We start from the raw sequence: 288358 nt of genomic DNA, 5'->3' as shown, positions 1-288358 counted from the left end.
CTACCTGTCATGTATGGAAATATCTCAGAACATGGGCCTAACCCAGACCTCAGCAAAAGTATTTGGTCTCAGAGATTGAGGGAACATTAAAATAACCTTAAAAAGTCACCTCTTCAATCATGAATGCCTATGCTACAAGGAGCTGTAGTCATTATCTCACAAAACCTTCTCATTGGAAATATGTAGAAACTTGGGCCCAGGAAGAGAAAAAAGATCACCCAGCAAGTTATTCCAGTTGCAGAACTAGTATGCAAACTTAAGCCACCAGTCCACTATATATTCTAATAACTCTCACCACCACTGTCATCAACAAGGCTATATTCTGTCTTTTCCTTTATTGGGGTGTAATTTACACATAACAAAATATTAACATATATTTTACATAGAGCTCAAATTTCACCTTTTAAGTATGAAGTTCTGCCAAACAATTTTGTAATCAAACCATACTCATGACATAATACATCCATGATCCCCCCAAATTCCCTTGAGCTCATTTATAATAAGTCCCTCCCTTCCTACTCAGCTCCTAGCAACCACTCTTCTGTTTCCTGTCCTTATAGTTTTGCCTTTTTCGTAATATCATAAAAATGAAGTTAGAGTTATACATTTTGCAGCATTTTGTGTCTGGCTCCTATCACTTAGAATATTGCAGTGAAATTCATCCATGTTGTTGCATGGATCAGTGGTTCATTTCTAATGGTGATGAACAGTATTCCATTATGTAGATGTACCCACCTTGTTTATTTATTCACCAGTCGAAGGGACATTTGGATTATTATATTTGGGCTATTACCAGCAAAGCCACTATAAACATTCATGTATGATTTTTGTGTAAACATAACTAGTGATTTCACTTGAGTATATTTCTAAGGGTAAGATTGCTGGATCATATGTATGTATGTATTTAACTTTATAAGAAACTTTATAAGAAACTGCCAAGCTGTCTTCCTATATTAATTCCCACGAACACTGTATGAGAGTTTCAGTTTCTCTATATACTTTGTAGCACTTGATTTTGTTTGGTTTTGATTTTCTAATTTTAGCCATTCTGATAGGTGGGTAGTGATATGTTATCATAGTTTTAATTTTCATGTCTCCAGTAACAAATGGTGCAGAATATCTTTTCATATACTTATTTGTTATCCACATATCTACTTTGATAGACTATTTGTTCAAATCTTTTGCCCCTTTTGTTTAAATTGGGTTGTTTTTCTATTACTTAGCTTTGAAAATAATTTATATATCCTATCTACAATACAAATCCTTTAACAGATATGTGAATCTTTTTCCAAGTTTGTGGTTTGTCTTTGTTTTAACACTATCTTTTTTGTGTGTGTGGATCATGTTTTTGGTGTTGTATCTAAGAAATCTTTGTCTAACCCAAGGATACAAAGATTTTTTTTCCTCTATAATTCCTCTTTCATCATTAAGCATGATGTTAGCTATGGATGCTTTACAGATGTCCTTCATCAAGTTGAGGAATTTCCCTTGTATTCCTGGTTTGCTAAGAGGTATATAGATATACACATACATGCTATTATATATTTATGTATATAAAATATATATAATGAATATTAAATTTTGTCAAATGATCTTTTTGTATCTCTTGAGATGATTATATGCTTTTTTCTTCTTTAATCTGGCCATATGGTAATTAGCATTTATTGCTATTTAAATGTTGAATGGTCTTTGTGTTTCAGATATAAATGTTACTTAGTTGATTTGCTAGTAGTTTCTTTGGGATGTTTATGTTTCTGAGGGATATTGATATATAATTTTCTTGTCTTCTCGTTTATTTTTCTGATTTTGGCATCAGGATAATGTTGGCCTCACAAAATGTGGGACAAATGAACACAATGAAATATGCTCATTATCATTAACCATTAGGGAAATGTAAACCAAAATCAAAACTATTTACCACCTTACACCTAGCCTACTATGCTGGCTATAATTAAAAAGATGTAATAACAAGGGTAGATTGTAATGCATAGAAACTAGAACTCTCTTATATTGCTAGTGGGAATGTAAAATGGTGCAGCAGAGTCTGGAAGTTTCTCACAAGGTCAAAATGAGTTACCATGTGACCCATATGAAAACATGTGTCCATCCAAACGATTATTCAGGAATATTCATAGCAGCATTGTCCATGATAGCCAAATAGTGGAAACAACCCAAATGTCTATCAACTGGGGAATGAATAAGTAAAATGTGGTGAATCCATACATTAGAATATTGTTCAGCAATAACAAGGAATAAAGTACTCAGACATACTACAACACAGAAGAACCTTGAAAACACTATGTTATTAAAAGAAGATGGTTACAGAAAGCCACATATTGTATGATTCCTTTTATATGAAATACCTGTAATAGGCAAATCTGTAGAGACAGAAAGTAGATTAATTGTTGCCTAGGGCTGGGGGGAAGGCGATGAGGGAGAGGTGAGCAGTGACTGGTAATTGATATGGGTTCCTTTTGCAGTGAATGAAAAGTTCCTAAAATATACTAAAAAAAACAATGAACTGTACACTTTAAATGGATGAATTTTATGCTATGTCAATTATATCTCAATAAAGATCTTAAAACAATTAGTTGGAAACTGTTTCCTCCTCTTCTTTATTCCGAATGAGTTTTTTTTATAGCTCTGCTATTACTTATTCCCTGAATCTTCATAGAATTCATTACTGAAAGTATCTTTTGCAGTTTCCTCTGTTGGAAAGTTTTTAAATATGGATTTAATTCTTTAATAGATATAGAACTATTTAGATTATTTCTTCTTGAGTGATTGTCATGAGTTTGTGTTTCAAGTAATTTGTCTATCTCATCTAAGTTTTCACATCTATGGATATAGACTTGTTCATATTATTCCTAATTATCTTAATATCTATTGGGTCTACAGTGATGTATCCTCTTCAGTCCTGGCATTGGTAATTTCTTTAAACTTTCTCTTTCTTTCACTCTCTCCCCCCACCCATCTTTCTCTCTTTCTCTACCTGACAAGTCTGTTTAGACATTTTGTCAATTTTATTCTTTTCTTCAGAGTCAAATTATGGTTTCATTGATTCTTCTCTATTTTTTTCTGTTTTCAATTGATTTATGCTCTTATCTTTATTATGTTATTTCTTTTATTTATTTTGAGTTTAATTTGCTTTTTTCCTAGTTTCTTAAGACAGAAATCAAGGTCATTTTTTTTCATTTTTAATACAAGTGTTCAATGCTATAAATTTACCTCTATACAATGTTTTAGCTGCCTCCCACAAGTTTTTATATGGTATATTTATTTGTTTTTTTAAGTAACACAATAGTTGTACATATATATGTATACTTTTTTTTAATTCAAAATATATTTGTTTTAGTGTCTCTTGGGACATCTTCTACTTGACCCAGGGGTTATTTAAGACTTTTTAATTTAATTTCCAAATATTTTGAGATGTTTGACACATATGATTATTTGATTTCAAATTTGATTCCATAATAGTACAAAAGCATTCTTTGTATTATTTCAATTCTATTAAATTTCTTGAGGTTTGTGTAATGACCAAATAAACTCTATCTTGATTCATGCTCCCTCTATACATGAAAAAAAAAAACAAAAAACCTTATTTGGGTTGGAGTATTTTATTAATGTTAATTAGGTCAATTTTGTTAACTGTGATATCAAGGTTTTCTGTATCCTTACTGATTTTCTATCTGCTTTTCTATCATTGAGATACTAGTTTTGAAGGCTCCAATTAGAATTGACATTTTGTATACTTCTCTTTTTTTGTCTGTCATTAATTACTTCAGAGCTTTTGAGAATCTATTGTGACTTGTATACACACATAGGATTGTTATGTTTTCTTAATCAATTCCCTTATGATTATGCAATGTCTCTTTTTATCTCTGTTAATATTCCTTGCTCTGAACACTATTTGTTCTAACATTAATATAACCATTCCAAGTTTCTTTTGATTAGCGTTTGATGATATATCCTTTTGCATTCATTTACTCTTATGTATGTCTTTACATTTAAAGTGGATTTCTTACAAACAACATAATCTAATAATGTTTTATAATTAATGCGTTTAGATTGTTTACATTTAATATAATGAATATAATGTAAATAATTATTAATATGATTGTGTTAAAATCTACAATGTTACTAGATGTTTCCTTTCATTTTCCATCCTTTTGGGCTGCTTTTGGGTTTATTGACTATTTTTTATATATTTATGTTACCTCCATTATTGACTCAGTAGGTAAACCTTCTTTTATCAATCACAGTTTTCCTTCATTGTATACTTTTCAATTTATAGTTTGACAATTTATAGCTTTAAAATCAGTTCTGCATCTATTATTTCATTTGGTCCCACAAAAACCTTGCAATGTAGGTATTATTCTACCCTTATTTTGCATAGATAAACTATACATGACTGGCACAGAAATATTTAAACTATTAATTTAGTGCTATGGTCTTCATAATTTAGGGGAAAATCACTATTTCCATCTGATTAACTTATGCTTTAAAAAAATTGGCCTTTTAATTCCATCCCATGTGCCAAAATGAGGCATGACAAAGTAGTTTTTCTGGAATGTTGCCTCCACCCTCAGCCATAGCTCCAGCTGCTAGGAAAACAAAAGCCACTGGACTCTTAACTGCCTTCCTTGTTTATGCTCAATCCCTTGGCTGGAGCCTTGGCTCTCATTTCAGTGAGGTTCTGGAACCACCTCTACTACTGACCCCAATTGTCTATTCATACACTTCATGATCATTCATTGTACACTCACTGCATTCATTCAACACTCTCTATTTGTCAGTCATAGTTGTAGGCAAAGAGGATTTTAGGATAAACAAGGCATGACCCATGCTTGTGGAGCCCACGGCTTAATGACCGTGGCAGACACACAAACAATAACTTATGATTCAATATAATACTTGCTGTAATAAAGGTGTGTGCAATGTTAGCCCACAGGAGAAGTGATTAATTCTGCCATGGGTTAGGTCCGGGTCACAATGTCTCTCTGAAGGATGTAATATTTGAAGGACGAGTTGGTGGGGTTTGGATATTTCAAGAAGAAAAAATGTGTTGGTAAAAGTAAAGTTCTGGAGGCATGTCTGATAAGGTCAGATTGGAAGTCACATTGTTAGAGAGTGGTGGGAGGTGAAAATAAATGCAAGTAGTCAAAATTTATTAGATGCACATGGAGCTAAGCTCTTTATAGCATGATCTCATTTATACTCATAAAAACTTTATGAGGCTGATACTCTTTATCTTCGTATTGAAGCCAGAGAGCTGAAGTTTAAAGAGTATAAGCAACCTGTCAAATTGCCTTGTTAGTAACTGATATTAAATTATTTTAAAACTAGGGTACAAACACCAGCCCAGCCTAGTAGGCTGGATATAAACAACCAGAGCAAGCATCCCCGTATATGGCAGGTAAATACTAGCCCTGTGGAAGTCAGAAATTGAATGCAAGCCACATGACTCTAGAAGCTGTGCTCTAAGAATTATTCTACACTACTGCTGAGATGAGGCTGGAGATATTGATTTGAATGAAATATTAAAGGCCTTATTTATATGCAGTAAGAAGCCATGGACATTATTAGAGAAGGGAAATGACAGATGATGTAAACATAATGATGTTTTATTTTGCTACAATCTGGATGGAACTAGAGACCATTATCCTAAGTGAAGTATCTAAAGAATGGAAAAACAAACCACCACATGTACTCACTATGAAATTTGGAACAAATTGATGAGCACACATATGCATAGAGGGAAGTAAAACTCAACAAAAAGCAAGGAGCGGGTAAGGGAGAGGACAGGAAGGGGGAGGACAGGATGTACCTACCTAATAGGTACAATGAACCCTGTCTAGGTGATGGACACACTTTTAACCCTGGTGCAAGCATTTTAAAAGTGATCGACCCATGTAACCAAAAGAATTGTCCCCCTGTAATACTTTGAAATGAAAAAAAAAAAAAATAATGATGTTTTAGAAAGATAAAAATGGCAGCAACATGGAGAAAAGCCTAGAATGGGAGAGGCATACATCAGGAAGACCTTATTGTTGCAAAGTCCCAAACTATGACACTTATTCAGGAAGTAATAGAATTTGATACATTTTAAGGCTACTTGGGAGAACTGATAGGACTTGGTAAGAAAGTCTGTTCTGTGGTAATAAAGAATTAAAGAAAATACACATATCTAACTGGTAATTTGATGGGTGGCAAAGTCCTTATCTGAAACTCTAATTAGGAAATTAAAAACAGAGGAAAAATTCTTAGCTATGAGCTTTAATACTTAATGATTTTTTTACTCTCCACCCCCATTCTCTGTTCCTCTCTCCTATCTCTTTCTCTCCGCCCCCATTATCTCTTGCTAGCATGTTCGTTAATTAAAACAAATTTCAGGATTCAGTTAGCTCACTTTCATTTTCTTCTAATATCAAAATTAAAGAGATTGAGGATTCTTTCCTAGAAATATGCTATGCTCTTCCATGCCTCTGTGCCTTCGCAGATGTCATTCCTCCTACCTGAAGTGTCTTCTCCACACCTCGCTTGCATAGCGAACACCTACACAACTTTTCAAAGCCCAAACAAATGATACCTCTGTGATCCCCTCCTCCCAGACAATGTTAACCACTCCCTGTTAAGTCTTCTATAGGAATCTTTTCATAACTCCATTAGCATTTCTCATATTTAAATTGCAATTATTTGGTTACATGTTTGTATCCTCAACAAAGGTGAAGTCAGGGACTCATGTTTTGTATTTTCCTCTCCCCAGTACTTGGCAGAGTACCTGGCAAACAGTACTAGCTCAATAAATGTTCATTGAAAAAAAGTAATTAATAAGTGGATCTCTAGCATGAAGATTGGCTAAATTATAAGCTACATTTAGAAAGGTGATTAGGGTGACAACGAATATGGTCTCTCCTCAGCACGTGGACACTCTGGGAATGGGAGTCCTGCCCAAAGCCACATGCACCCCTTCTAAGGCTGGTCTGCAACTTCAGCCAGAATGAACCAAGAACAGAAGAGGGGCATATGATTTCCTTATGAAACTTTCAGTTTCCATATATGGTTTCAACTTTTCATATACTATCTAATCATTTATGTGACATCCCCCCTCCAAGTCCTATACTTCATTCTTCATCTGAATTGTATGCAAGAAAACAGTTATGAGGGATTCTCCATGTAAGATTGCCAGAGTCAGCAAATAAAAGTACAAGATACTCTGTTAAATTTAAATTTCAGCCAAGAAAAAGTTCATTTAATTAATTTCAGCTAAACAACAAATATGTTTTTAGTATAAGTATGTTCTGTGAAATATTTGGGATATACTTATACTAAAAAATTAATTACTCATTGTTTATCCAGAATTTACATTGAATTGGACATCGTATATCTTATCATGCAGGCCTATCTCCAATTCACTTTTTGGCAAGGATTAAGAAGGCACTGTGTAATCTGCATGTTTGCTGTACCAAACAGAGCTAAAACATAGGTGAATAAAGTGGGCCATAACATTCTTCAGAGGCCAATGAGAAAACAGAGTAAGCACAGATGAATCTGTAAACAAACAGGCTGGTAGCTGCAGTGTTCCTTGCCTGGCACAGGCTTTTGGCCAAGAGCAGCCACTGAGCACATACCAGTGCAACATAATGACATAGTTAAAAGCAGGAACTTTGGAGTCACATGTTCTTGGGTTCAGTTCCCTGCTCTGGCTCTTACATGATTTGCAAACCCAGGCAAATTCCTTAACTTATCCAAGCTTAAATTTCCTTATATAAAATGAGGATAATAATGGTAGCCTCCCAATAGCTTGTTGATATATTGCATCTAGTTTGGTACCTGATCAGAGTAGGAAGTCTATTATTATTAGTCCTAATACTGCTTGCATGGCTAGGTGTCACTCCCTTCCCTGAGACAACCCAACGTGGAATGGAATGGGATGGAATAGAATAGAATAAGTCTATTATTTATTTTTTCACTTAATATGTGCGAGGCATTGGGCTGCTTTCACAAAGTTTCTAACCCAATCCTCATAATCCCATAAGGTATCATTATTCTTATCCTATATCCAAGGCAAAGAGAAATTAGGAAATATTTTAAGGTCACGGGGTGACACAGCTTATAAGTGGTAAATCTGAAACTCAAACTCAAACTTCTGTCTGATTCCAAAACACATGCTTTTAACTTTAAACCACTAATACATAAATTGATATCTCTCCATGAGGTTGCCAACCCAATTGCAATTCTTCCTTACCCTAAGAAAAAAACTCTGATGATTTTCAATTAAGTATTAGAAATGTCCACACAAATTAAAACAGACCTTATTTCCTTCATTCCCATACTTTCTTACCAAGTTAGAATGGTGTTACGAAAGAAAGTTCTCATCTTACATTTTTTAGTTAGGGAAAAACCATCTTTCATAATCTCTGTTTCTCCTCTACCTAAAGTCAAACTCATTTGCTTATGCCAAATGAAAAATAAGTCACAGCTTCTTAACTGCTATGAATATGACACACATTAAAGTGTGTCTTTACAGTTTATCTGATATTTTATCTTTGTTATCTCCTATGTGTTTAAAACAGTGCAGACAAATAGGCAGGAAGTTATATTACATCCCAATTTTACAGAAACTGAGATTCAGAATGGTATCGGTCATTTACCAGAGTCACACAGACGGTAACTGACAGACCATTAGAGAAGTCCGGGCTTTTCTTCACAAAATGACGCATTAATTTGCTTATTTGTTGGGTATCTTCTGAGTACAAGATACTATCCTAGAAACTAGAGTTATCTCAGTGAAGAAAGTAGACCAGAATCCTTCACTTCTGGATTTTAACTTCTTTTAGGAAAAGAAACATTAAATCATCAAACAAAAATAGTTAAGTGCTAAGAAGAAAGAACACAGAGTGTATAAAAATAATATAATAGAGGAATCTGATTTGGATTAGAGTGTCACAGAAGTTTTCACCAAAATAAAAGAGACATTTTAACTAAGACCTGCAGCTAAGAGGAACATACTGAGAGAAGAGAGGGACAAGAACACAGCGAGTAGAGAAAATGGAGGACCGGCCTAGAGGTTATTTAACCAGGGCCACACAGTGGGCTAGTTAGTGCTGATGACAGGAATAGGGGCCAGCCATCCTGATGCTCAGGACTGTGCTATTTGCTTGACACCAGACCATGGATAGCAGCTGGTTCAGGACTCACCTGCATGCCCCATCCAGGTGCTATCCCTGGGAAGTCGCCAGACTATCTTAACAACATCTATATCCTTCACTTGCCTCTACAGTGCCCTTGGGGTGAATTAGAAAAATAATTGCAAGGCAAACACAGCCATATGTCAGGATCCATGGCATGGCTAACAGAGGGCACTTCAATGTCATTCCCTCTCTAGCCCTGAGACAAGCACACTGCTCAATCATAAGAGTGGCCTTGATGGGGTAAATCTACCTTGCTGATAGCTCCCTAATGGGGGTGACTATCTCTATATCACAACCCTTTGTATAGGACAGAGGGTCAGAGTCTACTTGAGAAGATAGGTTGGAGAGCCTGGGGAGGACCCTGCACACAAGGTGCAAGCCTCTAGAGCTACCTGACGGCTTTTGGTGCCTTGTCAAGAGTACTTGCTGGGGAGGAAGAGGCATTGGCCCAGCCTTGGCTCTGAGACACTGGACAAGCCTCCTTTTTCCATTCCCCAGTTAATTTGCCCATTTATAAAATGGTCCTCTGACACACGTAGGTATCCCCAAGTCCTCATGCCAATTAACTGGATTTACATTATAGCATTCCTCAGGATAACCAGTATCACATCTAGACCTGAGACAAGTTTTATCCACTTAAGTGCATCCAAAAGGAAAGGTATCTTATGCCTGAGATATATAGCAACATCTCAAATACAGTATTTTGTTTCATCAAGTGCAAGTAAATTTAATACAGGTAACAATTTTTTCTTTTCTTTTTTAAGATAGTAAGGTAGACTTTATTTATCAGGGACCATGGTGATAGGTATAGGGACTACCACAGTGGAATCTGGTAGTAGGGGTAGAGATTGGACACAATCAACTTCCAAATTATTTTTCTTTTCTTTTCTTTCTTTCTTTTTTTTTTTTTTTTTTGATGTTTGCTATATTCCTTTGGTAATATGTGTTCAACTCTAAAAAGATAGTTTTGCCCTCGAGAAACTGATAGCCTATTGGTGAAGACATTTAAATAGGGACCTATCAGATATATCAGAGGATCACCTACCTCTGCCTGGCACAACCAAAATAAACCTCCAGAGAAAGTGAAGTAAAAGCTGAGATCAATGCCAATCCTTGAGGATTCAGGAGTAATGAAACACTCTGCCCATAAGAGACCCACTGGCTAGGAATCAACCTATGTGTCCATCAACAGATGAATGAATAAGGAAAACGTGCTACATATGCACAATGGAATACCATTCGACCTTAAGAAAAGAAGGAAATGCTGTCATTTGCCACAGCCTGGATGAACCTGGAGGACATTATGCTATGTGAAATAAGCCAGGCACAGAAAGACAAATGCATCACAAGAGCTCATTTATATGTGGAATCTTAAAAAGTTGAACTCATAGAAGCAGAGAGTAGAACGATGGTTACCGTGGGCTAGAGGTTGGGTGGGGGGAGTGATTGGGGAGATGTTGGTCAAAAGATACAAACTTTCCGTTAGAAGAAATATGTTCAAGAGATCTATCCTACAACATGGTGACTATAGTTAATAACAAGTTATTGTATACTTGAAAATTGCTAAGACAGTAGATGTTGTGTTGTCACCACAAATAAATGATAAGTATGTGAGGCCATATACATGTTAATTAGCTTGGTTTAGCCATTCCACAATATGTGTGTGTGTGTGTGTGTGTGTGTGTGTATTTCAAAACATCACCTTGTGTATCATAAATATGTACAGTTTTTATTTGTCAATACATAAATAAGTAGATTCACAGGCTGAAGAAGAGAGCTGTTAAAATACCTAGTTCTCAAACACTGGGGTCAAGGGCTCTATAGGACAGATGATGAAGTAACAAACTCTCTCTGGAGTAGGGAGGAATGGTCATCAGGAAGGTTTCACAGAGAAGGGGGCATCTGAACTGAGCCTGAGGAGCAAGGAGGGACACTCCAAGGGGAGACGGAGGGGACTCCCAGGAAGAAGAAAGAAGAGAGCTGAGGCATGGGGGTGGGAAAGGACATGCCCACGTAACCTGGTGGGTTAGCTCAGAGAGGGAAAAAGCAGAGTGTACAGGGAGGGGAGTAGGCACGCCTCGCACCAGTCTGATTTTGTGTTGGCTCCTTGACACTCATAAATAAATTTGCCTGGTATCCATCTCATTATCAATGCCAGCCTTGGAGCTACCCCCAGAAGATTCCCTTTGGTACCATTTACAGATACAAATCAGAAAAACCAAGAGAGTTTTTCTTTCCCTATAAGAAAAACGTTTGGTTTGAAAGATAGGTCAGGGCTCATGAGTAGGGATGGAAGAGCAATCTGTGCAGACATCTTATGCAACAAACTAATTAAATTCCATAGCAGATGATGTCACCTATATATGCTCTATAAATGGAGCAGTATTTCAGGTGCACCTCAGCGATTTATCTGCACCAGTATCCAGTGGTACAAGAATGGCTATCTCAGTACTCCGGCTGACAATTGTCCTGGGACTGCTTTTCTTAATCCTGACCTGCCATGCAGGTAAGTGCTTCTGCTCACAGCCTGTGGACTGTGCAGTGGTTAGCAGTGATTGGAGGAGGTTAGTGGCACTGATCTAGAACCTAAAAGGAAGGGGGGGGCGCTGTGGGCACTACAGAAAGAGCACTGGACTGAAGACTAGAGCTGTACCTTCTCACACAAAGAAAGGATTTTTATTAAAATCTGCTTCAGTTATAACCTCTATTCGCAGTGACTGTATGAAATTTGAAATGACTTTTCCTTATACATTCATATGATGTAGTGGCAATACCATATTAGAAATTCTTTGGGAGCTAGGGGGTATTCAATTTTTAATGATTATACCTAATAATGTTCAATGATGAAGAATATGTTGTCTGTAATAAGACTCCTAATCCTGGTTCTACCACTAATCAGAAATGGGACTTTAGACATGCTATTCAACCTCTCTAGACCTCAGACATAAAAGGGAACACTTAACATTCTCCTAAGTTATCATGAAAATTAAATACAAGAGACAAAACACATTGGAACAGTACCTGGTCAATAATAAGCATGCAGTAAAAATGAACTGTTATTGTTATCCTATATAATCTCATTTGAGCTTCATGTAATCCTATAAGGTAAACATGCACAGTTTTATCATTTCACTTTCTATAGGTTAGTAAACTCAGCTTGCAGAGGGAAATTTTCTTGAACAAATACAGGTGGAAGTGGCACCTGGGAGTGAAGCCTACCTACGTTCCTAGACTGTTTCCATTATAACTGAGCATCTACTTCTTTCCTATCTGTCTACACACACAGAGGACCAGAAGGCAGCATGCAGCATTCTCATTCATTTATTTTTTGTCTGCAAAAGACTGAGCTCCTGAGTTATCTCTATGCAGAATAATAGGTCAAAAAACATAGGCAGTGCAAACATTTAGTAACAATCCTTTCAATGTAACTTGGCAGAACAATACAACAGAATCACTCTAGGGATGGCCACAGAGATTACTGTGTCCACTCTACTCCTAAAGCAGTCACCACAGTGAAGTGAAAGGTGAAATTTGGGCTGGGCATCATGGCTCATGCCTGTATTCCTTGCACTTTAGGAGGCTGAGGTGGGAGAATCTCTTGAAGTCGGGAATTCCAGACCAGGCTGAGCAAGAGCAAGACCCCGGCTCTACTAAAATAGAAAATATTAGCCAGGCATCATGGTGCATGCCTGCAGTCCCAGCTACTTGGGAGGCTGAGGCAGGAGGATCACTTGAGCCCAGGAGTTTGAAGTTGCAATGAGTTACGATCATGCCACTACACTCTAACCTGGGTGACAGAGCAAGACTCTGTCTCAAAATAAATAAATAAAAGAAACGTGAGACTTGACATTGAAGACCAGTCCTAGATCTGTCTCTCATGAACTCTGAAACCGTAGTTAAGTCAGTTTACTGCTTTGAACCTCAATTTTTCATCTGTAAAATGGGATAATAATCAACTGTACCAGATCAAATGAACAGACTTTTATAATCACCTTGCAAGCCATAAGAACTGTGCAAATGCCACCAATACAAATTCGGAACAAACACAGTGTGCCTGTATCTGTTTATATTGTCAATATTCTTTACATTCACTCTGTCTGAGAAATTCAACCAGGTAGTTACTATAAATAAAGGCTATCCAAACCAGGCAAAGTACCTCACACATGTAATCATAGTACCTTGGGAAGCTGAGGCAGGAGGATTGCTTCAGGCCAAGAGTTCAAGACCAGCCTGGGCAACATAACAAGACCCCATCTCTACAAAAAAATTTAAAAAATAGCTGGGCGTGGTGGCACATGCCTGTAGTCCCAGCTACTCAGGAGGCTGAGGCAGAAGGATCACTTGAGCCTAGGATTTTGAGGTTGCAGTGAGCTATGATGGTGCCATTGCACTTAACCCCAGGTGACAGAGCAAGACATTGTCTCAAAAAATTTAAAAAAAAATCCTATCCCATATTACACTTGAAAAGAGAAAATGTTTAACTATGGGCTTTGGTGATTTATTTCTAGAATATCAAATTTCTTTAAAATTTAAAAGCATTTTTTAAGATTTTTTTTAATATCCCAAGGCAATAGAGGACAAAGTGAATTATAAATCATTTTGTTGCTATTATTAATAATAGTAATAATAATACAGTAAACATTTATTGTGAGCTTACCTTGGACTGGTACTCTGATAAGTGATAAATGACACATATACACATATACGTATACACATACACATATATACAATATATAAAATATCTTTCAATCCTGACAATAGCGCAATGAGGAAACTGAGAGACAAAGTGGTTTAGCATTGTGTGCAAGGTACATAGCTAATTTTATTTGAAGATAGGAATCAGGTTTGCATGTGATCCACCACACTCTCAATATCTTTCAATATACAGGTGGCCCACAGGCTGAGGCCAAGAATCTGATCTTCACACACTCCAATCCCAGGCTCCCTGCATATTGAAAAGCTAGCACTTAATGTCATATTAAAATAAAAAGTCAATACAATTAAATGGTTATGCAAGTAGATAGTTAAAAACACGGAAAAAATTAACTCACCTTTCATGCAAGAAATTATTGTCTTGCACTTGGCAAATGTCTTCAGAGAACAATAGCTTGGAGTTTGTTATATAATGTGAATAACACATTCTGGGGAGTTAAAAACATTCAGCCACCTGGCTCAGCCACTTTCTAGATGAGTGGTTTTAGGTGAATCACTTAATTTCCCTGAGTATCTGTGTTCTTTTCTATAAAACTGTGATATTATTACTGAGCTAAATGAGCATTAAGATGTGTGATGAAAGCACTACCCCAGTACCAGCAGAACAGGCATCCCATAAATGAGTTCTGTTTACTTTTTTCCATGATGAAAACAAGCCAATTCTTCTGGGAACTTTGGCTTCCCAGTACTTTATGTGAGGGTCATATCTGTATTTGTCCCTTTTTACCTTAACTCTTAGCATAGCTATGCCTGTAATGGTAGGCTCAGAAAACACTTTTTGAATGAAAGGACCAACAGGTGAATGAATGAATACTTGATGATTAGTATTCTGATTTTGTTTATAAGTCTCAGGATGATGCTCCTGTCAAATCTTTGGTTGTGGCACAGTAAACAATAAATGTTTGCAAAATTGCATGACAATCTTTTTATAAATAGTTTCTATTTTGGGATATAATATAGATGTAAGGCTTCTGACATAATTTGACAGCCTCCATACAAAGGGTAGTTACATTTCCTTCATCCAAAGTCACGGGGGTACATTGTCTAGAAGTTGGGACTTCATGGGTCGAAACTTTTGGTGGGCTTGCCAGATAAAATACCAGACACCCAGTTATATTTAAATTTTAGATAATCAATGAATAATCTTTTAGCATAAGTGAGTCCTAAATATTGCATGTATTATTCTTATACTACTAAAAACGTATTTGTTGTTTATGTTTAGATTTAACAGAGCATTCTGTATTTTTATAAACCAAATCTGGTAACACTACTTGTTAGGCTACAATAAAATTAAAAAATAAAGTTCCTACTTCATCCTGTCATCAGGGTCCAGAGGGGAGGTCACATGTAGTTACTGTCATTCTTCCATCTCTTCTCTTCTCCTGAAAATAAAGACCAATAAGCAATGTCAACACGCTCCGAGGGACCTTGCATCTAACCAAGCTCACTCTCTGCATCTTTGGCCCTCGATCCAAAGGGCACTTGATTAAGAATCAAGTGTGGACTCCTGCAGTTACAGTTCCATCTTCTCCTCTTACTGTTTGTGAGGCCTTCTGCAAGTCACTTAATCTTTGCAGCTTCTCAGGCCAGTAGGCTAAACATGCATACCACATAAGATTAGTCAAGGGCAAAATTATATCACATTTGTGAAATCATTATTTACAAAACTTTTAGGTGATATGCAAGTGATAGAATTTCTCTTTGCCATCCTTATTACACTATTTTGAATCTTATTTAAAAAGTACAAATTATATCACTTTTTGGTCAAAGCCTATGCAGTTCATCACAGAATGCCTTGAAATCCAGATTTTAATATAGATATGGGTTTGAATCATATTTCTTCCACTTACTAACCCTGTGACTTTGCACTAGCTTCTACTCTCTCAAATTCCATTTCTTTACCATTAAATTGGAATAATTTTGCCTGGCTCATCATAGAGTTTTTGTGAAGATTAAATGAGCCAGTGCTTGTAGATTGTCTGTCACAGGCACATGTTCAACAAATGCTACCCACTACTCAGCCACAAAAAACAAAACAAAACAAACAAAAAAAAACACAATGGTGATCTAGCACCTCTTGTATTACCCTGGATGGAACTGGATCCTAATGTACTAAATGAAGTATCACAAGAATGGAAAAACAAGCACCACATGTATTCACCATCAAATTGATATTAATCGATCACCACTTACTCTGCACATATAGTAATAACATTCATCAGCTATTGGGCAGGTGGGAGTGGGGAGGAAAAGACAGGTATATTCACACCTAATGGATGTGGTGCTATTTGGGGGACAGACACACTTGTAGCTCTTACTTGGGTGGTGCAAAGGCAATATATGTCACCTAAAATTTGTACCCCTGTACTATTCTGAAATTTTTTAAAAAATGCTACCCACAGACATTTTGTCATTATTATTATTGCCACAGGTAAGCTATATTTCAATCCTGGCACCAGCACTTACTGCTGAACTCTGGGAAAACTACTTAACCTCCGTGAGCACCAGTTTTCTCACTCACAAAAGGGAGCCCATGTCTACCTAAGTATCAACGTCTGTCGTTTTGTTTCTCTGTTTTTAGCAATAAATGAGATAGTGCATGTGCAGAGTTTAACCAGGCAGGCATTAGATGTTCAATGAAAATAACTGTATAAGCCTTCATAATTAGTGAGACGGGTACAAAGGGACCCAAGGTTTCCCTGCATGAAAAGAGACTTCTTGTTGCTAAGAATCACCTCTGAGATTCTGTTCTGTTTTTCAGATGATATACCAGAAAACAAGCCAGAAGACTCAGGCAAAAGCCCAGAGAAAGATTTCCCCAAATTCCTAAACATCCTAGGCACAGAGATAATTGAGAATGCAGTCGAGTTCATCCTCCGCTCCATGACAAGGAGCACGTAAGCACCGAGACAAACCTTGCTTTTTGTCCGCTTTGCTGTTGGTAATGACCACGTCACATTAAAATGAATGAGAAACAAAATTTGTGGCGCATGCAAATGTATGCTTTTTTTTTTTTTTGAAAAATGTTGGCCTACTTTAAGATATGTTTTGCATCTGAATGAATTGCCCTGAACTCTTCTGGGGTGAGCACATTCCCATCAAATGGTTCCGTATAAAGTTGTTCATCTCGGGACCAAACAGGGAGGAGGAAGAGCCCTGCTCCAGGGGGCAGAAAGCCAAGCCCTGGCCCTGACTCAGGTGCTCCCTCACTGCACGGTCCTGGGCAAAGCCCTCCCTCTCGGAGTGCCTCTGTCTGCTCATCTATAAAGTTAGAGAGCCTCCGCCCACCCCATTCAAGCACTGTGGTTATGTGGCGAAGGCAGGGGGTAATGGTAGGTTCATTAGCGATAGGAGTGATGAGCCCTGTCTTTATTTTCTAACTTGAGTAGTTTAAGAGGCTTAGCAAAGACAGTAGATCATCTCTCATTGGAGACAATCTGGAGATCCTCTCAAAATGAGTGTTAGTTTCCATCATAAGAGATTGCCTTAGGGGCAGATCACAGATCACCCAACCCAGAGAATTCCCAGCCCCTGTGCCCAATTCCTAACACATCTTATTCCAGCCTACATAGCTCTGATTTTATATTATACTACTAGTTTACCCTATTCTTAACTCTCCCAACACTAACCTCCCAATTCAGTACTCCAGGATCAAATTCACTCTTCAGAACTTCCAGGTGCTTTTAATCTCCATCACTTTAAGCCCTCTGCTCTCTCAGTTTTATTTTCATAGCCCCCTAAGCAGAATTTGACTAAGTGTGGTTTATTACCCACCTGTTTTAGAATCCCCCAAAGAACTTACAAAAAAAATGCAGATTTCTCCTTCCTATCTTGCATCCCCCCTAGGGGGCAAGCAAGGCTAAGGGCATGCTTTTTAACAAGATTTCCAGGTGATTCTGATGTACAGAAATTTTTAAAAGCCATGCCCTTAATCAAATACTCTAGACTACATGGATGGTCCTTAAAGTTCCATATAGCATTTAAATTTTTATTCATATTTTGTACATATGAGAATTTTTGCATCTTGGTGGAGAATGTATTTCTGACCTCTGTTAAATTCTCAATGGGGTCTATAACCAACAAAATATTAAGAACCACTTCTACATATTAGTAGAAGTAATGGGGGTCTTGTTGTAGTCACTGATCTGCCTAAATCAATTTATTATGATCTGGCTGGAGAGGTTATGCCTGCAATCCTTCTCCACAAATCGTTAAGCTCACAGATGTTTCTTTTTTATTGTTACATGTCCCATTTGTGGTTTCTTTCGCAACTGTTGCTTTCCCATGATTGTTAATGTAAACAAGAAGGAAAGTAATATGCAAACAATGAGTACAACCCATTATGTACAAAGTACAGATTATACTCCAGTTATGCTAGAATTATTATATTAACAACATAGCAAAGCAAAGAGTTGGAAGAATAATACTTCTTTTTTTATTCCTTCCCTAGAGAATTTTCCAAATATAAAAAAGCACATTTTTCCCTGTGTTAACCCTAAAAGTTGACTACCTGATATGCTAAAAAAGTTACTGTCAGCTCTAGGCTCAGAAATGGAGCCTCATCTACCATTTCCCCTTTCATTTGTTATATACCAAAGTGCATTCTTTTCTACCTTGCAGTTTCCACATTGGGAATATTGACTATAATTTAATGACTTCCAAATTCATATTCCTATCGCATTCTTTTTCCTGAGCCCCAAACTGAAATAACTGATTGCTTGCTATAAAACTCCATCTAGGTTTTCCACCAGTATCTCAAATGCAACTGGTCTAAACCCAAGTCAATTATCTCACTCAAAAACTCACCTCCTTCGGTTATTAATTCCTATCACCATCTACCCAGAATCCAGAAGCATAAGGATCTCATTTGATCCTTCCAGCTCATCATCACCTTTGTGCAGTGGCTAAATATTCTACCCTAAATTTTTTTTCTATGTCATTCCTTTTCCTCAACTCCACTGACTATTTGGTCAAGTTGAGTACCCCATCATTTCTTTCCCAAGTTCCTTTTATCAGATTTCTAATAATTTTCACTGCACTGTTTTCTGTGTTTCCTCATACCAACCCATCCTCTACCTACTACCAGAACAACATTTCAAAAATGTAAATTTGGTCCTATCACTGCCATGCTTGAAACCCTTTCATGAATTTCCATTGCCTACACAAGTGGAGCAAATGCCTTAGGCTGCTGTTAAAGACCTTTCCCTGATGCCAATGAATCTTTCAGTTGTATCTCTCAGCCCCTAAACCAAACTCCTGATGCTCCAATGACAAATTAATTTTGTCTTCAGAGCAAGTCATATGTGTATAAACCTGCAATATCTATGCACATGTTTTTTTTTCCTGCCAGCAATGCCTAGCCCCCAAGCTCCAACCCCATTCTGTTCACCTGTCAATCTAATCATATTCTGAAGTCCATTTCAAAAACAAAGTCTGTGAAGAAGTCGCAGATGCCCACAATTAGAAAATTCAGTTTTTCATATTCAGGGATTTCATAATGCTTTGTAGGGATCTTCATAACAGGTTTCCCCTCACATTGTCTTAAATTACTCATATCTGAGTGTGTCTCTTTTCTCCAAGAGACTATAATCTCTTTGAAAAACCATATTTTAGTCATCTTTCACCTCTCAGCAGCTACCACAGTGCCCAAGCCTGGAGCAATCGGGTATAGAGTTTCTGGCATTTAGCAATGACTCTGGAGAGCCAAGTTTTAAACTTGGCTTTGCCATTTACCAGCCATGTGGTTTGCACAGGTTGTTTAATCTCTTTGAACTTCAGAGCTTTCTTCACACATCAAAAAAGATTTAAAAATTTATTCAACATCTATTTATTAATTTATACTACATGCCAGGCGCTGTTCTAGGTACTGGGAACATATTACTGCAAAAATATACCAAAATATATGCCTTTGTGGAGTTTATGTATGAATAGACATCAAACTATTAATAATAGGTTTGTTATCAGGTTGAAAGATATACATAAATGGTTTGTCCATTATGAACTATTATGCAAATCTATTATGGAAATCTATTTGGATTTCTACATGCAAATCTATGAAAAATTATTATGGAAATCTTATTTCTTTCTGACATAGGACTATCTGGAGAAGAAAAATGTGGCTCAAACATTGTAAGACACCTTTGTGATCATTCTGACACTGCTGTTCAGTCTAAATCATAATTCATTATTTTCTCTTAATTTTTTTGTGTTTTCAAGAGGATTTGTGGAATTTGGTGATAAACAAGGAGAACATTCATCAAAGTGACCTCCGCAGGTGATCTTTAACTTACAATTTACGATTTAAAAACAGCATATTAGACAAAGGAAAAGGGGCCTGTCTGTCTTTTATTCAATGGTTTTGAGTACTCGTGCCTATCTACAAGCAGAAAAGATGTATTTTTTTGTTCTTGCTGTAGTTTGTTTTTAAAATCAATTTTAAATCCTTCTGCTAAGGGAAGAGGCATAATTGTGGGGATAAATGAGAAAGCACTGGGAGTTAGGACACACGTGTTGGGAACTTGCTTTGAATCAGTCCAGCCTATGAAATGATGGAATAGTACGCACTAAAATCTAAGAACCCATGTAATCATGCAGTTAGTTACTCATGAGAAGAGTAAAGTCTGTTGAACCTCATTAGAGGAGAAAGAGGTAGCAATCTGCCTGTCCCACACAGTTAGATTTGTGTGCATTGTGGCTTGAGTGCTCAGAAATACCCGCTTTTTCCTTACTCAGCTCTCGGATATTGGATAGTGACTATTGAAAGATAAAAACAGAAATGTTTTAGCTGGAAAAGTAACAATATTGGTAGCGTGAATGAACGAAGGTTTTACTCTGTTTTAGGCATCAAGCTAAGTGCTGGATAGGTAGTATTTGATTTAACTCATAATCCTTAGGAAAATAGGTATTGCTATTTTTAAAATGTTATCAATTAAGAAATGAAGGCTCAGGAGATTTGTGATGTCACTATATTAATAAAGAAGGAGGGAAGGATTTGAACTCAAGCAGCCTGGTCCTAGAGTCCGTGCTCTATCTCTAGTCCATAGTGCTGCTGGAGAGCAGAGCAGAATAGTATAGGAGAAGGCAGTAGATAATAATGGTTAGTTATGTCTCCACATGTACATAGAAACGAAACACTCTTGATTAGTAGGGTTACCCTCTAATGCATCTCCAAAAAGCATGGCCTTTCCCAATTTTTATTTGTGACCCAGTCTGGAAACACTCCTTTCTCCTACTGGCTCCATTTGATAACTTGGGTATCATTAATGTAAGTTCAAAAAGCTACTATCCTATCACCCAGAACTTAGCCCACCCTTTCCCATAGGTTTCTAAGGATGAAAATAAGCCCTGGGCATTTGAATCAAGTCAAGACATGTTCAACCCAGACACTCCTGGATCTCACCCCAAAGCCAGTTAGACTTCTGAAGTACATTCGTTTATGTTTGCATGTCTTCCTTCCCATTTTCTCAGGGAACAGACAACCTCTTATTGCAGGTGGCCTAACACCTTGCCTTCATTCAGCCTGGTGATACACACCTATAATCTTAGTAGTCACACCCCAAACCCCTGGAGTGTCATCCTGGAAATTCAGTGCATGAGGCAGTCCAATAGGCAGGGCACCATGGAGGAGCAGAAAGAGCAGAAGACATACAGAAGATGTAAGTTCTTCTAAATTGGGCACTTACTGGTTCTGTAGCCATGTTCAGGTCACTTCATCTCCCTGAGCCTCACTTTCCTCCTTATGAGTTTTATAAATGTAGGGAATTAATTGATCCAGATCTTAATGCCAGAACATTTTTTTGACTGGACCTAAAAAACTTGGATTAGATTCCTGAACCAACTTTAGCTGCCCAAATGAGCAGGGAGAAATGGCTCAATCTAGGGACATAAAAAAATTAGTTGCACAAAATGGTAGTTACGAAAAAAAAAATTGGACTAAAGAGAAGGAAGCCTGTAAGGGAGAGGTTAAATTTTGGGTGGTTTGATCAGGAGTATCTCTTTAAACCCCAGTGACTACGCATTTAATAAGTAGCTTTTAGAAGTTGCTTTTGTATGATAATTGCCTCATCTAATCAAAAGCAAGTCATCGCTTTAGAATTAAGTGATTCATAGCAATACCTGTTTCTCCACTTTAGAAAACTTGTTGAAAGTTCTAGCTGTTTCTTAAATGAAGATGGATAAATAGATAGATAGGTATCATGTGTTTCTCCTAGCAACTAAGATCTCTTATTTCAACAAATTCCTTTAATGCTTTTTTAATCCATGTCTACTATTAGATTTGGCCAATGCTACTAAAATGAATAACACTAGCTAGGCATTGAGAAGTCTGAACTATCACATAGCACAGCATATTCCATAACTGTGGAAAGAAATAATAAAGTTATGTATGAAAGGCTTTTGGGAATGCCTTGGAAAAAGGAGATAAGAGAGAACACCTGGAGGAAGGTGTGAGCATTATGAAGGCTTTACAAAGAGAACGTGAACTCCGTGTGATTCTGCATGCAATCTCAGATGATGAATGGAGTGGTACAGTACCAGAAAAAAGTATATCACCTAATAATTGGATACCCGATTGATCTGAGACTCTCTCAACCTCTGCTCTACCATATTAGCATGATTTCCAATATGCTAAAAATTTTCAATAGACTTAAAATATCAACTCCTATTGTTCTGCATTACTTCAAACCACATGGATTCAAGTCATGCCCCTTTGTGCTTAAGTCATTTGACATCTTTAAGTATAAATGTCTTTTTCTGCATAAAAAAATCTGATGAACCTCACTAGATTATTAAAATTAATAAGAAGTAGTAGATGGGAAAGCACCTTATGAATTCTGAATTTCTATATGCATTTATTGTATTTAGGAAAAATCTTCTATGGACACACAAGATCTCATGCTTAGACTTGTTGAGTCAGAACTTCCTAGGGAAGGAGCTAGGAACAAGTAAATTGAACAGGGAAGTCTGATGCAGCTGATGAGCAAAACTGCAATCGGGAACAACATCACTTAATATACCCTCCATAAAGTCTTATGGAAATTTTTTCTTCTAGAATTTAGAAGAATAAAAAAATTGCTTCCCCTAAAGTCTGCTTCCTCTTTTCTGATCACAAGATTTATGTGACTTGGTGTATTTCTTTTTTTCTCCCATCTATCCAGAAACTCACCATGAAACTAGGGTCTTAATTTACCCTTATGTTTATTCTATGTAAATCCGTTCTTCCTCTGTTTCTCATTCTTTCTTTGTATATGTTGAATTTTTCTTTTTTGTTGTTGTTGTTGATCATTTCCCCAAGTATGTATGGATAGTTGAGTTCATTATAAATCTTCTTATATTTTAAAATGCAGAAGCATAAAACTTTTAAAGAAAAAGTTAAAAGGTTTTGGGGGGTTTGGGGAGGGTTCCCTCTCTGCTTGGTAATTGTTTCCCCTTCTCTGGCTTGTGTTTCAAAGGACACACCTGTCTGGCTCCTGGACAATCCAAGGGCAGCCAAACCCTGCTTTTCCGGTTCATCTCCTTCATGAGAGTTCCAGGACCAAGGCCTCAAAGCAGCTCTCAGGAGTTCTCAGGATCAGGTCCTGAATTCAACCAAACACAACTCATTTTGAACACCTGGCTTTGCAATTTTGCTCCTGGAAAGTCAGCATAACTGTTTACTCTTTGATGTCACGTACCTTAGTTCATGGAGAAGAAATTTGTTGGTGGTAATCATTTTTCCTGGGCATGTTCAAAGTTTTAACCACATACAAAAAAATATGAAATATATATGTGTATACATGTGTGTATATATATATATATATATATGTTTGTGTTATGAACCAGGATAACCAAAGAATGGTTCAAAATAAGAAAACTAAAGCTCAGCTAAAGTAACAAAGTCAAAGGCACAGAGCCAGTAAGTGGCAGAAAGAAAGTGACTCCAAAAAACAAGCTCCTAGCTCCTAAAAATGTATGAAGTTTTGGAGTTTAAAGTTTCCTACATATTTTTGGAAAATATTTACAAAAAAAGATTTGAACCCACTCACCTGTGCTAGTAAACTAAAATCTGACTTTTTTTTTTTTTTTTTTTTTTTTTTTTTTTTTTTTTGAGACAGAGTCTCACTCTGTTGCCCAGGCTAGAGTGCCGTGGCATCAGCCTAGCTCACAGCAACCTCCAACTCCTGGGCTCAAGCAATCCCCCTGCCTCAGCCTCCCAAGTAGCTGGGACTGCAGACATGTGCCACCATGCCTGGCTAATTTTTTCTATATATTTTTAGTTGGCCAATTAATATCTTTCTATTTTTTTAGTAGAGACAGAGTCTCACTCTTGCTCAGACCGGTTTTGGACTCCTGACCTTGAGCCATTTGCCCGCCTTTGCCTTCCAGAGTGCTAGGATTACAGGTGTGAGCCACCGCACCTGGCCAAAATCTGACTTTTTAAAAACTGAAAAGTTATTGCTATTCCACAGTGTCATTATTTTTCTCATAGAATAGCAGTGTCAGGGATGGAGGAAGAGTCCTTGAAAGTTTAGTGCAGCCCTTTCAAGCTACTACCTCCTACCTCGTTACTCAGAGCTGGGTCCTCTGCAGCCATTGCTGGGGGACTTGCCCACTTACCAGGCATAAAATCTGACCCAGCTGAGCTGGAAATACAGTATTCTTCTGCAATTATTTAATGTAGGCAGTAAGACAAGGCTGAAATCATAGAGCAAGATGACAAAGCTGTGCTCTAGTCTAGAATAAAAGTTCTTCTATATGCTTCTACTATGTTCTCAAGAGCTGTCCTGAGTCCTGTCCTTCCCAAAAATATAGACTCTGAAAGGAACTCTTGTGGATTTTCAATAAATCTTTTGTTTGTTTGTCTGTCTTCCTGTTTTTACTTAGCCAGAATAAGTTTACATGCAACACAAAGAACCTTTAATAATACAGGTATATAAACTAAGAGTGAATACCTGCTAAATATTGAAAAATGCATGTTACTTTCTATGATAAATTCAGACAACCCCTGCTCTGCATTTTCTAGGGATTATGGCAATTTCATATGTCATATCCCACTTAACCAAATTACCTTATATTCAGTATCACACAGCCTGCTTCTTCCCACCAAATGTGGCTGCAAAATATCTTTTCAGATTTTGAGTCACTAATTTGTGCCTGGAAAATGCATATACTAATGTACTACTTATGTGTGAGACACAAGCCCTACAAGAGCTTTTCTGCTTTATCTTCACCTGTCTGTCACACACTTTGAATTTACTCTTTCATACTAAAGCAGATGAAAAAACAGGTACCAAATCAGTACTGAATTTGGTGCACTGCCAAGAGGGAGCCATCCAAGATTTCTGATGACCTGTAGAGATTTTGAAGCTATCCCAATTGCTTTACAGTAAATGTTTGCTCTTCCTACCCTTTGTTGCCTCCTTTCCCTACCCTACAATAGGGTACAGGTACAGCAGGTACACTTGATTTTAAAGATCAAGAATCTCTTTCATCTGTGTAGTGTTTTTCTTTTGCAGCCATTTCACACTATCATCTCACTGTAACCTCATAATCGTGATGTGATTGAAGCGAGCTACTGAGGCATGATTTTCCTCATATGACAGGTGAAGAAACTCAAGCTCAGGGAGGCTAATTGATGTGATGCCTAAGATACCCAAACTGTTAATGACGGCTGTTTGGGAGCTCCAACTATGTTTGTCTAACCCCCAACACAGCATTCCTCCATGACAACCTGAGGACACCATCCATACCATCACTATTTTGTCCCCATCCCAAAGTTCCTACCATGACTCAAGTACTCAAGGGAATTTACATCTTACTCTTTACAAAAATGCTGAGCAGAGAGAGTACTTCTTCTATTTAAATAAAAATAAAACTCAATGGAAATCAAGCATGGAGGAGTGGGAAGGATGGGGTGGGTGGAAACCTACCTAAGGGGTACAATGAACACTATCTGGGTGATGGTACACTCATAACCATGACTCAAGCATTATAAAAGTGATCCATGGAACCAAAAATATCTGTACCCCCATAATACTTTGAAATAAAAAAAACATTGAATTATACACCTTAAATTGATGAATTGTCTGATATGTGAATTAAATCTCAATAAAGCTAAAATAAATCAATAAAAACAAACAAATAGGATCCATGTCTTCTGCCATTTACCATCTTATTGAAAGCAAAAGCTACATTTTTTAATTTATAGTTGAGTGAATCACATTTGCAAAAGCCCTGTGCCAGGTATCCCATGCTCCAGCCACCTGAGAAGGCCACGGTGGCTGGGAAGCCAATGAGAGCCAAGGAGGGAAGCAAGTCTTACAGGACTGTGCAGGTCATGGTCAGGATTTTACCCTTAAATCTGGGAACACTGGGAAGCCACCAAGGTATTTTAAGCATTAGTATGAACATGATCATTGTTGCATTTTAGAAATGTCACTTGGCTATTGTACAGACTAGACTGAGGGGTCCAGAGCAAAGCAGGAAGCCAGCTAGAAAGCTCCTGAGGGAGGGAGTGTCAGCACAGGTGGAGTGATGTGGGAGGACTCAAGAGAGTATTAAGAGGTCAGGTTGACAGGATGTGGTGATGAGCTGAATGTGATGTGTCAGGGAGAGGAGTATCAAGAGGGACTCCCAGGCGTCTGGCTAATACAACTGGCTACGTGATGGTGCCATTCAGGGATAGGAAGAACACTGGACACAAAATGGCCCAAGCCTTTCCTGGGCTCTTAGGATAAAAGTGCCCATGACAATAGCACCCAGTGTGTGGTTTTACCTCTGTCTACCTGTCTAGCTGTCCAGGCTCAGTTCATATTCCTCTGCTCTTGCTCACACAACTTCAGCCACACAGATGATGTTTCAGTTCTTTGAAGAAGCCAAGTTCTCCACATCCTCAGGATAGTCACACATTCAGCACTTTTTGCCCAGAATATCATTTGGCTGAGATGGCGTCTTCACATCTTCAAGTCCAAAGTTAAATGACGCTTCCATAGAAATGACTCAAAATAAAGCAGGGAACTTCTCGTCATTGTTGCCATTCTTAGATTCCAATTATTTTTCTTTATTGTTCTTGCTATAACTCATAATTATCTCTCTACCCACGTTTATTTTCATAGCTTCTGTGTCTCCCCTTACACTGAAATCTGTGGGGACGTGATTCATGACCATTTTTTTTATCACTGCATGCTCCATGTCTAGCAAAGATGCCGTGATCAATATTCAATCATCATTTGTTGAATCAAAAAAATATATATAGGAAAAAATAAATGACCAATAACAATCATTATTATATTGCCAAATCAGGAAGGTTTTTATTTGATAAAGATACACAGCAAGCTAGTGACAGAGCAAAGGATGCACCTTTTAAGAATGCCTGAAATGAAGGCAGAGGTAGTTACTAGAAAGGAGGAGCATCAGGTAATCGCTGGTTAGTTGTGATTCTCCAGTTAAAAATTTAACCCAATAGAAGGTGTTGCTTCTTATATATCTCTTAAACATATACCTAAGTAAAATGTCTTCCTTGATTTTGCTAATAACCTATGAGCGCCCCCTGCTGTCTTTCATCTGTCCCGACATCCTAAGAGCTCTTTACCTCTCTTTACCTCTCTTTGCTCTCTAAAATAAAAAAGAATGCAGCAAATAAATTGTACTTATTCGTCTGTTTGTATTGCCTAGCTTATACATGGGATCCAGAAATAATCTGATTAGTAACTTTCATCTCCTGACCCTCCAGAATATAATAAAAATGGATTTATAGGTAGGTTAGGCAGAACAGTGATACACTAGGCATTACCTTTAGTCCCTAACTGCATCTTTGGAAATGGAACTTCTCTGACCTTAGTCATTTCAGATACCAACTGCTCTTTCCAAATGAAATTTGTGAATAGCTTTCAAAATTTTGGACATCCCATAATTCTTGATCTTGCACCTCCGTTGCCAAAATTTTTCTGAAGAGATAAAGACAAAAATATGTGCAAATATGTGAATGTTCACTGTAGCACTTTTTGTAATAACAAAAAAATTATTAGAAACAATTTGAATACTCACATAGACAACAACTTAAATAAGGTATGGCTCATTCATATATGCATGTTTGTAAATGTGTAGAAAATATCTTGAGAAACATTACATCAAACTGAACGGTGGTTTCCTCTAATTTGTGGGATTTATTGAGGAAGGGAATGAAGGTTACATATATGTACATTGTAAGTACAGTAATAGGTCATTATGGTTATAATATAACTTATAATTATATTTTATATAATTATGTGTATATCCTACATATTTACATATTATATTATCTTTATAACAATTTTTGAACTTTTTATTTTGAGATAATTGTGATTTCCATGCAGTTGTAAGAAATATACAGAGAGATCTGGCATATTCTCTACTGATTTTCCCCAATGGCAGCACCTTGAAAACTATGCCACAATATCAAAACCATATAGTGACATTGATACAGACAAGATATAAAACATCTTCATCCCCACAACGATCTCTCAAGTAGCTCTTATTTAACACACTCACTCCCCTCCTGCCCCCACCTCCATAACCTTTGGAAATCATAAATCTGTTCATTACTTCTGTATGTTTGTCATTTTGAGAATGTTATGTAAATAAAATTAATAGTACTTACCTTTTGTGATTGACTTTTTTCCACTTAGCATAATTCTCTTTTTTTCTTTATTGTTTAATAGTATTCCATCATACAGATGTATGACAGTTTGTTTAACCATTCGTCCATTGAAGGACAACTGAGTTGTTTCCATTTTTGGCGACTACAAATGAAATTTCTATGAACATTTCTGTACAAGTTTTTGCATAAACGTAAGTTTTCACTTTTCTGGGGTAAATGTCCCAAGAGTACAATTGCTGGGTTGTATGGTAATTACACATTTATTTTTTAAAGAAGCTATCGAACTATTTTTCCAGAGTGGCTGTACCATTTTATTTTTACACCAGCAATGTATGATTTATCCAGTTTCTCTATATCCTCACCAGGACTTGGTGTTATCACCTGTATAATAATGTTTATCATCAGTTTCTTTTTGTGCCCTGTAGCTTCCCAGATATAGTCTGTCCTTGGATTCCTTCTTAACTCAATCAAGGAAATCTCTTTGATATACCCATGGGAAAAACCTCCAGTCCCAACAGATTGCAGATTCCTGCTATCACTCAGCTCAGTGACACAGAACTCTATCCCCAGCCTTCTGCATGTAGTACCTTCGTGAAGACATAGAGAGATATACTACTCAAATATGCAAAACACTCCAAGCTGGCAGAGATAGCAATGAATGGCTTAATAACATTACTGATGGGAGAAAACAAAGGGGCCAAGCCAACAAGGCAAAACTTAACAGAAGCAAATCTATCTACTCAGTAAACACAGAGCTAACATTCTCTTCAGATTCTGTACAATGTGCTGAGGACACAGACATCATAAGTTCGAGTCACTATCTATTTGACTGTACTGTCTAAAAAAGAAACTTTGAAATAAGTATGAAAATAAGTATATCTAAATCTGTGTTATGAATATGTCTGTTGATTTAAAATAGTGTCTGACTTTTTTTTTTTTTTTTTTTTTTTTTGCAATTGGCATTGAAAGTCTGTTGAAGATTTTGAAGTTGGAGAATGATTCTTGTATTTTAGGAAACCATCTTTTGTGCCGTGTGGCTGATGGACTGGACGTATTACCTTTGGGTAATACAGAGGACATTTGAGAGATTAACACAGTAGTTTAGTAAGTAATGACAAAGTTTTAAGAAAAGCAGTAGCAGTGAGGATCATGAAAAATGCACGCAATAGATGTGAAAAGGGTTTATCATGAACAGGGGTTGTCTACCAAGCAGAAGGAAAGGTTCATGAGAGGAAGTACTTAGGATGATTCCCAAGTTTCTGTTTTAGGCAACCATGAAAATAGTTGTGCTATAAATGAGATAGGAAATTAGAACAGAGGGCTGCATTTTGAAAGAGAGATAATAAGTTTACGTGGAAATCTGTGGAGCTGTTCATTAAAAAAGAGCATCTCTTGAAGGCATCTTTTAGGTGACAAAATCTCTTCTTATAAAGGAGACATAAATTATAGCTACAGATTTTGGAGTTTCTAACACGAGATTATATTGGCACCCATGGCAATGCATGAGGTCCCCAACAAAGATTACACACAAAGTGAAAAGAGAAGAATGATCAAGTTTAGACTCTTTGGAGGCATCAACATTCAAGAGGAGTCAGAATAATAAGGCTCATTTAAAGAAACCAAAAAATAATGGTCAAATAGGAGAAAATTCGGGATAGGAGGGACAGACAGCACATAATTCATGAGAACAGAAAATTTCATGTAGAATGGAGGCATCCCAGGTGACGATTACTTTGAAGTGGTCAAGTCATGTGGTAAATTACATTATAGTAATCCATATTTTGTGCCTTCGATTCCTACAGGAGAATTACACATCCCCTTCCGACAGAAGTCAGGAATGGTCACGTGACTTGCTTTGGCCAATGAAACATGACTGGCAGTGATAGTATATCACTTTGAAGAAGTGTTAAGAGTCAGCCCATGGTTCACCAAGTTCCCTTTCCCTGTGGCCATGATGATCTGAAATGCTCAAGACAAAGACTATTCCTTCGGTTCCAGTTACAGAATTCAGACAACTCGGGGCAGAGCTATAGCCAGGCAGAGACGGCCGTATAACGTGAGGAAAAAGTCAAACGTTGTGCACATAAACCACTGAGATGTGGGATCATCTATTGCTGCAGCTGGCAACCTAATCTGTTGTTACAGACACAAGTAAAACGAGGAAATAAAACAGGAAGTTTCACAAAGTGCAAATATTTTAGTTGCCAAAAAAATGGGGGTCAAGCAATGGCAGGAAAATCAAGATAATATTCATAGAGATGACATTTAACATTGTCCTAGCTAGGAACCAACCGAGAAACAGAAACTACTGTAAGTACTTAGAACAGAAGGAATGTGGTGCAAAGAACTGACTGAATAGATGTTAGAAGAGTTAAAACATCAACTGGGTGGTGGCAAGGCAACCCAGAACCTGACAACAGTAGGAAGTCACCACCAACCTCAGCTACAGAGAGAAAGAGAAGAGGTGGTGTGACCAGAGCCCAGAGGCTGGAGTCCCCCAGAAAAAGCTGGAACTGACACAGACTTTTCCAACGGGACCTGGAGCCCCAGACACGGAGCAGCCACTTCCAGAGACTTCTCCCAAATACAGAGGCAGAGGAGGCCACGCAATGATTTTTCCCTTTTCCCACCCCCTACCTACTGCCTAGGCCTCCCAAGGCAGAATCCAGCCCAAATATCAGCTGACCTGCGAACCTGAGAAATGCAACCTGCAGCAATCAGTGTCATGTCCCCTCTCCCCTCCCCACAACACAGAGCAGAACATGGAAAGGTAGGGTCTGGATCCAAGGGCAAATAGTTCCAAGACTGGCACAGGCCATGTCTGAAGGCAGAAGGTAGCAGGCATTGTAGGTAGTAAGTAACTTGGTTTTTCATTAAGGTGCAAAAGCATTAGCAGGAAAGGACTTTATTTATCTGTTCAGGGTAGCTGGGGGAGACCACAGGCGACAAAAGGAATATAGCTGAGAGCAGACACATAAACAAAGGCCAGATATTGAAGGGCCTTGCATGCCGCACTCAGGAGCTTGAAATCCATTCTATGGGGGGTCATGACAGGACCAGAATTATGCCTTAAAAAGATAATTCTGTCATCATTGTGGATGGAGTTGGGGGAAGAAAAGATAGTTCATAACGTATTTGCCTAAAGATGACGTATGGTAGAGGGGTCTGTGAAAGCTACTGAGTAGCCCTAGAGTCACTACAGATTTAATAAAAACTAGCCCTCCGATGATGTAGACTCCAAACCAATGGAGTTAGTAAGATACTAGTCTTGTCAGACAATACTTTGAAAATTCTTTTTCACTTTTTAAATTTAAAAATTTCTGGAAATACTGCCAGATAAAGAACAGCTGAAAAAAAAATGGAGATATTTGACTCAGAAATAAAGAGAAGGGAAGAAATGATCCTGTCCCACCTAAAATGCCTGGTTATCCTTATAAAAACAGGCACTCTAGAATTTATGATCCAAGGGAAAAATTACCTAGTTAGACCCTTCTGAATGGAAACCCCAGAAATAAAAATAGGACAAACTAAAAATCTATTCATTGCTTTAATCATTTTTTTCCAGAGGTCACTACATTTTAAGGCATTTAGTCTATAATTGGGTAGTTTCAGCTGGGACCAGGGGAGCATCTTCTTCCTTCCACTTCCACCTTTGTTTTCTCTTTATCTTGCCATTACACCAAATATGACAGGGCCTCCTGAAAGGCAGAGGGACAATAAAAAATCAGAGCAGCTTACATGTAATTAGCATGTTCAAAAAAATATTTACTTTCACTTTCGCATTTAGCCACCATTTTATCCATGGGGAAACAAAGACTCAGGGTGGTTAAGTCCCATCGAAAATCGCCACGGTGGTCAGTGCTAAAGTCACAACTGGAAACACGCCTCTCTGTCATTTAAAAATTCTTTCTGGAAATGTAGCAAGTGTACTTTCCCTGAGATTCCAGGACATGCAAATTTTAGATGAGAATAATCAGTAAAGGGGAAATACACCTTTACCAGTGGGAATAGGATGGGGTGAGTGTTCAGGGTGACTCAGCCCCTTTCCCTTGGCAAATTCACCACTCCAAGCAACAGTTACCAGCAGTTTCTTCACAGATTCAGAAGCCTCCGGTCCCAGCTCGTCCACACACTTCTTCAGCCCTTCCACAAGGTGCTCGACCGAAATGCCGAGAGTTCTCAGAAGACGTTTTAATGGATCCAAGAGGGAAAGAATGCTGTCCAGAGGTGCAGGTAACACGTTGCCGAGTGGGATGGGAAGGGGCAAGCTGTTGATGAAGAAGGCAGTAGCTGCAGAACAAGAAAGAACCCAAGTGAAACAGGCACATGCATCTCCTATTTGTGACCTCATCAGTTTCCACTCTGTCAGTCAGTAGCTCCATCCCAGGCCCACTCGTCCTGATTTGCCATGACAGCTTCTGCGTCTTTTCTCAGCTAACTCTGTGTCTACCTTTTGCACATTATCTGGTCCTTCTTCGAATGTTACCTCCTCAGAGAAGCCTGCAATGACCACCATATCTGAAACAGCACCACCTGTCACTCTCTGTCCTCTGTTTTTTCTTACCCTCACCTAAAGTAGTAACTCTTTATTTGTTATTTTTATTGCCTCATTTTCACATTCGAATGTAGGCTCCAAAAAAAAAAAAAAAAAAAAAAAAAAAAAAAAAAAAAAGGAATTTATCTTTTATTCACCCCATGCCTGGATCTGAGTCTGGCAGGCAATAAGCACTCCATGGAACCTTTTGGCTGACTGAATAGAAAGGTACTTGGTATGTGGCTGTCTCTACAGCCATAGCCTGGAGGCCAAAGGAGATGCTGTAATGAATCTCCATACAAGGATGAGAATGGATCCAACCACACCAAGGGGATTGATTGTTCCCAACCAATTCAGCTCAACACTACAAACACAGCTGAACCCACAGCTCTGTGCCAGTGGGTGTGGGTACACAGACACTACACACAGGGGACAAGAAAGCCCAGTGGACAAGAAAGATCTATGTGCTTTGCTAACACTATAGACAAAGTTCTATGGAAACACAAAGGAAGAGATAACTAGTTCTATCGTGGGAGAGTGCTGCAGGAATCTTCCAAAGGAAGTGATTTAGAGCTGTGTCCGAGCTAAACATCAGGGTCTCAAGATACAGAAGAGAGGAGGCATTTTAAAAACAAAATCGAGACAGCACTAAGATGTTAGGATGAAAGTCTGTACACAGAATGGTGACCCTTCCTGCTCAGAGAGGCTAGAATGCGGGTACCCAGCGGGCTCTCTCCAGGGGACAGAAGATAAAGGGGGTGAGGCTGCAAAAATCGAGTGAAGTCAGATTTTTCAAAGCCTTGGATGCCATGCCAATGAGTTTGTAATTTTTTTCCTGAGGGCCATGTGGGGGGGAAGAGTAGAGATTGGAAAATATACATGATACATATTTTTACGAAAACATGTGCAGCCATATAAATTCATACGTGTGTGAGCACACACAGAACACACATCCTCCAGCTGGTTGAGACCTGCCATTGTTCATTTTCCTTTGGAAACCTTTTAATTGCTTCACTCAAGTTATAAAAATGGAGCCTGTGCACCTATTTTTTCCTCCATCTTCTACCACCTCTTTTCCCTCCAAAATTCTCCCCCAGAGGGAAGATATTTATTTCCTTCCATCCTCCTTTCTGCTTCCACCTTTGCCCATAGGTACTTGTCCCTCAACTCTACAGAACAACAAAATATTTGAAACTAGTGACATTACAGATTCCTCCAAAAATTCCATAAAAATCACAAGCCAAAGTTGCCAGTGTGGGTATGGGCAGCAACCGGTTTCCCATGATTAATCTCCATACTTCTTATTTCAGACATTTTGGCGAATGTCTTCTCTGTATGTATTTATGTCTTCATGAGGGAAGATCCTTAAACCTTTCTATTCTGCCAATGAGCAGTGGCCATCAGGAAGTGGTTTCTCCAATGCACCCGAAAGTATCTTTCTCATAGTTGCCATGATTCCTTCCAAAAAGAATGAAGCAGTTCCCATACCGCTCCAAGAATACAGCTTCTTCTATACCCTTACCAGTAAATTAAACCCTTCACCCCTCAGTACACCCACAGAGCTCTAGCTGTATGTCTCATTGTGCATTTACAATAGTCTTATATCATATTTAATAATAACTTCTGTAGAAGTCCCATTTCCCCTACCAGACCATAAGCAACTTGAGAACACTATTTATGATGGGTTAATGCCCGAACCTTCCAATGCTTATCCAGTATCCAACAAGTTGTAGCCATTCAATAACTACCTGTAGTGTGGGTGAACAGATGAATGTAGCTGTCTTAGGAGAACCAACCTAGTAACCTGGCTAATAGCAAGAGTGACTCCACATAGTTTCAAAGCACAGAAGATATAAGTTATGAAGTCAAATATTTCACTCAAGACTAAGGAAAATAAGGAAAACTAATGGTGACCAACATCCAACAGTGAAGTGTCCCTTGTTCACCCTCAGTGGGAGTTAGCTGACTTCCTACATAGGAGGCATTAGGGCTAGTACATGTATTGGACTAGAGCTTGGGTGGGGGACATCTGAAATACTTTCCAACATTACTATTTTCTGTGACTCCCAAACTCCTTCCAATTCTATAAATGTGTACAATGATTATGTGTCAGTTAAAAATAAAACTTAAAAAACAAAATAAAACTCCTTTTATCATACTCCACTGTCAGTGAGCTTAGGCCTACTAGTTGTGTTCTCATTAACAGAAAAGTAGAGAAACATCCGTGTTTGAGGCTACTTACCAGAGTAGCTACAAATGCTGATGGTCACCAGCAGGAAGACCGTGAACAGCTTCATGACAGATATCTGTTATTTTCCTGAAGTTTAGAATTCAACCAGAAAACTCAGTGAATCCACCAAGCCAGCGGTTGGTTTCCCTTGATACAAAATGCGACAGGGGCTTTTTGCACACGCATATTTATACACTCACTACAGATTTAAATTCCACTCGCTACCACTCACCCCACCAAAGAAGGACATAAAGGTCATGTTTTCTTACTAAACAAATTGGAAGGTTTTCTGCTTTCCCTCCTGTTCCCACGAGAAACAAAGCCTTAAAGGAAAGCTTTCTCAAGTACTTCTTGCACAAGCCCTTGCACAGAAAAGAAGGTGGAAGGCAAAGAGCCCTCAGAATCCTTCTGGATTCTAGAAGAATTCTGAAAAGAAATGAAGATTAAGATTCAAAGGAGTGTTTTCCTCCAGTTTTCTGTGTTTTCCTCCAGTGTTCCTCCATTCATCTAAAGTTTGGAGAATCACATGATCTGATGAGCTATCTACTTGTGAAAGCAATCTGGGGACCACCTCAGCCCTGCCACGATACAGAGTCACCTTAAAGACATTGAGTGCCACATTTCTCTGGAATTCACCTGCCCCATCCCCTGCACTTACCTACCATGGCTAGATTTTCAGATCTCCGTTACCTTTACTCGTGTCCTTCAGTTATGTTGAGAATCTTCAAGGCATGTCTTCTCTGTGCCCTCATATAGAATAACAGGCTCAGGATCTAAAATCAAATACCTTTTTCAAAACTCATGTGATTCAAGTTTTACTATTAATATTTGTGTAATCTTGGATTAGACTTTTTAAAATTATTATGGGTACATAATAGTTATATATATTTATAGGGTACATGTGATGTTTTGATATAGGCATACAATGTGAATTAATCAAATCAAGGTAATTGAAGTATCTACCACCTCAGGCATTTAACATTTCTTTGTGTTAGGAACAATCCAATTCCACTTTCATAGTTATTTTAAAATATGTCAAACACTTATTGTTGATTATAGTCACCTTGTTGTGTTATCAAATATTGTTCATTCTATCTATCTATCTGACTATATTATTGTACCCGTTAACCATCCCCACTTTATCACCCCTGCCCCACTACCCTTCCCATCCTCTGGTAACCATCATGCTACTCTGTCTCCACAAGATCAATTGTTTTTAAAATTTAGCTCCCACATATGAGTGAGAACATGCAAGATTTGTCTTTCTGTGCTTGGCTTACTTCACTTAACATAATGTTCTCTAGTTCCATCCATGTTGTTTCAAATGGCAAGATTTCATTTTTGTGGCTATATAATATTCCATTGCTTATATGTACCACAATTTCTTTATCCAATCACCCATTGATGGGACACTTAGGTTGATTCCATATCTTGTGAATAGTGCTCCAATAATCATGACAGTGCAGATATCTTTTCAATATACTGAATTCCCTTGCTTTGGAATATGTACCCAGCAGTGGGATTGCTGGATCATACAGTATAGTTCTACTTTTAGTTTTTTGAGGAAACCCCACACTGTTTTCCATAGTGGTTGCACTAATTTACATTCCTATCAACAGTGTGCAATACTTGCTTTCTCCACATGCTTGCCAGCATTCTTTATTGCCTTTTTGACAAAAGCCATTTTAACTGGGGTAGGATGATATCTCATTGTAGTTTTGATTTGCATATTTCTGATGACTAATGATGTTGAGCATTTTTTCATATACCTGTTGGCCATTTGTATGTCTTCTTTTGATAAATGTCTATTTGGATCCTTTTCTCACTTTTAATCAGATTATTTGATGTTTTCCTGTCTAGTTGTTGGAGCTCTTTATATATTCTAGTTATTAATGCCTTGTAAGATGGGTAGTTTGCAAATGTTTTCCCCTGTTCTATGGGTTGTTTCTTCACTTTGTTGATTGTTTCTTTTGCTGTGCAGAAGCTTTTTAGCTTGATGTGATCCCATTTGTCCAATCTTTTTTTGGTTGCCTGAGCTTTGGGGATATTACCCAAGAAGTCTGTGCCCAGGCCAATGTCCTGAAGCATTTCTCCGATGTTTTCTTTTACTAGCTTCATAGTTTCAGGTCTTAGATTTAGGTCTTTAATCCACTTTGATTTGATTTTGGTATATGGTGACAGATAAGGGTCTAGTTTCATTCTTCTGCATATGAACGTCCAGTTTTCTCAGCACCATTTATTGAAGAGAACGTCCTTTCCCCACTGTATGTTCTTGGCACCTTTGTCAAAGATAAGTTCACTATAAATGTATGGATTTATTTCTGAGTTCTCTTTTCTCTTCTGTTGGTCTATGTTTCTGTTTTTCTGCCAGTATCATGCTATTTTGATTTGCATATTTCTGATGACTAATCGTGTTGAGCATTTTTTCATATACGTGTTGGCCATTTGTATGTCTTCTTTCCATGACAGCTATTTCTAGCTGTCTATTTAATGTAATTTAATAGCTATTTAATGTAATTTGAAGCTACTACAGCTATTTAATGTAATTTGAAGTCAGGTAGTGTGATTCTTCCAGTTTTGTTCTTTTTGCTTAGGATGGCTTTAACTATTCTGGGTCTTCTGTGGATCTGTATCAATTTTAGGATTATTTTTTCTATTTCTGTGAAGAATATCATTGGTATTTTGATGGGGATGGAATTGAATCTTTAGATTATTTTGGCCAGTATGGACATTTTAACAATATTGATTCTTCCAATGAATGAGCATGGAGTATCTTTCCATTTTTTTTGGTATCCTCTTCAATTTCTTTCATCAATGTTTTATTGTTTTCATTGTAGTGATCATTTATTTCTCTAGTTAAGTTTATTTTTATTTTTTATTTTATTTGTATTTTATTTTATTTGTAGCTATTGTAAATGAGATTATTTTCTTGCTTTCTTTTTCAGATTGTTTACTACTGGCATATAGAAATGCTACTGATTTTTTGTATGTTGATTTTGTGTCCTGCAACTTTACTGAATTTGTTTATCGGTTCTAAGAGGTTTTTTTTTGTGGAATCTTTGGGTTTCTCTGGATATAAGATCATATTGTCTGCAAACAAGAATAATTTGACTTCTTTTCCAATTTGGATGTCCTTTATTTCTTTCTCTTGTCTGCTTTCTCTAACTAGAACTTCCAGTACTATGGTGAATAACAGTGGTGAAAGTAGACCTCCTGTCTTATTCCAGATCTTAGAGGAAAGGCTTTTAGTTTTGTTTTGGTTTTCCTTTTTTTTTTTTTTTTTTTTTTTGAGTCAAAGTCTCACTCTGTCGCCCGGGCTAGAGTGCTGTGGCATCAGCCTCGCTCACAGCAACCTCCAACTCCTGGGCTCAAGCGATCCTCCTGCCTCAGCCTCCCGAATAGTTGGGACTACAGGCACGCACCACCATGCCCGGCTAATTTTTTTCTATATATTTTTTAGTTAGACAATTAATTTCTTTCTATTTTTAGTAGACACGGGGTCTCGCTCTTACTCAGGCTGGTCTCAAAGACTTTTAGTTTTTCACCATTCAGTTTGATACTAGCTGTGGGTCTGTCATGTACGGTTTTTATCATGTTAAGGTAAGTCCCTTTTGAATCTTGTTTTTGAGAGTTTTTATCATGAAAGATGTTGCATTTTGTCAAATGCTTTCTCAGCATCAATTGAAATGATCATATGGTCTTTGTCCTTCACTCTGTTGATATAATACATCACATTGATCAATTTGCACATGTTGAATAATCCTTGCACCCCTGGGGATGAATCCCACTTGATCACGATGAATAAACTTTTTAATGTGTTGTCGAGCTTGGTTAGTTAGTATTTTGTTGAGCAAGTCACACTGGAGACATCAAAGTAGAGTCTCTCTTCTCTCTTTTATTTGCTGCAAAATGTCATGGTCCAAAGGGACCTACATCTAAGCCTGTGTAAGATGGGAGAAATAGTCTTAAACCTTATCTTTATAAACACAAGTATATAAAATATAGTCAAAAGTCACAGCTCATTCTATCAACAAAACTTGGAGAAGAGCCAAAGTGTCTGTCTCTAGCTGTCTTCCACATTGATTGGATCCTGGTTAGTGAAAATCAGTATCATGCCATTTGGAGTTAACTTTAGCCACTTTCTAGGCAATGCGGGGGAAATCATATGTTATGTAACCCTGGGAGGATGAAACACAAAGAATGGCAGGTAAATCAAAGGAGAATCAAAGCAAAATCTGCTATTAGGCAGCATCAGAAGAAGAGATAAACTATCAGTGCAGGCTGGATGTTTCAATGAAGGCCTCATGAATTCAAGTGGTTCTTGAATTCAAAGAAATAGCACTAGAAATCTACAGAGGCTTAGTTTAGAAAACAAACAGAGGCAATTAGGTGGGCTGAAAAGAGAGATGCATGGGATAGTGTCTCTCATCTTCCTGTGTCTGCCACTGTTCATACGTACCATCTGCCCATTGCAGATTTCACACAAATGTTTATTTACAGTCACACTAACTGAGAGTGCATCAGATGAGTTAGAGGGAAGGATGTGGCTCCAAAACCCTAAACTCTGATTGACCAAATGAAACTTGCACTTGATCTGGCAAGACTTGACCAATGGGGAGAAATATGGATTCTTGAGCAGAGTGAGATCTGGTCATGCAAGTTATAAAGCAGATTAATATAGAACAAGGCAGAAAGAACTTTTAGTGCCCAGAAAGACTCTGGGCCCACACACTGCCAATCCAAAACTTCTCAGCTGCAGGCTTCATTGGGTCCTCAGCAACAGGTGTCCCACTACTTGTCATGCAGTTATCTGGCCCCTTTGGGTGTGGTCCTTTCTGATGTGTGGAACCAGAATGACAGGGAGCTGGCACCTTTGGCTTATTCTTTTTCTATCTATCTGAGTAATAAACTGGCTAAATCTCAAAGTGGTCTTTCATACCTTTACCAACTAAATCAGTCAGGCTTTGGCCTTGGCCTTGTCTTGTCACATATGTGTGAGCTCCACTCCCTTCCAGTAGACTGCCAACTGCACATGCATCACGTGGGTGTGACTCAGAGAAGAACATCAAAAGTTCACGTTGTACTTTGCCAAGTTAGAGGCCCTTGATTAGTGTGCCTCTGCTATAAATCATCTCCCCGTTTCTAAATGTTTACACTCACTATGATTCTTTTGACCAGCAGTACAGGGTGGGAGAGGCCTTTTGACTAAGGCATGTGGTCTCCTGGCAAGCTTGATGTTTGCTCAACACTGTCTCCAGCTTCTCCAAATCTTGCTGGAGTGGAGGTTGCTCTTTTGTTCCCTGAGTGCCCTTGTTCTTAGTTTAGTGGTTAAGAGCACATGTCCTGAAGCCAGCCTGTCTAGATTTATGGTCCAGCTCTTCCACTGGGGATGTTATTTTACCTCTCTGGGCCTCGGTTTTATTAACTATGTTATAGTTGGGCTAAGAAAATGTATGTATAGGAATATCATGAAGGGTAATAAATTAGCACATGCAAAATGTTTACAAAAATTTGTACCTCTCAGAATGAGCACTCAACATATGTTAGATATTATTATCATCCCCCTCTCAATCTCTCTCTTTAGTTTCCTATCCTCCCAACCATAACATTAATCACAGCAGCTACCATCACCAAGTTCATGAACACTACTTCTTAATTATTTCATTTTGAGTGATACTTGGGGAGTTTCATTTATAATTTCTCTTTAAAGAATTTCACATTTCTTTGGCTTCTACACAGAATAGAAGGAGGAGATTGGATAATGGCTGTATGTAGTAAACAAAAGGATAAAATTATATTAGCCTGCAAATATTCATCAGACAAGCCTAGTACTGACTGAACAGCCTGGTAGCATTTATTTGAGTCCAAGTTTAATTTCACTTTACCTCTTTGAATAACTACAAAACCTGACTGCCATCTATTGACATGACTTTCTTTTATAAAGCTCTGCCCTTCAAGTTTCTCATTTCTTCCATGGTCCTCTGCTACAGAGTGAAAGAGAGGTCAATAGGAATCTAAATATTTACCGAAGTATTTTGTTTTTTAAGGTTTCTGGATGAGAGTTGCAATCAAAGATATATTCTGACCCCTTGGGTGTGTAATCATAACCATCTGTCGTGATGATGTGATGGAAGAGCCTTTGTCTAGTAGACCCCTTTATCAGACCCCCAGTTGATGCCTGAAATCTGAGATAGTACCGAACCCTGTATATACTGTTTTTTCCTACACATACATACCTATAGTAAGCTTTAATTTATAAATTAGGCACAGTGAGAAATGAATAAAAATAAGTAATAATAAAATAAAACAATTATAATGATATACTGTAATAAAAGTTATCACGCACTATAGCCATAACCTTTGTAACTTGACCTGTGAAAGAAAAACTAACACATTTTTTTCCCTCCTTCATAATTTCATGGATAAAAGAGGTTCTTATCGTAGATCTTAGCAACCTCAGCATAGGATTATTTTTGTTTCCTTTTTAAGTCAAGCATTTTCACTTTTTACTTACGAGAAGCACTTTATTACTTCCTTTTGGCATCACTACTCTTGCACTTTGGGATCACCATGAAGTAAAATAAGGGTTTACTTGAATATAAGTACCGCAATGCAGTGAAAGTTTATCTGATAACAGAGACGGCTACTGAGTAACAGAATGGTAGCATCTACAGCGCAGATACACTGAACAAAAAGACGATTCCCGTCCCGAGGTGAAAGAGTTCATCATGCTACTCAGAACTGTGTACAATAAAAAATTTTACGTACCTGATAGGTAATTTTTGAATTTTCTATTTCTGGAATTTTCATTTAATATTTTCAGACAGTGGAAAGTGAAACTGCGGATAAAGGAAGGACTACTATACACTATTGTTCTGAGCTCTTGTTAACAGGAGTGTACCAGATTTATATTTATGATTTACAGCAATATATCTATATTTAATATTTAAATTCAGATATATATTCATATATTTGTATTCAACATTTACCTCCAGCATTACCCTTTCCCCTCTGGGTCCTCCCACGAAGTTGTCCTTCTCATCTGTGAGAAGGTCCCCGTTTCTGACTTTCTGTACGTGGGGGAAATCCCTCACTGTTCCTACAATTCAGTGGATGATTCTGGTCTGTGTCATTGACCAGTGAGAAGCTCTATGAGCCTCAGTTTTCTCATCTGCCTCCATATTCCACAAGGATGGCCTTTGCAAATACTAACATTTCATCCTTAAAATGTCAAACTATTTTAAACCAAATTATAATTCACACATTTGTATTGTGCTTTCTGGTTGTAAAATTATCTTCATCAACTGGTTTATTTGCGCTTCACAAGAATCTATACTATCTATGGCCATATCACCCTGAAGACACCTAATCTTGTCTGATTTCAGAAGCTAAGCAGGGTCGAGCCAGGTTAGTACTTGGATGGGAGAAGCTATACTGATTTTATAACTAAGGCTCAATTAGATTAAGCTTATTTTTGTAGTCTGGTTTCACAGGTTTTCCAGATTCAAAACTAGTCCTACGAAGTCCAGTGATGTTATTGCCATCTATGATTAAGCAACCACCCCTCCCACCCCACAGGATATTCTCTGATGTGGTTGTTAGAATCCTATCATGATACCCTTCTGATGCCAAAGTACAGGACAGCGAAAGGGTTAACTTGGCTCTATAATGAGCACCCCATAAATATTAGCCATTACTGTTACAATTAATATTAAGCTTTACTCTGCTCATGTACTTTTAAATTACTTTTACATTTTTAAAAATATATATTATACATAAATTTCATGAAAGATAAAGTCCTATTTCTTAAAGTCTCATTTATCTGGGCCAGAAGCCACCAAACTTTAAGTCCTTGATGAGTAAAAACTGTTCTTATCCTGAGCTCTCACCCTGAAAGAATTCAAGGCTTTTAGAGAAACCTCAGCACATGTCTCCAAGTTCCTCTTCTCATTTGTACTATTTAGGTCTTCAGCACAGAGCCTCCTCCTATCTGGCAGCTGACCCGGACACCTTCAGAATCCTTTGGACCCATAGATCCTGAAACCTCCAGGAAGGATCTGGCCACTACAAAACCCACTGGGGAAGCAGAGCCCTGAGCTGGCCAAGGTGAGTGGCGGGCGCTCCATTGCCAAGAAAGGCACAGAAGGGGCCAGTGGTTGTCTGGAGATGGCCATTTGGGGAGACAAAGGGTGAAAAGTCAGGTAGGGATTGGGCAAGAAGAAAGAAGCTTCACTTAAATAAATGAGCAAATAAGACAAAGGGAAGGAATTGGTGACTTCTGCAAGAGGGGTTCCTCTTTGTGTAGCTCTTTAGATTCTATAATTTATATGTACACATATCATCTCATTGAATCCTTGTCCTTTATCAGTACTATCATTAATAAACAAACGTTTATGGAATAGCTAGCATAAATCAAGTGTGGGAGATAAAATAATTTGGATAATAATAACATCAACAAAAATAATATCAATATGATGGGTGTTTTTGACGTATCAGATATATTTCTAAATATTTCACAGAATTGTTGCCTTAGACCTTTACAACAACCCTATGAAGTATGTGTTAATATTATATGTTCCTTTTAAACATGAAGAGTCTAAAGCTCAGAGAGGGTCAATCTCTTGCCTAAGGTCTTAGGTGGTGGAAGTAGAATAAGACAGATATCAAGATAACCACTTCTGACACACAGGCGCTACTGCTGGACATAACATAGATCAAGTGCTCTGAGCAACCAGAGGAAGAAGCAGCCACATCTACTAGAATGTGTGCATGCAGGATCCCACTGGTAGGAAAGCGTGGAGAAGAAGGCATGCTGGGCAGCAAGAATAGCACATACACGATCCTAAAGGCATTAAATAGAATTGAAGACTAAGACACCTTGAGAGGCTTAAAAATCAAAATAGGAAAACAAAAGAGAAACAAACAGCAATACCACTAATGTGCAGCAGAAGTTGCTAGGTTTTTCACAAGGAAGTGAGAAAACAATAATTCATATGGATTAGACATCGGTGTAACTCATGGCTGGCCCCTAACTGCAGCCCACGTGACCACGTTTCTTTAAGAGAGCTTGGAGGGTCAGTCCCTGGGAGTGAGTCAAGATCACCACCCTCTGGCTGCCCTTTCCCCATAACAGGGAACATTGTAATAAGGTGAAGAAAAGAGAGGGTTTGGACACAGGAGGTCTTGGTTGAAGACCTGGATCTGCTAGTTCCTAGTGCAGTGAGCCACATGAAAACAGCTTCTTCGAGTCTTTGCTTTCACATGTGTAAGATGAGCTCAATTATAAATCACATCTTGCCTAGCTAACATGGCATTGCAGGACTTGCTAAACAGTGTGAAGCACAGGAAAGCCCTTTCATAAACTAAATTTAGGATATAAATATGAGCCCCCTTCAGGCCAAGGAGGGAGAAATATACGGTGAAAACCAAAGAGCAGGCCAAGTGTATGCATTTTTAATTAACCAGAACTAAGCTCAAAACTCATTTCTAATTTTTTACTATTGGATATTTGACTTTCAGTAATTTATTAGCCTCTCTCTGAACCTTAGTTTCCTCATCTGTAATAATTCCTTTCTACATCATACATGTGTTATGAGGAATAAGTTAAGTGCAATATACAAGCAGAGTACTGGACACATAGTAGGTACTTAATTCATGATATGCAATGTATGGAAAGCAGGTAGCATGGTGGCTGGCGTAGAATAAGTGCTCAAAAATGTAGTTAAGAATATGATATGGAAACAAGAGAAGGAAGAAGAGCAGGAGAAATGGGGAAGGAGGAATGTCACAATGGGGAACAGTGCATCCTACAGCAGGGACAGGAGAGCTGTCTGCCGTTTCCACAAGAAGGGAAGAGGTAAGAATTCAAGCAGTGTATGTAGTTGTGGACGTCTGAGTCTAACTAAACCTTGTCTGTTTTCACAGTAGCATGGAGACTATGTCCCTGCTGTCACTGCTGACCACGGAGAATCCCACATCTGCGCCAGACTATTATGACTCTTTGGAGAGGATCAAGTCTGCTCTTAATATCTTTCCTATGATAGTCTATTCAGTGACTTTCTTCCTAGGCTTGGCTGGCAGTGGCCTTGTCACTTGAGTAGCTGGCTTCCACATGGCCCGCACAGTCAACACGGTGTGGTACCTCAATCTGGCTGTGGCTAACTTCATCTTCATCCTCTCGCTGCCTCTCCAGCTGGTCGTGGAGGCCCTGCACTACCACCGGCCCTTTAGCCGCCTGCTCTGTAAGCTCAACAGCTCTGTGTCTCTCCTTAACTTCCTGGCCAGTGTCTTCCTTCTGACCCTCATCTCCATGGACCACTGTGTTGCGATCCTCTGGCCGATCTGGTCCCGGAACCACCGCACGCCAGCTAAGGCAGCTGTGGCTGCCTCCCGGGCCTGGCTTTTGGCAATCTCTTTCTCTATTCCCTACTCGTCCTTCAAGGAAACAGTCGTGCTGGAAGGTGTCACCTATTGCTACAACAAGCACGGCCTGTGGAATGAAACTCAAGGAAGTCATCGGCTGTGGAAAGAGATCATCATTCCACGATACCAAACACTGGTCACCAGCCACTTTGTCCTTGGCTTCATTCTCCCCATGACTGTCATCACCAGCTGCTACCTCCTTGTAGCCTTGAGGTTAAGAGAAAGGCGTCTGGCCAGCTCGAGCCGACACTTCCGGGTCCTTGTGACCGTGGGGATTACCTTCTTCCTCTGCTGGTTGCCCTTGCAAGTTTCCCTGAGGCTGGACTTTGTACCCTCCCCAGAAGACAGAGAGGACCTGGACAAGGTGGTCAAGCTCATAGGCCCCCTGGCCTCCTCTGTGGCCTTTATCAACAGCTGCCTCAACCCAGTTCTCTATGTCTTCATCGGGCACGATTTCTGGGAGCACCTGCTTCGCTCCCTGCCAGCTGCCTTACAACGAGCCCTCAGCAAAGAGCCAGACAGAAGCCTGAACCCCAGCTCCCAGACAAATGAGTCCTTTATGATGTGACCCAATCTCCTACTCCATTTCATCGCAACTCACTCCGTCTTCCTCAACGAGTCTACAGGAATCCAGGAACCAACAGAATTTAAGAGAATTAAGTAATAATTTTTAAATGGGCTCCAGGTCCCAGGCCATGTTTCAGGAACAGAACCTGAAGTACCTGGAGGCAGAGGCAAGAAACAATAAGGGTATCATTCTAAAAAAGGAAGACATACTGAACCATTCACCAAGATTCAAACACAGAGAAGATAGGAATCTAGGGACAGATCGGGACCTGCAGCAATGTTAGAGTCCAGAGCACTGGCAGGAGACTGCTCATGTTTTGCCCATAGAAGGTCAAGTTTGGACATATGCAAAGGTAAAATCTGGTGGAGATAAGCTAGCTTGGTTTTAAAACTTCAATGGAGAGCTTAATGTCATCAGGGTCCTTTTGATGACTAGATGGCCATATGGAGTCTTTGAACCAAAGACATTGAGACGATGGGGCCTAACACTCTGCTTGTGTGTGTGTTATATACTTCGTGCTGGGTGAATGTTGAATAAATAAATGAAGAGAGGGAAAAAAATTGTCAAGAGACTTCAGTCATTCCCCACATTTAAAAGAACCTCTATCAATGTGTATAAAATTACAGTTAGATAGGAGAAATAAGTTCTATTGCAAAGCGGGGTGTCTATCATCAACAATATTGTACTGAATACTTAAAATAGCTAGAAGAGAGGACTTTGAATATTCTCACCGCAAAGAAACGGCAAGTGTTTGCGGTGATGGATATGCTAATTACCCTCATTTGGTTATTACACAATCTATATATGCAGCAAAACATATACTGTGCCCCATAAGTATGTACAATTATTATGTGTCAATTAGAAACAAAATAAAACTCATTAAAGAACGTCTAGTTGTAGTAGTCCTTGGGCAAGTTTCAAAACCTCAACTCATGTGCTTAAGTGCACACGCACACACGTTTTCAACAATTTTTATAAATATTATAGTAAATCTACCCTTCCTTTTGCCCAAGTAGAAGTAAGTCTTTGCATCCTGGAAAGGGTCCTGGTACTAAGCCCAGAGAAACCGAGGAGATATTCAGTAAAAGATAAGCAGCAAGGATGCATTTTCCATCTAAACTCAAGGTTCCTTGACAGTTTTAACTCCCCACGTCCCAGGCTCACTTGAGACACTGATGGATATGGTGAAGGTGCCTGCCACCTGGATGCCTGAAGTTCACCCCGCAGCTGGAGTCACCACTGCTTCCATCTCACAGCAAGTGGAAAACGAATCATCTCCCATTCTTGTACTAACCCCCAAAATAAATAGATAGTAATAGTCTTCCATTAGAAACCAAAAAGCTGGTCAGAATAGAAACACTGTGGGTCACTAGTACAAGGATTTATAGATCCATATAGGATCAGGGTACCAGGCTCTGATCATTTGTTTGCTGTTCACCAGAATGCTGATATGTTAAATATTAATAACAGTTAGGGTAAGGTACCAGAGCGGGGTTTAATGAACACCTGATCTGCCAAGGCCCAAGCAAATGGGAGCCCTTCCATCCTTAAAACCCGTGATATACATGATGTCACAAATTCCCTTGGGGTTATAAGTTATCAATCTCCTGTTTTGAGAAATGGTGGTTCAGTTTATCATTTCTGCTTCTGTGAAATCCATATAGAGGAAAGAACTAGAAGGGAGGAAATAGATTAAATACTACAGTGAGGATCTAATTCCCTAGTAGACAGGCAGGCGGTAAGATAGAAGACGTTTCCATGTCAAAGCGAGCCTGCCTTGTCAGGAATGATATACGCAGATAAACAATAATCTCAAGGTTAGAGCCTATGCCAGCATCGATAAAATCTAAAAGGATAGTGATTTGAAATACATGATTTCAGAGACTGAGAAGAAGAGTCCCTTGGCCAAATTTAATGAACTAACCAGTCATAATAATTGCTCTCAGTTTATATCACAATTCAGAGTCGACTTATTGCTAAGAAAATATTTTGAAAATCTATAATTCAAAGTTGCAGAGATAGAACTGGATGCTGAAGAAATAGAAATGGGAGGTGGAGCACCACCGAAACAATCGTGAGTGCTGGGATGAGAATTGGGGTAAGTGGCCCGAGGGTGGGAGGACAGGGAATGAGGGCAAAACCTGAAGTCTTCAGGGAAGTGGGAATTTCAGCCAGGCCTGGAGGGATGGGCAGCAGCTAGGAAGGTACAAGTAAAGAGACGAGGAAGGCAAAAGGAATTGCAGCTTCACTGTCCCAGGAATCTCCCATGGAAATATCATCAAAAGCCCAAATGCCAGTGGAATCTTACATTCAGCCAAATTTGTACCAGGGACACCCAAACAACTATTTAATAAAATAATAGTATTTGGTAATCAGAACAACGGCAAGACATCTGCCTCAGGTGCAAAATTTAAAGGGGCACCAAAAAACTCTCAAGAAAAATGATACTTCAATACAATCAGAATTAATGCAACAAAATCCATGATGAACAATGTACAACATTTTAAACAAAGACAGGATTCAAATCTGCACTTGAGCAACTTGATCTCGCTCACCTTACCTTCATCCCGGCCCTGAACAACAATAACCCAGTGTTTCATCCTCAAAGAAAGAGACAAGGAAGCTCATTATATTCTACATGGTAAATAGGAACAAAGATTAGTTCATTTTATATACATTTTTTTCCAACAAAGGTCGAAGACAAAAGTTATTATATAAAATAATCAGGCCACACGTCTTTCAATGAATTTGAGGAAATAGAGTTTATGGTGACAAATAAATGCCTAATAATAAATATCTTCTGCAAAAAGAGTCATCAGTTAAAGCCAGTGCAGTGAACAAAGGAAATAAATTGATGCTTTGCTTAACTGTGCTTGGGGCAAGCACCGTGCCAGGGGCTGAGTGGAATGCGCTTATTCCACGTGCCTCCAGAAGCCTGAATAACTTTTAAATACACTTTTACTTGGTCCAGTCATTCACTTTTTGAGCACCTCCTATGTGTTTGGCAATCTGCTAGGTACCGGAAAGAAGAAGCTGCAGACCCTGCATTCCAGGGACCTCAGGTCCACGGAAAGGCCCGTGGTGACTCACCGTCCAGCCCGTGGATGTGCAACTTCTGGAATGCAGAGGGGGGAGAGGGGACTTGAAGCAAAGGGCTAAGAACCCGAGCCAGGACAAACAGTCAGAAGTTAAATAAGGAAGGCTTATTTAAACAATTAAATGTAATCAAAGATGACATTTATCTTGCAATACAGTGATCCCTCTGGCAATGATGATGTTCAATTTATTGGAGGTAAACTCTATAAACCTCTAATGTTTCTTCCTAGGGTAAGAGTTGGTATTCTGGCATAGAATAGTAAAAGCAGTGTCCTAAAAGAGTCAACAATCATGCTTTCCTTTGTGTTCCTGGCACCCTTGACCACACTTCCTTCATAGCTCAGCCCATCATATTGTAGAAACGTGTGTGGTTGCCTGCCTGCCTTTCCGTGGACCTGAGATCCCTGGAATGCAAGGGACTGCAGCTTCTCTTTTCTAGTACCCAGCAGATTGCCAAGCACATAGTAGGTGCTCAAAAAGTGAATGACTGGACCAAGTAAAAGTGTATGTAAAAATTATTCAGGTTTCCAGAGACACGTGGAATAAGCCCATTCTCTTTTCTTTATGTAGCTCATCGTGTGCCTGAAGGCAGTGACCCATTTTCCCATGTCCTTTCTGGGGCTTCTCATCTTCTGGCTAAACAGGATAACAATGAAAATGTGTTGAATTGAGGTTTCTGGCTTTAAAAAAAACAGGGACCTACTCAAGGGAAAATGTCATTCAATAGGAGGGCTTCCAGTTGGTGCTGGAAAGAGATTTCTTTTGGGATCAGCTGTCTCTTGTGAAACACAAGCTCACCATCTTTTAAAACAACTCTGATTTCTCCCAGCTCTACTCTTTTTCGCAAAGTGCCCGAGAGTTTCCAAAGAGCAGAACTGAGGATTCTAGAACAAATGCAGCTTACTGGGTGGACACTCTGGTCGGGAATGCAAAAGTCTTTCTCACTATTCCTAAAAAAGATAAATATTACAAATCCTACACATTGCAGGAGTTTTTCCTAGAGCAGAATATGCCCACTCTTAACAATGGTGAACATAATCCTTGCTTCCTCATTGATTCAGAAAACTATTCGCTTAATAAAAACAAGCATTTATTATTTTGTGATGAGTACTGTGCTAGCTTCTATGGCAGCCATAAAGAAACACAACACAAAATTGCAGTCCTCAAGTGAGTTTAAATTTATTAGAGGATATAAATTTGTGTGCAAATATGCAACTCCAGAAAATATCTTTGTATGGTATAGCCTATGGAGTATCTTTGCTATTGCATAAGGAAATACCATACTGATATATCCTAAAATCTTTCCCCTACGCACTTTGATGGAACTTTGAAAAACATTCAGATATTCAATGGAACAACTTTAAGGGTCTATGTGAAAATATATGAGGGGAAAAAAAAGTGAATGAGGATATCTGGCTCCTTATCAAAAAGTGAATGAGGATATCTGGCTCCTTATCAAACAGGAAGGGGGACAACTAGATGCCAAATAGCCTGTAAATCATTGATCATTGGTCAGCACCAGAGATTCTGATCCCAGACTGCTCTATTTTCTCATTCCCATTGAAATGCCCTGCAATGCCCCATTCCATGCTAGTTGATGCAGGAATTCTGTCTGATGTTTAAGACAAACAATTCTAAAGCCTGACAGTTCTCTTAGTATTAACGAACTTATGATTCCAGGGAGGCCTGAGGCTAAGTATCACTGAGTATTTATTATTTTTCAGGAGGTAGTGAGGTCCCTTCCATGAAAAGTTCATGGAAAGTCTGTTCCTTTAAAAAGGAATTCAAGCAACATAGTGTGGTGGTTGACAGCACTGGCGTTCACGCTATAGAGGACAGAATTTGAGCACTTGTTTTGCCTCTTACTAGCTAGATAACCCTAGGCAAGTTACTTTACCTTTCTGAGCCTCAGTTCTATCTTATTTTAAATGGATACAGTGATAGTAACAATATAATAGGGATGCCATATCCCTATTGAGGGATAGGGATGCCTATGGCATCCACAGCCTCAGATTCAACCAACCCACCAATGGAAAATATGCAAAAAAATAATATAAAAAAATTTTAAAAATATACAGTATAATAGCTGTTTACATAGCATTTACATTGTATTAGGTATTATAAGTAAACTAGAGATGATACGGGGTGTATGGGAGGATGTGCATAGGTTATATGTAAATATTATTCCATTCTATATAAGGGATTTGAGCATTCCCAGATTTCTGTATCCACCAGGGGCCCTGGATCCAATCTCCTGAAGATATCAAAGGATGACTATATTTTAAATAATGTGTGTAAAGTGCTTTGTATAGGGCAGAGGCAATATCTGAAATCGAATAAGTGTTCAGTAAATGTTTTCTGCAATTATTATTGTGTGTGTTATTAGACAAGACATGGTAAAAGAAAAAAAGTCTAGTTGGCTTTAAGATCACTTTCAATTCAAAAATGCTGTGATTTTTTGATTGATGTACAGAATTAGTGAAACTACCCTTCAATAACAGGGTGCAAGGCAAGAACTGAGGTAAGGGCCTAGCTAAAAATAATGCACAGGCCTAGCTAAAAATAATAATAATAATTAGTAACTGTCCCCCTGTAACTGCCACTCAGGAGCCATTTCAATTCAAAAATGCTGTGATTTTTTGATTGATGTACAGAATTAGTGAAACTACCCTTCAATAACAGGGTGCAAGGCAAGAACTGAGGTAAGGGCCTAGCTAAAAATAATGCACAGGCCTAGCTAAAAATAATAATAATAATTAGTAACTGTCCCCCTGTAACTGCCACTCAGGAGCCATACAGCTGGTGTCCATAAAGATTCTTAACTTTCTCCATAGATAACATCACCTTTTTGAAACTTAAATGTAGTTTTTAAGATACCTTCTAGGCCCTGCATTCCAGTGGATTGAATGACCCACGCAAACCAGCGGCTCATACCAAGAAACCAACTCAAATGGAATTGTGACACCCAAGGACTGAAATAACACAAGAAAATAATTCCTATACTCCTATAATTTTGCCCTAATTAACAAACCTAATTGCCTAATTCCTTACCTACCAGACTATCCTTAAAAACCCTATCTCCAAGTTCTTGGGGAGGCAGGTTTGAGAAATTTCTCCCATCTCCCTGCTTAGCGCTATGCATAATAAAGACTGTTTTTCTGCCATGGGCTCAGAGTATTGGCTTCTTCTTGGGCATCAGGCAAATGAACCCGGTTGGGCGGCAACATTAGCAGGGAGAAGGAGCCCCAGGTAATGGATAATTAGGCCCAAGCTGACTGGCTTCTTTTTGGTATTTGAGTCTGAGTTTAACTGTTACCTCCACATTTGAGTCCTTCCCTGACCTTTAATTTAAAATGCACCCTCCCACCTACCCAGGTCTCTCTGTTATCTCCCTCTGTTTTCTTGTCATCATACCACCCACCATTAACTGATGTTTGCTTGCAGAATTATTTGTTTATTTGATTAGCCTGCCCACATTCATTATATTGCCAGATATGTGAGAACAAGGACCTTGTCTGTTTCACACCTATCTGTACATCAGGGACTGAAAGCAGGCTGGGACATACCGTGCACTATATTTTTTAATGAATGAATGAATAAACACCACCTGGGGGAAACAGGTATGTCTCTACTCCTTAGGTCTTTACCTGAATGCCTTCTTCACCATGAGTGTCTCCCAACCCCCTATTTAAAACTGCAAACTGCCCTTCTCCCCACACACAAATACAACTTCCTTTTTTTAATTTTTAATATAGAAAAAGAACAACCTGCTCACATATTTAAGGCATAAACTATTTTTCCAGAGACACACACAGATATTTCATCTACACCAAAGTCTTGAACTGAGCCTGAGTAGTAGGATGATGCTCTCTACAGTAGATAAGAACATGCCTGTGGACTCACTCAGACCTGCTTTTAAACACTAGTTCTGACAGGTAGATTCTTAACTTATGTAACCTTGGTTTTCTCATCTGTTAAATGGGGATAATAACAGTCTCTAATGGGTTTGTGTAGTATCAAATGAGTTTGATGGTATTTTAGACAGTTCTTGGCACATAATAAGTATTTTCTTTGTTTATTGTTTTTACTATTTATCACAGTTCTTGTTGCCACTGGTGCCGTCATTATTCATTATTCTTGGTTTTACCATGATCATTGATTGAAGACAAGTTACATCTTGCCTTCCAAGGCTAAAGAATTACCAGTAATGCAGGCCACCTTTCCAATCCTTCTACCAAATATCTTCATGCCGTGGAGGTAGGCATTTTCTTAAACTAAGCACACTGGGTGATCTGCCTTTGATAATATCTGAATCAAGCATTTACCAGATTTAAAGACCACCAGTGCCTGAAGACCGTTCTCCCCTCAATTTTCAGATAAAGCCCAGACGTGAGGGAGAAGTCAAATGAGAATAAAAGTTTGAATGCACACTTAATCAAAAGGAAACCTCAAAACCTCTCAGATATTCCCTTTCTCTCTCGGTTCCTATAAACTCAGGGTAGGTTGGGGTTGGGCAAGGATCCTGTTGGAGAGCTTCTGAAGGCCTTGATTCAAAGTCCCCTCTGTACCCTGTAAGATTTCCTTCTTGTGGCCACCCAGCCCTCCCAAATACCTCTGGGCAGACCATTCCATATTTGCACGTTCTGACTGTTGACAAGTACTTTTTTAATGTTTCTCTAATATCTTTCTTCTTATGACATTCACCCCTGCTTCCACTCCCTGAAGACACAAAAGAAAATGTTCTCCCTTGTTATGCAACATCTCTTAAGATCTATCCCTTCATGTCATTCTTGTATGTTTTAAATTATTTATGTATGTATTCTATTCATTCAAGAATAAATATTTACTTATTACACACTCTATACCAGAAGCTGTGCTTGGCACTGGGGGTGGGGGTAGAGCAGGAAAGAGGATGTCACAATCCCTAACCTCTTTACTCTTACACTACACTAAGCCTATTTTACAGCTCAAATTGGCTCAGGTTTTTTTGTCAACTATTATTCACTTAGCACAATGTCATTCTTCTTCCTCCTATGTGCATTCTTCTGAACATGCTCTAATGTAGAGCTTTTTCCCTTGAGGTTTGGCATGCAGACTGTCCTAGTTAGGGTCTGATCAATGTAAAAATGAGAACGCTGGAATGGGTCCATCTTCCCCTAAGCCAGTTTCTCCTCTGACAACTCATTTCTCTGAGGAGGTCAATCACCAAAGTATGAGCCTTTGAGATTCTACCCTATGTCTGGTATCCACATTCAGTCGGTAACCATGTCTTTCTAGGGTATCCTTTTGACATGCTTCTTCTATCCCTCCTTTGCTGTCTATTTCTATGACATTTCTCCAGTTCAGACTTCCAATAGGTATTGTCAAATTATTTCTTGTCTGTCTATGGGGCTTCCCAATTGTAATCCATTCAAACCACGACCATAACAATATTCCGAAAATACAACTCTGATCAGGTAACTCTCCTACTTAAATACCTTCACTATGCCTCCTTTACCTTTAAAGTAAAGCATAAAATTTTAGCGTGGCATTCTAGCAAGACCCTTGAACCCTAAAATCCTTCTAGGATTTGGTTTTCCTCCGTACTCTCTGACTGCATGCATTGCATTTGGGCAAAAACACCCAAGGAAAGGCCATGTCTCATTCTCTCCCACAGTCTCTCAATACTCAGTAGATAGTCAGATGATGTGGTCATATGAAAGGCTTTTACATAAGTTTGAGGGCTTCAATGTTACTGTCTACTCCTATCACACTCTGAATGCTAAGTCTACTTTTCACAACAGTTGAAGAGGCTGGAAAGCAAGTTTCCTGTGTAACAGGAGCACAAATTGCCCACAGCGTAATCAAGCCAGTAATGCTCCCCTTTTTCTGCATTTTTTTGTTTTATGCTTCCAATTCCCTACTCCTGCTTCCTGCCAAGTAAACTGCTTGTCTTAGGCTCTGCATTGGAGGAAGGGTTGATTCAAACTAATGAAACTGGTCACCTCTGTTTTCTAGCATAATTTATATTTGTGAATGGATAAAAGTTCACATAGCATTCTCAAAAGTTTATTCCATTGCATCCAAACTATTAATCTGTAAGAAGCCACCACATTCATTTTACAAATGAGGACACTGTGGTCAGTTGTCATTGCGAAGATCACAGTAATATTCATTCAACACAGTTTATTCAGAGCCTATTACCATGTGGTCAGAACACTATGGAAACACATAGAAGATTCCTAAACTCATGTTTGTGAGTAGGGAGGCAGTTGGTAAAAGAAGGCTTCCCAAAAGAAGTGAAATCTAAACTGAGATACAGATGAATGGATTCATAAACAAGGGACAAATCACAAAGGCTCTATTATGCCATGTTAATGAATTGTATTTTATTATAATTGCAAAAAGAAATCAATGAAAAATTTTAATTCAGTAAGTTACATGGTCATTTTGAGAACAGAGAATCAGAAGGTATGAAGTTGCAGGTATGCAGGATGAGTAAGTCTAGAAATCTAATGCACAGCATAAGGACTATAATTAATAATACTGTATTATGTACTAGAAATTTGCTAAGAGAGTAGATTTTAAGACCTCTTACCATAAAAAGAAAGGTAACTATGTGAGATGATGGATGCGCTAATTGGCTTGACTATAGTCACCATATATATATCTCAAAACATCATGCTTTCTACCTAACATATATACATATAATGAAAATTTTAAAATGTCTTCTAAAATATACATATGCATATGTATACAACATATATACAATCTGAGTATCTTGAAGTGCCCAAAAGTAAGGAAATTCTCAAAAAACAAAAGAATAAAAGCACATCAAAGGGCTACAGGAGCCATTCTGAAAGTTCTACCAATGGAATGACCAAAGCTGGAAAAATTTGACACCAAGGTAGATAGTGTAGTACTTGAATTATAACCAAAATATAAATAAATGTCATTGAGACTTTGCATTTATTTATCTCAGCATTTATACTGATATAAATCAACTGTTGAATACATGAATAAATCAATAAGGGAAAAGAGAAAAACCTTTCTTATAGAGGAATTTGAAATAATTTATGGAGATACTCTGTCCTCAATGAGATGGAGCTTAACTCTCCTGTTTCTCCATGTGGGACACACTTACTGACTTGCTTGCAAATATTAGACTATGAAAAGAAGGTCAAAGATAACTTTATAGTTGAGAAACACCATCTGGACCAGATGATAAAGTTTGACATCACCAGTGACAAGTCATGTTAACGGCATGTGCCTACGATATGTGATGATCAAGGTATCTGATATATGTGATGCCCTTCTCTAAAATCCATAACTCCAGTCTAAGCACAAGAAAAACATTAAAAAAATAAAATTGAGGGACATTCAAAAAAATACCTGAATACTCCTCAAAACTTGTCCAGATCATGAAAAATAAAGAATAACTGAGAAACTGTCACAGACCAGAGGAAACTAAGGAAACATGACAACTAAATATAATGTAGTATCCTAGATGAGATTCTGTGACAGAAAAAGAACATTAGTGGAGAAACTAGTCAAATTCCTATGAAGCATGGAGTTTGATGATAATATGCCAGTGTTGGTTTCTTAGTTTTGAAAAATGTACCCATGTAAAATAAAATGTTAACAATAAGGAAAACTGGGTTAGGGATATACATGAACTCTCTGTACTATCTTCTCAATTTTTCTGTCAATCTAAAATTATCCTAAAATAAACATTTATTTTTTTTAAATAGCATATAGTGAGAACGGTTAGATATAGATATAGTGAGAACAGTTAGACAACTGTTTCAATAGTTGACAATGGTTTGAATTAAGGAAGTATCAGCAAATGGTAGAGAACAGAGTTAAGATTTTTGGAAGCAGGTTTAACACGATTTGGTGACTATACCAGGGGACAAAGGACACTGGTGAGGAAAACAGGGGAGCAGATATCACAGTTTGGGTGAGTGGCAGACCAAGCCATTAACCCAGGTTCTCTGCCTTTTTAGGACAATTAGATGCACAGCCTATAGCATACAGGGAAGACCATGGGAAAGAACATGGAGGAATACTCCAGGCAGAGAGCTGAGTGATGGAAGAGGAATAGAAAAAAGGATGTAGATAAAAGAGAAATTAGAAAATTTGAAAGTAATTAAGTCAAGGGCCATTGACAAGCAAGGACCAAAGACGACGCTAAACCAAAGATTTGAAATAGTGGTGATGCTGTCAAGAGACCTGGAGACGTTTGGGAAAGAAGGATTGGCAGGAAAGGTACTCAGATTTGTTTTATAAAGTGTATTTGAAATTATATCAGGGCATCCAGCGGAAATGCTCCACGGTAGAATAAAACCAAGTAGAGTGTGGAGCCATATACCATGGATCTAGAAATGAGGGAAAGACTAAGAAAGGATTATATGACTTGGCAAGAATGAATTCATTAATAAAATATAAGAAGAAGAAGCTTGGTTAAGAGTGGTAGGACCAGAAGCCAGAATCTACTCTAGTTATTTTCATTTTCTTCAAATACTCTCCCTCTTACTATGGTCATTCCACCCCTATCCTGTATTTCCTTATTTGAAATGTGGTTCCTCATTAATTGATCCCCCCGCCCCAGACATATGCTACTACCTTTAGCTGTAGAATTCTTCTTTGGTTTCCCTACATTACAAAACACATTTTCTTTTCTTCCAGTAAACACTTACGTTTCTCAGCTGGAATGCTTCCTTCTCTCCTGTTTGAACAGTCAGTTAATCATTGCCTGGAGAGATCAGCACCAGGCTGGGAGAAGAGCAAAGCTGCAGGAAAGTGGGACTCAGAGGTCTCCCAATGGGGAAAGCTGGATGGGAGGTGTTCACAGCTGTTCTGGGTCCAACACAGGTGCTCTCTGACACCAATGGCTTGTCCCTTAAAAAAGTTAATATAAGAGCAGTTTCAGAAGGTTCCTATAAACTAAATATACAATAAAGAAAGCTTATACCAATATAAGGAGAGAGAAAGGGCAAGCAGTTGGTCCCAACTTTAATGTGAACCAACATATGGCAGCAATAGTATTTAAAAGAAGTGACCATTTATTAAGCCTTTAGTGTCATGGTCTTACCTATGATCTTTATTCCTCAGGACAACTCCATGAAGAAGGTCCACAGTCCCTAATTCATAATTTCAAACCCCACAGAGATCTGAAAACCAGAAGTTTTTGTTTTGTTTTATTTTATAACTCATTGATAACAAGATCTGTCAAGAGATGATTTAAGGATATCTATTTTCTGTGTGTGATATGTTTTGCTGAAGAATCACTGGTGTATTTGATTAGCAGATGCTGCCCAAGACACCACTGGGCTTTGTGTATGGCATCATATACACTTTCTAGATTTTTTTTAAAAAATCTGAACTCCAAAGCTCATCTGGCTCCAGGTGTTTTGGAGGAAAGACTGGGAAAACTGAGGGTCATAAATTTGAAGTTCAGTTCAAAGTCACAGAGGAAGAGATTTGAACTAAGGTCTGTGGTTCTCCAAAGACTGGGATTTCAATCATTATGTAACATGCTGGAAACGTTATTACCTTAACAGATGGCACCAGAATTTATCTTAGTGAAGTAACTATCTTTGTTGGGAAAATATCCTTGGAAAGAACTTGTTGGATGTGGTATCTCCATCTGGTTCTGCTCTAGACAAGGAAAGGAAGTGCTTGTTTTGTTGCTGAGAGAAAAAACAAAGGAATAACAAAACATTTGTGAGTTTGGTTACCGCTTGGCAGAAAATAACCAAGAAAGGCTTCCAGGTAAGGGTAGTTATAAAGGCTGATATGTTTTAAAAATATTTTGTCGTCTGGAGTGTGATGGAATTCCCTCCACCATTTCTTTGCTACCTTATTGACGTCTACTATACCCACAAATGTTTAGAGTTAGTGGATTTTCCCCATTTTATCAGGTGCCACTAGACCAAACAATGTATTTGACTCTGGAGATAAAAAGAAAAAGGTCATGACATCCAGAAGTTTGGTCTAGTAAAGGAGAAAAGTAAGAAAAATGAAAAAATAGAATTCCCAGTTTAATGTTGTATAATAGAGACACGCATCATTTCAGAGTTTGCATAAATGAGGGAGGAACCCTTTCTGCCTAGCAGAGTATCATTATTTTAAATATATGCCCATGGGGGCGGCCAAAGCAGGCAAGACCGTATTCATATGATACTGAAAAGTGCTTCTTTAAAAACCATCATTTGTAAATATACTAGTAGGATTTCCAGTAATGGAGGAAATTCCCCTCTTGAGTTCTATAGTTCCTTTTGATCTTTCTAAGCTGTTATGATTGTTTCAAGCTCTTTTCTTCCTTTATTAACCCATCAGTAAATACTTACCTCTTGGCTTTTATATGTTGAATACTGCAAGGCCCTATAGAGAGTTTATAGCATTATTTTCTTTTCCATTCTGTAACTGATCACAGGAACTAAGAGTTTTAAACCTATAGAAAGACATATTTAGAATGAGCTTTATAGCTGTCTTCAAAAATCTACATTTGAAGTATGTTATTTCCCATATTAAAACCCTTTTCAATCCCAAATCCACTTCTAGTGGCACTCCCATTTCCCACTTTACACCAAAACTTATTGACATGGAGGTTGTTCTCTTTGTCTCCACTCACATTTTTTCATTTTCTAACTCATTTTAAATGAAATTTATATATTCCTTCCACCAACCTCTAATGCATAGCAAGTCTAGATGAGTATTTGTTGGATAAAAAAGTACATCAGTTATAAAAATTCCCGGTGCTAAAGAATTGGTGAGGTGGAGGTGCTTCCCCATGTGGTTCACCCGAGATGAACTGATACCCTGAGGGTTAGCAAAAGGACAGAACTGAGAAAAGAAACTTAGCATCTCATGAGAAGAAGAAAAACAAAACATGTAGGTGATGTTCATATGGTAAGGGAAGTAAAAGTATAACAGAGTTGGAAGGTAATTAATGCAATTTTAGACACCATCATTAAGGTTTTAGTGCCTAGAGTAAGAGAGGGAGGGTGAGGGTCCTACAGGCCACTGCGCTGGTCACCTTGTCCTTGAACATCATTCTAGGCTGTCCCCTTTAACAACCACAAAGATAAAATGGAACCATTCTGAGGAGAAGAATCTGGAGACAACATCAAATGAGAATTAGTTGATGGACTGAAAAACAGTATTCATATCCTCTAAGGCTAACTGTGGGACTTTTATGAAGATGCTGCTGCTGCTGCTGCTAAAACAGCCTATTGATTAGAGCGATGAGGAGCATCTAAGCTCAGTCTCTCACTGACTCCTACCCAGTGATGTGCTCATCTCTACCACCTTCAACATTCTTTGACCATCAGAAAGCAAGCCTAACGAAGGGAAGAACATTTCAACTCTGGTTAGAGTCTCAGTAATACCGAAGACTCTGTTTCAATGACACCAAAGTGGTCTGACAGACAGATCAGGGTGGATTTTTTGCATCCTCTATGGGCCTCTTCAAAGCCAAGAAACATTAGGCAATAGCAAAGAAAAGACATCATGGAAGAGCAGGCTGCCATCTAATGTGCAAACAAAGGTGGTGCATTTGTGTGGGGAGAATGGGTGATGGGAGGAGCAAGCAGGTGTTTTATAGAGAGAAAAGCATATTGGATAAAAAGCCCAGTGGTATCTGAGCAAGGATGGACAACAAGAAATAGAGTTCAGAAACTTACCCACAATTATGCAGACAGATGATTTCTGACAAGAGTGACACTGCATTGCAATGGGAGTAAATGATATCTTTACTCACTGAAAATGGGTTGACTATCCACAAATCCACACTGAAAAAAATTGAACTTGGACACCCATTAATAAATACATCAGCCACAAATATTAATTACATTGGGTTGTAGGTCTTCTAGAATTATATAGAATACTTTTATGATCCTAGGGCAGGCAAAATTTTCTTTTAACAGGGTACATAAAAACACTGAGGATAAAGGAAAAGATTCTTAGATTGAACTCAATTAAAATTAAAAACCTTTGTTCTTTAAAAGATATCAGTAAGAAGGTGAAAATGTAAGCCAGTCAATAGAAGAAGATAATTGCAATATTTATATCTGAGGAAACTGAAGCCAGCAGTATGAATAGACTTTGCAAAACATCAGACAAGTTGTCAGTGACAGTATTAAATTAGCAATCCTGACCTCCTGAAGTTAAAGCCAATGTTCCAGCAGTGTCATTAAGTTCAATTATATGTAAGATCTCTGTGATCAGAAACAAGAACAATTAAATCTGTGAGTTTCTTTACTCATAAAATAGAAATGATAATCCTATGGTAATTAAAATAATGAAGATAAAATACCACAGTGACTGACAAATAGACAATTTTGAAAAATTTTAGAAGTAGTTATAGCAATAATGATGAGGATGATGTAATTAATATAATTATTATTAAATGATAGCTTTACAAACTGCCATGAGAGACAAAAAAGTGGAAAAATCGTTACTAGTTTAATCAAGCACCACAGATATTTAGCCAAGCTGCAGAGGATGTGTTACAATCAAAACCATGGCAGCTATTTGGAGCGTAAGCCATGGAATAAAAAGAAAAGGCTATTTAAGAAAGTCCATGAAGTTCTTTGTAGAATGAAAAATAAGATCTAAGACTTAAGATGCACCTCTGTCCAAAAGGGTTTCAAATGTCAGGCTGAATACAATAGGCTCTCTATCTCTAGTTTCTGTCATTTTTCTTGCAAGTGAAACTCTGGGCATGGGATGTGAAAATCAACAGGTGCCCAACAAACATCCCCATTCCAGCAAGTATGATCAACACCCATTAGAGCAATTCTTTTAAGTTTTGTCATCATTCTTTATTCATGTGAATAATTAGTCCTTGAACCAGAGGGATGTAGGTCAGAATATGTTTGCTTTAGTTCCCAAAGATATACGTGCATAAATATGTACCCAGAGAGGTAAAGAAGAGAGAGATTTACACAAGGCTAGGCAGTGTAAACATATTCAATATGACTAATAGTCTAGCACAGTAGCAGGGCTGCTCTAGTCAATGCATTTCCCTTCCCCCAGGGCAATCAATATTTATTCTGTCAAGACACTGATCATATATAGCCTTAACATACATATACATAGCATCTCTTATTCCAATCTATAGATGGAGGATGATATTATTACTAGCTAGCAATTATAATTCTGGGGGGAAATGGGGGATAATATTTTTGCACAATATTTATTTCCAATTTCTAGGTTTATTCTCACACCAAATGCATGCATTGTGATATGCAATTTTGCAGTTGAGAAAACGGATTCACCCACAGTCATGTAACAGGTGAAATGGCCGATGTGTAATTAGAGCCAGGATGTCTCTCCACAAGTTTTGTTTACCCCCTTCAACTTGCTATTTCCAAAGGACCGTTTCCCATCACAATTTTAGGGCCAGTTTCTACCTAGAACTATATCTAAGTATTGTAGTGATTTGGAAAAAAAAAAAAAAAAACTGTTTGAGGTCCACAGAATATTACTGTGGTAAAATGTCTGTCAAACTGCAGATCAGGATTGGTGAACTATGAGATAGACTGGAACAAAAAGCAAAAAATATCGAGAGTAATCTCCTATAATAAGACTACATTTTGGTTTTTTTTAACAATTGTGTTTGCTCATATGTATACATATACTAGTCCATAACACACAAAGTTTATTTTTTTATGTTAGGTTCACAGTCAAAATGTTTAAAAATCACCGTTTGGTGGAAAGACCCAAAGCTTTGGCATCAGGCAGGCCTTATTCTGAATGTTGTTATTGCTGCTACTTTTATCTAAAGAGTTCCTCAATAAAGTCCCAGCCAATTCCCTTCTCCCCACACTCCTTGTCAAATCCAAAGAAAAAAATCCTTTTCTCAAATATTAACTGCCCCCTCCCCTTAACAGTGGCTATTGGAACTTTCTTACTGGCAACAAAACTACTATTTAAATAATGATTTGAGACAAAAAGTCTACTCATTCAATCAATATCTATCAATGCTAAGATTAAACTCTGAGGGCAGAAATGATAGCCACTCCCTAGCACTTAGCTGAGAGCTTTTAAGTAGTAGGGACCCCACGAATATTGAGATTATACCGATAGTTAAATGAGTAAAATGCTGAATGAACCAATGAATGACAACTCACTGGAGACACAGAAATGAACAAGGCAGAAACCTTGGCCTTCAAGGAAATCAGTATATACATTTATTACTTACTTCATGTTTTCAGCAAATATTTATTGAGTACCTACTATTTTCCAGACATTTTGCTAGGTACTACAATAAACAAAACAACCATATTTACCCCCTAAAAATGAAGCGATATTACATAATAACCATGCAAATACCTATAGAATTAAGCTTATTTTTAAATGCAATGAAGAGTAATCATGAACTCATACAGTAGGAGGACTTAATCTCTTTGTGAAAGTAAGTGAAAGAAGGCTCAGAAAAAAAAAAAAAACAGCTTCATGAGGAAATGCCATTTAACTGGAGTCTTGAAAGTTACAACCTTTATTTTATTTTATTTTATTTTGTCCTGATAAGAGGGAACAGAGAAATGACCAGTGTAGCTTGGCAGATTGAACAAAGAGGAAACCAACGAGGAATAATAAAGCAAAAGAGGTAGAAAGGAGTCAAGTCTTGCAGGGCCTACCCTTCCTGAGGATTTTGAGCAGTGAGAAAGTGGAGAGAGACATGATCACTCCTGCATTCTATAAAGACCCGCTGATTGCTCTATGGGCAGCAGTGTTGAGGAAAAAACAACAATACACGTTGGGAAAGCTCTTGAAGGAAATTGCAGAATCCCAGGGGGAAATGGTGGTGACATCTTAGATATGAAAGTGGAAGGTGGTCAGAAGTATCTAGAATGGAGGTTAGTTAGGACACAGACCCAAGAGGAGTACTTGGTAACAAATTAAGTGTGGAAGATGCTGTGTGAAAAGGGGAAGGAGAAGGGTCGGGGAGGACACTGGGGTGTCAGCTTGAGCAATTCGCTGGAAAGAAAAGGAGCAGTGGGGAGAATAAAGAGAAAAATATTTGTGGCGAAGGATCAAAATAGCAGAACGTGATGTATTCAATTTGAGGCGCCTATAGGATATCCAAATGAAGATGTGAAGAAAGCACTTAACACCTGCAAAGCTTTTCTCTTTGCTAAAAAGCAAAGTCCCTACTGTGGCCTGCATGGCACCTCACACTCTCAGCCCTCCCTGCTTTATCTCATCTCTCCTTTTTCTCTCTATCCTCTGCTCCAGCCACCATGTCCTCCTGGATGTTTCCCAAACACATCAAGCCAGCTTCTGCCCCAAGGCCTTGGCCCCTGCTCCTCTCTCCATCTGGAAAGCATGTTCCAGGATATCCACGTGGTTCCTTTCTTCGCTTTTTCCATGTCTCCCTTTGAATGTCACCTGATCAGCAAGACCTTCTCCGACCACTCTATAACAAACGTCCCCCGAATCCTCCAGCACCCCTTATCCTCTCTATTCTTTACTCCACGATCTTCATCAGAATCTGATATATTTTATATCCTTTCTTATTTTTTATTGTCTGACTGCCTCAACTAAAATGCAATGGAGGCTCCATGAGGACAGAGACTTAGGAAATTTTATTCACTGATCTGTCCCCAAGAGATTATTACAGTTCTTGTTAAGACCTGGGAAGAGTCTGAGATTTTACCATGCAAGTCAGCCTGCCACGATGCTGGCAGAAGATGCTGACTCTTGGGTCTGAGACAAGGGATTTAATTATTCCATAGCAATAGCCAGAGTGTCAGCATTTACTCTGTTTCCCCAGCCCCAGTTTGCACAGGGCTATGTGAAGAGCGCCAAGCGATACCTGCACAGAAAGTACAGCGTGTCACGGGAAAAGGATGCCAAACTTTTAAAAATCCCAAATCTTTTTAAAAGATCAGTAAACTCACCTGAGCTTACACTGGAAGAAGATATTATCTTTATTATACTAGACAAACCTGCATTTTGCTCCAGAGGGAGACATTATTTTATTTTTCAAGGGCATTTTTTACACAAACACCCTTGAAAAGAGAGTCTGAAACAAAGGTAATCAGCGCCTCTAACTCACAAGACATGCAAAAACATAGGCGAGAATAGAGAATTATCTCCTGACAACATGCAGTAGACACTCAATACACATTTTTCAAGAGAAAGGTAAACCGTTTCAGTGAGGCACTATTATTATTTCAATTTTCGGGTAAATAAATCAAGGCACAGCACAAGTGAACCAACTTTCCAAGGACACACAGCTACTAAGTCACTCCAGCAAGCACCCTCTATCTCCACAGCACACACATTAAGTGTCTGAGTCCTCCTTCACCTCCTCTCTAACCTGCCCCTCCATCAGTTATTTTAGGCTTTGTGAATGACGGAAAAACAGAGAAAATAGAAAGAATAAGAAGGAAAGAGCAGAATAAAGAAAGAATGGAGAGTGTCTTTTAGCTATCCATACCTGCCCAGCTATGCAGAACTACAGGGTAGAAGCTATCTTTGAGTTGACCTTGCAGATAAGAGAACTGGGACTCAAGGAGGGAAGGGCCTTCCTATAACCACCGAGGGAGTTAGGGGTCAAACTAACCAAACACCAGAGAACTATTTTTCGGACAGAATCTTGGCCTTGCCTATTTCAGACCTACCTGGCTCAACTCACCTTTCTCATACCACGTCCCCTAACCTGGAGGCCAAGCTATGACACAGTTAATCAATAACCAAGGAGACCTGTGACGGAGAGCAGTAGGTGGGACCTTGTGGCCATCTGTTTATATAGCCCTTCTAGCCTCAGGGTTCTGAAGAGAGGTGGTAAGTTCAGTGCAGTTTTCAGCTGACCTCTGGACACAGAACTTCAGCCATGAAGATAACAAGCATCTTTCTTCTCACTATCTTGGCCCTGATGAGCTATTCCGGTAGGTAACTTTGAATATATTTTTCAGATGTTAAGTAAAAACCTTTTCAACCTGTTGCTTTGCTAGCACATTACCTTCCGAACTTTGGACGCAGTCTAGTCACAGACAGATCTTTTGGTCCCATGAGATGAAATAAAATCAATGGATGAGAACTATAGAAAGAGGAGCTTTTAACGTAAAATAAGAAAAGCAATTCTACTAGTGATAACTGTTCAGAGATTTAAAAAAAAAATGGTTTTCCTCTAGTGATAGGAAACCTTTATCAGGGAGATAGTAGAGAAAAAAAATGGTGGAAATACTTCAACCTTAAATACCCTTCTCATTCTGTAAATGTCTAAGGCCAATTTACAAATTTTAGATTCTCATGGAATTGAATAAAATAGATAACAATTGCTCCTGGTTACTCAGTATGAAAGGCATAGTTTGACTGTTTAAAAAATTTATTTTTGACCTGCAGAATGCTTTGAAGGGAAACATTTTGCTTGAATAGATGGTGTACATATATCCCCAAACTACATCTTGACAATGTTGACAAGACAATTCTGACCCCACAGAATTAAGATCAGTTTCCTTTCTATCATTGAAATGATTAACACTTTCATCTTCATCTCTGATCTGGCAAAGAATCCTCCTGGGAGCTGAATCAGCACTTTGTTAAGAAGAGGAAGAATATTGTTGGTTGTACTTACTAAATATTGATGCAAACAGTGGTCTCTTTTCACTACATACTGAGCTAAGAACTACCTCCCTAGTTAGATCACCTCAGTGACTGTTGATATTAAAATTAAATCTCACCAACTATCAGATTAGTTCCCTTTCCGTTCAGTGAACTCGTTCACAGTTACCATCCCCTACATGATGTCAGCAAGACCTGCTATTCTCTGGAGGATGCAGAATGGCTATTTTGACTATCTGTAAATTCATAAAATATAAGTTGGACCTACAGTCAGCATAATGCAACTGTGGGAACCAGATCCTTGGGAGCTGATGGTGAGTTGGCAAAAAGAGCTCGATTTCTTAACATTACTTACAAAAGGGGGCTTAAATGTAATTGCGAAAGTTAATTTTACATCAGAAGACCTGGTTACTGCTAGTGAAACAATAACTGTTTCATAGCTAGTTATATCAATTCTCCATATCTTCATCTGTAAACGGATAGAAAGATACTTACACCTCACTAATTGTGAAATCAGAGGTGAATGACTAATTGTCGTGAGAATGTAAGTGAACATTTAAAAGATACTTGCTCAGTGCCTGATACATTTCATGCAGTAAGAACATAATTTCTATTTTCAAGGAAATGGATCAACTTTTCTGAAATACAAAACTGAGATACTTTTGTCATAATCAAATTTTTACTTAATTTTTTTCAAGGTTTCAGCAGGCAAGGAGGAGATGGAATCCAGACCTACTACATCCTTGAAAGAGGATAGATATCAGAAGGGGTGGGGAGTGGAAGAGGCCAGCAGAGGAGTCACAGTCTTCAATAAAAGCAGAGAATTCTGAATCAGAATAGATCTGGCTTCTCTTATTTAGGACTCACTTAACATGTCCGATTTATGTCTTCTAGGCGACTGTAGAATCAACAAACAAGGAAGACAGGTAAAGAAAATTTTGTAATTTCTTATTTCTCAGGCTGGAACTGTTGGATCCAACTAAAGTACATTCTATCTGTCACCTTTCAGCTGAGCCTGAAGTCAAGATGAGGAGTGTGAATGCTGGAGAGGCTTAGCCTATGGAATACAAATAGTAATAGCAGTTTTCCCCCATGGGCTTATACTAAAGGATACATTCACTGATGCATAGGCAAGTTCTATGCAGTTGTATAATGCTTGCTGTGAGAGGTTTTTTTTCAAATATACTAGTACTAGCTAGAGGACAAGTATTTTAGGTGGAAGCCTTCTCAAGTCCACTCCAAGTAGCCCTTCCTCCTTAGAGCCAATTTGATCCTGTTGGCCCGCAGTTCGCCCAGTCACCAAGGTACCGCTCTAATTTTTAATGAACAGCAGAAGATAATAAGTTAGTTTCTCCCTCTAGAAAAACATTCTAAATCTAACTTTTTCATGTTTTCCTTTGCTTAAAAGGTAATTTCAGTAAACTTGGAGACCAAAGAAAGAAGTGTTCCTTTTCTCATCACATTTATATCTAGTGGGAGGCAGCTGATAAAGCCAAAGTTCATGAGTGAATAAATTATTACATTTGTGATAAGTGTTATGAAGAAATTCTAGAGGCCAGGCACAGTGGCTCACACCTATAATCCTAGCCCTTGGGGAAGCCAAGGAGAGAGGATCACTCGAGCCCAGGACTTTGAGTTTGCAGTGAGCTATGATGAGGCCACTGAACTCCAGCCTGGGCAAGAGTGAGACCTTGTGAGAAGAAGGAAGAGGAAGAGGAGGAGGAAGAAGAGGAGGAGGAGGAAGAAGAAGAACAACTAACAAGTTGTTCTGGTGCCCTTAGAAACTTATGCTACAGATCAGGGAGGGTACCCCTAAGTAAGGGAGAGTTATTTTGAGCCATAAAGGATAAATGTGTTAGCAAAACATAACTGGTGGTGGGACATATAGAATGAAGGAGTTAAGAGCAAAAGCTCAGGAACAGGAATGACTGAATTTGAATTTTGGATCCAGGAATTATTTAGCCGTGTGGCCTTGGGTAACTTCATCACTTGGGGCCTTATTATCTTCACCTGAAGAAGAGTATAATAATAAGTTCACAGCATAGTTGTGAGGTTTAAATGGAATAATATATAACGAGCACTTAGGACAGTGCCTGGCCTAGAACAGTATTTGATTATTATTAACTCTTACTAGAATAGAGTGTGAAGGATCCAGGAATGGAAGACACCCAGTACCTTCAAATGCCTAAGAGAAGACCAGTGTGTGTGCCTTACAGTGGGCAAGGAGGAAACATGTCCCAAGGTGTGGCCAACCTGAGAGGAGCCAGCACCTGCAGTAATTGTAAACTTGAACACTATCCCACTCATCTTAGGAAAACCTCATAACGGCACTATGAGATTGGTGGGAAAATAATATTACTCCCATTTTGCAGATGAAGTGACTGAGTTTCAGGGAGGCCAGAGGGCTTGCCGATATCGTATGGCTTGGAAATAGCAGAGGCATTATTTAAAACCAGGTTTTCTGACCCCAGATCGTGGATTCTTTCTCTTGGAACATGCAATATCATTCTCCCAATCACAGTCACGCCCCAGAGAAATTAAAACTATTTGGGAGATTTTGTTATAAACTGAAAGAATGGGGAATGATGGGAAATTATTGTTTCATTCCATTTTTAGCCTGTTTGTGAAGACATTGGGGGATGCATCAAGATCTATGACCCTGTCTGTGGAACTGATGGACGTACTTATCCCAATGAATGCACTCTGTGTCAAGAAAATAAGTGAGTACAAACTTGAATTTTTAAAATATATTTTAAGTTAGTTGTCTTTAAACCTATACATATCTATCCCTCTAGGGCCCCAATCAATATACTGATAACATGAATCTTACCACAAGAAAAACAAAATATCTACTTTTCCTGAAAATAGTTCTCTTTTTTCATCCTTTTTACTGATGTTTAGAAATCACCCGTATGATAAAACACCACATTTCTTATAGCAAAACCCTAGATAGTCTGGATTTTTTAAAAAGCTCATACACACAGAACACCTTTAACTTTAAAAAAATAAATCTCGGTGATAGCCATAATTTTGTTTTCTAAAGCCTTCAAATATACAAATATAAACTGTATAGCCTAGGTGAGCAGAAATATATTTTTGTAACGTTTTTATTTGTGGATATAAGAGCCAGGCTCAGTAAAGCTTCATTTTCTGAAGTGTCCATAAGTAGGTGTCCATAAGCAGGTTTAGGTCCTACAGAGAAATAGATTTGCCACACATTTTCCATCACGCTCAGCAACTGAACAATACGCCAAGCATTACGGTCGTCTCCGCTGCTTTCACTGTGCTTATGACTAAGAGAAAATAGGTCTTGAGCCCATACATGATGGCTTCACATAACTTAGGGCAAATGCCAGAAAATGAGGTGTAAAGTGCCACAGAGCAAAGCAGAAATACAGATTTCTTCTCATCGAAAAAGGGTCTAGAGGCCGGGCGCGGTGGCTCACGCCTGTAATCCTAGCACTCTGGGAGGCCGAGGCGGGCGGATTGCTCCAGGTCAGGAGTTCGAAACCAGCCTGAGCAAGAGCGAGACCCCGTCTCTACTATAAATACAAAGAAATTAATTGGCCAACTAATATATATAGAAAAAAATTAGCCGGGTATGGTGGCGTATGCCTGTAGTCCCAGCTACTCGGGAGGCTGAGGCAGGAGGATTGCTTGAGCCCAGGAGTTTGAGGTTGGTGTGAGCTCGGCTGATGCCATGATACTCACTCTAGCCTGGGCAACAAAGCGAGACTCTGTCTCAAAAAAAGGGTCAAGAAAGGATTCATGAAAAGAATGCCGTGACAATTTGGCTCTGAATGCTGACAGCGTTGAAGGGGCGTTGAGGTTAATGAAGGTGTGGAATGAGGAAAACGAATCAAAATTGACCTCGGTTCTTCTGTGGTTGACTTGATATTAAAGACTTTGACTCAGGCATGCATTCCATTATTCCACTGAATAAATTCCCTTACCTATAACACAAACCCTTTTTTTTTTTTTTTTTGGCTGTTTTAAACAATTTCAGAAAATTCTCAGCATTTAGCAAGTATTGTGGAAATAGGGCTCCAGGGCAAGAGCTCTAATATCCTAAAGTTTTATATGTGAAATATTTGGTGTCCTGCTTTGTGGTGAATCTGTTTCCACGACTGAGACTTGCAAAGAAATTTGTAACCGATTGTTACACTTGTTCATTTTCTCATGAACTATGTTGTTGACATTAAGATCAAACATCATATTTCTACCCCAGGGAAGGAGAAAGCAAGAGAATAGCCTTGAAACTTGAGAAATTTCCCAGTGCCAAGACCAAAAGGCCCAATATATAATTTATAGTGAAATATTAGGGAAATATGAGCAGAAATCTGGGACACCCTATTCCCTTAGCCTTTAAAATCTACCAGTCCCTGCTTGTTCTTTCTATTAATAGTCTGTCAAAACTGTGTGGGTCTGAGAGGAACAGTTGCATGCCAGAAAACATAACCTCTCTTTTTTTCTATCTCAGATAAGAAAACGTAGGTCTAGAGACAAAATGTGGCTTTCTCGATTATAACATATCTCTTAATGTACTATATTGCCTTTCTATTGCCCGCTGAAGGTCCCAAACAGATCCACCACATAGTAACAAGAGCCAGGCCTGGACTCTGGATGTTGGGTTTTGAGACAAGTAGATAACACTAAGCAAGGGCTTGCATATGGTAGTCTCTTTGGTCATTAGGTGCTTGGAAGATATATTCAGTGAAGACTTTTTCTATTTCTTCTATTACTTCTTAGGGAATCTATACTGGAGAATTTTTGTCTATAGACCAGCACTGTCCAATAGAACTCTCTGTAGTGACAGCAGTGTTCTATGTCTATGCTGCCCAATGCAAAACCATTAGCCACTAGCACTTAATTGTGGCTAGTACAATTAAGAAATTGAATATTTAGTATTCCTTAACTTTAGCTAATTTAAATATAAGTAGCTATATGTGGATAGTGAACATATTAATCCATAGTGAATAGCACAGCTATAGAAAATCAACTATTGTTTGCTCTGTTGAGATGTCTGGCTTATATATGTTAACTGATTTGGAAATCAGTATTATGAGCATAATTAATGACTATGGGACAAGAAAGCATCAAAAACTCTTAAAATGAAACATCAACAAAATCCAGATAAATGCATGCATAAAATATATGAACGTCAGACATCTATCTGTGATAGAGAAACAGAATTTTTGTAAGCCAATATATTCAAGGAAAGGATGGCTAGAAAAACGAGAGATCTGGAAACAACCTTCTAAGGAATAATTATAGGATTCGGAGCTATTTAGCTTAGAGAAGAGCAAACTGTTCTGTTTGGTAAAGGTGATGTGGGGGCAAGTAGAAAGGTTTTAATCTGGAGGGAAGGATGCTTAGAACTGGCAGGTGCCATATGGGGTAAAGATATGATTTACTTTTACAAGACCTCACAGGTATGAATCCTCAAAGTTCTAAGAACAAAGTTCAATCAATCAGAAGGTCCTGCAATAGCCCAGGCACCAGCTGGAAACCTGGTGGCAAGGGCAGTGGTATCAGAAACAAAAGAAGCAATAATGGATTAAAAATTAATTTCAGAGATTCACTGTAACACCTGACTAGATCTGTAAATTCTGTAAGGATAGACATCTTTCCTTTCTGTTGTATTTTTAATGATGTGACAGTAATCAATAAACGTATGGTGAATTAATGAATAAGTAAATCAATGAAAGAAAGAAAGAGAAATGGAAATAAATCTCAAACCTTTCTATTTTAAATGAAGCTGTTTTTCTCCTATAGTCACTTTTTTGTCAGTAAAGTTTAAGTCGACTTTTTTTCCCATCTCTTCCACAGGAACCGCCAGTTTCCTGTCCTCATTCGGAAAAAGGGGACTTGCTAAGAACCAAGGTTCTGAAATCCCATAAGGTCACCACGATGCCTGGCTGGCCTAATTGTTGAATAAATGCATCTGAATACTTCTTGTTCTTATATGCTTTTCTTCAAAGGTAATGTTTGATTAGATCAGGCACAGGGGACCTGGGCAAGACTCAGACTGGACCAAATTTTACAAAATATAAAAATCCTGTCATTTCAGACAGTTTCCCTCACAATACTTTTTCCTTTCCCCCTTTCTCACATTCTGAGGCCTCTGCCTTACAGAAGTTAAGTGACAGGACCCAGTTGATCATGAACACATGTAATCGTGAAGAGAACTGGACTACCATTTTAAGGAATAATTAGAAAATTCTCAGCCCAGAAATATGTCACCCATCACATTTAGCTGATAGAAATTAGGCTTCTTTGGGATTTAGTTGAGTATCTATTATGCTTGGCACAGGTCTAGGCACATGGGCATAGAGCTGCCTGTCTGGTGGAAAAGAGTTTAGATCTTGTGATTCTCCACATGTTTCAGAAGGTAGACTTTAGGTGAGTCATGATCTTCTCAAAGACAATGCCTGTCCTGTGAGTAAATTTACAAAAATGAGATCGCCTGACTAATATCACCAGCGAACAAAGTGGTAGAGTTAGGCTTTTAACTCAGGACTTTAATTCAGGACCTCAAGTCCAGTGCTTCTTCCTATAAACCACAATCACCTCACACAGATTACTCTTCACCTATTGCTTCTATAGGAACTTAAGAGAACATCCTCCTATTGAAAGGGCCTATGCGTTTATATCCAGGTACAGAAATGAAGAAGTGCCCCCAAATAAAAAAAAGTGCTCACAACTACTTAAAAAGAGAAGGAAAAGCAGCTTGAATTCCTGGGCTCATGAAGAACTAACTTAGAATGGAGAGGCAGGTATTAGGCTAACGGAGCCTGAGAAACATCAGGTTTTCTGATTTATAGCAGGGAATAGATCACCCGTTGAACTTGAAATGACCAATTAGGACTATTCAACACTTGCAAAAAAACACAGTTGCCTGACACTCTAGGTCTATTTCTTGGGATAATCAAAATGTACATATCTTGAGGTTTCGGTCTGACCACTAGAGGATGCTGTAGGCTGCCAAGTGACTCTGCTGAGCCGGAGCCGAACAGCTCTCAGCAAACACCATGCTAACAGGAGTTACGGATGCAAGATGGCTTCCAGCACCTGTGTCTGATGCTAGAGGACACTTGAAGGGCACCTCTCATATTAAGGAACTTTCCATGGTAAATGGAATTTAAGTCATTGAATGCTGCAAATTGTCATGTCTAATTGGACCATTCTACAAGTCTAGAAAGAAGACGCTTGGCGATTATAAGCAGAGGCAAGACATAAACCCTGATTGTCTGCCTTTGATAGTTCTGCTTTCCTCTCTGACCCATCAGAAAGCATGTGCATTGCTGTGGTCATGGATGGTGGTTATGTTTTAAAAGAGGTAATTTACAAAACAGAGGAAAAAGACAAAGAACGTGGAAACCGGAGTCTCTCAGCTAGGACCCGGAACAGGTTAGAGCCTATCAGGGGCAGGATGAAGTAAGAATCACTGTGGGTGCGGATGCATGACCAGTGTGTAAACAACTGAGTCATAAAAGGGGACTAGCACACAAAGGAGGGTCCCTGCCCGAAGAAGAGGCCACTGCGCTGGCACTCAGGCTCAGGGGGCTCGGACCCTAGCTCGAGCTAGACAATAGAACTCCTTTGATAATTACAGCCTCGGTAACTCTGTCTCTCTGTCCTGCGGCCCTGCGAATCTCGAATATAACACAATATAAGCCCTACACCGAAAATAAGACCGAGTGGCTATGCGGCGTATCTGCACAACTCATGCATTTCATCACAGAGCGATAAAGAAGGAGAGCAGCCCTTCTCATCTGCCCCATCATGACAGCTACTATCCCAGAGATGACCAGAAATGTGCGGGCAGCCCCACCAACAAAGTCAGCTTCCCCTGTCAGGTCCCAGCTAATGGTTCTAAAGGAAATAGAGTCGCAAGAAATTCAGGATGGAATTTGGGGTTTGGAGAGTTATGATGATGTTCCAGAAGAAGATGACCATATTTGAATAAATATAGATTGTTGTACCGTACTCAAAAAAACACATCCCCCGAAAATAAGCCCTAGGGTGTCTTCTTGAGAAAAAATGAATATAAGACCCTGTCTTATTTTCGAGGAAACACACGATACACATTTCTATGATAGGAACTCTACTTCTTCATGGAACACTTCATTGCCTTATTGAATTGTCAGGGATTTTGTGGAAGGCATTCCTCATCTGGGTACAAGATTGTACTAAAGTTCCTGTGCTTTTAACCGTAAAAAATTCCACAATTATAAACCATACCTCCAAAGTAGAAGAAATTCAAGAGCAGTGACCAAGAACAAATTCTGTGGACTTGAGAAGGGTTTTGTAGTCCTAGGAAGGAACAGGGCAATAAACTTGTTAGAGCCAGAGCTGAGAGAGAGACACGAAGCCTCATGTGTCGCAAAGTGCTGTTTATTTTGAGCATCTGGGTACAGACGGGTGGAGACAAAAAAGCATCCACTCCGAGGAAGGGAAAAGCCTTGGGTTTTATAGAGGGTTTTTCAGGGGGAATGAGTAACACCCGCAGAGACAGGAGAAGGGGGAGCTTCATCCTTATCAGGGGGGACAGGGATGCCAGCGTGGCTGCAGCTGTCTATGGTTGAAGTTAGATTTATAACCTTGGACTCTTCAGACTCCTGCGGCTTTTGTTTCACAGGCTTTAGGATAATTCTTGGGTTCCCACCTGGAACAAACCTAACAAAACCCACCTCACATTATTAGGTACCCATCCCTGGATAAAGAAAAGACTATAATTGTCATTCAACGCAAGACCACGGAACCACAGGCAAATTCCGAGAGGGCACAGTCATAGGGTCAATACATTCTTTTTAGTTTCCTTTATTGCTTTCAGAATATTTGAAATATGAAGCTATCTGAAGAGAACAGTGTAGCCAAAAAATGTTTGCCCCATTGGAGAAGTAAATTTGTATGAAATTAAACATTTTTTAAAAAAAATAAATTACACTAAGCCTCCTCAGAAATAAGAACATGAAAAATATCGACCCTTTATTTCCATTTCTCTGACCAAATCTATTCCTTAAAAACCTTAGGTTATTCCAAGTATGTGGAAATAAAATTTATTTGCATAATAAAGGAGACAATTTCCTTAAAATGTACAAAGCTCTTATTTTTCCAAGCTCTAACACTGCCAACAACTTCCTTTGTTTTCTTTCATTGTTTAAATGATAGCTAAGTTTTAGCTAAAAATATGGAATACGTGGATAGTAAAATGATGTTTGCAAAAAAGGAACAATATAGACTTTTGTTTTTAAACAAATCAAAAGTTACTAAAATGCCCACAAATAACAAAAACAAACAATATAGGCTGGTTGGAGATCAGGTCAAAAGCCTCTTACTTGGGTGAGATGCTGTGTGTGGTTATATGGTTTTTAGTTGTGTTAAAAATAAGTAAATAAATAAAATGGAGGCCATGGTTTAGATACCCCAAGGCCAATTGCCCAAAGCCATGTAACTAAAATTTAAATCATTCTGGTTTTCTACAGACAAATCAGTGTACACAGCTTTCTTGCCTTAAAACCAAACATGCCAGGCAATCACAAAAAAGGTCAAAATACTTCTTCGTTTATGCTCTATAAATTGTGCTGGAACTGCGGCAAAATTGAGATTTCATGCCATTTCTTCGGTTTAAGTTCCCCGGTTCACAAACTGTCCTTTTGTATTCACTGTAAACTCTTAAAATTCTAACTCGATCTGATTGTACCTTTGACAGATGATAGAGAACTCATCTTACCCATTGCATGTGTAGTCGTGAATAATAAGTGTAAAATTAAATAACTTTTTTCTTTTATATTATTCTCTGTTGGAGGAAGAAAAAGAGTAAAAAAATTGAGGATCGGGATCAGAGGAAAAGTTGCATTAGAAATAGAAAACAAGAAAGATGTGTAACTGTGGAAGTTAGAAAAAGGCGGAAAATGCCATGCGTATTATTAAACAAAATAAAACAAAGGCCTCGCGGGGAGTGTGTCAGCCTGAGTGCGCCCAAGGCTCAGGTGAGGGGCGTGGGGCCGTGCGCAGAGGGCTCACGTGGGGGGCGTGGGGCCGTGCGCAGAGGGCTCACGTGGGGCCTGTGGGGCCGTGTGCAGAGGGCTCACGTGAGGGGCGTGGGGCCGTGCGCAGAGGGCTCACGTGGGGGCTGTGGGGCCGTGCGCAGAGGGCTCACGTGGGGGGCGTGGGGCCGTGCGCAGAGGGCTCACGTGGGGGTGTGGGGCCGTGGGCAGAGGGCTCACGTGGGGGTGTGGGGCCGTGTGCAGAGGGCTCATGTGACAGGTGTGGGGCCATGGGCAGAGGGCTCACGTGGGGGTGTGGGGCCGTGCGCAGAGGGCTCACGTGACAGGTGTGGGGCCGTGCACAGAGGGTTCACTTGGGGCGTGTGGGGCCGTGTGCAGAGGGCTCATGTGGGGGCTGTGGGGCCGTGCGCAGAGGGCTCACGTGGGGGTGTAGGGGCCGTGTGCAGAGGACTCACGTGGGGGGTGTGGGGCCGTGCGCAGAAGGCTCACATGGGGGTGTGATGCCGTGCGCAGAGGACTCACGTGGGGGTGTGGGGCCATGTGCAGAGGGCTCACGTGGGGGCTGTGGGGCCGTGCGCAGAGGACTCACGTGGGGGTGTAGGGGCCGTGTGCAGAGGACTCACGTGGGGGTGTAGGGGCCGTGTGCAGAGGACTCACGTGGGGGGGTGTGGGGCCGTGCGCAGAAGGCTCACATGGGGTTGTGATGCCGTGCGCAGAGGACTCACGTGGGGGTGTGGGGCCGTGTGCAGAGGGCTCACGTGGGGGTGTGGGGCCGTGTGCAGAGGGCTCACGTGGGGGTGTGGGGCCGTGCGCAGAGGGCTCATGTGACAGGTGTGGGGTGGTGTGCAGAGGGCTTACGTGGGGGTATGATGCCATGCGCAGAGGGCTCACGTGGGGTGTGGGGCCGTCTGCAGAGGGCTCACGTAGGGGTGTGATGCCGTGGGCAGAGGGCTCACGTGGTGGGTGTGGGGCCGTGGGCAGAGGGCTCACCTGGGGGTGAGGGGCCGTGGGCAGAGGGCTCACCTGGGGGTGTGGGGCAGTGGGCAGAGGGCTCATGTGGCGGGTGTGATGCCGTGTGCAGAGGGCTCACGTGGGGGTGTGGGGCCGTGCACAGAGGGCTCACCTGGAGGGTGTCGTGGGCTTGCAGAGAATGAGAAGCAGAGACAGTGAACATTTAGTAAGGTGTATAGTGAATATGGTTCTGGAAAGCCACATTCACAGTACCGTTATATTTAATAGTTTGAACTGCTCATTCTAAATTTCAGTTTTTTAAAGCCCTTTTAATGAATTGAACTGCATGTGTTTTTCTTTAAAATTTACAACTACATTTTTAAAATAATGTTTTTTGGCATTCTAGAGACCTTTAGAAATCTTTAAAAGAATGACAATAGAAATCAACTTGCAAACCTTACAGATGTAAATTAGCATCATGGTGAAAGTTAATGAAGAATAATAAAAGATATTAGGAACTAACCTTTAGGTTAGCTAGAGGAAATTCTATGTACCAGACCTGATATTAAATGTGCCCCGTGCACCCTCTCAAGGGCCCCTGAGATCTTCATTTCAGGAATGAGAAAACTGAGATTTTAACTCATTCAAGGTTAGAACTAGTCCAACTGCAGAGCCGTCTGTCAATCGCTCACTTACTGCTCCTATGACCTCTACCTCCTGGAGCAGTCCTGACGACCTCCCTTTCTTTGAAAAAATAATTACTCCAAGTTCCCTGAACACACACACCATGCTTTCTGGCCTCTGCCCTACTTCTCTGACTGAATTGTCCTTTTCGTTTTTCTTCAGCACAATTCACACACATTCGCACGCATCTACACGCTCCATCCATCCTTTTATTGGTTTATCAGAATGCCGGTGTCATCTCTTCTGGAGACCCCTTATTGATCCTCTATAACTCAAATAAGTACCCTCCACTTATTGCTCCTTACATGTGCCTGCCAACTTCTGAGATGTCATTCTAAGATTTCTGCCACTACTAAGTTTTAAGACTTTTCCCATCTTCTTAGTTTTCTAAGTATCCTAAGGGTAGCATTGGAATGGGGGCAATAAATCTGTTTCATAGACACTCTGTCCCTTTGCCTACTCCATGCTTACCACAAAATTATTGGTATCTAGCAGGGATAAAAGTCAAGGACCAACAACCTTTTCCATGGAATATGAAATCCATTCCTAAAAACTCATTACCTCTCAAGTCCAATCTCTCTTCTCCATTTCCTCAGCCATGGCCCTCAGTAAGCCCAGCATTAGTTCTGGCATGGTTTAAGGTAACTGACCAGGGGCTCTACTTATCACTCAGCTTGTCTTCCCTCCAACACCCCCCCAACCCTGCCCACTGGACAATGCCAATTCATCCTGAACCAGAAGATGCTTCTAAACCACAAAATAATTACACCATTACTCTGATGAAGAAGCTGTGATGGCTATACATTGTCTACCAAAGTTTTAATCTGGCCTGGTGGTTATAGGCCTAAATTATAAAAAAAACCTCACGTGTTCCTGTCTTTAGGCATTTTCCCCACTAAATTGTCTTTCTGCACTCCTTTTTCACCTGTCAAAAATTGTACCTACTTAATGAACATCACATGCACACACACCAATGCAATCACTTAAGGTAGTGGTTCTCAAACTTTATTAATAGAATGCATAAGAATCACCTGCAGAGATTCTGTACAATTTAGATGGCTCGGCCTCCCCCTCCTGACATTCTGAGTCAGCTAATTTGGGGTGGGGCTCACTGATTTGTCACCTAACTCAATTGTTGTATCCCCCATACATTTTTCCTGTTTTCTCAAACTAATCTCTTCCAAATTCCCATAATAATGTGTTGGTTCCTGTCTAATAACAATTTTAGTCAACTTGAAATATAAGAAAGTATGTGCATATTTGTTTTTTTGTTTAATTTCTTAAATAATTATCTTTATATCCTGCATAACACAATCACAGCATATTATCAGTGTACTACCTCAATACGTAAATAAATGAAAGTTAATTTTATATCAAGAACACTGAAGTACTCAACTTTTTTTTTAAGAATCGAGTCTTACCCTTTCATTTTACTGTTTGAAACTTGATCTGATCAAATGTTTAAAGAATTTAATCAAATGTTTTGATTTAATGAGGTTGAAATGAAATTTTGAACAGTAAAAAGCTAAAAAGGAATAGGAATATTTTTGTAGGGGAAAAAGAAGCCTTTAGTAAATAAGTAGTTCATTTTCCATTTTATACTTGACTGAGTATCTGTATTTCTGTAATCTTCAAAAAACAAATGAGGTTTTTTAAAGTTACATAAATAGTATCCAACATAGAATCTGCTTTTGCAACTACAGTCTTACTGTGCTACAATAATTAATGAACTCTTGTTTTGTCCCCATTAAATAATACTCTGTGTAGTGTATCAAATATCAGACGTTAGATATCTTTCTTCTTTATCTACTAGCAAAAACAAAAAGAAAAAAAAAACCTGCTATATTCCTTTTGGAAGGCTTTTTAAGTGCTAATTAAGAAGTTTGGGGTTTTTTTTTTACCCTTTTCAAAACAGTTTTTTTTTAATAAATTTCAGCATATTATGGTGGTACAAATGTTTAGGTTACATATACTACTGCCTTTGCCCCACCCAAGTCAGAGCTTCAAGAATGTCCATCCCCCAGATGGTGTGCAGTGCACCCATTAGGTGTTCATTCAAGATAATGAGCACTTAGAGTTAATTCTTTTAGAGCTCAGTACAAATAAAGCAAAAGTCTATTAACCACACTCTCCATATGCCACCTGTCAAAATCCACATCTGAGAACTCTGAAACTCTAAAGGTGGGGAGAGGGATATTATTTAGCTTTATGGAAGATATGTAACACTCCTTAAAAATAGGGTACATAATCTGCCACGAAAACAGCTCTAATTTTGTTGGTGATCTGAATAATATTTCATAAAAATTTTCATAATTGATGAAAATACAGTCACTTTTCAGCTGGCAAATATATCACCATAATACATTCATAGGAAATTGTCCTTATTTGAAATGTTGTACGCTTATATAGTTCAGTGAGTTTTTACACAGATATATGCTTGTGAAAACACACTATGATAAAAAAATGAAATATTTCTATCACGCTCAAAAGTTCCCTGTGTTCCTTTGTAGCCAACATTGTCCCTTCCCACTTCATACAATCAATCCCTGATCTGCTTTCTGTCACTAAACATTAAGTTTGCCTTTTCTAGGATTTTACATGGATGGAATCAACATTTTATATTCTTTTTCACCTGCCTTTTCTTGCGTATCGTAATGTTTTTGAAATTCATCAGTGTTATTGCATATATCAATAGTTCCTTCTTTTTTTTATTATTCCTCATTGTTCCAAGATACCACAATTTGTTTATCCATTCACAGGTTGTTGGATATTTGGGTTGTTTCCAACTTTGCTTAAAACGTTTTTCAACCATTATGATAAAAGTTGCCATGATCATTTCACATATAAATATTTGTGGGCATATATATTTTCATTTCTCTTGGGGAAATACAAAAAAGTATAATCGCTAGGTCATACTGAAAGTGTACTTTTAACTTTATAAGAAACTCAACTGTTTTCCAAAGTTGTTGTATCATTTTACATTCTCACAGTAATGGATAAGAGTTCTAATTGCTCCACATTCTCATCAACACTTGGAATTGTCAATCTTTTTAATTTTAGCTATTTTAGCAAGTTGTTAGTACATATGGTGATCTCTCATTGTAGTTTTAATTTTTATTTCTTTGCTGACTAATAATGTTGAGTATCTTTTGTGGATTTATTGTCCATTAAAATCTTTTGCCCACTTTTAATTGGTTTTTCTTATTATAATTCTTAAATTGTGAGTGGAATTTATTTTCTCCCAATATGTGATTTTTTTTTTTTTAGATTTTGCTAATGGTGTTTTCCAGAGAGCAAAATATTTTTATTATAAGGAAGTTCATTTTATTGGAATTTTTTTCTTTTATGTTTTATACTTTTTATGTCTTATCGAAGAAATACGGTCACACAGACTTTATTCTGTGTTTTCTTTAGAAGTTTTATAGTTTTATCTCTACGTCCGTGATCATTTTGAGCTCATTTCTGTGTGTGGTACACCGTGCTACATTATTTTTGAAATTCAGTTTTTCTCATACCACATTCTGTTTTTCAAGCACTATTTGCTGATATCCTCTTTTTAAGGTGAAAGAATAGAAAGAAAAAGTAGTATACTTTTAATGCTCTACTACTTAGATAAAGAGGATATGGTATCAATTCTCTAAGGAAGAAAGAAAAGGAAACAAAAGAAAAGAAAAAGAAGAAACAGAGAGGGTTGTAGAGAGACAGGGATGGAAAGAGAAAGGGAAGAAAAAAATAAGAAAATAAAGAAAAAGAAGAAAAAAATCTAAGTACCCTTCTGAATGAATAGCCACATTTTTATGCTTTCTATGGTAACAACTTTTAAAGTCAAGCTCTGTTGCCATGACTACAAATACAAATGAGTTATTACCTCTTTGTTCAAGAAAAACCTCCACATAGATATTGTCTCAAACCAAAAGAGATCAAAATAAACGTGGTACAGTGGCTCCTGCTTTTGAGAGGCTGAGGCAAAAGGATCACTAGAGGCCAGGAGTTTGAGACCAGCCTGGGCAATAGAGCAAAACCCTGTCTCTAAAAAAACAAAACAAAAAAACAAAAAAAAAAAAGGAAAAAAAAAAAAGAGATCATAAACAAAATCATAAACTTTTACTTGAAGGAGGCTCTCAATATTTTCTGCTGAATTTTACAGGGGCCACAGGATTAAATGTAGACTCAAGTTTTAAATAGTTTCTTTGAAAGCAGATGTCTGCATTGCTAGGATATGTGCCTTGTAGGGGAGGCAAAGATTATTTCTTTACCCATTGTGAGGTTCTAGGTTCTTGGCTGTGACACTTATAACAAAAGACAGATTAGCAAGAGAAAAGCATGCAAGTTTATTTAATGTAAGTTTTGTGTGACATGGGAACTTTCATAAGGAAATGAAGACCCAAGGAAACATATCCACTTGTGTATTTTTATTCTTAGGCTTGATGAAGGAGTAGCTGGAAAGCGTGATTAGACAAAGGGGGTATGATGTAATGATGACAAGCTGAGGGAAACTAAGCAAGGCCTGTTTGTTCAGGTTGTTTTCTGTGTCCTGTGTCTTTGGAATAAGTATGTTTTTTTCCTCTGGATAAAGGGAGGGATTTCTCGAATGATGATCTAATGACCTCCACAGGAGAAGGGAGAGAGGAAGATGAAGAGATCTTCAAGCTTCTGTAGTTTTCTCAAATGCCAACATGCCATATTTCCAGGTAGCCTGTCCTGAACACCAACAGCCTCTGTTCTATACTACATGGAGTTATTCGTTAGGTATTTACAGAAGGGATGATCAACTGGAAACTTTTTCTGGAGTGTTCCATGTGAAACTAAAGGATACTAATTACTATGATGTGGCAATTAGGGAATGAGGTAATATTCTCCCCGATTGCCTTAATTAAATTGAAGATGGCTCAAGAAATCTATTGCTCTTTCCATCACCTCTCACTTTCATCAGCCTGTGGTGAACAGTCCATGTGTCTTTACCTCTGCTTTTGGCAGGCAAAGAGAGGAAAACGACAAGAAGACGGTAAATAGCAAAAGAGATTACAGCGCTTTGTTGAAGGACTTGACTTAACCTCCACAACAGTTGGCAGATATTGATTAGAAAAATAGAACTTCAAATTGAGCCCATTTATTTGCCTCTTATTATGACATAAGACCTATAATACCAATAAAGCTATAGGTATTTTAATATATTATTAAGATGTTCCAATTTGTCTGTTTCTTATTGAATAAGTATTTGATGTAGACATTAATATGTTGGGCACTATTTTTACATTCTTTGTCTTCCTTCATCCTTTCTTTTCTAGAACTTACAAAACAGTCCACTCTCTTCTCCTATCTCTGCTCTCATTCTGTCAAAACTTGTAAGTAGGTTTGTGTCAGGAATGAGTGTGCTCTCACTGTTCTCACTCTACCAACTAACTTTCTTCTGTCTCCCCAGTGGGCATTCACCACCCACACCATTCCTTCTGCTTTCTCTTTCTGTCTGTCTCTCTGTCTCTTTCCTTCTCTGTCTTTGTCTCTCTCTCTCTCTGCCTATTAGTGACTCAGCCATCCGCCTCTGCCTACTGTTGACTCCATCCATCACCCAAACTATAACCTGGGATTCACACTTAGCTCCTTCCTCCTAATCACCCTCTTCCCCTACATCACAAGATCATTTATATTTATTCCTTTAAAAATCCACTTAGGTAAGTCTTTTTATTCCCATATGCAGATGAGAACATTTAAGCTCCATAGGTTCAGTAATTGCCTGCTATCAAAGACTTAGTAATTGGAAGGACAAGATGGGAATGCCTCTTTGACTCCCACTGTGCCATGCTGCTTCCTCTGTGCCTTAGAATATAGTGTCTCTTGATGTGAATTATAATACAAGAGATCAGTTAGCCTCTACATGCACTACATATTGTTTGTAGACAAAGGAAACAGCTCCCATAAGTAGGTAACAAATTGTTTGAACATATTTATCTGCATTCTTGAGTCTTAAAGAAAATAATTTAAAGGCAATATTAATTTTTATTTGAAAATCGATTTAAATTTCTGTGTGTATTTTCCCAATTAATGAAAATTAAACATTCCACTTTTTGGCATTAAGGAGGTTCCTCACATGCAAAGAAGTTGGCAACCAGTGGCTTTGAGGGTGGAATGTGAGCTCTTTTGTAGGACATACCTGTTGGGATTCAGCTTTTGCCTCGGTGCTAATTTAAACTCCAGTTATGCCTGCCCTTTCCCTCTCACATGTCAGACCTACTTCTAGTTGCTCAGAATATACTTTGCTTTGCTTGTTCACTACATCTCTTCCTTCTCCATGACCATTTTCTTGCACAGATGGAGGGAGTGGGTCACTCTTTCCCTTGGGCTTGGTGGCCCTGTGAGCACACCACTGCTATAGCACGCCTCGTGTTTTAATCACCCATTTGTGTGATCTGTATCCTTCATGGCATTAAAATTCCTTAAGAGCAGAGGACATGTCTTATCCATGCCTTTGTCTTCAGGAGGCTCAATAAGTGGTTATCAACCTAAATGTCCCTAAATAACTCAGTTTACCATTATACAGTTCCCCCAAAACTATAAATCTATAAATTAAAATGAAATCTTATTTTTCATACTGAAACCAAATTCCAGTTGGTTTCAAAGGATAGATAGATTCTGTTATTCCAGACATATTGTAGTAATAAAATATAAAGAAAAATATTTTATTCATTGGAAATCGAGTTGATAAATTTTCTTAGTTCTGTCTTAAAATCATGTGGGATTATTCCTAGTTAACCTTTTTTCACCTTTAAACAGGGCCTTCTACAGAAGGCAGGCTACAATGGGGCTTAGTATGATAAGTTAATTCTCAATTATTGGAAGAGATAGTAAGAGAATGTATTATGGTAAGGGCTGTCTGTGATTGATTATTCAGAATTGGAACAAGAAAAAAAAAAGCAGCATTTCAGTTTTGCTCTAAAGTCTCCTCAGGACAAACACTGGCTGCTGAAACCTCTTTATTATTCAGGTTACTTGTCTCCTTTTATCTTCAGTCAACTTATTAGTTCAGTTCCCAGAGAGTATTCAAGGGAAATAATTCCAAATCACTGCAAGGACTGGTCCACGAGACTTTTCCTGTTGAACCGGGTGTTCTGAACTTAATTATTCACCCATTAATTAATTCATCCACTAAGTCATCCAATACAATACTATAGGCCAAGCACTGTTCACTGTTCTAATCTCTGGGGCTTTAAGAATAACCAAGTCAGAAAAGATGCTTCCTGCCTTGGACCTCACACTCCAATGGAAGGAGGAGGAGTCATTATCTTTAGATAATGCAAAGAACTATAAAGGAAATAAAGAACATGATGTGATAAGGAGTGATGGGAGGGCACAGGAGAGGGGACACGGCAGGTTAAAAACAGCCATGACTTATTTGCAGCTATTCTAATCAAGAGGTAGGATCTATTTCCCACCCCTTAATCTTGGCTAGCCCTGTGACATACTTTGGCCAGTAGAATGTGGCTGAGATGACACTGTGCAACTTGAAATTTCCAAGCAGCACCTCAAGAGGCCTTTGAGTTTCTGCTTTCTAAATCTTATCTTTACCTGTTTACTCTGTCATTTTCTCAATGTTTTTGGATGGATATATCTGTTGCCCCAGGCAGGCCAAGTCTAAGACATGTACATCTGTCTTCCTACATCAATTTAACTTAAATGGGTAAGTCCTCCTTGCTGAACACAGGAGGGTTTTTTAATTGATGTTTCAGGAAAACTGGATTGGAGTCACTTTTCCTAAAACGGAGCTCTGCATTTATTTGCTCAGTGCCACTGGGAAAGAATGATTGATGAACCCCAGGTTTTCTTTCCACCATATGGAAGCAAAAGAGTTTGTGTTCCTTGTCTCAGTCTATAGAACTCAGTCAATGGGAAATACCTTTGATTAGAACAAGAGAGAGCTATTTAAGTGGCCTCTCTTATGTTACTATTGCTATTAGATCACAAATCAGTCTGGTCTTTGATATAAAAGCTAGTATTTCTAAAGTCATTAAGTAAATAAAAAAGTACTAACATTCAGTACTTAAATTGGGGATAATCCATGTGCACTGAAGCATAAGAGAATTTTCTTTTTATCAGAAATCCTGATTGTTGGACCTTCGAGACTACTATAAATATGAACGGGAGATTCTAACTAAAAAGCCTCGTTTTACAAATTTGTATAACACTGTCCATGTGTTATTGCATTAATATGACTAGATCCTGCAGAAAATCTGCCCTTACCTTTAACTTGCCCCTGCACGTCTGCTTGCCTTGACTTTCTGACAAGGGTGCTCTCACTGCCTTTGTCCCCAGGGGACCCCTGCCCATGTGCTTGTTTGCAGGGAATGCTTTCCCATTCCAGGCAACAGATTCCTGATGCTTTTTACTGCACCACACTGGAGGTCTTTTCCTTCTGGCATGGACTGGCAGAAACATCACATCAGTGCCAGTGCAGTGAGATTTGCGAGAAGGAGGAAAAAGACAAGAGTTTGGCCGTTTTAAACTCCCTTATATCAGTTGGTTCTATGGGACATTTGAACTGTACTTTCTTGGAGGGATAACTACATCATAAAATCGATCGACAATAAAAATTGTTATGGGACCAGGCATGGTGCTAAGATGTTACCCTAGCCGTTCAAGTCCTCAGCTGAGCACCGCTGTCATGTGAGAACCATGGAGCAGGACCTGAGGAGTCAAAGGCAGAAAACGTTTATCTCATGTCCTACCTCTTCCAGCTCCTGCTCTACTCATTTGCTTTAAACTAAGTGTGCGTTTTATTTATTCAGTCATTTATTGACTGGCTTCATCACCTTGGGAGAGTTAACAACTAGAGGAGAGCGACTCTTATTTTATCTGATTAGAGTCAGATTGTGCATTTTAATAGAAATTCCACAGAAGTGATGCTATGTCCTTTTTCAGTGCATCATGTTAAGGAGACATGTGATGTCTATTTGTTCTACTCTTGTTGATGTTAACTTTGATTACCTGATTAAAGTGATATAGTATCCCCCCCCCTTTCCATGGGGAATACACTTCAACACCCCAGTGGATTCCTGATGCTGAGGACAGTACTAATCCCTATATACAGGCATGCCATGGGGATATTATGAGTTTGATTCCAGACTACCATATTAAAGCAAGCCACATCATTTTTTTTTCATGAATTTAAAATACAATCTGGCAAGACCAAGGAAAGTTAGGAAAAGGGGTATGAAATTTCATTTCACTGTTCAGGATCAGATCATTGTGCCCTTGATAATCCTTCCTGTGTGTGAGGTCACTCCTAGGAGCAGGAAAAGAGATTAATATTTATTCCATCTGTTGATTCAGGTGGCATAAGGGCTGGCTATTATGACCTCAAAAAGTCAACCACTGGCTTAGTTCATTCAAGGCATAAACATGGAGCTTGTGCATAAAATTTTATCACAAGCTTGAAGCTCAAGTGAGATTGCATAAGTTAAGCCAGTCTCGTCCCCTCATTTGTATATTTTCTGTAAATATCTGGCTTCTCAAATGCTCCTTGGGCCAGTTTCAACATCTAATTAATTAATTAAAACGATTGGCATGTGCTCATTTTGCATTTGTCTCAGGGTCTCATTTTGCATTTGTCTCAATTTTACCATTTTGACAATTATACTTCAACAAGGATTAAGAGTTTAATAGATTTATTTGACAGATAGATTGGAATTTCATTAAGTATTGAGCAATGTATTAAAAGGAGAAATGGATGCTTAGAATAAAGAAGGAATTTGTACTTAGGGTAAAAGAAAAGAGGTTTAGAAGTGTTGAAATGAGGAGAGCTGATTCCCTGAAGTCTAAATCCCCATCTCTGGGCTTGGTCCTGCCTTTCTTCCATGGTTTTCACTTGGAATTAAAGGCACTTGGTCCAAAACAGTAGTTTCCAATGACTCAGGAAAAGCCATCAGCTTGTAGCAGTAACTAGAGCCAGGGACACGTTAAGTAAGTGTCCCAGGAGGCAGTGGGGCAGTGGGCAGATGCAGAGATCTCAACGATTTCTTCACAAGGTTTTGTGTCCTTGGTAGGAAAAAGAAAAAAAAAAATGCCCACAAACGTCAAACTCCTTCATTGTGCATTTTCTAACATGGATTTGTTGGCAAGCTTCAGGCTCCCAATTTCACACTTCGGATCAATTGTGAGAAAGAAATCGAATAATAATCAAATGTAAATACAGGATGTAAATATTTAAAGGAAGCTGGCTCATACATATGTGAGACAGACCATGAAATCTGTGAGCTCCACTTTCCGACAACTCTTTTGTCCGTCAGTCCCTGTGCACCTGGCGTGCCTTTCAGAGGGAAATAAGTACTTAGCTGTTTGCGGGACCTAAGGGATAATTTGGGGGTCTTGAGGTAGGAGGTGTTAGGGAAATTTTTCAAAAACTTGAGGACCTAAAGGAAAAGTGGGGCTTTCAAAGGTTTCCTAAGAACGGTTTGTATCTGGGGAAGGGGGTTATGTAATAGAACAGCTGGAATTCAGAGAGATCCTTCTACATGCCAGGCATGTGCTCAGGTCTTTACAAACATAATTCATTTAAGTCTCCATTTAGTGGACAAAGGCGGCTATTATCCTGGCCTCATAGAAGAGGACAATGGGCTGAGAGAAGACAGGGTTACAAGGTCACTCGGTTAGGTGGTGGCAGGATCGGGACTGTCACCAAGGAAGAGGCCAAGCTGGTTGTGGGAGGGGACACAGTTTGGAGCTCTGGGAAACTCAGAGTCCAGGAAGGCCATTTTTTTGTTGGCCACCCACTTCTCAAGGTCCTTGGGAGTTTTCTGAATGAAAATCACGATGTTGCCCCAGGGCCTCACCTGCCCTTTGCAACCAAGAGGCTTCCTTTGCAGCAGCATAATCTCAGTGATGATTTACCCAACTGACTGATTTGTTGTTAATGCCTAATCCTCAAGAGCACCAAGCCTAGGGAGGCAGGGAGAAGGGACTCCACACGAGTTGGGTGCTTAGAGCGTCCTCAAGTTTCCCCACGTTTCCCCAAAGCCAGGGCGCTGAGACCTTTCCTCTTTATTGCAGGTGGAAACGAAACCTTGACAGTGCATCCTTCCGAACAGAAGAAGTTAGCTGTCTACTTAGAAGTAATTCCCCCTCTCCCTCAACCCCAACACCCAATCCGTCAGCAAGACCTCGCAATTCTACCTCCAAAATGTGTGTGAAACAGTCCAGTTTTCTTTATTCTTTCTTTTTTATTTTTTTTGAGACAGAGTTTCACTCCGTTGCCTGGGCTAGAATGCAGTGGTGTCAGCCTAGCTCACAGCAACCTCAAACTCCTGGGCTCGAGCGATCCTCCTGCCTCAGCCTCCCGAGTAGCTGGGACTACAGGCATGCGCCACCATGCCCAGCTAATTTTTTCTATATATTTTTAGTTAGCCAATTAATTTCTTTCTATTTTTTAGTAGAGACGGGGTCTCACTCTTACTCAGGCTGGTTTAGAACTCCTGACCTTGAGCGTTCGGCTCGCCTCGGCTTCCCAGAGTGCTAGCCAGGATTACAGGTGCGAGCCACTGCGCCTGGCCAGTCCAGTTTTCTTTATATTCGCTGCCACCACCCCAATCTAAACATTCTCATCTCTGGCTCAGATGACCATAGCATGCCTACTGCTGTGTCCTCTTTCACCCACCACCAGCTCATTCCCACAATGCTTTACACCGAATTTAGACTCTTCAACAGCCCTTCGTACCATTTAAGGAAAAACTCCAGTTACCCTACGGTAGGCTGAAAGGTCCTGCATGATTTAGTCCTGGCCCAGCTTCACAACTTCCCTTCATTCCCATTTCACCCACCAAATCCCAGCTTTCCCGGCCTTCAGAAACCATTTCTCGTTCCTGGCTTTCTCTCCTCAGAGCTCGTCCTTCCACATGAAACTCTCTTTTTTCAGCTCTCACATGACTGTCATAACCCAAATGTCATTTCTCAGTTTAAACGTCACACCTCCGTGAGTCACTCCCACTCACCTTACCCTCAGTCCTGCTTCATGCTCTCCGTCTTTCATTGCTTCATAGTACTCGGGACAATCACTACTATTTTAGTGGCTGATTTTTTGTTCTTTCGCTGCCCCGCCCCTAGACTCTAAGCTCCTCAGGGCAGGAACTATGTCTGTTTTGTACACTGCATGTGCTGATTGTACTCCCTGGCCCATGTTCTTTACTCTTAGTGCTGTTGTAAGACATTTTAAATCCCTAAACACTGTAAAAATTATAAAAAGTATGATGCTTACCATAGATAACTAAAAATAAAAACCATACTAAAGTTAAAATAAAACTTGCACATACACTGAAATTAAGCTTGCTTCTTCGTAGATTTTCTGATTGCAAATTTTGGAAAAGGTCATTGAAACAGAACTTTTCTCTTTTCTTTGGTGTCTCTGATTTTTTTGTCAATCTAAGCCCATGTGTTATCTGCCATTTGGGCAATATACCAACTGCCCAGGACCTGAAAGGGAAAAATTGTTTCTTGTTTCAGCCTCAGAGCGAAGGTTTATAACATCATGTAAATCTTACTTAATAAATCTGTAATGGGCCGGGCGCTGTGGCTCACGCCTGTAATCCTAGCTCTTGGGAGGCCGAGGCGGGCGGATTGTTCAAGGTCAGGAGTTCAAAACCAGCCTGAGCAAGAGCGAGACCCCGTCTCTACTATAAATAGAAAGAAATTAATTGGCCAACTGATATATATATAAAAAATTAGCCGGGCATGGTGGCGCATGCCTGTAGTCCCAGCTACTCGGGAGGCTGAGGCAGAAGGATCACTCAAGCCCAGGAGTTTGAGGTTGCTGTGAGCTAGGCTGACGCCACGGCACTCACTCTAGCCTGGACAACAAAGTGAGACTCTGTCGCAAAAAAAAAAAAAATAAATAAATAAATAAATAAATAAATAAATCTGTAATGGAGCAGTGGTCACTGTTGGTGCATACCTCTGTTTCTACTGTAGGAGGAATTACTCTTTTGGTCTCTCTTCATTGTTTCTGATCCCACACAGCTTGTCAGCTCCTTAGCTATTGACAAACCCTAGTCCCCTAAATAAATAAACAAAAGAAAAACAGAGGGAAGAAGTTGTGTATTTATGAGTGTTGGGAAAATGAGAAGGCAGATTCTTTCAACAAACATGCAAGCAACACATAATAGGTATTAGGGTCAAACAAAAATTGAGTAGCATGCCATCTTCTTCCACATATCAGGACTTGTGTATTTGAAACCATCTGCTCCCACTCCACCTCCCATTCCCTCCAGTGATATTTCCCCTGGGCTCCCAAACTAAGTTATAGCTTTCCTTTGTCTGCTTTCAGAGCTCCCTGTATTTTCCTTTTGTAGTGCTCAGCATAATTTATTCTATGTTGGCATGGATGCGGAGAGAAAGGAACACTCCTACACTGCTGGTGGGACTGCAAACTAGTTCAACCTCTGTAGAAAGCAATATGGAGATACCTTAAAGAGATACAAGTAGATCTACCATTTGATCCAGCAATCCCATTGCTGGGCATCTACCCAAAAGAACAAATGACACTCTACAAAAAAGACACCTGCACTTGAATGTTTATAGCAGCACAATTCACTATTGCAAAGTTGTGGGAACAACTCAAGTGCCCATCAATACATGAGTGGATTCATAAAATGTGGTATATGTATACCATGGAGTACTATTAAGCTATAAGAAACAATGGTGATATAGCACATCTTGTATTTTCCTGGATAGAGCTGGAACCTACTCTACTAAGTGAAGTATCCCAAGAATGGAAAAACAAGCACCACATGTACTCACCAGCAAATTGGTATTAACTGATCAACACCTAAGTGGACATATAGGAATAACATTTATTGGGTGTCGGGCAGGTGGGAGGGGGAAGGAGGGGATGAGTATATACATACACAATGAGTGAGATGTGTACAGTCTGGGGGATGGTCATGCTTGAAGCTCTGACTCGAGGGGGCAGGGGAACAAGGGCAATATATGTAACCTTAACATTTGTACCACCATAATATGTCAAAATAAGAAAAGGGGGACCTGAAATAATATATAATTTATTCTAAGTAATTATGCAATTTCTCTTTCCTTTTAGACTATAAGCTCCATGAGGGGAGTGCTCATGTAATCTGATTCACAGTTACATACTTGGTACCTAGTAGCAGCACACAGTAGCAGCTAGCTGTAAGCATTTGTTAGAATAATGGCTCAATAAATGAATAAGTGGACAGTATCCCTAATCTCAAAGGGCTTACACTAAAATAAGAGAGAAAGACAAAGAAACAAATATCTAGCATTCACCATCATGAGTGTAGTGATTAAGATGTGCCAGGGGACCATGAGTACCTCAGTTTTAATGCTAATCCTGGTACCAGTGAAGATGCCCTGAAGGAATTGATAGATAAATCTTAGAGGCTGAGGAATTAGGGAAAGGAAGACAGTTTGAGAGGAAGCAGGGTAAGAGAAGATAGAAGAGCCCACCTGCTGTGCAGAGAGTCATTCATAAGATGGCTGACCACAGGAGTGTAGAGTTGGTGGAAGAGTTCTCCTAATATATTTGCTTACTGATACTCCTGATAAAGAGTCCACATTGAGGTCAGAATGATAACCTTGCTCTTAGCAAACTCAAGAAGATCCTTACAGTGAAGTTAACCCAGGAACAGAAGAATATAGGCTGCATGTTCTCACTTACTAGCAGGAGCTAAGCTATGGCTCTACAAGGACACACAGAGTGGTATAATGGACATTGGAGACTCAAAAAGGGAGAGATGGGAGGGAGTGAGGGATGAGAAATTACCTATTGGGTACGATGCACATGATCTGGGTGATGGGTACACTGAAAGTCCAGATTTCACCACTGTACAATATATACATGTAACAGGATTCAACTTGCATGCTCTAAATCTACTGAAACAAAAAAGAAGATCCTTACTGCTTACATTTAATGTTCCCTGTAAATATACAATGTGGTAATAATCTCTTATAGAGAGAAGACAGGTGACAAACAGGAATCATTTCTGAACTCCTTCTTTTTTGCTGTTTTTTGGGGGAAATCAGGACATTCGACTATCTCCGAGATAAACATCTCTAAAATTCCTTATAATCTGCTGACTGCTGGTCTGCAGTCATAACAGCAAGTTTTTAAAATAATTCTGAGTGATCTGAGTATTTTGGAAACATCCAGAAAAAATGTGCTATGCATAAAAATAGTTATTTTTAAAACTTACATCCATAACAATATCAATTGATATTATTTATCATTTACTACATGCCAAGTACCCCTTAACACTTTGCACATCTAAACTTTAATCTTCAAAACAATCCAATGGGACCAAGGACTTCCAACAACTGTGGGAGTGGGCTTGGAAGCAGATCTTCGACCTCAGTCCATCCTTCATATGAGACTGTAACTCTGGCCAACTGCTTGACTGCAACCTCATGAGAGACCTTGAGCCAGAAGCTTTGAGCTAAGCCACTCCTGAATTTCTGACCCACAAAAAACTGTGAGATCATACATGTTGTTTTAGGTGCAAAAGTAAAAAAAATCCCCACAAAATAACATCTCAATAGGGTTGGTACTGCAATGATGTCCTACATATAAAGAAACTGAGGCAGAGCGAAATCAAGCAACTTGCCCAAGGTCACTGAGAAAACAAATGAAGCCTGGACTCAATCCAGGCAGTCTGTCTCCAGAGTCCACACTTTGCAACTTCCTCCCATTATGCTGTGGTATCTCCTGAAATTTTAATGTGGCTTTTGGAGCCAAGACCCAAGCCCTACTTTTTCTGACATCTCACAGAATTCAGAAGTCAAAGTTGGAAAGGTCCCAGGAGAGGCAGACAGTTTGGTCACCATTAGTACTATTGGACCAGAAGCTCTTAGAAGGAAATCAGTGTTTCCCAAAAAACATCATGCATGCCACTGAGGATATGCTAGATGACTCTGAACATACATGGACAAACTTTTTTACTTTAATAGCTTTGTATTTGCAAAATCTGTGTCAGATAAGTATTATGCTAATATGCATGCATGCTAAATAAGTTAATTAGTATAATTATCTTAGCATTTAATTATGAGAAATATCAACAATATGCAGGCAGTTCCTGGGTATGGACAACACAACTTACGATGTTCTATACTTATGAATGGGCTCTCAAGGCTCCCCATAAGAATAATTTATAATTAAATAATAAAATTAATAATTCGAGAACTAGTTTCTTCTGCAGATGTAAACGAACCCACACGGTGTAAGCGGTTCATTGGTGCATCATCTTACACTAGTGGCTAGTCTCATAGATACAGAGTCAAGAAAGTTTACGACAAAAGAATTAGCTGAAGACTTTTGTCTCATTGAAGTGGGATTTGCTAAGCTTGAGGAGCAAGATCCTAACAATAAGGCATTTACAAAGCTTTACTGTGCAATTAGTGAGACCATCAGCTGCTCCAAGGTTATTTATGATGAAAAAAAGAAAAATGCTGTGCAAACATCCCTAGATAGCTTTTTTAAGAAACTGACTACAGTGGTCAGCTCCCCCCTGCAGCAACAGGATCACATCCTGATTCTCCAGTCCCCACTCCATCCTCTCCAGCACCATCTCCGTCATCACCTTCCAATTCATGTCAGCCTAGCTTCTCGCCTCAAAAATGTCCCTTCCATTAAGCAAGATATTGATGCAACATTAGGTGAATGTTAACCTTTAATATTCTTTTTTTGAAATTTCTCCTATCTCCTATCTAAACTTTTTGTATGAGTTCGTTTTTATGTTCTGTTTATTTGAATTAAAAACAAGAGCATAATAGATTTGTAACTTATTATTACAGTACAGGGGCATTATTATTATTACAGTATTACAATGTATTATTATTACCATATATGAGCCATTAGAGTATTATTGTTTTTATTATTATTACTACCATGTATGTGCTGTTCATCAGGGATCTGAGTTACATACAAATCAGACCCAAAGATGTTCTCAGGAATGTATCTTATCTATAACCTGGGGACTGCCTGAATATGTGAACAGATAATATTACAATAATTTATAGAGCCATGATTCAATGAAAAGAGTTGTTATTTATTAGCTGGCTTCTTCATCAACAAATATTTACTGAGGACCTGATATGGCCCAGACACTGGTCACATACAAACAAATAAACAAAAATCCCTGCCCTTTCATAGCTTTCATTCTAAGGGGGGGAGACAAATAACAAAATATTTAAAAGCCCAAATAAATAATATAGTATGTTATTGATATTATAATATAGTATACTGTATCAAATTATATTATGCTATATATATTATAACATACTACATTATATAGTGTATTATTAATATTAATTATTATAGTATATAGAAAAATAGGGCATGGAAAGAGAGGGAATGGTAATAGGTATGAAATTTTAAATTTTCTTTTTTAACTGAAAATTATTATAAATGAAGTTGAAGTCTCTGTTTTACTAAAACAATTAAGAAATTGTTTTCAGTTCCTTTCTTTGGGGCCACTCCCTTGACTATGTCAATTTTTATTTATGTTTTGCTGAAGCCAGAGACAAATTTCATTTTAAAACAAATACATGACAAATCAAGTAAATCATAAATCATTAAAATGAATACTTAAAGAAAACCATTATTAAATAATGATAACAGTGCTACACAGATGTGGCCAAAAACAGGAAAGTAGTATCTGAATGGTTACCTTGGGGAACTGTTCAAGTAGGAAACATCAGATTTGTCTCTCCCCTAGCTGACCCCTGAGCAGTGACTCCTGTGTTTGTGTTGGTAGCAGGAGAGGGAAATCTATTAATAGCATCACCTCAACCAAGTCAGCTCTTCTTGTTCACGACGAAATGCTGTCACGAGGCCAGCTGGGAAGGTCCTGTCACTTCGGGGTCTGGGCTTCTACAGCCTGCAGCTTCCTTCTCTGTCTACTTCCAAGGCCATCCCTGTGGACAAAGCAGAATACAAAAGGAAGCTAGATGATCACCACCCATCCCTTCCTGTCACACAACTGCACTGTATCATGCGGACGTGGAAGTGTGTGCAGGCTGCATGGGTGCATGGGCTACTGCTGAGGCTCTGGTGGGAGGCAGGGGCCGTTAGCTCCACAAAGCAAGGTGTGAGCTTTCCCTTGGAGAACTCTTTCCTAGACCACATAGTTATCTTCAAGTATAGTTGCGTTAGAATAAGTTCCCGGCATCAAGAGTGATTCCATGCAGGGAAACATCTTCTCACGTTTTAACATTAATTACTCACAAGTGAGTAACAAATAATTATAACTAACATGGGTTGAACAGTTATTATGGGCTAGACATTGTGCTAATGCTTTACATACATCATCCCATTTAATTCTTATGGCCCATGAGGTTCTATGATTATTTCCATTTTACAGATGAGGAGACATAGGTTCAGGGAAGTCAATTAATGTGTCTCAAATTATACCTACATTAAATATTGGCACCAGAAATGGAACCTAGACAGTCTGACTCTGAAACCTGTATTAATCCCATTTGAATTTATAAATAAGTCTGAGTTAAGAACAAAGATTGTCTCCATTCCATGGAGGAGTGGCAGAAAAGTATAGAGGTTAGAAGAGCAAATGTTAGGGTGAGAAGAGTCAGTTTTAATTCTGGCACTGCTGTTTGTTAGTCATGTGAATTTAGGAAGTTTATCTAACTCCTCTAAGATTTACACTCTCCTCAACTGTCAGGTTTTGGAGGACATTTAATGCCTTAGGGCCTCCAAGTCTTTGCCATCACCACCACCACCACCACTACCATCATCATCATCACTGCTATCGATTATTTAGTGTTTTCTCACCTTAATATTTTCTACCTTGAAACTGAAATTGCCATGTTGTTTACTTAACCTCTTAGTTTAAGAGGTGGCTACAATGTACTGCTATAGTACTAATAATAGTAATAATAGTAAATATTTATTGTACACTTACCAAACGTCAAGTGCTTTTAGTGCATTATATCATTCGATCTTTACAACCACTACATGAGATAAATACTAGTGTCATCTATAATTTATAGTTAGAACTTTCCTAGAACTCCACACTGCAGATTTCACTTCCCTTTTTCCTACCTACCACCCTGACAGCCAGCTGACTTTGGGACTCCATGAAAATGGCATGGAATTGCCTGCAGGAAATTGAACACTCCAGGCGTTTGACACTAAGAAGATCTGGAACTGTCCCCCAACTGGTGCTACTAAGAACCATAGATGTTCAAAGGAATTTACATTTCCTCTACACTAACTTCCTTTTCCTTAGGGAAGTGTCAAATGCCTCCAGATCCTCTTCGGGGAGGGAGCTGGAAAACCAGTGAAACCATGTAGCTCACCTGAGAACCGGAAATAGTGCAAAGGAATCAGACTCTCATTTTATTGCAAAGTGCAGCCACTCACTTTGCTTTTTAACAACCTCGACTGGCACTGAGCAAAAGAGGCTATAATAGAGGGACAAACACACTTGGAGTAATAATGACCTACTACAATTTCCTCCACATTTGATATTATCCTTTTCTGATCGCTAATTTAATGCATTTTATTGGAAAACCATAGAACATGCGAAAATAGCTAAGCCATTTCATATGTTTCGATCTACATTTCAATCAGATTTTAACTATTCTTTTCCTGGGCCTATGGACCCTCGCCCCATTTTCAAAGACCCGGAGTCCAGCGCAGGAGAGACCAAAAGCATCCCGGAGGACAGCAGCACAAACGCGCTCCCCTCCAGCCCCTGCGGCTGGCTTCGCCCATCTCCCCTCCCCCTTAGCCTGGTCGCTTACCATTGGCCATTGCCATGACAACCAGCAGCTGCCGGGCCGGCAGGCTCTACCGCAGCAGGGGTGGGGCCGAGGGGGAGGAAGAGGGAGAGGAGGAGCCAGAGGAGGCGTCTGCTGCAAGTTCCTGGCTGCTTCCGAGCTCACCCCATCCTCCGAAAGGGAGGAGGCCCAAGTGGTGATGCTGCTGCTGTGGCCGCCGCCGCCGCCTCGACTGCTGATACTCTAGTGGCGCTGGAAGGGTGGTTCCTATTCGCACCGTCGCCAACCAGAGAAGGAGGGGGAAAAAATCCCAGCAGCCGCTGCTGATGTTGGCTTCGGAGGCTGCATCCGACTTGGTCACAAGGAAAATGGATTCAGTTTGCATCTCTCTCTCCTTTAAACAGCTTCTCCGGGTCTCAGCATGGTGAGTAGGGGCCAGGGGGGCTGCCTTCGCGGTTTTGGCACGTTATTAGATGACCTGTGTATACATTTGTGGCCTGCACTTGAACAATGACTCCGGTCCCTCAGACTGGGGTGGAGGGGTGATGGAGACAGAAATGGGGATGGAGGGAGAGGAAGGTTGCCAGGAAGACAGAAGTGAGAATGTAGCCAATTGTGTTTTGTTTGTTTGGTTTTTTTTTTTTCTTCTTCTTCTTCTTCTTTAAATGGTGTTCTGATTTTATCTCGAACTGGCTCAGAATGCAGACTGGGCCACTTGGTGCCTTTCCTCCCAAGCTCAGCAACAGAATCAGGGGGTGGGAAAGGAGCTAACAACAAGAAGGGGGTGTTATTGAAAGGAGTCTTTTCATTTGCAGCTCTCACGTATAGGGTTGGGCCTTCTTAAAAACACATTTGGTGTCTCATAAGCTTCTCGGACTCATTAGAAGGTGGTTTTGCTTATTTTCTTCATTGCAAAGAAAAAGTGGCCACAGAATTGAGCATTCTATTTTATATTCTAATGTACTCTTGTTGATAAACCATTTGATGGATCCAGAGTTTCATTTTTAGGATGAAGACTTTATTGTGCACATACATATATATAACTTATGGATATACATATCATGTATGCACATGTTACTTAGCATTTATGTTGCATTTATGAAGCATGTTAATATGTAGAGTGCGCCAAGCAATCATTTTCATGGGTTATAAATGTCCTTGCATGCTTGGAAGTAATGCATATGTTTGAAACTATGCTTCTGGTTTGCATTATTATTCATTGGCTTCATTTGGATTAATCTGAGATTTATTCTTGTTATCGTCTCTTAGTTTCATTGTGATCGATTAGGACATATGCCTGATCTGTATCATAGAACTAGATGCGAATTCAGAGCCTGCCTCTTTTCTTTATTTTTAATAGGGTTTGTGGCAAGTGATATTGAGGGCCCTGAATTTACAATGATGAGAAAGGGAGGTGGCTTGTGGTATTATTTTATGTCCAACATCTTGCCAAATGAATGTTGAAACAAACCAGTTTTCTTGAAATTCCACCCCAACCTTTTCATGTTTGTGCCTTGTGTCTCAGGAAGCACAGCTGAGCTGGAAGGTGAAATGAATTCATTTTATTTAATAGTGCTGCTATCTGCTGTTCATTCCTTCAGTATCCAGGCACCATTTTACGGTTCTCTCAAATGTTGTATTATGGGTCTGCTTCTGTTAAGTGATTAAGTAGGAAAGGAGAATTGTTTTGAAAATTTAGGTGTTCCCAAGTACCATAGCCTAGCCATTTCCAAATTAGTCTGCTTATACATTGAAATGAAATAAGAGAGTGAGCAAAGCTTAGCAGGAGGACATGTGGCTTATAGCTGAAATGGGGGGCTATTGTAGTTTACAAATGCTTACTGTGATCTGCTTGACCTTTTATTATGTCAAGGCTTTAAGGCAGATCAGGAGACTAAAGACGCCTGAGATGAGTAGGGTGCGTGGCTCCATTACCACCCAGGATAATGGATTTTATTGAATAAAAGCCAGAAAAATCCTTGCAGGTAAAAGTGTATTAGAAATATTGCATTCATCATTTTATCCATCAATCTTTTCTCTAACAATATCATTGTCAGTACAGATATTTTTTACAATGTAAAATAATGGGGGTTTTTTTGCTTTAATCTTGCATTTTCTTTTATTTAATACATACTCCCATTCATTTACAATTTTTACATTTATTACAATCCGGTTTATAGTTAATTTCTCTGAGAATAATTGTTTACTTGGTTTATACATTAGAAGGCTTCTTAGTGACTTAATTTAATGTGCTCATAGCATGTCATATATGATATAGATTCAGAACTCTGTAAACTAATGTGCTTAATTATAACAACTACATAAGTAGGGCAAGGACAGACATACCGAGTTTGCATATCATGTAAAAATATCATAACACGCTGTGTCCTGAATCTTTTAATAATAACTTTTGACTTCCAAATATTAAACTTTGAAGTATATCTACAGTAAACTTTAAAAAATTAAGATATGTAGTATTTATCCTGTTTCATGCAATGTTTTTATCTTTCCCATTGTTGAATTGTCATTTGGATGTGGTTTTATAGGTAAAGTTGGTACAGTTTAAACAGAGACAAGCCCCTGTAGGCCATGGGCTTAGATCTCCCTGTAGACAATCTGTTTCCACTGTATGGCCAAACCTTGATGGAGATACAGGTCTAGTTTTTGACCCTAAAACTTAAGGTGATTATATGGCTTTTGCTAATGGGCCACAAAAAAGTGAAATATATTTAAAGGAGAACTATAGGTTGAACTCTGTGAGGAAAGATAAAGAAAACTCTGATTACTTCATTTGGAGAAGAGAAAACTGAGAAATGACAGTCATTTGTTTCAGATAAGCTGAGAGTTTTACATATGGCATTTCTTATTGGTATTTTTTGAAACCTAAAACATAGTCAATGGGCTTCAACTTCATTAGGAAGAATGAAGATTAGAAATATAAAAATGTGGAAGTTCCTTAGAGCAAGTGCGAGTAGTTAACTGGGTAATCAGATAAGGCAGTGCACTCTTCTCTCATCAAAACCTCCAAAAATATGACCTAAATATGCTTTTGTCTGAGATAGTTCTCAAGAACTTCTCTGGCTTTTTCTAGCATAAATCATTCATTTAAGAGTGTATATTAGTTGTTTAAGGTCAGGCACTTCTAGACCTATGACAGTAAGTCTCCATTTTGTAATGGGCTTCTAACTTATAGTATCTGAATATTTTAAAAGAAATCCTTTGATCATCTTCCTGGAGAAATTTATATGTAATCCTGCCAGAATGCCAAGAACTAAACATTGGCTCGTTCATAAGAGCTCATCTTTCTCAGAAACTTTATGGAGTGTAATGTCAAATCCTTACATTAAAATTATTCCTCGTTCTATGGTTAATTTTGAAAAATGTAATATGTTATTTAATGGTGTTTAGATACAAAAATAACTCAAGAGCCATCCAGATGATGTCAGAGAAAACCAAATTATATCAAAGGTATATACAAGTTAGTGTTTAAGTGTGCCATTTAACACACTAATTTATTAATTACCCTTTACTCAAATACTATCTTGGAAATGCCATTCTTGTTGGAATATAAAAGTTAAATATTCTGACTGGTATGCAAGCCTTTAGTAAAACTTGTTTTCATTAAAACACACATTGCTTAATTTCTTGCTTTGTGATACAATGTTTCTTTTTTCAAGTGACCTCAGAACATGTTTCGATTTTATGTACCTGCTGCAAGTCTCCTTCAAGATGACTTAGGCAGTATGTGGAGAGTAAAACTGTTTTCTGCTTTCCTCATCAGTTCATATAACCTTTGTTTCTCATGATTGGAGTCTAAAATAAAAGCAAATTTATCGTGTTAGTTTCAACATAAATAACTCAACAATCGGCTTTGACTGAAATAAATATTAATAAATTTGGTTTATACTTGGTTGTTACTCTGAGAGGTCAGTTACAATTCCCTCTGTTTACATATCCCACTATTATTCTATCAAGTGAAAATATGCTTTCAAATAGTATGAATTAATCAATTGGCTAATAATTATTTATAGATCTCTTATAGACTACAATAATTTGCATAGGCTAGCAACAAAAAATTTCCTTGGAGGATATAAGATATACACATGTGAAATAGTTAATGTTGAAAACAATATAGTTGTAATTAGGACCATCATTACACCTTACATTAATATGATCTTTTATAGTTCTCAAAGTCATTTTCCATTCTTTATTTTTCATTTTATCATATCTGTAAAGCTGGTATTATCATTATTTTAAATAAATGTAAACAGATTCAGGGAGGTTAGACTTTTCCAAATTTGTGTTTGGTAAATGGGCTACCATGGGCTGGATATCAAGTCTCATGAGCCCAAGTGTATTAGGAAAGGTAACAAATGACCTTGCTGATTTGAATTTTAGGATATCAAAAATATTAATAGTAAATCTGCATTGTGTGGCTCACTCATTTTTATTCGGATTTTTATTTGAATGTTTCAGGTACCATGATTTGGGTTTTGGCCATATTGAATTGCCAAATAAATTAACTATCTGCTTAGGTTACCAGCCCCCAAAAATGGCTCACATATAAAAATAGTTTGGAGAAAATATGGGCTTCTTGATATTTCAGAAAAGCAAAGAAGTGGGCCAGGCATGGTTGCTCACATCTATAATCCTAGCACTCTGGCAGGCCAAAGTGGGAGGATCGCTTGAGGCCAGAAATTGAGACTAGCTTGAGCAGGAGCAAGTCTGTCTCTATCAAAAATAGAAAAAATTAGCCAGATGTGGTGGTGTGCACCTGTAGTCCCAGCTACTTTGGAGGCTGAGGCAGGAGGATTGCTTGAGCTAGGAGGATTGCTTGAGCCCAGGAGTTTGAGGTTGCTGTGAGCTAGGCTGAGGCCACTGCACTCTACCAGGGGTGATAGAGTGAGAATATGTCTCAAAAAAAAAAAGAAAAGAAAAGGAAAAACATAGAAGCAAGCATTTGTCTGGGTGGAAATCAGAACTTTGTTGGACTGATAGGCACTTACTTTATGGCTAAGTATTGTTTTATTTTTAATGACATAGAAGTTTTCTGTGCTTAGGACTAAATTATGATTCTTCTTAGTCCTGTATCTTGAAAAAAGTTATATCACCTCTTACCTATATGTCCTAAGCATCTTGCCACCTATACTTTCTTAAAAATAAAAATGATACTAAGTCACAAAATAAGTGTACATCAGTCTAACAACTTTCTGATATTTTCTCTGGACAAATGCTTCCACACTTCTCTGAAATATCAAAAATCAAACAGTTGTTTTCCAAATATTCTAATTTTTTGGTATCTTCCTTTCTTTGTTAATAACTTAGGCACACACTTTCTCTGACTATTTGTAATTTAGCCCTGACCAAACAGCAAATCATGCCATCTTGAGCTATCATTCCGCATTTAGAAAAAAAAATCCTTTATAATTAATTAGTTTGCAGTAAAAATGCACACTAAAGACATTCTGTTTTGAATTATTATTCACTACTAAAATTAAATTTTGTCTTTTAAAGATTTTTTTCACATGTAAAAAATAATACATCCTCATTGTGGGGAAAAAAAGATAAAACAGAGATATGTAAAAGGAAGATGAAAACCACCCCTAAGTCTACCATCAAGAAACCATTACTGTTAGCATTTTGGAATATTTCCTTTTAGATTTTTTCTAAATGCACATAGAAACACATGCAGACACACAATTTCATAAATGGACTATACTCTATGCATTACTTTGTATTTTTTTTAACTTTATGTATAGTGGCCATCTTTCTTGAGTTAATACCTATGTCTTCACTAAATTTTCAATTTCTGTGTACATGTTTCTTGATGTGTCAAGCTATTTTTCTCTTACTCAGGGGTCATTATACTTTGCTGTTAAATACTTCTTGTGATACAGGTGGTAGATTCTGCTTGATTTACAGTAGCTGTGAGTCAGGCATTACTTTTCAGGAAACAGGAACTCTTTTACCCTAAGATGCCACTATATCTTACAACGGGTATTAAATTAACCTTGGTCATCTCCTGTCTGCTGATAATGAATGAGCTCTGAACCCAAATCAGTGAAATCCCTATTTAAATCACTGGGAATCTCACCAGGTACATGCATCAGTAGCAAAAAACCAAAAACAAAGACAAGAGATGTATTTCATGTTATTTTTGCCCCAGTATGTAGTGGTGAATCCTGTAGTTTGAACTTCTGTGACCAACTCAAATTCTTCATGGGGAAATGTTTAAACAACATACATTAGCTGTCACCTGACTTCTCAGAATAAACCAAGAAACATTTTTATCATTTTTTTCACTAAATTCATTTTTTCACTATATTCATTAAGTGTGGTACGTAATAATTTTCCAATGAAAGCCTAATTATCAGACTCTTCCCCCTTTTAAAATATGAAGGGTTGGATTCTTCTTGTAATTTAAGTCTGAACTTTGTAATCCCTTGGAGAGGATCCTAGGTATATCTCCCCTGTTATTCTCTGTGCCCTGTGTAGAAAGTACTTCATAGCACTCAATCAAAAGTTGTAATTATAGAGCTATTTATGTGCTTTCTTGACTTTTTTACCCTGCCCTTCATTAGTTTGTAAGCTCCGTGAGGACAGAAAATGAAACTGTCTTGTGCACAAGACAAGTGCCTTGGCACAACATATGTGCTCAATAAAGACAGGTTTACCAACTGAATGAATGAATGAGGGTCCCCTGAGGGACCTCTGTTCTAAGACTGTAGAAGAGATTTCCACCAATGTAGGTCTTTAGACTATAATTCTCATCCTTTTAATTTGGCTGGAAAAACAAAATGGATTGCATTCATATGTATGATATTCTCAGGATGTTGTTAAGATTTTGATAGAGCAAAATCAAATTGTTAAAGGTAAGAAATCACAGCAGTTAACAATCCATCATTAAAGACTCTCCACTACATGCTATGACATAAGTATATGACCACTTCCATGGTTCCATTCATTCCTTCCAAAACTGAGTTGCAAGTCAGAAATAGTAACATTATTACAATTAAAGGAATACATCTGAATTCACTGTAATGTATTAAAATAAGTTAGTAATTTAATTATGTTTTGTATCCAACATAATACACACAGCTATTTTGCTATTCTAGAAACCCACTCTACCAAATTCACTAATCATAAACAAAATCATTTTTTCATATCAATATCCAAAAGTTAAGTTGAAACAGAAATGTACCTTACTCCAAAGGTAAATTAAGGCAGCATCCTGCTTTCATGAAAGTTTTGAAATCAAATGCAAAAGGAGTGACTTGAGAGAGAGAGGAGTATACATAGCAGACACAGAGACATACCTTCAAATATCTTTACAGAGATGGGGATAGCGTCTCTACGGGTGTTTAAGCTGCTGGCGCACTGAAACCTAAGTATGAGGAAGTCTTTGTTGCCTTTCTTTGTTCAGCTTCTAAATCAAGATCATGGCCTTTACTGCAATTCTTGACATTCGGGAATGTAATTGCAGTTAAAATATACATGGAAAACCAAATTTGACAAAGTTTAGCCAACAATATCTTGTCAGAAAACAACTCATTGGTATTATTTTCGAGGAGGAGAGTTTGCTGAGATTATTATGACTCAAAAAAAGCCTGTGAGCATGTGCTTAAGAAAAGAGGGTGATATTTTCATCATGCCTTCTGTTCCAAACTGGAAATATTCCCCTGGAAAATGCTTCCCAGTATAACCACAATAAAAATGTAAACCAAGCAAAGGTTTCTCATGCACATTTCCTATCTGGCTCTTTTTTTGTGCAGCATTTCATGGAGAGAGGTACCACTCTCTCTGTGGGTCAAGAATGGGGACAGTCTAGCTAAGAAGAGGGCAAGATAGGTAAAACAGTCCTTCTATGTAGAAATGATGGAGGAAGGGGTTCCTTGTTACTTCAGTTTTAAAAAGCTGAGACTTATTTTTAATTATTGCTGATGTTTTAGGCAACCGGCTCAAACTAAGGCAACCGGCTCTAAAACTAAGCCGGCCTCTTATTCTATACGTTCCACTGATCTGTATCTAAGGCCCTTAACCTATGAATAGGCCAGCCATACTTAAACTGAACATAATTTCCAATACAAAATAGTTGGGTTTTGAAAATGCTGGAAAACTAGTGAAGACAACTAGGCAGAATAACTCTTATTCCGTAAAATCTAGGCTATTGTGTCCTTCTACCAATAAACTATTAAACAAAGAACAGAATAATCGAAAATAAATTTTTATATGATGATAGCCAATTTGGAGAATTGATATTAAAAAAAAAAAAAATCCATGCTAGGAATTCACATGGGAATCCACAAGCTGCTGATTCTGCTATTTGACACTGGTAACATAGAGAGAAGGACTTAGTTGTTTTGAAGATATTATAGACCCTAAATTTGCTTTCTTATGAGTTTCTTAGGTAGTTCAGATTATGAAAATCAATATTCTGGAATTACAGGGGTTTCTTCATAATCTGTTGAGCGCTAGTTGGTAGACCCAAAGGAAGGAATTATTCTGACTCCACTGGGTAGGTCTTTGTCTCCTGTGTCTCTTAAGAAGTAAGTTAAGTGGTAGTTAATTAACCATAAAGTGGATTATGTGTTTTTAGAGAATATATGATTTGTAACTGTATTATGGAAAACTTTTGAATTTCGACTTCCTTTTGTTTTTAAAACACTTCCTTTAAATTTGGATGCCAAATCCTTTAAATTTAGAATTTATAATATTTTGAGCCGGTTGCCTAAAACATTAGCAATAATTAAAAATAAGTCTCAGCTTTTTAAAAATGAAGTAACAAGGAACCCCTTCCTCCATCATTTCTACATAGAAGGACTGTTCTACCTATCTTGCTCTCTTTGTAGCTAGCTTGTCCACATTCTTGACCCACAGAGTGCAATGCTACACTGTGAAACAAGAGAAAAGAAAATGTCAGCCTGTAAGGGAAATCAATTCTTGCATCACTGTGCGACCTTCAGGTTTTTATCCTCTGTAAGTTGAAAACAGCAAATGCATGCTGGGTTTCTATTCATATACTCTTATCTGGGCAGGTCTGACTATCCAATCTCTTTTAATTGTGGTGTACAATTTTGTATTTTTCTTTAACTCTATTTATGGGTTTTGAAACCTAAATGGTTTAGCCAAGGCCCCTGGAAGATAGTAAAGAGACAAGATTAATATTTCTAGTTAGTCACTGGTCATTTGCTTACTGAACTTTCACAAACATTTCTATGGTTTGAAAACATTAACTGTCTAAATTTATTTTGTGTAATCCTCTTGCTATGAAGCATTGATCTTTGGTTGTGTAGTCAACTGTAATCTAAGCAGAATTGATCAGTTCCTCAGTTCACTTGGTGCCATCACCAGCCACGTTCTTGATGTGCTTAAATGCCATTTGCCTAATGAAAGGATCTTTGTGACAGAGAGTAGCTGATGAAATCATAGAGAAGCATTTGGTTCAGGACTCAGACGTTTGGCAAAGAGGCACTCTCTTCTGGGTCAAACTGAAAATTTTTTCTGACTTGATGCTGACTCATCTTTACTCTCTAGAAGAAGTGGGGAGATCTATAGTTAAGAATTTTCTTAATTCAAGTAAAATAAGTTATTCCAATTAATGGGATAGCTCTGACCCTCTTAATAACAGGGATGTCTGATATGCTTCGAATGTGACAAGTATGAAAAGAATAAAGCAGAACCACTTGCTTTTTCTAAGTTATCCAGAAAAAGATAAAAGAAAAAAAGCTAAATTCCTTGAGCACCTATTATATATCTATTATGCTGAATGTTTTTGGCCATGTATTGTAAAGATTTTTGCAATCCTTACAATAGTCTGGTGAAGTAGGCATTTTTCTTCTCGTTTCACAAGAGAAAAATGAAGCTCCAATGAGGTTAAATTTCTTACCCAAAGCCATTCAGTTAGTGAGTTTTACAGTTCAGATCGAAGTAAGATCCAGTTCAAGGATGTGTTTGTAAATATGAGTAAAATGTTAGTAAGAAGTAATATATGCTTCCAGCACAATATTTTTTTAAAACACTTTTATCCAAAATTTTGCATTAATAAATTTGATAGTTTAAGAGATACCAGAATATCTGCCTCCTCTTAGAAAATAAGAAAATTTGGCCGGGCGTGGTGGCTCACGCCTGTAATCCTAGCTCTCTGGGAGGCTGAGGCGGGTGGATTGCTCGAGGTCAGGAGTTCAAAACCAGCCTGAGCAAGAGCAAGACCCTGTCTCTACTATAAATAGAAAGAAATTAATTGGCCAACTAATATATATAGAAAAAATTAGCTGGGCATGGTGGCATATGCCTGTAGTCCCAGCTACTCGGGAGGCTGAGGCAGGAGGATCGCTTGAGCCCAGGAGTTTGAGGTTGCTGTGAGCTAGGCTGACGCCATGGCACACACTCTAGCCTGTGCAACAAAGCGAGACTCTGTCAAAAAAAAAAGAAAAGAAAGAAAGAAAGAAAGAAAGAAAGAAAGAAAGAGAGAGAGAGAGAGAGAGAGAGAGAGAGAGAGAGGGAGGGAGGGAGGGAGGGAGGGAGGGAGGGAGGGAGGAAGGAAGGAAGGAAGGAAGGAAGGAAGGAAGGAAGGAAGGAAGGAAGGAAGGAAGGAAGGAAGGAAGGAAGGAAAAAGAAAATAAGAAAATCTGGCAATACAAGAAAGAAAGAAAGAAAGAAAGAAAGAAAGAAAGAAAGAAAGAAAGAAAGAAAGAAAGAAAGAAAGAAAGAAAGAAAGAAAGAAAAGAAAAAGAAAATAAGAAAATCTGGCAACACCAGGTCCACCTTTCCTCATGGCAGACACATCTGGAGTTGAACTGTGGGCATTCTGGATGGGTATTGTGCTCTACTGAGTGTGCTACATTCAACCCCCATCTCATTCTCATTGATGGTTATTGTTCTTTGGGTAAACATTCAGGTTTCATTAGGATAGAAGCTGAAAATGAACATAAAGAGTAAGCCTACAGACAAACATTTAATAAAAGTGAATTATCTGTTTGAAATTTTTTTTTTTTTTTTGAGACAGAGTCTCGCTTTGTTGCCCAGGCTAGAGTGAGTGCCGTGGCGTCAGCCTCGCTCACAGCAACCTCAAACTCCTGGGCTCGAGTGATCCTTCTGCCTCAGCCTCCCGAGTAGCTGGGACTACAGGCATGCGCCACCATGCCCGGCTAATTTTTTTTATATATATATCAGTTGGCCAATTAATTTATTTCTATTTTTATAGTAGAGACGGGGTCTCGCTCTTGCTCAGGCTGGTTTTGAACTCCTGACCTTGAGCAATCCGCCCGCCTCGGCCTCCCAAGAGCTAGGATTACAGGCGTGAGCCACAGCGCCCGGCCTATCTGTTTGAAATTTAACACCGTAGATCTAGTTCGTAGGCAATCACAATGACTTTTCAACAGGATAATTTGCAACTTCAAATGTTTTCTCTTACATCTCATCATTTATTTATGTTATATCTTTCATAATTAGTAGGCTAAGGCATTTTTTTTGCAAAATTAATATGTGTTTAAGACCTTATTTTACAAGTTATAAAAAACTTTTAATACTTTACTTAAATTCTCACAAGAATATATGTGGGATAGATATGATATGTTAATATATATAACTTAGGTCTTTTGTTTCTTCTCATCAGATCCTTCTTTTCACGTAGAATCAGTGCCAGCCAATCTATGGGTGCCTGTATGTGGAAACAACTAAATTAAATCTTTTTTTGATGGGGCAGGGAGAGGAATATGAATGGATACTTTTTGCAAGTGTACCATTATTATCGTCACCAACATCACAAAAGCTTCACTGAAAATCCTCAAAATAGAAAGCATTCATAGACTTCTGATTATCAACCCTGATCCCTGTCCAAAGGGAACTTATGTTTTTGAAGGATAAAAGTGCCAAATATAAATAGAATATTAACACATATAACAATTATAGAGGATACATAAATAACATGACAGTTCCCTACAGAAGTTGTTTTTGCAAACTGACTACTGTATCTTCTAGTTAATGAGCCTAAACTAGTAATGCACACATTGATGAGAAGGACTGTGAATCAGTATCCAATCCAGTTCCTTTCCAATTCCAATCTTCTCTTAAGATATATCTTTCATTTGATGAGTCGAATATCAGAATGTTTACATCAGTAAATAGAAATTATTGAGATGTGTCAATTTACTTTTTGGACTAAATCCAGGTTAAAAAATGTCTAACGGTTTCTTTCAAAACATATTTGACATTAATGTTAGTTTTCTTTGCATTGGTTTTTATTTGTTTTACCACCCTTACTAGATACCAAGCATTGCATTAAAGTTGTTGCATACTTTGTACCAACACACCTTGAAGAAAGTAATACTATCCCTGTTTTGTACATAACTAAACCAAGTTTTATTGAGGTAACACAACTCAATATTTACCCAAGATCATCCAACGAATTGATGGAACCAGATTCTGACCTTAATTCGAAATCCAAAGTTGTTCTTAACAAATAAATGAAACTACTTTCTCCTGTTTTAATGAAAACTTGATTGTGCTCCAGAAAATTAAAGTAAATGAAGGGAAAGACAAATATATTTTTAAATATTATTACTGTTAAATATCAATCAAGACCCAATTCTTGCTACAAAGGGTAGCAACACTCTTAAAATTTACATTCAAGAACAAAGTCCACATAACCACAGTTATCTCAGTGAGGAAAGAAAATAAGGGGCTGAATGCATCTCAGTCCTGAAATAAATCATTTAGATATTTTTGTGTTTAAATAACTATTAAGAGACTATGTGTGAGTCATGTGTATTTGTGTAATATAATCCATAATTCTCTTTTTAAAACAAAATTTCAAATAGGCATCAAATACATTTTTAAAAAGAAAATTACCTACCTAGTTTTCCTTTCTACTTTTTTCAAGCAATAAAGATGCAAGACAACATTTTGTGTTGTATCTTTGACAGTTCTGTAAACTGTGAACGTTTTCTTTTCCTCTATAATCAGAGAGCAGTTTCAGAGCATTTCATCTCTGGAAAAATTCCCAACTGCAAAATAGACTGAGAAGCACATATTTTAGAATTTAATTCAGTGAGCAATATAGTTCCTTTGATCTGATAGTTCTCATGCTGTATATTCGTATAACTCAAGACTTTTTTGTTTCGATTTTTTCCTTATAGTAAATGGCGGGAGTTATAATAAGAATAAGTTTGAATGAGAAGATTGAAAGCTTGATTTGTTTGTTGATTTCTGTATACAGATAGGTGTGTATGATAAATTAATTGTGACCTATCCCAACCATGTAATACAATGAAGCCATTTAAACAGAATGTTGTGGAAAAATGTTTAGTGATATAGGAGAATATATCAGCTATGTCTTTTAAGTTAAAAAAAAAAGGGTCAAAAATCAAAAGATAGACTTTAATCCCAATTTTCTGAAAAGAGAAAAGAATTACACAAACATATATACATTTTCTATGAGGACCCAAATAGTGTAAATTAGAAGATTAACAGTAATTAATTCTGGGTGAATCCCAATTTTCTGAAAAGAGAAAAGAATTACACAAACATATATACATTTTCTATGAGGACCCAAATAGTGTAAATTAGAAGATTAACAGTAATTAATTCTGGGTGGTAAATTTATAAAAAAAATTTTTTAAGTTTTCTATGATTTCTAAATTTACTAAAATGCATTTTATTTATCTAGTTAGCAAAATGTGCTACATATTTTTAAAGGAGAGATTTTATCATCAAAATTTTAAAATCATCCACAAGCCCAAATATTTGACTGTCCAAAGTGACTCTGCTGGGCTTCTGAAAAATGGAAGTTTTGCTCTACCTGAGTCAGAGGTTCCAAAGTGGTTTCCGTAGTCATCCACAGTGTCCTGTGAGCTGGGAGAGAAGGGACCGGGCGAGAAGACACAGGCTCTCTAGACAAAATACCCCCTGGGTGTCCTCCTAAAGTTTTGAAAAAAGATCCTCTCTCAGAATAATTTGAAAACCAATGGTATAATTAATGCGACTGATCTTCTGTGTGCCAGAGTACCTGATTTCGTTTTTCACTTGGACATTCAGCATCCTGTTTTCAATAGTCTCCAGTTGTTTTAATTCATAGTAGTTATTAGAGTCCATGGTGATATGACAGAACTCTAAGTTGAAACCCCATGTGGCTCAGTCACAGTCCATTTTTATTGAAAATGACAAAGAAGGGTTATTATAGGAGGGACAAAAATCCACACAAATTCTTCAAACACTCTGAGCTTTTTCCCTTTAGGAGGTAAGGCATAGTTATCCCCATCAAGAAGGACCTGCTTATACTTTTGCTACCCTCTCTGTAATTTAGATGGACTCTTTCTATTCTTGGTCCTAATAATAATAATGATGATGATGATGATGATGATGGTGATGATGACAGCAACTCACACCTTGAGAATGAGGTCCAGAGTGGCACAACCTGGGAGGAGTCTGTGAATGGCATCTCCTTGAGTTCTGTGGTGGAGTACTGACTTAGCACCTGCTGTGTGCCAGCTGAAGTTCTGGGCACTGGACAAACATAACATCTTTGGGGTAAGGACTATTGTACCCCTCTTTTTACCTCCTTTGTTGAGGAAAGTAAGAGAAATGTTGAAGATGCCCAACTTCAACCAGCCAATAAATGGTTTACTGAAAGGCTCCTTAGTGCTTGACTTTACACTAGGTGTATGGAATAAAGATCAGGACCCTATTCTCAAAATGCTTATAGAGTAGTAGGGAGACAGGTCTATAAATAAAACTAATTAACAATAAAACATTACAAACATTGTAATAGTATGGCTTTCCCATTCAGCCACCAAAGGATATGGCTCCAAAGAAAATTTTAGTACCTTAACATTTGCCATCAAGATATAGAGTCTTATTTCAGATAAAACATATTTGTCCTTTACTGAAGAAGTAAAAGCAGAATGTAAATTATTTAATAATGCCTATTTTTTGTTGCTCTTTATTACACATTCTAATGATGTACATTAGACTGTATATCTTAATACTGTCTGACCAAACCCATGTAAATGGTGAATGGTAAGATACCTAGCATGCCTTATTTCGTAGGTGAATTACATACCAAAGATTATCTTTTTTTTTTTAATGATGTTACCTGGTAAACCTGTTCAGTTAGGAATGAGAGATATATTTGAACATTTTGAATTAAAACAGAACTTTAACATATTCTCCAAGCAGAATGGAAGTGGGTGTTGTTTAGATTTGTGGTCTCAATTTTAATACAAAGAGGAATTAAGTTTAAAAATAACTCAAACACCTACGATGGGTTCTTCTAAGTTAGGTGTATGTGTGGGGGAGTAAATAGTGAGTGGAGAATCTACAAAGACGAATAAGACTCAATCTTACAAGCAAAGTAAGCAGTAAGCATCCAGGCACTAAAATTGTGCCAAGAGACGCAGAAGCCTTTATCAGAACATAAGAACATTTGCAAATTCAGTATCTCACATATGAAAATCTACTCAAGAAAATTTGCTTAGGGATGTCAATCAAGACATATGAATAAGGAAAAATAAAACAGTAAATTCATGAAAATTGAATTTATAGACCTGAAAGTGTGTGCATGCGTGTGTGTGTTGGGGGGCGGGGGGTGTTGTAAGATACCTTGCCTTAAAGTTAAAAAAATTATATTACAGTTACCTGGAATCAAGCCACAAATGGCCATTATTTAGGGAATAATGCAGAATATGGATTTTTAAAATAAAGCAAAACAAAACCACACAAACAAATCCCTTGGCAGCATGAATGGTTTCCTGTGCTCTGAATTTCAGCATCCTTGAAGCTTTATCACTTGGGATATATTAGAAAACAGAGTATAAAACTGAAGTTAGAAATGACCATTAAATCCTGAAAGGAAAATTATGAATGGTTTTCTAAATTTTCTTCCCCATTCACACCCTTTCTTGCATGTGAATCTAATGAGGACATATGCATGTATTGAAAGTATTTGAAAACATGTTAGATACACTGATTCTAGTCTCAGTCAGGATGCTCTTTAATTATCATTTTTTTCTGTACTTAGTACATAAAAAGTAACCCAGAAAGTGAGAAAAAATATGAACCTGGAGGGAAAAAGGTCACTGAGTAATTAACCAGAGTATTGATCCAGATTCACTTGCCTTCACTTTGGTGTTTTTCCTCCTTTGAGCTATGACTATCAGCACTTCAAACTCAGTATTAAATAATCTGTGGGCTCTCTCTGTGTGTAGTCAAATGCTCCTGAGGCAGAAACCTGTGAAACCATTGCAAAAGCCTTAAACTCTTCATTTCCCCTTAAGTAAAAAGGGCTGTATCATCTACCAGAAAGACTCTTGCAGCTGTAAGCCTATATGTTTATGACTCTGTGACTGTCCATCACATCTTCTGTCAGTCCTTTGTCATCATAATAAATGCTTCCCTAAGGCAATAAAGTCATTTTTCCCTTTCATGGTATACATGTGAGCGCATGTGCACTGTTGCCTTTCAGTTTACCAACAGGTCATTAAATCCAAGCTGTGCATCAAAAAGTGCATATAATGGGGTCTAGCTGCCAGGCTAATTAGTCAGTCCAACATGTAAAAAAAAAAAAAAAAACTCATTTTACTTTTTCTGCTTCTGCATCCTTAAGTGCTGATGTTCAAGCACAAGGTGGATGATTGATTGACAGAGATATTATGGAGAGGTTTTTCTGGCTTAGTTAAAGGGTTACATTAGATTATATTTAAGGTCTCCTTCCACCCAACATTATGAATCTAGGATAAGTAGACTCCCAAGGTAGGAACATTCTCTGTCCTGAGAAACGCTTGCTCTTGCACCTTCAGAACGTCGCTGTCTAGCTTTCCCTTTTTACAAGGCCGTGTTGGAACCCAGCTTAGCCATATGTGTGACATTTTAGTCAAAGTGTGAATGTGGCTCACCTTGAAAGAAAGAAAAAAAAAAAGTTGGAGAAATAAGAGATCATCTTTTTCCTTCTCTCTCATTTCTTGAGACTTGTATTGCTGGTATATATGGAGTCAGAAGAATATCTCTTATAATCAGAGAATCTTTTGACCGGACCAGTTTTCTTTTCCCACAGTCATTATCTTGGTGCCAAGTTCACTTACTCTGGCTGTGATATTTTTAGGGTGAATCGTCGTGACAGTGCAAAGACACAAATCTGGGACTCAGAAATCCTGACTTTAATTTTGTTCTCCTACCAGCTAACTGTGTGACATCAGCAGGCATCATGTCCATTCTCAATTTTTTTGGTTTTTCAATTATTTTCCTTTCAAAAGGAAAAAAAAAAGTTGAAAGTGTCTACATCGGGGTCTCTGTTAATTGCTTTCAGATATGTAGGCATATTTGTAAGCGGGTTGAAGAAATCTTCTGAAATTCAACATCTTTTTATATGCCCTTTCATTTGCCAGTGGTAGTGATGACAATTACTTATGAATATTTATGACTTATTGTCCTATTGTCCTACTGTCTCCTTGAGAGAAGTGAGGTGGGGAGGGAGAAGGAGAAAAGAAGGGGAGAAACGCAACCCTAAAGAGTCGATCAGAACCCAAAAAGGGGCGAGGGAACTGCAAAGGGTTCAAAAATGCTTATTAATTTAACGTTCTAAGTTTGTAATATCCAGCTACAACGTGTAAAACTGCATAAAATTGTACTGATAGGTTAAAATATAGTGAAGATATAGTGAGAGAGCCTCACAGGAAGCATGTGTTATAAATGTGTTAATGGAAAATAACCCAAACTCTGTAAAATAATTTAAAGAGGTTTATTCTGAGCCAAGTTTGAGGACCATGGCCCAGAGCCACACTCAAGAAGCCCTGAGCAAGGGGACTCGCTGTGGTTGGGTTACAATTTGGTTTTATACTTTTCAGGCAGACAAGAATTACACATAAAGTCATATATCAATACATGGAAGGTGTACCTGGCTTTTACTCGAAAAGGTAGAGTAACTCAAAATGGAGGGGGCACTTACAGATTATAGGTGGGTTTAAAGATTTCTTTGAATTGTAATTAGTTAAAGAAATGAAGCTTTGTCTAAAGGTTTGGAATGTTTTAAGTTAAGATAACGAAAAGTCTTCTAATCAAAGACAAGCCACTTGACATAGATGCAGACTCAAGTGATCTGTTAAATAAATTGAGGACCTGCAGCTATGGTTCAAGCGCTGTCTTGCACAGCCTGTTAATGAATTAATTACAAAGGATATCTCTAAGAAGGGAGGGGGCCATGATGACAAGCCTGACCTCCATTCTCATGGCCAGCAACTCAGCTTTAGGGTACTTCTGGGGTCCCCTTGGCCAAGAGGGGGTCCATTCAATCAGCTGGGGTGGGGGCTTAATAAGTTATTTAGTTCACAAATGTTTTAAAAGTTATTACAGATGAAAAGAAAATTCCAGTGATTACAAAGATGTTTAGAATACATCCAGTGAAAATGTAGATTTGAAAACACTGTATCTATTAAAAATGTGTTTGTATGTTTGTAGGAAATAACGGCCCGAAGGAAATACAAAGATATAAGAAGTGTTTAGGTGGTAGAATTACGGATGAACTTTATTTTTTATTCATCTGACGTGTATTGCCTAAGTTTTTTCCAATGAACATATATTACTTGATAAATGAGAAAAGAAGCAAACCAAAAAGAACTTTTAAAGTTGCCTTTACCCAAACATTTTAGAAGGTTCCTGATGGATATCAGGTAGGATAAGGTAGGTGGCCTCATCTTTTTCCACCATTAAAGTGAATGATTTCTTTGTTCCCTTGGTCTTTTTAATTTTATTTATTTATTTATTTATTTATTTATTTTTTTTTTTTTTTTTGAGACAGAGTCTCACTTTGTTGCCCAGGCTAGAGTGAGTGCCGTGGCATCAGCCTGGCTCACAGCAACCTCAAACTCCTGGGCTCAGCGATCCTCCTGCCTCAGCCTCCTGAGTAGCTGGGACTACAGGCATGCACCACCATGCCCGGCTAATGTTTTTGTATATATATTTTTAGTTGGTCAGTTAATTTATTTCTATTTTTGGTAGAGACAGGGTCTCTCTCAGGCTGGTTTCGAACTCCTGACCTTGAGCAATCCGCCCGCCTCGGCCTCCCAAAGTGCTAGGATTACAGGCGTGAGCCACCGCGCCCGGCCCTTTTTAATTTTAATGTGAACTAAAATAATTATCAGCCATAACTCCACACAGGAAGTGTAAACCCTAGGATTTAGGCAAGCCAAACAAAGACCAGCAGCACTGTCCTGCCAGTATTACAGCTGTACAGATACTGAGGGAAAAACCACAAGATCAGGTCAAGTAAGCCAAAGTAATTACGTCATCACCGTCAGAAGAAAAAAACCACAGCCTCTTCACGTCTTAGCTACTAATAGTTATGCAAATTGATATTGGCTCATTTCTTCTTTGGAAAACGTGACTATTGGTTTATATTCAAAATCTTTTTTTTTTAAATTTTCAAAATGAATTATGATAAACCATTATTGTTATCTATTAGTATTTATTCAGTACATACTCATACTGTGATCCTTCTTAGTCATTCTCGTTATTTTTTTAATGTATCCATTGTGAGCATGAAGTGCTCTTTCCATAAATTATAGATCAGTTGAAGAATTTCATTTATCCCTTTTGCTTAATTCCATCTCCCCACCATTTTTTTTGTGTGTCTTTGCTCTAGCATCCCTCCTCCACCCTGCACGCTTTCAATATCCTCTTTTCCACAGTTTGCTTCTCTTCTATTGCTATGTTGCCAGTATCTGTGATCCAACAATGGGACAAATCTTGTACAGGCAGTGTAGCCCAGCACACTCAGACCTCCCCTTGTCTGAATTCCTGTCATACTTGTGATTGCTACTGAACTGTTCAGTGCATAATTGTTCTCCTTTGTTTCAAACATTTTCTCATTTGAACATCTGGATTCCACATCTAGATCGAAAGGCCACTGAAGCATTTACAGTCCTCCTCCTGCTCCCGGAAGTGCGAGGAAACCCGTTTTTTGAGGAGCAAATTCTGTGTGCTGTTTACATACTATTGCTGCTAGGTGTTCTGTGTAGTATCTCATTTTAGCCTGACAAGTACTCTGTTAAGTTGGTATTAATATCCTCACTGGTCACAAGAGGAGACTGAGACTCAGAGAGATCATGGACGTTCCTGAGCCCAAACAGCTGGTTAGTGTCAGAGCTATCAGTGTCTTGATCTTTACATGTTTTCCATTCCAACATGGTGTCTGGCTAGTAGATACTTGGTGACTTTAATGTGGTAATCCATTTGCAATTTTATTTAATTTTCTACCTTGCCTTTACTCTTGCTTCATTTGATACAATTGAGGTAAAATTTAATGGTAGAAAACATTAAATATAACCAGATCTTGATTATTTGCTTTTAAATGGCCTTCCCTGTTGATGCCAAGTTTTTATTCCTCTCTTGGTATCTTTCCCGTGATATTTTTCCACTCCCCAAAACTACATTAACCCTCAGAGTGCCCAGTTCACTAAACTACTTCGCTATCCCAGGAACCATTGGTAAGTCCTCTCCATTCCCTGTATGAAATAAGGGAATTTCACAGATGAATTTTATTTTTTATTCATCTGAGGCGTATTGCCTAAGTTTTTTTTCCCAATAAACATATGTTACTTGATAAATGAGAAAAGAAGCAAACCAAAAAGAACTTTCTTTATATTTCAATTTGAGATTTCTCTCCACCTCAAAATTAAAATATTCACCCAATTGTGGAGGCGCCAGGCTCCAGAGACAAACTGCAATGAAGAGGAAGCAGTGATTCCATATTTAATTCCCTGCAGTGCCTTTAGGGTATCCAGAAGCCTGTGGTAACCTGACCCCAGCAGGAGACAGCAGAACAGAATATTTACAGAGAAAATGCTGAGTAGGATAATGTTCTCCTTCAACTGCGTTAGCTTAGCCAGGAGAAAGAGAAGACAGACTGATAGCTATGCCGAAATTGACCAGCACATCCCCCCTCTTTTGTCCGCCATGTGTTTCTGTTTGTCAATGAGATTCCCTGGGTTTTATCTTTCCATTAATGACTCGTGAAGAACTGAAAGAGAATAATTGAGAATACAGGCAACAAAGATACTGAAGGAAACCATCTGAACTCATCTATCCAGGCTATTCTAACTCTTTGCCTACCCTGCAGAGTTCTCCTTTGTTCCCCCCCCCCCCAAATTTGTATGGAACTCAAGAGTGAGCAGATTGGCTGCCAGTGGTCTGGTGTTTGGTGCTGGGCTAAGCTCAGGCCACTCGGCCTTTGTTGTGGGCAGTCAAGAGGTGATGGCCTGAACTAAGATTTAATTCAGGGTTAAAAAATCTTACACATGCATGTTGTTTGTTAAAATGGTTATGTCTCCATTCTCATACTCTATTGGCAGAAGTTTGAGAGGGAAAAAGCTTTCCAAAAGGCTTTTGTCAGTTCATATCAAAACCCCTTGAGTGATTATGCTATTAGGATTATGTCTTTGGGAAATAATGAGGTGAGAATCACTTTATAATTTATCGTCAATATGCTTTGTACTACCAAAAATTTGAAACAACCTGTTATGGACTGAACTATGTCCCCTCCCCTAAATTTGTGTGTTGAAGCCCAATGTGACTGTATTTGGAGATAGGGCCGTTAGGGAGGTGATTAAGGTTACATGCTATCATAAGGATGGGATCCTAATCCAATATGACAGGTGTACTTACAAGAAGAAAAAGGGACACTAGGAATGTACACATACAGAAAAGGCCATATGGGGACACAACAAGAAGGTAGCTGTCTGAAAGCTAAGGAGAAAAACCTCAGGAGAAACCAAACCTGCCAACACCTTGGCCTTGGACTTTGAGCCCCACAAACTGTAACAAAATGAATTTCTGTTGCATAAGCAAACTCATCTATGGTATTTTGTTGTGGTTGCCCTAGCAAACTAATATACAACCCAATTATCCAAAAATAGGAGAAAATTACATGAGAGTACAATTTAACATTAGACTATAATACAATTATTAAAAATAGAATTTATATTGTAGTTATTGATATAAAAATGATCCCAATATACTTTTAGTTAGAAAAGGTGGTAACTGAAAAACATATACAGTATGACCCATTTATATAAAAATGTATTTATCTCTGTGTGTGTGTGTGTGTGTGTGTGTGTGTGTGTGTGTGATGTTAAGAACTACATGCAACAAATCCTCAAATCCTTTTTAGACAGTTTTCTTTTCTTCCTACCCTCTCTTCTTTTCTTCTTTCACTTTTTCACTCATCTGTAAAGCCTATTTTTTCCTGATGAACATGAATTATTTTTGGAACTATTCATAAGATATATGTATTTTTTTCTTCCTTTTTTAATTTCAAAATATTACAGGGGTATAAATGTTTTGGTTACATTTATCAATTTTGTTATGTTTAAGTCAGGGTTATGAATGTGCCCATCCTCAGATACTGTTTATTGTATCGTAAATACAGGGTAGCTGTACATCTATCCCCTCCTCCAACTTTCTCTATTCTTGATTTCCACTGAGTTTTACTTCCCTCTGTGCACATGCGTGCTCTTTGGTTAGTTCCAACTTAATAATGAGTACGTGTGGTATTTATTTTTCTATTCTTGAGATACTTCACTTAGGATAATGGTCTCCAGTTCCATCTAAATTGTTGCAAAAGGCCTTAATTCATCCTTCTTCATGGCTGAGTAGCATTCCATAGTATACAAATAACACATTTTTTTAATCCACTCATGAATTGATGGGCACTTAGGTTGATTCCACATCTATGCAATTGTGCTGCAATAAACATTCTACTGCAGGTGTGTTTTTGATAAAATGACCTCTTTTCCATTGGGTAAATACCAAATAGTAGGATTGCTGGATCAAATTGTAGGTCTATTTTTAGTTCTTTAAGGAATTGCCATACTGCTTTCCATAAAGTTTGTACTAATTGGCAGTCCCATTAACAGTGTATAAGTGTTCGTTTCTCTCTGCATCCACACCAGCATCTATTGTTTTGAACTTTTTAATAAATGCCATTCTACCTGGGATAAGTTTATATCTCATTCTGGTTTTAATTTGCATTTCCTTGATAATTACTGACTTTGAGCATTTTTTCATGTGTATTGGCTGTTTGTCTATCGTCTTTTGACAAGCTTTGGTTCATGTCTTTTGCCCAATTTTTAACGAGGTTGTTTGTTTTTTCCTTGCTGATTTGCTTGAGTTTTTTGTAGATTCTGGTTATTAGCCATCTTTTGGATATATAGCTTATGAATATTTTCTCCCATTCTGTAGGTTGTCTATTTGCTCTGTTGATTATTTCCTTAGCTTTGCAGAAGTTTTTAAATTTAAACAAGTCCTATTTATGTTTGCTGTTGCTGGGATTGCCATTAAAGTCTTCTTCATAAATTCTTTGTCTAGGCCGATATTTTTTCCAACATTTTCTTCTAGAATTCTTACGGTTTCATACCTTACATTTAAGTCTTTTATCCACCTTGAATTAATTTTTGTGAACGATTACAGATATGGATCCTGTTTCATTCTTCTGCATGTGGCTATCCAATTTCCAAGCACTATTTATTGAATAGGAGTTCTTTTCCCCAGTGTATATTGTTGTTTGCTTTGTCAAAGATCAGTTAGCTATATGTGGATGGTTTTATATCTTGGTTCTCTGTTCTGTTCCATTGGTCTGCATCTCTATTTTTCCACCAATGCCATTTTGGTTACTATATCTCTGTATAGTTTGAAGTTTGATAATGTGCTGCCTCCAGATTTGTTCTTTTTGCTTAGGATTTCTTTGGCTATTTGGGCTCTTTCCTGTTTCCAAATAAAGTGTGTAATTGTTTTTTCTAGATCTGTGAAATATGATGTTGGTATTTTGATATGGAGTGCATTGATTCTGTAAATCATGTTGGGCAATATGGACATTTTAACAGTGTCGATTCTACTGATCCATGAGCAAAGTATGTTTTTCCATTTGTTTGTGTACTCTGCCATTTCTTTCCTCAGTGTCTCATAGTCCTTTTTGTAGACATCTTTTACCTCCTTGGTTAAATATATCCCTAGGTATTTTATTTTCTTTGTAGCTATTATGAAAGGTATTGAGTCTTTGATTTGACTCTCAGCTTGACTGTTATTGGTATATAAGAATGCTACTGATTTGTGTATACTGATTTTTGCAGCCTGAGACTTTGCAGAATTTATTTATCAATTCCAGGAGGCTCTTGGTAGAGTCTTTGGGGTTTTCTAAATATAAGATCATATTGTCAGCAAAAAGCAATAGTTTGACCTCCTCTTTCCCAGCTGGGATACCCTTTATTTCTTTCTCCTGACTGACTAGCACTCCTGCTCTGACTAGCACTTCGAGCACTATGTTGAATAGAAGTGGTGACTCTGGGAACCCTTTTCTTGTTGCAGTTCTTTGGGGGAAGACTTTAAACTTTTCCCCATTCAGTAACCTCTCTGTGCCCCAGACTCCTCATTTGTAAAATGAGAATAGTGACGCTACCTGCATAATATTATTCTGAGTATTAAATATGCTAATATTTATAAAAGTAACAGTACCAGCACATAGTAAGACTATGTAGATATTTATGAACTATTTGAAGAATTAATACAGGGACTGGCATATAGTACTTACCATCAGAAGAACCTCATTGTCAAAATATAGTAACTCAGGTGTTTTGTACATTTGGGAAGCAACTGTATATTTGTCGGCTCTTTTCTTGCTGTACAACTGGTGGGAACACTGATTTAGGAGCTTTTTCCAAAATCTAGTACTTTAAAAAATTCTATTTATTATACTATAAAAGCAGATATTAAAGTTTACTAAAAGAGGGAAGATTCACCCTGTGTCCTTATTTACATGTTTTTTAGTTACTCGTATTTCCTTCCAGCCTGCCTAATACCTACATGAAGTAAAGTTATAATTAATCTGTATATGCCCTGGTATATGGGCCTCATGCCTTTCACAGAGGAAGAGTGTTCCTGTACCTGTTCAGGCCATGGGAAGCCTGTGGGTTCTGGATGCCATCCCCTCTCACCTTCTCAAGGACTTTTCTCCTTTAATTATTTTCTCATTCTCCTGAATCATCCATATTTTCCTCTCAACTGGATCACTCACATCGGTATATAAATAAGCTACTGTACCTAAAAATCTTAAAAAGAAATTCCTCTCTGACCTCAAGATTCCTTTCAATCACCATCCCATTTCTATTCTACCCTTTACAGCAATGTCTGTTGAAAAACGTCATCTCTCAACGCTGTCTACACCTCCTCACCCCACGCTTTCTCTTCCACTGCCTGGATGGGCTTCCATTCCCCTGCCTTTCCCTTCCCGCCTTCAGGCACACACCTAAATTCATACGTTTCTTTCGTGATCAGCAGCATTCATTCATGGGGACTCTTCTTTTTCTCTACAAAACTCAGTTTCCTTTAATCTAATAGCATAAACTGTGTGAGAAGAGAAGAAAATAAGCATTATCGGGCACCTACTGTAAGATGTGACAGCATCTAGCGCAGTTTCCCGAACATAGGAAGTGCTTTGTAATTGTTCGTTTTTCTTGTCTCCCTTTTACCTCCCTCCTCTGCACTTCTGGTGTTTTGCTCTCTGTTGTTCACCTGTGTTAACAGATGGTGGATCTGGGAACAGCAGCTACCGTGTGGGAAGGGTAGAGTGCAGGCTGTTATATTGACAAGTCCTGTCAGAGGACAAATGTGTGCAGCCCTGCACTTTTTTTGATGACTTTAGATAACAGCAGGCATCCGTCCGCCCTGCTTGTCTTCTCTCAGCCGCTGTTCTCCCTCTACCTGTCCCAGTCTCCACCGAGTGCAAAAGAGTTTCCCCCCTACAACTGTCCGAAGGAGATTTATTAGATCTTGTTTGTAAAGCTTTTTCAATTCCTTGAACACAAAGAAATACAAATGCCACACATCATGCCGAGCAAGTTCTTTTCTGTTTAATGTTTTATAACCATGAGAACTTTTCATGAACAAAAGCTTTTCTGAACAGCTCAGAAGGTAAAGTGTGCAATAATTCTAGGGATCAGTGATTAGAATGCTCCAATCTGTGTGTGTACCAGAGGAAGCGGGGAGGGCAGGAGCCCTCCCTGTCGTTTTTTCACTGACCTTTACTGACTTGAATGCTTTCTCCTATAAAGACAACACAAACACTGATTGTCTTTGATGGAATTCTTCTCTCTGATGCTTTGGTTACTACATGAAAAAATATATGGTGCTTTGAAAAGAAAAATAATTCTTTCAAACTATTATTATACTTCCATTTAATTCACTATAGTTGGACTATTAGTAATCACAGTGAATATCCTTTTTTAAAAAAAGGATTGAGATATTCATATTGATCCGTTCCCTTGGCACTGATACTCTCGCCTGCTTATCGTACTTCCCATATGGAGGCTCTTAAGTAACCTGTGTTTCTTTTTGTTAGAGCTGTGCAGGAGAGGCACACAGATGCAGGTTAATTTAAATGGTCTCAATTCTCATTGTGGGTCCCTAAAGGGAATGTGTTTACTTTACTTTTACCCTAATATAAGTAAATGCCCAGAGGACCCTAACCATTAAATTCTTGTAGAAGGACTAGTTACTAAAGAAAAAGAGCCAGGCATGGTGGCACACATGTATAGTCCTAGCTACTCAGGAGGCTGCGGTAGAGAATTGCTTGAAGCCAGGAATTCAAGGCTGTGTGATCATCCCTGTGAATAGCCACTGCACTCCAGCCTGGGCAACATGGCAAGACCCTGTCAAGAAAGGAAGGAAGGAAGGAAGGAAGGAAGGGAGGGAGGGAGGGAGGGAGGGAGGGAGGGAAGGAAGGAAGGAAGGAAGGAAGGTAGGAAGAAAGGAAGGAAGGAAGGAAGGAAGGAAGGAAGGAAGGAAGGAAGGAAGGAAGGAAGGAAGGAAGGAAGGAAGGAAGGAAAGGAAGGAAAGGAAGGAAGGAAGGAAGGAAGGAAGGAAGGAAGGAAGGAAGGAAGGAAGGAAGGAAGGAAGGAAGGAAGGAAGGAGGGAGGGAGGGAGGGAGGGAGGGAGGGAGGGAGGGAGGGAGGGAGGGAGGGAGGGAAGGAAGGAAACAAACAAACATAAAAACAAAAAGGTACTCTGCCTTGGTTAGTTTCTACCAATTAACAAACTATCGGGATACTGAGAAGAATTGCAACCGGTCCCATGAACAAATTCCAGTATGTTTTCAATGACCTCTATATGTTTTTCATAATCTCCCTTAACTAACTACTTGACTTTTTGAGTCATCTCAGAAATGGTGGATTTCGTGCAAGACAAATGAGCTGAAGGACCCTGGGCAGACTTTCTGATTGCAAGACTCACCATCCCCCACAAGCCTCCCCCAATGCACATAACCCCTTATTAGTTACACCACAACTTGCCCCACGGCGGGTGGCTTCTCCTTTAAAAGCTCATGATCTCTGTTAGCCATTAGTTGGAGAGAGACAGATTTGAGGCAGCTTCTCCCGTTCTCCTAAGAAGACTTCGTATTAAAAATTCCTTTCTTCCTTGGCAATCCTCATCAGCTCAATAATTTGATCTTTGTGCTATAAGCAACTGGACCTAGGCCAAAACCCCCTTGTGGTTTTGGCAACAGAATGGTGGTTGATACCGGGTCAAATGTTACTGTTAACATCCACGTACTGAGTATAACTAGTATTGGTATTGTTATTGTGTCTTAAGTCTTTATTTATTCTCATTCCACATACTTTTCCTGGGAGCGGATGATTTCCCCTCTCTTTTGGCTCCTAAATCTATGTTTTTGGGACAAATCTCTGTATTACCAATTATTTCTTAGATTTATCCACTTGAGCATTCATAGGCCTTCCTCTTGTGATCCAGATTTCACATCAGCACCTACCCAGCTATTCAAGCCGGAATCCCCGGTGTCATCCATGATACCTCTGCCCCATCCCTCCAATTAATCCGTTCTGAAAGTGAGTTGATTCCCCCTCCACAGCATCTTCGCACATCCTCATCCTCTTTGTCCTCGCTGCCAGTACCCTTGCTTACACTGTCATCATCTTTCGTCCGGATTATTTCAGTGACGACCTAGTATTCATAGATAAGCTAACATTTAGTTTCTTCAAAGCTTGTTCAGAGCTCTTGGATTTATCCAAGGTGCTCATCCTTGATCTTGTTACTCCGATTCTACAAGCATCCAGAAAGTCCTTGCTGCCTTTGGAGTAAAGCTGCATCTCTATAGTCATAAAATCTGGACTCAGTTTACTTCACAAGGCTTATATTGAAATATTCACAGCTGATCTCCACCTGTGCACCTACCTGACACACCTCGGTACAAGCTGTCTTCTGTTCATAGTGGACCAATCTCTAGTCTCAAATCAAAATATTTTGTGTCTACATGCTCTACCCTACCTGGTGATAGAGTTTCGTGTTTAAAAACCTGGGCTTTCAAGTCTTACAGACCCAGAATAGAATGCAAGTTTTGCCAGTTGCTGGCAGTGAGAACCTGGCTAAGTTACTTCACCTTTCCGGGCCTCAGTTTCTTAATCTGAAAAGTGGAGATTTAAAACAAGCTTAATTTATTGGGTTGTTGGGAGGAATGAGTTATAAGTACAAGGACAATAACCTCACTGTGGTAGCCTTTAGTAGCTTTTAGCTTGTATCACCCAGAATGTACCTGTCATCATACCTGAATTCTGAAATTCTAGCCATCCTTGGAGTTAGAGCTGAGCCGTAAACTTTCAAGTCTAGCTTTCCTTGACCTAGACTTCTCCCAGCTCTACCCCCATGAAGTCACTATTAATCATCCTTTTATCTAAGTTCCCAGAGCACTTTGTAACCCTTCCATGATAGCATATGTCTCAATGTATTATTTTTATGGGTCTGTCTCCTCCACTGGGAAGCGAGTGGGGGCAATGGCTCATTTATTTTGTATCCTGGGGCCTAGCACAGATCCTGGCATATAATGGGCATTCAGTAATCGTTCACCAAATGGGACTTGATACAAATTTTAAACATCCTATTTCCCTCCTTGTTGTGCTATTTAGAGGTCGTTATGCTGAAAAATTGAAGAGATAATCCAATGACAGCATTTTTAAATCTCCCATTTTTATGAAATTAAAGCTGGAACCATCAATGGGATATCCAGTCTCCAAAAGCCAAACTTAGTAACAAATTGAGTCTTAAGAAAGGCGGGGAGAGGGGAGCAGGGGGAGGAAGCGTTTAATATCTTTGGTTCTAAAATCACATGGTTTGTTGGCACAGTGAAGTCAGCGTAGCTGCATCATCGCATTAGGAGGACGACAGGAATTCATTAGCCACTCAGACAATATGGTTTGAGGGTGCACTCTAGTCATCAGGCAGATGCTCAGACATCTGAGAATGGCTATCATGTTCCAGACACAAAAAGTAAGTGCCCAGTGCAAACCTTAGCTACTATAAGAAACATCTTCAATAGAAAATACATTTGGCTGGGCACACAGGCACAGCGTGTTACACCAGACTCACCAATAATATTTACTAAGGAGTCGATTAGCTTCTCTCCCACTAGGAAGATGTTTAGTACACAGAGGAAAGCGGGAGAGGTGGCTGCTAGGATTGAATTCTTTAATGTTTGCTCCAGGGCAATGTCTTCTTCTTCTTCTTCTTCTTTTTTAAATTGGGAAACTTCATATTTACAAAATAAACTGGATTTCTAGCTTTTCTTGGAAAAAAAAAAAAAAAACCAAGCCTGGCAAAATTGTGTGGTTGCATTTGCACAGAGCCATGCTCAGTGGCAGCAGAGGGGCAAACTGCCCACGTAAGGGACGCTGTTGTCCCCCCGCCCCCTCACCCCCAGTTCCCGTCAGTCAGTGCGTGGTCCTTTCACCCATTTATATCTCCTCACTCGACCCTGGAGGGAAAGTGTTTTTGATTATGATCCCTTCCTCTCAGCCTTAGTCTCCAAATCTGTAGAATGAGTATAGCAGCAACTAGCTTGAGGGAGTGCTGTATGGATTAAGTCATGCAATTTATGTGAAGTGCCTCACCCAGTTCCTCAGGCCACTGTAAGCTCTCAGGAAATGGTTGCTGATTATCTTCTCACTTCCAAACCAGTACTATGCGCCAGCTACTGGGGTAGGCGTGGAGATATACTGTTGAGCAAGGCAGGCACATTTCCTGCCCTCAGAGACTTTATGGTCTCTGAAGCATCCAAGGAAATGCCAGTTGTAATGTCACTGAGAAAAAAAACAGTGGAGATGCCCTGTAGAAAAGGTATTTCAGACTTAACCTTCTCCAACAGTTCTTCATTCTCACTATTCCCACAAAGCTGCCGCTCCCCTAGAACTCCCTGTCTCGGCAGATGGCCTTGATACCTACTCGGTCGTTCTAGCCGAAAAGCTAGAAATGTTTTGAGTCCTTTATATCTTCTCCTCTATCCCCCATGACGATCAGTTCCCCAGTAAATTCTGTCATCTCTTCTTGCAAGGCGCGTCCTAGATCGGTTCACCTCCCCACATCAGTACTGCTACCAACCGCCGCGGTGCAAGCCCCATCACCTCCGCAGTGGGTGACTGCACACCCTGCTTTTCCGCCAGCACATTTTTTCTGTAAACAGCTAGGTAGTAAACATTTTAGGTTTTGCAGGCCATAAGGTGCTTGTCACAACCACTCAATTATCCCCTTGTAGCACAAAAGCAGCGATAGAGAATACAGTGTCCCAGTCAAACTTTGTTTACAAAAACAGGCTGCAGGCTGGGTCTGATCTTCCGCCATTGCAGTTGGATCAGTCTTGTCACTCGCTTAGCCAGACCCCAACAATGGTTTCTCAAAGCACTTAGAACACGGCCCGGCTTTCCTGATCATGGCCCGCGTAGCCCTCCTGATCCGGCAGGGCCCCTTTCCACCGGGCCACTCCAGCCTTCATCCCTGTTTCCAAACAAAGCAAGGTGATTCCCTGCACAGGGCCTTTGCACTAATTGCTATGAATCCTCCTCCCCCATCTGAGCGTGGCTGATCCCTCGTTGTACTTCAGATGCCATCCCCGAGAGAAGCCACCCTAACCCCGGTTCGGACTCACTCCGAATGACAACTTAAAGTCATCTGTTACTCTATTTTATATCCTTTTCCACACATCCCACCATCAGAAAAGTCTCCCTACTTGTTAATCTGGCTAATTTTGTGTGGCGCTCTGCATTTACATACTAGCTTTTGAGCTGGGGGCCAAGGTGTGGGCCATCGTGTGGCTGGTCTGTCCCCAGATCCATGCTCTCAGTATCAGGCACAGAGCAGGCCTTGAAAGGACTTTTTGGGAGGAAGAAAAAATAAATAAATGAACACGCGAAATCAGCACAAACGGCAGCGCAGCACTCTAAGGCTGCAGTCCCTAGATAGAGGTCTGCGCAGACCACTGCTCTATCCTGCCCTCCGTGACCGAAAGGTCCCACGTGTGGCTGGCCCAAGAAGGTGGAATTGTAAAATCCTTTCTGCCAGAAAGAATTCCAGGTGGAAAAAGAGTACCATCCATCCAACAGAGAGCCTGTGTCACTGCCATGCGTGCGCTGCTGTGGGTGTGGCGGCTGGCCTTTGTCTCCCGGTGGCCCGTGCTCGATGTCTAGAGGGAGGTACTTGAGGCAGAGGTGTCCCAGGGAAGATTTGCTTCACAAAACAAGGGTTGTGCATGTGTGTGTGTGTGTGTGTGTGTGTGTGTGTGTGTGTGGTGTAATTAATTTTCCTTTTTGTCTGAAGTATGAAAGCCACCATGATCCAAACTACCTCTTCCAAGCAGACTCCTCGACTTGAAAGGGACACAAAAATTCTTTTTCTTAAAAGCCACCCTGACTCTTCATTGGGAAAATATGGCCGTCCCCTTTATAGGAGGATGGGCAATGATTTAATGCCAGTGTCAGTGCACTGGTCTGCTTAGGCTGCTGTAACGGAAGACCACAAACTGGGCGGCTTAAATCGCAGAAATTTGTCTTCCCACAGTTCTGGAGGCTGGGAGTCCAATATCGAGGTGCCAACAGGGTTGGTTCCTGGTGGGGGCTCTCTTCCTGGCTGGCCAGTGGCTGCCTTCGTGCCGAGTCCCTCACGTGGCCTCTTAGCTGTGCCCCAGGAGAGAGATTTCTGGCATTTCTTCCTCCCCTCATAAGGACACCAAACCCATCAGATTAGGGTCCCACCCTCATGACCTCATTTTAACCTTAATTACCTTAGTAAAGGACCTATATCCAAATACAGTCACACTGGGGGTTAGGGCTTCAACATATACATTTTTCGGGGAACACATTTCAGCCCATAGCAGTCAGGACCCTTCAAAGGCTGCCATCTCATGCAGTGTAGGCTTCTTTAGCAATGGTGTGGGGAGAGATAGTGTGTGTGCGTGCGTGTGTGTGCGTGTGTGTGTGTGTGTGTGTGTGTGTGTGTGTGTGTATTGTCTGGCGACATGTGTGATGTCTTCCTTGGGAAATCTTTGTGCTCACTCTTTCTTTTTGTTGGCTCTCATATTTTCCACCAATTGTAATTGTGCAGCTCCTAACAAATTGGAGATGAGTGACAGCACTGACATGTGAAATTCACTTTCTCAGTCCGACTGGGAGTAAAGGAAAACTCTCACCATGGGGGCCTTTATCACACATCTTAGCAACACAAAGGCGCCCACTGGGAATTATGTCCCTTGGGGTAAGAATGAAGCTGTTTACCTCAAAATGACACCCCTCCTTCCTTCCATTTCTCATGGGGCCCCTTTGGGGAATCTTTCCCAAGTGAGTTATTTACTTTGTGTTCCTTCATCTTTGCTCAAGTTTATTTCACAATATTTGTGATCCTCTCTGAAGAAGATTTTAGATCTAGACAAGAGCATTTGCTCAGATGATGAGCTATTCTTTAATTATTTGACTTTGTAAAAAGAATAAATTTTTATGCATCAAGCAACCTTTGCTTACCATGTGTGAGTCAAAATGCTAAGTGGTTTTCATGAATATTCTCACTTAATCCCATCCATAATCCTAAGAGGGAGGTATTATTCTTGTCTTCTATTTATAGATAGGGAAACTGTAGTTTAGAATAAGTAAGTAAAACAAACAAACAAAAAGTTAGTAAGCCTGGGGCAAGATACCAGCTCAATCCAATTTCACAGTTGAGCCTCTTAACTAATGCAAAAGTTGTTTCTCATTCATTAGTCATCCATAGAGCAGTTGGACTCAAACTCCTTGTCATTACAAACTGCTTTATTTTTTTATGCACCATTTGATTTTTCATAATCTAACTTCCAACATGAAGATCAATTCAGTCCAACATTTATCAGGCATCTACTACTTAGAAGACATGCTTAGGCTGGCAGTGGTGAATGGGGGGAGGGTCCCTCTCTTCAGGTGAGTGGCAGGTTGGCAGGAGCATCTGCTATATGCACAACAAAGTACCAAGTAATATAGAAATAGCTACCACTAAGAGAATAGGAAAATGGAAGAGTAAAGGAATAGCTTCAGTTAGGCAGGATATCGTTTCAGGTAAGAGTCCTGGGTCTGTCACATGTCAGTGGTGTGACTAACCAAGTTTCTCTAAAGCTGAGTTTCCTCCTCCATAAAATGAGGATAAAAAGGATTTCTACTTGCTAAGTCTGCTGTGAGAATTAATGCATGAATAGTTGAGGACTATGTCTGGCACATAGTAAATATTCAATAAATGTTAGCAGGTATGTTTGTTGTTGTAATTGTCCAACTCTCAGGAAAATCACTCGGTTGAAAACACAGACCACCATTCTGCCTATATTGCACAAAATGAGATCATAAGTTTTGAGTTGATGGATTTATATGTGTGTTCTAGATGTCATGTATCCTCTGTGTAGCTTTGGACATGTTTCAACCTTTCTAAGCCTCAGTTTCCTCATCTCTCAAATGGGAATAATGATGACATCTACTTTGTAGCACATTATGAAGTATCATAGTAACAACATCAGATATTTATATTGTAATTACAATTTTCCAGGAACTGTTCTGTGGGATTTATGTGCATTATTTCACATAATCCTGATAATAACTCTATTAGGTATTAGCTGCATTATGATTATCCACATTTCATACACAAGGACACTGAAGCACAAAGAATGCAATAAATTCCCGAGTTCATAGCCAATAAGCCGTAGAGCCAGGATTTGAACCCTGGCATTCTGTACTCTTTAATACTATGTTATACTTTTCTTACTTGTTAAGTCTATGAGACCTTAGCAGAGTGCTCTGTACAGTGTCATGTTCAGTAAATGTTCCCAATTATTATTATACATAAGAAGGTATGGGAAAACGGCCCTGCAAAAGAGGCAGCATATGAGATGCACCTTGAAGAATATATGTCAGCAAGTAAATAGTTAAGCAAACCCAGGCCTTGAGATAATGTTACCTTTCCACATTCTAAACAGAGGAATTAGCTTATTCAGAATACAAAGGCAGATATAGGACCTATATGGAGAATAGTGAGAGTTCCATCTGGACAGAACAACATGAGGGAGGTAGTCTGGGACAGTAAGTCTTAGTGCCTGCTGTCATCATGAAATAAAACGTGATGGTCCAGAAAAGACTCACTTTCCTCTGGCACGCATAGATGGGAAAAAATTTCATTCATTATCCTAGATATTAGTATCTCGTGTTATCCTTTGGAAGCAGGTCAAATTTGATGTGTGGGTCCATTTATTTGGCTTTTTCTCTTTGAGAAATAAATGAGGTAACTTGCTTTTTAAAGAAAGAAAGGGCAGAGGAGAGAGAGAAAAGAAAGAAGAAGAGAGAATGAAAGAAACAGAAAAAGGGAGAGGAAGAAAAAGAAAATGGAAGGAAGGAAGGTAGGTAGGTGGGCAGGTGGGAAGAGGGCAAGCTGAGTGTTGCAGAGAAGGGAAGCCTTCTGATTAGCCTTGGGAAAATGCCAGCCTCCATAGAGGAGCATAATTTTCAATTCAGTTTTTCAAGGCTGAGCCTATTGGAGAACACTATGCAGAAGTTGAAGGCTCCAGGGCCTTCTGATAGCTCTGGAGAATTCACGAGGAAGCCAGAGCCGCCTCAAATGAAATACCCTAGGACCAAAAACAAGAGAAGGGAGACAAACCCCCTTGGCAGATGTCCTGTGCTCATTAGGATATTAGGAGCTGTGGAGCATTCCCAGGTAAAAACCCAAAGTAGCATTGGACTGTCCAATCAGGCAGCCTATCCATGAATCATTCTCTGGGATAATGGAGAGACAGTAAGGATAAATTACTAATCCAGGTTCCTGTCTCGCCTGACCTCAACTTCATCCCACTAATGAACAGGAGAGATCTAAAAAATATAAAGGGCTATAGGTTTCCTTTGAGATCAAAGTCCAGTGCCTGCATTTTATTGCAAGGGATGCACAGATTCTCATCAAAATAAAAGATTTCTCCTCCTCCACGCACACCCACCCACTCACGTACTATTGGTTCAAGTGGTTGGTTCAAGTACCATCAGCGATTTCTGTATCGTTAGCAAGTAAAGCAGCCTTCTACATGAACGTTACTTCAAATTAGATGAAGACCACAAGCTTGATGTAGGCAATCTACTTGAGTGGGATAAAGAACCTTAGCTTGTCTCAGGCCAGAAAGCCTTGGCTGGAAGCCTGTCACCCCCTCCTGCGAGCGGTAGGATGCAGAGCAGCTTGTGTAACCTCTCTGGGCATGTGTCCTTACCAAAACAAAACAAAACAAAACAAAAAATCAGCAAGCACTCCCCTCAGTGTCAGTGTGAGGATTCATGAGATGATGACCTCAAGAAGTAACACAGCAGCTAATTTGTTTGTCACAGTAAGTGCTCGGTAAGGTCGATTATGATTATGATTTGAAAGGTTTCTCACAGGCAGAAAGCCAGGCACTGCAGATTGGGGAAAAGTGTATGGAATTCTCTAGAGGGTCAATCAAAATTCAGACCTATTTCAGGTTTTTAATGCCGTAAGTCAACAAGTCTTGTAAAATACCTACTGTGTGCCAAGCATTGTGCTATACATTTTTCTAAGCCATTATTAGTACTCACATTTCAATAATTAATTTGCTCCTAACCCCAAAACAGTGTGGGGATGATTAACAACCTAATAAGTTAAAAAAAAAAAGCCTGAGGTAAGGGGGTAACAGAGCTAAGTACAGGTCATCATTTCTTGAGGGACCAACTAAAAAATGTAGGATTATGGACAGCTGCTCTCATTTGTGTACACAACAAGCAGCTTTTAAGCACCAACAATCTGCTTTCTTGATCACGCTGCATAAATCAACCCCCATCTACTCTATTCCGTTACCCTGTTGGACATTTCTTCTTAGCACTTCTCACCCGCTGTGCTACACACTTATTTTTTTGTTTTTGGCTGTCTTCTCTAACAATATTGCAAACTTCACGGGAGCCAGACTTCATCAGTTGCTTCCCATAGACCCGGCACACTGGCACACGGTAAATTTCTTGAGTAATAATGAAGGAAGAAAAGCATGAAAACAAACTCTCCCCTTGCTACAGAAGAACTCAAAGAATGAGTTGACTTAGGAAGAGGGCAAAATGCTAGCCAGCATGATCCCGGGAGGCCAGGGTTGAGAGGGGGACATCCTGCACCCTAACTACCTTGAATACATAAGCATCAGGGTGCTTATGGCACCTAAGGATGTCTCTGGTTGTCTTAAGGAACATGTTGTAACCCTGCCAAAGACCCACAAAAAAAATTCGCTGAAAGATATTAATATAATAGTATAAGAATATATATAAACCACAGGGCTTGTGGGGAACAAAGAGAGAAGGTCCCAGATGAAGGACTATCAAAGTAGTAATATGCTGTTGAGCAGTACGGTTTTATGGTGGCAAAGCTGTTGTCTTTTGACACAGTGCGCTTTTCGGCATGGGTGTGTGTGTGTGTGTGTGTGTGTGTGTGTGTGTGTGTGTTTGTGTGTGCATGTGTGTGTGTTTAAATAAAACCTTGAGCTGGACTATTTTATAATTTGGCCAGCATTAATACTACTGCCCCCCTTGACTGTTAAGGTTAGGTGACAGGGAGCAGCAGGTGGAGGTCATCTTGAGTTCTGTTTCTTTTCAGCAGTTTTGCTGATGCCTGTACCCACACGTTATTCAGGCTCAGGTATCGATTGTACTGACTGTTGATTCTAAACTAGTAGCATTAATTCAATACTTAATTATAGCCTGTGGGCTGTCCCTGGAGCTAGAAAGAAAACACTTTTTGTGCTTTGCTGAACCACAACTATTTTCCTCTAGTTAAAAATATAGTATGAATCCCAAGAATGGAAAAACAAGCACCACATATACTCACCAGTAAACTGGTATTAACTGAGCAGCACCTAAGTGGACACATAGGTACTACAGTAATAGGGTATTGGGCAGGGGGGAGGGTGGCGGGTATATACATACATAATGAGTGAGATGTGCACCATCTGGGGGATGGTCATGCTGGAAACTCAGACTTGTGGGGGCTGGGGGGGGAAATGGCATTTATTGAAACCTTAAAATCTGTACCCCCATAATATGCCAAAATAATATATATATATATATATATATATATATATATATATATATAGTATGAATATGGCCCATTTCTACCAGCTTTCTGTGTAATTATTTTCTTTCACCAAGTAATAAATATGTTATCAACCTTTACGGATAATACACAGTAAAGCAAAGATTTCTTAATCTGGTGAATTAATCAAACAAGTAAGCAAAATTCCTTGCTTCTAGGAAAAAGTAGGTACTTACAACCTTTGCTTTCTTATATATTAAACAAGTTATATGTGTTCATTTTAGAAAATTTAGTTAAAAAACAGTAATGCAACTCAAATGAATAGACAAATAAATACCACAAGTAATTGTACTCTAAGAAATAGCATTTGGATATATCACATTCTGATTTCATTTTTTTTAAAAAAAGTATGTATCTGTTTTTTGCAATGCAGTTATCATTGGAATTATGTTAAATATACTCCTTACAAACATCTTTTAATTTATATTTGGAGAAGTACTGAAATTATTTTAATATTTGGTTAAAGTAAAATGTTTTTTCATCAAGTGATATTCTAATACCTAATTTACCTTAGCAAGTTTGTATTTTAGTTAACTGGGCCTTTTGTAGCAGGATATGTCTGCAGTACATTTTCAGGCCTGAAGGGACAGGGCTCTCTGCACTGATAAAGTTTGTCCTAAGTCAGGCCTGTGTGAGGATGAGGAGTTACCTGTCTGGGATACTGTGAGGGGCTGCAACTCATGACCTCACTGGGCCTTCCTGCTCTAGCGATTTATGATTACACTAAAATACCTCCCTACAGAAAAGAAACCCACAGATGATGTTCCTCTTCACCAATCCTATACATGAAGTCCGCTCTTCAAGCTGGGTTGTGCTGATGATAGTAAGACCCCGTTCCCCGCGCTGTCATTTATCAAGCACACACTAAGTGCCAGTCACTATGCTAAGCTCCCGTCATGGAGACAAAACCCGACATCAGAGCTTTAGCCTTGTCCTTCACTATGCCAGGGGATTCCAGGAAGACGAGAGAAGAACATGCAAGACTATGATTTCAGGCTTATTGTGACCACCCCATACGACTACTTTTAAGTTGTCCAGCGGTTAATGGAAATGCAGTTTATGCTGAGCATCAGTGGGACAGCCCTGGAGTAGCAGGGCATGCTCATTGGGACAACCACAAGGTTCCAGTCCAGGAAAGGCTTACTCAGGCAACTGGCAAAAGGAAGAAATTTCACAAAAGTGGCTTGTCCTTTCTGAACAAGGCTGTAACTAGACCTGTCTGCCACGGCTCCCTAACTTCCAGCGATGTGCAGCCTGGCTTCACAGTGAACTAATAACCAGTAAAGTTTTGTTATGTGTGTACTGGCAGCCAGTCCCCGATTCCTTCTTTATGTCTGTGATGAGTATGTGTCTTGCATTCTGAGTCTATAATTAGACATTACATCTTAGTGCTACCTACAGTCCCACTTGACGTATTATTTGACCTTGCATAGCGTTGTGCTGGAGTGTGTGTAACAAGCACTCCTTACCCGTGGTGGCATCTGGCTAAAGCCAGGATGGCAGGTTAAAAATGTAATTCAAGAAGAAGCACCATATGGTTGTGTGCATGAGGGTCTGATGTCCAGCAAATAAGAGTTTCCAGTTGATTAAAAAAAGAAAAAGAGCTGTTTATACCTGTAATCAGTTGTACTTTGAACAAATACAGCTCATGGAACATAAATCAAAATACTTTATTTTTATTTACCATTGCTCTCTTTAAAATGTACCTACTACATATAGTCTTTCTATGACCCTGGGCGGAATACGGGCAGGGGCTATATGATTTCTCTGGTCAGTCTAGAAAGTCCTGCGTTTTCTTTAAGTCACAGATAATCTCATTTCAAGAATTAGGCTGTCTAGTCCCAGAGAATGATCACAGCTCTGAACTTGATTTGGGGCGGGAGGATCTTCTTGTCTTTTTTCTCACCCTCCAACTGGCTAACCGAAGTTGGAGCATTGGAAGGGGGAAGGGCACGGGGACAGGGAAGGTGTTACATGAGCTGAGGCTCTCATGCTGCTTCAAGAGGGTTTCATGCTCTCTTCAGTGGAGCTTTTGCTGGCTGCAAGAGAAATGCATTTTAAGCTGGCTCTTTTACCTTGTGGACATTTTTTGTGGGTTCTTCAGAGGTTCTTCTGTGGGCCCCTGGAGCTGTTACTGTCATGACCCAGGCAGTGCAGCTCTTGAGCTGGCCACCCCCTAGCTATGCTGCTGGTTGTTGGGAGTACACTATGCATAGAACCTCATGGTGAGAGTCCCACCGCCCCTTCCAGGTGGTACTCTTAGGCATATGTGAAAACACCCAGGCTGGCTTTTATCGTCCTGTGGCATAAATACATATTCTTTCACCTGCTGGAGAGGTTAGAGAGAATGTAGTTACCCTGTAGATACAACTAGCTTCCACTGTCCCAGGAAAGCGGCTCCTCCACTTCTCTGCTGCCTTCCATGTTTTCTTGGCCAGAGTCAGACTCAAGTCCATTGCCTCTGTGATTCTGAGAAACCTGTGTTAAGCTCTCCCAGTGGGCTTGTTCAAGCCTGTCACCAGGCTGCCATGAGCAGAGCCCTTTCTGTTTGGTGAGGGTTAAGAAGCAGGTGTGACATATAATCCTCCAATCCTCTTTCACCAAATCATCTCAGCAAACCCTTCTGCTTTTCACCCTCAAACATTTTATATCCTACATCTTGTTTAAAGATCCTTGGGCGAAAAACCCAAGCGTCGTGAAGCTGGTTCTCGGAATTTAGATTTTGATCTGGTATCTCTCTTTGATTTGCAGCATCTGTTACATCTTGAGCCTCAGTTAAGAGTTTAACATTAACACCCTTTTACTTTTATTCATCTCATGATCTCATGAAATCCTACTAACAGTGGTGTGAGGTAGTGGCCGCGCTTATCACTCTTTTCCTGATGTGAAAATTAAAACTTTTCAGAAATGTAACTGGTCCAAGCTCATGCATCTGGTAAATGGCAGAGCCAGCATCTGTTCCTAAGCTTTTTTCATTCCAAAGTCCAGGTTCTAAGCCACCAACTTCGTATTTACTAACAAACTTACCATCAAAAATCTAATGTCCTTTAAAGGAAGTTATAAGGTAGTGTTCAGAACTAAATTGTCTGCCTGACTTATGCATTGACTTTTCTTATAAAACACACATTTTAAATTTCTCTTGTCTTCAAGGCATTGATACCTGAACCTATTATAACATTTTACGAAAAAGAAAGTATAGCTTATATATATATCACTTAATAAGACACTTGCATTAACTCAGACACTTAAGTCACCCAGCTTAATCAATCAAAAAGAATTCTGACTACCTTTTATGGGAAAATTATTCTCCAGTAGAAAAAAGAACATGTTTTATGAACAGAATCTGAAAATCAATCAACAGCTGCTGGAGCCAGTCCTTGTATGTCATTGTAAATAGCTAAACTAGAGGCCTGTCTCAGTTTAATTGCATTCTTGGTGAGAATGTATACCTTAAAGATTACAAAAGTAGGAGAGTTGTGGTAAGACCCTACTCAGTGTAACATTTCCAACCTTTGAGGACTTCAATTCTAAATTTATATCATCACCATGTCAGCTGAGGGAAATAAAAATCTGAGGGCTCTTTACTAATGAATGCTTTCTTCATTTCTTCCTGCCTGCAGGAAAAAGGCCTTGAATATCTTGGCCTAAAGCAAAAAATGAAAAGTTACATCCTTCTTTATTTATAATTATGATTTATAACACTGCAAAAACAGAGTTAGAAGGCTAGAAAAAGCAAAAGCAGAGTTAGAAGGTTAGAGGACACAAGAAAAAAATTTTGTGATAACCCTGTGCTTCAGCTCTATAATTAATTAGGAGATGTTTTAACATTAAAGTGGGAAGTATTTTAATTTTTCGACATCAGGCAATACTCAAGTTTCAGAAATTTAAATTACATACAACATTCAAAATTTCTATTATTACAGTAAATATTTTTGGAAATATTCTGGCTTTTTCCTCTAAATTTGTGTTCTTGAGTGGAGATTACTAGGCCTGAAATCAGGTAGTCAGCAAATATCTTACCTAACAGGACACATGCTCATCCTTATAGTAAGAGAGGTAAATGAATACTTATGTGGTCTTATCAATCATATATCCCATGCATAAATAGTAACTAGATCTGACCCTATTAGATGCAGTGTCTTTTTTAGGAAACTTCTCTCTTCCTCCCTAATTTGGAAGCTCAGCTGTAAAATAGTTATACTCATCAGATATGTGTAAAGATTGATCCTAAATTCACTAAATTGCTACCAGTTACCTGAATACCTTCAGTATTGAAACAATACAGGGTTCACCTAAAATTTATGTAAAAGATACATATAAATATCCAACATCAGAAATCTGTAAAATCCAGCATTTTGATTAAATGAACTCTAAGATACCCCCTTAGTAGCTAATATTCTTTAAATCAAATGGATTAATCTTCCTAGAATGTTTTTGGCAATGATTGAAACAGAATTATAATTTTAATGAATCAAGAAATTAAATAAACTAGAAAATATTTATTGAATTTATTGAATAAATTCTTCAGAATTATAGGTGAGAAACAGTTTACTTTATTTCTTCTTAAAGCAGGGTTAAGGAGTGAGGGGTGGGAAAGAGCATTAATATATAGGCATTGCCTCATTTAATCTGCCCTTAGGCTCAGCGAGGAGAATGACTTGCCCAGAGTGGTAACTCGTTGCCCTCCAAACTGAGAACGAACTCTGAAACTCCTGACTTCAGGCCAGCGCTCATTCTAGTCCACTGGGCTGATTTTAGTATTTCCTACAAATGGAATCCACACTGAGTTACCAATAGCAATGTTTGCTAGAAAGTACAACAGCTATAAAACGTTAAGTACTATGCCTAATAAACAGAATTCTGAGATGGCCAATTGTTAAAGAAAGCTAATCATCAACAAACCATTAATCATTCTATTGGTGGAAAAGTTTGAAAGACAATGCTGCTAATAACAATAAGCAACATTTGAAGTGTGCTTTACCATTTGAAAATCACTTTATTATTCTGTGAGTTGTCTGATTCGAGCTCACACCACCCCGCGTGTTTCAATAACGTGGCCAAGGTCACACTGTTGGCAGAGCTAGCACACAAACTGAGGTCTGGCAGGAGAGAAACGTTGAAATAGACACCTGTGTAGCAAGGGTCTCGAGTGAGCCCTTCTTCAGGGTCCTGACCCAGCATATGCAGATCCACAGGAGTACCATTTTCAGGGTATTCCCTGAAATCTTGCAATTTGTAATCTTGCAAAACTCCTGAAAGAAGGATGTTCATTCTACTTCTTGCAGCAGAGCATTTCCTTCTTATACGGATGTCTGCAAGGGCCCTCAGGGTGCCCCCTCCACCTCTCCCTTTCACACAGAGGATAAATCAGACTCTGTGTTCACAACCCATTAGAAACAGAAGGCAGCTTATTAGCGGTTTGTTAAGATCTGCATGTAGTTTGTAAATCTTACCCCTAAATCAATTTCCGTTGTTGTTCTTGGAAAGCAATCGGTTTTGTCAATAACCTGACATACAAAGATGCTGAAACAGCAATGGGAAATGGTAGGACAAAAAGTTTATCAAGAATAAATAGGAAAACAAAAGAGCATAGGTAGCAAAATGGAAAGTGGCAGCACAAAAGGATAATAATTGGGAAAGGCAAGAATGAGGCAGTGCAGTAATAGCATAAACATGATAAAGACAGACATTCTTTGTTCATCCTCTCCCTTCTTGAGCACAGCACAGCATGGACAGAAGTTGTCCGTTTCAGCTTTTCCATCTCTGAGCTACTCTCACATCTAAACAGATGATGTTATCATGAATAATGGATTTTGTTTAAATTTCAATCCACATTTATGCAATAAGCATTACCTGGCGACACCTACATTTCCACTATTGTGCTCATCGATGGGGATGCGATGATTGATACCATCTCTCTCCTTAAGAACCTCACAGTTGAATGGATTAAAAAAAATCCTCACCTAAAGCATGCTTTAATTACAAGTAGTTTTACACAGCCAATGTCTACTAATTTAAAATTCTATAAGCACCATCAAGATCTTAATTTTAGATATTTTGTTGAAGGTGCCAGGATGACAGAAGAATTCTAATATAAGATCAAATGGCAGGGTGGGCTCAGATGTGTCTGAACATCATACTGTGAGAGAGAGGCAGCACAGCATGAGGTTAAGAGCAAATTCAAAGGTCAGGCAAACCTGAGTTTAAATCCTGATTTCATGAAAAGGTACCAGCTGTGTGACATAAGGAAAGCTCCTTAACCTCTCTAAGCCATAGTTTCTTAAAAACATGAGCAACAAAAAGAAAAAAGAAAAAGAAAAAAACATATGAGTGACACTGTTTACCTCATCGGGTTTTCGTGAGGAATAATGACAAGATGCAGGCAGGGCTCTCAGCGCCTCGTAAAAGTGCAATGCAAAATTGTCGTTATTGATTAGCGTTAGTATCATTTGTCAGTATTATTATTGTCTGAAAGAACACAGTAAGCCCTATGTTTTCTCCTGTATCCACCATTGAGGCAGATAGAGAGAGACAGCTATATTTAAATTCTAGCACACTCAACTTACAAGAGATGGAGCCATCTCCTTTTCTGGGATGATAATTAGCAGCTGTGAATAGAAATCTGGCAGCTCCACAAAGAGAAGAATATTAAGAATTTCTCTAGTAAGTTGGAAGAAAGGAACAAAAACAGGGATGATTGCAAATGCATCCACTAATCTTTTTTATACTTATTTTGGGCATTATGGGAAATACATGGGGTCACGTGACCTGCTATCTTAGATGCTATTTTTTATTTTATTTTATTTTTTTTGAGACAGAGTCTCACTCTGTTGCTCTGGGTAGAGTGCAGTGGTGACATCATAGCTCACTGCTACCTCAAACTCTTGGGCTCAAGTGATCCTCCTGCCTCAGCCTCCCAAGTAGCTGGGAGTACAGGTTCACGTCACCATGCCTGGCTTAATTTTCATAGATGTGGGGTCTCACCCTTGTTCAGGCTGGTGTTGAACTCCTGGCCTCAAGCAGTCGTCCTGCCTCAGCCTCCTAGAGTGCTAGGACTGCAGATGTGAGCCACCGTGCCTGACCTCTTAGACGCTATTTAATCAAAGCTTTATACAGAGTCAATTAAATGTGCTGAGAATAAGTCACTAAACATGGACTAGAAACCTAAGGTAGTAGAAATCTAGAGGTGCAAATTGGGAGTCTGTATCAATCACATTTCTTAGAAGTAAATTTAGGGATGAGAAAGAGAACACCTGGTGCAGGTTAGAATTTAACTTGCAACTACTCATTGATATTTAGTTTTTAAAAACCCACATAATAATACAACATGTTCCAAGATTTTCTGTAGTCGTGTTTTGTATGCACAACACACTGATTCTAATTGAAATGCTGAGCAGTTTGTTTCTCCAAGGCTCAGATTCTCGATACATCGTCTGAATATCAAATACCCAGAACAATGCTCCAACGCTGGGAGATGTGCAAATAAATGTGCTGTGTCGCGTTTCTGCCGTGATACCAAGAACAGCTAATTTCAAACTCATCCTCAGCCCCAGATGGCTGGAGACAAAATAGTTCTGAAATCTAGGTGACCTATTTTTCAAAACTATTGTTGCGATTATCTTGGAGGAAAATAATCTGGATGAAAAGAAGAAGAGGGCATTGCTGTGCTTTCTGGACTTTGAATCTGAAGCTCTTCTTCCTGGGTAAACATGACCATGAATCTAAGCGATCGTGAATGTACAACTCCTGTAAAAGCCTCATCCAGAGTCCCTCCAAAGAGGCCCCCTTTATTCCCAAAGCTTCAGCAGTAAGGGGATTGTGTATAATTCGTTGTCCAGACCTGGATACTTTTAGACCACTGTTAACAGTTACACCAGGACCCCAGGTGAGAAGCTAGTCTGTCCAGGGCGAACTGAAATAGTACCGTTTGTTTTTCCCCGAAGTCTAAATTACCTCACATCCCTTAAAAGATTTCTTTCATCTTTAATGATTTCTTTTTCTAAAAGTGCCTTTTATGTGCACGCTAGATCTTCCTGGTCTCACTGAACTCTCTCCCCTAGTCCATCCTACATGGAACCAGGCGTGGTTCTTGTTTCTTCATCACGTCACCTCTGCACATCTGGTGCAAGGCACTCACCCTCATTTCCCGCCCATTTGTTTTGTTCCAGTCTAACAGCTTTGTCTCAATTCTTCTGTTAAAGAGAAAAATTATTCCATGGCACTTGTTAAAGCATGGTAAGGAAGACTTTAGTCAGGATCGTCACGATAGGTATAGGGACCACTGCAAAGCAGTCTTGCAGTGGGGGAGAGAGATTCAGCTCAACTCTGAATACAGCACGAGCAAGTGGGAACGTGTAGCCTCGCAGCAGGGTGGGGGGCAGTGAGTAGAAGATTGCTAAGAAGAAACATCAGTGGTAAAGGGGGATTCTGGCTAAACTGACCTAACAGGATGCTAGCCAGAGACAGGCCAGGGTGATCAGACATCACCTGGGGGATATCGAGGGTGATCACATATCGCGGGTAGGGGGTTCTTGTCAGAATGATTTTAGCAGGGCTCTTTGCTGAGACTGGATTTTACAAATATGTGCGCAGATGGGTCTGGGAGAAAGTTCAGGACCCTAACTAAAGCTTGTCCAGGCAAAGAATCTTTGTTGCTTCCTAACACCTCTAATCTGCTAGTAATCTTTAGCAACCTTCTAAACTGACCTGAGATCACTCCGGCTTGGCCCACGACTAAAAAAAATAAATGAAAACATGTGGTAGGAAGTCACCTAGCATCGCGGACTCTGCAGAGACCATTTATGGAGCATTTTCTATGTGCCAGGCACAATGCCAAGCACTTTGCCTACATTATTTTTATTTAATTTTCACAACTATCTTATCAGATTGCTGTTATCATTCCTATTTTATAAATAAGAAAGGGAGGCTTAGAAAAGTTAAAGGACATCTGTGGTCTTGTAGATAATGAAATGGCCGAGCTCATTTCAAACCGGGCAGAGCTGACCTCACCGTCTGCTCCCCTGCGACAAGATGCTGCTTCCCTTTAACTCCGTGTTTCCTCTGCCTTGCTGGGAAAGTTTCTTCATGGAATAAATATTTCACAGAATGAGGCTTTTCACGTGACAACATCTGACCTACCTTAACCCTTTAAAATGATGAACACTGTAGGGACATAAAGCTTAGTGATATCTCTGACCTCCCATCCGCCACCCAGGTTTTTCGTGATGGCACCCAAGCATCTTTTGGGTTCCAAAGGGTTGTCTCAAGCATCCTCTCGTTTTATCCTCAAGAAGTAAGGTGACCAAGACTGGAATCATAACTTTATAAATGAGAAAACAGACATGGAAAGGTTAGAGGTCTTGGCCAAGATCACGCTTCTGTGACTACACCTGATGGCAGCCAATTCTCAATTCAGGGACATCCTTACTTAACTATGAGACAGAGACATTTCTCACTCTCTCCCTCCCTCTCTCCTTCCTTCCCGCCTGCCTTCCTTCCTTCCTTCCTTCCTTCCTTCCTTCCCTCCTTCCTTCCTTCCTTCCTTCCTTCCCTCCTTCCTTCTTCCTTCCTTCCTTCCTTCCTTCCTTCCTTCCTTCCTTCCTTCCTTCTCTCCTTCCTTCCTTCCTTCCTTCCTTCCTTCCTTCCTTCCTTCCTTCTCTCCCTCCTTCCTTCCTTCCTTCCTTCCTTCCTTCCTTCCTTCCTTCCTTCCTTCCTTCCTTCCTTCCTTCTCTCCCTCCTTCCTTCCTTCCTTCCTTCCTTCCTTCCTTCCTTCCTTCCTTCCTTCCTTCCTTCCTTCTCTCCTTCCTTCCTTCCTTCCCTCCCTCCTATCAATCTATAAGGACATTTGTTAAAAAGGAAAAGAAACTTATCCATCTGTTGATCCAACTCTTTAAAAATCAATTCAAACTTCCTTAGCTCAGGAAGACGTCATGAACAGAGATGGAGTGGGTACAGGAAAATCTCCCTTCTTGTCTCACCATTCTAGGTAACAGACCTGGGAATAAGTTGGAGCTGAGCCTCCTAGTAGCCTGATTAATTCAAGGGACTTAGTAAGCCGCTCTAAACCTGAATTTCTTTTTATTATATTAAAATGATAATAGTTCTTACCTGATAGATTTTTTTTAGCTGGATTTTAAGGGACAGCTTTTAAGGCCACTTAGTCCAATGCCAGGTACAACAAGTGCACAGCACATTGGATGTTTTTCTTTTTTTTTTTTTTTTTTTTTTTTTTGAGACAGAGTCTCGCTTTCTTGCCTAGGCTAGAGTGAGTGCCATGGCATCAGCCTAGCTCGCAGCAACCTCAAACTCCTGGGCTCAAGCGATCCTCCTGCCTAAGCCTCCCGAGTAGCTGGGACTACAGGCATGCGCCACCTTGCCCGGCTGATTTTTATATTATATATATTAGTTGGCCAATTAATTTCTTTCTATTTTTATGGTAGAGACGGGGTCTCGCTCAGGCTAGTTTTGAACTCCTGACCTTGAACAATCCGCCCGCCTCGGCCTCCCAGAGTGCTAGGATTACAGGCGTGAGCCACGGCGCCCGGCCGATGTTTTTCTTTTTATTGTTGTTGCTACTACTGAAGAAAAGCCAGAAAAACATAAAAAAGGCAACTGCTATATTAAACCCTGTCTCATCATATCAAGCTGCAGGTGTGACAAACAAATGAGAAAAAGATGACAAAAATAATGGTGCTAGAAAATGTGTGTTTGGCACGTTTACATGAGGCCATCATCTGTAAGCATATGGCACATTAGATGGTGAAAGAAAACTACCTTGCATTGTAAGTACTTGAGAATGAAAAACTGAATTGGAAGTCAGGTCATTAGGACCTAACTCAGTGCTTGACAAACAATGAGTATGCAAAAACTGTGGATTTTTGAATAAAAGAACAATTTATTAAATTAGCTTCTTGTTTATCTTTGTAGCCCTATTACCTTGCAGCATGCCTAGCACAAAATAAGTCCTCAGTTAACTAAGTGTCTGGTTAACTGAATTATTCTTTACAATGAATAATATTTTGTGGATACTGAATTGAATTTGATTGAAACTTCTTTGGAGATGTGAAAATCATTTCCCACATGCAGTGACAAACTATTAGGTCATTTTATCACAGTATCTTCAGGTATGTTCTACATCTCCCTTTTTAGGTTTATGACCATTCATTATATTTTTTTAAAGAGTTAATGTGTTTGGGGTTGCTCTCCCTGGGCTACTGTAAAGAGACAACTGAAAAGCGATGGCTGGTGGGTAAGACAGAAAGAGTACTTTTTAAGCCATATGGTATTCTTTCCTATAATGTCTAATGATGGTTGATACAGGCTGCATAATGAATGAGACACAGGCAGAGCTGTAATTGCTAAAAATAACTATGTCACAAAGCATAGAGGAGTGAGAATCATCCTGTGAATATTAAGGAGGAGTATCCACTTTTTACTATATTTGACCAACAATTACCTGTTCTAAAAAATTGTCTATATTCGGTACCCAGTTTTGAGAGAAGAGAAGCTCTTTCTTTGAAAATGATGACCAACCTTTACCCCATAGTAGTGCTCAAAATTAATGTTAATAGCCCAAAAGGAAAATTGTAATGGAACATACCACCTAGAATACGCAGGCATTATGTTAAACTCTTCCCCTATTTTGTTTGAATAATTTTTAAAATCATACAAATGTTTCCTATTTTTGGAAGAGTTGTTTCACATGATCTCCACATTAATTTGAAATAGATTCCATTTAACATATGTGGGATTTGTTGCATGGAATTTTATTTTATTCTCTAAAGATGAAATCTTTTTTCACAGATTAAGTGCTAGATATAGAACTATTTTTTCTTAAAGATTTATGTAAGCTAGAAAAGTGGGGGTTCAAATCACAGTACTATATGGTAGTTTATAAAATGATAGAATACCAAACGTCTTGTAAATCAACATACTTACAAAAGTGCACATGTATCTGGATTTTGTGTATCTCATTATGTAGATATGTGATATTCTCTCTAGTGTGATATTAAAATAAGATTAACAGGACATAAAGCCCAAGTAGCTTAGAAAGCCCACCACTGCTAGTGAAATGCAAAATTTGTAAGTTATACAGTATCCTAAAATTACTGCTATTTCCTTTAGTTGTAATAGTGCTAATTATGCATGATTAAATTTTTCAAAATTCAAAATGTAATTAATCACATAACATTCTTACTTTTCCTCTCCCAGAAATGCTTTGCTGAAGCTGTGTTAAGTATACTCATTTTTTAAAAGTAGTACAATCTCCTGCAATAACTACATGAAATGGAGTTTCAGCAGGGGGAAATAAAAAGAAAATACAGGTGGAAATAAACTGTTCATTTAATTATTATTAAATAGTGTTATTTTAACTATTTTCTACCTTTAATTTATTAGATAATTATTTAAGACAATTAGTTACTTTGACATCAAGAGAAGAGTTAATTACAGTCTTGTTTCATCAGACGAAACAGCAAACTTGTCAGATAATTTAGTTTCTTCTTCACTTTACTTCTAATGAGACCAAAATATTGTCACCTTCCTCCTATGACTGACATTGTCCCATATGATCCTTTCATTAGCTACACTTTGCTGGGGCTGGTCATATATTTAAAAATCTCAGGTCAAATACTCTTCACTCTATGAGACAAAAAAGAAGTAAGAAATGTCAGCCTATGATATTCTGGAGCTTGCTTGTGTAAATCCCCAAGGATTTAGACATTTGGGAAATCATGGAGAGGAATTTTCAGGAAAAGCTGTTACACAAGGAACCTCCCATGTGCAAAGCACATAATCCAAAACAAAGAAAAAAAGAGAGAGGAGAGGGGAGAGGAGGGGAGGGGAGGAACTAAAAAGAGCAAGGAGATAAACCTGAAATCTGTGATGGCAAGTCATAACAGCATCCTTAAAAGGTTGCACAGATATTTATAAAACCATCAAGGTGAGAACTGCAACCAGTGCAAAATGCTAAGATTAGTCATTTGCAGCAAAGTAGGGTAAAGAGTATAAAACAGCAATCAGTTGATTTTTCAGATGTTATGGAGGACCCTTTAGAAACCATTCAGTTCACTGGCTTTAAAATGTTGGACTATGAAACACTTTTGTATTGCAAATTATTTATCAAAACTCGGGATAAATAGGAATGATACGTGTTGAAAGGAATTATGGTGTTCCGTAATTATTTTGAAATATTTACCATCTTGAGGGTGACTGCGTTCAAAGAGGTCTCAGACCTGGGAAAAAGTCAGGAAGGTGATACCCATTTCTTCCCACACTTATTACGGGAAGAAATATAATTTAAAAATTATATCATTAGATATCTTGAAGGGGCTCTCTTTTATCATAGAGGAATGTTTAAAAGAAAACTCTTACTGTGAGTTTGGATTTGTCCATTTCTCTCTATAATTTGGTCAACTTTTGCTCTATGTTTTTTGAGACCATATTAATAGATAACATGCAAATTTAGAATTGATATACCTTCCTAGGGTACATTGAATTTTATCATTATTAAGTTATTCTATTTGTTTCTAGTAAAAGCTATTTTTATGGTATGAATGCAGCCACCACAGGTTTCTTTAAATTTTGTTCTTATATTTTGTATAATATGATAACAAATATACATATATGTATATATTTTTAAATTGTTCTATATCTTCGTACAATAGATAGGACTCTTCAGAGAGCATATCATTTTGACATTTTTGTTTGTTTTATCCCAGTGTGCCAATTTTTATCTTTTAATTGATGTATTCAATTTATCCAAATTTAATGTAATCTCTGATATTTGAATTTACATCTACTACCACAATATATATTTTGCTTGCCCCAACAGTTCTGTATTAGTTTTTCTCCTCCTCTCCTTTCTTGACTTCTTTTGGATTGATAGGAAATCTTTTAATCATTCAGTTTCTTTCATCTATTAATTTAGAAGTCATAGACTCTTTATTCTTTTAGTGTTAATTCTAGTAATTATAACATATTCTTGCCTTATCAAAGAATAATACATACATTTATCTTCCTCCTACCCCTTAAAACCATATTTACCCTTCCTGAATTATAGAATTAGATACTCTTATTTTGTGAATTATAATTATATAGCACAAAAATATTCATATTTTAAAACAATCAGTGTTCATTTACATTTGCCCAGATGTTTATGGCTTTTTCCCACTCCTTATTCCTTCTTGTGTCATTTTCCTTCTGCCTGAAGTACCTCCTTTAGATTTTTCTTTAGTGTGCATCTAAGATGTCTTTGACTCGCCTTCATTCTTGAAGGATATTTTCAGGGGGCACAGGATTCTAATTCATATTAACAATATCCTTCCACTGTCATCATCTTCTCATGTTTCTGTTTAGAAATCAGCTGTCAGTTTAATTGCTATTCTTTTATAGGTCAGCCATCTATGTTTCTCTGACAACATTTAAGATTTCTTCTTTATCTTTGGCTCTTCCTGGTATGTCTCTTTAATCATTTTCCATCTTTTGGCCCCCTCATGCTTTTGGCTTGTCTTTCATTGCCTGATTCTTCAGTTGCACCTAAACTTCCCATGAACTCATCTATTGATTTCTTAATTTTGGTTGTTTTCTTTTTCATTTTTATTATTTCTGTGTTTTTCTTTCCCAAATTTCCTGCATCATTTCTTTTTTAATTTTCAGGTTGCCTTTCAAATTTTTTAAGCTTAACTTTTATCTCCTTGAATCGAGTAAGCATAGTTGTTTTACAGGACCTTTGTAATACAATATGTGAAGTCTTTGTGTTTTTCTCTTGTCTTTTGGTTCTTCTGGTCCTTACCCAGGCTGTCCTGTCTCCTCATGTGTTGGTTACATTTGATTGTGTGCTGAGCATGGTGTTTCAATAATCATCAGTATTTTGAGCTCCCCAAGTCAATTTTCTTTTACTTTTTCCAAGCTCCTGTGTAATAGCAATCTGGGATTACCTTAATTTAAATTCAGGGTTTGAGGTTTTTCTGGGTCACCCAGATGACTATAGTCAGGCTTCAGTCTTTATGAGTACTCATTTACATTTATTTTGCCTTTGCCTTTAGGATGTGGCCCTCTGAAGTCCCAGCCCAAAGCAAGGAAGGTTTATCTGAATTCAGAATTTCCCCCTATTCAGAATTACCACCCATTAGTCTATTAACAACTCAGTTCAGCCTCCTAGCCACCTCTCCTGGATCAGCAAATACCACCAGAGCAAAAGCCCTTGAGTGCTCTGTATTCTTGGCTGTGGGCTCTTATTTTCACCCAGGTCTCATCCTGATAATTTTTTTATAATCTCATTTGCTTTTAATGCTTTTTAAAATGTGCAGGGTTTTCTCTAGCCTTTTAAATTATCTTTATTGGTTGGGGATTATTGAGAATTACCCAGTCTGCTATTAATTAAGTAAAATCCCCTATGTACTTATAATTTTATCATTTTTCCTATTGTTCATTTCCTCATAAGTAAAAAAAGGATTACCTGTTCCTTGGACTGTTTTAAGAAAATCGATGCATGTAAATCCTCAAAAAGAGTACCTGATATATAGTGAATGTTCAATAAAGTTTAGCTTACATTGTATTTTTCTAATATTGTTACTGTTTATTATTAATAAAAGTGTGTCATGTAAGAAAAGCAAACCTTTATGTTAATGAAGACTCACATGTGCATAAAGCCTTCCTAGTTTGTAAACTGTCAAAAGAAATTAAACAAATGTTAAGCAATTTTGTATTAGTATAATAAAGATATACTAATTCTGCTACAATTCTGGAAGTTAAAAAAAAATCCGAGCCGGCTGCATTATATCACCCCTGGCTGAAAATATCTTAAATATAAAATGTACCAAATTAATTTTATACAATATATTATTAATATTCATGATGTGGTTTATTTTTGGAGGTTGCCAATTTTGATAGGTCCTTTCACTCTCTGTTTCCTCCCCTTCCCATACACAGATTTCAAAATCGTTAGCCATGTTCCTTAAGGGAAACCTGCCTAACTACAATGACTTGAATTTACGGACTCAGCTTAACAAAGAGAATGTATGTCAATTCTTAGCATCCTCAAAAGGATTATTGCTTAGGCTTTTACTTGAGAAGGAGAATAAGTGTCTGTGTTTGAAGCAAAATGTATGCCCTTCCATTTTTGCTTTAAACATTCATAGACATGGCTATTATTTCCATTAGAGTGAAAGGAGTGGGTGCTAGCTAGGTGCTGTGTGGTTATGGTGTCAAAATTAAGATGGATGAGGGAGCAACCGAGTGAAACATCCAATTCCTAGTTTTAAAATATCCCCTCCTCCTCCCTCCATTAAGCGATATTGGCAAAGCAATTTCATAATGTGAGAAAGCCACACAAAGAGATGAGAATGCAGCCCTATGTAAGTATTATTAGCGGAAGGAAGGACTCTAAAATTTGTTCCCTGGCCTATTTGTTCCTACTGTTTCAACAGATTTCACATGATTTTAGAAGGGTTTGTATGAAAAATATCATCATTGTCATACCCAAGTAAATTTTTTTTTTTAAAAAAGAGAGAAACAGGAATTTATAAAATGATGGATAAAAAGGCACTATCTAATCAAATACTGTCATTTAACAGAGGTGGAAACTGAGACCTAGAGAGGGTGAATTGCTTCATCAAGAATAAAATTGGCTAAATCCTTTGTAGATTCTGGATATCAGCCCTTTATCAGATGTATAATTTGCAAACGTTTTTTTTCTCCCATTCTGTAGCTTGTCTGTTAACTCTGCTGATTTTTTCCTTTATTGGGCAGAAGATTTTTAATTTAATAATTCCCATTTATTTTTGTTATTGCTGTATTTGCCTCTGGGGTCTTAGTCATAAATTCTTTGCCTAGGCCAATGTCTAGAAGAGTTTGTCCAATGTTTTCTTCTAGAATTTTTATGGTTTCATGCCTTACATTTAAGTCTTTTTATCTATCTTGAATTAATTTTTATATATGGTGAGAGATAGAGGTCCTGTTTCATTCTTCTGTATATGGCTGTCCAGTTTTCCCAGCACCATTTATTGAATAGGACTTCCTTTCCCCAGTGTATGTTATATCTGCTTTGCTGAATATAAATTGGTTGTAGGTAGATGGTTTTATTTCTCGGTTCTCTATTATGTTCCACTGGTCTATGTCTCTACTTTTATACCAGTACCATGCTGTTTGGGTTACTATGGCCTTGGAGTATTATTTGAAGTCAGGTAATGTGATGCCTCCAGATTTGTTCTTTTTGCTTAAGATTACTTTGGCCATTTGGACTCTTTTGTGCTTCAAATGAAGTGTAGAATTTTTTTTTCTATGTCTGTGAAATATGACATTGGTATTTTGATAGGGATTTCATCGAATCTGTAAATCACTTTGGGCATTGTAGACATTTTAACAATGTTGATTCCACCAATTCATGAGCTACAAATAACTCAAACAAATCAGCAAGGAAAAAAAATATTAAAAAGTGGGGAAAAGACATGAACAGAGGCTTTTCAAAAGAAGAGAGACCAATGGCCAGCAAACATAAAGAAAGATGCTTATCCTCACTAATCATCAGGGACATGCTAATTAAAGCTACAATGAGATGCCACCTTACCCCTGCCAGAATGGCCATTATTAAAAAGCTAAAAAAATATATAATAGATACTAACATGGATGCAGAAAGGAACACTCATACCCAGTCGGTGGGACTGCAAATTCGTACAGCCTCTGTGGAAAACAGTATGGAGATTCCTCAAAGAAATAAATGTAGACTTACCATCCAATCCAGCATTCCCACTACTGGATATCTACCCAAAGGAAAAAAAGTCATTTTATCAAAAAGACACCTGCACTTGAATGTTTATTGCAGCACAATTCATAATCGTAAAGATGTGGAATCTACCTAAGTGTCCATCAATTCATGAATGAATACACACACACACACACACCATAGACTACTACTCAGCCATAAAAAGTAATGAAATAATGTCTTCTGCATCAACTTGGATGGAACTGGAGACCAGTATCCCAAGTGAAGTATCTCAGGAATGCAAAACAAACACCACATGTACTCTTTAATAATTGGGAGCTAAACGATGGGCACACACAGATGCAAAGAGATGTAAAGGACATTGGAAACCAAGAAGAGGGGGAGAGAGAGAAAGTAGAGGTGAGGGGTTAAAACTTACCTATTGGGTACAATGAACACTATTCTGGTGATGGGCAAACCAAAATCCCTGACTTAAGCGTTAAACAAGGTATCCATGTAACAAAAACATTTGTACCCCCTTAATGTTTTGAAATTAAAGCAAAATTGCCTGAATCCCTTCACTAGGTTGAGGCAAACCCAGTGGGAACCTTGATTTACTAGGCCCAAGAAGTTATTTCCTGGAGTAGCTCTAGACACGACTGCTGCAAGTGAGTGTGGACTGTGGCCAACAAGGGCAGGCCAGAGCAGGAGCAGCAGTGTGAGATGTGGGTCAGATGTCAAGGGGGGGGGGGGAGTTGGCGACAGGAGACAAAGCCAAAGGTGAGAATATGGGCGAGGTAGATCAGAAAATAGAGTTCAGAATACAACATGGCATAAAATTTCAGGTTCTATATTATGAATAAAGAAGTTTCCTTGTAGCACAGTTCATGTTCTAGCACAGCATGAAATCTGTTTAACTAGTTTAATGTTGTATAGCTGATAAAGACGTCTTTATCAGCACCATAAATCTACATTTAATAAGAATTTACTATGGATCACACTCTACGATTTACACCTGTCACTTCATTTAATATTCTCAAAGACCCATAAGCTCAGTGATAACACTATTCTGTTTTTATCATTGAGGAAACTGAGGCTTAATAAAATTAGGTTGCCCCGAAATTCCATAAGTATTAAGCTATCTGCACTTGGTACGATATGCCCCCCGCCTCTGTGTAATTTTAACAGTTTTTTCTCCGCCTGATGGAAAAATATGGGAAGCAAAGAAATCTATCCTTATTATTCACTCCTGAGTCCCCACTTCCAAACAGAGTACTCAGTGCAAAATTAAATACTTGTTGAACAGACTAAGAAATAAGTAAATGAATAGAATGTACCATTTCATCATCACTCCTGGAGACGGGCAACCTACTTCATTGTGACTCTAGGAAACCCACGCTCTAGGCTTGATGGATGTTTCTCCATGAACCGGGCACAAGCATCTATTTCTTGGCAGTAATGGTCATATTTGCTTTTTCCATTAAGCCCATATTCTCAAAGTTCCCATGAAAATAAAAATTTAAAAAGTTGTTTTTTTAGGGTAGATCCATTTATGTCTCTACTATTACAAAATCTTGGCATTTAACATGTTGTCTTTTCAACATGAGTGAATAATGTTCAGAAAGATTTAAGAGCCTAAGACTTTTGGCTTAAATAAGAAATAGTATAAAGGTTTTTATTCCTCTCTCTGTTCAGAAACGTTCATTTGTTACCTAGACACTTTACTGCTTGGAATGCATCTATATGACTGATTCAGAAATCTGTATCAAGATGTAAAATAATATTACCTTGCATTTGCATAATGTAATTAAGTTTTCAGAGCTGTTTCCCATCACATCTATCATTTTATGTTTCTCTTTAGCAGAGCCTTGGTGAATTTTGAATCCATTATGCCATAATAATATATAGTTGAATACCATTAGAACATTGGTATTGAGGGATAAAACTACAACCTTCATTTGTACAGCACTATATAACTGCTTTCATATATATCGTCTTCATGGACCTCACAACAACCCTGAGAAGGAGATAGAGCAAGTATTGTCATCTTTATTTTACAGACAAGAAGTTAATTGGCTTATTTTTGAAGGTCACCCTGCTAGAAAGTGGCAAAGTCTAGAAGTTAATTGATTATTTTTGAAGGTCACCCAGCTAGTAAGTGGCAAAGCCCAGACTAGATTCTAGGACTAATTCTAGGATTTTTAAGCCTGTGTTTTTAAAAGTTTTTCTTCTCTCTGACACTTTCCTATATATAAAATTCATACCATTTGATTTTAGGTATTTTACCTGACTTTTCTTTTATCCACAGCTAATATATTTGATAAAAGAAGTGATGAAATTATATGTAGCAGCAGAATCTATATATCTCCATAATGTTATGAAGTACTCATATTTAAAAATATTTTAAAATATATGAAATAAAGTCTCCACAATCCCTTGAAAAGTAAATAAACACAATTACAGGATAAGTAAACTGCATTCCAAGAAAATTAAATGATTTGCCCAAGTTCAAGAAGGTAATTAGTAAAAGAGCTGAAAATGGAGCTTGTGTTTCCCAACTCATTTATTCATGCAGCACTCTTTCAGACTTCATTAAGCCTCTAGTATGTGCAGGTCACTCTATTAGGCACTGAAGAATGCAAAGACAAGTAGAATGTCATTGCCTTCAAATAATTGGTAGCCTAATAGAGACATGAGGCATGCACATTGATAAACAAAATGAAATACAGAGGATAAAGGGACTTAAAAGGAAACTACAAATAGGAGAAAAATGGAAGAAAGATTAGAATAGTATTTTCACCTCTTGTTTTCTTCACACTGACCTCAGAGTAAGTCATTGATACATGAAATGCCTAATTATATTTTTAAATATCTTGAAACATATGTTACATACATCAGTATATACACCTATACATGTTTATATAGATGCTTTTATAGATTCATGTGATTATATATAGAATTATGTATATATGTGTAATTGTAGGCATGTGTATAAGTGCAGATGTGTACATAAATACTTTTTAGGGTGTGTGTATATTTACATATACAAATATATGCAAATATATATAAGTCTCATAATATAGACCCTTAACATTCTCAGCCGATACTCAGTCTCAACTCCCCTAATGTAATTTAATTTTTCATAATGCAATGATAAAATATCACTTACACATTGGACAGCTCCATAAATCTAAATTATTTATGTCATTCATTGAATAGATCTTATTTGCTGCCACCATTCAACTCCTTGATTTATTCAAAATACCTCCTTTTAGATTAAAAGATTACTCTTGGACTTTTCCATTCCCATCACCAACACAAACCATTGAATATATTTGGGCGGTGATTTCAACAAGGAAACAAAATGTGCAGTTGAGGTGGTGTTTGTTGTTTCACTACTTCCACAGAGTCACTGCATTTCTAAAGAGCAGGGCCAGCTTGCCATGTGGGGTAGTTGCCTAGCCTTGCTCCTCAGCGGTAACCTCAGCTGCACACTGGCTTCCAAGTACTCACAGTTTAAACCTAAGAACACACAATGTGGCAACTGGCCTCATGTCATGGATCTTTGAGGTCTATCACAAATGTTGTATTTCTTTGATTAGTACACATTGATTTACTAATATCTTTTCGGGAAAACACATCAATTTTAAGAAGCATCTAAGGCTGGGCGCGGTGGCTCACTCCTGTAATCCTAGTGCTCTGGGAGGCCGAGGTGGGAGGATCATGTGAGCTCAGGAGTTCGAGACCAGCCTGAGCAAGAGTGAGACCCTGTCTCTACTAAAAATAGAAAGAAATTAGCTAAATGACTAAAAATATATAGAAAAAATTAGCCGGGCATAGTGGCATATGCCTGTAGTCCCAGCTACTTGGGAGGCTGAGGCAGGAGGATCTCTTGAGCCCAAGAGTTTGAGGTTGCTGTGAGCTAGGCTGAAACTACAGCACTCTAGCCTGGCTAATAGAGCGAGACTCTGTTTAAAAAAAAAAAGAAGAAGAAGAAGAAGAAGCATCTCAATATCTCAATTTCAGAAACATTGAAATGTAAAGGAGAAAATTCACATTAGAAATGAAGGAACAGAAGTTAAAGCTGTGAATGAAAAATAAGTTTAGAGAACTATTCTGTAGATCGATTGTTAAACTAATCATAATGAAAATGTTAAGTGTTGGTAATCATAATTCCAACCTGTTTCTCTTCCTGTACGACTAGCTATTAAATTAGTGTTTTGAAATGTGGTGCACATCAGAATTCACCAGGAGGCTTGTTAAAAATGAAGATTCCCAGTCCTCACCTCAGAGGGCCTCACTGGGAGTTTGTATGGGTAGAGCCTGACTTTTGTATTTTTAACAAACTCCTCAAGTGATACTGATTTTCTTCAAGGTTTGAGATTTAATGTCTAAAACCCAGTGCCGAGGGAAACATGAATCTTTCCTTGGTCCACATTCAATTTTAAATTTTATTTTATTTTTCATTTTTTTGTTTGCTTTATTGTTTTCAAGTCCACATTGTCTTTCCATTGTCACCTGAATCCTACTTTTTTGAAATTTCATCATATGTATCTAAACCTATAAAATATTTACATATTCTTTGACTCAATAATTACATGTTTCCAAGAATGTGTCTGTCCTAAAGAAATCTTTTAGAAAATAGGCACATATTTGTTGATAAATATATAATCCAAATTTAAATGACCCCACTCTCTAACTCATAATCTTTGAAAAAATGTCAGGATATGATCCCCAACTTAAGCTCTTTTCTAACTGACTTTCCTCAGACCAATTGATGTAGCTCACATCAAAACAGCCCGAATTCTGTCCTGTAGAAGCATTTGGTTCAGACCATGGCTCTTTTCTGTCCTCCTATTTCGACTTATTTTGCTAGGAAGAGTCTTTACTTAACTATTTCTAAGCTGATTTACTTATCAGTCATTGACTCATCACAACTCCAGTATCACAACCCACTGTTAGGCTTTACATCTGTAGCCAGGCAGACATTTGGGAAGGGTAGTGCATGGTGGAGAATGAATATTTTCATCAATTGTGGAGCAGAATATTTTCACCAGGGAGGATGTACCATTGCTAGGGCAACTCTGGTGGCTACACATTTAGTTTCTGAGCGCAACAGCATGAGGTGCCATGTCACCCTGAGAAAGTCTGGTGTGAGTCCAGTATTTCCCAGAGTATGATGTCAGATGGAGCATGAATGGATTTTTTCTTATGTTTATTGTCACGCGTATTAGAAAATATTACTAACACACCACAGCATTGGTTTTATAGATTAGTCTGCTTAAGTTGAAGCTAAAATAGATAGACTTTAAGGAAAAGTGTGGATTTAAAGAAAATGTAATTGAATGATATTAAGTTGATGTGGATATCGTGGAAACTGTGGGGTTGATACAAAGACGCAGTTTCAGAAACCCTGCATTTATTAATACTGGTTGCACATCTGACTTGGGCCCCAGGCATCACCAGGAACACATGTTCATTTCTGTCCCTTCTTGGGCTCAGCATCTTGGCTGTATTTGGTGAGGATTTAACACAGTGCTTAGTACATAGAATTAATTAATCAAAGTTTCATATTTTGGAACATTTCAGACTTGAGATTTTTCAGATTACAGATATCCAACCTGTAGTATTTATTTAGGTAGATCATAATTTTAAAAATAAATAATATAATCTACATAAATTTCTAACAATACTAAATGGCACACGGTAAATACTCAACACTATATTATTATTATTGTTAGCTTTTTTAAAGAGATGTCCATTAAACCAGACGACCATAAAAATGTATTAAGGAAAAGAGTTTGTGAGTATTTATGATAAAAGATGTTAACACACAGGCATCACTGGGAAGGGAACAATTGTAGGAAGAGGGCTAAGATAGAAGAATAACCCATTAATGGAACATCTCAGCCAGAGCCCCTTCCTTGCCAGTGTTGTCCTAAAAGGTTGCTAGTCAACTCTTTGTTAGAATGTACCAACACTCATTCCCAATGTTCAAGCCTCAGGGAAGGTGGAAAAAGCCAGTATCCCTTCCGAGCCCCTCTTGAATCAGTCAGCTGAGGTAATCCACTTCTGCAAGGGCCTTTCCTTATTAACAAATTTAAGATTTTTCTGCCAGATCTAAATTCTATTTTTTAATAGCTGCATGGTATTCCATTGTAGAGATACTCCATTATAGATTCTGATATTTAGATTGCTTCCATGGTTTTGCTACTAGAAACAATACTATGTTTGAATAATGTGCCTTATACAAAAATCGTTTCACACATGTTCAAATATTCCTATAGCATAAATTTCTAGGAGCGGAATTTCTAAATCAAAGGGTATATTCATTTTCAATTGTTAAATATGTTGCCAGATTGCTCTGTAGAAAGCACGTGCTAGTTTACACTCCTGCTAAAACCCAAGAGCGTTTTCTCATATCCACATTAACACAGTTCAGTTAAAACATATTTTTAATCTGATATGCGAAATAAATAGACTGATAGTTGTAAATTACAGGTCCCTAATTATGCATAAGGTTGAGCCTCTGCTCTCATCCAGTGCTTTTTGTCAAACTGAATGACCAACCTCCCGGCCACACCTTTATCCCGAGGATAAGTCAGAGCACTTCTGCCCTAGAATTGACCTTAGATTTCACTAAGTTCAACTCCCTCACTGTGCAAATCTGAAAGGTGAATTCCAAAGCAGAACATAAGTGACTTTATTAGAATTTGGGGGGGGTTCAGGCTCAGCTTGATCAATATGAGGTTTTTCACACATTCATCATGAGCTCATCTGATGCAAAAGGCATTCCAGGGAACCAAGAAATCAGAGGACAATTATCCTTAAGAGCAAAGAATATTCTTTCTTGCAGTACCAACGAGCATATTCCAAAAGGATTTCACTCATGCATTCTGGATATGGCATATGATAAGATAAAATTATCCAGGCTGATCTGTGTGCAGATGTTTGCCTGTACCTTCTTATTCACACTCTGCTATGTTGTTAATGCTATTTTTTTCTCCCTGGTTCGCCCAATAAATGCTGTGTCCTTCAGAAAAGTGAATGGTGAATAAAGGCAGCTCTGGGGAGACTTGGGCTGCCTTCACATGCAAATGAAGTGCTCCCTTGGAGAAGCTTCCTAACTCCACCCCAGACAGAGCCTTTCTGCAGAGTTGGAATCATCAGCAGTATCAAATACAAATGATTATTGACAGCCTGTGATATTTAGAAGTTCAGGAAGTGAAACCTCCACCAGACTTTAGTATAGAATAATGACTGTACAGAGTGATTATCAAAGGGAATTCAGTTGATTTTCCATGAAGAAACAGGTTGATTATTAATGGATAATTTAGTCCTCTGGGAGAATGAATCCTTCCTCCTTGGTTGTCTTTCCTTTTACCTTGTTCTGTCTCCATTGCTGGAGACTCCTCTCTGTCCTCCCTAACCACAAAATCCCCAGCGGGCAGAGGCAGGGAGAGAAATTGAAAAGAACAGCCATGCACCCCATAAGGACGTTTCAGTCAACAGAGCACACATACAACGGTGGTTCCGTAGGTTGTGATGGAGCTGAAACATTCCTATCACCTGGTGACATCACAGTCATCATAATGTCATAGCATAATGCATTACTCATGTGTTTGTGGTGATGCTGATGTAAACAAACCCACAACACTGCCAGTCGCATAAAAGTATAGCACATGCAGTTACATACAGTACAAAATGCTTGATAATAAATGACTATGTTAATGGTTTATTTATTTACTATGCTATATTTTTTATAGTAGAAGGAGTATTTATTTATACTCCTTCTACTTATTAAAAAAAAAAAAAAAAAACGTTTACTGTAAAACAGCCTCAGTTCCTTCAGGAGGTACTCCAGAAGAAGGCATTGTTGTCACAGGAGATGGCAGCTCTGTGCCTGTAATTGTCCCTGAAGACCTTCCAGTGGGACAGATGTGGGGGTGGAAGACAGTGATATTGATGGTCTTGACCCTGTGTAGGCCTATGCTAAATGTGTGTGCCCGTGTCTTAGTTTTTAACAAAAAAAGTTTAAAAAGTAAAAAAGAAATTAAAAAGAGCTTACAGAATAAGGACATAAAGAAAGAATATTTTTGTATAGCTGTACAGGGTGTTAGTGTTTTAAACTGTTATTATAAGAGTCAAAAAGTTTTAAAAAAAATTAAAAAGTTTATAAAGTAAAAACTCTTTCATCAAAAGTAAGCCCTAATCTTGAAGCACTGGGATTTGTTTCCTATCCCCAGTGCCCAGTAATCCATCACATTTTGGCTGACGCCCTTAGAATAAAGCCATCTGGGGTGTTTATTTATATTTCTGGAATCCTATTTTTGTTTTGTGACTGGCCTTTGCAATTGTTGTTAATCCAGAAATTTTAGGTGATTTTTTTTTTAGAGGGTAAAATATTCAAGAAAACTAATTCACTGTATGACTGGAAAAGAAATTCTTCTTGATTCTTCCTTATTCCCCAAGCCATTCAGCCCTAGTCCCACTTTACCTACCTACCCTTTTTCTCATTGTCATGTCTTTATGTAAAGACTCCCTCTCTAATTGTCTTTTCACTAATGTGAATGCCTTCCCAATATCCGTCCCTCTGTTGTTTTCTCTTACCCTGAAAAATCTCTCCACATCTGTTCTTCTCTATTTCTACCTTAGGCTAGACCTGATTTTGTCTTGTTTAACAACTGCAGAAGTTTTCTCACTGTATCCTATCTTGATTTACTCACACACACGACTCTGCTCATCTCCACACTTACTTAAACCGTCAGCATTCCCTGTGACCTGCTAACTAAGAACTGTAGCTGGCCCAAACTACCCTTCCAGCTTTATTTTTTAAATTTTTACCCTACACCTCAAACATGATGTGCCTTAGTGTTTTCCCTACCATATGTAATAGTTAGGTGTATATTTTTACCTGTCTTATTAGATTAGGGTCACAGCATGAGCAAAGGCCTGGAGGGGTAGAAGCATATAGACCAATTACAGAAAAACGTGGGCGGTGAATAGATTACAGCCAAATCCTAGAAAACGTGGATTGTGATAAATGAGGTTCAAGCTCGATTGTGAAGAGCTTTCAATGCTGAGGAGGTGCACCATTCTATAGGCCACAGGGCACCAATAAATCATATTATATTTATTTTTGTACTACCACTTCGTGCAACTCAGGCATCTACATGAATGACTTCCCCGGAAGCTATGTAGCATGTCAGTCTCAATCAACCTGATACCATATAGAACAACATCTTAAACATGGTTAATGCTCATTATACGCTTACTAAGTTTTGCCCGATTGCAATACGGGATATATCTTAATATTCTGTTTGTAATTTCCTAACCTTTGTTGAAATAAGGAAGGTTAAGGCTGCTAGCAACCTGTATATTGGGAAGATCTCCATAGAATATTGTTGTGGGTTTTTTTGTCTTGCCTTTAAAATGGAAGCAAATATCATAATATTACATTCAGCTTTTAGATACTGGATCTGTTTAGGCTTTAAAATGTGTAATATAGCTCACGCCTGTAATCCTAGCTCTTGGGAGGCCGAGGCGGGCGGATTGCTCAAGGTCAGGAGTTCGAAACCAGCCTGAGCAAGAGCGAGACCCCGTCTCTACTATAAATAGAAAGAAACTAATTGGCCAACTGATATATATATAAAAATTAGCCGGGCATGGTGGCGCATGCCTGTAGTACCAGCTACCCGGGAGGCTGAGGCAGAAGGATCACTCGAGCCCAGGAGTTTGAGGTTGCTGTGAGCTAGGCTGACGCCACGGCACTCACTCTAGCCTGGGCAACAAAGCGAGACTCTGTCTCAAAAAAAAAAAAATGTGTAATATAATAGATAGAACTATGTATGATTCTGCATAACCTTGCCAGAAAAAAATTTTTTGGTTATACATAACTTATGCCTCAGTCTAAGGTTAAGCAGGTGTGCCAATAGTTAGACCTCAGCGTCTACAAATCATCATGTAAGAAATGAGAACAAGTGATGGGGGAAGTCCCTGAATTTGTGCATTCTCTCTCCTGTCTCTGTCTCTGTCTCTGTCTCTGTCTCTGTCGCTTTCTCTGTCTCTCTGTCTCTCTCTCTCTCTCTCTCTCTCTCTCTCTCTCTGTCTCTCTCTCTGTCTCTCTCTCTCTCTCACACACACACACACATACACCCTTCACTTCCATAAGAATAGAGGAAGAAGAGTGAAAAGTAAGCCTAACTTTGCTGGTTAGAAACTAAAGGGAAGTATAAATATGTGGGCCCAGGGCACAGGCTAGGCCTGTTGGAGTTGGAGCAGTGCCATTCCCACTCAGTAATGCCCCAAGAAGGAATCCTATTCACCTGGCTATCTCTAGACGGGCAGTGTGGGAACTGGCATAGCCAAGCTGAGGACTAAAGGAAGCCGTTAACCTGGTATCCATCGTAAACTTCACCTGTCTCAAGCCTATGGAAAGAAAGCCTGGATCCTTGAGAGTTTTCTGCGTTGGGGGCAAGGGTGGAGGGAAGCCAGGCAGTTGGTGCCATTTTGCTTTTCTTTCTTATCCTCTCAACCACTAAATAGGTTTTTCTTGTTTAAGCTTGTGTTCAAAACACTTAATTTAATTGGAGCATTGGCAGCTATCTCTGAATTGCCAAATTTAGTACAAAAATCATTCTGTAAGAGTCCTGGCTGTTAATAATTATCACATCTTTAGCTTGATTTGATTCTAGCTTGATTGTGAATACTCACCCCTATCTGAAATTTGAGAATGAAAAGAGAAAACCTTTCTGGTCCTGCATCTAAAAATGGTCACATATAAAACAAATTGGCTTACTTGCATGTGTTTTTTATTATCCTGTGCTTTCAAGTTACTCAGCCTCCAACGTAGAACCTTAAACAAGCAAAATTCGTCACCATTTGGTAAGCTCTAAGCCCATATGTGCATACTTTGGTCAAAAGGACAAGAGACAAAACATTTCATTCCTACGCCTGACAAAACCGTTTAATTCTCTGTTTTTATTCTCTCCATTTGACAGTTGTTTCCGTTTCTACTATACAGTTTTCAAAGATGAACTCTGACTCTTCAACAGCAAAGAAGAGTGAATCTGAACAATACTAAGAGATAAGAAAAGTTTGAGAAAGATGCAGTCTCAAAAGAAGTAACAGGAAGGCACATTCAGGGAGGCAGGAGAGGCCAAATTACACATCAAACCATAAAAGCTGCAGATGGAAATTGCCAGCCACAAGGAGGGAGGCAGGAAGAGAGAATGACAAACAGCAGCTTTAACAAGCATAGCCTATCAATTTTGCTAGACGAGTGCAGCATCTGTAGGAATCTTGTCGGCACACTCATTTTCCCACACGCATGGCCTCGCCCTCTCTCAGGAAGTCCTGCCTTGGGGTAATGACTGCTTGTGGTGTAGACAACCCATCAAGGAGTCTTGTTTCTATTTTAGTTGCCCGTGATAACGACCGTGGCCCCACTACTAACCACAGAAACAAAATGGGAGACGCACAGAAAGAGAACAAGCTGCTAACATCTACCTGGAAAACGACCTTTCTCTCCTCTGGCCAAAATAGATCATCAAAGGAATTTTTTAAACCTTGATATTTTCTTAGTGTAGGCACGAGTGGTTTCCAACAGACAACTCAACATTAAATCTGAGGCTGCATGACAGTGATCCTACCTGACACAAGGAAAAGAGCTAAAGTCCGGCTATATCCTGGTGTCAATTTAAACATATTAATTGTCTATAAAATTCTTTAACAAGCAAGTTCTCGCAAATGTTGTTAGAAGAAAGGATTTCTGTGAGAAAGGGCAAACACCACAGGATATCCTTAATGGTTTAGATTTTCTGAAATCTGATTTGTCCGATCAGAAGTTTAACCCCCAAATTAATTGCAATTCTGAGTATTTAGATCACTCAGTTAACCCGAGTTTCTAAAAATTCTTTGAAGTTTTGTCTTGACAGGACTGGAACTGAAGTGCAAACACCTGAATTTTTTAAAAATTACCATAAAAATAAATGAATGCCTTTAAACGAATGAAAGCAGGGAGTTTTAATTCCTTTTCTTTTTTATTTTGACACTTTATTGTATGCCCCTTACTCCCTTGCCAAAAATAAAAAGATTAATTAAGCTTTCAGCATTTTTATTACAAAGAAAGGTGTTTGCAACATCTCTTTCCCATCCCTAACTCCACACATCACTCACCTGTCTACTTTGTTCATGGCTTTCTAATTCTTAAAGATGAAAAAGGAAAATTATTTGTAGTTATGACTTAGAATAGGTGAGATTAGCTGAATGACTACTCACTATGAGTTCATCAAATGTCAGATGTCTGAAGTAATAATAATAGTGAAAACGTACTGAGTTTTACTACGTGCCAGTTACTCTTGTATGTTTTTACCTGGACAGTATCAGCTTATTAGATGCAGGCAACTGCTGTATGAGGCAGACATCAAAGGCTGGGCAGAGAGGAGTTATGTAAGAGTCCAAGGTCATGCAGTAAATGGCTAGAGCTGGTCCTTAAACCTGGATCTGATTCCAGAGCTCTTGTCCTTAAGCCTGAAACATCATCATTTTTCCAGTAATTTTTAAGATAAATGAATATGTGCTTATATAAGTAGCTAACTCTAAAGACAGAAAAAAAATGTATAACTTCTGTTTCCATCAAATGAAAATTATTTCCAATTTTCAATTGTATACAAAATTGATGGCACAAATGATTATTATTGTACTGATAGTAAGATAAAATGATAAAGAACATTTAATTTCCCTAACTTACAGAAAGAAAAGGATCTGATTTCATTTTTCACAGCTTTATAGTAATTAATCATCAGTGTTAGTGTTATCAGTTTTTCCTGATATTATGAACTGTTTTGTCAACCTTATCATTATTTGTAGACTTTTAAAAAGATAAATGTTCTGAATCTGACTCAGAGACAGACAGAGAGAGACAGAGATCTTTGTTTTGTTTTTAGACAGATGAGTTAGATGCTTTCTCTGTGTCCCCACGCCAAAATTGCAAATACTATACTGATTTTGACATTCACCAATCTATCCATTCATTAACTTTTTCTTTCACTTAAAAAATATTTACTGACTATTATACTGATTTTATACTAGTCACTAGGATGAGCAAGCTCAACACTATCTCTGCTTCACAGGACTTCCATTTTAGTGGAAGAGATAAATATTGATCAAAATAATCAAATATATAACCACAAGCTGCGATACATGCTATTTAGACACAATAGCTGATGCTGTGAAAATGTGTGCTAGAAGAACCTGGCTAATCTGAAAAACTCGGGAAGACTTCTGTGTTAGTTTCCCAGGGCTACCATAACAAATGACCAAACTGGTGGCTTAAAAAAAAAAGAGAGAGAGAGAGAGATTTATTCTCTTACAGTTCTGGAGGCCAGAGTCTAAAATCAGGTTTCAGCAAGGTTCATTCTTTCCAAAGGCTCTGAGAACAATGCACGCCATGCCTCTCTCCTAGCTGCTGGTGGTTGCTGGCAATTCTTGGTGTTCTTTGGCTTCTAGACGCATCACCCCAACCTCTTTCCTTAGTCTTATACGGCATTCTCACCTCTATGTTTCTGCATGTTTGTGTCTAAGTTTCCCTCTTCTTAAAAGGACAGCAGTCCTCTTACTTTTATGACATCTGTAAAGACCCTATTTGCAAATAAGGTGATGCTCCTGGATACTGGGAGTTAGAACTTGAGCGAGCGTATGTTTTGAGTGGCACAGCTCAACCCACAGCAGCTTCCTTGAGTCTGAGATCTCAGCTTCCTTGAGCTGAGATCATTAGAATCTAGGGAAGAGAGTTCCCTATAGAGGTCCTCAGGCAGGAAGGAGCATCCTATTTGAAGACTCAAAAGGACACAGAGACAATCATGTACGCAGGAAAGCACTGGGACAAAGAGACCGAAGGACATGCACTACACATCAGCTCCCATGCACAGACCTGTCCCCGCCAACCCCACCAAGCATGAATATCGCAAACCTAGTCCTCTTCATTCCGGGTCTACATCCACTGACCAACCAACACCCTCATGGGCCCTTGAGTCGAAAGAGGGGGAAACACTCCCCCTTTTTTGGGCTAGACCTTAGGAGAGAAAGTCTATGTGGTAAAGCCTCCCTCAGGGCCAAGGCTTGGGCTATGGCATGACATGAACTCAGGGTTTGGAAGAAGAGTTGGGGTAAATCCCAGCTTTGTGACAACTTGGGTAAATTCATGATTCTGACCCTCAATTTTCTCATCTAAATAGTGAGAAGAGTAGTATTTGCATCAGGCTGTTACTGTGCATATTAAATGAGACAAAGCATAGTCAAATACTTTGTGAAATTCTAAAATAAAGGGAAAGAATGTTACCCAGGATAGGGAAGTTAAAAAATCCTTGGGCTTTTAAGCCTAGCACAGTTCATCCAAATGCCTTCGCAGTGACAGAAGGAGCTGGGGTGGGGGAGGGGGAAATTATTAATAGCATTTCTCAGTCTGTATTCGGTGGAGGAGGTGAGAAGGTTAATAATAACAATAACATTTCATCTGTGCACAGTGGAGAGAGTGGGAGAGTTAATATTAATCATTTTAATAACTGAATACATGTACGGTGGTTTATCAGTAGCACTGTTTTCTCATATCCAATCTTATGCAATGTTTTTGTCTCCTAAACCCCTTTTTAAAATAAAACTCATATATCGGGGGAGGAGAGGTTTTTTGGGGGGTTTTTTGTTTGTTTGTTTTTAGTATAGACATATGACAATGAGATTTTAATGATTGTTTTAAGATTTCCTGCTTAAGTAGAATATGATCAGAAGTAAAAGTAACAACATTACAGATGCATGGAACAAAGATGTCCAGGATGGACAGTGGTGAACGAGAGTTTTGAAACACAAATCTTCCTATCCACTAGCACGTTGGCAGGAGTGGCTTATCACATGAACTGATCTGAGAAGGTTGAAGGGAGTGGTGAGGAGATGGCAATTAATGAGGGAAAGGAGAAAGGAGGCTGGAACAGAGCTTCAGGCACCCCCACCCCCTAGGAGGGCCCTGGAGATGGGAGAGGCTGGAGAAATCTCATTTTCACCCAGCACCGATCCTGCCCACCCTAAGGGTCTCAGTACTGCCATAAATTGATCACAGCATATAATCTGTCAGAGTCGTGGTCAAGGTGTGGTTTCTCATGCAGGGGGTGACACGGTGTGCCTCATGCAGTGGCCACCAAGCTGTGGAGGGGTTACCTGCAGACTCACCTGGAGGGGGACAAGGGGGAGGCCAGAAGTGCATTCCCAGGGGCTTTGACGTGAATGATGTAAAGCATCTAGGAAAACTTTCTGACCCCTGAGTGAGCTGGGTCCTTTATGCCATATATCTTTCCAAAATATTTTTATGCACATGTATACATGTATGTACACAAAAAGTGTGTGTGTGTATGAATATATATATATATATATATTATTTTTTTAGTTTTTTACATGAATGACATTATGCTTTGTGCTTCATTCATCATCTTGCTCTTGGACTGAATAATGTTTGGAAGTGCAGCTAGCCTCATTGGTTCATATAGATCCACCTATGTACTTTTAGACAATCGTGTAGTAATTTGTATATGGGACATACCACTTTATTAAGCTGTTCTCTTTTACATAGACAATACTTTGTTTCTGAGTTTTCATTATTACAGTGTTGCACAGGTGTGGGTTAGATCTTCATTGTTACCTTTTAATATGTTATATAATTTATGTATTTATCTTGCTGATTTTGTTTCACCCTACTAGAGGATAAACTCCATGAGGACAAGGATTTTTGTCTATTCCATGCATAGCTCTATCTCCAGCCCTTAGAACTATGCACACAGTAAATATTCTTTGGACAAAAGTGCTATGGCCATATTCTGCCTCCATGTGTAGTTTTAGAATAACTATTGTCCCCTTATTAGGAAGACAGCTCTCTGAAGGCAGGGACAGTCACCCTCTTCCCATTTAGCTGTGGTGCCTGGCAGTGGTCAAGGAGCTTAACAAATTTCAGAGACAAAATTAATACTTCATCAGCCTGTTTTGGCCCTGCGTCTCAGCTCAGTAACTTCCTGGTCCTGTGCTTCTGACCAGACATCAACCCACAGAGTATACCACCGGCTTGCATGGTCCCTCTCCCCACTGCCCCTGCTCCCACTCTAGTCTAAGCTGCTACCCGCTCTGGATTCTTGCAGGGACCTCCAAACCAGTCTCCTGGCTTCCACCCTTGTGCTAATTCTCCTCTTACCAGAGCAGTCCCAGTGAAATGTTAAAACCTAAGTCAGATCTGGGCACTGCTCCTCTCACCCCCTCCTGTGGCTTCCCACCCACTCTGGGTGAAAGCCCAAGTCGATGTGAAATGGCCTGAAAAGCACAGCATGGTCTGCACTCACCCCGCCCCCCGCCCCCACAATGTCTGCCCTCTGTTTGGCCGCTGGCCTAGCCTTCATTCCTCCAGCTTTCCTGGCCCCCTGGAGCTCCTGGAATTCGGACACCTCTGCTCACTACTTCTCTGGAACACCTTGCCCCCAGACACCAGCCTTTAGTCAGATAGCAGCTACTTAGCCCTTCTGTCTTTAAGTGTCCAACCCTACTTGGACACTTCCTGTCACCCTCTGTCCTATGTCTTTTTTTTTTTTTTTGGCACGGCATTTTATCATAATCCGGTGGAGTTTATTTATTTATTTATTCATCATAATTATCATGTGCCGCTCCCCACTAACATGTTAGCTCCATGAGTCTGTTTTACTTATTTTATTTATTCGCTGCTGTATCTTCCATGCCAAGAACAGTGCTTGGCAGCTATGAAGTGTTCAGTACGTATTTGTTGAATAAACTGATTTTAAAACAGAGCATTTATTTAACATATAACATGCCACACCTGCATTATTCCATGTGCCTTTCACAGGATCCTCTGAGGAGGGTGCTACAGTGATAGAGGGAAGAGAATGGGCTCCACAGGCAGAGAGCTTGGATTAAATCCTAGCTCCATTGGTTACCGGCTTCCAGCAAGTCAGTTATTTATCCTCTCTAAGCTTCTGTTATGTAATTTGAATGAATAAAAGGGAAATATTGGCTGGGTGTGGTGGCTCACGCCTGTAATCCTAGCACTCTGGGAGGCTGAGGATCCTCTGGGAAGATCGCTTGAGGTCAGGGGTTCGAGACCAGCCTGAGCAAGAGTGAGACCCAGTCTCTACTCAAAATAGAAAAATTAGCTGGGCATAGTGGCATACGCCTGTAGTCCCAGCTACTCCAGAGGCTGAGGCAATAGGATTGCCTGAGCCCAGGAGTTTGAAGTTGCTGTGAGCTAGGCTGACGCCACAGCGCTCTAGCTGGATAACTAGAGCGAGACTCTGTCTCAAAAAAAAAAAAAAAAGGAGGAGGGAAACATTAACGATTATTACTATTTCTTGCTTTTCATCAGACTCTGTATGAAGCAGCCAATTCAACACTACAAGAAGTTTTTCAACCACAGTCCTAGATTTAGGCATCAAATTCCATCTTATTTAATTATTTATCTCATGTGATCATTTAAGACGTAATAGCTATTTTGTGTGCACTTTTTTGCAGGAGTAAAGTACTCCCTTGTCGGTGCCCTATTTCACTTCAAAAAAATGTTAACTGCTAGGTTATAAGCGCCCTGAAGAATGGGATTTCTAAGTGAAATGCCCTAAGCGATTAATTCAGTTGGTACTCAAGGCTGTGCATTCAACAAACAATGAATGCAGAGCCTTGTGTTAAATCTTTGTAATGCTCTGGACAGCAAATGTGTTCAGTAGCCTTATACTTTGATTTCTATAGAACAGGACTTGTTCCGAAGTCATCTAAGAGTTTTAAAGGCAATAATAGATATGAAAAAAAAAAATGTATTCTGTTTCTGATCCTCAAGCAGAGACAAGGACCGTATAGTGGTTAAAGACAAATATTTTTGAATCAGGCTGACCTGATTTTAAATTTTGACAGACCCATGATAGGTTGTCAAGAAACATCAGTTGAATCAATGAATGGTTCATACGCATGTAAGTTGTATGATGCTGGGCAAATTGAAAAATTTTAATTTCGTCTTTTGTACAATAGGAAAATGATAACTACTTTATGCACTGTTTTAGTGAGATAATACATGTGCAATAGTAAATAGTGCGCTTGAGGTATGGAAAGATTTCAATAGAGTTATGATTAAACACTTTTTTCCACTCTACAGTTCAGAAAATAGAACCCTCCTCCTCCAGATTAAATGTTTTACCTGAGTTGTAAGAATAGAGATGAGTTTAGGGTCAGACATAAAAATGAGCCCTTTCCAAATTTTCTCCTTCCCCCGCATCTTACCCCAACTCCAAGTTAATCAGTAGCCTCGATACATGTGTAATTCTTGCCCAGTTTTCTTATACTATATTTATTCATTCCCTGGACCACATGGCAAATCCTCTCTCATGTTTCGAGACTCAGCTTGGCCCTCCTTTCTGCTAGATGCATTCTTTGTCCTCCCCAGGGAGCTGGTCCCCTTCTCTGAGCTCCAGTCCTGCCTGGTCTGCTTCTCTATGGCAGCGCTCATTACACCTTCGGGCCTGCAGTTCATCATTTACATGTTGGTCTCTCCCAGTGGGGAAGAGTTGTAGAGAGATTCATAAATCATACATTCAGGGCTGGACTAGATGGCTTGTAACACCCACCTCAGAGCATTAAAAAGATAATGCATGTTAATAGCTGAGCACAAGGACCAGCAGTAGAAAATGGTCGACAATAATAATTATTAATATGATGCTGATTAGCAGCAGTGGTAGTATTCATCTGTCACAGTATGAGGTGAGTAAGTGGATAAAGTATAGTCATTATCTTTACAAATGCTATTATGACCTAGAATATTATAGGCCAGGACTCCAGGGCTTTGGAATATCAAAGATTGCTTACTATACAAAGAGGAAATACTAGCTCTCAGAATCTTCTGAGATTCTGAGACGTGGAAGAAAACATTTTGAGCCCTTGAGACTTATTTTTTATAACAAAGCTGTCTATAGAAATAGCTTAAAACTTATACTGAGAAATTGTAGTTCCTAGTCTCTGTGCCAGGAAGTAATAAGTTAAAGAAAATACTGGGGAGAAAAATGTTTCCCAAATATAAATTGCTTACCTTTGAAAACTAATATGTTTTATAAGCTTATTATGGGATAAAATAACATTATGATCAATGGTGAATTACACCTCTTCCTGTAATAGTCCATATTTTGGAGGAACAACATTAAGATTTTGTGGGTTTAAGGATATCTTTGTGATACATCACTTTTCCTAAGGAATCTTTCCTGACTCACCAAGACTCCTGTGCTTCCCATCTCCTATCCTCAGTGTAATTATCATGCTGTGTTAAATTGCTGATTCCTCCTCTGGGAAGGGCAGGGATTCTGTCTCTTGCTTAACACAGACTTATCCCGCACCAGGTGCTTTATACCTACTTGGAATTAATGAGTGGATAGATTAATGAATCAGTGATGAATGCTGTAAGAAGTACCTTCAGAGTGAAAATGAGAACCAAGTTGAAGGAATAATTTATTCCACCCAGGGTATGCTGAAGAGGTGCAAAGGAAAGTGATATGAGATGGTTTGATCTGGCCCTAAAAGATGAGTAGGAGGGAGCTCACCAGGGAGGTGAGGAACGAAGAGGGAAGTCAAAGAACTGCATTAGCAAAGTCAAGGGTTTGCGTAGTGAATCAGTTCTGGATCAGTGCCATCCGCTTTGGATTTTACCTTACACATCACTTTTACCAAGCTTCCTGACAATCCCCCTTAAAGAGGTTGGACATCCCTGGCATATGTGCTGAGCATTCTCTTACTCTACACTTTATGACATATATTTCAAATACAAAGTTTTAAACCTGAGATCTAAGACACAAGTCCATCAAGAGTAATAGCTTTTTAGTTATAATCTTTTCATATTAAAAACAGCGTGTTGACTTTAAATAATTTGTAATGATAATAATTGCTATTATTATTATATGATAAAGAGGGAAAATTGGTGGAAGAATAGGAGAGAGAAAAACAAACATAAAGGGACATACAAACATGGCAATTTACAATCCTGAAGATACATAATTGCTACTATGCCGAATGTCAACATTTCAGATTCATTTTCTTCTCAAAGATGTGTAATGGATTAAAAGCCTTTTGACCCCATAGCCACGCCACTACATTTCCTTTATTTAGGGAAACTAGAACTCCAGGTCTGGACCGGCTTAAACAGCAGCCCTCCCTCCTTTACATTAAATTTCTGTGTCAAGTTCACAAATGCACAGTGAGACACTTTTCCTGCATAGAGAAGGGTTTAAGAAGTGACAGTATGTCTCTGCAGGTGACCAGGAATAAGATATGCAAGTGTAATTCATTCATTTTAAACACTAACAGCATCTCACTCAGAAGCATCATCTATGGGAAAGAAGGGAGGCTTAGACACACTAACAAGGCTTTGTTAGAGTAGACATATCCAAAGTTTAATTATGGAGAAAGATTGATGCATGCAGCTCCATACGTGTGAACTCTAGTTACTTTATATAGCAGTTGCTTTCAAATCATAGCTCAGTGACAACAGGCATATTGGAAACCCTGAGATTAATGATGACTTTATTCAGCTTATAGCTTGGGGCAGAACCGGCTACAAAGCCAAGACCCCCGGGATTACTGATCCTGTCAATGCAGGCCCCATTTCCCCAAAAGCATAAGGACGAATTTCTTTAGTCTTTTCAGGGATCTCTGTGCTTTTCCTGCCCTGTCTTTTTAACACAAAGTGGTGATAAATCTGTGTCTTCTTTCCTTGAAATTAAGCTGGTTATGTAGAAAATAGTTGGGTCCTGGAAAAATAATAAATATGACAATGATAATAATTTGCTAATCGTTTTACACATTTTTATCTCCTTTATTCTTTGAAGGAGCTCAGTGAAGCCAACACATCCCTTTCCCCATTTTGCAAGGAGAAAAAAGAAGCTTGGAGAGTTAAGTAACTTCTCAAGAATATACAGCTAGGAAATTTGATTCAAAGCCAGTTTTTCTGATTTCAGATTCCAGGCTCTTAACCACTACCTTCTACCATTCTATTTCATAAGCCCCCAACTGACACTTTCAGTCAGTGGCCATCTCTGTGGCCTACCGGCAATCAGAGCTGAATCCTGCTGCCTTTAAGAAAGCATTTGGAGACCGACGGATGTGTATTTGAGTTTCAGCACTGCTATTTCATAACCGTGTGATATTTTACAAGTTAATTAACCTCTTTGATCCTCAGTTTCCCTATCTGAAAAATAACAATAAGACCAAATATCTGAAAGGGTTAACTGAGATAGTTCAATGAGTTAGTGCATAGCAGCGCCTGGCACGGAGTAAGAGCTCATTAAAGTGGATAGAATAATCCAGGCTCTGCCCAGTGCCGCCCTTTTCATGAAGTTTTCATGTTTCCTCGGCCCACTATGAGCTGCTCTCACAGCATTTACCATATCTCAACGAGCTATGGGGAAAAGAGGCAGCACAAGGAAACAGAACAGTTGTAGTGAAATTAGAGTCTGAGAATCATGAGATTGCCAGGCGCCCATCACGACTGGAAAAGTCTTGTCTTTAGAAAGTTCTTCTCCACCAGAAGGGTGTATGGGATCATAGCTATAAAGTTGCTTACCTTAAGGTGTCCTTAAACTGATTCTATTGGTAACTTCCTATGATGCCTTTTTCTCTTCTGAACGTGCATCTAATTTTTCCACCCTTTTCTTTTCCTTCATGGGACTCAGTACACAGTGCTTCCCAGATTAAAAATATATGAAGTCAGACACACAATATTATATTTTTAGAAAGGATTATAATTTAAAATATACAATGTATCTGTTGTATCTGTTGCTTTGCACATTTTTGCTGCCAGAAATTTCAAAGAGCCAGTACCCATTGTTTATAATGGGAGAGAAGAATGTTCAAACCAGTAATAATGTCTAAAAATAGGGCATGATTCCATCCATATCTCCATTGTGTCAAAGTTGCCACTTCCTTTTTTGTCTGTTCAGGGCTGTATTCTCTGTCATGTGGACCTTTTGAGCAGCCTGACCCTTCCACCAGTCCCATGTTCCATGACGCTGACACCCACCTCCCTAAAATGCCAACATGAGGCAATATAGCCCAGAGGATAAGAACTTGGGTGTCAGTCTCAAACTGCCTGGATCTGAATGTCAGCTTTACCACCTATCTATTTGATCAATTTAGGCAAGTTACTTAATCTTTCTGGTAATCACTTTTTTCCCTAAATTTGGGGGAAGATTAAATGAGAGCAGTATGTTATGTACTTAGTCTAATGACAGGTACATAGTAAGCAGTTAGTCACTATCAGCTCATTATTATTAGTGCATATACTTAGGTGCTGCTCTGCTTCCTCATCTCTGCATAATCAAGTCCAAACTTTGAAATATGACCCCAGTTTGTCTTCTCTCAGGTCACAGCGTACTTCACTAAACACAGCAGGCAAATGTGTGGCTCCAGGTTTTTGCTCAAGCATTTTCCTCTGCCATTCCCTATCTCCATTGGGAAAAGCCCCTTCTCCATTCAAGAAGACTATACAACTATGAAGCTTTTCCAGAGCTCCTTTTTCCTCTGTGTTTTAACAGCATTTTAGCAATTTGAGAGCAGTTGGCCAAAAAAAGTCATATTTTGTAAATAAACAGAACTTCCTGGTGAACTAACTGGATAAGAGAAACAAGGAATGAAGTAGAAGAAAGGATGACTTCTAAGCTTGTATCTGGAACAACTGGGCATGTGGTGGTGCCATTTAATAATAGAGGAAAACATGGGGAAGTTAAGGTTTCAGGGACTAGTAGTAAAGATATCTGCATTAGTTATGTTAGGTTTGAGTTGCCAATCAGATATTCAAGTGGATTTCCTAAGTAAGCAGTTGAATGTACATAAAAGTCTGAGGCTTGGAGACTGGTCATGGCTATGGATCTAAAACTGAGAGTTATAACTATGTAAGTGAGGCCAGTGGAGGTCACCAGAGAGGCCGAGGGAACAGCAGCATTTGGAGATCAATTAAAGGAAGAGAAACCTGTTCCACACCGATAAGTGAAGTTGCTTGCCCAGTGCCTACTTGAGGTTAAGTACTGTCCTATTTACCTTTATGTCTAGAAGTGTTGGTGGCACAAATGTTCAAAAAACGCTTGCTGAATTCACTTCTGTACTAAAAGCAAAGAAAGGCGGCCTCTCAGAGGTCTCCCAGCCCTGCAATTTAATGATTTGGCAAGTTTGCAAAGAAGCATGAAGGACAACTTCAGCACCTAGCACAGGGTGGGATGTGGTGGACCGTAGAAGGGCTCGCCCTCCCTGTCCCCCGGCCTCTCCCTGTCTCCGTGCTCCCAGGGACACTCCAAAGAGCACAGTCCCAGTGCTCATGAGGGGATGGCGCAAAGCCCAGGATCCCAGCATGGTCCTCGAGGCTAAAGGGTCTTAAGAGAGCAGCAGCTGCTGGAACATACGGGTGACCAGCAGGAGTTCCCCTCAGCCCTGGCCCGAAACTCCTCAGTGTACACAATACCCGGTTTTCTGAAAGGCTGCATGGGAAACTTTCTCTCAGATCTTGTCATGTTTTTTCCATTGACTTCAGTGGTTTAATATTCATATTTTTCTGATTTCTTTGTTCTTATGAAGGGGTCAGGGATTTGTAAATCAAAACACATGTGCCCTCCCCTTCTCTCCTCTGGCCAATGTTCTGGTTAGACTTTTTATCATCCTTTGCCCGGACAAAAGTAGCTTCGGTAGCTTCCTATCTGGTCTCCTTGCCTCCATTCTCCCCCACCCCCACCCTCACTCCCGCTCTGCCACCAGAATAACCGTGCCAAAGCACTGCTCTGGCAGGGCACCCCCCTGCCAAGCACGTCGACAGCTTCACCAAAATTCTAAGCTTGGAATTCTAGGTGTCCCCACCATCTGTCCTTTCCAGGAAACTTTTCCAGTGTGATTAGTTTCCTTCAATCTTATCCAGGGTTGTAATTAATCAGGCCCCATTTTTCCGCGCAAAATCGTCACCGTGATTTCTCTCTGTTGTGTCTCAGCACCTGCCATTTTCCTCATCCAGGGCGCTTCGCCTGTTTCTCCATCTGTTGTTACCTAGCCCACTCCTCAAGGTCCAGGCCAATGGCATCTTCTTCGGGGAGTCTTCCTTACTCACCCCAGGCAGCAGGAGAGGTCCCTGCCTATACCTCTGAAGCATTAGTGTGTATTTCTTTAAAAACTCTTATCTGATAAGATGATGGGTGATGATGTTGACTAATGGATAAATGGATAGATTTTTTTTTTGCTTTGATACTCTGACTTATTTTTTTAATTCAACATACTGTACCTAGCACAGCCCATGGAAGGAACTCTAACAACATTGACTAAATTGAATGAATTTGTGAGTGATTCAATTAATCCAGTAATCCATTAATAATAGTCAATCCCCACTTCTCACAGTTTAGCCATTGCATGATCCCCTGTCTTCGTATATTGAGTTTTCTTAAAGTTGAGGCTCTCTGCTTTATTAGCTCACCACGTAGGGGACATCCTTCAACAGCTGTGCTCCTCCTTACGGCCAGAGCATCAGTGAGCGACATGGAGGGGAGACAGGTAGAAGAGTGGGAGGGTTCAGGCATATGTGGAAGATAGAGGCTTATAGGGAAGGATGCTGAGCAGGGCACTGTCCTGGTCAGACTGACCTTTGAGAAAGAGCACTCTTAAGTTTCTCTGCAGGGTGGACAGGAGACACTGGGATGCAGGAGAGCTGCGGGAGGAGGCCGAGAGGGGACTGACCAGCACTTCGCCCAGGTCTTTGTCGAAACAGTAACCGCTGCCTCTTTCTCCTCTCAGGGCTTCCAGGGCAGCGGTTGAGGAGGCCTTACCAAGGAGCACCACGCAGTAGATGCGGAGACGTCGCCCTCCAGGATAAGAAACAGTAACATGGCAGCACCTGTCTAAAAGGAATTAAAAACCAACAGACTTCCGTTTAGAAAGGAACAATGTCCAAGAAAGGGCGAAATAAGGGCGAGAAGCCCGAGGCACTCATTGTCGCCCTTCAAGCTGCCAATGAAGACCTCAGGACCAAGCTCACGGACATTCAGATAGAGCTGCACCAGGAGAAGTCCAAGGTGAGCCAGGGCTACCTGCGGCCGGGCCCTGAGAGCAGCCCCGGCTGTGTCCGCAGGTGGCGAGCGCAGCTCTGCCTGCTGGCCCACCCCAGGGGACTCCTGCCCTTTGCCAGAGAGGGCAACAGCCGCGTGCACAAGGAGGTTCTCTTGCATGTGGCAGGTGGAACTGAGCACGCAGGAGTGAGAACAGCATGCTCACTGGAGGGGACCCTGCCTCCTGCCTGGTTCAGGAAGCCAGATATAAAAATTGAGACAATGTCCCTCCCCCCACCCCCGCCCCTATCTCCCAACACTTAGTAGTTGTGAGACCTGGGACAAGTTTCACCCTTGCCCTCTATAGCTTATTCCTCGTGGAGCATGCAAAGCAGTCCTTCTAACATGTATCACATCATGTCACTTCACTGCGCAGTACCCTCCAATGGCTTCCTACCTCTGGGGAAGTCAAAGGACTTTCCCTACGACTACAGGATATCACTTGCAGCCCCTCTTTGACTCATCTCTCACTTTTCTTTCTCTCTCTCTCTCTGCCTGCTCCAGCCCCTTTGCTGGATCAAGAGAGAGATGCTGGTCACACTTAGGGCCTCTGCCCTTGTTCTCCCGCCAGTTACCTATGTGACCCTTCCCTCTCTTCCTCTAGGTGCCTGCTCGAGCACCACTCATCTGAAACAGAACACTTCCCCATGCCCAGTTACTCCACATGGCCTGTTCTTGACTTATTTCATAGCAATATGTATGTTTATGCATTTACCTGTTTAGCCCTACTTCTCCCCAATCGAGTGTAATTTCTGTGATAGCAGGGACTTAGCTTACTGCATATCTCTAGAGCCTAAACAATGCCCAGAAGTTGAAATCTCAGCATGTGCTTGTTGAATGAATAGAGGAATAATTGAAAGAAGCTTCATTCCTTCTACCTTCATTTCTTCAGTAAAATATCACTGCTATCTCACAGGGCTGTGACGAAGAATAAATTAGACAAATACGTAAAGTACTTATGAGGATTAAATGAGAAAATTTATGTCAAGTGCTCAGAGAGCTGCCTGGCACATAGTAAATTCTCAAAAAGTTATTTGCATTAGTATTTTTTCTGATACTCTCTGTATTTGAGTCAGTTGCTAATGGACTTAGAAAAGTGTCTTTACTTCTCTAAATCTCATCGCTTGCTTGTATATACTAACACATACCTCACCAGGACAATGGGAATATCAAATAGGGTCATGGCTAGGAAAACATTTTGAAATATCCAACCTACAGAACACCATAAGACGTTTTTGCTCCTTGCAAACCAGAGACAACCATGGCATCATGAAGTTGCCTTCTTTAGATAACTTTTTATACAGTAAGAAAACATTCTTGATCAACAAGCAATAGGTCACAAACCAACAAATATCCATATCCCATTTTATCTATCTCTTCTTCCTTAACATCACTATTACATTTTAATTTGTTATTTCTCCCCAAATCTATTTTTCCTAGTTTCAACAATAATAAATAGGCTTTAGATCTGCCAAAGCCTGTGGCCGCCTGCCTTAGATAAGCCTTCACTTTAAATGAAGAGATGACAATGTAAAATTTGCAAAGGAAATTTTTTAGTTTCCATGAAACCAAAGGGAACATGACAGCATTAAAAAAAACAAGAACAAAAACAAAAAAAATTTGTTTGAGAGTCAGAAGACCTGGGCATCATTTGTCTTTATCTCTCCTTGGAGACAAATGTTAAGTGTCTCAATTTCTCTATCTGTAATTTAGATGACTGAATCTCTTTCTCTGTATCTGTGTCTTTCATGCACCACTGCGCAAGAGAATAACCTGGGGGAACTTATTAAAAATTGAGATTTCCGAGCCCGAGGATTCTGATAGAATAGGCAGGTGAGGCCCAGGACTTGTAATTCTGAAGCAGTCCAGGTGGTGCTCGCTCAGCCTTGGTGTTGATGAACACTCCACTGTGAGTTTCCTTCCAGGTCAGACGATCTAGGAACCTTGCATCGGTTTTCACTTTCCCTGGGGCAACGCACCATGTCAAGGGAAGCAGAGCTGCTTTCGCTGGAGTAAGGGCAGGGTGACAAACTACATTTACAGGTAGCAGCTTGTCAGTCTGGAGACTGGGGGCCATAAATTGCCGCTGCTTTACAGAAAACAAACTCACGAGTTTCCAAAGAAGCAGAGGCCCTGAGGACTTCAGCACTGCCAATTTTTCACACACTCAGACCTTTTCAAAATGGGCAACTCTGGAGCTGGAACGAGGCTGCCTGTTTCTCCAGGGCCTGGCACCAGTGTCTCAGCCGGGAGGCCAAGCGCACTCTCCCCTTCCTCTGACGAGAGCCAGGCGGCAGCCTCTTGAATCAGGGCACCCGGCCTTCCCTCCCCTCTGCTGGCTGCCCCTGCCTGGCTCACTCTCCTGGGCAGTTAATCACAATCCCTGCACAGGAGCTGAAGCAAGGTCTCCCTGCCTCTCAGCAGCCTTCCCTAAAGAGCACAGGGAATTCGGAGGGCAAACAAGTCATAAAGCAGTTTTATTATAAATAAATATGATTGTGTTTTCAAAGGGCCAGGCTGTAAAAGAGAGCATACCAACAATGCCAAGACGTGAATTTACACTCCCGGTTTAGCTCCGAGGCTCTGAGGACAAGAACGACAATCCAGCTACAGGGGAATGGGCGCGTTAAAGAGTGGAAACCTTTGGGGGGATGGAGCATTACTCATTTTTCCAGCAAGACAAATAATCCCATTGACATTTACAGAACATCCATTGTGTATAGGGCAGAGTCGTAAGTGGTTTGGGGGAAGGGAGACAATATAAATAGCTACAATTATTGAATGTTTACTCTCTGTCACGCTCTGCAATAAGCGCATTGCCTCCTGCCAGAATCCCAGCTCTTCATGTAGCAGCTGAGTGATCCTGAGCAGGTTACAGAATCCCTCTGTGATTTTCTTTCCTCATCTGTCAAATGGGACGATCATGGTATCGACCTCACAAGACTGTATTGTGTGTGTGTTAATTTTTGAGCAATGATTGGTGCCAGGCGTGGAAAGCCGTTATCTCAGTGCATCCTCGTCACCCGCCTCGGAGGTGGGCATGGATGTTATCCCCGTTTTCCAGATGAGGAAACTGCCTGGCATGTGGCAGATCTCAGAACTACGTGTGGAATCAATTTACATGATTCTTTGATAGGCTTTCCCAAGACCCTGTGGCATGAGTATTGTTATAGCATGCATTTAGGTGGGAAACCCCAGGCTTGGGTGGAGAAGACATTTGCACCCAGGTCTGTCTTTTCCTTGGACCAGCATCTGGGCCATTATACAGTGATGTTTGCCTCTGTCTCTTCTGTGGACACCATGAGGTCATGATCTATTACTTAGTATGTCTGGGACTGCCCTAGGGCTTTCTTCTCTCTCAGAGATAGACTACAGTTGCATGAGGAGCATGAGCACAGTGACAGAGCAGGTGAGGGGACAGGAGCAGAAAATAGGGTTCCCAGGGTAGAGGCAGCAGGGCAGCAGGCCTGGGAGGACTCTGCTCCAGACAGGAGCTGCCACCATTGCAACAGCCCCTGAGACTGCAAAGCACTTCCACACGGAGCCTCACAAGCATTACGGCAAGCCTGTGACAAAGGCCCAATTACTCTCCTGATTTCACTAGGAAAGAAAGTGAGGTTCAAACTATTTAACCCATTTGCTCCCAGAAGACACAGCGAGTGGAGGAGCCCCGGTGGGAATTCCCATCTTCTGTAAGAAGGTGGCGATCAAGGTGTGATGCCAAACGTCTCATTCCACCCCACTCTTTTGCCTCCAGGGCACTCACAGAAAATCAGCCAACCTTTTCTATCATCAATGACTGTTCCCAGAGCCTCCAGGTTCAGGGACCAAATTTCAGATGGGGTATTTCTCCCTATTTGCACCTTTAGTTCTGTTTTTAGGAAGCATAAGTGGCTGAAACCAAGAAATTAAAAAAAAAAAAATAGAATCCTTTGCATTCCCCAGGTTGTGTAAGGCTTCTCTTATAAGCCCCTTCCTATCGTGGCTCCTTCACGTCTCCTGTTTGAGAGTCACTCTGTGCCCGGGAACATCCCCTGCCCGCTTACTGTGAGTTTAGATCCCCAGGAACAGCCAACGCAGATAATCCAAGCGGCAGTTTATGTTAGCTTGTCTTGCCTCAATCACCTTGCAACTCCTTCCTTACCCTTGACTGAGCTGTCCAATTTTTAATCCTAGATTCCTAAGATCACCTTAAAGCTCAAATCACCACCATCTTTATCTTGGCAGCACTTACACTGACATTTTCCAAAGGCCAGACTAGAACTAGAGAAGAAGAGAAAAATAAAATGTGAGGTCATATAAGGTAGCCATGCATCCTCTTTTCTCTGTCAGAGTGCAACCTTTTGTTAGTAGGATTAAACTTTCCTGATGATCATTTTTTTCCATAGGAGCTCCAAGGTAGAAGGAAGCCCCCTTTAGAGATCTCCTCTTTGCCCTGAGGCCACGCCCCCCACTCCCAACCCCAACCCCACCCCCACACTCCTTAGGCCTACACCTTCCCTAGTGTCTTCCAAGTCAACGTTAGATGCCACCAACACCAGGGAACTCAACACATACGGAGGAAACCCAGGGTTGAACATCTCTTTCTGTTAGGAAAATAGTTATTATCTTAATAAATGTAATATGGTAACATTAGTCTTATCACAATAATATAGGTACTTATATTTATGTTGTTGGTGGTGTTAATGTAACATCATATTATGTGATATTCACATACTGGCAGTATTCATCAATATTAACATTATACTATCTAGCATGTAATAGAGATTAATAGTTATTAATCTCCCATGTATTCCAGCCTTTCCAAAGGACTTTTATTGGCTAAGTCAGTCCTCACACAATTATATGAGAATGGTGTCTAATCATAGTTTCCAAAGGAGAAAATTGAGGCTGACAGAGGTGAACATCTCGCCCCAAATCTTCAGAGCAAACAAGGCAATCTAGGATCTGACCCGGATCTGGGTCCTGGCCCCCACTGGACTTCAGGCAGCCTTTTTACTTTGCCCTTCTGCGGAAACTGTCCCTCACTTCTCTCACCTCAAATTGTGATAAAACAAAGACTTCCTACATCATAGAACTGTCCATGAGGTTAAATGCACTGATAAGTGTAAAGCCTATGTAGGAAGATGTCTAACTCACAGTAAGCCCTCGATAATTGTAGCTATTATATGACTAAGCTGAAATTTTTTTCCAAAAATGTCTCCACTAATCAAAATTGATTTATTTCTTTGACTAAATAATTTTCCCCATTTCAAACTATTATCATCTTCCTATTTTAATGGTCACTCAGGAATACTTCTTCATCTTTTTGTATATCCATTTTAAGATTTATACTAAGATATTTAAATCTATTTCCTTATATAGTACAATCTGCCTTGCAAATAATTTTCAGAAAATGATTTTACTACAAAATTTTTATTAGCTCTTTTTCTCCCAAAATTTGAGTCGTATTCTTTGGCTCTCCTTCAGAGTGCTCTTTCAAGCTTAGAAAAAAAAAAGTTAGACCTAGAAATTCTGCAAAAATGTCAGTTTCCATGACAACAACCAAAATAAGTGGACAAATGTTACTCAATTCCTTTGAATTTTCTTTGGCTTATGGATTCTTTTAAGTGATGGACAAGAAGGCTAGTGTTTGTTTATATTTGTTTTTGTCTCCAAATTAGAATATTTTCCATACACTTGTATTTTTGTTTTATTTTTCATTTCCTTCATCTCCCTTTCGGTCTACACACAAAAGCTTAGAGTTTATAATTTTGGAAAAATGATAGAATCACAGGGAGATACAATCTAATGTACCCACAGAGATTTGACATAAATAATTTTAGATCAGTGAGTAGCTCCTATTATATCCAGTAATAATATTACCTTACACTTCATAGTACTTTCCGGTTCAAGGTACTTTCCCGTATGTTACCTAATTTAACCCTTGAAATAACCCTATTACGGGTATTTTTAGGCGTTATCAAAAATCCTCAGAAGGTTGAAGCAACTTTGTTAGAGATGGCAGATGTTGAGATAGAAATGAAAACCCAGAATTTCTAATCCTTTATCCATTTTTCCTACAGTTTTTCATTGTTCTAGGAAGAATTGCTAAAATTTCCTTAGTATCTTGTTACCTGACAGCTCTTGCCGTCACAAGACTGCTCCAAATAAATGCCTAATGTAAATCCATCTTGCTGAAAATGAAGATGACTAAGTTCCTATTACTTGAGCTAAAGTAACTTTCCCAAGCTCTTATATGGAAAATAAATTATCGGAGTTTCTAAATCAATGAAAAATGAGGCCCTTCCTCTAAAAAAAATACATGGTCTAGAACAGGAATCAGCAAACATTTTGTGTGAAAAGCAAAATAGTAAATATTTTAGGCTTTGTTAGCCAGAAATTCTTTACGAAACTACTCAACTCCATTGTAGCATGAAGGTGCCTTAAGGAATATGTAAATGAATGGGCATGGCTGTGTTCCAATAAAACTTTATTCACAAAAACAGGAGCAGGATAGATTTGGCCCATGGGCTATAGTTTGCCCACCCCTGGTCTTTAGAAGATAGTCACTTCCGTTCATTTTAGAAGGATGGATAGTAAGATCTAGATTGTCCTTACTGAAGCACTGAGAGAAATATCAACCAGAGGAGAAGTGGACATTCTTATATGTTAGGGTTTTTTTTCTGTTTTTTTTATAGGGGCTGCTCTGGTAACCTTACAAACCTATGTTTTCTAACCTGTAATATTGTATTATATTATTCTTGCTTCTCATTAGGGGGCTAGCCAGGGAAATTCCACACATGCCTTCTGGCTTCTTATTATGTGTTGTGCTGGGAGCCACTGGGTATACAGAGATGAGGAAGGCTCATTGGCCGCCTTCTAGGAGTTTCCAATCAGGCTAGGGGTAGAAGGGGAGGTGGGGAGGGCAGAGAAGTGTACAAAAAAAAATAGCATAAAGAAAAATATGAAAAAGACCAGCAAGGAGGTGTTACCAGAGTGCACTGAGAAGACAACGGCAGGAGAAATGAGCTTTGTCCTGGGCAGGTAGGGCGGCCTGACAGGAGAAGATGACACCTAGCTGGGCCATGAGGAATGTGAGGATCCCAAAAGGAGCTGAGGGAAGGGCAGGTCAGGAAGAGGAAATAGCAGACAGGTAGGTACAGAGACACAAGGCCCTGTGCAGAAAACAGCACCATCTCCTCTGCTTGGAGAGGGGACAGGTGAGGAGAGGGAGAGGGGGAAATGGGAGCTAGAAGTCCCACCAGACCTTCATGAGAGCCTGAAAGGCAAAGCTGAGGTGTCGGGATTTTATTCCACAGCATAAAGGAGCCTGAGTAGTCTTTGAGTAGGCACAAAAGTAAGATCAGAACTGGGCTTTACTAAGAGAACAAACATACCCAGCAGTGTGGGGAAAGCTAGGTTCACTAAATGAACCTCTGAGGACTCCCGAGCAACACTGTTCGAGAGAAATACAATGTGAGCCACAAATGCAAGCCGTATATGCAAGCCATATATGCGACTTTAGCATTTCTTGTTAGCTCTAATTTTAAAAAGCAAAAAGAAACATAATTAGTTTTAATAATATAGTTTTATATATCCAAAATATAATAGTTCCAATATGTAATCAATATAAAAATGATTAATGAGAGATCTTATGTTTTTTACCTCACACTAAGTCTTCAAAATCCAGAGTGTATTTTACAACTAGAGCAAATCTTAACTCAAATTTGAAATATTCCAGGTGCTCAATGTGACTAGTGGCCGCCACCTTGGACAGCGCAGTTCTAGAGCCTATGAGGGGACAGGCCTCCGGGAAGGCACCTTTGGTGTCAGGTGGAGTTGAGATCAGAGGGTGGGTGGTTGAGGATGTCTGGCTGCTTATTTTGCCAAGTCCCCTTGAGCTTTTTCAGAATAATCATCACGGGAATAATTTGTGTGCTTTTAAAAATAAACTATTCATAAAATGCTTTGCAGACTTAGAAAATACTGTTCTAACTGAAGGTAGGTAAGCTGTTAAGGTAAGTAAAATCTCAAACACTTTACGTTATAATTACAATGGTTTCTTTTCTTTTCTTTCTTTTTTCCCACCCTACATGAACTTTGATTTTACAATGGTTTCAATAGGTAGCTTAAATCTTAAAATTTTTTAGCTGGAAAGTCTCTTATTATTTTGTGAAAATAATTTTACAAATGGCAGACACTCAGTTTCACTCAACTAGATATTACTCCCGGGGCTCCCCCAGCTTTCTTCCTTTTTCCAGATTATTCTGTGTGTGTGGTATGTGTATGTTTGTATGTGACAGAGAGAGATGACAGAGACAGAAAGACGCAGGCAGCAGATATGAGGTGGGGAGAAGGACAGCTGGATTACTGAGAGGCTTCTTCAAGCCCCACCCTGACCTCCTGAATCAGAGACTGGCTCCCAGCCAGACTAAGGGGGAGCCATGGCTAATCTACAAGGAAACCTATGTTATCCCTGGAAATGGAACAAAACACAGAAGATTTTTTTTTTTAAAACCAGAATTCCTGAAAGGCAAAAAGATTACAAGGAATACTTTATTAGACTCCTTGGAGCGTTGGCCTTGGGGGCAGGAAAGGAGAGGGATAAGAGTGAGAGAGGGAAGGACGCAAGGAGACGTCCGTGGAGCATGCAGGAGTAACAAGCACCAGGAAAGTCCTGTGTCGGAGAGAGGACCCAGTGACTGCAGCGCTGTCGTGTCATTGTCGTTTGTTTTGGCCAGTGTGTCCTGTCTCTGCGCGTGGTGTGTAAAGCGTGGGGCTGACACCGAGTTGCCATACTAAGAAAGGCGTGGTTGAGGCTGTTATCAGCTGTCTTCATTCTCTACCACCCCACCTTAACCCTTAGCAGTAGCAGCAGCATCTTCTTTTCCAAAAAAAAAAAGAGAGAGAGAAGAAGAAGAAGAAAGAATAGGAGGGAGGGGTATATTTTATATCATTTTAGGCACTAATTTATTACCCTGATCACAATATCAAACTGTGAGCTATCCCGAGACACCCACGTGTGTCAGTTTGGATCTAGCTAGCATTGTGTAATCTGAAAAGCTTTCCAAGTGATCTGTATTGTGCTCTTTCCCACCACTGGGAAAACTATTATAGCAATCCTTTTTAATTTTAATGTGTATACCGGTTGCCCGGGGATTTACTGAAATGCACATTGTGATGCATAGGTGTGGGAGGGAGCCCCGGATTCCCCATTTCCAGCACGCTTCTGGGTGACGCTGTGCTGCCCGTCTGCAGACCACACAGCTCGTGTAGTAAGGCCTCGGAACATGCAATATTTGTCAGAACAAAGCGACAGCACCATCCTTAGATCTTTCCTCCTTTTTACGCACTGCATTCGTAGCTTTCAGGCCCATGGTTCTTTTCCCTCAGAGGGCCTGGAATTTGAAAGGAGAGGAGGGATTAAGAGATCACAAGGGCCTGAGCCGCAGATCCTGCCTGGGATCACCCCTTTCCTTTGAGGCTCATTTCTCTTCATCCTCTCGTCTCTCCGCCTTTAGGTATCGAAGCTCGAGAGAGAGAAGACTCAAGAAGTGAAGAGGATCCGGGAGCTGGAGCAGCGCAAGCACACGGTCCTGGTGACGGAGCTCAAATCCAAGCTCCACGAGGAGAAGATGAAGGAGCTGCAGGCCGTGAGGGAGAATCTCATCAAGCAGCACGAGCAAGAGATGTCGAGGACAGTGAAGGTGCGGGACGGAGAGATCCAGAGGCTCAAGTCGGCTCTCTGTGCTCTGCGGGACGGCAGCAGCGACAAAGTAAGGACAGCGCTCACCATCGAGGCCCGGGAGGAGGCCAGGAAACTGTTTGACGCAGAGCGCCTTAAGCTCTTACAGGAGATCACGGACCTGAAAACGGCCAAGAAGCAGGTGGACGAGGCTCTGAGCAACATGATCCAAGCGGACAAAATCAAGGCTGGGGACCTCAGGAGTGAGCATCAGTCCCACCAAGAAGCCATCTCGAAGATCAAGTGGGAGTCGGAGCGGGACATCCGGAGGCTGGTTAGTACAGTGATCCCTTCCGACCAGGGCGGAGCCGTGTCTTCCAGGCTTCAGACTCCGTGGCATTCGCTTGGTCAGTGGTTTCCTTGTCAGTGGCTTTATGAACAATGCCGAGCTTTCATCACCTGCTGTGTCTAAGATACAGGGTAGATCAACGACAGGTAGATAAATAGATATGCTGAGGCCAAAACTGGAATTGTGAAATACATGTGAGAGACTTTGGAATCAATCATAAAATCTAGATTCTCCCAGCCCCACCTATAGAGAGAGTATCCATTCAATGACTCCTGTTTTCTTGGATATTTATTAAAATATTGTGAATTATGAACTCTTCCAAAGTCAGCCTAATTTTGAGGGTTTTTCATTTATGAAACCTTATTGGGTTTTTTTAGAAGGGCCAGGGGAAGTTTTGGTGACTTTCAAGATGCTGAAAACGGTGGCCACTGGAAACATCTTGAGTGACTCACCAGTCTTGTTTTCAGGAACTAAGTCTGGAAGCAAGACACAAAACTATAAAATCCTTAGCCATTTTAAAAATAGATCTTTTCCCCAAAATAAACAGGGCCGTTTAAAACAGGAGCCATTATAATTTTTTAGTTGGGTGTCGTTCCTAAGTAGCTTGTTTGCTGTTTGTAATTTCTGAGACTTAACCTCAGTACTTACAGAGTTGGGGCTTTCCTTCTAAACATGCATGACCAAAAAGCCACAGAGGGCTCTCGCCATGCTTAAAAATAAAACAAATGTAACTGTCATCCGAAAACTAGAATGCCTTTTTCTGACCTTATCCAATTATTTGAGTAGAAGAAATATTTATATTCATCTACACCCAGATCTCCAGCATTAGTTGGTCTTAGTTGTATCTTATCAAGTCAACCATCACCTGTTACAGCGTACTTTATGCTTCTCTAAAATAATGTTTTCTTAGGAAACACTACACATCTCCTCTTTTGTCTTCCAAGTCTAAGCAATTACTTTCTGAGAATCTTATGTTCCTTGGATGATATCTCTAGGATTTAAATTTTAAGGTCAAAGTGGTAGAACGTGTTTAAAAGCTAATGTGTGATTTTCTTTGTACTGTGATACAGTGTGACTGTAAAATATTGCCTTTGCCATACTTTCTGAATTCTTTATCTGCAATTTATTCTATTGCACTCTTTGACGATAACGACCAAATACAGTGCAGAAATATTGGTCTCTGCTCTGCCTTTGGGTTTTTTTTTTTTTTTTTTTTTTTTTTGAGACAGAGTCTCGCTTTGTTGCCCAGGCTAGAGTGAGTGCCGTGGCGTCAGCCTAGCTCACAGCAACCTCAAACTCCTGGGCTCGAGTGATCCTTCTGCCTCAGCCTCCCGGGTAGCTGGGACTACAGGCATGCGCCACCATGCCCGGCTAATTTTTTTAATATATATATCAGTTGGCCAATTAATTTCTTTCTATTTATAGTAGAGACGGGGTCTCGCTCTTGCTCAGGCTGGTTTTGAACTCCTGACCTTGAGCAATCCGCCCGCCTCGGCCTCCCAAGAGCTAGGATTACAGGCGTGAGCCACAGCGCCCGGCCTGCCTTTGGTTTTTGAAATGGCTAATGAAGAATGAATCAGGACTTAGAACTCTGGAGTCGGCAGGTAGGTAAGTAAAAAGGAAGTTTTGCACTAAATATTTTGTTTGTTGATGGTTTTCAATGTAAAATTTGTAAGTATATCCACTTGTAAATCTGCAAATTTTTGCCATGAAATCCCTTTTAATAATAGTATGAAATCTAAGCCACCTGAAGATTAGTTAAAAAAAAAAAAAAAACTGGGTGCAAAGAGAATAACATGGGAAACTTTTCCAATAATACAAATATACTTGTCTTCATTTTTTCCTTCTTATTGCCTTGTGCCTACCCCCACCCCCAGCTCCATTTTTGGAACTGGGAGGGAGAGAAATGGAAGCCTTTCTGTCTAGAAAATTTCCCCAGAAAATTCTGTATGTACCCTTTCCCATCCAAAGAGTAGAGCCTTGGTTGAGTTACAGTATTCTGAGATTAGAGCCCATGCTCGTAATCACTATGCAGCAGAGACTCCTCGATACTAATTACTAGGTACTCCACAGAAAACCACCCTGGAAGATGCTGGAAGTAAATGAATAGTCTTGGAGCCAGTGTAGCACAGTGCCTAACAGAATGGGCTGTACAGTCAGAAGACTGAGTTAAAAATCAGGTTTCACAATTTACTAGCCATATGATTTTGACCAAGTTTTTGACCTTTTGGGTCCTCAGTCATTATCTGTAAAATGGTGACAATAGAACCTACTGAATGGGATTGTTATTAAAAAAAAAAAGGTGTGTAAAAAGCTCTGAGTGCAGTCGCTTGGATATAGTACAAGATCGGTAAGTTTCAGTTATGGTGATGGTGATGATGAGGATGAATATGGGCAGTAATGGATTGCTTCCCCAGCAAGCTCATTTAGGTAGAGTACATAAAAACCAACCAGGAACATGCAGATATGGAGCTTCATTAAACTGTAGATAAAAATGACACTCTAGATGACAGGTCTGACAAATGAAGGTGATGTTAAGAAAAACACTGGACTCCAGTCTTCTGCAAGGAGTTGGGAACTAAAGACAATACTTTTATTCCCAAATTAACAGGACAATATTTGATTCCTCACCACGTTATCAGATAATATTATAGGATCATGTGAAATTTAGTCCAGTGCCCTCCCAAAATCGACCTAAAATTTCATCATGTGACTTAGAGGCAATAGCTCACAGATATTTATATGTAGAAAATATGTGACTATGTAACGTCATTTCTGTCCCAGATAATTTTTGTTCCTGGTCTAAGAGCATGGCAAAGAAAGATTTACACAAAGCGATTTGTTTCGTATAAGGAGACACTATTAGAAAAAAGGAAAGCAACATCATGATGTTTGTATTAAATATCTTTTCCCTATTGCGATTTTGAATACTCAATAGATTATAATGAAATGGGAAGAAAGGTTTCATTTAATGATTATGCTGTCTTTGAAAATTGTTTCCAGACATTTCACTTCATTAGCCATCATCCAGGGATGGCAGAAAGGTTTCAGTCCAGAGGAACTCTGATCCATTGATATCGAATGCCGTTAGTTGAGGCGTTAGTTGAGAAATACCTCTGAGGCCATGCTCAGGATTAACAGAAATGAGTGTTAAGATCAGTAAATATTTCCCACAGATGTGTAGGGGGGATATAGTGGCTAATATTACCAGGTATTTTCCATCCCTGTGCTAGTCCCAAACAATGATTTTCTGACAGCGATGGTAAAATGGTTGCTAAGAACTGGCTGCTCTGAAACACCCATAAGAATGGAAAGAGCCATAACACATGAACCACGGAAGGACCTCCCTCCAAATTCACCACCTGAATTCAAGCATGTTGATCTTCGGAAATGATGAGGCCACTGGAGGTCTGCAGTTTCTTCAGTTGCAAATGACCTACCAATAGTAGCAACTGCTATTTTGGTTGAACTTAAATGCCCAATTCCCCAAAGAGGAGGTAATATCAAAATTTGTCCTGGGGAAACACTGTAGCGGAATGTTTAGTATTCCCCTTTATTAAAATGAATGACCCATTTCAAAGTTAGCCTTTCCTTTCTGTATCTAACCAACCCAGACCATTTCAAACAACATATTGAATCACAACATCTACACAGGATATACTAGAGAGAAAAAATTACTCTCCTTGACATCTGATTAACCTAGGATAACCCTTCATCATACAATGTTGCCTCAACTTCTTCATGAAACCAGTACACTTAGTACAGTTGTCATAGTAATTATTTTTTAAAATATAGCAATCAGATGAAAGAAGTTAAACTCATATCATGGTAAAAATACATTTCTTTACAGCATTGTTAAATAAAATGTCCTGGGTCTCATTTAATTTAGATGGATGAAATCAAAGCCAAGGACAGGATCATCTTTTCCCTGGAAAAGGAACTGGAGACGCAAACAGGCTATGTACAGAAACTCCAGCTGCAGAAGGAGGCTTTGGACGAACAGCTCTTTCTGGTCAAGGAGGCCGAGTGTAACATGAGCAGTCCAAAACGAGAAATTCCAGGAAGGGCAGGAGATGGCTCCGAACACTGCAGCAGTCCTGTAAGTCCATTCCAGCTGTAGCTGAGAGCTCACCAGTCATCTTTTATTTAGCTCCCAAGTTTTACTTTTCACTTAAGCTCTTTTCCTGTTTACTGCAAAGAAATCAATTCTCCCTCCTACTATAACACCAGCTAGTATCTTGGGAACAGGGTTTGCTAAACTTGGACAACAAAGTGGTCTGCACAGCATTAGCAGATCACATGAGAATTACAGATTTCTTTAAATCCTTTATAGGGCTTTTCTAGCCAGATGATATCTATCCAAATTTAAGTCTGTTGTAAAAATCATAAATTCGGTGAAAATATTTCCCTCTTGCCAATATTGGTAAATTTCCCTTTTGTGAACAATTGGGTTGGAAATTGGCAAAAATGCTTATCATCTTCAGGGCTCAAAAAATATGTAACTGTATAAAAGCTGAAACCATTTTATGATCTTCATCTGAAAGCGTCTAGTCTGGTTGCACTTGCCACTTATTTCCCTGGATTTTTTTCGTCATTTTATATGAGAAACTATTTTCAGAAGTGCAGTGATAGAAATTGGCTTGCATGTAGTTGGCTATACATATTATACCTTTCAAATTATTTAGCTGCTATAATGATGAAAATGTATTATTTAGGAACAGAGATGGGTTCCAAAGTACTACTTAGAACTAAGTAATGAATAATTTATGAATCAGTATTCAGGATATATATATCCTAGTAGGTGGTGGAATGAATACTGATCTAGGATTTAGCAGATGTAAGTCTTGTCACTGACATGCACCTGCAATGTAGCTTAATTGGCAAGAGAACAGGCTCTAGAGTTAGACCATGTGGTTCAAATCCTGGATCTGCGATTTATTGTGTGACCTTAGGCAAACCACTTCACCACTCAGCTCCCTCCTATGTAAAATAGAGGCTATAGTAGTACTCCACAAGGCTGGTCTAAGGATTAGAAGAAATGATACATAAAATGTTGAGCATAGTGTCTCTGGCACGCAGTTCGCATTCTACAGATGTTAGTTATTGATCTATTGATATTAGACACAAGATCTTGATCGAGCTATGAACTACCTGAATTTTACCTGCTTTGCTGAATCCTCTAGGATATTGTGAACCTAAGGTTATAATGTCTTTGAAACTGCTTTGGCAGCAGTTTGGCACTATCAGAATGTAAGATGATAACAGAATTGCAAGCATATGATAACAGTCCTATGCACTCTGCAGCAGGGAGTCACAGTACATGACTGCTGTGTATAAGGTGATTCATGGCAATTCTGCCAATGGGCAAGCTGGCCGCATTGGGCAAAATATACTAGTGAGGGCTAGTGTATAAACTGCTGCTTCTTATACATGAGGGTTATGCACCAACCTTTTCTCACTCTGACCTTTTTCTTCAGGGGAATGCAGGAATTTACAAAGCCCATCCCTACCTCTTACTCTGTTCCCTCTGTGGCTAAGTATAATAGCCAGACAGCTGTCTGAGCTGTGGGAAGCGATGTGCAGTCATGACACAAGGGATGCTCCTTGAACCCTGTGTAATCACAGCGTGACCTTGGTCTCACCACACACAGCTCTGATAAGCTGATACAGCCTTCTGCATTCCCCCTGCCCTAAATCCTGGCTCCAGGGAGTATCTGCCACATGGAATTCATTTTCATTTTCAACCAGGCCTGGTCTCCAACCCAAGTGGTTATTATTGGGAGTTATAAAAGGGTAAAAATTGACTCTTCTCTGAATAAGAGAACATTTTACTCTCACTTCATGGGCCAGATAAATAGAACTGAGCCTATTACTTTTTTTATGAGTAATGAGTGGCATTCCAAAACGTTGTGAAAAGTGTTGCCTAAGCATTACCCATTTTAATTTTCATGTGTAGGATTTGCGGAGAAATCAGAAGAGAATAGCTGAACTGAATGCCACTATAAGAAAATTGGAAGACAGGAACACCTTGCTTGGAGATGAACGAAATGAATTGGTGAGTCACACTCAAAATCTTGTTGTTATCGTTAAGCATGATGTCACAGGAGTGTATATCATGTTATAGAAATATACCATAATAGAAAAAAGTGCACAAATAATAAAGTTACAGTTCAGTAAATATTCACGAAGTGGCACACCTGTCTAACTACCACTCCCAGTGCCTCAGAACCTCCCTCTTGTGACCCTTCCCAATCACCATCCTGTTACAGTTAACCACTATTCTTACTTCTATCACCATTAGATGTCTATCACTTTTTAAAAATGTTTTGCGAAGGGAATCACACAGTACTCACTCTTTCGTGTTTGGCTTATTGTGCTGCTTTTGCTCAGCAGTATTTCTGAGATTCATCCGTTGTGCTACGTGTAGGGTTCATTCATTTTCATTACTCAACAGTATTAATATATTACAACGTATTTATTCATTCTAATGTTAATGGACATTTATGTTGTTTCTTAACACTTTTCAGCTGTTAAGAACGGTGCTGCTATGTGTCTTTGGTGAAAAATGTGCCCATCTCTGGTAGGAATATACAAGGGAGTACAGTTACTGGATCCTAGTGTATGCACGCAGTTAGCTTCAGTAGTTAAAACCAAATAGTTTTCTCAAGTTGTAACAATTTACATCCCCACCAACAATGAATGAAAGTCGAGGTTTCTCCACACCTTTGCCAACATGCAAAAATAATTGTTAACTTTAGCCATTTTGGTGGTCATAAGGCATATCTTATGCCTTATTATATTGTGATTTAAATTTTATTTTCCTCATTATTAATGAGATTGTATAGTGGCCTTTTGGGTATCTTTTATGATTTTTCCCTTAGCCCATTTTCTGTTGTGCTACCTTTCTCTTTCTTTCATTCTTTCTTTCTTTTTTTAGAGACAGGATCTCACTGTTTTGCTAAGCCTGGAATGCAGTGGCACAATCATAGCTCATTGCAGCCTCGAACTCCTGGGCTCAAACAAACCTCCTGCCACAGACTCCTGAGTAGCTGGGACTACAGGCATGCGCCAACACACGTGGCCTATTTTCCTTACTAAAATTAGGATTTTTTTTTTTACATCGTTTGTGGGATATTTGTATTTAAAATATCCTGCTTTGCGACTTATATTTTTACATTTTAAATGGCATTATTCAAATAAAGGAGTTATTTTCAGCCTCTCCTTATTTCAAATATATGAATGTGAGGCCATAATTGCAGTGAGCTATGATGACACCACTGCACTTTAGCCAGAGCTATAGAGTGAGACCCTGTCTCAAAAAAATAAAATAAAATAAAATTTTCTATATCCTTACTAATATTTTTGTTTGATGTTCTTCCAACAGATTTGTCTATATCTCGTCTTAGTCCTGTCAATTTTGCTCTCTCTTATATATTTGAATTAATTATTAGATGCATATAAATTAATATTTCTTATATTTTTTTGTGTATTGACCTTTGTATCATTATGAAATTTTTTTTTCTCTAGGAATATTTCTTGACTTAAAGTCTTTGTTATTAATTGAACTATATCAAGTTTTTTCTTTTAGTGTTTGTATGACTATATACATGCATATGTATATATGTGTGTGTGCATGTATATTTAAATGTATTTATATATAAATATATAATATGTATTTTTAAAATACATATTTATAAATATGCTCACATACAGACATAATACATATATTTAACTTTCAACCTTTCTCTGTTATATTTAGGGTATATCTTAAAAGGAAGATTTAGTTGGGTACTTTGGGACTGTGGTTAATGAAGTATCTAATGGTAGAATTATACATATTTTCTTTGTGTTTATATGCATTTTTGATGAATAGCATATACTAAATAAATTTAAATATTTAAAACTCATGTCATTGACCTCCAGGAAATAGACATAGATAAAATAGTGAACCTAGTGGAATAATTTATTTGTCCTATGTACACTATATTTCATATTAATGCTTCAGGTACTGCAGCTCAAGAACTGAGGATTAAGTCAGATTATTCATGAAAAATAAACCTAAATTTGACCTTTAATATAAATGGAGTTTTCAAACTGAGATTGGGGTGGGTTTGGGGCCATGCTATTTTGGAGCCGCAAGGGGAACTTTTACAAACATTCATAGGTGGCTAAGTCTCCTACCTCAGCACCTCCCACGTTAGACTGGGAAGAGCAGGAGTGAATAATTTTAAAAATCACCCCAAGTGTTTCTGATACACCCCTCTCTTTTCCTTGCTTTGGCAGCTCCTCCCCCAATACATATTCGCATTCTGAATCATTAGTATGAAAAGAATGAACTAACCATGAAAACTTTAAAATGGAAATCCATTATTTATAGGATGATCATCAATGTATCATCCAAATTGGAGAGTTTTAAGAATAAAAGGGGAGACTGTTAACAATTACCCCAAGACAACATTCATGAACTTAAACCAGTGGTTCTCAACTAGAGGCGATTTGGGCAATATCTGGAGACATTTTGGGTTGTCACAACTGGCAGGTTGTTACTGGCATCTAGCAGGCAGAGGCCAGGGATGCTGCTAAACATCCTACAATACACAGTACAGCTCCTCACAGCAAAAAACTATATCTGGCCCAAAATGTCAAGGCTGCTGAGGTTGAAAATCTCTGTTTCGACTAATCAGGCAAACAAGAGTATGGAAGCTCTTAATTATGGGTGAGTAACAATACAATCATACTTTTCCTAGGCTGGTAAAAATTAGATATTCTTTAAAAACAAACATCAGTATAGTTTCATTACCTATGTGTGTTTTTCCCTCCATAAAACTTCCTTTAAAATAACCTTAGTGTGAGTCAGGAGATTGCAGTAAGATCTCCAAGGGAAGGAACTGGCTTTGGGGATGACCAGTCTTGGATTCAGGTCCTGGCTGTGTCACTTAGTGACCCCATTTCCTGGATGAACCCCCTTATCTCTCTGATCCAATGAGGACATTGCAAGTCCAGACTGGGGGTGAGGACAGTGTGGAAACTGAGGTAGAGGAAGCAAAAGAGAAAAAGAAGAACAGTTATACTCCCCCAGGCATTTCCAAAAAGCAGTCTCTCTGCAGCACCTCCTTTAAGGTAATAGATTGATTCGGGGTTATGAGTGTACGAAGAAAAGCCATTACAGGAAAGGGAAAACGAAGCAGTCAGTCTGCCACGTGGAGGACTGGAGTGTTGGTAGTTAGTTCTGAGGTACATAGTGAAGCAGACCAAGGTGGCTCGGAAGGTGCTTTCCCTCCCAGCAACTTACTCCCCCTGCTCTACATAACCCCAAACACAAGAGACAAATTTCAACTTATTTCTTCCCAGTTAAAACGCGTGCGGGAAACCGAAAAACAATGTAAACCTCTCCTGGAAAGGAACAAGTGCCTCGCCAAGAGAAACGATGAGCTGATGGTGTCCTTGCAGCGCATGGAAGAAAAACTAAAAGCCGTTACCAAGGAAAATTTGGAAATGGTGCGTATCACAGACTCTGCGAAACCGTAGCTTCCTTCTTCATATTACTCCAATAACCTGCCTTCCTGTTATTTCTTAGCTTATTTTTAAAATACAATGCTGTTTGGATTTTCCCTTATGTAAGCAAGGGAGCTTTAAGGAAGAAAGCAAGAGAAGGTTGCTGGCTCTGAATTTTATGGGGTTTCTAAATTTGCAGAACTGTGGGAGTGCTTCCAGGAATCTGCACAGTCCCCAAAAGCTCAGAAATGGAGAAGCAAAGCTCCAACACAACTCCTCAGCCACAGAAACCTTTCTTCCAAGATTTCACTAGTGTGCTATTTACAGACCCATACACCAGGCACACCTTGTCTGCTAAGCTCTTGCATAATAGTTGAGAAATAGATACCATTACTTGTATTATGTATAGACAAGTGATATGCTGATGTTCTCCTTCATAGACTTCCAGTACACCCACAGAGATCCTCAGACAATTCCCAAAGATTTTTGATTTTATTATAGCATGTAAAGTAAACTTGAGGATTTTAGTTGGTGTGTGTGTATTCAAGCTAGACAATTTTCAAATCTAGCTAAAGCTTCATAAACTTTCTACAGGTATGTTATTTTAATAATAACTAAAGTCTGGGATCTTTAAATCTTACACCTTATCTTCTTCTTTTCCAATCCAGAGAGAAAAAATAACATCCCATCCACCTCTGAAGAAATTAAAATCTCTGAATGATCTCGACCAAGCTAATGAAGAGCAAGAAACAGAGTTTCTAAAACTTCAGGTCATTGAGCAACAGAACATTATTGATGAGCTCACAAGGGTAGGTCTTGATCAATCCGTAAATTCTAAATTGTTCCCAGTGACAAGTAACCAACAAGACATACACTGAAAGCACTTAATAATTTTGGATAACCCCAGAGGCCCAAGTTCATATGTTCAATATGTAATTATGTTTAAGAGACTGCCTTTTGAAAATATTTTACGTTATTAAACTGCTTTATACCTTTTCAATTATAGCCCTTTGTTAACTAATTTGACAACTTAAATAATAATTGCAAAAGCACATTAAAAGAACTTTCAAAAGCGTTGCTGTGGAAGTTGGTGGGTGGAGTGGGTGTGTCTTGTAATTGCCTTCCAGGATCAGGATCCTGAGGCTCAGAGATTGAATATGTTGCGTACGATAACAAGATCATATGTCCCTCTTGTTTCCCAGCACCTAATTCAGTGTCTAGCACATAGTTACAGTTTAAGAAATGTTCATTGGGTGAACAGCAACAGCACAATTACATAACAGAGCTGAGGTTCCAGTCCAGATTTTCTGACCATTTGCTACAGTACCTGCTCAGTGGGCAGGGCAGTAATTACTCCCATCCGCATCTGGCTGAGGTCTGCACCAGCAAAAATGGACGAAGACCTCTAGATGCCTTCGGGTCTTCCTCTTTGCTTCTCTGACTTTCTTCCGTGAATGACACCTTTGGTTGCTCTCACTTCAGGACCAAGCCAAGGCCTAGAGACCTGAAGAACCAGAGGGTTTTAGCCAGTACTTTCCAGAGTAGATGATTCACTGCCATGGAGAGAAAGAAAGATTATAATTTCTGTTTATAGTTACAGTTCATCTTTTAAGATTTTATGTCGAGTATATGCTATACTGCATACACTAGATTAGGAGGGTAATCTAAGTATATAATGTATAATTTTAAAAGTCTCAGATATATTGAGGTTGCATGATAAAAATATTTTTACTTATAAAGGGGAAAAATAAAAAAAGCCTAAACACCTCTAGCTTAAACCAGGTTATTTATTAAATAACCTGATCTGAAGCCATCTTCCCGTCACTTTATTTTCACATCCTAATAAATCATAAATCTTACAGATTCACTAGACCAGGAATTTGCCTGGCTTTGAGTATCCTGAGATTAAGCTGTAAGTTTCTTATAGAATTTTGGGCTATTTAGGCATATTGATCACACTTTCAGGGAGACATGCCATTGTAGAGGGGTTTTTGTTTGTTTGTTTGTTTTGGGGTTTTTTTGAGACAGAGTCTCAGTCTAGCGTGGGCTAGCGTGCTGTGGCATCAGTCCAGCTCACAGCAACCTCAAACTCCTGGGCTCAAGCAATCCTCCTGCCTCAGCCTCCCGAGTAGCTGGGACTACAGGTGCACACCACCACATCCAGCTAATTTTTCTATTTTTAATAGAGATGGGGTCTCCCTCTTGCTCTGGCTGGTCTCAAACTCTTGACCTCAAGCAGTCCTCCTCCATCGGCCTCCCAGAGTGTTAGGATTACAGGCGTGAGCCTCCACACCTGGCCATGCCATGTAGGTTAAATTTGTGCAGTAAATACATGGAATACTTGGTGGGTAAACCCTAAATTCTTAGGATATTCCCAGTCACAGCAAGAATGAATCAAGAAATCAATGACTAGCTCAGGTGTGAGCCCCGGCCCTGAAGCTCTGCACAAACATCTGCAGATCAAGAAGACTTTACTCTCTTCTTAGGGGAAAGAAAGAAAGAATGAGAGAACGAGAGAGAGAGAGAGAGAGAGAGAGAGAGAGAGAGAGAGAGAGAGAGAGAGAGAGAAAGAAAGAAAAAGAAAGGAAAGAAAGAAAGAAAGAAAAAGAAAGAAAGAAAGAAAAAGAAAGAAAGAAAGAAAGAAAGAAAGAAAGAAAGAAAGAAAGAAAGAAAGAAAGAAAGAAAGAAAGAAAGAAAGAAAGAAAGAAAGAAAGAAAGAAAGAAAGAAAGAAAGAAAGAAAGAAAGAAAGAAAGAAAGAAAGAAAGAAAGAAAGAAAGAAAGAAAGAAAGAAAGAATTTGATCATTATTTCTAGGCATTCTTTGAGATTCCCAGAAAATTAAAAAAAAAAAAAAAAACAGAAGTCAAAACAAAACAAAAACACTAAATGACTCTAACCAACTGGATAAACTCGATACTCTGTTCTCTGTCCTATTTTCAGGGATTGCAGGTGAGTGCAGGGATCCCAAAATAGTCCGAAGACAGCTTTCTATGCATTTAAAATGACTAAATGAAAAGAATAAGGTTTTACTTTATTGTGAAATGATATGTTTTCATACAAATTGAAAGTAATTTTGGATTTGAGAAAACTGTGAAACTGTGCTTAGAGGAAATATGAGTAATTATATTTAGAGCTATTTGATTTTTAAGTACAAAATAAAGAATTCTGATTAGGAACACAGTACACTTTCTGATTGTGAGGTTCTTCGATCCACATACATTATCAGCCAAAATTGTAGAATATTCTTACTTTGAAAATATTTACATATCCAACCCCAAAGTTGCCAAAATTTACAAAACAAAATCTTAGTCTATTCTAAATGTAATGCCTTAGGGGAAAAATAACTCTTTCTTTACCAAAAAACAAAACAAAATAAAAAAATAAAAAAAAACTATAGGGAGATATCTACCAACTGTCTATCTGCAAAGTCCTTCATCTGTTTTCCAGGATCGGGAAAAGCTCATCCGTAGAAGAAGGCATAGAAGAAGTTCCAAGCCAATTAAGGTAATAACAAAAAACTAGGTTATCAGACATTTGCCAGAAACAGCCAGAGAAATGAGCCTTGGCATGGAATCTGTCTGCAGAGATGTGATAAATCATATGTTCCTGGACTGCTGCAGTAAACTGTGGCTTTTACTTGTTAGAAGAAAATCTTTTGTCCGGGCATTTCTTAGAAGTCTAAAAATGATTGTGTTGTGGAGTTTAGCCTGAAAGTGTTTCCTTTAAGAACTTTCTCCAAATGGAGTCGCCACTAGGTTTGATGAAGAAAGGGTTATCTGACAAGTTGGAGAGTCATACTGCAAGATTGTGTAAGAGGTACACATGATTTGACATCTTCCACTGAAGAATATTAGAGTCTGATGCCCAGCCGATAACTGATTAATGTATTTTCATCATTCACTCAGATAATATTATTGATAATGATGCCCCAAATTTATCCATATATGTATAGTCTTTTAAATTCCAAAAAAATTTTGTTAGTTTGTCTTTTTTGTTGTTTTTTGGTTTTGTTTTTGCCAAGTCGTTATTTGTTTTGGATGTGGAATTGGATAACAAGACTTAAATCTGATAATCCCTTCCGCAAAGGTGCCTCTGGTTTTCAAAGTTATTTGATCATAGTTTAAACACTGGAAAGAGTAAATCACATTAGCTCACCATGATATAAAATATAACATAAAAGAGGCTTCAGTGTTTCTATGAAGACAGCCATATATTTTTAAATCTTCCTTGAATATCTTAGAAGTGAAATAATATGGGAGAAACATTTATTGACATTATTCTGTTCATGCCTAATGTTTTTATTATATCAAAGAAGCCTTAAAGGATCCATGTCTTTTTTTTTTCTTTCTTTCTTTTTTTATTTACACCACAGTGACTTGGGAAGGATCCATGTCTTTTGTGTTCAGTTACACTCATGCCAGTTGGTGATATTTTAATATTCAACTTTCCCAACCTTTAGCTGTATCAGTAAACATGTTCTTTCCCTCCCTTCAGAGGCCTGTTTTGGACCCATTTATTGGCTATGATGAGGACTCCATGGATTCAGAGACATCATCCATGGCCTCATTTAGAACAGACAGAACACCAGCTACTCCTGACGATGACTTGGATGAAGTAAGCTTTTCCATTTCTCTGATCTTGGGTGATATTGTCCCTAAATCTTTCCTGTAAGGGAAAGAAAAAGCATTTTACCTTTCATCTGTTTTATGAGCAGCACAAAGTGATCTCATCATAGTGGCCAATTTTGAGACCACACTTGACTTCCTTACCACTTGAAAAATAGCTTCACCTATGTCAGGTAACCCTTTTAGAAACGTCTCTACAGTTCAGCTCTATAACTTGAAGACTTCTTTCAAAATAAAAGTTGCCCTCCCAAATTTTTCATCTAGGAAACGTATGAACCGAAGAACATGCTTAGAAGGCTTTTGAGTACAGTCTAAGACACTGTTTAGCAAAGCATGTTCCATGGACCACTCTCATCAGAGTGATCTAGAGCAGCGGTCCCCAATCTTTTTGGCACTAGGGACCAACATGGGGTAGGAGGATGCAGGGAAAGAAGGTGGAGCTCAGAGGGTGATGTTTATTTAAAATAGAACAAGCCTACTTCTTAACAGGCCATGGACTGGTTCCAGGTCTCGTGCCAGGGGTTGGGGACTGCAGATCTAGATGGCTTCATTATAGTGAAAATTCCTAGATCCTACCCTACAACTCCTGACTCAAGATCTTGGGGGTGACACCACAAAATCTGCATTTTTCACAAAATTCCATGGTGACTGCATTATACTGTGAAGTTTAAGACCTAAAGCTGTAAAAACAGTTTTTATACTTTATCTGGGAAAGAAGTTGTTGGAAATGAACATATTGAAAAGAAATGAGTAAAATTCTAAGATATCTAGCACCTAAGGACCAACTAATTCAGGAAATTTAGATGCAGAATCTGGTTATGACTCTTTCTCATTTGGATCCAAAATTGGCTGAGATCCATGCCCAAATGGGTAATAATCAGAAATGTATAAATAAGTAAAAATGATTCTTTTTAAAACTAAATATGTACATGTTTCTGCAATGCCCACCTTGAAAGTATTAACAGTATCTGTGTCCGTACATGCACTTTAGAATTAAAAATAAAATCAAACAGAATGTTAAAACAGACCTTTTGCCTCTTTTTAAAAAGTTGAAAGGAACTTAGTATTTCACATTGAACACAGGCCCTGAACATAACACAATTAATTATGTTTTGGCTTTTTTTTTTTTTTTTAACCTCAAGAGTTTAGCAGCTGAAGAATCTGAGCTAAGATTTCGGCAATTAACGAAAGAATACCAGGCCCTCCAAAGAGCTTACGCGCTCCTGCAGGAGCAGACGGGAGGCATCATCGATGCAGAACGAGAAGCCAAGGTTAGTGTGACCTGCGTGAGTTCTTGGAGTTAGCGCGCAGCGGTCGCAGCTCAGAAGCACCACAGACATAAAATATCAATGGGACAGATTTCCTTACGCCTTTCTCTCCTCTGCAGCTTTTGAACTGTTTTATCTTTTATGTCAACAAAGCTTGACTCTGTAGACATCAGAACCAGCTTAGATGGATGCTTTTGTTCCTTTAAGGATAGTCCAGTAGATAGTTCTTACCCTTGCTATTTGAAAACGTAACATTGGCAAAGCTAGACAGTATTGGATTTTGATAATCCATTTTTAGTTTCTTGCTTGGAAAAGGAACGTTTAGCTTCCAAAAGCAATAGTTTCTTTTCTTAGTTTATAAGTGCGCAGCATTACATTTGACAGCTCGCCAAGAATTTTCACAGACAATGCCTGGCTTACACCTTTGTGACAGCCCCCTAACGCAGGTATTTTTTTCTCACAGAGAAAATTTGAGACTCAGAGAGGTTAATTGAATTGCCCAAGATCACACAGCTAGTAAATGGCAAACCTCGGATTCCAACTCACATCTCACTGGGTCATATGTTCCTTTCATAAGCCTATTTCAAAAAAAAAGGAAAAAGAAACACAGGCAACACCAATACTTAACACTTACTGAATGAACGCATGCTGTGCTCCAGGTATTGTACTGAGCACCCTACATGAATTATCTGTGTAATCCTAAAACAACCCTATGAGATATATCTTATTATTATCCTCTTTTTACAGAAGAGGAAATAATAGCTTAGTAGCAGTTTAATGTAGCTTAGTGAAGTTAAATCATTTACATAAAGTCATAAAGCTAGGATATGAACCTACCCTTCTGACTTTGGCCATAGCCACCAGACTGTAACTGCCTCATAGATAAATTTACATGGGCAAAGGGTTCATGACTACCCAGTGATTTTTATCCCAATTTCTTTTTGGAGAGTCTGCAATGCACTGAGGAGTGTTGTAGGAACTACTGTTAGTTGTTTAGTGGGAAAGGATAGATATAATGCACAATTTTTAAATGGTAACGTGCATACACACATGAACACAACATATGTAAGTGAATAAACATGTTTAAAAAAAACACTAATTTGGAATAGATAGGCAAGCAATCATTAGAAAGGAATGTACCTGTACACCTTCATGTCTATGCCCCAATACTGGAATATTTGTGGATTTCACTATCAGTATTTAAGCATTCTTACCAACATACCACTTGAGCAATTAAAATAGTAGCATGCATCTTGTTTTTTGGAGAAGTGATGATGTAGGAATCAGTCCTCTCTCTCTCATCGAATTCTCTCACCTAAAGATCTAGCATTGTCTCTGGCCATTAAAGTAAAAAAAAAAAAAAAAAGTATCACATTGAGCAAAATCTCTAGAAGGAATCAAGATGTTAGAAAAAGAACAACAGAATAAATTCAAAGAATGTAGAAATGCAAAAATAGATAATATGGATGAAAGCATTAATAAAAACAGAAGATATTTTGATATAAGAAAAAATAGATTGCAGTCAACATAAATTCAAGGTTAAAATAGATCTTAGCAAAATTAAGCATAGCCCTTTTTAGGGGGGCTTGGTAAATATAATGTTTAACAGTCCAAAGAAATATTCTGTTCACAATTAAGAATAAGAAAATGATACCTACCATTGCTGGTTTTATTTAACTTTGTACTAAAGAATTTAGCCAGATCCTAAGACAACAACAGCTAAAAATAGGTATATGGGCAGTAAACAAAAAAATTAAACCCTAATTTTTACAGGAAAATAGGATTGTGTAGAGATAGAATACAAGAGAATCTAAAAATCAAATTACTAGACTAAATGCCATAGTACAGCAGGGTTGCTCCATAGAAGATTAGTGTCTAAAACTGCTTATACATATACACCAAATACACAATAGATAAGACGTAGATAGGTGGACAGATAGAGATTGATTTGGCTCTGAAAGAATGGAAAGAATTTGGAGAGGCAGAATGGGACAAGGCTTCACTGAAAGGGAACTTATTCAAATAAAGAGAAAAAGCACAGCGTTACAAGGCATATTTAGGAAGAAAGGATTTTAGCAAAGGAGTAGACTCTAAGTTGATGAGCAGTAAGGAAAGATTGGAAATGTAGTGGAAGTCCTTAAATGCCAAGTTAAAGAGACTGAATATTAACCTAACAATAAAGGGAGCCACAGGAAGTTTTTAACAAGCATTTCGTTCAGAAAGATTCTTTTTGTCATAGAAAAATCTTCTTTTTCCCCCCTCTCTCTCTCACTTGTTGAGTTCTAGTCAAGAAACATGAGAGGAAGGATAAAACTGAATGACCATTTTACTTTTTGAGTTCTGGAATTTTGATTTCACCAGGCTCAAGAACAGCTCCAAGCAGAGGTGCTGAGGTATAAAGCCAAAATCGAAGATCTGGAAGCGACTCTGGCTCAGAAAGGGCAGGTAGGCATTTGGTCGCTGGCTCTTCTGCAGATGCAGACAATTCAGTCCAACCTTCCTCTAGCTTACCTGTGCATGGGCCACCTCCAAGACACGGCTTGGCTCTCCACGGGGGACCTTTCTCAAACTGCGTCAGAATGTTCAGCTCTGTATTTCTGTCCCCTGGTGTTGTTCTGGCCAAAGCGTGAACCCAGCTACAACAGTGAATGAGGTTGGGCAAGAGAGAGAGAGTGCCAGAGGAGGAGAAGCCCTGTACAAATAGCCTGGAGTTGTCACAAGCTGCGTCCTTTGCCTCTATGCTACATTTATGGTTCTGCATCTTACTGTTTTCCATCCATATGTATCTGGCCTGTGTGCATTCTGACCCTTTTCACTTTTTGCCTGTGTGGTCACTTCTGAGTCCCCAGAAGGCTGGTCCTGGATTATTCAGACTGAAAAAGGCAGAAGTAGTGAGTGACGATGAAAAGGGGGGGGGGGTTTAAATTTTCCTGGCAACTTTGGCCCCAATGTCTTTGAAGAAGGGGCTGGCAGGGGTGGTTGGCAGGCAAACAAACGGGGGCGGAAAGAAGACTTCTCTGGCAAAGTGGTTTTGACGACACAGGCTCTTCCGTGCCACTCTGAAATGCTGACTGCGCGATATTCTTTGTCAAACAGGATTCACACTGGGTAGAAGATAAGCAACTTTTCATTAAGAGAAACCAGGAGCTTTTAGAAAAGGTATGTTGGGCGCAACACCTTAGCGGGGCAGAGGAGAACATGATGAGAGATCCAGGAGCAGCAGGAGGTGCTCTCAGGAGTGGCACAGGGGCCGGGGGAAGGGGAGGCTTTTCCGGCGCTGCTCTGTCCTCTGCTGCGTGCTCAACCGCATCCCTGTCACCGTCATCACCATCAGCTAGGCGGCACATGTGCATGGCTCTGCGCTGGGCAGTGTGCAGACTCGAAAGGTCGTGACCCCCGAAACCTGCTGATTTGTCGATCATATATATGTACTGTATCTACACTGTGCATATATATATAGACACGCACACGCACACATCCTATGTGCTTGTCCATCTACAAAAAAAATAAAAAAACCTCCATGACTAAGACTTGTTATTTAGTACAAGGAAGTGACAGAGTATGACTCCAAGATCACGCTGCGACCCAGCACAGACTTGTGTTCTCACTTTTAATCTTTTGGCTAAGCTTGGCTGTTTCCACTTGTTTTCAAAGGAAAGAATTTTTTTTTTTTTTTTTAGCTGCATCCAAAGCACAAAATAGTATGCCCAAGAAATTGGTCAGCAAACTAAGACAACAAAAATATGGATTAGACCCAAGAAGTAGAATTAATTCTGGTTGTCTGAACATGGGCTTTCGATTTGGGGCAATCAGACATAACAGATCATTGTTTAAGTTCAAAGATGGCTTTTCCTTTGGTATTTTACCTTCCACAAATCTAGTGAAAGATTACAAAATAATCTTGTGTCATCCTTGGCAAAAACAGGATTCTAAAGCGCATTTGAATCAGGAAAATAATTCTGCAGATCCATTCTGCAGTTACGTAGGAATGGTTTTAGAATTATTTCTACCGATATTTTCTATCCTTGGCAAGTAATAAAAGTTAACCAAAATGCCCTGGTAAGCATGAGAAGGAGAAAAAAGGTGCTTGTCCTCCCTCCCCTCTAGTCTGGCGGAGTTAAGACATCCCATATCTTACTTTCTGAGTGATGTGAGACAATGTATACATCATATACATAGCTGGATAGCTATCAAAAACTGAGAACTGGTACTCTCGGAAAGGTTCAGAGGCCCTTCAAAGAAACATCACTGGCATTGATCCTGGTCTATGAATTGCAATTTGTGAACCACTGATCCAATTGCTTCACTAACCGCCAGAAATCAACAGTCTCCCCACATATCCCATCACTGATCCAATACAAGATTCTAGTAAACAGAATCTCCTTTATAAACCAAGTCAACTTCTAAAAACTTGTGAAAGTTCACTAGACCACAAGTATCTAGGGTTGACTACATTAATTAAAGTCACATAATTTCTCACTATTTCCTCACCTTTATTTTCCTATTAGTCTCAGAGATGCCCAAGAATAAGTGTTATTACATTTCTTTATCATGAAAACAATGATTCCCATTATGTTTTCTATCTGATTTCCTTTAGTCTTGATTTCTTTGGGCTAAAGGGGGAATTTTTGAACCCAGGCTTCTAAGAATAAAGGGATGACAGAAGTGACAATGAAGCTAAACATTTTACTTCAGAAATATAGATTTGGGAAAGTAAGATACATCCTATGGTTTTTAAAAAGCCCCTGGGTTTGTATTTCTAAATTCAAGAGTCTAAATAGTTACTGTGCATAAAAGCCCACGCACACTGCTAATATCAAGGGAAGCCCAAAACCTATTGCATTTCATAAAGATTTTCTGATCCCTTAAAATCCAAAGATGACTCAGACGTGGATCCTGTCTACAGGGGGAGGCACAATTGTACACAGATAACTGAATTTTATGCTTCATCGAGTTACACTGGAGATCCTGTAAGAAAGTCTATAGGAAAACAGAAGGAAGGGGTGTCACTTCTGAATGAGTGGACTGGGGGAGGCTCTTATAGACGCTACAGCTTCGTGTTCAAGGAAGTGTAGGATTTTGTCACATAGAATAGGAGATAGGGGAGCCCTTTTGAGGCGGAGATGAGCAGATATAGAGTTCCTGAAGTAGCCAGTTCATTGGGTGAATCAGAGTTTCTAGATTCTAGTGTGCATGATCACACGTGAGCGTGTGAATGTGTGTGTAGAGATGACCGTGATAATACTTAAAACTGGAAAGCCAGGTGGTGATCAGATTTTTACAGCCTTTGAATTCCCTATTGAGGAGTTTGGCTTTATTCTGTAGGTAATTGGAATTCAGCAAAGTTTTGTATATGATGAGAACTGTTTTTAAAAATGTAATAGTATTTCTCTGATAATTTTAATTCTGGAAGTGGGAGGTATCAATCCCTCTTATTTATAACATTAGATCTGGCTCTAGTATATTGTCTCTAACCCACCATAAGGACATAGTAAGTTTTCTCAGATTCACAGGATCCCTAGAGGTTAGCCCAAGAAACAGAGCTGTCTTCCAGCATTTTTCTCTATAGCTCAAAAAACTCAAAGGATAACCAGAAGGAAAGCCAAAGACTTATTTTATTCACATCTACTTGGGAATATTTTTCATGATCTGGAAGATTTATTCACTGAATAAATGAATACTATCCATGCTTGCTTTGCAACATTGTAGATGCTTTTTGCAATGCTCGCCTAACTTCAGGATTTACTTTATTAGATAGAAAAACAGGAGGCAGAAAACCACCGGTTACAACAGGAACTACAAGACGCCAGAGACCAGAATGAGCTGCTGGAGTTTCGAAATCTAGAGCTAGAAGTAAGGAAATGATGATGATGATGATGATGATGATGATGATGATGATAAAACTATGACATAATAATAATTAACATGTACTAAGCACACCAAGGAGCTAGGAGTGGAATTAGGCCTTTTAGATTCATTCTCTCATCTGACCTCACAATCACCCTTAAGATTATAAAGCTGAGGCAACTGAGATTAAATAACTTGCCCAAGTCCCATGACTAGCAAATGGCAAAGCCTTGACGCAACTCAGAACTGTCTGCTCAGATATTGTTCTTTTCAACACTGCTGACTTTGTATACAAGGCTAATGAATAATTTTTAGATAGTTAAAAATAATAGATTTCAAACCTCCTCAATATTTCATTGCTTTTAAATAACCCTGTCCATCCTTTATTGAATTTTGATGTATTGAAATTATTACTTCAAGAATTATATTTCAAAATTTGCTCTTTATATAAATACTTTTAGTTAAATTTTGAATTTATAAAAGTAAATTTTTTATTCCCTAATGCATTTATGCAAAAACAAAGGGTTAAGGTGCAAGGTAACCTGTCTTAGGAAATACCTTGATTAATCTGACCAAATTTTAGGGGTTTGTTTTTTGTTTTTCAAGTAAAACATACAAATCAAATCAGATTTTGATTGTATCATGCAGAATCTGGCATAGGATCTGGTTGAACGTATGTGGATAGGTAAAAGGATAAGAAAAATTCCCATGGGATTTCTCTGTTATTTTGCCAGCGATTTCTTCTTGAGGTTATTTCAAATCAGGTCTAGATAAAAAGTTAGCAGTTGGCATGCTTCAGTGAAGAAGGGTACGTCATCTTTTGTAGCCCACATATCTTACTCATAAAGCCTGAGTGGATTGAATATGCAATAGGCTGCTAGCTGCCATAAAACCTCGTGGCAAGACCCCTGTTTGTGATATCTGAAAGCTCTAAATATTCATACGGTTTAAATTGGAACTCCACTTCCTGAATTTCCCTGATCAAACAATTTGCAGAAATGGAAAACACCATTTATAAATTCTTCTCCTCTACCTCTTAGTTGACTAGTCAGTTCTTTTCCATTAAATTTAAGCATGAACATCTTAAGTTTGATTTCTTTTTTCCAAATGACATTGATAAACTGCCGAAATAGCTTAAAGAGACCACTGATTTAGTCTTTAATCAGCTATTGCTTTTTTATTTTAATTTCTATATATTCTTCACTGTATTTCAAGGAAAGAGAGAGACGATCCCCTCCATTTAATCTCCAAATTCACCCATTCTCAGATGGTGTGAGTGCTCTACAGATCTACTGTATGAAAGAAGGTGTCAAGGTAGGCAGATATTTAATTTCTTACGTTTGTAGAAATTAGAAAAACTAGGAATTGGAGAAAGGGAGGTTGCTCCCAACTCTTTGGTCTTTTAGTCACTGGATGTCATTTTGATACAAACTATGTAGAAATTGAAAATAGTCACATCTATTGGAAAATCAATAGAACACAAACTATTAATAAATGCATGACAGATGTACAAATGGTCGCAGCAAAGAAGACAGGAATCCATGATTTTTTAGAACAAAGTAACATAAAGAATGATACACAATCACAATATTTAAGGTAACTAGCCTAATTACCTAGGAGAAATATGAAATAAATGTAATACTTCAAGAAGCGTATTTCCTGTCTGCCAGACGAGGAAGTTTTCCTTGAATCCCTTTGTTGTGCCATGCTAGGTGCTGTGGAATTCATAATCATGGAGTTTCAGGGTTAGAAGACACCTTGAAGTCACCCAGTTTCCACTTTCTCTTTTGCTGCGTTTAATTTAGGGAGGAGTTCTCTTTTGAAAGGGCTTAGGATTTATAACATGTTGCTGATTAGATAAAGCATAATTTTATCTCTAGTGCTACGGAAATACATTTTAAATATTAAGGTTGAATTGAGGTGCCTCTGTCTCCCAGGAAATATATTGTCCTTTAATGTAACGGAATCACATTGTGAATATATATTCCCTGGGGTAAAGCTGGGATGCCTCTGCTATTCCTGGTCTCTCCCTTTACCTTCCGCATGGCCCTTCCTGCTCCCACTCAGCTGCCAAATATACTTGCTTCAGTTGCCTTTCCACTTCCTCTGAGATTAAGCCAGACTTTCCCTTTCCTGGCGGTAAGGCTTTGCATAGTGCTGTTTGAATATGAGTAAGAGGAGAGAGTGGTACTAATGAGGTACAAACTAGAAGAAAAATTGGGCAGTAAAATTGTGCTTCCTTGTCGTTCATCTTAAACCACTTACATGGAGTTTAAACTCCCGGCTTTCCAGGGCTGCATGAAAATTTGCAAACCAAAGCAATTTTTTTGATTCAACTCTAATTAAATAAAAAGCAATTTCCCTTGTCTTTTTCCTAGATGCTTTTTTTTTTTTTTAGATAAATCACAAACAAACTAATTCAATGGATGTAACTTATATCCAAGGGAACTGTTTCAAATGGTGGAGGTCAGCTGCTTCAAACTGACTCAAGGAATAGAGAAAAAATGGTTTCCCATAAGATGAAATTAACATTAAACACCTTAAAAAATGGAATTTGCACTATAGTTTTTCATGTGGCAGTCAAAATTCTGCCAGGTCAGAATTTTGCTAATGAGAATGAAATTGGTTGATTCTTTATATTTATTAATATAACCTATTACTTTTCTTTGTGCCTGAAATCTATCATGATTGGAAAAAAAAAAAAGTTTGGTAATTATAAGAAAAAAGTCTATGATTATATATTCAAGTCCTTACTACATGCTGGACTCTTTACTGCATACATAGTGTCTTTATCCTCAAGATCAGCCTATGAAGTAGGTACTTATTATCTCCATTTTGCAACTGGCAAAATTGAGAATGAACTGTTAGGTAGTATGCCCACCTGCACGCAGCTTGTAAGAAGTAGAATAGAGACTTAAAACCAGGTGTGTCTGATTGAAAACATTCCAAGGAAGCACAGCCCTACACTGTCTTCCTCTAACTTTAGTGTTCAGGCACTGATAGAATGATAGGCCACCTTTGTGCCTTAGACTTGAATGCATCTCCTTGATTTTGCAGGATGTGAACATCCCTGACCTCATAAAGCAGCTTGATATCTTGGGTGATAATGGGGTAAGTAATGAATTGATTAAGTGTAGTATAGATATGAATCTGCCTAAACAGAGGCAAGAAATACTTTCCAGTGCATCGTGTAAAATAATAGCAAGGGAGATGCCATGTTCACATAAAGATGTTAGCTCCCTGGAGAGAGTCTACAATTTATCAAACAACTTGGCTGAGGGCTCGGAAGGATCTCTGGAAGGCAGTAGCAGAAACAGGTCCTGGTAAAGTGTTTTTCATGGACATATTTCAGGTTTGAATGCTGACCACATCTGCAGTGATTAAAGCTAATTACTGCCTGACTGTTGCATAGAAGCAGCCAGTGTGAAATTAATCAGTCATGCAGTTGCAAATGCTGCTAAATACTAGGGTTGTTGGCAGCCCCATAAAAATGGACCAGGAAGCTATAATCCCTTTTCTTTCTAAAAACACCTCCAGACAGGGTCAAGGCATATTAATTCAGTGGGAGGACCAATCATTGTGATACTAGATGAATGATGTATGTAGGTTGAAGGAGTCACTGTTTTTTCCCCCTTGAAAAATTATCAAAGGAGAGAACAGAATCAATAAAATCACATCAAAACCGCGATGAAGAGACTGCTCTTTATCTCATGTTGGTGTCTGTTTTTCTCATAACGTGACTATTAATGAGGTATGCTTACAATGACACAAAATCAAGACAGTATTAAAGAGATGTAAAAAAAAATCACATTTAATATATTTCTTTGAGGTTTTGAATTAACTCTTTGTTAATTATTACTAGAAAGAATAGGATTTGTTACAGTCCCTCACATGCATATTCAGTACTGTCTGTGGCAGGCAGTTAGGCAGTATTTTTAGTGTAAATATAAGTATCTTCAGCTTATTTCCTCTGTTTTTTATTTTTCACAGAATTTAAGAAATGAAGAACAAGTGGCCATAATTCAGGCCAGCACCGTGTTGTCCCTGGCAGAGAAGGTAATTATTTGTACTAACATTTCAATCATCTCTGTGTCTGGCTTAACACCTAAAGAATGGGGGTAGGGTGTGAAGGAAATTCCTTTTGCACATGATTTTGTGCTATTGACTACATAACACACCTTTTATTTTTAAGGCTGATACAACCCAGATGGAATGAGAAAACACAAAAGAAAAGGCTACACACTGATTTGGGATGGGTGGATAAATTTGGCTTTGAAGTCCCTTTAAAGATGGGAAACTTCTGGATTACATTATTCAAATAATCCCTACCAAGCTGGGAAACCGACAAAGAAGGTTTTTGTTGAGAGGTGGTAAACTGGAGCATTGCTCTTGTCACAGCCTTTTCCTTAGGTGTGTACCTACCTACTGTTCCCCATCGATTCTGTAGCTTAGTGGTAACCGATTGCCATCTCATTCACAAAGCCCAGTGTGGGAATTTCAGGAAAAAATCAATACTGAGTGTGCTCTTGCCCCCTTGTGTCTAAACCAGGTAAATGACAAGAGAGAGAGAGAGAAGAGAAAAAAGCCAAGTGGAGAAGCCAGATAACTTGATTTGAGGGCGCCTCCACAATCAGCACATAAAACCGGGACTGGTAGCACGCACCTGTAGTTTATTACTCGGGAGGCTGAGGAGGGAGGATCACTTGAGCCTAGGATTTCAGAGCTTTAGTGTGTTGTGAGCATACCTGTGAGTAGCCACTGCACTCCAGCCTGGGGAACATAGCAAAACCACATCTGTAAAAAAAAAAAAAAAAAAAAAATCAGCACAGAGTTGAGAGCCATGTGCACATGGCTGGATAAACTGAGAACTATATACATTCATTGAGATACTTCCTTAATTCCTGATGCGCAAAATGTGCTTCTGGAAATTAAATGAAACCATGTGCAAGCAAACAGCTTTCTCCAATCTGAAATGAGGGAATTTTACAGGCCAAATGACACCATTAAGTTACTGAAAATAATGACATAAAAAAAAGTAGGGGAGCAGAAAGTATTGCTATAAAATAAAAAGATACTTAGAAATATTCGAATGAATATTTGTTGGATCCCAATTTAAGCAAAACCAGGTGATTTTTTTTTAAAGGACACTTTGCTAATAACCGTGGAAATTTTCATATGGACCAGATATCAGATGACAAAAGAAGTTGATGTTAATTCTGCAAAGTGTGAAAATAGCCTTATGGTTATGTTATCAATGCTAACATCAATACCATATAACCGAATAATATATTCTGTGTATTGGGAAAGATAAGTTCTTTTTATATCATTTAAAGTGTTCCACTCAACAAAAATAATTCTTCCACACTTTGCTATAATCAGTTTTACATACTTACATATTTACCATATTTACTTACATACTTATATACTATGTATGTAAGTACCTGCATACTTACATATTTACTTACATATTTACCATTTCTCCAGTCTGCCTGGCCATCTTCCTCTCATCCTGGTCCCTCCAGCCATGGAGCTATGGGAAATGGTGTCTCTTCTGCTTGAAACTTCCTTTTCATTTTCCTAGTCATCTCCTCTCACCAATTTTTCAGACTCCAGTACAATTATCACTTCCAAAAAAGCCTCCTGTGGTGTCCTCCAGTGAAAGCAGAAGTCTTGTTGGTCTTGTTCACCATTACAGCCCAAGTACCTACCTAGCACTTGGTAGACATCCATGAATGCATTTGTTGACATCCATGAATGAATAGATAGATGAATGAATTCACAGAAGACTATAGTTTTGTTACTCAACTAAGTGATAAAAGTACATTGTTTTCACTTAAGTTCTCAGTATGTTTCCTGATATGTAAGGGAAGGAGACTAACGAACTTTGTGGACAGCACACCAATATATGTCATATCAAGCAATCATGTCAAACACTTTTGTCTTCTCAACCCTTTAGTGGATCCAGCAAATCGAAGGGGCAGAGGCTGCCTTGCACCAGAAAATGATGGAATTGGAAAGTGACATGGTGAGTACAAAGTTGAGGTATCATAAAAATTAATAAAAATGTACAAGGCAAATGGAAAATGAAAGTTGCCTCTACCTGTTTTATCTGGCACTGATGAAAATACGTAGCCTCATTATTTTGTGTTCAGACCATGGAACAAAATTCCCAGAAGTATCTAACAATTTCAAGTTATAGTCTGAAAAAAATAATGTTATGTTTTTGGGAAATTTCTAAAACTAATGCTGAAGAAAAATAAGTTAGGTGTTTTCTTTCTTAGGCTAAATAATTTTTCTACTGTATTTAATCATCAGGTAAAACTTAACAAAATGGTGGATGTAACTCTGACTTTAAAAATCTCCAAGCTACCTCCCATCCATTAGGATAGCTCCTATCAAAAAAACCCAAAAAATAACAAGTGTTGGCAAAGATGTAGAGAAACTGAAACTCTTGTGCAATGTTGGTGGGAATGTAAAATGGTAGAGCTGCTAAGAAAAACAGTACGATGATTGCTCAAAAAATTCAAAGTAGAATTACCATATGATGCAGCAATACTACTTCTGAGTATATATCCAAAAGAATTGAAAGCAAGATCTGGAAGACATACTTATACCCCCATGTTCATAGCAGCATTATTCATAATAGCCAAAAGGTAGAAAAACCCAAATGTCCATAGATAAAAGAATGGATAAATAAAATGTGGCATATACATACAATGGAAGAGTATTCAGCTTTAAAAAGGAAGACAATTCTGATATAGCTAGCTACAGTATGGATGTACTTTGAGGACATTATGTTAAGCTAATCCGCCGAGGCGGGCGGATCGCTCAAGGTCAGGAGTTCGAGACCAGCCTGAGCAAGAGCCAGACCCTCATCTCCACTAAAAATAGAAAGAAATTAATTGACCAACTAAAAATATATATAAAAAATTAGCCGGGCATGGTGACACATGCCTGTATTCCCAGCTACTCAGAAGGCTGAGGCAGGAGGATTGCTTAAGCCCAGGAGTTTGAGGTTGCTGTGAGCTAGGCTGATGCCACAGCACTCTAGCCCAGGCAACAGAGTAAGACTCTGTCTCACAAAATAAATAAATAAATAAATAAATAAAGATACCATCAGATTCTACTCAGATGAGGTACTAGAGTAAGGTACTAGAGTAGTCAAACTCACAGGAACAGACCGTTGCCAGAGGTTGAGAGGAAGAAGAAATGTAGAACTGTTGTTTAATGGATACAGTTTTAGTTTTGCAAGATGAAAAAATTCTGGACATTGGTTGCATAACAATGTAAATACAATTCCCACTACTGAACTATACACTTAAAAATAGTTATGGTTATAAATTATATGTTACATGTATTTTACCACAATTAAAAAAAATTAAATTCCCATGTCTACGAATTGGTTATTATTAACTTACAACAATGACTAGGATTTTATAACAAGACTATCATTAATATTATCATGATAACTAAAACACATGCAATGGATTCCTATCTGGTCAGGGAGTCCTGTAATAAGAACAACTTGCATTTATATAGCATGTCACAGCTTATAAGTCATTTGCCTGTATTTTATGTGAACAGGGTTCACGTTTTACCAAGAGGTTAGGCTCTAAAGTTAAAACATATAACAAGACCTGTATTCAATATTCCCCTTGAAAGCTCTTTAAATGCACAGATATTAATTACACGGTCAGCCTGTACCAGGTGCTGTTCCAGACGCCGGAACCCAGGCATCATCAGGAAAGTCAACAACAAAATTGCTGCATGCAGACATATATTCTCTCAAAAGTCAACACAGCTGGAGTTTTCTCCAGGGTTGGAAGAGGTCTTTGTCCCTTCAGTTAGGCACCCAAAGAAACAATTGATTTGTACTTGGGACTATGTTGTACACAAAGGTACGGTTTTGAATACCAATGGCAAGATGCTCATGATATGAGAGACACACAGAAATTGAGAGCAAGTAAGGGGACGTCAATTTTATGTCTCCCAGCTCACACTGGCTTTGTGGCAAGGGCAGACGCCCACTCATTAGGTGGCAGTGTGGGTGGATTCACTCCCACTTTTCATCTTTTTTTTTTCACACTTCTACTTTTTAAACTGTTATTTGTCCTTATGTTTGCTAATTGTACACAGATGAATCTGAGTAAGTTAAATTTGTTTACTATACAAGGCTGCTATACATAACATTTTATAGAAGTCTTCCAAAGAAATACTATCACAATATTTTTACACAGATAGACGTATTGTTTAACACCTGTCAAAATCTATACTTACTTGCATACTCTCAGATTGGCATTAAAAGTCTTCTAGAGCATTCTATGTGGGTTTTTCATTATATCGTTTATGCTTCTTTCCATTGATTTTCACATTCCCTCTGTGAGACTGTGAAAGTTGGACTACGTCCCCAACAGGCAAAATCTACTCTACAAGTACTAGTGATTTGTCTTAAAGTGTAATTAGAGAAAACATTAATCAAAACAGTTTATATGTCACTTCCTAGTTAACTAAGCTGACTCTATTTATCAATATGGCCCTTTATTACAGGAACAGTTCTGCAAAATAAAAGGCTACCTGGAGGAAGAACTAGACTACAGAAAACAAGCTCTTGACCAAGCGTATATGGTAGGTACAAGTGACAGACACCCAGAGAATTTATAATTATATACTATGGAGTAAAGTATCCTATTTAATTTGCCATGCCATGTACTTGAACAGACCACAACACTCAGGTCATTTACTCATTAGTTTCCAATTATAATTTTAAAACAAATACATCCTTAGCTCTTTGCTGTTATAATAGTCTTATACTATTTAATAAATATTATATGATATTCATTTTTTAAAATCAAATATATATTGTTAGATATTTAGATGAAGGACAGATTGGATGGCAGTATAGATTAAAGAGAAAAAAATTTTTTTTCTATTCCTGTTCCTTCTGTAGAAAGAGAAATTTTATTAAATCCAATTTTGAGGGAGTCTGATCTAGTTGATAGAATACTAATGTGTTTAATGTTTGTTATGTATATATTTAATTCATTTCTTTCTCACGACAACCCTATGAGGTACATGCAAGATTATTATTAGTATCTTATAGATGAGGAAAGTCAGGTTTAGGGAGCATGAGAACTTTGTCCAAGTTGGGAAACAGTTAGTGTGCAGATCTGACTCCAGATGCTGCAGTCCTAGCTACCATAATCCAGCCGCAGAGAGGGAGGCTGTGTGGGTAAGTGGGTTGTGCCTTTTTCTCTCCCACAGAAGATTATGCAGATTGAGAAGCACATTCGATCTATTCCCTGTACCGTAATTCATATCACACAATTCCTAATATTGGACTGCAGCTCACTCTTCTTGTGTCCTGATGCCCACCCACCCCCAATTAATTCGTAGTAATGAATCAAAAGAAAAAGAGCAAACTAGAGGAATATTTCAAGGAGTTGCTAGCAGAGGTTTTTATAATGCTTTACTGGAAGCAGCCTGAGTCACTTTTGGGAAGACAGAGGGGATGGAGCACTTAGCCCCTGCTATAACAAAGATGAATTAGTCTTCCCCCTCCAAAATGAATACAGGATTCTGAGCATTGTTTGAGAAGAGAATGCAAGTTGGTGCTAATTAGAGAACAGAAAAGAAAGTAATTTTTCCCTCCCTTCCCACCCTTTCACCTTTGCCACTTCTACCTATACAGAAAATAAGGTTAAGATGTATGTTTATGTGGTGGCCAAGATTATTGAGTAATCATTCAAAAAAAAAAAAAAGAAAGAAAGAAAAACCTATTTAACTTTAAAAAGATGAGATCTTCTTAGTCTAGGACAATATTCCCCACCAAAGCATGTCTAGTTGCTTCTGTCAAAGTTACAGGGGTAAGAATGTCGATTTTGGCAACTGTATCTGCAGCTTGTGGAAAAAAATAAAAACCAGATAAGAGGCAGTAGACCCTTCATCTATAAAAGAGGAGAGTCAAAAAGAAATATTGTAGGCTAGAACAGCTATAGATCTCAGAGAACTAAAAAAAAAAAACAGACCAATTCTAAGACTGCAGGTCTTTTTTTGATTTTATTTCCCAATTTTATTTCAAGAAAAAATATGGAGACTATAAATCCATCTTCAAGTACAGAGGTTTGGAAGAGAGATGGCATTTTCTGCCTGAGATATATCTCCAATTTAAAAGTATTTTGTTCCAACTCAGATCACTTATTTTTTAAAGTACAGTCACCATGATAGATGATGTTAAATATCTGAAGGGTTGTCAAGTGGAGGAGAGAATGAACTTATTCTCAGCTCCATGTGACAACAGGAGGTACAGTTATTATAGCCAAGTACGGGCTTTCTAAAAATGAAAAGTATATGGAATGGACAGGAGCCAAAAAAAGAGAACACATTTCCCCTGCTAGAGAAGTTCACATATTGGCTAATGACTTTACGGAATCTCATAAGAGGGGAATTTTCAGAAGAGCAGTTAAACTGGAGAAGCTTTGAAGTTGCTAAGATCCTGTAAGTCTAAAGCAGGGGGTCCTCAAACTTTTTAAACAGGGGGCCAGTTCACTGACCCTCAGACCGTTGGAGGGCCGGACTATAGTTTAAAAACAAAACTATGAACAAATTTCTATGCACACTGCACATACCTTATTTTGAAGTAAAAAAAACAAACGGGCAAAAACACCCCGCATGTGGCCCGCGGGCCATAGTTAGAGGACGCCTGGAAGTAATGCATCTGTGCACATTCACATCCACAGTGCACTTCCCCACACCACACATAAATTCCAAGAGCCAAAGTTAGACTTTTCTAATTCTATTTGCCAGAGAATCCAGGAACTAGAAGCTACTTTGTACAATGCTCTGCAGCAAGAAACCGTTATCAAGTTTGGCGAATTATTAAGTGAAAAACAGCAAGAGGAGCTGAGGACGGCAGTAGAAAAGTTACGGCGGCAAATGCTGAGGAAGAGCAGAGAGTATGACTGTCAGATCCTTCAGGAGAGAATGGAGCTCTTACAGCAAGCCCACCAGGTGAGGACTGAGTCGCTGCATCTGTGTAGGGTCAGTACTGAGCCAACGGGACTTGGCACTGCGTACATGGTATCGAGTGTGGGTTTGGAGAAGCCCAGGAGGTAGAAGTTATTTTCAGAGGCAAAAATAAATAGCTGTTGTTTCTCGCCTTCACTCAGATACAGGATGACAGTTTTGTCATGATTTGGTCCTGAGAAAACTGGCATTTCAGAAGCATTGCATCTGCTGCTATTTTTAGAACTTTGTCATAAAATGCTATTAGAATCTCAAGGAAGCTGGTTATCTCCCCTGTGCAGGGAAGCAGGACACTCTCCAGGGCTTCTCTCCTTCCGCTCACACCAGTCTGTGACCTAGCCAGCCTGATCACACAATCTGAATAGGGTAGAAGAGAAAAGGTCCTTTTTTTTAAATTCCCAGAACAAACAGCAACAACAACAAAGTCTGGAAGCTCCATTTACTTACTGGCATTTGCTATATGTCAGGAACTCAACTAAGGGCTCTTACTCACATCATTCCACTTAATTTCCATAATAGCTCTATGAGGTAAGTATTCTTATTATCCCAATTTGGGAGATAACAGTACTGAAGATAAGAGTGTGTAAGTAGTTTGCCCAAGATGGCACAGAAAGTAAGCAACAGTGTCAGGATTACTGCAAGGTCTGCCTGACTCCAAGGCTGGTGTGCCTAACCACTGCACTACACTGTCCTCCATGACTTGTATGATTCCTCCAGACCAGCAAGGCTCAAAGTCGGCACCCAATACTAATTTCCAGCCAGAATTCTTAATTTCAACTCTTATCCATGGCATAGTTTGACAGGAGAGGGCTGGGCCCCTGATCAAAAAGCAGATTCAATAAGAATGCCCCAAATTGAAAGTGTTAGGCTAGAGTATTCAGTCCCTAGAAGCTATAAGAAGCAACTAGTACAGTTGGTAAAAAAAACATGTGGTCATTAGCGATCAATGAGTGGAAAAGGAACAGGGTTTACTTTATGACACCAATAAGAACAATTCACAGGGAACACGACACTTTGCACACTCCAGAGGCAGCCAGGAGCATTGTGGATCTTTAACAGATTACCCAAGTTAGCAGGGAACTCTGAAGCCATTTGTCCCCAGAGATGATAAATAGAAGCATGTTGCTATCGATGCCCCTTTGGATTCTGTCACAAAGGTTTGGCTTTGACCCATGGAAAGAGTTTTTAAAGCCTTTATTAATAGGCTCTATGGCATCATTGCATCACTTCACACATTCTTCCCTTCTAGCACAGGATAAAAGTGTCCTCTGCACAAATCCCTTAGGCTGCAATAGCATTTAGTTAGTTTCACAAATGGGGGGTTATATCATGGAACCACAAAAGTGTGTGTCGTTAAGATGGACTAATAGTTATCTCAATTTTTCATAAAATCCTTACCCCATTTGAGTCTCTCTTTAAACCAGTTAGCTAACGTACTTTGCTCCTGAAAGAGTTGGTTTTGTTTGTTTGTTTTAAGTTACCCAGTTTGAGTTGATAGGCACATTACATTTTCTGAGCCTCAGAGGGTTCCATTGACATTTTCTGTCTCCCAAACAAGTGTTCGTTTGAATATGCCTTTTCTAGTTATTTCTTACTCTTCTTCTTCCCTTTTAATCAGTAGCTTAATTTCATAAAATTATTCCAGAAAGCATTGGCCTTGATTTGTCATATATAATTATGTAATGCACTCTACCTTCTAGAGCATATCACTAACCATTTATTAGACATTTCTGCTTTGAGTGTTGCAGAGTGAACTCAAACACGCATTCTTGTCCTTCCCTCCTCTCACCCCATCTGCCTGTCTTGGTCAGTAGAATTATCATATCCACATCATTCAGGCTAGAAACACTGGAATCTTCTCTGTCCTTTACCTCCAAGAATTAATGCCAACACATCCGTCTGGCACTTCCCCTGTAGTGTTTTTGAAGCTGGTCCATTTTGTTTGCACTTGTCACCCAGGCATGTATGTGCAGGACCTTTCATTATTGCAACAGCTTCTAGGTACTGCCTAATGTCCTCTATGGTAATGTGACTCTGTCATCGACACACTTATTCAGTCAAATCTTTAAATGCATTTCCTGGATGCTAGATGCCGTGATAGGCACAGAGAATTCACCATGGACCCTGCCTTCACAAAACTTAGGCTCTGTAGATGGATACAAAGGAGATTAATACAAAGAATAATTATGATACATCTTAATAAATGGCATTTTAAAAAGTACATGCAGGGTGCCATGGGGTATTAGTTCCAGCTCTCCTCTCTTTGGTCTACCATGCATATCGCCACAGATTCTTCTCACCTTTTCTCATGGTACGTTCTGGCCCAGGAAGCTTCCATGGTTTCAATTTCCAGTTGAGTCAAGCATTGTGCAAGTCTCTTCATTAGCTGGCTACCTCTCCCCCAAAAACTTGCTGTGAAACAATCTCCAGAGCATGCTTTCCACTCCACTCATGCAAAACTTCCTGGTACTACTGGGGCCATGAGTTCCCACCTTTAAGCCATTGTGTGTGTGACTGCTCACCCTAAAATGCCCTTCAATTCCCATTTCATTGATCCAGACGTTCTCATTTTTCCAGTCCCAGTTTAAGATCCACTTCCTTCAGGAGCCTCTCGCTGATGAAAAAAATGGACCACACACTGCTGAAAAAAACCTACATTCCACACCCTGTCATAAAAAGCCATTCATTGAGAACTCACTGTGTAGCAGGCACTGGGAATGTGATGGCAAACAAAGACATAAAGGTCACTACTGTCATCTGTCTTACAGATGGACAGGGACAAAGCCACACAGGAACAGTGACCATGACAATTTCAGAGAGTGGCAATATATGATGAAGAAAGTTATACAATGGGTGTGAGTTTGGGAGTAGGATTGGCCACTTTAGACTGGCTGGTCAGAGAAAGTCTCTCTGAAGATGTCTAAGACCCAAGGAACCAGCCACACAAAGACCTTGGCAAAGTGTCCCAAAACATAGGGGCAGCAAGGGCTAAGTCCCTGTGGTGGGAATAAGTTTGGAACATTCGGGAAACAGAGAAAAGGGTAGTAAATCAGGAACATACAGAGCCAGGGTGAGGTTAATAGGAGGTGATGTCAGAGAGCTAAGAAAGGGCGAGACCACGTAAGGCCTTACTGGAGTTTGGATTTTATTCCGAGTATCACTCACCCACTCTTCCTCTGTCCCCTTCCTTCCCTGCTTAAACTCAAGGGACAGTAGTGAGCATTTTCACATTCTGAGAGTTCACATTGGCTGCTGTAGGTGAATGTAGGATGGTCACGATACAAGACAGGAAGAGCTGGCGTGAGCTATCATGCCGGTCCTGATGAGGGATGACAATGACGTGGTGTACTTGGTCACAGCAGAGATCAAAAGAAGTAGGTAGAAAAAGGATCTATTTTGGACCTGACAAGGTTTCCTGTTGGATCGAATGGCAAATGGATGGGAAGGAAAAAGGAAATCAAGCATATGTCATACAATGTAGCATAACAAATTTATTTAACAAATATGTATGGACAGCTTCTCCATGCCAGTCACTAGAGATGGCGATGAAGCTGTACTGATTTTTGCTGTCAATTACCTTTTCTACTTAATTTAGTTATTCCATCTGCACCTGATAGTTCTTTGTGATCAGGAACTAACTGATGCACATGGCTGGGAATTACTTGCACACTTAAGGTGGAAATGTCTTGCAAACTTATGCTTTTACTGTAGCTTTGGAGCATAGGCAGCACTACAGACGTATACACCAGCACACGCATCACACACATATATACACACCATCACCTTCTCCAGCATCTATTGTCATGTGATTTCAAGGTCAACTTTGATGGGCTCACTCTGACCAAAACACACCGTCCCCTCTTGCACAAACCTCAGCTCCTTTCCTTTAGAGCAGGATTTCTCAAACTTGAGCAGCACTGACATTTTTGAGCCAGATAATTCTTTATTCTATACTGTGGGGGCCTTAGGGAGGTGCTGTTCTGTGTATTGTAGGATGTTTGGTAGCATCCCAGGCTTCTACCCACACCCTAACTTCTAACTGGGTACACAGAGTACCCAGTTGTGACAATAAAAAAAATTGTCCAGGCAGTTAGATAGTAGCAGTGGTTGCACAACTTTGTGAACATGCTAAAAACCACTGAATTATACAATTTAAAATAAACAAATATATTAACCGACTCTTTAAAATATCCAGAAATTGCCAAATGTCCCTGGAGGGAGGAGGGCGGCAGGCAAAATCACCCCCAGTTGGGATCCAGTGTTTCAGAAAGAAGGAGATGTGATTTCCAAGTTCAAGTATCCTTTGTTCTAGCTAGCTTCCCTTTTTTCTCCCCATGTTGCATTATAAAAACCTCTCTTTCTAAATTATCACCCCATTTGGCTTCTGGTGTTTTCTTCTTAGAATCTCCCAGTTTTCTATTTTCTAATTATTCCCAAGAGAGGCATTAAATGACAGGCCTATGCGGCATATCCATATGCAGGAACACAAAAAGCCTTTCAATTGCCAAATATAAATGTGAAGTTTTTACTTGTAAATAATTATCTATATAATGTCAATTTCAAATTTGTTCTGTTTAAATTAGTGGAATTTTGTTTGTTACTTAGTTGACAGGTAAATTCAGAGACAGCTCTAGAGCTTCTTTGTCTTTCGGATTACTTGTGCTATTTTTGTTATGTTCTGTGATTTTTTCCTAATTTATAGTTTCCCCCTAGGAATTTTTGTTGAAGCATAATTTCTATTTTGTTTTATGAGAATGGCCAGTGCTGTTTGGTGAGGCTCTACGACCCTGAAACAGTTGTGAAATAAGGTTGAGAAAAAAAAAAAAAGGTTAGCAAAGAACAATGGTATTGCTTATATTTGTGTGAGTCAGCCTTCGCCACTTTTAATGTCATAATAAACGACCAAAAATCTCAATCCAGATGGTTTACAATAAAGCTTGTTTCTTGCTCACTAGCTCTAGGACATACTGCTCTCTCTACAAGGATGTAATATTCCCACATCTCACTCCAACTCACATTCCACTGGCCAAAACAAACCTCGTGGCCAAGCCCAGTGTCACCCAATGTCAGTGCGGTGGGATCTATATGTCTGTCACTGGGATGGCACTGGCAGGCATAGGCCCAGTACAAATAGGTGGCAAGTATTTTTTGAAAATATTATCAGTGACAATGACTTTCCACCACAAGTATGAGTAATTTTTGAAACATGCAGTACCCTCTTGGGTAGCAGAAAAATGTACATGTAATGTTTCCATCTGCTAGTACAAATGTTCATATTTTTATAGTAAGTTTTGCATTTTAGTTTGGTGAACGATTTTTCTGTACAACTTAACACCCACTAATGCTTTCTTTTTTTCTCTCCCTCTCTCTCTTTCTTCAGAGAATCCGTGACTTAGAAGATAAAACAGATATCCAGAAAAGACAGATAAAGGATTTAGAAGAAAAGGTATGTGTTGAGTTCAATATCTATTTTATTCTCTATTTGTTCAATCAGAAAGTCATATTGGCTTTGCTCACTGCATTTGCTTTCCAGCTGCTCGGTTATTGTGTATTTTGCAGAGGCCGGTGTAGCTACTATAAATATAGCCTTCGCCTTCAATCAGGCACCAGAATTCCTGGACAGGTTCTGGCATCAGTAACCTAGCCTTGACATGTTTGCCTTTTGTGTTCATTTTTATTTTTTCTGTAAGTGTTTTCTTTCTTCCTCTTCATTTCCTTTCCAAAAGTTTCTTCTGAGTTTTGTTATTCTACTTTGCTCTTTCTTTTAAAATTCTTTTTAGCACCTTTTTAAAAAAATATTTCCCATTATTATTCATAAAAAAGACCTTTCATCTTTGTGTAGTTTCACCTCCACAATAAGTTCAGAAACTTAGGTTGATCCATGATAATTAGATCCTCTTCTCTCTTCTGAAGGATCTAAAGGAGTAACTGCTTCTTCCAAGTCAGCCAGTGTTTTAGAGGGTTGAATATAGTGGTTCTTAGGGGGCACTGGGAAGTGTGTGTCTGGTTGAAAAAGGGACAGGACACTGGCCAGGAGACCAAGCAGGCTGCCGTGAGCCAGACTGTCCCGGAGCAGGACACAGCAAGGATGGCAAGGAGATTTTGTCTGGCATTCCAGTCTAATCAACTGGAAGTAGCTACCCAAATCCCTGTATTGAAAAAGGAGAGGGCTGTTTTGCAGTATCTTCCATGGGTACATGAGAAGAAAATAGCAAACCATCTACAATTCCCGAGACAATAGTTAGAATTTGGTTCATCTCAAATTGCTTCTGTAGTTACCCAAATATGTTAGGTCAGAGAGAGTTGGTGGGGCCTAGTAGCCAGACCACCAGGCACCCAGATTCACCCAGATTCCTATACAGGTGGGTCTTCAGGGACTCATCTGACCTTGGGTAAGTGACTGTACCTCCTATGTCTAAGCCATGTCTATGAAACAGAGATGATAATACTTGCCCTTACCTCTTCTCATGGGCTCCATGAGGAACAAATGAAGTCACTTATATGAAAATTAGGAAAGACTAAGAAAGTGTAAGTCAAATTAAAAGTATAGTTTTTCAAACTTCCAACCCTCAAGTACACATCTTCTGCAAAATTTTAAATTTGAATTTCCCTCATTTCAGAAGTGGGCTATTTGGTTCTGCAGGATTGAACAAGGCAAAGGTAAAGTGCAATAAGCCAAGGACCGAGTCTAATTTCCCAGTGATTGACAAGAAGACCCGCAGAAGGCAGGGATTTCTCCCAGCTTCCCTGGGTTGTCAGAGCCCATACTGGAAGTCCTCCATTATCTGCACCTTTGAATGGCCAGATCTTAGCCATTCTCTCTGCTAATTCATAAACTGTCCCTGGGCTGGCTCAAGGGGAAGTCAAGGTTAAGGCAATTCTGCCCCCAAAACTTCGTGATACCATTCAGTCTTCATTCAACTGAGGTTTAAAAACACAAATAAAAGAGGGAGGTTTTTTTAAGATCTATTAATGTCACCACCCTAGATTATTCTCTAAATAAATCCCATGGAAATGTTGGGAGCAGGGTAATTAAGATTATGTTCACTGTCAGAATTCAGTATGAACTTTTTCACAACTCAATTTTGCCAAATATACTTTACAGGTCTGAACTTTCTAGACATTTATGATAAAGGGGTAATATACCGGAACAGAAAATAAGGACTCTTTAGTTATCAAAGCTGCATATTTCACATATAATAGCAAATTAAACCACTTCAAAAACAGTTCAGTTGATTTCAGATTAGAGAGTTGACTGAGAGATGAGGTTTAAAACTCACCTTCTATTCACTTGACTTCAGTTCTATTTGCCCTCAAGCCAGGCTGAAAAGGCCAAAGATCCCTTATGTCAGAGACTCTTCATTGTTTCCCTTGGGGTACTTGAACACCCAGTCAGGGTACATGCAGTATCCCTTCCTTGTTGCTCATTTCCAGGCTCACAATTAGTACGAATCAGGGGATAACAACAAACACAAAATTGCTTCAGCTGTACCCAGCTCTTTACCTTACCCAAAGCATTTCCCTGCCATTGTCTCATTTGATTCTCAATTATTCTATGAGACAGACACAGCAGATGTTATGATCCTCTTTTATGCAGATAATAAAACAATCAAGGAAATTAAATAACTTGCCTAAGATTAGGTAACCAATCTATGGCAAATCAAGACCCAACAGGTCAGGATGTCTAATCCAAATGCCATGGTCTGCCCCCTACACTGCAGAGACTGAAAATCTCATTACTAAGTGATGGGCATCTCCCCATGCCCAGAGAGTTAGCTCTGATGTCTGATAGTCTCATAGGAATAATGGGAAGCCTTCCATTCCTCTTTTCGAGCTCCTTCTGCTACAGTTATATCTTCGAGGAATGAAAAAAAAGGGGCAGAATTTCTGCTTTTCAGAATAATAAACCAATACATGCCTCCTAGCACCATATTTATAACTTGTTTGTAGAATTTAGCAATAGTGAAGAAAGAACCTCATACGCAGTGGCATTAAAGGAAATATGCAAATAACATGCATAATATGGCAATGCCACAGCCCTTACTCAAAAATGTGTCCGACAGGATGCTTCTGGAGTGTAATAGTCAAGCAAAAGACTTACTGATTCTGCCAAGGTGAACCACCAAGGAAATCAGTTATCTTTTAAAAACTGACCTGACCTGTGACCTTTTATAATTCACATACAGTTAGCTATATACCAGTGCTACACAAGCATGAGTTTGTCCATTCATTTATCTGCTTCTCTAGTGAAGTTTCTTGGTAAAGAGAGACAAATCAGACTTCATTTAACTTCTGTGAGCCAAATAAAGAAAAGTCTATCTCAGAGGCATGACAGCTAGAGCAAAATGATGCAGTCAGTATCTGAAACACCCACTGATGTAGAAGCATGTTTCATACCAGTAGCATGGCCACCCATCCTCACTTGCCCAGGGCAGACCCCGTTTGTACCTCTTGCCCCAATGTAATTACTGAGAGTGTCCATTTCCTTCTCAGAGGTGTCCCACCACTGTGGATAATTAACTATATGTTTACCTTACATATCAATATTCTCCCTGCTGCACCTTGGTCCTAAAACCTACCACATAAACCAAATAGTGATAGCTTTGAGTGATTAAGTGTATGTTCTGATCATCTTGTGGTTTTTTTGTTGTTGTTGTTGTTTTTTTGAGACAGAGTCTCGCTTTGTTGCCTAGGCTAGAGTGAGCGCCGTGGCGTCAGCCTAGCTCACAGCAACCTCAAACTCCTGGGCTCAAGCAATCCTTCTGCCTCAGCCTCCCAAGTGGCTGGGACTACAGGCATGTGCCACCATGCCCGGCTAATTTTTTCTATATATATTAGTTGGCCAATTAATTTCTTTCTATTTATAAGTAGAGACGGGGTCTTGCTCAGGCTGGTTTTGAACTCCTGACCTCGAGCAATCCACCCGCCTGGGCCTCCCAGAGAGCTAGGATTACAGGCGTGAGCCACCGCACCCGGCCTATCTTTTGTGTTTTTGAAATACCCTCCTTGAAGTATATGAAAGACAGAGCCAATGATACATAATGAAGTTAGACTCGGCATATCTAAGCTCTAGCCCTCACTGTGCCATGACATTGTGTGAACTTAAACTATTGATTTACTGCTCTGTGCTTATTTTTCTCATCTATAAAATTAGGAGTTTGGACCAATAATCTGTAAGACCTCCTCACAATTCTAAAATGTATGAATCAGTGTTAGCTGAACACCAGCATTGCTGTCAGTAGATACATGAAAGGTATGGATTTTTTAAACAAAGAGGTAACTGAGGTGTATGTGAGAAGTGGTCATACTTGAGCAATGTGGAAAAGCTGAGGTTTTGTACTACCTGAATGGCACTACAGAAATTCAGATTTACATAATCTTCTTCTTTTTCTTCTGCAGTTTCTGTTTCTATTCTTGTTCTTCTCTCTTGCCTTTATTCTATGGCCTTGATGTCAAGGTGCCTCTTAAAGGTAAGATTCCTTTTAATTCCTCAAACTGTGGTTCTAAGAGGTATTTGATAAGAAGGGTGCTGCATATAGTTACTATGCTGTGTTTTTTAAAAACAGACATACTTGGTTTGGTTAGCCTAAATGCCATAAAATGAGAAAGAGAGACAATGCATTTGGGTGATTATTGGGTAAAGAATCTATAAAGTGTGCTGGGAACCAAGAATATTTTCCACTTAACTGTATTATTTGGGGTAGTCACAATATTTGTGGACCTTAGTATTCTCATCATAATCTCCCATTACACAGAAAGAGTTGCTTCTATAAATGCAAAGTAAAGAAATATGACTTTATGTTTAAACTGGCCTTCAGCTTGAAAGTTCTGATTCTGTAATCTAACAAGCTAATAATGATTGCTATTTTCAACACTTTTGTCTAGTCTCTCTTCATCAGAACTCAGGAAAGCAGGCTGTTTAAGTGAAATTGAATCTTGTTTTCAAATAAGTGACTTTTCAATGTCAATTTGGGGAAAAAAAAGGAGAGTCTTATTACTATTACCAAGTTCATGGCTCATGAATACATGCATAAATAATCCTATAGCCAGTGAGTCTCAATGCTTAAAAATGCAGATCACCAGGCCCCGCTCTAGACTTAATGGATCAGATCACTGGAAATGGAGATGAGATAGAGAGGGAGAGAGGGTAGGAGGATAGAGAGCAAGGACTGGTCTGCATTTAACTAGCATGCCAGGTGATTCTGATGTTCAGCCAGGTATGGAAACCACAAACCTCAATACCACTGTTAAAAATAAAGAGGAGCTAGCTGCTATTCTAAATCCATTCATCATGGTCCAAGTCAATTTTCTTTTATCCTATTAAGTTATATTACATAGATATATTTCCTGGACCCCATTTTATTTAACATTTCCTATAGCAAGTTGCAAAGGAAGAGATACATATTTCCTTTGTGGGTATCAGCTCTATTACCTGGATGTGGAACAGACAAGTAAAAGTGCTTTAGCATGACCTGATATAAGGAAAGAGTTAAAGATATGCCCAGAAAGCTTATGTCCTCTTGTAACCAACTCTCTGGCTTTATTCCTTCTTCCAAAATCTTTTCTTCTCAGACTAGCAACTATCCATTATCTGGCAAGAAGGGTGACAACCAGGCAGCACACACTGAAGAGGACTGAATCTCTTAAATTGAATAAGAAATTATAATGAAATGAGATTCTCTAGTAAAGGATAAAAATGGCCAAATATCAGAAAACAAACAGACTTCACCCCCCCCCCAAAAAAAATACATAAGCAGGGTAAATAAAGTTCAGTAACAGTAATACATGTGGTTTAGGGAAGAAAAATCAAACATCATAAATACTAGCTAGAAAATGAGAAGATTTCAACATTAACATCAATAATGGCTGAAACTTATTATATGCCAGGAGCTGTTCGTACATTTAATCCTCGCAAAACCCCCCATGAGGCAGGTACTGCAATTATTCCTATTTTACATTTGGAGAAACTGCAGCATGTGACTTTCCCAAGACCATACGGCTACAATCGGCAGGGCTAGGATGTGTGTCCAGCCTCATTTCAGAGTCTACCTTAACTACCGTCCTGCCTCACAGACAAAAGAGGGCATTTCTCCCATATTTCGAGCAACATTGATGTCCGCAGGTATCAACAACCAGAGTCCTCTTCTACTATTTGTGTGGTATTACTTCAAAACTACTGGCTTTTGAAATTACAATGCGCTCATCTATATACCTTTTCCCATTTGGTGTAACTCCATGAGGGATATATGAGATTTGATTTATTTTTCCTCGAAAGCAGCACATAATTGACATTTAGTAATTGTCTATTAAATGAAAGACTATCATGATATTTTGAAGTAATACAGCAAGTTAATATGGTAATGAATCTGGGCAGTATAAAATATATACCAGAAAATGGCTGAGTAGTTTAGAACACACAACTTTGAAGTTAAATATACTCTTATGCTTGAATCCTGCCATTTACTAGCAGTGTAATGGTAGGCAATTTATTTAACCTACCTGAGGTTAGGTTTCCTATTCTATAAAATGGTTATAATTATGTTATTAAATATTTACAGTATGGTGTTGCATTGAGAGAATTTTAATGCATGTAAAAGATATCACATTGCCTAGAAATTTGTTAAATAATCAACAACTCTTAGCTATTATTATAAAAAGTTAGCTAACACATTTACTGAGTCTGAAAATATATAAATTCATAATTATAACATCCTGTACTGCCAAGCAGTTTACAGCCTACATCCAAACAAGTTGTTGCTTTTTGATCTCCTCTTTCCAGGGAATAATCTGGATTTAAATAATATAAGGGAATACCACATTACCAAAAACGGATAAATGCTGCTTATGTCTATAAAGTAGACATGAGAGAGATAGGAATAAGTAAGGAAGAAAAGTTTCTGGCTTGTTGGCGGTAGTAAAAGCATGCTGCAAATAACTATAAAAAATTTTTCTATACTAAATTAATGATTTATATTCTGCTCATAAACCCAAGACTAACTTAAATTATACATAAAAGCACCCTCCTTAAAATGGAGTGACTCATACTTTTTCTTTTAGCAATTACCTGTCATTATTGTCAGTGATGAAACAGAAGCCACAAAAAGCTCCCTAGAAGGCACTCTTACTATGCTCAGTGCTTGATTACTAAATCACTCAGCTGCATGGATTATGTTGGGACTTTTACCTTAAACAAGGGATCCAGGTAGTTCCAGAAGATATCTGCCGTGCATTCTGTTTATTTCAAATAATAGCATACCACTATATTAGAGTTCTCCAGAGGGACAACCAATAGTATGGATGGATGGATAGATAGATGAGAGGGGATTTAATAGGGGAATTGGTTCTCATAATTACGGAGGCTAAGAAGTCCCACCGTAGACCATCTGTAAGCTGGAGAACCAGAGAAGCAGGTAGCGTGGCTCAGTTCAAGTCGGAAGGCTGAGAACCAACAAAACCAAAAGTGTAACTCTCAGTCCAACGCTGAAAGCTTGAGAGCCCCAGGAGGTCAGTGATGCAAGTTCCAGAGTCCAAAGGCCAAAGAATCTGGAGTTCTGATGTCTAATCAATTCATTCCACCCTCATGGCCTAATCACCTAATGAGGTAGAACCTCATTAGGCTCCACCTCCAACTGTTGCATTGGGGATTAAGTATCCAACATATGCTCTCTGCGGGACAGATTCAAGCCTTAACACACTAATTCTTCCACAAAAGACAATTACCCGAGGAGACAAAGGAAAGAAGAAAATGAGAGGAGTAGAAAAACAGCTATCACCAGGTTAGTTGTTATATCCAGGTTACAATGACCCATTGAAAATCCTCCTCTTCTGAGCAGGGATGGATTAAAGAAGAACATGAGAGCACCAGCTTTGTTCATTATGAAGTTGGGAAGACCAGAGAACAGGTGATCATGATTCTTTATCCACATACTCTGGTCTAGTTCATTTTTGATGATACTTCTCTAGTGTCAACTATTAATTCTTGAACTTGACAGCTCAATATTTTGACTTCCTGTCTAGTAACATAAAAAATGTTGAAAGGCACATAATACTGTATTATTGTTCTGATGCAGAAAAAAAAACTTAACAAAAATTAAAACTGTATAATAAAAACAGCCAGACTTGGTTGGTTATAAATTATCTGTTAAAATATGCAAATGTTTACTTTTTATTGCATTTATATTTTTTTGCCCCGTCCTTCCACCAATGCCTACAGGTAGCCTGGTGAAAACAAATGGCCACATGACCAATCTCTACTATAATTGTTGTCTAAAATAGGAGAATTTCACTCCTTATTGTTTTACATTGCTAAGGAAAGTCTATAAGATGAATCACTGTATGCCAGTTAATAATTCATTTCTTTATGTAAATTTATTCATTAGCCTTTATCCAATGGCATTAAAATTGTTTTCCTATCTGGCTCACAAATTGGGCTATTAATAAAGCATAGAGTAGGGCTTATGTTGTATTCGTCATACTATCTTCAATGTCTATAACAGTGTTTTATCTTTACTAGGTGCTGAATAAATTTTTAATTGACAGACTAAAGGGCAGATGGATGAATGAATAACAAGCTGGGCAGTTAAACATGAAAGGAGATTTGTGATGTGTTAGATTAGAGCCATGGCTAGCATAGTAATGTTATGCTATTAATGATATGCAAGATAACATATCTGATTTGCTCCTCCTATATCATTTAGAGACTAACTTAAAGCATGCATTAACAAAGGAAAGAGTACATAAAACAAATGCATTCTCCCCCTTGCCCATAGCTGGAACAGACTCCCAAATGGGTTCAGTACTTCTGCTACAGACAGTCTTAAAACCCATCCTCCACACAACAGTTAGAGTGAGTTGTTTAAAACCCAAATCTAATCTTTTCCCTATATTGGGAAAACATCACCATTGGGATCAAGTCCCAGTTCTTTAATGTGGCCAACAAAGCCCCATATGGTCTAAGCACAGACAGTCTCTCAGGCTTCCTGTTGCTCCAGTTTCCCTTGATGGGCCACACTGCCTCCTGCCTGCCACAGGGTTTGCCCAAGCCGTCTCGGTCATAGAACACTTCCCTCCCACTTCATCTAGTAAACACCTACTCACCCGTCCTTTAGCTCTCAGCTCAGTTGTGATTCCCTCAGCAAAGTCTTTCTCAATTTCCCTCCTGGACAAATTTTACATACATTTAGGTAAATGTACGTATATATATATATATTTTTAATTAGTGTTTCTCTTCCTCATTGTGTATAGGCTTCATGAGGGTAGGGATCATATATGTTTTGTTCACCCTTATATCCCAAATACCTACACAATACCTAGCACATGGCCAACAATCAATAAATACTTTTTGACTAATATAACAACTCTGCAAAATAGATACTATTATACCTCTCTTTCTCAGTCTGTTTGTGCTCCTATTACAAAAAACCTGAGACTAGGTAATTTATAACCAATAGACATTTACTTCTCACAGTTCTAGAGGCTGGGAAGCTCAAGATCAAGATCAAGTTCAAGATCAAGGCACTGGCAAGTTTGGTGTCTGCTTCCAAGATGGCGCCTTGCTGCTGCATCCTCTGGAGGGGTCAAACACTGTGTCCTCTAATGGCTAAAGGGATGGAAGGGCAAAAAAAGCCAAGCTATTAATAGTTCCATCCAGCCCTTTTATAAGGCATCAATCCCATCCGTTCTGCTCTCATGGCCTAATAACCTCCTAAAGGCCCCACCTCTTAAAACTGTTACATTGAGGATTAAGTTTTAACATGAATTTTTTTTAGAGGGGACACAAACATTCAAACCATAGTGCTCTCCAAATATTAATTTCCTAGTGCAAAAAAGTTAGGAAATAATAGCGCCCACCGTTTTTCTGATGATTGAGTGATATTATATAGATAAAGCAATTAGGACAGTACCTAGCACATAGAAAGGCTTGTTAAACTCCAAGTTCTAGGACATACCAAGAATTCTATCTTGAATCATGCCTTTCAAGATGTGCTTCCATCTAACAAGACCACGTTTCCCACACCACCACTGACTGGTTAATATCCATTCGTCCTTCCCACCTCCGTGGAAAATCAGGGAAGCCGCCTCAGAGCCTCTGATTTCAGTTAGGTTTCATTCAACATTATTATCTGCCTTCCCCATGAGGATTTTCATGGGACAATTACTTAGCAATTCTCAGTGTCAGTTTCCTCGTCTGTAAATGTAGGTAATAATGATAGCTACCATTTACTGAATACTCTATGATAAATTGCAAATGAGGATTGAAGGAGTGGAAGGTGTCAGAGATGGCCCTTTGGTTTCCAGATGGTATAACTGGTTGGATGGTTGGAGCCCTTACAGATACTAGAGTTACAAATCAGAAGCAACATCACTGTACTCGTTGACTTAGCGTTTGGAGGCATGGAGTAAAGTCTCAGAAATCGTAGCTACAATTGCTGTTTTACATAGGATGAAACTAAAGCTCAGCACTGTTTAAGCACCCTATGAAAAAGAACCTCTGTGTGCCATTGGATAACCCCTGTGCAGTTATTCAGAATGCCAATTTGAATAAATCTGGCCTTACTGCAGAAACAGTAGCTCCTTTTACAGGCACTCCTCAATTTATACAAATTTAACATTCTAAGGGACTGCCTATAAGTCCATTAATTTTTAAAACCAATATGCATTTACTCGACTGATGGGTTTTACCTCAGTTGATATAGGCAGAAGTGATGCATGCATGCTTTGATTCAGAAGATAGGATTTGATCTCTGATAGCATATAAAGTCAAAGTTTGCAATTAAAAGATTTCTTGTGTTTAGATTTATTTTATGTATACAGACGCACACACACAAATACATAGCCCTTGAAGAATCTTATAGATACATTCAGATCCACCACCAAGGAGTAGGAGAATATTATACTTATAACTAGTTGTTTGTGCTCTCAGCCAGGGTGGGATGTAAACATGAACTTGATCTCTTTTCTCAAATCACGGCTTTCACTCAGATTCTGTCTTATTTTCCTCTCTCACCCTTTAATTAAATCTTAGGTTGGTTCCCCAACTTTTTAGTCACTTTGAATGCTCAAAAGTCCTGCTCAGTTTAAAGATTCAATCTCAGGCTCTGTTAAATCTCATCTATTCACTTATTCTGTCTTAGGCATGAGCCAGTTATCCCCATGGAGGAGTTGTCCATGGTCTGGCTCTAGAAAACCTCTTCCCCCTCTTTCCCTCTTCAAGGCTTCAGCCTGTCTGGAGAACAGGGAGGAGGAAGAGGGAAAGGGATCCTGCCTCTCAACTCCACTGGCAGTGATGTGGCTGTTTCTCTGGCTATTATTACCAACCGGCACTTGATGTCTGTCCTATAAGCTGGCCGTTCCAGGGGACATATGTGTGACTTCTTCAGAAGGCTGGGCAGAGTATGCCTACTGCCTGCGCTATTCCCCGATTGGCCAAGGCCCACCCTCTTCCACTGCCTCTCTGGCTTTCATCATTGCTGATACAACCCACAGCTTCTTGCTGAGTAGGTGCCTTTTGATGAAGTATGGGCAGGGAGACAACTAAACTACTACCCCTGTCTCTGCCCTGTCATCCCTCTTCAATTCTCTGCTCAGGTAGAAAAGGCAAGATGACCAAGTCTGTGTTTGAGCACTAGAAAGTAAATCTCCCTCGGTACACGCACAGCCAATCTCTTCATGCCTCTTGGCACCTTCCCCGCACTCCCTCGGTGCGCTCTCACCCCAACCACTCCCCTTCCTTCCCACAGGTCTGCCTCTGTGACTATGTCACTCTGTCACCCTAGTCTAACCTAGTCTTGGGAGCAAAATGGCTCTGTGAATAATGCATCCCAAATATATCTGACTGGCACTCACAGGAAGAATTTCTTTGAATCTTAATTTGCCTCTGTGTGGTAGACTGGAAGTATCTTCCAGGTACTGAGCGCCTTCCTTTCCTCCACTTTGGATTTCGGTCACCCTTTCTGAGATAATACTAAAGTCCTTTTACAGAATTAGTATCCTTATTTTACAGACAGATGAGGAAATCGAGGCTTAGAAAAGTTAAATAACTTGTCCTTGGACATATAGCAAGAAAATGAAAATCCCATTTTCTCTATCTATGTCATTCAGACTCTAAGACCATGTCCTTCAGCAGGACATGAAAGCACATCCTCCGTGCCAATTCCAGCTTTTATTGGAAGAGACAGTGTTATAACCTAGACTTCTATCCAAGTGAAAAAGCAGACATACGGACTTAAAAGAGTGTTCTTCTGTTCGAGCTAGAAGTCCTGACTGGGACAGCCCCAGGTTAGCACCTTTTCAGGGACATCTCTGGGCAAACCAGACACCTTTGTGGCAGAATTCCCAGGGAGTCCTCCAATCAAGACTTTAGGGTGGAGACAATGTGCCGATGGTTACAATTGTTGGGGAAGAAATGTGACATAAAAGTAAGTTATTGAAGGGCATGGGCAGACCTGTTTTTAATATAACACCTCAAATTGATAGTTTGGGACATGAGGACCCTTGAACTCCTTAAAGCATCACCTTGGAAGGCCCCAGAGGAAAAAAGCAATCATGATAATAACTAATATTTCAGGCCACTTACTATAAGACTAGAACTGCTAATTGTTTGGTATGCATTATGTTTCAACAGCCCTTGAAATAGATACGTCTGTCTTCTCACTTAAAATTAAAATAACCAAGTTTAGAGATGTTATGTAACTTGCACAAGATCAGACAGCTCAAAGAGTTGGCAAAGAATAAAAAAATATATTTTTTCCTTAAAAAAAAGTTTGTTTTCTTATGATTCCATTATTAACAGAAATGATAATTAAAGAATTTTTTCCTCTGTTTTACAGAGTAACCGAAAACACGGATAAGACCCCAGAAATGCAAATGATTTTTAAACCTTCAAAGATGGCAAAATTGTTTACACCAGTGAGAGGGAGATCAAAAGCTAAGAACTACCCTGTAGCCAGGACTACAACTATGTATTTTAAAGCCATTATTCAAGGTTTCTTACTTGACAGTTCCTACATGACCCTGTTGAAAATCTACAATATATGCTGCATTTAATGAAACATGTATATGTCAAACCAGAAGAACAGAACTAACATATATTGTGTAAAGAAAAAAATTCAGCAATGGAACCAGTTTCAGCAGATCAAGCAAAGATGTGTCTTGGGCATGGAACCAAAGTTACAATGAAACATTCAACCCCTGCTGTGCAGGGGGGTCATTTTAATGTAACACCACACCCCATGGAAACACTAGTCCTGATAATAAACATCATTTTAAAAGATCAAAACAAAAAAACAAGGGTGGGTGGGGAATGAAGCACGAGGAATACCTATGAGGAGCTATTTACAATAAAATGTTTCATTTGAAAAGTCTGGTTTCTTACTACAGGGATTTGCTTTTCTGTCTTTATGATTATTTTAAACTCAGGAACAGAGACATCTGCAATGTGAATGGGAAGAAAAGCCCACTCCATTTTGTTTTTCTGCAAAAGGTGGAGCTTATGGAATTCACTCCACAATGACAGAAGAGAAGTGGATCACAGTGGCCCTAACTAAACTGGCAACCAAGTCAGAGGACCCGGGTGAATGTAACATACGAAATAAAAGCAGATTTGATGCTTCCTGTCCTTCTATCACATCTGCGTTCCTCCACCAATGGACTGATCTCATTCATGTTGAACATTAAGAAGACGATACTATAAATCACAAGCTCCCTGACTTAGTTCTGTTTAGAACATCTATAGGGAACATGGGCCAGAGAGCATCTCTGAATCTTCCAATTTCCAAAATACTGATTTTCAAGTGGCTGCTTAAAAATTGCTGCAAATGAATATGCTATATGATTTTGGTAAAAACAGAATAGAGGTGATAAGTAAACTTCTATCAACAGTCGGGTTTACCACAGAGATGTGAATAGTAAGCTAAATAATGATTATTTTTAAAAGCATCCTGATATGCCTAGAGCATTCTGACCTCTTGTTGTTTCGAGTAATAACATTCTTTCCCAGACAGCTGACAGCAACAAGATAGCTCTACTTTTTTATATAGAAATAACACTATGTTACCAATAAGGTCATTTTCTACCAGAGACAATTAGACGACTGGTACTTTTCCTAAGTTACGTCTTGGATTCAGCTCTGAGAGTAAATATATGTTCGTGGAAAGCTAATTTTACACCTCATTTACTGTAGATAACAAAACCACCTCAATTTTTCAAATTTTCAATGTTTTATTTATGGGGCTAGAATTCCCATGCATAGGGAATGTGTGTTAGGGAGCCAGAAACTCTTTCTATGAAATGCTACACAATCTTTCCATATGTGGGTTCAGAATCTTGTCCTTCGGTTTTAGCACTGGCAATTTTCAAAGCCAGAACAATAACTGAAGAAATGTACAAGAAAACTAGAACGCTGGGGTCCCACTTTCTGTTCTTAGATTTACTGCTGACCCAGGTATCTTTGGCCCAGTCACTTAACCTCTCTGTGCCTCAGTTTCCTCATCTGCAAAATGGGGTTAAATGCTTTTTCATGAAGTTTTATTTGCAATTTTGGAACAAGAGGTGCTTAAAATAGCACAAAGTGCTTTGTAATTGTTACAACTGCTGTATTATTTGACTTTCCTATGTTGGTGAGGAAAAGATTCCCCTGTGTAATAAAATAGTGCTTCAATTTGGTTAAATCTAAGCACTGCAGCACTGAAGCTTTCTCATCAACTTACCTAGGACATTATTAGCAATAAAGATTGGAGATCTATAGCCAGGATCTTTAATTATCTATAGCAAATAGATCATCTCATGCTATTGAATGAGATAGAAGTGTATGTCATTTCAATGATAAGCATCTCCTAGATTTTCTTGATTTCATATGCATGCCATCCTACCAAACACCACTTTTTATCACAGGAGAGCCAACCATGAAATGAAGGTTTGGAGTGAACTGGCTGTATCACATAATTAAACTGATTATCTCTTCCCTTTGGGAGGGTCAGCTGACATGTCCTACTGGAAAGATATGAAACAAACTGTCCTGCTGGATTCTTTGCTCAACTAGGTAGGTTTCAGATCAAATATGAATGGTAGGCTCATTGTGCAGGCAGTGTGAAAGAGGGTGCCTCTGGAGTGTCTGTGACCCAACCCTAGCAAACTTGAGTCAGAAAATATGAAACAGGATACATTGCTCTCCCATATCTCAGACTTTTCTCTTCAACTGCTCTTCACTTACCATTCCAGAGCCCAATCTGAGCAAACCCATACTCCATCTGCTTCAGCAAACATACCTTCCTTCATTTTGCTTTTCCCACCAAGAAACGTGTAGGTTAAAATTTATATCTGAGAACTGACTACTTCTAAATGATTAGAATATTTGCAAAAGTGGTATGGTTTAATCATATACCTTATTTGCTATAAATCATATTGTACTGTATGCACACAAAATCGTACGAGAGCAATAGCTAGGACAACCATCTAAGCAGCTTTAGATGTGTTTAAGGCAAAAGCAAAAGGAAGGATTTTTTTTTCTCTTTGAAGATCCAGGAGATTCATAAATTTTTCTGTATTGTAGGCTAAACTAATATTTCCACAAGTCTTCCTTGTGATCCTTAAAATTAACATATCATTGGATAAGTCTAAATATTTTGATAAACACATCTCTCTGTTTTCCATTTTCATAATTATAAAAACATTAGCAAAATTGTAGATGTATGGTCCAGTTTCTCATGGATCCGTGGAAATGGGCCGTATCCAAATGAATGCTTCCCTCAGAGAGGATGTTCAGCAATGCCAAAAAAAAAGTCTTGATAATGGGGGCGTCTCGTGTAGCTCCACTTCTTAAAAAGAGCAAATAATCCCCACTCTAGTTCTTAAATTCTCCATCTGAACTATCCTGACACATTTGGCCAGTGAGTTAGCAGTAATCAGAACAGCATTCTTCAGGGTTCATTTATTTAATTTTTCTTAATAAAGTATTCAGCCCTTGGAAAATAAACATAACTATTAAAGATAGTTTGAGATAAGTGAAAGCCCCAATTTACATAGTTATTCAGGACACAAAAATTTTCATGAGAAGGGAAAAAATGAACACACTATGTTTGACTACCATACTAAAAAGCATCTATCACTAAATTGGCTGTACAACTTGGGTTTTTGGGTTTTTTTTTTTTTTTGAGACAGAGTCTCACTTTGTTGCCCAGGCTAGAGTAGGTGCTGTGGCGTCAGCCTAGCTCACAGCAACCTCAAACTCCTGGGCTCAACCAATCCTTCTGCCTCAGCCTCCCGAGTGGCTGGGACTACAGGCATGCGCCACCGTGCCCAGCTAATTTTTTCTATATATACTAGTTGGCCAATTAATTTATTTCTATCTATAAGAGAGATGGGGTCTCGCTCTTGCTCCAGCTGGTTTCGAACTCCTGACCTCAAGCAATCCACCCACCTTGACCTCCCAGAGTGCTAGGATTACAGGCGTGAGCCATGGTGCCCGGCCTTATCCAACTTGTTTTAATGCCTCTCAACTTTTATTTTAGGAAATAAAAGAATCTGCTGGAAAAATTTAGGATTCCTTTTAACTTATGTCATATAAATTATATTATTGCCAACAGTTTAGGGGTAGAAGAATAGAGTTTGCTTTGATTATTTTTTCAATCCACAAATAACTGCCCATGCAGGTAGCCTGGGTCTTCCCAACTCTGTAAGAAAGAGACAACATGTAGGGCACGGGCCTTCACTGAAATAGAAAGGGAACATGTGTTCTCCTCTAGTAATAGAAGAACTTAAGTTTGCCAAATAATTTTTGCTGCAGTATTTTATTTCAACTTTGTTTTTAGTTTTAAATAAATCTCTGACAAACATGTTCTCTTTTGCCTATTTATTGCCTTTTTCTGTAAACCCATTGTATAATTCGTATGTTCACTGTCTTCAATGTAATTCTTAAGTTTATTGTTTTAAAATGAAGCACATCTTTTTAACCTGCCTAGGCTTTCATGGAAACTGTAAAAAGAATGTTCGTTGGTTTTGTGCTGATGTTTAAATAATTGGATCATCTGTGTTGTTACATCAAAATAGATGAATAGTATAGGCATTTTATTTTTAAAATATTTAATTTAATTCTTTCAATCTGTCAACAAGTGGCACAGAACACACACACACACACAGGACAGAATAAGAATTTGCTGTGTAGTTTAGGGGTTGCATTGCTTGTTGCTCTTTGTGAAATTTTTATAACAAAGTTCCGATAATCATGGCTTTTAGCAGCTTAACTCTCACACTTTAGTAATTCAGATTTATCTACTATATTTAAAAAGTTCAATACAGCTTTCAAAAGATAAGTAATCAAAACAAATCTTAGATGACTTTATGTCATGAGTTAATGCTTTCAGGATGAACCCAAGCCCTTCTTTAAGTGGACTTCTAGGTCTTAAGGCAGGAAAGCTGTCATGTCATTTCTGTATAACATACTGTCTTGAGACTGAATTATATGCATATTGGCAAGCGGATTCAGACATAATGGAGGGTTGGAGTTAATCCTTGTAAGGTTTCTTCAAATGTTAAATTCTATGATTTCGTTTCAGAACTGGGCAGGGCAGACTGACATTCCTTTACTGTCTTTCATTTGGCAGTTTAGTTCTTCCTAAATAAATCTTCTATTGTTGAGAGTCCAAGTCCAATGTTTAACCAGAATTACTACAGATATACTTAAAGGGGCGATGTAGCAAAAATAAGATTACAATTTGCCATATTCAACCTGCTGTCTCAAACTCAGAGGTACAGGTGGTGGATGTGGTGAGGTTTCCTTTTCTGTTTTTGGTTTCTTCTGCATTGAGGTCTTTGTACCCATGCTTATATCTCTATCCTTGTTACTGCAAACTTCTACAGGGTGGGAGTGGTGTCCAATTGAGCCCAATTTTGCCTACAATCAGGACCCCACAGACTAGCAAGAGTGGATGATGCAGTTTCCCAGCCAAAAGCAGATCCCCAGCGCCCTTTCATCACATCCACCACCTCTGTTGACCGACATCTCAGACTGTGTCTAATCCCGCATTTACTGTAACAACTTCCCACAGTGAGGCAGATCAAAACCCAAACATTTTTATAAATGTGTGATGTACATATATACACATACATATTCTGTACATACTGTGATGGTGTGAGCGCTTACTAAATGTGTACTTCTGTCCTAGAATGGAGGATTTAAAGACGTTTTTTTTCCCCTAATGCTGCTGGGTAACTCACGTTTTTTGCTTGGCATCTAGTATCTGTGCTCTTCCCCTCCCTGCCTACTTCTTCTCTCTCCTTCTCTGCCCTCTCTGTTCATTACTATTCTTTCCCGTTGCTGACTAAGGCAGAGACTACTCATTGATTTTTCAATGACTCAAGCTCATAAACTAGCAAATGGTTTGTTTTTGTTTGATCAGTTTGTTGAGTTTTGGTTTTTTTTTTGGAAGAGCAAGAGAAAGTTTATCACAATCCACAGTATTAATATTAGCCACAAGGCCTATATCTTTATCGGTTAAAAAACCCATTCCATGAAGGGTTCATGCATGTTTTAACTTTCAAGATCCAATTCTGTGGGGACTCAAGTAGAGAGCTCATGTGTCTGATTACAATATTCCCCCAGGTGTCTACTGTGTTAATGTAGCCAGGGGCCCAATTTCTTAGAGCTTTCATCCAATCCACTGCCTCAGTTGGGGTTCTTCCTGTCCATCTCATTAGCATGACTCCACATACTGCTTCAGTGCTTGTTTACTAATGAAAGAAAAATATCAGTTGACTGAGTTTCACCAGAATGATCCTCTGAAGTACACCAAACATGTACATGTACTGTATGTATTACCGTAGAGATTGGAATCGACTTATTGTATGTAAAGTTTTATGAATGGTTATTTTATAATTTATGTATTTAATATAGGAATCAATGAACCTCTGGTGTTTTAGTTTATATAAAAATAAAACAAGATGCATTTTTTAAAACTTTATTTTGCTTTGTTGATAGGATTTTTTTTAAACTGAACTCTTATCTATTTTTGAAAGACAGGGTGAGACAAATCTGGGCTATCAGTATAATGTCAGGAAATAAACTCTACATCAAGGGTAGTATATAGATTTCTTCTCATCTCACCACTCTGAATTTTTTATGGTTTTACACTTTTTTTAGAATTTAGAAGGAGGAGGAGAAAACTCCACAAAAAAGTAACCACCACCTCAGGAGTTAGATTTTTGTTCCCTTATGATAAGAGACAATTTAGTATGTTCCCAGTTTGCCCTGACTGCTTTGAAATACAAAAAGAAATCTAAAATTTAATCATGGCATCTTGCCAATTCTTTCTATTCACTCTCAATGAACTTTCAGTAAAATAAGACAGATAAAGCCAAAACAATGCAGTGGAAGGCAATGCAGGATGGTTAAATCCATAAGGATTCCACAAGCCACTAAATATCCTCATTAATCTTCCATTCCAGACCTGCTCCTTCTCCTACCTTTCCCAACTCAGTGAGAGATGCTGGATGGAATCATGGTGGATTCATGAACTTAATTCTCCTCTCCTTCTTTTCCCCCATCTCTACATCCAATCCTTTACAAGTCTATTGATTTTAGTTCTCCAATCTATCATCTATTGTCCATCACTTCCACTAAGAGTTTTTCACCCGAAGTCTTGCAGCAGCCTTCTAGTTACATTAACTGATTCCAGCTTGGGCCCCCTTAAATAAAACCTACTCATTGTTTTCAGCTGGATTCAGTGTGAAAATCATACCAGGTTGTTCTCATCTTTAAAATTCCTCCTTGGTTTCCTGTTGCCTACTGCAGTTAACGCTCAAATGCTTATGGGAACTAGGCATTTAACATAAACATGGGCTTTAGGACTGGAGTTAAGATACTGTAGCCAAATTGATCACATGGCTACTGTTTTCTCTAACACAGGGCTAGAAAACCAAGCTCTCCCATCGGCATGACCATCTATGTCCTGCAGTACTTACCTAATACAGCCTTGTGCTGTCATGTCCCATTGCTGCCAGCACACACACACACACACGCCATGGCAGATCAGAAGAGCTGGTAGTTACGCAGGACTCAGGTTGAATTCATGCTTTGGATGTTGCTTGATGCTCTTTATGGCTGGGAATGATCTTCCTCTTTTTCCTCACCTGGATAAATCTTACTCCTACTCCAAGACTCAGCTTAACCATCATCCACTTCACGAGTTGGGCAAAATATCCTTTGTTTGTTCTCCCAAAGCATTGTGTGTACCTATATTACCATGTACCATGTATATTAAAATTACCTGTTCTGTCCCTCTCCACTTAACCCCCCCCCTTAGAATTTAATTTAACTCAGTTAAATCTGAGTTATTTGAGGGCAAAGAATATGCCTTTTTCAGGTTTCAATGCCCAGCACTGCACACAGGTCCGAGTGCCCAGGAGAGTTTTGCTAAATTATTCTAAGTCAGTTGTTTATGTATTGGACTGTGGAAAGAGGAATCACTTCTTGTTTGGGTAATCAGAGAAGGCTCCAGGAAGGTAGGAATAGGTAAACTGGCCTACTTTATTAGAGAGTTATTTTGCTCTCGTTCATAGGGGGTTTTTGTGTTTTGTTGTAGGGGGTAGGGGGTTGGCTTTTGTTCTTATTGTTTTGAAACAGGGTCTCCCCCTCCTTCTCTCTCTCTGTCATCCAGGCTAGTGTGCAGTGACATCATCACAGCTCACGGCAACCTCAAACTCCTGGGCTCAAGGGATCCTCCTACCTCAGCCTCCTGAGTAGCTGGGACTACAGGTGTGCACCACCACGCCCAGCTAATTTTTCTATTTTTTATAGAGATGGACAGGGTCTTGCTCTTGCTCAGGCTGGTCTCAAACTCCTAGTATCAAGCAATCCTCCCACCCACCCTCCCAAAGTGCCAGTATTACAGATGTGAGCCACTGCGCCTGGTGTTCCTAGTTTTTTGTTTGTTTTGTTACTTCTTTCCTTTCTTCCTTTAGATCTTTTCTTTTTCTTTGTTTGGAAAAGATCTTTTCTTTTCTTTTTCTTTTTCTTTGTTTTCTTTTTCTTTGTTTGGAAAGAAGTTTTTTTGTTGTTGTTCTTGTTTTTGTTTTTCATCAACCAAAAGCTCTTCAGAAAACATATAAAAATGAATTACCATATTTCCTGCTCACCTTCCTTTCCCGGTTGAAATTCTCCATTCCTCTGTATTCTACTGTCTGACCACAGGAGGGAAGCATTTGCCCAAAAGTCCAGGAAAGTGTGCGTTTGTGGAAAATCTCAAGCAGATTTTATGTGATATTTTGTGCCCCTTGGCTTTGCATTTCTATTGCCCAGGTCCTTGTGAAAGCAAAAGCCTAAATATGAGCGTCGCCTCGTCCAGTCTTCTGGCATGCTTTTTCACCATCTCGGTTTTTGCAGCCTCTTCTTATCTCCCTGAGGCTGGGTTGTTTTCACCAGGGCCTCAGATTCATGTGCAAACACAAAGGCCCAGGGAAACTTAGCGACCAATTACACAGTCTCCAAAAAACTCCAAACTCTTTGTGAGGCCAGACAAAAGGGGTCAAGGCAGTTCAACAGATTCACTCCCTAATTCCCCACCTCAGAAACAAGTTCCCCACAGAGAACAGACAAGGGAAGGTATGTTACTGTGTCTAGAGTTTCTCTTCCTATGTGGATGACCTTGAATTTTTTAAAATAACAGTGTTATGTTTTAAATATCTTTGCCAGAACATATTATCTTTCTTAAGTGGGCTTTTAAAGGGAAAGAAAAAATAGGGACTGGCTTTTAAAAAAATATTTACCTCCCAAGAAGCACAAGAATGAAAAACAGCAATAATTTCTTGTTGTTCTTACAAAGCCTACGCTAGATAAGCTTTTATTTCATTAGTCTGCCATTCCTAACCATAAACAGCAGTTTGTAAGGCACTCTAATTGACAAAGGATCCCTTCTTCTTAGGACTGGCATCTACCCAGGTATTAGGAGCTACTATGGGAAAGCACAGCTCAAAATAAGCCAGGTGCTTCAATTTTATTTTAATTACAGGTGGAAGTAAAGCAGAGACCCAATTATGTTGGTCTTTTCTCTTTCTGAACTATTTTTCTTTCTAGTCTGTTACAAGAGGCAATATGTGTATAGGAGAAAGACAGAATGGGTCCCAGTCCTATCTCTGCCACTAAGTACGTGTCATCGAATGAGTAACTTAACCATTCTAAACCTCCCTTTCCTTACTTGTAAAATGGGATAATAATGTCATTTACCTTGTCAGGCTGTTGGGAGGATTAAATAAGATACGTAACAGGATTAGTACAAAAAGTTTGAATGTGTGGCTGGTATCAGTAAGGGCTCCATGAATCACACTTTTACTAGTTATGTTTATCAGTTCATTTGTTAGTATAAAAGGATACAGTACAAAAGGATAATACGAGAGTATAAAGCATGAAAGGACAGTAGTATTAAATAACGCCTCTTATCCCAGATATCCCTGCCTTCACAGTCCTTCCTGTCTCCTAATACCCTCTCACAAAGTCTTCAGCATTGCAACGATAAGGTAATAAGCAGTGATTCATTTAAAGGACCAAGTAAAAGTCTTCAGTTCAGCCAGGGGGGGTAATAGGCCTTAGAAGAGGAACAAATAAGTGGCAGGCAAATCCCAGGCAAAATGCCAAGAACCAGACACTGCAAGGAAGCCTGTGCAAGCCCATTGGTACCACAGGGGGTCCCTGTAGAAGAAACGGGGTGATGTAGGGCTCCTCTCATTCAGACAGTGGTGACAATTAACTTTTGCTATGAGCATTAACTATTTTTCATGTAGGTTCATCACAATGAGAGTTATTTTTCAAAACCTGAAAAGGACCTTAACAATTTCTCATTCATTTGTTTTACTCATTCATTTTTTTTAACAAATAATTATTGAACAACTATTATACAATGTGGCAGGCGTCCTGCGTATGAATGACAATATCGTGTGATTGGAATATTGGCAGAGCTAGTAAATAACAGAGCCAAGACCTGGTTCAGATAATATGACTCCAAGTTTAGTGAACTTTCCACTAAAAATAACAATATAATTAGTTCATTTAATTAATATGTAATATATTCTGTAATCATACAATGTAATACATAAGTGTGTTAATATAATTATCAACATAAAAGTCATTATATATTAAATAAATAACAATATAACCATAGAACAATGACTGGGCCCCTATCATGTATAAGAAATTTTTCGTGCATTTTTTTCATATGCTATATGGCCTCTAAGAGTGGTCTGAGAATACAGGCTTTAGAATCCTACGTTTGAGTCTGAGTATCTACCCAAAGGAAAAGGAATCAATATATTAAAAAGATAACTGCACTCATATGTTCATCATAACACTATTCACAATAGCAAAGATATGGAATCAACCTAAGTGTCCATCAGCAGAGGACTAGATAAAGAAAATGTGGTATAGATACACAATGGAATACTATTCAGCAGTAAACAAGAGTGAAATCACATCTTTTGCGGCAACATGGGTGGAACTAGAGGCCATCATCTTAAGTGAAACAATCCAGAGAGACAAATATGCTGCACATTCTTACTTATAAGTAGAAGCTAAACAATGTACACAGAAGCAGAGTGTGGAATGATGAACAGTGGAGATTCAGGGGTGGAAGGGTGGGAGGTGGGTAGAGATGGGAGGTTGGTTGGTGGGTACAATGTGTGTTGCTTCAGTGATATATACAATGAAGGCCCTGACTTTACAACAATGCAATATATTAATGTAGCATAATTGCACTTGTACCTCATGAATATATACAGATAAAAAAGAAATGAGAGAAAAAAAAGAATCCCGTGTTTGAATCCCAGCTCTGTTGCCCATTAGCTATGTGCACTTGATCAACTTAATGAATATCTCTGAGGCTCAATTTTCTCATCCATCAAATGGAAATAATATTATACAATGTGGGGTTATGGTAAGGATTAAACTAAAATGAATTAAAATGAAGTATTGCAAAAATGTACAGATAATGCCTGGTACATGGTAGAAGCTCTTTCTCTGTCTACAATTACTGTACTAAGGGTTAAGAGAAAACATAGCTAAGTTTTTCACTAAAGATAAAAGGATATGGTGTATTATTACCTGGAAGCTTGTGGATCCACACTAGTATCTGCAAAGAATCATTGTGGCTTTTGACTCCTTTTCAAGTTTAAACCAAGGTTTTCTTCCCAGTTCCCATCATTTGTCCAACAGAAAGGACCAGTGAGTAAATGCAGTTCTAGAAAGAAAGAGATGGGACTGGGAGGGGTGAAGGCCTCTGAGTGTGGGTGAGATGGTGTGAGTGTGGGTGCTTGTGGGGACTGAGAGGGACTAAAAGGCTTCTCCCCAACACACACACACACACACACACACACACACACACATACACACACACACACACACACACACATCCTCAAATGTTCTCTTGGAGTTAAATATGTGTCTATATTCCAGAAAGTCCCTGGGCAAAATGCAAGTAAATTGCCCATAAAAGTCATAGAATAAGGTATTAGATTCTATTAATAGAAAACCTTACCTTTTTATTAGGTTATTAGACGCCATATCTTATAACCCAGAGGAAAAGAAATGTCGTGAATGATAAGAGAATGTCCTACTAGGGAATAAGGTTTTACTGAGAGACCCAGTTGAGAAGAGGTATTTGGAGAACTGGAATTAACCAAGACAAACCGTAAATGCCCCACGAAGAGTGGCGTGCTGGTAAATGGGCTCTGGGAAGTGGAGGCCAGGGAGTGCGTGTTCTATTTGCACATTTCTCTGAGGTCATCATTTCACCACTGCTGCTTTAAAGCCACCAGCGACAAAACTCCTGAATGTTTACTGATTGGCTTCCAGAGCTGGTACAAGCCAGCTCAAGCACATCATTACCAGTAATTTTGCAAGGATGAGGTTACTTCCTGCCAGTTTGTTACAATATGGGTGATAAATAATCTGACTTTTCAAAGTAGGCATGTGCTTATCCCTGTAAAGTTCAATATGTTCCTTACCTAAGCTCATTCTGCTATTAGCAGGGCTCACTGAGGCATAATGAGTGCATGTAAAAACTGGTGAAATACGAATAAAGTCTGTCGTTTGCACATGCCAATGTTAATTTCCTGGTTTTGCCATTTTACTCTAGTTATGTAAGTTGTTATCATAGGAAGGAGCTAAGTGAAAAGTACATGAGACACTAGGTACTATTTTTCCAACTCATTGTAGAGTTTATAGTGATTTTAAAACAAAAGGCTATTTTTAAAAACCTCAAACAATAACAGGAAAATAGAAAGATAACAGGAAAATTTACTCCCAAATCATAACACACAGAAATAATCATGATTAACATTAGGTGGACATTATTCTAGACATCTTTGTGTGCACATCCACAGATAAAAAGGGGAAAGTTGAGGCTACTTTTGGAGGAATAGAGTTCCATAATATATCGCATTTTAAAATACATGTAAATAATTTAATTGTGATTGAATTTAACAGAAGAACCTGATATTGTTAAACTGTAAGAATACACTTCAAATAAGTTTGCTAACCTGCCCCCACTTCCCCACGGAGTATTGGGTTTCTTAGATGACCAGACCAGAGCCTGTGGGACCATCTCTTTGACCCTAAAATTAAGGCTTTTAAAATTATAAGTTGAGTTCATGTATTTCCTGTTCTCAGAGATCATACCACTAAGAAAGAAAGCACTAAGAGATCCTGCCCACTAAGGTTTCAGAAAACGATGCAAAAAAATTGAGGTTTAACTCTTTAAAGCACTTTAGAACCTTAACCAATAACTAAGCTTTTTATATTTGATTCCTTGCTCTGTTTCATAGCTGCAGCTTTTGACTACACTGCCCTCTCTTTTAACTGTATCTTAAGGCCACCAGTATGCTAGTACAGTATTAATGACAAACAACAAGAAAGTTAACATTGACATTTTGTCATAGAGTTCACTTTGCTAACTATTTCAATGAGGTAATAAAACCACCTTACAGATGTAGCAAACTTTCTAGTTTTAAAAGCTCAACACAGTTTTTACCTCCTTTGAATGTCATAGCAACTCTGTACAACAGCCCAGGCTGATATTTTGCCCTGCTTTTAAGGGCAAGGAGTGAGGCTCACAGAAGGGGAGCAACTTGCCCACAGCCACAGGGAGTGAGTGAAAGGGCCGTGGAGTCTTACAGATTGCTGGCATTTCCTCTCTTCTATCACATGTTACTAGAAGACTACTATGACTGCAGGACCCTGAACAAAACCCATGTAGCAAATGTAATTCAGTGTTGTTTGGAACACACTCAGGAAATCAAAGCTTAAAAGGAATTGAAATCTTCCCTATGCCCACAAAAGAAAAATATTTCAAACCTACTAAGAGATTTAAAAAAAAAACAAACATATTAGCAGTTTATTCCATCTCACGTGGCAGGATCCAAAGGAATGGAACACAAGACGGAAAACTTTTGATTTTGTATAGGGAGAGAGAATATTAATAATAGCTAATATTTTGATCATGTCATGGCATGTACAAAGTGCTTTGTTTGTAGTAACTAACACTCATAACGATCCTTTGAGGTAGATATTATTATCCCAATTTTGCAAAAAAAAGAAACTGAAGTTTGAAAAGATCAATACAGGCAGGAAGGAAAAGAGGATATGGGATTTGAGCCCATGTTTGTCTAATGTGAGGCTATATTGTACTCTCTGGAGAACAGAGAAAGGCCAGATAAGCAACCAAACCCAAGACCAATGAATAGTACAACTGAAAAGGAAACTTGAATTGACCTTTAAGATTGCCATATATTTTCTACATTTTTCTCCTATTCCCCTACTCCCTCCAATCACATAAAGCCACCGGACCCCATTTCCTCTCTTCCATATCTAAAGTTGCTCTCTAAAAAGTGTCTGGCTCTCACTTAAGATAAAGGACAAGTGATTTTTCCAACTTTGAAAGACATTTCTCCTGATGTTTTAGATCAAGCTTTAGCTAATCTTTTGGAAGCTTAAATTACTCAGTTCTTAGGAACTAAAGATTTCGGACAGAAAAAAAAAAATTCTAAAAAATATGGTGTACAGTCAATTGATTTTTGATAAGTGCCAAGACAATTAAATGGGAGAAAAAATAGTCTTTTCTGTAAGTTATGCTGGTACAACTGGATATCTACATGTAAAAGAATGAGTTTGGGCACCTACCTCACATTATGTACAGAAATCAAATCAAAATGTATCATAGAAATAAATGTAAGATCCAAAACTACAAAACTCTTAAAGGTCTAAATCTTCATGGTCTTGGATGAGGCAATAGTTTCTTAGATATGGCACCAAAAGCAAAAGCAACAACAATACAAAACTGGACATCATTGAAGTTAAAAATGTTTGTGCTTCAAAGAACACTACCAAGACAGTGAAAAGACAGCCCCCATAATAGGAGAAAATTTGGAAAACCATGTATCTAATAAGGAAAATTTATCTAAAACATAAAAATATCTCTTAAAACTGAATAATAAAATGCACATAACCCAATTTAAAAATGGAGAAAGGATCTAAATAGTTCACCAAAGAAGACATATAAATGACCAACAAGGACATGAAAAGATGCTCAACATCATCAGACATCATCAACATCACAGTGAGATCACTTCACACCTAGCAGGATGACTCTAATAAAAAAGAAAGATAATAATAACTATTGGCAAGGATGTGGAGAATTGAAACACTTATACACTGCTGGTGGGAGTATAAAATGATGCAGCCATTTTGAAAAGTATTCTTTCATTTCCTCAAATTGCTAAGCTTAGAGTCAACACCATATGACCTAGCAATTCCATTCATAGGCATATACCCAGAAGAATTAAAAACACGTCTACACAAAGGTTGCATATGAATGTTCATGGCAGCATTATGAATAATACCCAAAAAGTGGAACAACCCAAATGTCTATCAACTGACAAATGGATAAATGAAATATGCTATAATCATGCACTGGCAATAAAAAATTAAAGTATTGATACATGCTGCAAAATGGATGAACCTTGAAAACATTATGCTAAGTGAAGGAAGCTAGTCACAAAGAACGACATATTGAATGACTCCATTTATATAAAAAGTCTAGAATAGGCAAATATATAGAAATGGGAAATAGATTAGTGATTGGCCTAGGGCTAGGGTGAGGTGGGAGGTTCATAGGTTAATAGATAAGAGCTAAGGAGATTCTTTTTCTTCAGAGACAGGGTCTCACTTTGTCAGCCAGGCTGCAGTACAGTAGCATGACCATAGCTCACTGTAACCTCAAACTCCTGGGCTCAAGAGAGCCTCCTGTCTCAGCCTCCCAAAAAGCTGGAACTATAAGCCCAGCTAATTTTGTTGTTTTTATTTTTTATAGAGATGGAAGTCTCTCTCTGTTGCCCAGGCTGGTCTTGAACTCCTGGCCTTAAGTGATCCTCCTGCCTCAGCCTCCCAAAGTGTTAGGATTACAGATGTGAGCCACCGTGCCCGGCCAAGATTCTTTTTTGTTTTTTTAGGTGATGAAAACATTCTAATATGTGGTGGTGATGGATACAGTACTCCATGAATAAACTGAGTCATTGAATTATACACTTTGCTAGTGTGAATTATATAATATGTGGATCATATCTCAATAAAGCTCTTTAAATATGGCAAGCAGATGATGGGAATACAAATGAAGACTATGATTAAAATATCACTGCATGCTTACGAGAACTGTTAAAATAAAAAATAGTGACAATATCAAATGCTAGTGAGGATGTGGAGAAACTGGATCTCTCATACTATGCTGGTGGGAACACAAAATGGTGTAGCCCTTTGGAAAACAGTTTGGCACTATCTTAAAAGAAAACTTTTTATATAAATGGAATCATACAATATGTGGTCCTACTTTCTTAAAAGAAAATACACTTACTGTGCAACCAAGCAACCACACTTCCTGGGCATTTATCCCAGAGAAATGAAATCTTATGCCCAAAAACATTTTGTGCATGATTGTTCATAGCAGCTTTATTTGTAATTTCCAAAATCTGAAACAACCAAAATGTCTGTTCAACAGGGAAATGCTTCAACAAACTGTGTTGCAATCGTACCACAGGACACCGCTTAGCAGTAAAAAAAGAATGAACTAGGCTGGGCGCGGTGGCTCACGCCTGTAATCCTAGCACTCTGGGAGGCCGAGGCGGGCAGATTGCTCGAGGTCGGGAGTTCGAAACCAGCCTGAGCGAGACCCCGTCTCTACTAAAAATAGAAAGAAATTAATTGACCAACTAAAAGTATATATACAAAAAATTAGCCGGGCATGGTGGTGCATGCCTGTAGTCCCAGCTACTCGGGAGGCTGAGGCAGCAGGATTGCTTGAGCCCAGGAGTTTGAGGTTGCTGTGAGCTAGGCTGACGCCACGGCACTCACTCTAGCCTGGTCAACAAGCGATACTCTGTCTCAAAAAAAAAAAAAAAAGCAATGAACTACTGATACAGCAACTTGGTTAGATCTCCAGGGTGTTACACTTAGGGAAAAGGGCCAATCTCAAAAGGTCACCTCCTGTATGATTTGACTGGTAACAACAGTCTCAAAATGTCAAAATTACGAAGATGGAGAACAAATTAGTGGTTACCAGAGGTTATGGAAGGTGGAGGGAAGAGATGGGTGTGACTATAAAGGGTAGCATGAGAGAAATCTTAGTGGTGACGGAATAGTTTTGTATGTTGCTTAAGTTGGGGAGTGGTTACAATAATCTGTGCATACAACGAAGTGACGTAGAACTGTGCACCTTGTACTAATGTCGATTTGTACTTGTGCTATACTTATGTAAGATGTAATCACTGGGGAAATTTGGATGAAGTATACAAGGGAACTTCTATGTATTATCCTTACAACATCCTGTAGATGTATAATTATTCCAAAATAAGAATTTCTACATATGTGTGTATACATATATGTTAATATATGGTAATGCAACTGGTGGACCCTCAATAACTATTACCTAAGCAATTCATATAGGGAATACATATAAATGTACAAGAAATGCAAGAATATTCTTGCATTTTAAGCCCACTGCTCCTCACACTTCTCAGACACATCCAGGATAAAAGCCAGGAGAAATGAGTCATCTTCTGGAGAAGTTATAATTCCTTAGATGCCTTGTCTACATCGAAAATGTATGCAAATAAATGATAAATAAACATGACACACTCCCTAAATTTCGCCATCTTCTAAATATTCATCCCTATACTGGATTTTAGTCTCTGGAGATATCTACATTGTGGCTAAGATCCTCCAATGTGGAGGAAAGGCTCTGCCATGACTTCATTTCCTTCTGTAGCAATTTCTCCCTTTCAGGTTCTTACACAAGTAAAAAGCCCCTCCTCTTTCACTCCGTGGGGCAGCTGGTTTCCAGCGTCGGAGTAAATGCAAATCTCATGGTTCAGAACATGCCGGCAGCTGCCAAAAGGATCCTAATCTTTCAGTTCCTGGACCATGACGAGGAACGGTTTTTGGCCATGGTAGCAAAGACTGACTCTACTCCTGGCACAAGCCAGACAGCTGAGGTGGAGAGTTTCCCCTTGAGAACCAAGCTCAGCTTCTCACTGGTATAAACTCATTCCAGTGGGGGTCTTGGCTGCATGAACCTCAGTCCTTACTTGGTCATGTCCCTCCCCAAGAGGAGTGGGGCAAAGCTCTACATACTTGGTGGACAGACACCAACTAGAACCATGTGTGTCTAAGGCTACCCAGGCCCACCAGGCCTGGATGGACCCATCAAGGAAGCCCTCACCACACTGGTACCCAGACACCTTTGCATCCATCTCTCATGACAACACTTCAAGCCTTCCACCCAACTCTGGACCCACCTCCCCCATGCCCCGCTTTACTCCACATTGTATATTTATTTTCTTGTCTCCTACAAAGTCTCATACAACCCACAGCATGGTCTAATTACTATTGTTAACATTATTAACATATGACAGTCACCATTTCACAAAAATGCACTATGTTCCAGGGCTTTGTATACATTATGTAATGTAATTATGACAACAACCATAAAATTTGGCACAATTGTTATCTTGATTTTCCAAACAAACTAAAAACAACATCAACAACAATGTCTGAGATCTATATATTCCCAACATCCCTGCTCTTAAGGGTTCCACCATATGGTCTCACTGTTCTGCTGAAGAACTTGCATCTCCATGGCGGATGCTGTGACCTTTGGAATATGAGACACCTGGGCTTGAACCCGGGTACGATAATTCACTTGATAAATGGCACTTGCAAAGCACATAGCCATCCGAGCCTCATTTCCTCATTTGTGAAAATTAGGGATGAAAATAATGCCTGTCTCACTAAACTGTTATTTAAGTTAAATGAGTTAATAAAGTATTTAAAGTACTCAGCATGATACCTAATAAACAGTGGACCCCAGTAAATGGCCATGAAATGAATTAAGGAGTGAGTCTGTGAAAATTAACATGAATAGGGGAGCAAAGAGACACAGGAAATGCCAAACAGTGACTAACAGGAGAGGAATAACATTTGGCCTTGTGATGTGGCCAGAGATATCTGGATGAGAAAGTCCCATGGCTCTCTCCCACCCCTGTTAGCTGTTACCATCCGTACGCATTCAGTGCTAATGAGGCTGTGGCTATGAGGTCCATGCCCTTGTGATAATTCACCTCGCTTGGTTCCACAGGCTCCAGTGGCATTTATAAGGCAGATATCCCAAAACACTGCTTTTGAGAGGGACTGGTCCAAAAAATAGTTACATCTAAAGATCTCTCTCTCTCTCTCTACTGCTAGACAAACAATTACAGACCAACATGCCACTAACATCAAGGGAGGAATGACTTCAAACAGAAAGCAAAATTCACAAGAACACTGACTCATATCTGTGTTGGGCCAGCTCACTGTTTCTGGGACTTTGAGATTTCATTTGCTAGTAAAATAATGGAAAACAATAGAGAGAAATCTGAAAAAGGTATTTTATAAAGTAAAGGACACTTCTAGACCACAAGAGTAGAAAAAACTTCTCTCTCTCTCTCTCTCTCTCTCTCTCTCTCTCTCTCTCTCTCTCTCTCTCTCTCTCTCTCTTTCCCTGAGACAAGGTCTCACTCTGTTGCCCAGGTTGGAGTGCAGGGGCATCATCATAGCTCACTGCAGCCTCAAACTTCTGGGCTCAAGTGACATTCCTGCCTCAGCCTCCCAAAATGCTAGGATTACAGACATGAGCCATGGCCCCTGGGCATTATCTCCATTTTTTCAACTGTATAAAATTTGATTCATATTCATTATACTGATCTTATTTTTCTTATTTTACTATGGACCCATGAAAATTTTGTTTTGGGCATATCTCAGCCTATGGAAAAGTATTTGGGAATAACTTCATTATATTATTTGTTTCATAAAAACCCAGAAACAGAGATATTATTCTGTTTATAGAGGAAGACACTAAGGAATACACAGGGTAAAGAGATTTCCCAAAGACACAATGCATTAAACACAGTGAGTGAGCTGAGACCAAGAAGGTTCAGTATTAGGAAGTTCTCATGATGCAGTACCCACAATCTATGAGATACTAGGTAATTCACAGAAGCTTATACATAGCAAAATTTAGGCTATAGTTATATAGCTGTAAATGCATAAAAGAAAGTTGAAAATTTTATCAATTATCTATGGGATTTTTCTATCCTCCAAAAAACAGAATTTGCATATATATATATCTGAAATATGGTTACTGATTCATTATAAGGATAATGTTCTAGTCTCTGTATTACATATTATGTAGATTAAAACTGAGAGACCACAGCATTCCCCATTCTCTCTTTCCCCTTCCAGGGCATTCTTTTTCAATATCTAGCATGCTCTACTACATTCTTCATTCCACCCGATGCCCTGGATTTTCCTACATTCTGTATAATTTGAAAGAAAAGAAAGTTGGAGTGAGTAAAGTGTTTACACAAGTTTTCAGAAACATGTTGATAATGAAAACATCTTGGAAACTCAGCTAACTGAAAACCAGTCGAACCTTTGCTATGAGGTCCCAACATCATGTTAAAGTATTTCCCTCTGAGATAAGTCAGCCTGGTTCTACCAGCTAAGACTCCTCAGCTCCTCAGTCTGCAGAATTGCTCCTCTTTAAAGCCACTACTTTAGAGCAATGCTTGGTGTCACCATAATAGTTGCCAAAAACATTCTTTGATGGAAGAGATACCCTGCATGCAAACACCGGAACTGATGGCATGTAGCAGGGTCAGTTTACAGCCAAATCCATTCTTGGGAATGATTAGAGGGCAGAGGTCCCAAAGGCAGGTCCCGCGGACCCTTATTCTTCAGGATGTCAATTATATTCCATTCTACAAACAACAGCACTCCACACAACAGCAGTAGCAATAAAAATGACAACAGAAAAATGCTTCATATTTGAGTTTACTTGATTAATGTTGCATTGTTATTGTCATGGAGGCCAGCTTAGAACCTTTTTCCTAATGGTCATTATGAATCCAAATATGCTGAGTTTTTCAAATATATTTGATCAAAGAATTCTTTTTACAGGGTTGGGACAGGCAACTTTAAAAAAAAAAAAAAAGAAAGTCCTAGATTATTAGCTTGTGGAACTGTGGTTTGAGAAATTATGTTCAAGCATCAATGTGGTAACCAGTATAGCTTACTTGAGACCTTTTAGATGTGTAATTTTTTTTTTTTACTAACTTTGTACCTTAAAGTGAAAAGGTAAATTGTAGACTTATTTTTTGTTTATCCTCCAAAACTCATGACTCCTTGGACTTGGCCCTAAAACATTCTATAATTTTTCTCCTTTCCAAGAACCAAGGCAACCTCCCTCCATAGATCCATCCTCAGCCTCAATTATAAAACTAAAAATTTAATAAAACCCCACAATGTGTCTATAAGCCACCAAATGTATGCCATTTTTCACTGAACCCTCAAGTCAATGCTAGGAAACAATTACAATCACTATCCCCTTTGTGCAGATACAGGATCTAAGTCTTGCCAGGTGAAGGCATTTTTCAGGATCACTTGGATAATTTATTATAACAGAGGCACACTGTCTACAGAGCCAGCATCTTTCCACACCTATTCCTTCTCTGCTGTACAAGTTCTAGAACCTTTCTGTGTCTGTCTGTCCTTGATACTTTATCATAGTTGGCTGTGTAAGAAGCCCGCATATGACTCTTTCCACTTCTCCCGATACGGTGCCTTAACTGTGCTGGGTGTTTCATCAGCACCTCTTGATTTGAATAGAGATTAAAAATAGCCAAAGGGATCAAGACATCTGCAGTGGGCCAAAAGGGGCTGCCTGAATGTCCCTTCCCAGACAAAGGCCGTGTCCATCTCTTTCTTTTGTGAGCTGCTCCACACTTGAAGGATCCTCACGGAACACAAAAGACTTGTGAAAAGGGAAGAAACGTCCAGCTGACTAATAAAAAGCCTTCTCTGTGTCCTGTCCCTCTGACTTGGATCCCAGTGAATACCATTTGTTTAAATAATGATCAGAACATAATAGATACGATGAGGTTGCCAAGAGCCCAGCCATTCAGCCTCTGCTTGGCTAAGGGGGGGAAAAAAAGAAAGGAAAAGAAAAAAGTAAAGTAAAACACTGATGTTGGCCATTGCATGGTTCATTGGGCTCAGATTTCCCCACACTGAAGTTTGAAATGGGATTCCAAGATCTATCAGTTCTAGAGAATAAACAAGTTGGAAGACAGAACCTTCTCCCCATCTTCAATAAATAAATAAATGTATGTGGGGTAGAAATGACTGGTGGCTATCTAAGAGTAATTATCAGAGCAGTAGACCTTAGTGATATCCCCTTCCCATTGCTCTCCTAGCTGGGAGTGAGGCGAGGCAGGTGATGTATTTTGGAGTGGCCCACGGGGGTAAGGCACAGGACCTTGGGTGTCATTAGAATGAGGTTTGAGGCCTTGCTCACATTATGTGCCATTGATCAAGTTAGTATTGCTTCTCTGAGATTTGGTTTCCTTGGCTAAAAAAGCGGAGAAAATACAACCACAAGTTTTATGAAGATTAAATAATTTATTGTACCCAAGGATTGTGGAAATGGAAAAACTTTGCTCATTGGAAGCCAGAATCCCCACTGTTGAAAACGATGGATGATGCATCACTTTTTCCCATCTTCATTCTCACCTGAGAGCCCCAAACTCTCCTTCTCCCTGTTTTAGCCACCTTAAAAAACAAAACTGAAAAAACCAAGGGCATGTCGTACTAATACTTAAAATCCAGTATAGTAGTTGCCAAAGTAGTGCATCATGTACCAAAATTCACAACGATCCCTGGCACACCTTGAAGCCTGACATTCTGACTCATAGAGGCGTGATTGTACCTCCCTGGCCCCCAGTGGAGGGAACTCAGAGCTGCCCGATAAGGAATGGCCACTGCGTGCTGTTCCCACACATGGAGACTAGTTGTTCGGGTCCACACTTCTCTGGGCAGGAGTGCCACAGCCCCTTAGTAAAGCCTATGTCCCAGAGTGTCCAGTTCTCTATGTAATCAAGGGGAGGTACCAGCTGGTGGTAGTAAACCTGTCCTCTGATTGGAGCCCTGCACACCTGAGAAGCGGGACTTCCTACATAACGTAGCAAGTACTTAAAAAAATGGAAGCCACTTTATAAATGTAAGATATGATCAGTGGGGTGAGAAACTTCTTTCCAAGATGGGAAGAATTTATAGCCATATACATATTATCATCAATGTGACTGCAGAATATTGTCCTCACAATTCATGAAATGTCTTTTAATCTCTATCCCTTTTGCTGAGACTTTTCATTTTTCTTAAAGCTGAACGACTTAATCTGGTTCCAAATTAACTTGTTATTCTCCAAAATAGGCCAAAACATCTTCCTGGACAGCTATACACCATTACTCCATTCTCTTTTTACTCTTGCATTACCTTCCTGCTGTATATGTGGACTCTATTTCTAATTTATATCAAAAGTGTACCGTGGCCGGGCACAGTGGTTCATGCTTGTAATTCTAGCACTTTGGGAGGCTGAGGCAGGAGGATTGCTTGAGCCTAGGAATTTGGGGTTGCAGTGAGCTATGATGACACCACTGTACTCTAGCCCAGGTGACAAAGCAAGACCCTACCTCAAAAAAAAAGTATACCTAAATTATTCTAAAATGGATTTGGATAATCTCACGTGCACTTAAATTAACACTATCCCCACCACTCAACATACACAATTATTACATAAAACCAGGACTCTGAGAAAAAAGTGATAAAGTCCCAACAAAGAAACCATCTATCTTTCCCCTTCCTCACTGCTGTGGGTTTGCAGAGGATTTGCTGCCTTCACACTTGAGAAGCTAGAGACTATGTTAGGCCCCATGGGAATAAAAAAGGAAATTGCTTGTTTATTACAGTAAATTAAATACAACTACCTAAAAAATTCAAGTAAAGGACAGCATTTACTCATTAAGTATTTGAACCTGTAAGCCTCGGAAATTTTATCTTGGCCTGATTTGGCCAATAAATTAAAGCATTTTAGTTCACTCTTTTTCTTTGCCTAGCTAGAACCATCTATCCCCAAGCTGAGCCCACCCAGGGTAGTTCTTTAAAAGACCGTAATTGGGGAATTTGGGTCTCAGTGTGAGGCCTTCAGAACTTAATCACAAGAGTCCAAAATCAAACAGGCCTTTAAGAATCACTTCTTTCAGTTTTCACACAAAGAACTTTCTGGAACACAGGCAAGCACCAGACTGGTTCAGCCCAGCATCTTCTACCTCTCACAAAAAGCTGGACAGACCATCCTTGTCTCAGGAGGCTTCTCAGGCAGCAGGGTGGGTCCTTTCTCCAGTCCTTTTTCTCACGTCTCCCCCTGCTCCTACCTCTGAAAGGAAGGCCAAGCTGAGTGATGAAGAATCTGTTCTTGTGAAAAGAGGTGTCAGGGATTATGAAATGATGTAGCTAGCAAGTTCCCTAGCTGAAAAGAGAAACATGCAAATCTAATTCTGTGCTCTTCTGCTTTTGAACCCCAGCGGAAAAAAAAATTCAAAAGATAATGATTATGTCAAGAAAAACACAAGGTCCCACCAGACTCCTGGAAAGGAGCCCTTTTGTTGAGCAGGGAAATGCATATGAAGACACAAACTAGAGAAGCCAAGAATTTGGTAATGAAGGGGATGTGGAGGCATCCAGAGGGGAATACTGTATCTTGGAAGGAGAGGAAGTTGAAGCCAACAAGACGTGGAGGCCACAGAAAGGGGGAACTGGGGGAGAGAGAACGTGTCTGGCATCTAGACAGAAAAAAAAATAGAATAAGAGCAGAAATAGGAAAAGTGGACTTCATGAAGTTTAGACATATATTTGAGATGTTAGTATATTTGCAAAAGAGAAAAATAAATGAGTCAACCTTCAAGCTGTTGCAGGGTGAACAGAGATAGCTAGAAGATCCCGTCAATTGGGGTTATAGTTCCTATTTTTTATTGAATACTTTGAAAAGGCAATATTGATCAGTTTATCTCTCTAAATGTAGTGCCTTGGGCTTCTTTAGTACAAGAAGCCATTTAATGAACTTTTTTTTCTGTTCTGATGGCAGAATTAATTTTTGGTGGTGTGATAGGGGAGAATAAGGGACGTGAGATAAGAGAATTCTTCTCCCTTCAACTAGTTTTTCTATCATGACTGGATTTCTGCTCAACTAGACTTTGATAAACCCATATTTTGTGCTTAGCATTTTCAGATTGTTATGATTCCTTCTTTAGGTATATAAGAACTAAGAGTGAGAGGTTTAGAAACTTACTTCAAATCCCATGACCAAAATTTGAAGACATGGTTTTCACTCCTGGATTGGAGTTCTTTCCACCTCACCTGTCACCTGTGTGTTTAGCATGGGCAGCCTTAGGGAGTAGTTAGGAATGCAGCACCTCAACTCCTGTCCCAGATCTCCTAAATCAGAACTTGCTTTTAACATGACCCCCAGGTGATCCATATGCACATTTCAGTTTGAGACGCTGGCATTCCACCATACTGCCTTCCCCAGCTAGAGGGCATCACTCTGGCTAGGAAATAGCTGAGAGAAATACTGCACAAAATTTGAAAAACCTATGCCATTAAGATACCATAAGGGAAAAAAAGCAAGTGAGCAAGTGAGCACGGAATAATTCCATTTAAAAATAAATGCTATATATAATAGGCATGTATAGCCACAGAGAAAATAAAGGCTGGAAGGACTTAGGTGAAAATGTTCTCTCTGGTGATCGGATGATGGGCACTCTTGTCTCTTTCTTACTTTTTTATTTCTTTTTGTTTTGTTTTGTTTCCTTTTGATTTTTTAGCTTTAAGAAACACACCTGTTACCTGTTCATTTTTAAAAGTTAGTTTTTTAAAAAATGATCTTTGCCGAATCTGGCTTGCTAAGGGGTGAGTAAAGTAACGCACAGAAAAGCTGGGAATTTGGCTGAAAAAATCCCAATAGAATGTCACCACTGAGGTTTTCTGTTACCAACAGAGCGATCTTGTAGGGCTCCCAAGTGTTCTAATATGTCAGCCTCTGCAGCCACTCCACTCACTGCCAGGAAGGGGCTCATTCCTCTGGCCCCCAGGGGGCAGTCCTCTGTAAATTTGCAAAAGCTTTTCTCTCACAGTGTGAATAATCAGGCGTCATGTTGGCCATAACTCATCTACATCAAGGATCTGAAAGATTCTGGGCACTTCAACAACAACAATAAAATACTATAGACATTGAGAGATAATATTTCATAATCAGAGGCCAAATCTCCAAATAAACAGAAGAGAAACAGAACACAAACCACCCACATCGCTCAGCCATAGCACCAAAGAATTTCTAGCTACACTGGCACCTTGTGTTTGGGGAGGAAGGGGAAGGTGGGAAGGACACACATAACAAAGACATTAGACAAGGTTCAGATGGTTTAAAAAAAAAAGTTCTGGTTCTACTTTTTTTTTTTATTATTTCAAAGTATTTAGGGGGTACAAATATTTTTGATTACATGGATCACTTTAGTACAATGCTTCAGTAATAACTATAAGAGTGCCCATCACCCAAATAGTGTTCATTGTACCCCTTCTGTAGGCTTTTGCCCCTCTCCTCCTACCTCCTCCCCCTGCTTGATTCCCACTAAGTTGTACATTCCTCTGTGCACACATGTGCTTATTGGTTAGTTCCAGTTTAATAGCGAGTACATATGGTGTTTGTTATTCCATTATTGGGATACTTCACTTAAGATAATGGTCTCCAGTTCCATCCAAATTATTGTAAAAGACATTAGTTCATCCTTTCTTATGGCTGAGTAGTACTCCATGGTGTATGTGGGTGTGTGTGTATGTGTATGTGTGTATCCCACATATTGTTAATTTACTCGTGAACTGATGGACACTTGGGTTGATTCCCCTTCTTTGTAATTATGAATTGTGCTGCAATAAGCATTCAGGTACATAAAATGAATTCTTTCCTTTGGGTAGATACCCAGTAGTGGGATTGCTAGATTGAATGGTGGATACACATTTACTTCTTTGAGCAATATCCATATTGTTTTCCATAGAGATTGTACTAACTTGCAGTTCCATCAATAGCGTATAAGCATTCCTTTTTCTCTGCATCCCTACCTACCTCTGTTGTTTTTGGATATTTTTTAAAAAGGCATTCTAATGGGGTAAGGTGATATCTCATTGTGGTTTTAATTTACCTTTCCCTGATGATTAATGACATGAAGCATTTTTTTCATATGTTTATTGGCCACTTGTCTATTTTCTTTTGAAAAGATCCTGTTCATGTCTTTAGCCCACTTTTCAATGGAGTTGTTTGTTTTTTCCTTGCTGATTTGCTTGAGTTCTTTATAGATTTTGTATATTAACCCTTTATCAGATATATAGTTTGTGAATATTTTCTTCCATTCTGTAGGTTGTCTATTTGCTCTGTTGATTATTTCCTTAGGTGTGCAGAAGCTTTTTAGTTTAATCAAATCCCATTTATTTATTTTCATTGTTGCTGTGGTTGCCATTGGGGTCTTAGTCATAAATTCTTTTCTTAGACTGATATCTAGAAGAGTTTTTCCTATATTTTCCTCTAGAATTCTTATGGTTTCATGCCTTAGATTTAAGTGTTTTATTCATCTTGCATTAATTTTTGTGAGTGATGAGAGACAGGGGTCCTGTTTCATTCTTCTGCATGTGGCTATTCAGTTTTTCCAGCACCATTTCTCTTCTTTTATTTTTTTTCAGCAGATGTTGTCTGCAACCAGCACCATTTCTTGAATAGGGCTTCATTTCCCCAGTGTGAATTGTTGTCTACTTTGTCCAAGATCAGTTGGCTGTAGGTAGATGGTTTTATATCTGGGTTCTGTATTCTGTTCCATTGGTCTCCGTCTCTATTTTTGTACCAATACCATGCTATTTTGGAACATGTTACTCAAAAACTACTGAATATACATTCTTCTCAGCAGCACATGGCACATTCTCCAAGATTGATCATATCTTAGGCCACAAAACAAGCCTCAGCAAATTCAAAAAATAGAAATCATACCATGTATCTACTCAGATCACAGTGGAATAAAACACGAAATCAATCACAAGAGAAACACTCAAACCTATACAAAGTCATGGAAATTAAACAACCTGCTGCTGGACTTATTAGATCAAGAGCAAAATTAAGATGGAAATTAAAAGATTCTTTGAACTGAACAACAAAAGGGACACAAACTATCAAAATCTATGGGACTCAGCAAAAGCATTTCTCAGGGGAAAATTCATAACATTAAATGACTACATGAAAAAGGCAGAAAGATCACAAACTAACAACCTAATGTCATATCCTAAAAACTAGAAAAGGAAGAGCAAACCAAATCCAAAGTCAGCAGAAGAAAAGAAATAACAAAAGGGCCGGGCGCTGTGGCTCACGCCTGTAATCCTAGCTCTTGGGAGGCCGAGGCGGGCGGATTGCTCAAGGTCAGGAGTTCAAAACCAGCCTGAGCAAGAGCGAGACCCCGTCTCTACTATAAATAGAAAGAAATTAATTGGCCAACTGATATATATATAAAAAAAATTAGCCGGGCATGGTGGCGCATGCCTGTAGTCCCAGCTACTCGGGAGGCTGAGGCAGAAGGATCACTCGAGCCCAGGAGTTTGAGGTTGCTGTGAGCTAGGCTGACGCCATGGCACTCACTCTAGCCTGGGCAACAAAGCAAGACTCTGTCTCAAAAAAAAAAAAAAAAAAAAAGAAAAGAAATAACAAAAGTCAGAGCAGAACTAAATGAAATGAGAAAAAAATACAGAAGATCAACAAAACAAAAAGTTGGTTCTTTGAAAAGATAAACAAAATCAACAGACCACTTGCTAGATTAACCAGGGTTAAAAGAGAAATGACGAAATGACCTAAATAAACAGAATCAGAAATGAAAAAGGAGATAACTCATACCACAGAAATACAAAACATCATTCATGAATACTCTATGCACATAAACCAGAAAACATAGAGGAAATGGAAAAATTTCTGGATTCCTGGAATCATACAACCTCCCAAGACTCAATCAGGAAGAAACAGAACCCCTGGACAGAGCAATAAAAATAACAAAATTGAAGCAGTAATAAAAAATCTTCTAACAACAACAACAAAAAGCCCCAGACCAGATGGATTCACAGCCAAATTCTACCTGACCTACAAAGAACTGGTACCCATACTACAGAAATTATTCCATAACATTGAGAAGGAGAGAATCCACTTCAACTCATTCTATGAACCCAGTATCACCTTCATACCAAAGCCAGAAAAAAGCACAAAAAAGAAAACTACAGACTAACATTCCTTATAAATATAGATGTGAAAATCCTCAATAAAATACTAGCAAACTGAATTCAACAGCACATCTAAAAAATAATCATGACCAAGTGGGCTTCATCTCATAGATGCAAGGATATTTCAACATAGGTAAATCAATACACGTGATTGACCACATAAACAGAAGCAAAACCAAAGACCGTAGATGCAGACCAAAATTCATCAGCCTTTCATGATAAAGAAAACCTCCACAGGCCGGGCGAGGTGGCTCACGCCTGTAATCCTAGCTCTCTAGGAGGCCGAGGCGGGTGGATCGTTTGAGTTCAGGAGTTCGAAACCAACCTGAGCAAGAGCGAGACCCCCATCTCTACTATAAATAGAAAGAAATTAATTGGCCAACTAATATATATAGAAAAAATGAGCCAGGCATGGTAGCGCATGCCTGTAGTCCCAGCTACTCGGGAGGCTGAGGCAGAAGGATCGCTTGAGCCCAGGAGTTTGAGGTTGCTGTGAGCCAGGCTGACGCCACGGCATTCACTCTAGCCTGGGTAACAAAGTAAGACTCTGTCTCAAAAAAAAGAAAAAAAAAACAAAACCTCCACAAACTAGGCATAAAAGGAATATATCTCAAAATTAGAAAAGCCATATATGACAAACCGACAACCAACATTATACTGATTAGGGAAACATAGAAAACATTTTCCCTAAGAACTGGAACAAGACAAGTGTGCCTACTGTCAATGCTTCTACTCAACTTAGTGCTAGAAGTCCTAGCCAGAGCAATCGGTCAAGAAAAATAAATAAAGTGTATCCAAATTGAGAAAGAGGGCTGGGCACGGTGACTCACGTCTGCAATCCTAGCTCTCTGGGAGGCCAAGGTGGGAGGATAGCTGGAGCTCAGGTGTTCGACACCAGCCTAAGCACAGTGAGACCTCGTCTCTACAAAACAGAAAAAATAAAAACAAAAATAAACAAAAGTACACAAAACAAATAGGGAAAGAGGAGGTCAAACTATCACTTTTCACTGACAACATGATCTTGTATCCAGAAAACCCCAAAGACCCCCACCAAGAGACTTCTGGAATTGATAAATAAATTCAGCAAAGTCTCAGGGTATAAAATCAATATGCACAAATCAATAGTATTTCTATATACCAATAACAGCCTAGCTGAGAGTTAAAACAAAGACTCGTTACCATTCACAATAGCTACAAAGAAAATAAAGTATCTAGGAATATCCTTAATAAAGGAAGTGAAAAATCTCTACAAGGAGAACTACAAAACACTGAAGAAAGAAATCACAGAGGACACAAACAAATGGAAAAACATACATTTCTCATGGATCGGTAGACTCAACATTGTTAAAATGTCCATAGTATCCAAAGTGATTTACAGACTCAATGCAGTCCCCATCAAAATGCCAACATCACATTTCACAGATCTAGAAAAATTAATCCTACTTTTCGTTTGGAACCAGAAAGGAGCCCCAAAAGCCAAAGCAATCCTAAGCAAAAAGAACAAATCTGGAGGCATCACAGTACCAGACTTCAAACTATACTGGTTCCACTTCTTAGGAGCTGCTTAACCTTTGGCAAGTCACCTAAATGTTCTGCCCCTCTATTTCATCCCATTGCAGCTTCCCAATCCTGAGATTCCAGGATTTAATGAGTACCTGAAAACTGTCAAGTGTACAAATGTTAAGAGTTTCCCTGTGGTGTTGGTTAATTCAATATGCGCCCTCTAGATCCATCCCATGCCTTTCTCTGAGCTAGTCTGTACCTTTAGAAGCTGGTGATTCAGGATTGTGTCATCCAGGCTCCCTTCCCTTTGGCTTCTGTTGGATTAGGCTAATGGGAAGTAAAAATAAGAGATCAGACAGCAGGAGGAGACAGAGGTAGAGGCGAGGGTATTTGCTCCCTCACTCCTACTTCCCTTTTGCCAGATACCTATGTTAGCCTAAGAAAGCCCCAGGAGCATTGTGCAATGCTGGAGGCTAAAAGACATCCTTGATATTTGAGACATGTTTTGTAACAATTATTAAGTATTAGATTAGGTCTTCGTTTCCCCCCTCCTCCCCTTTTCAGAGACAGGATCTTGCTCTGTACCCAGGCTGGTGTGATCATAGTGCAGTGGCATGATCGTAGCTGACTGTAACCTAGAACTCTTGGGCTCAAGCAATCCTCCTGCCTTAGCCTCCTGAGTAGCTAGGACTACAGGTGTGTGCCACCACACCTGGCTAATTTTTACATTTTTTTTAGAGGAGGGATCTCACTATGTTGCCCAGGTTGGTATCGAACTCATGGCCTCAAGTGATCCTCCCAGCTCAGCCTCCCAAAGTTCTGGGGCTACAGGCTGAGCCACTGTACTCAGCCTTTTCTCCTCCTCCTCCTTCTCTTTCTCAATGGGAAACCCCCAGAACCAGAAGAATTTCAGAGAGTACCATATTAGGTCTTGCTATTCACCTTATTGCCAAACACTGACCGTACAAACCTCAGAACTTTAGAATAGGATACAATTTGGGGATTATTTAACTTGGTAGTTCCTAGGCTATGGGTGACAGTGGCCTGGAATCTGAGGAGCTGTGGAACAGAACACCAAGTGTGTATGTTTAACTTTGGCATTTTCTGCAGGTGGAATAAATCATGTACCACATTAAAAAACTCCCTGTTATTTTCCAAGGGTATGTAGATAAAATCACGACACAATGTAAAGTCTTACAATATAAAGGCACGACGGCATTCACAGGGGCTTATAAATCATCACATATTTTCTCAACAAGCAGTAACAAAAAGTACAGCTACTATCATAAAGGGCCATTTTTTTAATATCAAAATTTTGGAAATAATTCATCTAGGCTCGGTTCCAATGAAGCCACTCATTTCATTGTTTTGGTTTGTCATTTTACACAAATTACTTTCCCTTTCTTTGATTTGTTCAACAAAACCTAATTGAACTCCTAATACATGTCCAGCATTAAGCTAAACATTTGGATTTATTCAAAAAGGGGAGCAAAAACATCATCTTGTGGACTTTATGTTCTAGTGGCAAAAGCACTCATTAGACAAATTATTATACAAATATTTGTTTAAATTAAATTTGTGATTAAGTGCTATAAAATCAAAGTTATAGGGTGAGAATGTAGATATACCAAGGGACATAACCCAGTCTAAGGTGTTGGGGAAATACTCCCTAGGAAAGACATACAATATTTAAGTTGAGACTTATTAATACTTTCAAAGAAACCCACTTTGCATAATTTGCTCTTCACTAAGCCTATGGACACCACCTAGGACTTCTCCAACAAGTGTTTCTTCCATCTGATACTGTACAAACTGCTCAGTAACTACCCAACGTCTTGCTCTTGAACTTAGGTAGGAAAGAACTTTAAAATGAGCACTTTTAAATTATCAATATATTCCTTTCCACTCTTGTTACAAATGGGCATTCCATTTCTTGCCATGCATATAATTTTATTTTTATTTTTTCTTTTTTTTGAGACAGAGTCTCGCTTTGTTGTCCAGGCTAGAGTGAGTGCCGTGGCGTCAGCCTAGCTCACAGTAACCTCAAACTCCTGGGCTCAAGCGATCCTTCTGCCTCAGCCTCCCGAGTAGCTGGGACTACAGGCATGCGCCACCATGCCCGGCTAATTTTATATATATATATCAGTTGGCCAATTAATTTCTTTCTATTTATAGTAGAGACGGGGTCTCGCTCTTGCTCAGGCTGGTTTTGAACTCCTGACCTTGAGCAATCCGCCCGCCTCGGCCTCCCAAGAGCTAGGATTACAGGCGTGAGCCACCGCGCCCGGCCATAATTTTAAAGATGCTCATCTTTAGGCCCTTCATGTTAGATTGTAAAATAAGATAGTTTGAGTAGAAGTCTCATTATTATACTATGATTAGCATTTTTATTATTATTGGAAAATTAACCTGGAACAGATGATAAATGTGAATACATTTGTTTAGTTTATTTTTAAAAATAATCTGGGTTATATTAAAAAAAAATTAGCCTTTGATTCTCAGGATAGTTTCTTAATATTTTAAGTGTATATATATATCATGTCAGCTCAGAATCTGGTTTTATTATTGTGCTGTAGATACTGTGCTTTTATGAGGTCATCGCAGACTGGGGGAAGGGAGCTCTTACTCACTCCCTGTTAAATACAGAGTTGTCAAGGCCATGAAGTTGAATTTAACATACTTTGCAAGATCTTTGAAAGCCTCTAATGTTCGGGGAAAAGCAAACTGTGCATATCAAATAAAGCAAATCAATATCAGCAAGGACCTTGGCGATACCCTAACGAGCCCTAAGTAAACGCAATCATAGAAACAGTAGAGAACTGAGGAAATAAGATTCTACCAGTGCAAACTCTCTTGGCAATTGTTGATATGGGTCTACACATAAAGCAAAGTATGAAGATAGAGTGTCCATGCTGGAAAACTGGGGGAGGCCTGTTTTATTTCCAAGGACAAGAGATTTTAGTTACTTGCCACTCTGGGAATAATTTCATGGAAATAATACTTGGTCGAAGGTGTTAAAGATTAATCATGGCTTAATTTTTATCTAATTCTTATCTCACTGTTAACCCTAAAGAACAAACTGTCTAGTCTCTGCTATGTCTAGTCTCTGCTGAATGCCAATGGCCTCTCCTGTTACTCCTCAAATCATACCACACCTAAATCCATAATAATCAGTCAACTTCCACACCAGACAGTGAAGCCTCAGCCTATTTATCCATAAGATTAGTATAATGCTAATACTTTTACTGATTGTTGGGAGGTTTAAGTGAGGCAATGCATGTAACACATTTAACCACATAGCAAAGATTAAAAAGTCTGACTATCATTATTAGTACTCTTGTATGATAGTTAGGAAAGTGGCCATGTACTTATCACTATATTCTTAGCACCTATTACAGTACCTGGCACATAGAAGATGTTCAAGATTTATGAAAAGAATGAATAACGACAGTAGTAAAAATCTAGGATGCCCAGGCTTAAGAATTCAGAATGATGAAAAATCTTTTTGTTTTTTACTGGTTACATACAAAAGTCCAGTTGGAGACCACGATTTTAATATAACACTGAGAAAAGCAAAACATTCAATGATTTTATCCTAAACAACAACAGAAAGAATGTGTTTCTAATTAGGGGGAAAATACCTTTACCACTAGCTTCCAAACACCGACTTCCTGAAAGAAAGTAGAAAAATCCAAATCTAAATAAAAATCTGCAGCTTCTCCAAAACCTGTGCTCAGGGCCATATCAACTAATATTCCAGGAGGGAGTAGTTTCCATCCACCAGTGAAACTAGCTTCCCTTTGCAAAGCCCCTTTTATAGGCATAATTCCTTTTCTATTTCTTTGGGGTTTTATTTCACTTTGTGGGCTGTTTGCAATATTCTGGTTTGAGGGAGTAAAAGGGGGAGAGGAGGCAGAATGCAGAGTGAGTTCCTCCAAATGTCAGCCTGGGTAGTGCCAGAACAGCTGGGCCTGAAACCCTGTACCCAAGGAGGGGACCGGTGTGGCTGGGAAGAATGCGAGCTTGGCCCCATCTGGTTTCTCTTAATGCTTGCAGCAAAGGGCCCGAGTTATTGCATTCTTTCTCGATGTCTTACATAAAATCAGATTATTAAATGCAGAGACAGTCGGCTGTTCTCTGTCCTCCTGGCTAACTTTTCAGCATCCCCATAGCAACGTCAATAAACAGAGAAGTAAATTAACTTCTGAAGAACAAGTCAGCTGGCTTTGCTGTCTGCATGACTCTCTCTCCCTGCTTAAACACTCATTCACACACTCGCACGCATGCATACACACACACACACACACACAATTGTTATTGTTTTCCTTGTTGTTAAATCTATGTGCTATTGAGAAAGACAGGAGAGAGAGAGGCAAGGATGACTAACTCAGAGGGCTTTGGCCTGAGCAACTGGGTGAATAGAGGTGACATTTACTCAGACAGAGAAGTCTGGGAGGAGAAAGGGACAGTTTGTGTGCATGTGAGTGTGGGGCGGGGATGAAGTTCAAGAATTCTGTTCTAGACATGATTGGCATCTCATTGGATGTTGAGTAGGCATCTGGGTATGTGCTTCAGAGAACAGGTCTGGGTAGAAGATACAAATTTGCTAGTCATCAGTGTATATTAATAGATAATATTTAAAGCCATGAGACTAAATGAGTATATGTGTTTTCTTATGGAATTACATAACCATTTCTCTAGATTGGTGGTCTTCACATTTTTGCTTGTTTACCACCTAAAATCTTTCTTTTCTTTTTTCCTTTTTTTCTTTTTTTTCCAGAAAGGTCCTTGCTCTATTGCCTGAGCTATAATGCAGTGGCTTCATCACAACTCACTATAGCCTCAAGTCCTGGGCTCAAGCTATCTTCCCACCCCAGCCTCCCAAGTAGCTGGAATTATGGGCATGTACCACCATGCTCAGCTAATTTTTCTATTTTTCATGGAGACAAAGTCTCACTACATTGCTCATGCTAGTCTCAAGCTCCTCCTCTCAAGCTGGTCACGTGATCCTCCCATCTCACCTCCCAAGGTGCTGGGATTGCAGGTATGAGCCACCATGCCCAGCCAAGATTTTCTTAAAACTACTTAAGTCCAATCATTTTTAAGTTGATATGTACAATTTCTCAAATTAAGTTTAAATGGCTTAAAGGAATGTAATTTTAAGCATATTATAAATATTAACGTTCTAAAGTAAAACTTAAAACTATTTTGTAACACCTAATGTAATCTAAAAACACGGTAATTTGATACCTACCACCACCCATTTTTAAAAGATGGCAGAATACTGGGTTGCTAGTAATATGGTGGGGCTAGGAACCTTGATATGCCTTACAATAAAGACTAAAAATGCTAGATAAAATGTTAAAATTATTTTCTTAAAAGCATCAAAAAGCTGAGAAAGTAGTAAGAAACCTTTAAACCAGAGTGAAGTGGAGCAATGAGGCCATTTCCTCTACAATCTTATAGGTGCTAGGATAGAATGTAAAGTCTATGATTCACCGTAGGTGAGAAATACAATAAGAGACCCACTCCCTCAAAAAATAAAATAAAAATAAATAAATAAACCTATGTGCTAGTTGGCCCAGTGATGACAAGAGCTAAGAGCACAGCTTGGTTCCTGTTACCTCTTTGTTTTAAAAAAACTTCAATTACTCACCATCACCTACATCATCTGATTCCTTTGTGTGATGTTCAAAGTTCACTTGATCTCTTTCAAAGCTGTTCTCCACCATTATTTGTCAATGCCCCCTTAAGCTTCATTCAAGGAGAAAAAGGCCTTATTTTCTTATAAGAGACTCTCTTGTCTGACTTTGGTGCCTGTGTCCATACACGCAGCTATCATCTCAGCACAACCACAGCAACCTTCAAGTTCACCTGCAACATGGAATCCCAACCTTCCGCTCCTTTCTGTTTCTACTGCCGCCAGCCTGGACCAAACCACTCCCAGGTCCAACCTGGACAACACCTGCAAGAGGCTCTGAACTGGGCTCAGTGCTTCTGCTACTGCCCTGCATGGTCTGTTTTCGACATAGCAATGAAAACAATCTCCCTCCCTCCCTCCCTCCCTCCCTCCCTCCCTCTCTCCCTCCCTCTCTCCCTCCCTCCCTCCCTCCCTCCCTCCCTTCCTTCCTTCCTTCCTTCCTTCCTTCCTTCCTTCCTTCCTTCCTTCCTTCCTTCCTTCCTTCCTTCCTTCCTTCCTTCCTTCCTTCTTCCTTCTTTCTGCCTTCCCTTCCCTTCTCTTCCCTTCCCTTCCCTTTTCTTTTTCCTTTTTGTGATACAGAGTCTTGCTCTGTCTCCCTGGCTGGAATGCCATGGTATCATCATAGCTCACTGCAACCTCAAATTCCTGGGTTCAAGTGATCCTCATGTGCCTCAGCCTTCCAAGTAGCTGGGACTATGAGTGTGTGCCACAACACCTGGCTAATTTTTCTGTAGAGATGGAGTCTCACTATGTTGTCCTGACTGGTCTTGAACTCCTGGCCTCAAGTGATCCTCCTGCCTTGGCCTCCCAAAGTGCTAGGATTATAGATGTGAGCCACTGTGACCAGCCAAGAATTATGTTTTTAAAACTTAAGTTGTATTAGGTCACTCCCTTGTTTACAACCCTCCTGGCACATAGACTAAGTCCAAAGACTTTGCAATGCCTACTGGGTTCTGTGCAACGTGGCCCGTGTCTATCCATCCTACCTCATTTTGTATCCCTTCTGCTAGCCCTTGCTCTCCGGAATCACTGGCCTTGTTTCCCTTCCTGAAACATGCACAGCCCTTCCCTGCTTCTGGCCTTGGCATTTGCTCTTATCCTTCTTAGAACAGTTTCCTCTGATGTTACAGAGTCAATGCCCTCTTGTTATCATTCAGGCTTCAGCTCAAATGTTTTCTCCTTGGGGAATTTCTTGTCCACTCTATCTACAGTCACCCCTGGGCCACCTCAGTACGCTATCAAATTGTACTATTATGTTTCTTTGTTAGCTCACTCATTTATTTGATAACTTTATTATTTGAGTCTCTCTTCTGGGTATACACCCAAAATAATTGAAAGCAGTGTTTCTAATGATATTTGTACATTCATGTTTATAGCAACATATTTACATTAGCAAAAAAACACACAAATGCTTATTGACAGATGAATGGATAAACAAAGGGTAGTATATACATACAATGGAATATTATTCAGCCTTAAAAAGAAAGGAAATTCTGATAACATTCTACATGAATGAACCTCAGAAACATTATACCAAGGGGAATAAGCCAGTCACAAAAGGACAAATGCGATATGATTTCACTTATATGGGGTACTTAGAGTAGTCAAATTCATGGAGACAGGAAATAGAGCAATAGTTGCCAGAGGTTGGGGGATGGGTGAGGAGGAGTTATTGCTCAGCAAGTCTAGAGTTTCAGTTTTGAAAAATGAAAAAAGTTCTGGAGATGGATGGTGATGGTGGTTGCATAACAATGTGAATGCAACTAATGACACTGAACTTAAAAATGGTTCAAATGGTAAAAAAAAGAAAGAAAGAAAAGATGTGTTACACATCTATAGAAATACAAAGCAGATTAGTGATTGCCTGAGGCTAGCAGGATTGGGGGAAATAAATGATTGCCAATGGATATGAAGTTTCTTTGGGGTTGATGAAAACATTTGAAAGCTAATTGTGGTGATGGGGTTCAGGGCATGCTACTTCCAAAATATGGCATCTTGGCATTTGAGAAAACAGCAGAAGCAGGAAAGTTACTCTCTCACCCTCTCCCTCCATCCCTCCCTGAAGCAAGTCTTCAGACCCTCATTCCAGAGGTGCCCTCCCTATACCCAGGGGAAAGTCTCCTTATTTCTGAAGACTCGGGGACACAGAAGAATCTGAACATCTGAACAAACAGGCCTCGCTAAATTCCCTGCAGCTTATTACCATCAGATCATACCCCCTTTGCCCAATTGTACTTCTCCTCAACTGTCCACGCTTCATAAAACCTAAGCATAAACATACACAGGTTTCCCTTTTTCTTTGGGTCTTCATTTCTGAGGGCTCCCATATCACATAAAACTCTCATTAAGTAAATCTGTATGCTTTTCTCCTGTTAATCTGACCATTCCTGCAGGTGCCTGAACCATGAACCTAGCAATGGGTAAGGGTGATGATTACACAACTAACTCTATGAATCTGCTAAAACCGGTTGAATTTTATACTTTAAATGGGCAACACAGGGTATTTGAATTGTATCTCAATAAAGCTGTTATGTTAAAAAACAAAGGAACCTCCTCTCTTTTGCCAGTTGACAATCCCTTTATTTAGGCTAATAATGATCTTAGCTACCGATAGTATTCCTCCTCATTAAGCCCCCAAAATCAAATTATTTTCTTCTTACCCATCCAAATTAACTATTGTCTGTCTCATTTCTTTCTCATCCTGCTGTCTGAAAATTAATATGGTATACATCTATATTTTTTAAAAGGCCTAATGACTATCTCTATGACTAAACACATGTGAAATAAAAAGGCTCTGCTACTTAAAAGATTAAACTAATGTGGAAAGTCCAGGAAACCTGGCAGACCAATAAGGAGGCTATATTTAGATAAATGTCACAGCAAACACACCAAACACTGCCCATGGGCTCTTCTCTATTTGCTGCCAAGGGGGATAGAAACCATCAGTCCCAGGGCTAAGTTTCACTTTCCAGAAAGGAAAAGTGGAGATAATGGAGCAGAGTTTCCAGCAGCCTGAGTCAACATTACAGCAGTTGTATTCCAGATTGGCTGTGGTCCCCCAGAAGATAAAGTCCTGGGAATCATCAGGAGACCTCAAGGTTAGAAAGGGCAGCCTTATTCTATCACTTTTTAACTGTGTGATCTTGGGTGAGTCACATAATATCTCTGACCCCTCAGTTTCTAAGATTAAAATCTCATCCTTCCAAACCCAGTGCCTTTACCAATACTCCCCCTGCCCTAGATACTTACTGTACTGAAAGTCAGGGGGTTGGGTTTGAATGTCATTTCAGTACTTGTTAGCTTGGACTCTGCTATCAGCAGAGTAATCTTTAATTCCAACATGATTGTTCTCTCTTCATCACAAAAATACCACTCACAGATTTCCCCATTTTCTACTGAATATGGGGATATATTTCCCAAATAGGAGTGTGCGTAGGTGAAGAAACACCTGTCCATCTTATATTACTACCCATCGGTGTATTTGTTCTTACCAACATGTATTTTAAAATCTTCAAACCATCTCTTTTTCTCCTACCTTTATACATAATCAATAAATTGAGTAAGAGTAAAATCCCACTATATAAATGTCAAGAACATTTCACTTCCTACTTGCCTCTACTTATTGCCTCTGTCTCTAGAAATCTGAAGAGCAAATATCTGTAGATACATCGTGGCATACCATAAACCACAGAGCTCACTGCCTGAGAGTACAAATAGGAATGAAAAGGACTAATTGACACATTTTTCAACTTCTTGAAGACAAAAAGAATAGCTTAATTGGAACACAATTTGCCAGTTATCCAGCATGCTCCAAATGAAAACAGTTTTTAAGTACTATGGGAAAATGTCAATTCCGGCTCATAAACTTCTCTTTGGCTGGTCCAGCCAGCTTTCTCAGCAAAGAGCATGAAGGCGGTGCCGGGCAACACGGAGGGGAAAGAGCAAGCATTGCACCTCCCAACACACACACACACACACACACACACACACACACACACACAGGCATGGCACTTAGTGACTATAGTGATTACAGAAAAAGAACAAGGAAGTTCCAATTCTTGTCCAGAGTCCCTTTATATCATGACTTCAACCTCTTTGCAATTCCCAAGTTCCCCATTTGTGAAATCACATCCTTCCTACTTCATCTCTCACAAAAAAAACAATTGCAAAGTATCAATTCTTTGTTGAGTGAATTAAACATGAAAGATTTATAAATGGAAGACGTTATTGAGGCAAAATAATACCTTGGGGCCAGGCATGCAGGTAGAGTGCTTTTCTTTTTCATTTTTTAATTTTTCTGGTCCTCATGAACCTTGGCCTCTTGTTTCTCTTCTTCTTCTGGTCCTGTTGCATCTGAAACTACCCAATACCTATTTCCTATCCACATTCCCTGTTCTGTGTTCAACTGGAGAAGTTTATTAATATATTGAAACACAAAAACCGCTTTTGTTTCTGTCATTTTGGCATAGGAGTGGAAGAGAGAGAGAGCCTAATTTATAACAGGAAAGAAGAGAATTTCATACTGAGACTGCCCACCACTAACTGGACCTATTTCCTCTTCTTCCTGGTCTTACAGCCAGAACTCTTCCCAGCCCACCTTTTACTCAGCTATGGTTAGTTAATAAAAATCTCCCAATTGTCATCCTCCATGCACTTTCTCCTTCTCCTGACTTAATGCTAAAAAGCACAGCAACCTTAGAAGCTATGTAGTAAAGGTAACAGAGCTTCAGAATGAAAAGAAACTAGGCATCTATTGATACAGATGTGGAGAATGGCTGATCAATCAAAAACACCTATTTTGAGTTTTTATACAGAAAGGAAATAAACTTTTCTTGCATTTAAGCCACTATGCATTTTGTGGTTTGTTATAGCAGCTACTTTCACTTAATTGATACAAGTTTTCTTCCACTTGAAGAAAGATTAAAGGGAAGAAGGCCATGGCTAAGAATTTTATCAGGTTAATAGAAGACTATAATATCAGCACAACACCATGATCATCCATTTTGGTTGAGAAAATAGAAGCCTTAGGTGATAAACTGAAAGGTCAAGAAATTAGAATAAAAGGACTATATAAGTCTGCATAAAAAGACCAGAAGAATTTTTAAAGTTTTCTGGAGTAATCTAAGAGTGGTGAAGAGGCTCTTAAATGCAAATAATTGGGGTTGAATATATAGATTAGAGATATAAGAGGAAAATGCTAAAGAGAGGATGAACTGGAAGAAAATAGCAGCATGAGAGGACTTGAAGAGAAATTGGCCAGTGACAACTTCTCCATGGTCAGCTGACGGTAGGATTTTAGGAACATAAAAACCTTATATTAATTTTTATGTCATTGGCTTTGTTATGATATGACATATCTCTCTTCAATTAATGTGATTCATCTTCTTTATATTGAGAGACCTTAAGGAAATCAAGGATAATATTCTTTGGATTCATCCAGGTCACAGGCCTGCAGGAGAAGAATAAAGACAGAAAGATGAGAGTGACAGTAAAAATTCATCAGAAGTCAGCAAATGAGGAAGAAATAAATAGGAAAAAGAATGCAAGCCTCCAAGAATCTTTAGAGACAATAGAAGGATGCTAAATTTTCTACCTGCAGATATGTAGTAATACAAAGCATTCTTGCACACTGGCTCTAAAGTTGGACTACCTATTATTTAACCCAAGTATCATCTGTTACTGTGTGACTTTGGACAAGTTAATTCATTTATGTGGGTCTCAATTCCAGACCCCATAAGAAGAACAAGAATATTAGAACCTATCTCCTAGTGGCTTTATAAGGAATGAATGAGGCAGGGGTAGTGACTGGGAGGAGACACAGTAGGAATTTTAATAACTTTCTAGTTCTTTCCCTGGGAAGTAGTTACACAGATGTGCTTACTTTGCCGTGAACGACACACTTTTGATTTGTGTTATGTTATACTTCAGTATGAAGTTTTTAAAAAAGAGCACCTTTGATAAGTTTAGGTTTAAAGTTAGTTCCACTAAATCCAGGGTGGTACTTGCTCTCTGCTCCCAGAATTACAAACTTTAAGTCTCCATCATTGCTCAGAGATGAAACTATAGAGAAGGCTCTGGCCTTACCACAAAATGACCTAAAAATGGTGATATTTCTTAAAGAAACTAAGTAAACCACATATTATAGTTGGTACCCCATAGGCCAGTAATTCCAAATTGAAGCTAGAAGAGATTTTAAAACTAGACATAAGTCAAATATCTACTAAATTGGGATTTGAATCAAAATAATTGATTGGTTCACTTGTTGATTCAACAAATACTTTTGGAGTACCTATCTCATTAGATCTAATTGTTGTCGATGCCCTAATTTTACTATCCCACAAACAAATAAGTGCCTGTGTCTACCTATCATAGCAGGATATCCCACTGTGCCCTATTTCTTTTGATTCTTTTTCCTTCTTGCCACTAGTGAGGAATAAATCTTGTAGCTTACTATTTAAAAAAAAAGTTCTATTAATATTACTCTGAGATACACCCAGTATCAGTCAGAGAAAGATATGCTTGACTCATATGACATGCATCCTAATTCTACTCCTGAGAAGGTCTGTAAAGGAGCTAGCACTATTTCCTAAGATAGAGTAGGAAGGATGGTCCTCCTTCCCATGGCCTTGACTTTGATGCTTGGTGGAGCAGAGACTGGGCAATGAAAGAAACCATATAAGAAAAACCAAACACAGTGGAATTTCAGGCATCCATCTGTGGTTAACTCCATGGGACTGAAAAAGTGATTCAGGGAGAAAACTAGAGACTATTTTCCATCTTACCATCTATATTTCATGTATGCACATGATCAGCTTCTAGTCTCATTGTTTCTTTTCTGATCTCAGATTGTACCTACATTCCTATTTAAGACATCATTTTCCTCTGTAAATCCCCATGGCCTTTTCCTCAGAATCAGGTTTTTCAGATGGAAGATGTAAAACAACATAAAAAGAAGAGGTTAGAGCATCCAACCCTTCAAGAAACAATTAAGAACCCTTCCTCCAAATCATGGTTTATTTCCTTCTTGGGCCATATGGTAAGTTAGTTAGGAAGTACAGTGTTTCTTTGAGTCAGAGAATTCACAGACATACAGAGTTAACTTGGATTTGGATTTAAAACATACTCTGTGTTTTAAGGTAAAATAAGTCCAGAGAGATAATTTCATGACTATTTGGAACATGTCAAAATAATGACCTGGATAGGGAGATTGACTTTTCCGAGAAATGTGATTCTAATCTTAAGGGAATTAGGTGACCTCTAAGAGCTGAGAACATGTAAGAGACTCATAATAGCTCTCAATAAACTTCTGAGTCCACACAAGAACACCAGTGGTTGTGTGGGACTGTGTGCCTCCCTGTGGTTTGTATAAAGGGTGCAATGTATAATGCACACATTTTCTGTTTTTTCGTGGGTTGGATATTTCACCTACAAGAAGCTATTGAACAAAACATTGTGAGATATTTACTCAGGATACGTAGAAGTGAGAACATATGCGTAGAATATCAATGTAAAAGGCTGACAAGATGACTTCACCGTAAAAGTGGTTATTTCTGTCTACACTGTGTGGATTCATTCATTCATTCACATAACAAATTCAACAAATATTTATTGGGTCCCAATTCATGTGTCTGGCACTGTTTAAAGTACTGGGTTATAATAATTTTTAAAAATGGACAAAAAATATCTACCCTAGGTTGGTGCTGTGTTTCTGCTGTTGCCAATCTCTGGGTTGCCTATGTCCTGTTTGACTTTTTTAGTTCTTTTGTCAGCTATGTTATCCAAACCTTCCATTAAATTACTTCCAGTTAAATACTAAGAATGCTTTCTGTTTCCTTGACTAGATCCCGACCTGATTAGGTCCTGGAAGCCGAATGAAGACAATATGCCCAAGAAGAATGAGGAATTAACTGTGCCAAATACTGCTAAGAGGTTAAGATGAAGGCTGAGAATGGATTATTGGATTTAGCAAGATGGAGGTCATTGATGACAAGATCAATGTCATCATTGAGCAGATTCAATGGAGCGGTGAGCAAGTGAAGCAATGATGAGGTTCATCAGAGCCTGCCTCTGCAGGTGTGGTAGGGCCAAGTCCCCCAAAGGATTGGCACAGGCAAGACAGAATGGATGTGGGGAAACAGCCACAATATCCACTCCCACCAGGAGAGAGGCAGAAGACTGGGGTCACACGAGGGAACTCATCTGGGTAGAAAGAGCCAGGGTCAAAGCCAGATCCTTGCGGAGAGTAAACTCAAGGACTTAGGTACATGGCAGAAACACACGCCCAAGCCGGGAGTTAAAGCCACATGAAATAAATCCAGAAACTCTGGTTAAAGCACCAGAAAATTCAGAATCCTTTTAGAGAACAGTGACTTTCTGCTTTCCAAAGTTCATTTTGGGCATTGGACAAACCAATTAGCAGGGTATTGTGGGCAAGTTTATTGTAGGAAGTTAGTATAAGCTGATAAAATATGTTTACTTGAAATAAACTTCAGAATAGAACATTTCTGAGCAGTCTTTCCACTTGAGGGAAGCTAACCCAAATAAATAACCCTTAAAAAGAAAATGTTTAAGAAAGATGAATGCTGAACTATTATTTATCAGAATAGAAAACTTGGAGACACTTTAGCTGTTTAGAAATATAGTACTATCTAGATAAAATACAGAACACCCACTCAGAGGACTGTTATGAAAACCATGAAAAGTTATGTTTCCTCACACAAAGAAAATACAATTTAATGTTCACCTTTTAAAATGAAGGAATACAGTATTAATACGCAGAACATAATTATAACTATTAATAAGTGGAAGTATGCCAAACAAGGGTAGTAAGACCCTTGGTAATCTTTCTAATTTTCTATGCTTTATTCATTGACCACATATAGGTTTTTAATAGTAGAATAAACAAAGTCTTAAAAGGGAAGAAATTTCAGGTGACAGGAGACAGATTATTCCCTATTGGAGAAATTCTGTATTTAGTAAGAGGCACAATACAGATGGTTTCTTTTACTCTCAGAACAGACTGTACCCTAGCTAATAAAAGTCTTACTCTTGAGCTCCACTTTCTTTGGTTGCTTGTGATTAGCACAATATTTACAGTTGTGTTGAAGCTGTCTCCCTTGTGATCTTTCTCATCCCATTACTGAAGCTGTTAATCCATGTCATATCACAATGCTCAAGCCAACAAAATTGCATACATGCAGATGTCATAGCTGACTAATGCAAGTTTCTTGGATCCTAATTATATAGACAACAGCTTTCATGTCATGCAAATAGTTTGAAAACCTTCAAGGAATAGAAAACAATAAGTGTGCTGTATTAAAGATATCTGTAACATAATCCTTGGGTATTCTAGGAGGAAAAAAAGCAATGGGGGATTGAGTCTGAGGTGGATTTATGCCTTTCAAATATATTATGAGTTCTCATTCTCAGATTTGAGAGGATCTATTCACAAATCTCCCCACCCAGAATCAACACCCTTTTCAAACTACGCTGTTGTTTTAAAACCTAAGTGCACAGCATAAGTCTTATCTTTTCTTTATATTATTGGAGAGTGTGTTCTAACAAAAGATAAAGGAGCTCTCAAACATTAAGTTAAGCTCGGAAGAATGTCAGTGTGAACAAGTACAGTAATTCCAGCAAACCCCAATAACAAAGAAAATATCTGGAATTCCATTACAAATGAGGAGAATTCAACAGTTTCTTTTTGCTTCTCTTTAAGGCTAATCAAGAAGCATCAACCAATATCATCCACCCGGCTTTGATCATAACAATAAAACATTCCAGATATCTTATGCAGACAAGGAGTAGAAGTCTAAACTTCAGTTCTTCTCACATTCCTCAAATTGTTTTAAAAGATGAATAAACAGTGGATGTGTTGTTTTGATAACCCAAGAGATTTCTAATCAGGTATATAAATGTTTTCTCCAAAATTTATCATTCTTTCTTCTCCTTGGGTCAGGTACTACATTTATTCCTACTCAATATAGTTCAAATTCCTCTTCATCCACTTATAAATTAATAATAAGCCTAACATTTTTTAAGTTTTAACAGTGCCTTGGGTCAACAACAGGAAGTTATATAGGGCAATGGATGCCACATAAAAAGGGATCAAAGTTCCTAGTTTCAAATCCTGCCTTTACTACTTACTAGCTGAGTGGCCTTAGGCAAGCTGCTAAAACTCTCTGAAACTTAGTGACTTCACTCATGAAATAAGGATAATAGTACCTCCCTCCAAAGATTATTGTGTGATTAAACGAATTAATGCATGTGAAGCCCTTTGAAAGGCATTTAGTACATTGGGTGTATTTAATAAAGTGTTAGCTGCAATCATAATCAGTACCCTTTGTGTCTAGCTCCAGGAAATTCTTTAGAGATGACTATACTCACCCTTCAAGATAATATGGTAGGGCTGATAGTTAATCTCTCTAGTTCATTTAAGTGAACATCTGGTCAAGTTTTCATTCCAAATAATATCAGTTGGAATGAATCAGCCAGAACATGACTAAATAAGGTAAACATTCTCTAATTCTACTGTATCGCTAACCAAAAATGTCTTTTCCCCTATGTTTAGGGCCAGAGACAGTGTTAAGGTAGGGTGGTAATTCATTTTGTTTCATGGACAAGGAGTGTTTAAGCTAAATACATGGATTCAAATTGCAAATATCGAGATAAAATATTTTTTTTTAAGGAGCAGGAACTTACAACACCATTCAGTACTCCAGGAATGTATCCACCAAATCCTAGTTATTTTGTGTGATAATTCTTCTCCCATAGAGAGGAAGGATGGAGCTAATATGACTGATCTACACATAACAATCTTTACCGACATTGCATACTACTCTGTAAAATGTCACTTCCTGTCCACACAACCTTGATGTCCCATATATTCTTAAAATGGTACTGATCCTTTTACTTCATAAGAATTATAGAGATAAGGAGACCTTTGAGGCTGTCTGTTCTTCAACCACCATATTTTGGAAAGGGGAAGGTCATATAACAAGTTTAGGGCAAAACTAGGGCCAGAATTAGATCACCTAATTCCTAAGGCAGTACGTTTCTCATGATCCCATACCTCTCCAGATGTCTATAATTTCTACCTGAAATTACAGAAAATATCTTGGCACACTGATTTCCAGAGACATATTAGCCTGAATTTCCTTCTTCTATTGTCCATTTGCAAACTGAATAGCGAAACCAAAGTTCTTTTCCACGTTGGCCATCTGGACACCATATGTAGCATATTTGGTATGTTTAAAGATGAAACAAATTGTGCATGTGGCAAAAAAAAAACCAAAAAACACCTCAGTAAGTGATCAACAATGCATTGTACCTGGGATGACTTTAACTGTCTACAGAAAACTTAAGATGGGCCTGGTCTTAGGCTAAAATCTTTTGTTTTTAAGCATTTTTTTAGAGATGGGGGTCTTGCTATATTGCCCAGGCTGGATTCAAGCTCCTGTCTCCCAGCCTCAGCCTCCCAAGTAGCTGAGACCACAGGCACATGTCACCATGCCCAGCAATTGGGCTAAATTCATCATGGAATGATTTAATTTACTGTTCAGAAGAACTCTATGATGTAGTTAATATTATTGCCATTTTTGACAGAAAAAAAAAACTTAGAGAAGTTAAGTCAGTTGCCTAAAGTCACAAAGATATGAAGTATCAGAGTCTAGTCATAAACTTTGGTATTCTTACCCTGAAGCCTGTGTAAGCCTTTTCTGATTGGAGAATACCACTGCCATGGACAGATCTATCACTATCTCTAATTGTTCTACTTCTTGCTTTAAAGTTCACATGAACACACCCTAGATTTGTTGGCCAGATGCTGTTTTTCCCAACATTTCTTTAACACTTATACAACAGTTAGGTGGCAGGTGATATTCTAGCAATATATGCAAATCACATAAACATTTACTTAATTTTTACAACAGCCCAATAAGTTAGATAAAATTAATATCCTCATTTTATAGATGAGGAAATTCAGCCATTTGTCGAATGTCACATAGTTGTTAAATGACATACTCTACAACGAACGTTGCACTATTTAATGTTATGCCTTTTTTTTTCTTCTTAGATCAAGGCGTTCTATTTCCCAAATAAATAAATAAATAAAACTTAACGGAGAAGTGCTTTCATTGAAGGAAGTTCAAGTGGTCCCAGATTTCTCTCCTCATTACCCTTACCATGGTAAACTTTGGGGTATACCAAGGATCACAATTTGAAAACCACTGCTTTAGAATGTGCTTAAATCGTTTTCCTTCTTCAATTATTTTACATAATTGTTACCAGTTCTCAGCTGAAAAAAAATTGTGTTGCCACAAGCAATAAGTTGCAGATGGTGATGAAACCATTAAAAGTGATAATTAAAAAGACGATGTGATAACATGGAAAAGTGGCCATCATATATAAGTGGAAAAAAGGAACACAAAATTGCATGCATTGTACGATTACACCTGTGTCAAAATCTTTATGCATATACATCTTGGAGTGGCTGTGTTAGAGCAGTGGAATTATGGGTGATTTTTTTTCTTTTTAAAATTTCATCTGAGGCTATTCTATCATCTAAATTAAAAGCGATCCAAGAAAATACCAAAAAAAGAAATATTGCCGAGAAAGGACTTATTTTTTAACCTGAAGGAAAGACTTCAGTTGTAGGTGAGCTATTAGGACAGTGATTCTTCTTTAGATTTTATTTTTGGGGGTATCTATTTCATAATGATCTAGTAGAATCCGGTAGATTAGTATTACTTATTTATTCATTTTTAAGACACACGGTTTTTCTACATTGCCCAAGCTGGACCACAGTGGTTATTCTCACCCATGAACCCATTACTGACCAGCATGGGAGTTTTGATCTGCTCCACTTTGGACCTGGGCCTATGTACCTTGTGAAATTTTAAGACTATAGCAAGCTGTCTTCTGAAAGAAGTCATTTACTTTTGTTTTTAAATATGGTTTAACTTCAGAGATCCTTACAAAAATTTTTAAAAAGAAAATAGTGTATCAGTTGCAGTTTTCATTTGAAACCAATAGCAACAATTCTATTTAGGAACTACTTGCACCATCTCAGAAATTCCCAGACCTGGCTGGTCATCAGAACCACCTGGGAAGCTTTTGAAAATAATAAGACGCCTGGGCTTGCAGGAGATTATGACTCAGTAGACGAGGGGTGGAAGTCTTCTGTGGTTTGCTTAAACAAAGATCTATAACCAGGTCAAGAAAACACCATTTTAAGGTGATTAACTGTTCTGATTTTCCTAAGCCTGTCCTGATTTTAGCACAGGCTAAAATTTTAGCTCCTGGGAAGTTCTATATCCCAGGAAATCCCTCAGTTCTGGGCAAACAGAAACAGTTGGTAATCCTAAATCATTTTCTCTAGATTCCTAATCAGGACATACACTTGAATCACCTCTATCCATGGTGCAAACACAGAGAAATAAAAACTGGAAAGAATGGAGTGAATACACATTATCTCTTTGGGGAGCATTGAAACCATCAACATGGTCACATCTG

General features: G+C 38.9%; 4 protein-coding genes across 8 annotated transcripts; 3 read left to right on the top strand and 1 right to left on the bottom strand.

The window, feature by feature from the left end:
* The first annotated feature begins 11630 nt into the window (after window positions 1–11630).
* C21H5orf46 (chromosome 21 C5orf46 homolog) lies at window positions 11631–23948 on the top strand. Its single transcript, XM_012774194.2, has 4 exons — window positions 11631–11700; window positions 16669–16804; window positions 20124–20181; window positions 23357–23948. The coding sequence occupies exons 1-3, from the start codon at window positions 11631–11633 to the stop codon at window positions 20170–20172; spliced, it is 255 nt and encodes an 84-aa protein (XP_012629648.1). The 3' UTR covers window positions 20173–20181; window positions 23357–23948.
* An 8097-nt stretch (window positions 23949–32045) lies between these two features.
* On the bottom strand, window positions 32046–35445 carry SCGB3A2 (secretoglobin family 3A member 2). The gene is made up of 3 exons (XM_012774191.3): window positions 35298–35445; window positions 32603–32811; window positions 32046–32219 (listed from the first exon to the last, which is right to left on the bottom strand). The coding sequence occupies exons 1-3, from the start codon at window positions 35350–35352 to the stop codon at window positions 32196–32198; spliced, it is 288 nt and encodes a 95-aa protein (XP_012629645.1). The 5' UTR covers window positions 35353–35445; the 3' UTR covers window positions 32046–32195.
* A 30673-nt stretch (window positions 35446–66118) lies between these two features.
* SPINK1 (serine peptidase inhibitor Kazal type 1) lies at window positions 66119–72882 on the top strand. Its single transcript, XM_012774193.2, has 4 exons — window positions 66119–66254; window positions 67825–67856; window positions 69547–69650; window positions 72760–72882. The coding sequence occupies exons 1-4, from the start codon at window positions 66200–66202 to the stop codon at window positions 72803–72805; spliced, it is 237 nt and encodes a 78-aa protein (XP_012629647.1). The 5' UTR covers window positions 66119–66199; the 3' UTR covers window positions 72806–72882.
* A 25569-nt stretch (window positions 72883–98451) lies between these two features.
* Window positions 98452–245655, top strand: JAKMIP2 (janus kinase and microtubule interacting protein 2). 5 transcript variants are annotated; one of them, XR_012913982.1, is made up of 22 exons: window positions 98453–98751; window positions 178306–178583; window positions 188120–188617; window positions 192522–192731; window positions 194589–194687; window positions 197984–198130; window positions 198796–198936; window positions 201575–201631; window positions 202622–202741; window positions 203895–204023; window positions 206382–206465; window positions 207117–207179; window positions 209775–209873; window positions 211083–211181; window positions 212925–212978; window positions 213858–213923; window positions 215824–215892; window positions 218415–218492; window positions 220671–220874; window positions 226270–226335; window positions 230289–233791; window positions 238718–245650. XR_012913982.1 is itself a non-coding variant. In XM_012774186.2 (22 exons), exons 2-21 carry the CDS (start codon window positions 178455–178457, stop codon window positions 230337–230339), a joined length of 2463 nt encoding a protein of 820 aa, XP_012629640.1. In that variant the 5' UTR covers window positions 98453–98751; window positions 178306–178454; the 3' UTR covers window positions 230340–230359; window positions 238718–245643. The 5 variants fall into 5 exon arrangements, 2 of the variants coding, with proteins under 2 accessions (XP_012629640.1, XP_012629643.1); XM_012774186.2 differs by having other exon boundaries at window positions 230289–230359; window positions 238718–245643; XR_012913980.1 differs by having other exon boundaries at window positions 98452–98751; window positions 226270–233791; window positions 238718–245655.
* The last annotated feature ends 42703 nt before the right edge of the window (window positions 245656–288358 follow it).

This window comes from Microcebus murinus, chromosome 21, assembly GCF_040939455.1.
Source record: "Microcebus murinus isolate Inina chromosome 21, M.murinus_Inina_mat1.0, whole genome shotgun sequence".
Lineage (NCBI taxonomy): Eukaryota > Metazoa > Chordata > Mammalia > Primates > Cheirogaleidae > Microcebus > Microcebus murinus.
Note: the sequence above shows the minus strand (reverse complement) of the source record. Positions and strands in the feature narration are given on the sequence as shown.

Coding starts and splice junctions, on each gene's coding strand:
- C21H5orf46 (XM_012774194.2), top strand. CDS start 11,631: ATGGCTATCTCAGTACTCCGGCTGACAATTGTCCTGGGACTGCTTTTC. Junction 11,701..16,668: donor AATCCTGACCTGCCATGCAG/GTAAGTGCTTCT, acceptor TCTGTTTTTCAG/ATGATATACCAGAAAACAAG. Junction 16,805..20,123: donor CGCTCCATGACAAGGAGCAC/GTAAGCACCGAG, acceptor TGTGTTTTCAAG/AGGATTTGTGGAATTTGGTG.
- SCGB3A2 (XM_012774191.3), bottom strand. CDS start 35,352: ATGAAGCTGTTCACGGTCTTCCTGCTGGTGACCATCAGCATTTGTAGC. Junction 32,812..35,297: donor CAGCATTTGTAGCTACTCTG/GTAAGTAGCCTC, acceptor CTTGTTCTGCAG/CTACTGCCTTCTTCATCAAC. Junction 32,220..32,602: donor AATCTGTGAAGAAACTGCTG/GTAACTGTTGCT, acceptor TCTGCCTTTCAG/GAGGCCCTGTCATATTTGGT.
- SPINK1 (XM_012774193.2), top strand. CDS start 66,200: ATGAAGATAACAAGCATCTTTCTTCTCACTATCTTGGCCCTGATGAGC. Junction 66,255..67,824: donor GGCCCTGATGAGCTATTCCG/GTAGGTAACTTT, acceptor TATGTCTTCTAG/GCGACTGTAGAATCAACAAA. Junction 67,857..69,546: donor TCAACAAACAAGGAAGACAG/GTAAAGAAAATT, acceptor TTCCATTTTTAG/CCTGTTTGTGAAGACATTGG.
- JAKMIP2 (XM_012774186.2), top strand. CDS start 178,455: ATGTCCAAGAAAGGGCGAAATAAGGGCGAGAAGCCCGAGGCACTCATT. Junction 198,937..201,574: donor TTATTGATGAGCTCACAAGG/GTAGGTCTTGAT, acceptor TCTGTTTTCCAG/GATCGGGAAAAGCTCATCCG. Junction 211,182..212,924: donor GTATGAAAGAAGGTGTCAAG/GTAGGCAGATAT, acceptor TTGATTTTGCAG/GATGTGAACATCCCTGACCT.